Here is a 212,500-nt window from a genome sequence, read left to right as displayed (position 1 = left end):
AGTGACTTACTCAGGGTCATACAGTTATTGAGGGTCTGTACTCAGCTCTGTACTAAGATCTGTACTCAAATCTCTCTGATTCCAAGCACTACACTCTCTTGCTTCCTTGAGGCAGTTCTTTATATATTTTGGGCATAGGAGGCCTTTATTAGAGAAAATTACTGCCAATTTTTTCCCTAGTTAACTGTTTCCTTTCTAATTTTAACTGCATCGGTTTTGTTTATACAAAAATTTAAATGTTACATCATCAAAATTGCCCATATTATTATTTCTGATTTTCTCTTGTCATGAATTCTTTACCTATCCATAGATAACAAAAAGTATTTTCTTCCTTTCTCCTCTAATTTATCATATATATATATATATATAGATAGATATAGATATAGATATAGATATAGATATAGATATAGATATAGATATAGATATAGATATAGATATAGATATAGATATAGATATAGATATAGATATAGATATAGATATAGATATAGATATAGATATAGATATAGATATATACATATATATGCCATGTATCCACTTGGAGTTTATCTGAATATATGGCGTGAGATACTGGTCTATATTTAATTTCTGCCAGATTGCACTACAGCTTTCTGAGCAGCTTTTGTAAAATAGTGAGCCCTTACCCCAGTAGTTGAGGTCCCAGGGTTTATTGAACACTATGCTACTATATTTATTTCCTTCTAAATGTTATATACCTAACCTGTCCCACTGGTGAACCTATTTTTCAACCACTAACAAGTAATTTTGAAGATTATTCCTTTGTAGTATGGTTTGATGTCTAGTTCAGTTAGCTCCCCATTCCTTTCCACTATTTTTCATTATTTTCCTTGAGATTCTTGGCCTTTTTTTTCATTTATATGGATTTTATTATTTTTTCTAGCTCTACAAAGCAATCCTTCAGCAGCTCACTGGCTTGGCACTGAATAAGTCATTTAATTTATGTCAGTCATTTTTATTACATTGGCATGACCCACTTATGACTATATTTATGTGATTATTTACATCTACTTCTATAGCAAATGTTTGATACTTGTTTAGATACCATTCCTGAATGTGTCTTGGTAGATACTTACAAATATTTTATATGTTTTGAAGTTACTTTGAGTAGAATTTCTCTCTTCTTGCTGGGTTTGGTTGGTAAGATCCTGAAAAGCTGGTGGCTTTTGTAGATTTATTTTATATCCTGTACCTTTTCTAGTTATTTTAAAATAACTTTAGTTAACTCATTTGGATTCTTGTCTCTTCTTTGCCTCTTATTCATTCAGTTTCTTTTTCTTGTTTTATTTCTGTAGTTAGTATTTCTAGAACTATATCAAATAATATCAGTGATCATAGACATCCTAGTTTTACCTCCTGATCTTATTGGAAAAGCCTCTAACCTTTCTCCATTACACATAAAGTTAACTTTGGGTTTCAAATAGATACTACTGATCACATTAAAGAAAAATCCACGTATTCCTATACTTTTTAATGTTTTTTTTAAAAGAAATTGGTGTTGGATTTGACAAAAGTTTGTCCTGCAGCTGTTGATGTAATAATGTGATTTTCATTATTTTTATCACTATGTTCTACTGTTTGTTCTTTTCTTAATAATGAACCATCCCTGCATTTTTGGTAAAAGTCCAACCTGGTCATAATATATAATATTGTTTTTAAAATAATATAAAATAATATTATTTATAAATAATACAAAACAATAATCTTTTTACAAAATTGCATTTTATTAATACCTTTTCTTCTTATATCATCTAGATATCTTCCTGCATTCCTCCCCACCCTCTCCCACAGAGCCTTCCCTTATAACAAAGAACTGTCTTAAGAAGAAGATGAAAAGAATACAGAGAAACTATTCAACACACAAAAATAAGATAATATATGCAATGTTCCTCACCAGTGGACCCACCTTACCTATCCACTCACTCACCACTACAAAGAGGCAGGAGTTGTCTTCTCATATTCCTTCTTTGGAACCAAACTTGTTCCTGATGCTTTTGCATTTTTGCAGAGGTTGTTTTTTTCCACTTATGTTGTTGCAGTCATTGTATATGTTATTTTCCTGACTCTGCTTACTTCCTTTTGACTTAATTCCTGTTAAGTCTTTCCGTGTTTCTCCATATTTATCATGTTTGTTTCATGCAATATGCTACTACTCCATCATATTCATGCATCACAATTTGTTTAGCAATTACCCATTTGCTCAACTCTGCTTTGTTTACGATTCATTGCTACCGTGAAAAGTGTAGCTACAAATATTTTGGTGTAGATGGGGTCTTTCTTTTTGTTAATGAGCTCCTTGAGAGTGTACACCTAACAGTGGAATCTCTAGGTTAACAACCATGACATTTTAATCACTTTCTTAAAATAATTCCTAACTGCTTTCCAGAATGTTCTTAATAGTCCATAGGCCCACCAACAACGCATTAGTATGTCTTTCTTTCCACAACTCCTCTAACATTGACTATTCCTGTCTTTTGTCTTATTTGCCTATTTACTAGTTACAAAGTAGAAACATGGTTTTGATTTGCATTTCTCATCTTAGTGATATATAATGCTTTAAATATGTTGTTGTAATGTCTTTACTAATATTTTATTCCATGTTTTTCTTTCTCTGTTCTCTATCTCTGGTTGAGGTACCAAGACCATATTTGTATCATGGAGTTTGGAAAGTTTTCCGCTGTTCCTATTTTTGCAAACAGTTCATATAATATTGACATTGTTCTTTGAATGTTTGATAGAGTTCACTTGTAAATCCATGCGGTCTTAGGGTATTATCTTTGGCAGTTCATTTTTGATTTGTTCAATTTTTCTGATATTTAGTTGTTGGAATAATTTATTTCTTGTTTTGTTAATCAAAGTATTTTGTATTTTTGTAAATATTCATCTATTTCATTGAAGTTATCAAGTTCGTTAGTGTTTAATTGGACAAAAATTCCTTTATTTCCTCTTCAATATTATGGATTTTCCTTGTTCATTTTTTAATATAATTTGACTTTTCTCTTTTAAAAAAATCAGACTAGTTAATTTTATGTGTTGTGTTAGATCTCTTTTTAAAAACTTATTCAGTGCTTGCTTTTAATGTTATTGGTATCCTCTTTGATTTCCAGAATTTCTACTTTGGTATTGTGGTGGATAATTAATAATAAATGAGAAGACAATCTGAGCTATATAATTTGTTAGCAAAACAGCCATAATAAACAGATCAATGGACTCTCCAGTCAGTCCAAAGACCCTGAACACAGAATGAGAAAAATTCTTATGTATCAAAAACAACTAATCAAATAAGATCAGTTAATTAAAAGAAAACAGTTAAAAGGATATAAACCAGGATACAAAATTAGGTAATCTGGTTTTTAATTGGAGGAAAGATTTAGAGGCTTCCCAAATTGGGAGGGGAGAAGAGTTGATTTCAGTCAAATAGGTTTTGAGATCTTTCTTTTCCTAGAATTGAGAGATATTGATTAATTGCATCCATCTGCATTTATGAAACAATAGACAGCTTGTCCCATCTAGTTTTCCATGAATGATTTGCAGAAAAGCAGCAGGATGGAAGATAATACATGTGGCAGCACAAGATGGAGTCAGTATTCATGACATAGAATCTAATTGGTTCTCTCAACTGCCACACCAAACCCACTACATTTTGTACCTGATCTTCACTCTATTTTATCAGTATTTAGTTGAGATTTTCTTTTAATTTGATGTGTGTGTGTGTGTGTGTGTGTCTGTGTGTATCTGTGTGAGCTTCATGACCAGTTTTTTTAACGTTCTTCCTCTCTTTTGTTGAGGAAATCATTTAAAACTATATATATACTCCTAAGTACTGTTTTAGCTGAATCCCAAAAGTGCTGGCCATGTTGTTTTATTATTATTTTCTCTGATAAATTTTCTATTTTTGCTATGATTTGTTCTTTGACCCACCAATTATTTAAGAATCAGTCTCATTCATTTTAACCCTTTCCTCAAGGGTTCTTTATTGAATAATTTTATTACATTGTGGTCAGTAAAGGATATGTTTAATATTCCTGCTCTTCTGCATTTGTGAGATTTTGTGCCCTAATACATAGCCAATTATTACAAATGTGCTGTGGTCATTTGAGAATATGTGCCCTCCTTTGTAATCAACAGAGTTTTATCATATCTAACTTTTTCTAAAGTTCTGTTTAGGTTTTTATCTTCTCTTATATCTTTGTCAGTTTTGTCTAGGTCTGGAATTAGTATATTAAAGTGCCCTCACTACTATAGTTTTACTATGTATTCTCTCATCAATTTAATAAACTTTTCCTTTAAGTATTTCTATTATGTGGTGCCTTTAAGCATATGTAATTCTCCTTTTTATCATGTCTATTTTTACTGTTGCCTTGTCTGAAATCATGATTGCTTTTTTTTGGTTCACTTGAAACATAATAGATTTTGCTTGAGAACACTATTTTAACTCTGCTAAAGTATCTGCATGTGTCTTTGCTTCAAGCATGTTCCTTGTAAAGGACATACTGTTAGATTCTGCTTTCTAATCTATTCTGCTGTCTTCTTCCAATTTAATAGAGGCGTTCATCTCATTCATGTTCAGGATTATGATGGTTAATTGTGTGTTTACCTGCATTCTATTCTCTTGTATTTTTTTTGGCTCTGTTCCCAGTCCCTATTCTCACAAAAAATTAAAAAGTGAGGAAAGAAAATTTTGCCTACCAGTAGTGATTAAATGAAATGATCTGTTTTCACTCTTCTGCTCTCTCTTCCACTTCTCCTACCACCAACCATAGGTTTTTGCTCTTTCTTTTCTTTTAATCCCCCCCTCGACTTCCGTATCCTCTTTTGGAGTTTGTTTATGACTACTCCCTTACCTAATCCTCCATCCCTCTTAATCTACCTCCTTCCCCTACCTATTTCCTAGCTGAGTTTAATGTATTTCTACACCAAACTCTTTGTGTGTGTGTATTCAGCCTTTCTCTGTCCATTTAGATGAAAGTCAGTTTCTTGGGGAAGTGTTTGTTGTCCCCTGCTACTTACTCCATGTTGTCATACTCTTCATCTCATGCCTCTATCTTATGTGAGAAAGTAAGTTACATCTTCCTTCTTTCCTCCTTAATATGTTTCTCATTCTGTCCCATTTCCTTCTTCTCCTAAGACCATCAAAACAAAACAAAATCACCCTCCAGGACCTCTGCCAGTCTTATTTAACTTCCACTATGACCCTTAAGGACATTAGGGTTCTGAGAGGACACTTTCTTCTCCTATTAGAATGTAAACAGTCCATCACTATATAGTCGTTTCAAAGTATCTACTTAGTTCTGGCTTTCCATGGGAATACTTCATTAAAGGTCTTTTTTCTCCCTATAGGATTACACTCAGTTTTACGGAATAAATTATTCTTATTCGTAAGCCTTTAACTTTTGCCTTTTGTAAAATCATTTCAAGTTCCCTTCTCCTTTACAGTGGCAAGCCTGCAAATGATTCTCCGGTGCTTGACCTCTTTTTGGCTCCTTGCCAGACCTCTTCCTTTTTGGCTCCTCTCCATATTTTTCCTTGACCTGAAGGCTCTGGATTTTAGCTATAATTTTACTGAGAATTTCCCATTTTGACTTTTTCCTCAGGAAGTGACCAGTGAATTCTTTTTATTTTCATGTTGACTTCTGTCTAGTTCAAAGAGATCTAGGCAGTTTTCACTTATGATATCTTGAAATGCTATCCTGATTTTGAGAAGTTTACAACTGTTTCTATTTGGCTTCCTTACTTTTGTTTCTTTTGTTGCATTTTAAAAGCTTTCCTAGGATGTTTGTGAGTAATCTGGGATTTTTAGGTCCTAACATACTGCCATCTTCTCTTCCACCTTATTAGACTTGGAAACATCCTAACATATCAAAATCTTTTGTCCTCCTGACTCTATCATTCAGTGTGTAAACTATCTATCCCAACTTTATACGTCCTGTAAATTTAGTAAGCATGTCAGAAATATCTTTATCCAAGTCATTGACAATAAAAATCAAATGACACAGGCCCAAGTACTGATCACTCGGGGATTTCACTAAAGACTCCCTTTCACATTAACCACAAACTTTTAATTACTCTTGAGATCTAGCCAGTCAACCAGATTCAAGTTGACCCAACTGTACTATTCATTAGTTTCTATCTCTTCATCTTTTCCTCAAAAGTAGAATCAAGAATATTATGCTTGGCTAAAACTTAAGTAAATTATATATACAGAATTCCTCTGATCTACAAGTCTAGTAATCCCATCAGAAAAAGAAAACATTGTTAATCAGGTGTGACCTGACCAGTCACAAGCATTTGGCTATGGAATCTAAATGGTTGTGAAAAGAGAAGGTACAAGGCACGGTCCTTAGTCCCATGAACGCTGATGAGTTTTTGTCTCCCTTTTGAAACCTATAGTGTTGGGTTTGGGTGTTTCTTCTGTTTTGTTTGCTTTCTGGTGTGTTGGGTTTGCAGTATCATTTGGCCATGTGATGCTTTGACCCTAAGCCTCTAAAGACTGGTATATATTTGCTGGTACCTGCTGGAGATTAGCTTCTACCACTCTTTGCTGCTCACTCTGCCCTTTGATGTGAAGAGGAAGGTGAGCTTCAGGGAAAATCTCTGTCCCCCCCCCCCCTTAGCTAGATGAGAGAAGAGAGCAGAAGTAAAGAAGGAAGGCTCACATCCAATCCCTACACTCATGGGAAAATGTCAAGCTTAGCCATGGCCCTGAAGGTTGATCCCCAGGACCATACATGGGGCCTCATAGAAGCAAGGGCAGCCCTGGTGAATATAAGCTCATTATGTTCTACTGAACAAGGTATGGGGTATGTGGGAGTAGGTTAGGGGAGGAGGCTGAATCTTAGGCGCCACATCACTTAAGTTTAATTCCACAACCAATATATACCCACTAGGTTTGTATCTGAATTAGTCTGTATTTCTCCCGCTGTTTTGGTTTTTACCACCTCTACCTTCATCTCCTGCTGATGTCACATGTATTCTGACATCACATCTTCTGCTTCTATCTCACTTAATGTGACTCTGCCTCCCTTTGACAGATCTAGGCCTCCCCTGGAGGATGCCCCTGTAGTCAGGGTGGAAGTGGTATGTGCCATTCTGTAACTAAAGCATGGAGGAGATCAAACCCTGATCAAAGACCAGGCAGCTTCGAAACCAGGGAAGTCCTAAAAGTCATAATGTGACGGTTTCCTTCCTCTTCCCAGGACACCAAGGAACAGGTCATCCACCACTTTATCATTAGCACCTTGATATTCCTTTCTCATTGTTACAACTTCATATACTTTGATTCTCTGGTGTTGTTGCTATATGATATAACTGACATCTTATTGGAGGTGAATGAGCCATCCCTCATTCTCTTATCAGGGTGAGTACAGATGGGATCAACCTGGGAGCCTTGTGTGTACAAGGGCTACAGTCCCAGAGAAATGCACAAAGCATCTCTGTAGTATTGCATACAGGTTTAGACCCTACATTTTGGAAAAGATAGGGTAACGAGGGGCCGCTAGGTGGTACAATGGATAGAGCACTGGCCCTGGATTCAGGAGGACCTGAGTTCAAATCTAGCCTCAGACACATAACACTTACTAGCTGTGTGACCCTGGGCAAGTCACTTAACCCCATTGCCTAGCCAAAAAAAAAAAAAGATAGGGTAACAAGGTGGCCCAATGGATAGAGTGTTGAGCCTGAAGTCAAGAAGACCTGAGTTTAAAACTAAACACAGACACTTACTAGCTGTGTGACTTTGAGCAAGTCACTTAACCTCTGTTTGCCTCTGTTTCCTCAACTGTAAAATGGGGATAATAGCATCTATCTCCCCAAGTTGTTGTGAGGGTCAAATGAGACAATATTTGTAAAACACTTTGCAGTGTCTGACACATAGTAGGTACAATATAAATGCTAGCTATTGTCATACAAGTATGAGCAGTGAGGGGTCCAAATGAAAAACCAACAAGCTAGAGAGACGCTAGAGAAGAGTGACCAGGATAGGTAGTGGACTGAAGTCCAAACCAGACAAGGATCAATTGAAGGAACTGGGAGTGTTTGACTTGGAGGGGAGAAAACTTGGGACTCAAAGTAGGTGAGATATAATAGCTGACATCAAGTATTTGAAGGTCTGTGGCATGAGAGAATAGCCTTTTAACTGCCTCATCTTTACCCTTGCTAATCCATCCTTAACAAGCTAGTTAACAAATTTTCCTATTAGCAAATTTGGCCTATTATTCTCCTACTCAATAAACTCCAGTGGCTCCCTGTTATGCCTGGGATCAAATATATGTTCTGTTTTGGCAATTCAAGACATCACAGCCTGGCGCCAACCTCCCTTTCTAGTCTTGTTGCACATTACTCCCCTTTACACAATGTAGTCCCGGCAAACTGGCATTCTCACGGTTCAAATGGTTCAACATCACAGGTAGTTTTATCAATGGAAATGACATTAAGAGCTGCAATTGCATCTGTTTTGCTTCCACATCCTAAGGACCACTGGACTTTTCTACCTGGCTCACAGCTGAAACCTCCTCTTTGCGCTATCTCCATTACAATAGGAGCTCCTTGAAAGCAGGGACTGTCTTCCCTATTTATATCCCAAGTGGTTAGCACAGTGCTTTGCGCATATTAAGTACTGGATAAATGGGGTTTTTTTTCAATCATTTGTCATTCAAATGTACCACTACATTTCTGATCTCTCTGCTTTTGCCGTAATTGTCAGAATCACAGAATTTAGAGCTGGACAGGACCTTTAGTGACTATTTAGTCTAATGCATAGGTGAGGGACTCTTCACTATAGCATACCAACAAGTGGTTGTCCAAATTCTGCTTCAAGACCTTGAAGAAGGACAACTCATCAGCTCTAAAGATAGCCCATTACCCTTTGAGACAGCACTAATTGTTACCAAGATTTTCCTGATATTAAGCCTAAATTTGCCTCTTTGTAACTTCAATCCATAGTTCCTTGCTCCACTGTCTGGGGCCATATTGAACCAGTCTAAGCCATCCTCCACATGACAGCCCTTCAGATACTTGAATATAACTATCATGGTGCCCATAAGTCTCCTTTATGACAGGCTAAAAATGTCCAGTTCCTTCAAAAACCATCTTCTTATGTCAAGAACTCAATGCCTTTCACTGTCCTGGTTACCTTCCCCTCCACACTGTGCTCAGAACTGAACACAATATCTAGTTGAGGTCTAACAAAGGCAGAGTACATTGGGACTATTGCCTTGCCATTCCTAGAGGCTAGGCTGCTTCTAATGGAGGTCAAGATCATGTTAAATTTTTGGCTGCCACAACATATTGTTGGCCCGTGTTGAACTCTAGATTCTTTTCAGAACCACCACTATCTACCCATGTCTCCTCACCTTATAATTATGAAGTTGATTTTTTGTACCCAAATACAAGGCTTTATATTTATCCCTCCCTTCGGAATTTTATCTTATCAGATTCAATCCAGTGTCCTAGGAAATCAAGATCTTTTTGAATCCTGACTCTATCATCTGGTGTGTTAGCTATGCCTCCCAGCATTGTCATCTTCAAAATTGATGATAGCATTCATGTCTTTGTGTCAGTGATGAAAATACTAATCACCACAGGGTGAAGTACAGATACCTGAGGTACTCCACCGGAGACCTCTTATCATGTTGACAATAAACCATTCACAACTACTCTGTAAGTATAGTCAACCAATCAGTTGTAAATCTATCTGATTATATTATCATCTAATTTTTCTCCTATCTTATCCACAAGAATATAATATTTTATTTTTAAAAGTTGATAAAATCTAGATAAATTGTCTATGGTATTCCACTTATCTAGTAGTTTAGCAATCCTAGTCTGGTATGACTTGTTCTTCACGAAGACATGCTAGCTCTCTGCAATCATCACACAGTTTATAGATGTTCACAAACCATCCTGGTAATGACTTTCTAAAAATTTTCCCAGGAATAGGATTCAAGCTCACTGGCCTATAATTTGCAGATTCTGTTCCCTTCCCTCTTTTGAAAAAAGAGACCTTCTGGGCAGCTAGGTGGAGCAGTGGATAGAGCGCCAGCCCTGAAGTCAGGAGGACCTGAGTTCAAATCTGACCTCAGACCAAACACTTGACACTTACTAGCTGTGTGACCTTAGGCAAGTCACTTAACCCCAATTGCCTTAAAAAAAAGAAAAGAAAAAAGAGACCTCCAGTCTTGTGATACATATCCTGTTTTCTGTGATCTTTCAATTATCACTGATAATGGCCCAGCAATCACATCTGCCATTTCTTTCAGGACCTAATGTAGTTCTGTGCCAGGTGACTTGAATTCATCAAGAGCAGTGAAATCCTCCCTTACTAGCCCATTATACATCTTGTGTATCAACTCCTTATCATTTTTGTTCTCCCTGTCATTTTTGGTGAAAAGGTCATTCTTTTTTGCAGAGAAAACAAATTCAATAAAAATCAAGCAGTTTTACCTTCTGTGTGTTGCTAGGGATTGACCCATCCATTCCAAGCCAAGGTGCCAGCCCTACTTTGATTCTTTTTTTTTCTCCCAACATAAAGGGCCCTTTTTGTTATTCTTGGTTTCGCTTGATGGGCTAAGTTCATTTTTTAGCTTTCCTGATGCTATTTTTACAGGACTTTCCCCCACTTTCATGTTCATCTTCTGTTAACTGGCCTTGCTCCTATCTTCTGCATATTTCTTTTTAAAATCTGAATTCCTTTCCACATCATTCTTTTCAGATAGAACCCATTTCTCCTCTTCAGCTGATTTGTTTCCTTTTATCTCATTAGAATTTAATTCCTGAGTATCTCTTGGGCAAACTTCCCCAAAGCATTTTAGCCCATTGATCCCATCTTTCTTCTGAATCCACTGAAATCTGCTTTCCTCAAATCTAGGGTACCTGTCAGACTATGCCCAGTTTCCTTCTTCTTCATAAACTCGAAAATAGAGTGGTCATCTCCTCCCAAGATTCCCATCATTTCTATCATTCTCTGTGGATGAGAATCAGATCCAAAACAGAATTCCCCTTTGTTGGTTTTTCTACCTTTTGAAGGATGAAATTATCACTAAGGCAAGTTAAGGAGTCATTAAATGCTTGGCTTTTGTTAGAGAGAGAACCCCCAACAGGAACCTGGATAACTGAAATTCCCCCATCACTACTATGCCATACTTCTGGGCCAAGCTTGGGATCTATTTCCCAAACTCCTCATTTATTTCTGACCAAGTAGTCTCTAGTATACTGCAATGACAAAATTACTTCTAATTCTCCCTCCCTTTTGATCTCCATTCAAATATTGACCATCATACTCCTTCCTTCTTTTGGTTCCCAGATTTCCTCATAAAAATATACTTTCTTAACATATAATATCACCCACCATTCTTTACATCTGGTTGCTGGGGTTTTTTGTTTGGATTTTTAATAAGGTATACTCATCCAAAGTCATGGTCCAGTTATTCTTTTCACAGTTTAGTTTCTGTTTTGTTACCTATAAGTTTGTTGCCCCTGTTTGGGCATGTGTGTGAGTGTGTGTGTGTGTGTGTGTGTGTGTGAATAAGCATTTGTTTAGTGCCTATTATATGCCAGGCACTATGTTAACACTTTGCAAATATCTCACTTGATCCTAATAACAATCCTGAAAGGTAGGTGCTGTTATTATGCTCATTTTATAAGGCAAACAGAAGTTTAGTGACTTGTCCAGGGTCACACAACTAGTAAGCATCTGAGTCTGGTTTTAAACTCAGGTCTTCCTGACTCCAGGCCCAAAGCTTTATCCAAGGTGCCGCCTAGCTGCCTCAAGTGTATAGACATTTAAGGCCAAGGGTTTTGTTGCTGGCTACTGTTTTGGGGTTGTGTCTCCTAGGAATTTCTAGGTCTCAGATACTATTTGTCTTTGTTTGTGCTATTCTTTATGTTATCTACATTTGGGAATTTACACAGGCAGTCTTCTCCCTCCACCTTGTTTAAAACCCTTTTGATTGGGTTTACAAAAGACCTGGCAAATGCATTCTTATCAGCCTTTGTTAGGTATACCTCATCTGGTCAGGAATTTATCAGTCCTATATTGTTTAACTGTAATACAGAAATCCGTATCCCATTACCAGATACCATCTTCTCAGCCAGCTGTTCATATCCCAAAATAGGTTTTTTACTTCTGTATCCTTTGACTTCGACAGACGACAGTGAAGGCAACAATACCCTTATGGTTTTGTTTCTCACCCAAGACTTCATAACCACTGGCAATATTTTTTAGTTTCCTTCTGGTAGTATCATCTGTGCCCACATGAATCACCAAATGTCAGTGGTTGTCATCCATTTTCACAAGTTTTGGGAAGATCTCTGTTATGTGGCGGGTACATACTCCAGGAAGACCACAAATCTCTCTATTATCAAGTCAACAAATGCTCCTAAGCGCGGTATCACCAACTACTACTTCCCTTTCCTTCTTTATCTGCCCCTTATAAGATGATCTCTCACTTGATAATTTCTGTTGCTGTAGGGCATCCAGGTCTTCCTGAAGGAAGATCCTCAAATTTAAGCTCTAATTGTACAGCTGTCCTTTTCCTTCCTTTTCTCCTGTTTATAACAGTCTTCCATACTACATCATCCTGACCAAGGTCAAGTCTTCTCTACTCTACCTCACATTCTTTTTTCCCCTATCAATACCTTGCCTCTGTTTCTTTTGGGAGTCCTTCATTCTCCCTATCAACCTGGAAGGTGGAGAGGTATTCTTTTAATTCCTTTACCTTCTTCTCTGTGTGGGAGATCAACTTACTCTGGGAGCACAAGTAAAAATCACTCACTGCTGTTGTTGTTTTCTGTTCTTCATTTTCACAGAGGACCAATGACATCACAGGTAATGTTCTATCTTACCAAAATCACCATGCATCTATGTCTTGTATACCTACATAGGTACATGTTCTCTCCCCAAGCTGGACTTTTAAATTATATTGAGGGAATAGTCTGTTTTCAATTTTGTCACAGAGCCTGGTTGGTGCCTAACCCATAGTAGACACTTAATAAGTAATAGTTGATTGATCATCTGATTTGTTCTAGAGGGCAGAACTAGGAACAGTGGGAAGTGAGGTTAAGGCTAGAAGGGAAAAAACTTCCTAAAGATCAGAGCTATATGAAAGTAGAATGGGTAGTCTCTTAGAAGCAGCAAGACCCCATTACTGGAAGTCTTCAAATTGAGTGTGGATGGTGGGTTTAATTATCTCCTTCTTGAGTCTGGCCTGGCTGCTTTGCATTGTTCCCATTTATTACAGGGCTTTCATAAGAGTGGTGCTAGGGAGGGGATGAAGGTTCTTTAGACCTTCCCCAGGTTAATGATTCTGTTCGAGCTGCACAGATGCTGCTGAAGAGAGACAGATGAGGGAGCCCCCCAGATCCCCATGGAAGCTGAGAAAGAACCATCAACTCCCTGAACCAACAAGAAGGGACTCAGCCTGGGGACTAATTAGGCTTTGTCCTTGCAGATCCAAGAGAATGAGACCCAGAGAAAGGAATAATGAAACTTAAGTGACAAGGATTTACTGTCTCTGATCCCCCTGGCCTCTTTCATTATCAACTTTGTTCCTCATTCAAAGCTTACTTTTATCATTCTCACAACCGCTTTCATAATTTTTTCATTATTTTGATTTGTCATAATTTTCCTGGTTACAGAATCTTAGAATGTCAGAACCAGAAGAGACTTCAGAGAGCCCAGGTTGAACAGAATGCCCTCTACAACTTCCATACCAAGTGGTCACTGGGCTTTTGTTTGAACAGCCATAGATGTAGAGAGTGCAACAGATTCTACAGCACTCATTGCTGGAAGTTGTGAGGTTATTTACTGAACTGAATCCAAAATTCTCTCAATATAACTTTTTGGACCCTGTTGCCCTTGTCACAGACAGCAGTGGAAAATCAGAAGAGGAAGCTGGTTTAGGGAAGTCAGTTTTAGACAGGTTGAATCAAAGATAAATCAAACAATGAGGTCGCTGAGGATTTGGAGATCCTGGTGGAAGCAGAGCACCTGCCCACCCTCCTGCCCCTAAGCCACTGTCTTTTAAGACTCATTCAGATCAGGGTTATCAACAATATTCCCTCTAATGACTCCCTCCATGTATGTCTGAACAAACTGCGCCATTCTTGTCAGAACTGGCTGAAATCTGGACCTACTGAAAAAGAAAAACACATGCCACCAGGAGGTGAAAATCCCATGCTTAGATCTCAGCAATCCTTAGGCAGGAAGGAGCATTATATAGGAGACAGGAAGCCATAGGGATACATTTGGAGGTCAGTTATGGGAAAGGGAGTCCCTGATAGAGATGAGGAGTCAAGGGATGCATCTTTTAGTATAAGACACCAAGGCCACTTTAGAGGGCCCTAAGGACTCAGATCTAGAAGATTATAGACAATCTAGTTCCCCATTTTGGACATGCATTTAGTCTCATTTACTCCAAACATGGCTAGATTTGACTTTATTCCATTATAGAAATATAGGCAGGTAGGTGGCAGAAACAGAACCCTGGGCTGCAGCCAGAAGGACCTAAGTTCAAATCCAGTCTCAGACACTTATTAGCTGTGTGACCCTAGGGAAGTCACTTAACCTATTTGCCTCAGTTTTTTGTTCAGTCATGTCCAACTCTTCATGACCCCATGGACCATAACACACCAGGCACTTCTATCCCCCACTATCTCTCGAAATCTGTCCAAGTTCATGTTCGTTGTATCCATGACACTACCTATCCATCTCATCATCTGCTGTCCCCTTTTCCTTTTGCCTTCAATCTTTCCCAACATCAGGGTCTTTTCCAGTGAGTCCTGTCTGCTCATTAGGTAGCCAAAGTATTTAAGCTTCAGCTGCAGTATTTGACCTTCTAGTGAATAGTCTGAATTAATTTCTTTAACTATTGACTGATTTGATCTCTTTACTGTCCATCCAATGGACTCCCAAAAATCTTCTCCAAAAAAAAAATCTTCTCCAGCACTTTAATTCAGAACCACTGATTTCTGTGGCACTCAGCTTTCCCTGCAGTCCCACTCCCACAGCCATGCATTGCTACTGGAAAAACCATAGCTTTGACTATATAGTCCTTTGTCAGCAAAGTGATGACTGCGTTTTTTAGTATGTTGTCCAAATTTGCCAGAGCTTTCCTTCCAAGAAGCAAATGTCTTTTAATTTCATGGCGGCAGTGATCTTTGAGCCCGAGAATATAAAATCTGACACTGCTTCCATTTCCTCTATCCTCCGCTTGCCAAGAAGTGATGGGACCAGTTGCCAAAATCTTGGATTGGCGGGATGGGTATGTTAAGCTTCAAGCCAGGTTTTGCGCTCTCTTCTTTCATCCTCATCAAGAGGCTTTCTAATTCCTCTTCACTTCCTGCCATCAGACTGATATCATCTGCATATTTGAGATTGTCGGTATTTCTCCTGGCAATCTTAATTCTAGCTTTTGATTCATACAACTTGCCAATTTACATGATGTACTTTGTATATAAGTTAAATAAATGAGGTGACAATATGACCTTGTCATACTCCTTTCCCAATCTTAAACCAATCAGTTGTTCCCTGTTTGCTTTTTGTTACTTCTTGGCCCACATACAGGCTCCTTGGGAGACAAGTAAGATGATCTGGTACTCCCATCTCTGAGGACTTGCCACACATTACTGTGATCCACACAATCAAAGACTTTAGTGTAGTCAATGGAACAGACATAAATGTTTTTCTGGAACTCCCTTGCTTTCTCCCTAGAGCTTAGTTAGACATCAAAGGCACCATGGTTATTCACTGCATCCTGAGCCATCTCCAGTCCTCCTAACTTTTGTCCTGCCACTGGACTCTGATGACCATGGAAGACAGAGTGAGGCTAAGGACTGTGCGTAAATCTACTTCATTTAAATCCAATTCACCCGTGAGTCAAGACATTACCTGTCAATTGAACTCTTTGAAAACAAAGGACAAACAACAACAACGTTAAGCCTCTACTATGTTCTGTAGCTACTCACAACTTGAGCACTCATACAGTACCTTCACCTCATTATATTGTACCTATGTAGGCTGGGCCTCTCAGAAGATTTCAATCAATTCCTACTATTTCTTGCAGCTGGAAAAACTCTATTTTCCAGAAGACCCTGCTGTTGACTGAGCCTATACATATTTTGTATTTACAGTCAGCTAGGTGGCACAGTGGATAGGTGCTGTAATCGGAGACAGGAAGACGTGAATTCAAATCCTAACTCACAAAGTCACTAGCTTTGTGATCCTGAGCAAGTCACTTAACCACTTTCAGCCTCAATTTTTTCATCTATAAAATGGGAATAATAATAGCACCTGTTGTTTGTTGTTCAGCCATATCCAACTGTCCATAACCCCATTTAAGGTTTTCTTGGCAAAGATACTGAAGTGGTCTGCCATTTCCTTCTCCAGCTCATTTTATAAATGAGGCAAACGGAGTTAAGGGACTTGCCCAGGGTTACACAACTAGGAAGTGTCTGAGGCCACATTTGAACTCGGGTCTTCCTGATTCCAGGCCTAGCACTGTCTCCACTGCCCTATAATATAATAGCACCTACCTTCCAGAGGTGCGGAGAGGATCAAATGAGAAGATATTTGTAATGTAGTATAAGATTTGCAAACGTTAGTGCTCTATGTAAATGCTAGACCTATTATTAGGGTCATTATTATTTGTGCTTACATTGTCGACCTGAAAGTTTGGTTAAAGAAGGCAAACGAGTTAGGTGATACATGATTATATAGTTTATTCCCTTTAGCTAGTGAATCATGTATACATGGAAGCCAGAATGTGATTCTGACTCAGAGATTAAGTAAAATAAGAAAGGTTTTAGATAGTTTAGAGTGATCAGCCTCAGTATAGCCTCCATCTGTTTCTTAACATATAGCATAAAAAAGGAAGTTTCTTAATTGCATAGATTGCAAATACAGTAGAAGAATATCAGAGTATTAATCAAAATTATAGATCCAGGATAGGTGTTTCCTCTATATAACATACGTCCATAGAATACAAAGATAAGAAAAATCCCACTATTCAAGAAAGTGTCTGGTCCCAGGTATCCTGTCCTTAGTGATCACAAACAGGAAGAATGCTGGTCAGTTCCATCTGGTCCTGGAGTTGCTGACACAGGAAGAGGTGTTTTTAGTTCGCTCAGAGAGAAAAAGATTAATTAAGGTTTTTGGCCCTTATTGGGACTCAATTGATCTTAAATGATTATCAACATATATGTGTGTGTGTGTGTATGTATATGTATATGTGTGTATATATATGTATGTATGTATGTATATGTATGTATGTATGTACAGTTGTGGAAGCTCCTTCCTGCAACCACCCTATCTCCCTGATTGTAAGCTTCTCTAGGGCAAAAATACTCAGTAGACTCTCTGCTGAGCTTCACAGGTAAAAAGACAAAACATTAAATAGACCTTCCTTTCAACAAGCTTATATTCTTTTGGAAGAAAGTGGAGAGACGACAAGAGCATATAGAATCATAGACTTAGAGTTGGAAGGGGCCTGAGATTCAATGCAATAAACATGAATTAACAGCCAGGCACTGTGCTAAGTACTAGAGCTTTAAAAAAAGGCAAAAGACAGTCGCTGCCCTCAAGGAGCCTGCAATCTAATGAGGGGAGACAACATGCAAACAAATAAAGCCAAGCAAGCTATAGATAGAATGAATAGGAGATAATTAAAAGAGGAAATGTATTGGAATTAAAAAGAGTTAGGAAAGACTTCCTATAGAAGGTAGAATTATAGAGGCCAGCTAGTCAAACGCTCTCATTTTACAGATGAGGAAACTGAGGCCCGTACAGGTTAAGTGACTTGCCTAAAGTGTCAAAAGTAGTAACTGGCAGAGCCATTATTTCAACCGAAGTCCTCTCACTCTCAACCCAGTTTCCTGATTTCCTCAAGGAAGAGTTCTTTAGCCTGGGTAATTATAAGGCATTTGGGGGGGGGGGCCTTGAGGAAAGGACAAACCCACATCATGGATGTGACCAGTCCTTACACGCCCAGCCTTTAGCATTGTACTTTGTTCCCAATAGACTCATTGAAGAACGAGTGAGTTAATGAATGATGTTTGTATGTGTCTATGTACAGGGAAGAAAAAAAGAATTGCCCTAAACCTTCACCCAGGACCTAAAAAGAATGTAGGACTCTGAGATGAATTATGGTAGCAGCTATAGTCAATCAACCAGTTGATAAGCATTAATAAAGCACCTGCTATGTGTTAGGCCATGTGCTAGATTCTGGAAATATGAAGACAAAGGTGAAAAAATCCCAATCCTCGAGGAGTTTACAAACCTAGGAAGGGTAAACAATGTCTCCATGTATATGTAACAATTATAACCCTGGCTGGACCCAGGGAGCTTGGGCCTGGTGCCTTCTGCCTCTCCATTAAGGAATCTCTCTCTGCTCTGGACCCACCCATGTGAACTACGTTCAGTCCTGGGAGAGACTGACCACCTAAAAGAAGCTCACCATCTTTGGTTCTTTCCACTCTTACCTTGGAGTCACAGGGAAAATCACTTAAACTTTGTGTCATGGGTTTCTCCAAAGAATAGAAACATACCTAAGTTACAATGTAAAACAGCTATTTCTTTCCTCTGCACCAAAGAAATGCAAAGCATGAAAGACACAAACTCTTGTTTAAGAACAGCAGTAATAACTGCTGTTATATTTTCCCAGCAGATTGGGACTTAAAGGCATTCAAATCTAAAGTAGTGTGTGGGACTGCTTAATCAGCATTTCGCATTTCACCTCAGCTCTGCACCATCCAAACAATTCCTTGCAAGTCCATATGTCCTGGCAAACCAAGTTTGGGGTTGGGCTCATCCATGAGCTTATAGTCATCTCCTTCAAGAACAACTATGGTGGATAGAGAGAAGGAACCTTCCAAACCACATGAAGACTCAGGACTTCTGGATCTCTGAAACTCATGAGGTGGCCTTCAAGGCTGGAAATGTCAAGATTGATTCTTGATCACCCACTCTAGGAAAAGAAAAACAAAACAGAAAAGATAGTCACAAACTCAGATTTGGAGAAGTCACCAAGCTGCCTGAATAGAGAAGACCACCCCTTCCTCACCCAAGGGTGTGCTGGTAAATATTTAACAGTCAGCTCTTGGGAGGGGGGAAAGAGGGGAATGTACACAAGTCACACTTTTAAGTTAAATTCTCCATCATTTTCTTAAGTTTAGATAATCAGCAAAACAATAATTCAAGCCCAGATGTATAATATTTGCCTTTAACAATCTTCTTTTTCAGGGCAGCTAGGTGGCACAGTGCATTGAGCACCAGCCCTGAAGTCAGGAGGACCTGAGTTCAAATCTGGCCTCTAGACCAAACACTTGACACTTACTAGCTGTGTGACCCTGGGCAAGTCACTTAACCCCAATTGCCTAAAAAACAAACAAAAAAAACCAATCTCCTTTTTCAAGTGCATCCAAGCACCTTATAAATGCTTGTTAAATGGCTGACTACAAGGGATATTTAGTCAAACATTGTATAGTGGAAGGTATACAGGCCTGGGACTCAGAGATTCTGGGTTCAAATTCTACCCTCCACCCAATGTTTACTGCCTGTTTGACCTTGGCCAAGTCACTTAATTTCCTTGGACTTCAGATTCTTCATTTGTAAAACCAATGGGTTGGACTAGAACTAGAAAGAGAAAGTCTCTTCTGAATCTATGATTCTCTAATTTTATGTGAACCACTTGCTTCTCCTCCCTGCTTTAAGAATTTAGTCACACTAGGAAGTGTGTCTAAAGCAACTCTTTGTGTTCCAAGCCACCAGATGATGCAATAAAGCTTCCTCTGCATCAGTTCACAAACTCTGAACAGCCCAGATAACACCAGTCATCCAAGTCTTACCAACCTTTAAACCACAAATGCTTATTCCTTTTCTTTTCCCTTCCTCTAATTAAACACCTGCTACATACCGCAGGCATTGTGCTAAGCTCTGGGGATACAAAGAAAAGCAAAAGGTAATGCTGGATCTGGAGGAGCTAACAATCTAATCAGGGTGTACAGGCACCAACCAAAGACAGAATAAATTAGAGATAATCAGGAGAAGGAAGGCACTAACTTTAAGGGGCATTGTGAAAGGCTTCTTATACAAGGTGGGATTTTAGCAGCTAAACAAAACCTGCTGCTCATAGTGAATGCATTCAACTCATGAGATGTTTATTAGGTGAATCTGCTGCTCAGCTCCGAGTCCCATCCGGCTGCTCACTACCTTGACACTTGAATCCTTGCGAGTTTCAGTCTGCAATTGCAAACTTTGGGACAGCCTCCAAGCACTTGGCTGAATACAACAGCACCACCTGTTAGCAGTATAAAGGAGGACTGACCTTGCTGTGCTTAAAGATGTGGGAAGCTCACTTAGCATGCTTTAGAAGAAAAGGGAGGAGTCTTTACGCAAGTAGCCAAAAGACAACTGTTATTAGAGTGCATATAATATGTACTTTTATTGAACATGTTATTAAGTGTTATCTTGCTTTGCAGTATATTTTTCTGGCGATGTTACACTTTTCTATAAAAGCTAATATGCCAGATTATGCATTTATTATAGCAATATCTACATATAGTATGTTTCTGCACACAATCTATGCATTCGGTTCCTTCATGCAACTCAATTCATCAGTTCACAGGATCACAGATTTCAAACTTAGAGACCCCTTAAAGGTGGTCATTTTACAGATGTGTTGCTCTGTGTTTGGTATTGCTGTGGAATATGTGTCTTTAATTTAATCTGCACACTGTTGTTATACTTGCTTTGATGACATGTGAAGCATTGCTTGTCACTTGCACGCACACAAGATGAATGCAATATTTCTTTGTTTTTAATTTTCAATTGATATCTTTTGCTTTCACATGACTTCATTTCCTGATATATCTCTATCTCAACCACCTTATAATACCACATTTTCAGCTGACCTCTCCCCACCAAAGATGAGAAATTAGGAGGAGCTGAGAACTCTCAGCCTACCTCCTCATTTAATATCTACCAATCAGGGGTTACTTTTCTCTTGTCAGGGAAGTTCCCAGTAATTTGACATCAGAAAGATAGACCCTTGATTTATACTGGTGCGGAATCTCCCTTCGCGTCTTTGATTATTGAGAGAGAGACCACTAAGCATCAATTTATTGATTATTGGCCAGCCTAATTAATAAATTAATTTTTAATACCAGGAAACTTTGTCTCTAGGAATTTTATTTGTGACATTTTGATATTACCATCTGGTTATATATATGTGTAGAGCTACCTTTTGCATTGTTGAAAAACAGTGTTTGCTCTGACCAGCAAATTATCTTCACAAAACTTCATCAGTCTGTGCCCTGCTTCATTTAGTACTGTAAGGCCAAGCTAGCCTGTTATTCCAATTATCTTTTGATTTCCTACTTTAGCATTCCAATCCCCTATAATGAATGTAACACTTTTTTTGTGTGTGTTATTTCTAGAAAATGTTGTAAGTGCTCATAGAATTGATCAACTTTGACCTCTTAGGTATGAATGGTTGGAGCACAGACTTGTATTACTGTGATGGTGAATAGTTTTCCTTGGATGAGAACAGATATTCTATTATTTTTAAGATTATACCTCAGTGCTGCTTTTCTCACCCTTTTATTTACTATGAGGGCTACTCCATTTCTTCTAAGGCATCCTTGCCCACAGAGATATATGTAATGATCACTTGAATTAATAAGTTCACTGACACCCAAGATGTTGACGTTTAACCTTTCCATTTCCTGTTTGACTCCATCCAGTTTACCGTGGTTCATAGATCTTGCATTCCAGGTTGTTATGCGATATTGATCTTTACAGCATGAGACTTTTCTTTCATCCCCAGACACATCCACAGCTGAGCTTCCTTTCAGCTTTGGTCCAGCTGCTTCAGTAGTACTAGAGCTACTTGTAGTTGCCCTCCACTCTTCCCTAGTAGCATGTTGAATACCTTCCAGCCTGAGGGTCTCATTTTGGTGTCATGTCTTTTATTATTTTATGCTGTATCATTTTAATACTGTCTGGAGTGATTTGCCATTTCCTTCTTCAGTGGATCACCTTTTGTCATAAATCACCACAATGACCTGTCCATCTTGGGTAATCCTGAATGACATAGCTCATGGTTTGATTGAATTACACAATCCCTCCCACCACGCATTAGCTATTATTATTTGTTCTGATTCAAATTCGTTTGTGTGTTAAGTCAGGTCAGTTGTTTTTCTGAATTATTTTACTACATGAAAGACATGATTTTAAAAAGACCTTAGACATCATATTTTGAGAAATTATCAAGGAAAACTGCCCCAATATTTTAGAACCAGAGGATAAAATGAAATTGAAAGAATCCACTGATCACCTCCTGAAAGAGATCCCAAAATTAAAACTCCCTGGAATATTATAGCCAAATTCCAGAACTCCTAGGTCAAGAAGAAAATATGTCAAGCAGCTAGAAAGAAATAATTTAAATATCATGGAGCCACCATCAGGCTCACATAAGATTTAGAAGTTTTATGTTGAAAGAGAGAAGGGCTTGAAATATGATATTTGGCAGAGGAGCTAAGATTATAACCAAGAATAACCCACCCAGCAAAACTGAGTATGATCTTTTAGGGGAAAAGGGATATTTAATGAAATAAATGACTTTCAAGCATTCCTGATGAAATGACCAGAGCTGAATAAAAATTTAACTTTCAAATACAAGACTCAAGAGAAGCATAAAAAGGTAAACATGAAAGAGAAATCATAAGGAACTCAATAATGTTAAACTGTTTACACACCTACATAGGAAGATGACACTTGTGACTCCTAAGAACTTCATTATTAGGGTAGTTGGAAGGTGTATAGGTAGAGGGTATGGGTATAAACTGACTCTGATGGGATGCTGTCATAAAAAATGAAGGAGTGAAAAAGAAAGATGCATTGGGGAAAAGGGGGGAGGAGAAGAATTGGGAAAATTATCTCACATAAAAGAGGCAGGCAAAGAAGAGCTTTTACTGTGGAGGGGAAAATGAGGTAAGATGGTGGGTAAGAAGATTAAGATTGATCCTGAATTGCCTTCTTATTGATCCTATTTACAGTTAATTGATTTTGTCCTGTAACTGCTTTTGTCCTTTAATTGCTTAAGTGATGGTTCTTTGTCTCTGAACTAGGTTCAGAGATTCAGTTGACCTGTAATGGGTCAAGTTTTAAAATCCGGTTTTCCTGATAATCACTGAGCTCTTCTTGACACAGTGAATTTAACTGATCTTGGAGAATGCCTGTGGAAAGAAAGGGAGTCAGACCGAGCTATCATTCAAGGATGTCTAGTTTGCTGTCCAAAAGTCTAGGCTGCTATCTTGCACCTGGCTTTAAACAATGAGCACTTCTTAGTCTCATGAGAGAAAAGGGGGGGGGGGAATCATTGCTAGCCCCCATTACCAAACTTCCAATCAATCATGTTGTTCCCTGTACCTCAGCTCTGTGACCAGTCATGTTGACCTTAATTCTGTAATGTCATCTACCCTGTTCTGTTCTTTGACCTGTACTCCTCAAAACCTACATAAGGAAAATTGTCCTTTTGCTTTGGTCTTTGGCACAAATGGAAGTAGCATTCTTATACTAATAAATAGGATTTTGCTCAGAAATATGCCTCAGCTTCCCCTTTTGTTAAAATCCAATCACGACGTGGGCTATGTTTGAATCCTACTCTCATCAGAATTGGTTCAAAGAGGGAATAACATACACACTCAATTTTGTATAGAAATCTATCTTATCCAGCAGGGAAGTCAGTGAGGAGGTGAGGAGAGGACTAATAGAAGGGAGGGTGGATTAAAGGAGACAGTAGTCAGAAGCAAAACAGACTTTTGAGCAGAGAAAATATGATGGAGAAAAAAAACATAGTATTCATAACTGTGAATGTGAATGGGATAAACTTGTGAATAAATTGGAAACAGAAGGGATTAGAAATCAGAATCGAACAATATGTTGTTCAGCAGAAACATACTTGAAAGAGAGAAACGTGTAAAGGACTGGAACAGAATTATTATCTTTCAGTTAAGGTTTAAAAAAAAAAGGTCATGGTAGTAATTATGATCTAAGGCAAAGCGAAAGCAAAAAACAGACCTAATTAAAAGAGATAAACAGAGTAGCTACATTTTGCTAAAAGGTACCATAGACAATGAAGTAATATCTATACTAAACACATATGCACCCAATAATGTAGCATCCAAATTCTTAAAGGGAAAGTTAAATGAATTACAAAAGAAAAATAGACAGTAAAGCTATATTAGTGGGGAACTTCAACTTTCCCCTCTCAGAACTAGATAAATGTAATCATAAAATAAATAAGAAAGAAGTGAAAGAGAGGAATGTAATTTTAGAAAAGTTAGATTATAGACCTCTAAAGACAACTGAATGGAAATAGAAAGGAATATGCCTTTTTCTCAGCACCCTCACAAAAACTGGTCATGTATTAAGGCATAAAAACCTCACAAACTCATTCAGAAAAGCAGATATATTAAATGCATCCTTTTCAGACCATAATGCAATAAAAATAACATTCAATAAAAACCACGGAAACATAGGTTAGAAATTGACTGGAAACTAAATAATCTAAACCTAAAGAATGAGTGTGTCAAAGAACAAATCATAGCAACAATCAATAATTTATTAAAAAGAATGAAAACAATGAGACAGCATACCAAAATTTGTGAGATGCAGCAAAAGCAGTACATACAGAGAAATTTATATCTCTAAATGCTTACACCAACAAAACAGTGAAAGAGCAGATCAATGAATTGGGTTACCATTTTTTTTATACTAGAAAAAATGTAAAATTCCCAATTAAACACTAAATTGAAAATCCTGAAAATCAAAAGAGAGGTTAATAAAATTGAAAGCAAGAAAACCATTGAAGTTATTAATAAAACTAGGAGCTAGTTTTATAAAAAACACAATAAAATAGATAAACCAGTATCCGAAACAAAAAGTGTGAATGCACCATCAATGAAGAGGAAATTAAAGCAACTATTAGGGGCTATTTTGCCAATTTTTATGCCAATAAATCTAATAATCTAAGTGAAATGAATATTTATAAAAATATAAATTGTTCAGATTAACAGAAGAGGAAATAGAATACTTAAATAACCCTAGCTTAGAAAAAAGAAATTGAACAAGCCATAAATGAGCTCCCTAAGAAAATTCCTCAGGACCAATAGATCCACTAGTGAATTTTATCAAACATTTAAAGAACAATCAATTTCAATACTATATAAATGATTTGGAAAAACAGGCAAGGAGTCTTACCAAATTCCTTTTACAACACAAATATGGTGCTTATACCCAAACCAGGAAGAGCAAAAATAGAGAAGGAAAACTACAGACCAATTATCCTAATGAATATTGATGCAAAAATTTGAAATAAAGTACTAGCAAGGAGATTACAGAAATACATCATTAAGATCAAACCCTATGAGTAGGTGGGATTTATGCCAGGAATGCAGGGCTGGCTCAATATTAGAAAAATTATCAGCATAATTGACCATATCAATTAAAAAATAGAAATCCTATGATTATCTCAATAGATTCAGCAAAAACTTTGACAAAATACAGCATTCACTCCTATTAAAAAACATTAGAAAGCATAAGAATAAATGGAACTTTCCTTTAAATGATACAGAGTATGAAGTATTACCTGTAATGGGGATAAGCTAGAAGCCTTCCAATAAGATCAGAGGGGAAGCAAAGATGCCTATTATCACAGCTATTATTCAATATTGTACTAGAAATGCTAGATTTTTAGCATTAAGAAAAGGAAATTTAAGGAATTATAGTAAGCAATAAGGAAACAAAGCTATCATTTTTCAGACAATATGATGGTATACTTAGACAACTCTGAAGTTAACTAAAAAACTAGTTGAAACAATTAACAACTTTAGCAAGGGTATAAAATAAAACCACATAAACCACCAGCATTTTTATATATTACCAACAAATTAAGCAAGAAAAGATAGAGAAATTTCATTTAAAATAACCGCAGACAATACAAAATACTTAACACTTAGCTGTCAAGACAAACCCAGGAACTATTACAGAACACGTTTCACCCAAATACAGATATAAACATTTGGAAAAATAGTAATTGCTCATGAGTAGGCTGAGTCAATATAATAAAAATAACAATTTTACTTAAGTTAATATGCTTATTCATTGCCATACCAAACTACCAAAAATTATTTTATAGAGCTAGGAAAAATTATAACAAAATTATCTGCAAGAACAAAAGGCCAAGAATATCAAGGGAATTATTTTTAAAATGTAAAGGAAGGGAGACAAGCAGTACCAGATTTCAAACGATATTACAAAGCGATAATCAAGACAATAATCTGGTAATGGCTAAAAAATAGAGTAGTGGATCAATGGAGTAGATTAGATACACAAGACACAGTAGTACATGACTACAGTAATCTAGCATTTGATAAATGCAAAGATTCAAGCTTTGTGGCAAGAGCTCACTATTTAACAAAAATTGCTAGGAAAACTGGAAAACAATTTGGTAGAAACTAGGTATAGACCAGCACCTCACATTGTATACCAACATAAGGTCAAAACTGGTACATGATTTAGATATAAAGGGTAATATCATAAACAAATTAGGGAAGCATGGAAAATTTTACCTGTTAGATTTATGGATAAAGGAAGAATTTATGACCAAACAAGAGAGAGAGACTATTAAGGAGGTAAAATGGATAATTTTGATTACATTAAATTAAAAAGGCTTTGCACAAAAAAAAATCCAATGCAGCCAAGATGAGAAGGAAAGCTGGAAAGGGGGGGGCGTGGAATTTTATGGCAAATTTCTTTGATAAAGGCCTCATTTCTCAACTATATGGAAAACTGAGTCAAATTTATAAGACTATGCGATATTCCGTAATTGATAAATGGCAAAGGATATGAACAGGGAGTTTTCAAGAAGAAAAAGTCAAAGCTATCTATACTCATATGAAGAAAATTCTCTAAATCACTTTTGTTTAGAGAAGTGCAAAGTAAAACAACTCTGAAGTACCATCTCATACTTAGCAGATTGGTTAATATAACAAAAGGAAAATGACAAATACTTGGAGGTGATGTGGAAAAACTGGAACACTAATATAGTGTTGGTGGAGTTGTGAACTGATCCAATCATTCTGGAGAGCAATTTGTAACTATGCCCAAAGGGCTGTAACTGTGTATATTCTTGGATCCAGCAATATCACTACGAGGTCAGTATTCCAAAGAGATCAAAGGAAAAAAAAAGAAAAGAAAAGGACCTATAATATACAAAATATTCATAGCAACTCTTTGCGGTAGCAAAGAATTGGAAACTGAAGGGATGCCCATCAACTGGGAATGGCTAAACAAGTTGTGGTATATGAATGTGATGGAATACTACTGTGCTATAAGAAATGATCAGCAGGCTGACTTCAGAAAAGCCTGGGAAGACTTATCTGAACTGATGCAAAGTAAAGTAAGCAGTACCGAGAGAACATCATACACAGTGAGTCACATTGTAAGGATGATCAGCTGTGAATGATTTAACTGTTCTCATCAATACAACGATCTGATGTGACGAAAAATGCTATCTACCTCCAGAAAAAGAACTGTTGGCGTCTGAATGAGGATTGAAGAATCATTTTCTCACTTTATTTTTCTTGCCTTTTTTTGTAACATGGTTAATATGGAAATGTGTTTACATGACTTCACGTGTATAATTGATATCACATTTCTTGCCTTCTCAATGGGAGAGGTGGAAGACAGAGAATTCAAAACTCAAAATTTAAAAAAAATTCATGTTAAAAATAAATAATTTCTTTAAAATAAGTTGCCATAGCCACACAGGCCTTTTATGTGTGTGCCTGTCCGATTGGTGCTGTGGTTACCTGTGGGCCGAGTGTATGCCAATATATGCATGAGGGGGCTTGGAAATCTTTTTGCTACTTCATTAGTTGTGCTGTTTGTATAAATGTCTTTTCCTTGAGTTAATGGGTCCTCTGGCTAGCTGTATCATTTTGAGTATCTCGAACATGGGGTAGCTTCTACAAGAGGCCTACATGAAAAAAAAAAAAAGGAAATGACCCAAGCCAAGAGAATGATTCGTCCAAGGTCACCCAACAAATAAGTGACACAATCTGTGTTTAGAGAAAAATCGCTTATCCACCCTAGGAATTTGCCTTTTTAGAGCTCTTTAAATGTGAGAAAGACCTTTCTTCAGCACATCTCTTTGAGATACATAGTACAAAAATGATTATGCCCATTTTACAGATGAGGAAATTGAGCCTCCAGAAAGGAAAAGTGGACTTGACCAAGGGCATGTACCCAGTGACAAAACCAGGACTTGGACTCAAGTTTCATGGTGCAAAGTCTAAAACTTTTACGATGTTACTGGTCCTAGTGATCCAGCACACTCCCACAACCCAAGGCATCAGGAAGGCCTTTTTCTAGATTACAGAGAAGAATGCCCCTGCACCTGTGCCTAAAGGAAGGCAGCCTGAGGTCATGCTTATGTCCTCACATTCCCCGAGGTGGTATCAGGAAGAACTATAGATCATCTATTAGAGGCAGCTAATGCATGAGTTCTGGGCCTGGAGTCAGGAAGACCTGGGTTCAAATCCATCTTCTGACACTTATTAGCTGTGGGACCCTGGGCAAGTCACTTTGCCTCTATTTGCCTCAGTTTCCTCATCTGTAAAATAGGCATCATAATGGCACCTATCTTCCAAGGTTGTTGTGAGCATCAAATTATATATTGTTTGTAAAGCACTTTGCAAATCCTAAAGCACTACATAAATGCTAACTATCGTTGCTATTACTAACACTATTATTAGTACACAGAATTGGTCTGGTTCAGGCTCAGCCATCCCTCTTGTGGTGACCTGACACCCCCTAGTGTCACGGGAAAGAATTGGAGCATCCCTAAACTTCCAAATTTGTGAAAGGGTGAGTCCTCCATCCATCCTACTATTCCTGGCAAAAATCTCCTCTACAGCTTCTCCTAAAGGCCCTTCTTGAAAATTCCCAAAGACAAAGAACTTCTTCATAAGACAACACACATGGCTTACAGAGATATCGTGGTGTCATTTACACAAAGATAACTAGGTTGGAAACCAGAGACCTACCTAACTTCAATTTCTGGCTGTATTATGAACTCTGGGACCTTTATCCAGCCACATGCCTTCTTTAAGACTCAGTTTCTTCCTCAGTAACTTAAGGATAACAATAGTTGTCTTACATAGTTCCCAAGAGTGTCGTGAGAAAAATGTTTCACAAGCCAGAAAGGACTATTGAAACATGGATTAATATTATTCCATTGAGGGGCTGTCCAATATAAGGGAGTTATTCCTTATAGAGACAAAATCTGCCTCCCAGTAACTGAGTCAGTATAGTACATAGTGGAAAGAATGCTAGGTTTGGAGTCAGAGCTGTAGAGATTAAACTGGTAATTTGTTGTTTGTCCTTTGTTTTCAAAGAGGACCAATGAGTTGCACAAAGCGGTCAGTCTCACTCTCTATTCCAGAGTCATTGATATCCAGTGGCAAAAGTCAAGACAACTTGCCCTATTGGCAAGATGCAATGGACCACCTTGGCATCTTCAATGTCTGAATCAGCTCTAAGGATTCCATAGTATCTGCTTCATTGGAACAAATTGTTCTCATCTATGCATACCACCTTCACACTCTTGGGGTATACATCCCCCTAACTCACTGACAAACGTGAGGCCCATCAGCTATCCTCAATTTCGTTTAGCCTGTCTGCCAACACCATTTTACCAGGGAGTGGCTGCTGCACATGCCACAGCTTGTTGGAGCCACAGGTGAGAGTTGTGTGTCAGGTGGACACCAAAGGTTGGATAAGCAGCCCTGGAAAGGGTTTGACAGCCCTCACACTAGAAGTGCTAATCCTCCCTGACCACCCCACACACCTCTCTGGTTTAGAGAACTCCCATATAAGGAAAGTTCCCCTACCAATAAAGGGGGAGCAACGCTACAACTCATAGTTTTTAGAAAGCTGCCTAGAGCACTGAGAGGTTGTCTGTCAGTCAGCAAGCATTTATTGAGAATTCATTATGTGGCGGGCATTACACTTAATGCAGAAAATACAAAGGAAGGGAAAAAATCACAATTCCTGCTCTCAAGGAGCCCAAGTTATAATGGAGGATACAACCTGCAAACAAATACAAGATATTACATATAGATATGTACACATATATGTGTAGGTGTATATACATATATACGTTTGTGTGCATCAGAAATGGAAGGTAATCTTCGAGGGAAGGTTCTGAAGTAGAATGAGGAGGGAAAAGCCTCCTACAGAAGATGGGATTTAAGCTGAGTCTTAGTGGAGTCCAGGAAGCAGAGACAAAGAAAGAGAATAAATAGTCCAGGCATGAGGATCAGTCAACACAGATTCTTGGAGTCATGTGTGAGGAGCAGCAGGGAGGGCAGGATAGCTAGATGATCAAGTATTTGGAGGGGAGTAGAGTGAAAGAAGACAGCAAAGGTGGGAAGGGACCAGGTTGTGAAGGGCTTTAAACAAAAAGCAGAAGACGGTATTTGATCCTCAAGGTAATGAGATGTTACTGGAGTTTAACGAGTACAGGGATGATGTGGTTAGAACAGTCCGTACTTTTTTTAGGAAAATCAGTTTGATAGCTGAGTAGAAGAAGGATTGGGAAGAGACGTGAGGCAGAGGTGCCAATCAGAAAGGCTAGTGAAATATTTTAGGTAAGGAGTGATAAGAAATTGTACCAAGGTGGTGAGTGGAGAAAAGGGGATATTTGTGTGTGTGTGTGTGTGTGTGTGTGTGTGTGTGTGTATTGTGGAGTCCCAATTGGGGAAAAGCCACAAAATACAGTAATAAGCAAAAAGTCATAAAAACTTAAACTCTATAAGAGGTGAAAGCCCAAACATGGTGACCTGTTAAAAATCCTAACAAATACTGAATCACAGATCTAAATAATTGGAAAAACATCAGTTGCTCATGCGTAGGCCAAGCTAATATAATAAAAATTATAATTCTACCTAAATTAATTTACTTTTTCAGTGCCATACCAATCAAACTACCAAAAAATTATTTTATAGAGCTAGAAAAAATAATAACAAGATTTCATTTGGAATAACAAGAGGGCCAGAATATCAAGAGAACTAATGAAAAGAAATGCTAGGGAAGGTGGCCTAGCCATTCCAGATCTTAAATTGTATTATAAAGCAGCAATCATCAAAACTACTTGGTACTGGCTAAGAAATAGAGTGATGGATCAGTGGAATAGGTTAGGTACACAAGACACAGTAGTCAATAACTATAATAATCTACTGTTTGATAAACCCAAAGACTCCAGCTTCTGGGATAAGAACTAATTATTTGACAAAAACTGATGGGAAAACTGGAAAATGGTATAGCAGAAAGTGAACATAGACCAACATCTTACATCATATACCAAAATATAGTCAAAATGGGTATATGATCTACATATAAAGGCTGATCTATGTACTATATTATATTATAAGCAAACTGAGAGAGCAAGGAATAGTTTATCTGTCAGATTTGTGGTGAGCAGAAGGATTTATGACCAAACAAGAGATAGAGAACATTATAAAATGCAAAATGGATAATTTTGATAACTTTAGATTGAAAAGTTTTTGCACATATGTCCCAAAGAGATCATAAAAAAGGGAAAAGGACCCACATATAAAAAAATATTTATAGCAGCTCTTTTTGTGGTGGCCAAGAATTGGAAATTTAGGGAATGCCCATCAATTGGGGAATGGCTGAACAAGTTGTGGTATATGAATGTAACAGAATACTATTGCGCTATAAGAAATGATGAGCAGGCGGACTTCAGAATAACCTGGAAAAACTTGTATGGACTTATGCTCAGTGAAGTGAGCAGAACCAGGAGAACGTTGTACACAGTAACAGCCAAGTTGTCCAGTGACTAACTTTGATAGCCATAGTTCTTCTCAGCAATGCAAGGATCTAAGACATCTCCAAAGGTCCCATGATGGAAAATGCTATCCACATCCAGAGAAAGAACTATGGAGTCTGAATGCAGATCAAAGCACACTATTTGCTCTTTTTCTTTCTTCTGTTTTGTTTTGTTTCTTCTTTCTTGTAGTTCCTCCTATTGGTTCTAATTCTTCTTCACAACATGACTAATGTGAAAATATGTTTAATAAGAATGTATATGTAGATCCTATATCAGGTTGCACACTGTCTTGGAGAGGGGGAAAGGGAGGAAGGTGGAGAAAATTTAAAACTCAAAAGTTTATGGAAGTGAATGTTGAAAACTAAAAATAAATAAATATAAACATTAAAAAAGAAGAAATATTGAATCATAATTTAGACACTGAGTCAAAATTTAGATACTGTGACCTATGAAAGCCATAACAAGAATATCATGACCCATATGTGACCAGTACATGATCAATATACAAACTTATGTTTGGGTATAACATTGGCTTAACTCCCAAATTCATTACTAAGCAGAAAACCAAAAATATCCACCAATCAGTAGTGATGAATTCTCTAGCTCCTTTCCCTTTGTCTGCTTTCCATAATTACTACAGAGGTTTTGGGGTTTCTTTTGCAGGGATTCATTGACTGGTCTGGCCACTGCCCCAAACCTCTGATTATCTGAACTCTTGGCAGGGATCCATCATACTGGCCCCCAAAGTAAGTAACCCGATTGATTAAACTACTACTTATAATCAATCTGGAATTCTTTGGCCTCTGTCTTTGTTATCAAATTTGTCCCACTGTTTGAGAGGGAGATGCAGGATTCTCTAGGTGAGGGAATTCTGGACCTTACATATATGTACATATGCATATGTATGTATATATGTATGGGTGTGTACATTCCTTCTGAGGACAGTGCCTGATCAATTTGACAAGCTCTCCAATTACCTTTGGGGTGGTCCATCTCTGGATTCACTACCCCCAGAATCAGGCACTACATCTTCCCCTCAAGGTTCTAGGATTAGTTCTACTAAGCTCAGGATCAAATGAGACATCAGCTCTGGATGAGTCCTTATCTCAGCTACTGGATCCTGAGGTTCCTCAGAGGTCTGTATGCTACTCTCTCTGTCCTGTCTCTCTCTCTCTGTCCTGTCTCTCTCTCTCTCTCTCTCTCTCTCTCTCTCTCTCTCTCTCTCTCTCTCTCTCTGTCTCTGTCTCTCTCTCTCTCTCTCTCTCTCTCTCTTCTTCTCTCTCTCTGTCTGTCTCTCTCTCTCTCTCTCTCTCTCTCTCTCTCTCTCTCTGTCTCTCTGTCTCTCTGTCTTCTCTCTCTCTCTCTCTGTCTCTGTCTCTCTCTGTCCTCTCTCTCTCTCTCTGTCTCTCTCTCTCTCTCTCTCTCTCTCTCTGTCTCTCTCTCTCTCTGTCTCTCTGTCTCTCTCTCTCTCTCTGTCTCTCTCTCTCTCTCTCTCTCTCTCTCTCTGTCTCTCTCTCTCTCTCTCTCTCTCTCTGTCTCTCTGTCTCTCTGTCTCTCTCTCTGTCTGTCTGTGTCTCTCTCTGTCTCTCTCTCTCTCTCTGTCTCTCTGTCTCTCTCTCTCTCTGTCTCTCTGTCTCTCTCTGTCTCTCTCTCTCTCTGTCTCTGTCTCTCTCTCTCTCTCTCTCCCACCTCTCTGTGTCTCTGTCTCTGTCCCTCCGCCTCTCTGCCTTCCTCCTTTCTCTTATCCAATACCTACTACGCGCAGACAGGGCAGCTAAGTGGTACAGTTGATAGAGCGCCAAGCCTGAAGCTTGAGTTCAAATCCAAACTCAGGCCCTTACTGGTTATATGACCCTCAGCAAGTCACTCAACCCTGTTTGCCTCAGTTTCCTCATCTGTAAAATGATCTGGAAAAGGAAATGGAAAACTTCTCCAATATCTTTCCCAAGAAAACTCCAAACGGGGTCACGAAGAGCAAACACAATTGATAACAACAGACTATGTGCAAGGCACTAGGCCAGACACAAAGAAGAAAAACGCACAGTTCCTGGCCCTGTGGAGCTTATCCTGTAGGTGGGAAATTAAGGACGTTAACAAATAACTATAATATGTTGGTGTAATTGCAGGTCTCCTTTTATTGTCCTACTTACCTCACCTCCTCACCCTGAATTAAAAATAATTGTCTTTGTTAAGTAAGAAAAATCGTTAGGTAAGAAATCATTTTGATTGAATCAATCAGCCAGAAGTGTAAACAGGGCCTGTAAACCCCCTTGAATCAATCAGAGTCATCCATTGCTAAGAGCCTTGGCCACCTCGGAGCTTATATAAAAAGGAGGAGCTGCCTCAGAACCTGAGAGAAATTTCAAGTTTCTGAAAGTGGAGAGGAAAGTACCTAGAGCCAAGGAGCAGCCGATGAAAGGGAAAAGAGAAGGTAAGACTGAGCAGCAGCAGAGATGCAAGCTCTGAGGAAGGGCCATAGACTCTGTAGGCATCTCAGAGCAGGACACTCAGGCTGCTGTCATCAGCTGGAACCACTTATTCAAGAACGAAGGGAATCTCTAAGAAAAAGGTGAGCCCTCTCCCCAAATTCCCCTTCTGGTGCCGGACGGTTCATAGACATTGTAATGTAATCCGTTGCTTTAGTATCCAAAATCTGAATTTTGCCTCAACAACAAAAAGGTCCAGGGGTTAACTAGATATCGAGAGAGAGAGAGAGAGAGAGAGAGAGAGGTAGATACAGAGATACCATCTATCTATTTTCTGGAGATATCTCTAGCTCTATTCTCTATTTATATACATCTAAGGCAGAGACAAACCTTTGCCCAAAAGTAGGGAATTTTCGTAACTGGGGGCCTCAGAGTCATTGTGATTGTGTTCCTAAGTTTTCATCCAAAATAAATCCCAAGAGTTCATAACCAAACAAGAGATAGAGAGGATGAAGGGAAGTAAAATGGATAATTTTGATTACATTAAATTAAAAGGGTTTTGCACAAACAGAACCAAAGTAGCCAAAATTAGAAGGAAAACAAGGAACTGGGGGAAGGGGTGATTTACAGCAAGTTTTTCTGATTAAGTTCTCATTTTTCTAATGTATAGGGAACTGAGCCAAATTTATAAAAAAAATAAGAGATTCCCCCAGTTGATCGATATTCAAAGGATATGAACATGGAGTTTTCATGAGAAGAAACCAAAGCTATCACTAATCATAAAAATGCTCAACTCTAATAATTACGGAAATGAAAATTAAAATAACTCTAAGGTACTACCTCACATCTACCAGAGTGGCTAACATGACAGACAAGGAAAATTACAAATGCTGGAGGAGGTGTAGAAAAATATGTATACTAATACGGTATTGGTGGAGCTGAGAAGTACTGCAACCATCCTGGAGAACAATTTGGAATGATGTCCAGAGGCCTATAAAACTGTGGATACCCTTTGACCTAGCAATTCCGCTGCTAGGTCTGTGATCCAGAGATCAAAAAAGAAGGAAAAGGATCCATATGCACACAAAAAAATATTTATAGCAGATCTTTTTCTGGAATGGTAAAGAGTTGGAAACTGAGGGGATATCAATCAATTTTGGAATACTTGAATGTGGTATATCGTTGTGATGAGATACTGTTGTTCTATAAGAAATGGCAAGCAGGATGGTTTCAGAAAAACCTGGGAAGTCTTATATGAACTCACGAAAAGTAAAGTGAGCAGAACCAGGAGAACACTGCACACAGCAACAGCAATATCACAATGATGATCAACTGTGAAAGACATAGCCACTCTGATCAATACAATGATACCCAACAATTCCTAAGGACTCATAATGAAAAATGCCATCCAGCTCCACAGAGAAATCTAAGTACAGATTGAAGTATTTTTTTCACTTTATTTTTCTTGCCTTTTTTTTCCCAACATGGCTAATGTTGAAATACATGTTGCATGACTTCATATATATAATGGATATCATATTTCTTGCCTTAGCAAGGGTGAGGGAGATGTGGAAGGAGGGAAAGAATTTGGGACTCAAAATTAAAATATACCAAAAAAACCATAAAATAAATTCCCTAAAGATGTAAAAGAAGGAGGCACAGGGACCTTAGAGGCCATCATGTTGATCTTAGACTTAAAACAAGTTACTTATTGTAACAGGGTGTTACACTGGGAAAATGAGATAACAATGTTTATACATTACAACATTTTAGTACATTTTAGCTTCTCAATCCTCATGAGTTACCTGTGTGGGATGACAGAATCTCAGAGCTGGAATGGACCACAGAGGCCAGACCCAAAAAACCAATCCCGGCATGACACACCTGATAAATGGTTGCCCAGCCTTTAGGGAATACTTCATAAAGTAACCCATCCCATTTCTAGATAAACTTAAATGTATCTCTCCAATTTGCACTCATTGCTTCTAGCTCTTCCCTCTTGGGGTCATTATGCTTGGACTAAGAGAAGAGAGAGAAGCATATAACAGGCTGGACCTGCCTGCTGAGGGAGCAGAGACCTTGTGTCTCTATGCAGTTTCTTCCTCCAGGGCAGCTGGTGACAGCTTGTGGGAGAAGTCTAAGGAAGGGGTAGATACATTCTTGCATATGGCCTCCAAAGGGGCATACATGAACCGTGATCCTGAGCCCCAAACTCCTGTGCAGAGGAGGAGGGATTTCAAATTCCTTGAGCAACATAATCCTGAAATCTAATCTTCTCTAACTAGAAATGATGGATTCTTTGGGTAACAACAAACTCAATAGTTCAGATACTACACTCTCCAGAGAGACAAGGGGATGTCCTGATGCAACGTGTTCTGTTGAGAAAGGATTGCTTACATAATTCCTATGCATGTTCAACTTGGAAAGCAAAGCCTGTGAATTACTCAAACAGTGAGATTCTGATGGAGAAGGAGATTGCTCTGCTCCGCTACCCCCAAAGCATGTTTACCATCTAGAAGGAAGTCTAAACCACAGGGTGGTATTATAAATCTTGGAGAGACTGTGTAGGATTCTGCAAAAGGGAGACAGAGAAAAAAATGTTGAAGGATTGCCCCAACTACAATCTCAAGTTCAGTTCCCTTCTAGGAGAGCTTACAGGCAATTCAAGAGCTTTTATCTTTTTCCATATCTGTTTATGACCTCCTTTGTGACCTTTGTAGCATTCATTTTTTGTGGGGTTAAAGATTTCCCAAATCCAATTTGCCCGTGTTACTTTGTTACCTTGAATGTTTGCACAGGAGCTAAGCCTACACTTGAGCTGTGCTATGAGAATACTAGGATATTTTTTCCTAGTGCAATTTGCCAAAAAGAGAAATTGATCCTTTGAGGTCAGTTCTCAACATTGAACTGATGAGTCCATGTGAGTCCAGAGTCTTGAAGTGGGGAGTATGGTTCAGAGGTGACAGGAACATAGAACATAGAGATTGTTGAATATAAAGTATCCCAGATTTTATAAAAATATGTAAAATGCATGTGGAAAGAAGGAAGCAAATATTTATCAAGTGTCTCTACCATGTGCCAGGTAATTTATAAATATTATCTCATTTGATCTTCACAAGTCTGAGAGGTAGGTGGTTTTTATTATTCTCATTTTACAAATGAAAAAACTGAGGCAGAGAGCAGTTAGGTGACTTACCCAGGGTCACATAGTTAATAAGTGTCTAGACTCTAGAAAAGGACTGCTAGTCAAGTATCTGAGCCTGGATTGGACCTCAGTTGGTCTTCCCAACTTCAAGCCTAGAGCTCAGTCTATGTTCCTAAGACTTTGAATACAACATGGCTGCCTACAAACATGGTCAGGTCTACACAAGCCTTTTAAAAAAACACTGCACTTGACCCTGATTTCCCCTCAAGTTTTCATTCCTTTTTTCTTTTCCCTTTAACAATCAAACTCTTGGAAAGAGGTGCTTACACTGAAGCTTCCATTGGCTTCTCAACGTCTTGTAATCTGGCTCCCGGTCTCACTTCTCAACTGAAACCACCCTCTTCAAGGTCATCAATGATCTCTTTCTAGCTGAGTTCGATGTCCTCTTCTCAGTCCTTATCCTTCTTTACTTCCTTTCGATGTTTGACCCTGTTGATCACTCCTTCCAGATGGTCCTCTTCTGGTTGGGTTTTCATGACCCTGTCCTCTCATATCTCTTCCTATGTCTCAATCTCTTGTGTAGGCTCATTATCCATGCCCCTTCCCCTGACTATGGGTATACCCCAGGGCTCTATCCTCCACCTTCTTCCCTTCTACCTCCATAGTCTCTTGGAGATCTCATTCATAGATAATTGTGAACAATGCAATTAGGCACTTGCAAACTGGGCCTGGTTCTGAAAACAAGGCTTCTGTGAAAACTGCTTGCTCATTTCTGTAATGATGCTGTTAGTATCCAGACTATCTATTAATAGCCACTGAAAAATATCTCATTACCAGGGAAATACGGATCCTTACATATCACCTGAGTTTCATCCCATAGTATCCAACTGCCTACCAGTTGGAGATCCTTCTTCTCCACAGGCATATCAAATTCAACCCATGCAAAACTGAGCTCATTATCTCACCACCCAACTGCCTAGTATCTCTCTGTTTTTGAGTATATCTTCATCCTTCTCATCCCTCCATCCTTCTCATCCCTCCATTCACAAGCTAGAAATCAACCTCATCTCATTACTTTCATTTCCACTCCTTCCATATTGAAACAATTGGTGTCTTGTGGGTTCTATCATCATGTCATCTTTATTTGTTTGTTTTTGGAGGCAATCTGGGTTACGTGACTTGTCCAGAGTCACACAGCTAGTGTCTGAGACAGGATTTAAACTCAGGTCCTCCTGACTCCAGGACTGATGCTCTATTCACTGTACCACCTAGCTGCTCCTTCACATTCTCTTTCATGAGCTTCCTCGCTGTTCTCTGTATCTAGCTTTTCTCCTTCTCCAATCTATACTCTGCTCAGTTGCCAAATTGATTTTCCTAATAGCAGTATGCAACAACTGGCTTTGGGGGAAGGGGGGAGGGCAGGGAAGGATCCACAAAACACTTTAAAGTTTAATTTGCATTACCAACATTTGTTCTACGACTTTCTTAAAACAACCAAGAAAACAACCAATCAAGCCTTGTTTTGGAGTATTTGCTGAGTTCCAAGGTGGCTCTCCTGAGCACATTCAGGCTGGCTCCAGCACACCCCTATGTCTAAAGCATGTGGGGCAAAATCATTCCTGTGCTCCACCTTCAGCAGCTCCTCATTATCTCTAGCACAAAACCCCAAATCCCCACTTTGGCATTTAAAGTCCTGCATCATTTGACTCCAAACTACTTTTCCAAGCTTCTGACATATAACTCCCCATCATAAGCCTGAAGTTCTATCCCAACTGGCCACTCCAACGATGACCCTTGATACCCTGGCTAGCTTAAGATTCAGTTCAAGAACCACTTCCTTTAAAAGGCTGTTCCTAGCTGTGTGACCTTGGGCAAGTCACTTAACCCAGATTGCCTCATCAAAAAAAAAAAAGCAAAAAAAAAAAAAAAGGTTGCTCCAGAAATTTGGCCTCAGACACTTGATGCTTACTAGCTGTGTGACCCTGGGCAAGTCACTTAACCTGGATTGCCTCACCCCCCCAAAAAAAAGTGCAAATAAATAAATAGACAAACAAACAAATAAATAAATAAATAAATGGTTGTTCCAGCCTGCCTCCCAACTTGAGTATGGAAGACTTAAGTTCAAATCCAGCCTCAGACATTAGCTGTATGACCCTGGGTAAGTCATTTATCCTATGCCTGCCTCACTTTCCTCCTCTATAAAATGGGTATAATAATAGCACCTGCCTCTCTCAGGATTCTGGTAAGGATCAAATGAGGTGATGTGTGTAAAGCACTCTGCAAACTTTATAAAGGCTAATTCCTATCATTTTAACATTCAGCATGTTGTATTTTATTGTCTTTGAACATGATGCATGTCCTTCCAGTAGAATATAAGTTCCCTGAAGGTGGGGACTGCATCACTTGTGACTCAAATCCACGGGGCCCAGCACAGGGCCTGGCACATGATGGCACAAGGACACATCTGTCCTTGGCAGATGTGTGTTGATTGTATTTGACACTGACCACAAGGTAAATCCATTTTAAGGTATGGGGAAGGACACCAAGAAAAGAATGATTTAGAAAGATGAATGTGGGCCTAGGTCTTACATGTCAGTTTCAGGGTTCCAGACTTTGAGACCGCATTCATATTTCCATGAAGAGTTCTGGGTAAAAGGCCCTCTTGGGGTCAGAGTTGTGGTACGGCCTAGGACCTTGGTTGTCTCTGCAGAGCAATGGAGTATTCAGGGAAGCAGTGAGGCACCTCGGAAAGAGCCTTGGTTTTGGGATCAGTACATCTGGGTTCTAGCCCTCTTCTTCCACTGGCTGGCTGTTTGATCTTGTGCATGCCCCTTACTCATTTGGGGCCTCAGTTTCCTCACATACGAATATGGAGGTTGGCTCAGATGATTTCTGATGTTAAAGGGCCCTCCCAGCTCTGACATCCTGGGTTCTTTATAAGGGCCCTCCCAGCTCTAACATTCTGTGCTCTAAAGGCCCTCCCAGCTCTGACATTCTGGGTCCTAAGGGCCCTCCAGCTCTGACATTCTGGGTCCTAAGGGCCCTCACAGCTCTGACATCTATGTTCTGAAAGTCCTCCCAGCTCTGACATTCTGTGTTCTAAGTTCCCTCCAAGCTCTCACAGCTGTTTTCTAAAATCATTCTCGGCTCTGACACTGTATTCTAAGGGTCCTCCTAGCTCTGAAATTCCCTGTTCTCAGGCCCCTCCTAGAATTGACATTCCATGTTTTAAGGCCCCTCCCAGCTCTGACAGTTAACGTTCTAAACTCTCTCCTCCACTCTAACATTCTGTGTTTAAAGTTTCTTTCCGCTTTGACATTCTTTGGTCTTTTATACCAAGATCCATTCCCTACAGGGAGAGCTATATTATAACAAACCTCTCCGGCCACCTCTTGGCCTTTCACCTGGCTGTGGAACTGTGGCAACAGCCCCTGAATATGCTTTCTGGAAACCCCTAGTCACAGAGTAAAAGTCGCCGGTATGTCTCCTCTTCAGCGCCCAGTTTTACCTCCCCCCAACATACACACACACACACACACACACACACACACACACACACACACACACACACACACACCCCCCACACCACACCACACACACACACACTTAAAGAGTCTGAGAGACCAGACCAGACCAGACACGGGGAGGTTCCTGGGGAAGGCGGGAAGTATGCAAGACATCTGTAATCCATTAGCCTCAGTGAGCCGGGCAGGAACTCTCCTCCCCGGCGGAATATCCATTCATTCCACTTTCCGGTCCCTCCTTAGTCCTCTCTACAGCTGGGGGCTCCTGGAAGCTCAGGGATGTAACTGGTCAAAGGCTGGGGAGGAGTAAAGTGAGGGAGAGGAGGAAGAAGTGGGAGTCGGGGGTCCCAACACAGGAAGCTTCAGAGCCATGTCCTTCTCCTTTTCTTGTTTAGGAGAGATTGGCAGGCGCTGACTTTGGGGAGGTATCCAAACGGCAAAGGTATTTGCAGGAACATTGAGGGAAGTTTATGCCTCCTCAGCCCCAAGATGTTTGCACCAAGTTTCCCAACGTATCGTCCAGACCACTGAAAACGGGAGGTAGGGAGGGGGAATGGAAACAGTTTGAAATTGAAGGGGTGTCTTATCAGCTCCAAATAAAATGCTGGCTGCAGGCTTACTGCTTTAATCAAGTTTCTGTTTTGCTAATGTTGAAAACACAAAAGTTTACTCCTAAAATTCAACATGTGGGTTGTGAAGAAAAGTTTGTTTTTTCAAGCCTTCTTAGACTGTCCCTCCCAACTTGGTTTCACCTGTGCATCAGATGAGCCTGCCTTTCTTCTACTTGTCATAAACTTAACCTCTCTCAGGCTTCAAGGGGCCCCTTGCTCTAGAGTCAGGATTTGGCCAACAAATCCACATTCTCTCTACCTCTATCACCTTCCCAAATTTGTAGACTCTGACCCTTCTTAGCCTCCACCTTCCTAGAATGACAATCGTCCTCACATAGACCACACACACATACACACTGTCTCCCTTTCCCAGGGACTGTCTCTGGAATCTGGTACCATCTCCAGTCTAATCCAATGCCAATACACATTTATTAAGCAAGTACTGCATGTGAGGCACTATGTTCAGGGCTGAAGTTTCAAAGGTGAATTTAAAAACAGCCCCCTGCCCTCTAAGAGCTTACATTTCCCCACTTGGTTTTCCTTCATTTGAATAATCAGTGATCCAATCTTATATTCTTGATGTCACCAAGTCCCCTAGCATGTAAATGAACCTGACTCTCCAGTAGTGTCCAGGCTCTTCTAATGGCATAAATATGGGTGAGAAACCCCCTATGTAAATTTGTAAAATGCTCTTTCAGACGGAGAGTTTGTACAATGCTCCCTATTCTAAGGAAGGGTGGACAATAGGGGCTGTGATCATGAACAGCAGATAAAGCCATAGGTCATAAGAAACTTAGGACAAGGAAGCAACTCAGATCACACAGATCAGAAAGCGTTCAAAGAGGTCAGTGGGTAAAACGGAAATAGCCCTGAGCTTAGGAACCAGCTTTAATCTACTTTGTTCTACTTCTAAATGACCATGGGACCTCCAGCAAATCCTTCCCCCGTTCTGGGCCTTGGTCCATCACTAAGTAGTGAGGGTTGGGACTAGATGCAATAATGTATGTAGGATGGAAAGCTTCTTGAGAGCAGGGGACTGTTGGAAGATGGGGGAACTGTAGGAAGGACTCGTAGGCACAGAGGGTAGAGTTCTTGATGCTGGAGTCAGGAAGACTGCTTCAGCCATTCACTAGCTCTGCGACCCTCGGCAAAGGACTCAGCTTCCCTAAATCTGTTTCCTCATCTATAAAATGGGTGTAATAATAGCACCTCCATTACAGGGATTTTTTTTAATTTAACAATTATATTTTAATATTCATTTAAAAATTTTTGAGTTCCCAATTCTCTCCCTCCCCCATCATTGACAATATGATCTCCATTAAACATGCAAAACAGGGATTATTGGGAGGATCAAATGAGGTAATAGGTAAAGTGCTTTGCAAAACTTGTTAGTTTCGTTGTTAGTTCTAACACTTTGCAAAAGTGTTAGAAATGCTAGATATTTATATCCTCAGCACCTACGAATAGCTCACACATATATAGCTAAAGTTTACAGATCCCTCTGTATGTGCTATAGAAATGCTAGGCATCGTTATCCTAGTCTTTGAGCCCCACAACAACCCTATGAGGAAAGTACTTTTACTGTCAGCACCATCCTCACAGAGCCCAGTTAAGTGCCAAGTTCATTAGAGATGTCCATTAAATTTAACTATAAAGGTCCTTCCAAATCTATTCTCATAATAATAGTATTAAGCACTGGAAATGATCCCCTCATTTTCACATATTAGGAAACAGAGCTCGAGTGTTGTGACATGCCTAAGGACACAAAAAAAGTAAGAGTCTAGATTTGAACCCAGGTTTTCCAAGCCCAAATTTGCTGTGCTTCCAGCTACACAGATTGCCTCTCTCCTGTCATAGTTGAGTCATTTCAGTCGTGTCCAACTCTTCCTGACTCCATTTAGGGTTTTCTTGGAAAAGATACTGGAGTGGTTTGCCATTTTCTTCTTCAACTCATTTGACAAATGAGGAACTGAGGCAAACAGGGTTAAGTGACTTGTCCAGGGTCACACAGTTAGTGTCTAAGGCCAGATTTCGACTCAAGTCCTCCTGCCTCTGGGGCCAGTACTCTATCCATTGTGCCACCTAGCTACCCCTGCCTCTCCAAGCTCTGGTATTCTGTTCTAAGGTTCTTGGTCCTGAGATTCCTTCCACCTCTGACTTTCCATGTTCTAAGGACCTTTCCAGTACTGACATATTGTATTGTAACATCAGTACCAGTTCTGATCTTCTACGTTTTAGAGCCCTACTAGACCTGAAATTCCATGTTCTAAGGGTCCTCCCATCTCTGATATTCTCTGTTCTAAGGCAGTTTTCAGCTCTGACATTCTTCTATCTTAGTGGCCACTGCTCCATTCCCAAAGACTCAGGGTTCCACATGAGTCCCCACTCCACCACCACATCTTAACTTCTTTCCGCCTCCTTTAGGCAGGTAGGCAACACCCCTTTGGGGCATCGGTTCCTGAGTCCTCCCTAGCCTTGGTCTAGTCCTCCCAATCTTGAACCCTGAGTCGCCCCCGCCAAGGCCCCATAAGTTCTCCAGCCTGCCAGGCCTCTGCTCCTGGGAACTGGTAGGTGCTAATGTCTCCAGTCAGTTCTCTCCAAAGTCTCCCAGCCCTAAGCCTCCCCCCACCCCGCCCCCAACTCCCCCTTGAAGGTTCAGCCTTTTGGCTCGGGAATGTGGTAGGGCTGGCCTCCTGCTCCCCTCCCTCCCTCTGCCCCCCAGCTCTCCCAGGGAGAAGGCCCTCCCCGCCCAGGCCCCCGCCCCCCGCCCAAATTGGATTACACTCTACCTTGCAGCCTCCTTCCTTCCCTCCCTCTCTCCCTCTTTCCCTCCCTCAGTCCGTCCCTTCCCCACACACCCCGGCCCCAGCCCCAGCCCAGGGCCCCCACAGTCCACAGCCCGCCAGCCTGCAGCCTCAGGAACCGGCCTGGTCCCGCAGGTATTTCAGGGAGGGAGCTGTCGGGCCACACTGAGGGGAGGGGGATCGGGGGGAGAGAGGTGGGAAGGGTGGGGAGGGAGGGAGGAAGCCCCTGGCTGGGGGGAGGGAAGCTTTTTCTTTGTTTCCAGCCCTAGCAGCCCCGAGCCCTGCTTAGTTCTGCCCAGCCCCCTCCTCTGAGCCTGGGCTGGCGGAGACTGCTCTGCTCCCGGCGCACGGTGTGCGCTCTAGCTCCGAGCGGAGCCTGGGGCCCCCGCAGCTGCGGCTGCGGCTGCGGCTGCTGCTTCTCCGGCTGCGGCTGCTCTTACTGGTGCGGGTAGCCTCAGTCAGTCTGCCTGCAGCCTGGAATCCTCAGGCAGGTGAGAACCCCCTGCTTTGCTCCGGGGGATCTCAGGACACCAGAGCTGGGGCACACTCAGGCCCCGGCAGTTGGGGCTGAGGCTCCTTCCCCTCTTCTCCCCTCCCTTCCCCTTCCCTCCCACAGGATGGATGGATGGTCAGAGGGAGGGAGACTGAGACTGTGCTCTCTCTGCCTGGGGCTCTGATGGCGGCTTGGTGAGCCCCAGATTAGGCAGAGGCTGAAATTGAGTCCAGGAAGGGCAGTCTCTTTGTCTCCACTGGGCTAAGCTCCCCCTCACTTTCCTCTAGTGCCCCCTCCTCCCCATTTCCTCTTCTCACTTTCCTTGTCCTAACTTCCCTCTCTCTCCTCTGCTCCCCTTCCCTCTCTCTCTCTCTCTCCCCTGCTTCCCTTCTGGGAACCCCTTTTTCTCCCACTTCCTCTGTCCTCTTCACCATCCCACCCCATATTCCCTCCATCCTTGCTTGTCCCCCCACCCCTCCCATTCCTTTTCTCTAGATCTCTAACTTCTAACTTCTCTAACGTCTCCCTAGATCACCAACTTCCCATCCTCATACCTCCCAAGCTGTCTCTGCTCCCTTCCCAGAGGCCAATCAGGGACAGCGTCCTACGCCCTGATTCCCTCAGCCTTCTCTTCCAATCTCTCTTAACGGTTTGGTCCCTGTGTCCAGCCCTGGTTCCCAAGTTAGAATTCTTTACCCATCTCTACTCCCTGGATTTGGATCTGCCTGTTCCCTTCAATGCAACTTTGGGGAAGCCACTTCCCATCTCTAGGGCTCAGTTTCCTTCTCTGTAAAATGAAGAGGTTGAATTAAATGATCTCCAAGGTTCTTTTCAGCTCTAAAGTCTTCTAATTCCCTCCCCTTTCCTCCTGCCCAGCCCAGAACTGGGACTTCACACAGTCCTGGGCCGGGGCCTCTTCCCCTGAACAGAGGCTGACTCCTGACTGCCCCGCCCTCTCCTTCATCCCTCCCAGCCCTCATTCCCTCCCAGCCGGCTCCTTCCCTTCCCATAAGGAACTCCAGGGGCCCTCCTCGAGATGGAGCCAAGTGGGAAAGTCCTTGGGGACCCCCTTCCCCGCTCTGGCTCCAGCTGTCAGTGGGAGGCCCGGCCTGGCCTGCAGGGAGGAAATGCTGCATTGGTTTCCTTGCTAGACCCCAAGGAGTTGGCCATTTCCCTGCATTCATGACTCCAGAGAGCTGGAGCCCCTGGTAGGTGGGGGAGTGGGCAGGAAGGGGTAATCCTTTCCCATACCTTCAGCATGAAGGCTTGTGGCTACTTTGCTCAGGGCTAGATAGGGCTGTTACCTCTCAGTGCCCAGACCCTCTATAAGGGAGTTTGCTTGTGAGCTGCATAGTGATGCTGGGTAGATGAGATCACAGCCTAATAGATTCGGAGCTAAAGCAACCTGAGAGACCATCTAGCTTGACCCCTTCATTCTTCAGAGAGGGAAACTGAGGCCCAAGGAGGTCAAGGATGATGAGGTCATACATCTAGAGTTGGAACGATCTCAGAAATCATCTGGCCCAACCCCCTCATTTTACAGAAAAGGAAACTGAGGCCCAGAAAGATGAAGTGACTTGCCCCAGTGTTACACAATAAATGACAGAGCTAATGGTCATTAAGGCTCCTTTCATCTCTGATACTATATGATCTTATGCTCTGTCATTCAGGATAAAGCCCTTGCAAACACTTGCCATTCTAGGACTCTCTATATGTTGAATCACTATTCGTCATGTAAAGCCCAGCTCAAAGGCTAGCTATTCCAACAAGCCTGCCCCATCCTCTCTAGTCGATAAAAAAACCACCCCCAGCAGACCCCCTACAGATTTGATTACACCTTTCTAACACAAGTATCATATAATATCCTGTATTTGACTGTCTCCTAATACCAGACTAAACTCCAGGAAAGCAAAGACTGCTTACCTTTCTTGACCCATTTAAGGCATGCCAAATGTTTTTCTCTCAGTAGTCCTTCAGGTTGAGTATCAAAAGTATTGTTTTCTAGATTTTACAGGGGAAGAAAATGAACTGAGAGATGAAGTTATTTGTGATAGGTCATACTGAGAGTTAGGTAGCATTTATGAAGTGCTTGAAGGGTGGCAAAGTCCACTACAAAGATTGTCTCATTTGATCCTCCCCACAACCCTGAGAGAGGTATATGCTATTGTTATCCCCATTTTTATGGATGAGGAAACTGAGGCTCAGAGAAGTTACTTCTTGACCAAAGTCACACAGAGCAGGGATTCAAACCCACATTCCTTGACTTTGAATTCCATGCTCATTCTACTGAGCCACACTGCCTCTGCAGGTATTCAGGTCAATCCAAAGTAACTGAAGGATAATAGTAATTGAAGGATAACAGCCACAGGACCTGGGTTTGAATCTCCCACTTAACTACCTCTGGGACCTTAGGTAAAATACACTTCCCTTGCCTGGGCCTCAGTTTCCTCATCTGTAAAATGAAGGATGTTGAGGGGAGGAACTGTTGTGAGAAAAGGAGAGGGTGTCAAGAAAGGCTTCCCAGAATGATTAATACTTGAGCTGGGCCATGTTTATAAAGGGCTTTAAGATAGTGGTGTCAAACAAAGAAACAGGGATCCTTACATAAGGATTCCTATGCGCTTCATATTGATTTAGAAAAATGCATATGAACGTTATCTATGTCCTATTGTATTTTTATTTTGTTAAATATTTCCCAATTACATTTTAATCTGGTTCCCCACCCAGCCTGAAGACCAGTACTTTGCACTCAGGAGATGCTTAATGAATGTATGTTCAATGAATGAATAAACAAATGATAGCGGGGAGGAGTATGAGAGGCAGCTGTGGGATCCCTATCACTGGGAGTCAGGAAATTAGGGTTCTGGTCCTGGCTCTAACACTTTCTAGTTGTTTCTGAGTCTCAGCTTCCTTATCTGTAAAATGGGGATAATAATACTTGCCCTCCTAATGATGTTGTTGTGAGGGAAGCCCTTTGTAAAGAATAAAGTGCTGGAGGAAGGAGACAGCATTCTTTTTCTTGGTTCAGCATTGTGTGGTCTGGGCAATGAGTCCCCTAGGAGATCAGAGAAAGAAAGGGGAAAGTAGGGATTTAGGGATTCAGAGAAGGCTTCTTGAAAAAGGTGAGATTTGTCAGGATCTTAAAAGTCTTCCCAGCTCTGGCTCCAATGTCTCTACCACCTAATCTCCTCCCTTCCCTCTCTATACCCCTCCCAACACAACCTACAAACCAGCTAAAATGGACAATAGCTGCCATCATAAAGCAGCTCTAAGGTGTGCAAAGCATTCTAAAAATATCTCATTTAATCTCACAACAACCCTGGGAGGTAGGAACTGTTATTATCTCCATTTTACAGATGAGGAAACTGAGGCAGGAAGGGCTTAAGTGACTTGCCCAGGGCCACATAGCTGGTAGGTGTTTGAGACTGGATTTGCCCTCTGGTCTTCCTGACTCCTGGTCTATTGCTGTATCCGCTGTACCGCCGCATTCATACACTCTTAACAGGCAGTCCCCTTGTTCCCATCTTCCTGTCTCCACCTATGGAAATCCTACCCATCCTTCAAGGCCCAGATCAAAAGTCATCTCCTCCTGGAAGCCTTCCTTGATTGCTACACTACTGCCCCCATCCAGATGGAAGTCATCTCTTCCTCCTCTGGACCTCCCTCCCTAGGACTGACTTTCTCTCTTCTCTTCTCCCTCTCTCTCTCTTCTCTTCTTCCTCTCTCTCTCTCTCTCTCTTTCTCTCTCTCTCTCTTCTCTCTCTCTCTCTCTCCATATATATATATATATATATATGTATATATATATATATATACATACATATATATATATATATATACATACGATATCCTGACACTTATTTCATCCCACCTATTTCATACTAATTTCTGAATTTGTGGACGAACTAGCCATCCATAAAAGTTTAACCCAATGCCACCTCCTCCAGGAAGTCTTCTTGGATTCCCCCTGTTAGTAAAGATGTTCCCCAGGTCATAGTTTTAAAACTGGAAGGATCATTGAGTCTACCCTCCCATGCCTTAAAGATGCCCAAACTAAGGCCTGGATAGTAACTGAGCCAAGGTAAGTTCCAGACCCACATGTGACATCTTGCAAGGTATGAAGAAGCATTGGCTCTCACAGAACACTTAGTTCTGGATATTTCTGTTGTACTTATGCATTAAATTCAATTTATTCTATTTTCCATTCCAAATTCTTTCCCTGCCTCCTCCTCCTCACTCAATAAAAAGGCAAGAAAAATAAAATCCATTACAAACAAGTATAGTCATGCAAAATAAATTCCCACATTAGCTGTGTCTCTTCCCCTCCCCCTCCAAAAAAAAAGAAAAAGAAAAGAAAATATGGTTCACCCTTCACTCTTGAGTCCATCAGCTCTCCACTTGGAGGTGGGTAGCATGCCTCATCATCAGTCCTTTGGAACTGTGATTGCTCCCTTTGTTAATAGAGTTACTAAGTCTCCAAAATTGATTATCTTCATAATATTGTTGCTATTGTATAAATTGTTCTCCTGGCTTTGCTTACTTTGTTCTACATCAATTCCTACAATTCTCAGATTTTTCTGAAACCGCCTCCTCCATCATTTCTTACAGTATAATAGTATTCCATCATAATCATACCACCATAACTTGTTCAGTCATTCCAGAACTGATGAGCATCCTTGCTGTTTCCAGTTCTTTGCACCACAAAAAAATCTACTATAAATATTTCTATGCATATGGGTCCTTTTCCTCTTTCTTTGATCTCTTTGAGTACAGTCCTAGCAGGAGGATTCCTGGGTCAGAGGGCATGCACAGTTTTAATAGTTCTTGGAGCACTATTTCAAATTCCTTTCTAGAATGTCTGGATCAGGTCACATAGCCTTATTTATGTCTCTGTATCCCTCTGTAATATGGGGATATAGTTTGTCACCCAAAAGATATCAACACATATTATTGGAGGAATGAATTTAATTCAACAAATATTTATTAAACACTTAGTAGGTATAAGGCAAGGAAATGCAAGGTAAAAATTAAAAATGGCCCCTTCCTTTAAGCAGTTTACATTCTACTGTGTTTCAAGGACTGGCGACTTCACCATTCTACCCCCAACCACATAGATCATTCCCAATTTAGAACTTGGAGTCTCAGTGAATTCTCTGAAGCTTCAGCAGGTTAAGTGACACGTCCAAAGTCATGAAGTAGCAAAGAGTCCAAGGTGAGGTTTGAACCTAGGTCTTGTAATTAATTCTAGGTCCAGCAACTCTATATCGCTTAAGAAAGGAGAGAGTAGGGGCAGCTAGGTGGCGCAGTGGATAGAGCACTGGCCCTGAAGTCAGGAGGACCTGAGTTCAAATTTGACCTGAGACCAAACACTTGCCACTTACTAGCTGTGTGACCCTGGGCAAGTCACTTAACCCCAATTGTCTAAAAAAAAAAAAGAAGAGAAGAGAAAAAAAGAAAGGAGAGAGTACTCATAATGGCTAGAGGGATCAAGAAGGACTCAGAGCAGGGAAGTGGCACCTGAGCTAAGACCTTCAGCCTAAAAGTATCCATAGAATTTGGGCAAGGAAGAGGGAAGAGGAGGAGGAGGCGGCATTCATCTGGAGAACAGTGTGAGCTTGTCCAAGGTTGGAGGGGCTTTGACCAGGAGGCTACATATGGAAGCTGACTTGAGGAAATCCCTCCATGTCACTGTGACATAATGGAGAAAAGCCTTGAGCTTGGAGTGAGAGAGGCCTGTGCTTGAGTCCTGGGTCTCACTTGCTAATTATTCCTGTGGCCTCCAACAATTCATGCTCTGAAAATCAGTTTTTTCATATGTAAAATGGGGATAATGACCCATGCAAACTCAACAGATTTTTGGAAGGAAACTTGTTTGTTCCTCTTGAAGTGCTTGGGTGCCATTATTATCATCCGAAGCCCTTCTTCTTCCCCCTCCTTCCCTTCCAACTCAGGACAAGAGCCTGTGCCGATCAGCCGTGGGGACTGAGCCTCAAGGGACAGGGCCAGGGGAAGAGGCAGGCATCTTGACAATGGCTGGGAGCTGGCTGACCCAGATCCTGCTGGGATGGACGACGCTGGTCTGCATGGTCCAGGCCCAATGGGAAGGGGCCATTCGGGCAGACAAGCCTGCTGGCTCTGAGGAGACACCAGCCTTGAGCCGGGTTCGAAGAAGAGGCTTCGACACCTTAAGAGGGTATGTTCATACTAGGCTCCCTCCCCTCTGTAGGGGAATGGGGAGAGGCTGTTAAGATAAAAAGGTGGACATCATCAGGGGCCCCTCCGCTGAGCGAGTTGCTTCAGGTTTCCCCTCAAAGGGTCCCTTAGTAACTACTTCCTCCTCCCCACTTCTACCTTACATTCCTCCCTCCATCCCCCATCTGGGATTAAATGACTGGGGAGGTGAAGCATAAGAATGAGGAAAAGCATGTGAGAGGGGAGAGGAAAGGAAGCCAGAGGCCCCTAGGACTCAGTGGACAGCACAGGATATTAAGGAAGGGAAAGGAATAAGCATTTGTATAGCACCTACTGTGTGCCAGGCACCATGCTAAGCCTTACATTATTATCTCACTTGACCCTCACAACAACCCTGGGAGGTAAGTGCTATTATTACCACATTTTACAGTTGAAGAAACTGAGGCAGGCAGAGGTTAAAGTGACTTTCCCAGGGTCACACAGCTAGTAAATATCTAAGACAGGACTTGAATTCAGGTCTTCCCAACTCCAGGCCTAGCTTGCCATCCACCATGCCATCTAGCTCACTAGAATAAATAGTTACTAGTAACAGCTAACTCCAAGGTTTTCAAAATGCTTTACAAATATTACCTCATTTTGACATTGGAGTCATTTGTCTAAATAGTGAGCCAGGGGAAGCCCTGGGTCTGCAAACCAGAGCTGAGGTGTTCTGGGTCTGAACATCTTGTCATGGTGGTGCTGTGGGCCCCTGTCCACATTGCTGCGGCATGGTGCCTGTGTGAGTAAATCCAAGGTGATTTCTGAGTTTTTACCACTTTCCCCACATTTTCGGATTGGTATCACGTGCCTGGAGCAGGCGTTGTCATGCTGCGGCCTGAGAGCCAGATCTGGCTGGTCTTCGAGCTTTTTTCTTGAACCTGATTGATGGGCCAGCTTGCCTGCTGGATTTAGGCCTGGGGCTTCCATTTGCTGGCATTGGCCTAGAGTTTATTAGCCGCTTTTACCCCTGATTATAGCCCTCACCATGACACCCCAGAGAGCAGTCCATTCTCCTTAGTTCCTGAGGGAATGATCAAGATTGCCCTCCCTTTGTTCTTGAGGGTTGAGGCAGGGCCATCATTCATTCATTCAATCCATGCCCCCTGGATCTAAAATGCTATGCTGGAGTCTGGGAGCTTGTGTGTGATGATTCATTCTTTATCCCTCTTCTTTTCCAGGCCAAATGTCTGTGGTTCCCGCTTTCATTCTTATTGCTGCCCAGGCTGGAGGACTCTTCCTGGGGGAAATCAGTGCATTGTCCGTAAGTGAGAGCTTCTTGCTCAGGCCGTGGACCTGGGAGTGTTGGGGAAAGGGCTTCCTGCAGAATCACTCCCCTTCTAAGATAGGAAACCAGTCTTTGCTCTACAAACAGAATGGGAAAAGTTGAGAAAGGCATTCGAGAAGTTATCTCCTTTTTCTAAGTCTCGGCAGAAGGATTCTTATCCTTTTATTTTTTTTTTTTAGCAGTTGGGGTTAAGTGACTTGCCCAGGGTCACACAGCTAATAAGTGTCAAGTGTTTGGTCTGAGGCCAGATTTGAACTCAGGTCCTCTTGACTGCAGGGCCAGTGCTCTATCCACTGCGCCACCTAGCTGCCCATCCCTATCCTTCTCAAAGAGTATTATTTCTCTTTTCCTTGGCTGCCTCTAAGAAACAAGATTCCATAGTCATTCTTGATCCCTCAGGGAAGTTCTTCATGATGTCTCATACATCCCTGTGACTATAACTTCACCTCAGTTCAACCAGCATTATTATACCCATTTACAGATGAGAAAGCTGATAACTGGAAAGGGGAAGGAACTTGCCCAAGGTCACACAGCAAGTTAGTTTCTGAACCATGATTCAAACTCAGGTCTCCTCACTCCCCGTCCTGGAATCCTTTCCTGATTCCGGGTTACCACTGCCCCAGTGTGCCAGTACAGCAAATGGAGTGGCCCACCCATACACTTTGTCCTCACCATCTCCTTCTTTTCCTCTTTTCAGCCATCTGCCGGAATTCCTGTGGGGAAGGGTTCTGCTCCCGACCCAATTTGTGTGCCTGTGCCAATGGACAGCTCTCCCCTAGCTGTGGTGCCAGTGGAGGTAAGGGGGCCTAGGAGAGAGGGTAGGAGGTGAGGGGAAAGGGAGCCGTGGAGGGGACAGAGAAAACTTGGGAGGTGAGGAGGAGAAGAGCATGGGTGAGGGATTCAGGAGATGAAGGAGCTAAGGCTTCCTTTGGGGAAAATCATGGCAGAATCACAGAATGTCCAAGCTGGGAGGCCTCTTAGAAGCCAATATGTCAGAGCTGGGAGGGCCTTTAAGACACGGGACGTCAGAGCTATGAGGGCCCTTAGAGGACAGAATGTTAGAGCTGGAAGGGCCCTTGGAACATGGCATGTCAGGGGTAGAAGGGCCTTAGAACACAGAGTGTCAGAGCTGGGAGGGTCTTTATAACACAGGATGTCAGAGGTGGGAGGACCCCCTAGAACATGGAATGTCAGAACGGGGCAGAGGAGCCCTTTACAGGTCATGTGGCTCAGCACCTTCATTTTACGTATGGAGAAAATGAGGGACAGGGAGGGAAAGGAATTTGCTCAGCACTACATAGTATGTTAGGACTTGGTCTGGAATGCAGGCAGGGATCAAGATAACCTCCATTTTTGGTCTTTGACACTGGCCCAAACACATGGCCAATATTGTTCTTTTCCCTAGTGGTCTATCTGGTCTGGCTGCCCCACCACTGCAAGGTAGGCAGCCTCCTCAGACCACTTCTTACTTCCTTCCACAGTGCTAAATTGGTATGTACTGAAATGAGAAATTCTGCCACTGTCAAAAAGTAACTGTGCTAAATGCTTTACAACAATCTAAGGAGGCAGGTGCTTTTATGATCCTCATTTTACGGTTGAGAGAACTGAGGCAAAGAAAGGTTAAGTGACTTAGCCAGAATCACACAGTTAGTAAACGTCACAGACCAGATTCAAACTCAGGTATTCCTGACTCTAGGGCTGGAACTCTATCCGCTGTGCCACCTGGCTGCCTCCAGGTACCTGCAGGAGTAGAAAAGTGACTACCTGCTAGGTTATAGTATTTCCATGGGATTACTTAGCCATTGGGATAATAAGTAATAGGTACTGAAGGCCAGGGACACAGACACTGCTGTCCCAGCCCCACAAAAACAGACGTCACTTGACTATAACACGAATTCATAAAAACTCAAAAACAATTTTTAATAGATGTTATCATCCCAAGTACTCATAATGTCTAAGCTATATGGAATGGAAAGCTTTCAAAGTCTAGAGACTGGGCCAAGGGGTGCATATTGCCCCTGCTTTCCTGTCCACTCATGGAATTATGTCAAGGATGCTTTTGGTGAACCTATAGAGCAGGGATGCTGACCCTTCTTTATATCTTGTATGCCTTTGGCATTCGGGTGAATCCAGCCGCTTTCTCTGAATAATGTTTTAAATGCATAAAATAAATATATAGGATTACAAAAAAGCTAATCATGTTGAAATATAGTCACAAAATTTTAATAGTTCAATAGTTTAAGAACCCCTGTTATTTAGAATGATGATTCATCCTAAAGCTTTTGTTAGACTATATTTTATGTGTCTTGCAAGAGTCCATAGAGCGCTATCTATAAATGAATAGTGAGATAATGACTTGTCTCAAGACCGCTTCTATCTGAACCTCATAAAAAGGATGAAAATAATGAGATCGTAAGCTATAACCATAATTTATCTCACGGAATCATTGTCTGATGCCATCAAAATGTCATTTTGATTCAATATGCATAAAATTGTTAACTTTGCCAAGGCAAGATAGAGACTGGAGGCTTTGAACTTCAATCTGGAGGTCACACTGAACCAATGGATATAGGCAATGGCTCCAAGCAAGACATATTGAGTGTAAAGAGATGAAAAAAAAAGCTGTGGCCAAATATGTTAAGAGCTGCTAGGTGGTCCAAGATAGCTAGGTGGTGCAGTGGATAGAGCGCCAGACCTAGCATCGAAGACTCCTCTTCCCGAGTTCAAATCTGACCTCAAACACTAGCTGTGTGACCCTGGCCAAGTCACTTAACCCTGATGGCCTCCGTTTCCTCATCTGTAAAACAGGCTGGAAAAGAAAATAGCAAACCACTCCAGTATCTTTGCCAAGAAAACCACAAATGGGTCACGAAGAGTCAGACATGACTGAAAACAACTAATCAACAACAAATATTTAGGAGACTTCTAGGCATCCTGAAATCAAAGCTGAATGGGAAGACAATGTTTAAAGCAACTAACAGCTAGGTGACACCTGTCTCTGTTTTGGTGAGGCAGTCGAGGTTAAGTGACTTGCCCGGGGTCACACAGCTAGTAAGTGTCAAATGTCTGAGGCTGGATTTGAACTCAGGTCCTCCTGACTCCAAGGTCAGAGCTCTATCCACTGTGACACCTAGCTGCCCCTGACACCTGTCTTGATGTGCACACTTTCAGATCTATAAAATGAACCGTAACAGATTTGGAGAGTATCTTAACAAAAACCTGTACAATGTTAATGAAACATGACAGCCTAGGGCAGTTATAGAAAGATGAACAGCTCCTTACCGAAAAGGAGAAAGAAGCTTGATAAGCATTCTTAGACCATTTTAGACTGTAAGAAACCTATGGAAATACTCCTGAAACCAGCATAAATCATTTCCCTGAGTCATATAAAGGCTGATAAAGGTCTACACCATTGTATTTATTGAATATAATAATCAAAAGTGGTTTACCACCAGATGGAACCTATCAACTAACTACGGCCCAAGAGTAGAATCAAAAAGGCATCTATAGATGACATCGTCATGCACCCAGCCAACAATATGCCTCAGACAAATGGCTTATCCGTGTGTATTTGTTTGTGAAAATGGAAGAATTTATGATGGTAATTGGGAAGCATGTCATTGCCACCAGAAATTATCAAAGAGTTCTTTAAGAAGACTGGGATTAGCAACCAATGTAGATCACTTAAGGAAATAGCAGAAACTGTACAACACATTGTTAGAGGCTGTAAAAATTTATTACTTACCAAAAACCTAGCAAGACATGACCTGGTGGTTAAAATTACACTTCGGTAGCTAGTTGTCTTTTATGGATCGACAGATGGAAAATCCCCATAATAGAAATACTGTCCTCAAAGTATCCCGATAAACTCCACTAGAGCTGGACCATTATCTCAGGCTGAGCTACTGCTCACGGTTGCCTAGACATTAAAAACTCAAGAGAAACACTTTAAATGTATGTTACCATACCAAATAATATGGTTTTCTATCTACATACAACAAAATAACTCCCAAATAGAGAAATTTAGCAGAGGAGATGCAAAATTATGTGGGAACAGGACAAGGTACCTATCCCTGCTGTCCTATCTATTACGAGAGTGGTACTGAGGTTTCTTTCAATGAGCCTACAATCAATCAACAAGTATTTCTTAAGCACTTACTGTGTGCCAAGCACTGTGCAAAGTGGTTGAGATACTAAGAAAAAGTGAAAACAATTCCTGCCCTCAAGGAGCTTACATTCTTCTGGGAGAGACAACATATACGTACATAGATGCATACAAGACACATACAAGGGATGAGTCTACATCCTTAGGCTTTCATTCAGTTATAAAAAAAAAAGTAATTTTATCCACTTTGCAACATCCCACAGAACATGAAATATAAAAGAATAATAGTGAGCTAACAACATGCCCCAGGACCGTTTCTATCTGAGCCCCATCAAAAAAAATGAGAAAAAAAAGGCGATGGTGGTAACCATATCATTTCCCATTTCTATGATGCTTTAAAGTTTACATAACGTATCCTGTGATACAGGGAATCTAAATATTGTTTTTCCCATTTTGTAGATAAAGAAACTCGGCTCAGAGAGATGAGCTAGTAAGTCTCAGAGAGGTGATTCAAACCTAAGTCTTCCAAATCTAAATTCAGCTTTCTTCTCATTCTAACATTCTCCCTTAGAGCACAAACTCTATATTGGTTAGCAAATGGTAGGGGCACAGTGTGATTATAGAGTCCAGCTTATCTTTGGCCTTACTTCACCTATGTGCCCAAGAAATCTTTCTCTTTTTAGTAATATTGCTTTAATCACTCCAGAGGCCAGCTAGATGGTCTTCCCTCCCCCCACCCTTCCCTACTTTTCTCTTAGTCCCCTGGTCCTTGTAGAATAGAAGGTCCGTTTTTGTTGGTCCTACCCTGATATGACCTTAAAATGTTTCTGAAGGTAAGGTGAGCCAGCACTTCCCTTGAAAGACCAAGATCAGGAAAGACAGAAAACTTCCTTTTCCAACACGTTGCCACATATTTACAACTGTTTCTACAATTGCGCAAAACATTGTGCTTTATACTGGGGATCCAAATTTTTTTAAAAATCATTATCCCTGTGCCTCAAGGGGCTTACAATCTATTAAAAAATCCTATATGCCCACTGATAAGTAGGACATCAGGTGTAATGGGATAGGAAAAGAGGAAAGAGCCAAAGTAACAATTGGAATATTTGAAGAGAGAAGACTCTTGAAATGTTGATGGAGGTGATGGTGCCAGAGGCAATCCCTAAAGGAAGAGAAGGATTTCAACAGGCAGAGAAGAGGAAAGCCTTGTTCTTGGCATGGAGGCCAGATCAGTTAGGATAGGAGTGGGGAATGGAGAAGAATCCACATTGGGTGGATCACTGAATACACAGAGGGAAGTAGAGGCGAAAGAAGGTTAGAATGGTAGGTTAGAGACAAATTGTCCCTGAAGGGCTGTGTATGCCAAGCTTAAGGGTTTATATTTCATCCTAGAGAGCCAATAAATGTTTTTTTTTCTTTTGATCAGGCAAGTGCCATAGTAAGATCTTGAGAAAAACTATTGTAGGAACTTTTTGAAGAACAGATTGGAAGGGAGCAAGACTGGGAGTAAGAAGAACAATTAGGAAGCCATTATAACAGTCCCCAGGTGGTGACGGGAACCTGAACTAGGGTGGTGGCCATGGGAGTGGAGAAGAAGGGATGGATGCAAGACATGTTGTGAAGATTGCATCCACAAGACTTGGCAATTGAATGGAAGTGGGAGGTGAGTGGGAATGAAGGGTCAAGGATATATAATAAGGGTTTAAGAATTGATTGCCAAGGGGCAACTAGGTGGTTCAGTGGATAGAGCACCAGCCCTGAAGTCAGGAGGATCTGAGTTCAAATGCGGCCTCAGACCAAACACTTCACACTTACTAGCTGTGTAACCCTGGGCAAGTCACTTAACCCCAATTGCCTTAAAAAAAAAAAAATTGATTGCCATTCTAGGTTTTGTAGTTCAAGGGGACAAGAATTTCCTCTTAGCCATGATACTGCTGGAAGGTAGACTTGAGTCACACGTAGAAGTTTTGAAAAAGGGATGTTCACCTCAGAAAAATAGACAGAAAGGAAGGAGCTGAGAAATGGTGCCCACAGCCTGACCATTTGAGTTGTAAAGCATCATTGGCACAGGGACAAGAGCAGTAACCAACAGAATAAACTGAAAGAAGAAGGTAAAAGAAGGGTGGTAATAGGACAGAGAAGGGAGAGATTATTACAGATGGGAAAATGGAGGCTCAGAGAACTGAAGTGACCAGCCCAAAGGCAAGTAGGTATTTGAGCCAGGTCATCTGACCCCAAATCCAACAATCTATCTACAGAACCACATTACCACCAAGACTTTTCTTTTTTCTTTGATAATGAGAAAATTAAGAGACTTCCCTCTACAAAATACCTAAGGAGTAATCATCCCACTTTTTCTTAAAGACCTCCAGATGAGAGGCTTGCTGCCTTCCAATCTGTTCTTCAAAAAGTTCCTACAATAGTTTTTCTCAAGGTCTTACTATGTCACTTGCCTGATCAAAAGAAAAAAAAAAAACATGTAATGAGAGGGATTCAGGCCTCTGCAGGCATCTGGGGACAGAGGACTGGCTGAAGCTTCTATTTGGACTTATCTCTTCAAAGACTGAGGGAAACTTTTTTTAAAAGTCTTTTTTTTTAACCTAAATTCCCTTCTTTGTGCTTGTCCAGTAATAGACACTGTAAAATACTCTCTCTGCTTTCTTCTTCTACCTAAACATTTCTGGTATCCTGATTTGTCTCAAATATGGAGAACCCAGGGCTTAGTGGGAGATATACAAAAAGTCAACTTAAGGTTGAAAACCAAACTTCTGTCTGAATGTTAGGAATTTTCCTAACTGGGGGCTCTCAGCTATTATGATTGTACTAATAACTTTCATCTGACATAAACTCTATAAAACAGCAGAGGAGGGGACCTGAAAACCATCACGCTGGCCCCAGGCTAAAAAGGAAGCTAATTTTAGTAACAGGATGTAGAGTATTAAATCACAGCCTCTGATGTGAGAAATTAAGAGGGGGGTGGGGAGAGACAGTCAAGAACTAGGAGGCATTCAGCTCTCCTCTTTCCAGGACTAAGCAAAGTATGTTACATTATCCACTACTAGATAGGTATAGGGAGGAGATGCTGGAGAAAGAGCAGAGCAGACTTCTTTTTTTCTTTTTCTTTTCTTTCTTTCTTTTTTTTTGGAATGTCTGTCAGCCCTTAAAGAGGTAGGTACAATCAACAGCTTCAACCCAAGTCTCCTGTTCCAGGATTCTTACAGAAACCTAATAGTACACTTTGATCTCTCTGCCCTCCTTTTGGTTTCTCCTTATTTCTTCTGCTTCCTATGCTTTCTGGTTCTGCTCACTAAACCCTTTGTGAGGTCAAAGATGCCATCTTGCTATCTCCCCACTCTTTCCTCTTAATCTCTCCTTTCAAAAACTCTATGTATGTGTGTGTGTGTGTGTGTGTGTGTGTGTGTGATTTTTTTTTTAATTCCCAAGTCTGCCTTCTGATTTGAGAATGGGCATAGTGCCAAATCACTCTCAGGGCTGGGGGAATTCTGGCCCATCTAAACTACAAATCCCAGAATGCCAGTTCTCAAACACCTATTACAGAGAAATCCAAGCTTTCCCAGTAAAAGAACTAGTTTCAGTATTAAGATTTTTTTTAAGTTAAAAAAAGGTAACAATGAGATCATCCCAAAATAGAATGGACTGTCCCTAGAGATAAGTGGGTGCCTTCCTTGGGAGGTCTTCTAAGAAAGGTTGAATGAGGAATTGTTGGCAGTGTGGTAGAGGGGGATTCTTGGACAGGGATGAGTCAGATTACATGGCCCCAGAGGTCCCTTCCATCTTTGAGATCCTGTGATTCTGTCAAAGTACAAATTATAATTTGCAAGCTAACCTTTGCTGATGACATGGTGTTCGAGAATAGGAAGGTGACAGTCCTTCTGCACTCTATTCTGGTCAACTACATTGGAGTGGTACTAAAACCAATGGGTAGAATTTGCAAGGAGGCAAATTCAGACTTTATAGAAGGAGAGACTTCCTGTTAGAGCTGACCCCAAGTGGGATGAGCTGCTTCTAGAAGCAGTGGGCTGCCTCTCATCTGGAGGCCTTTAAGAAAAAGTGGGATGATTACTCCTTAGGTATTTTGTAGAGGGAAGTCTCTTGATTTTCTCATTATCAAAGAAAAAAGAAAAGTCTGGGTGGTAATGCGGTACTGTAGATAGATTGTTGGATTTGGGGTCAGATGACCTGGCTCAAATACCTTACTTGCCTTTGGGCAGGTCACTTCAGTTCTCTGAGCCTCCATTTTCCCATCTGTAATAGTAATGATGATGATAATAGCTCACATTTACCTAGGGCTTTGAGATTAGCAAAGCACATTATGTATGTTAACTTTTTTGGTGTTCACAATAATCCGTGAGATAGATATTATTGTTCTCATTTTCCCAATGGGGAAATTGAATGAAGTGACTTAAGCAGGTTCACACAGGCAGGATTTGAACTAAAGCCTTTCTGACTCTAATTTCAGCTCTCAAGCCACTAGGGCACCTGGCTACCTATGAAATGAAGGGTTCATACTAAATAGATGGAACCCCCCTTACACACACACACACACACACACACACATATGCACACACACAAGTATGGATAATATTGCCTCCCAGCCCAAGGCTTTAAGAGTTCTTGCCTCTAGGTTACCAGCTGCTTTGCAGCACATGCCAGCTGCCAGCCCAGTCCTCCCTTACCCCTAGGAGAACAGGGTGTGCTACCCTTGGAATCCATGCCACCACCCAGGGCTGGCCCCTCCTGGTTAATGTGGCCCTTCCTCTGTGTCTCTCCAGCTGTGTGCGACCAGAGTTGTCAGAATGGGGGCCGCTGCATTGGTCCCAACCGCTGTGCTTGTGTCTATGGCTTCACCGGGCCCCAGTGTGAGAGAGGTAGGTAGGATGCCTTCTACCGGGGGGCAAGCCCAGAGGAAGCTTCTGGGCAAAGCAGGCAGTGGAGTAGGGATGAGGGGAGGGAGGGGGGAGGAGTCATGGGTACCTGAGGATAGATGGGGTAGTAGGTGAGGCTTAGGTGGGAGGAGGGATCTTTGGGCGGGGTTTTTGGGAACCACCCTGGACAGCATTGAGGGTTTGGTGGGCGGGGGTAGGTGGAAGGGGGCTGGGCTGGGAGAGTGAAGCTGTGGTTTGGAAGTGTTAAGGCCCTGTGGAGTGCTAGGTACCCAGCTGCCTCTCTCCCTTAAAGTTTTCTTTGTGCCATTAACAGCTTTTGCCTTTAAAAAGTATATTTTCAAGTGTGATTCAGTTGTGCTCTAGCCTGGAGATTGAATGTGAGCAAGAAGACCCTTGTCATGCCATCCCATGCCCCTTCCCCCCCCCCTTTTCTTGCTCTTCTTCCTTCTCTTCCTTTTCTATTTCCTCCTCCTTTTCCACCTCTCCTCTTCTTCTACCCCTTTCCATCCTCCCATTGCAGGTCCTCCTCCTCCTCCTCCTTCTCCTTTGGAACCCCCTCTAGAACACCTGGGAAAATGCCCAGGGGCTGGCACACTCAGGTTTACCCTTCTCTGGTGGGCTTGGGTCCCTACTGTTGGGATAGTGATCTGCCAGAGGCTTCCCAGCTCAGGCCAGGCTCTTCAGGCCACTTGGGTTGAGCCCTGCAACTCTCTTCCTATACTGAGCCTCCTAGAGGCCTTGACTTTTGCTGCTCAAAGAGCCCCAGATCTGAAGTTAGAGGGCCTGGATTCAAATTCCCTCTCTGATGCTTATTACCTGCATGACCTTGAGTAAGTCCATTTAAACTTCTCAGAGCCTCACTTTCCTCATCTGTAAAAAGTTGGACTTTGTAGCATCTGTGCTCCCTTGCAGATCTAAATCAAAGATTCTGTGAGTTTTTTCCCCTTTTAAAATTTTTTTTTGGGGGGGAGGATGCCATCAAGATTAAGTGACTTGACCAGGGCCATACAGCTAATAAGTGTCAAATGTCTGAGGCTGGGATTTGAACTCAGGTCCTCCTGAATCCAGGGCCAGTGTGCTATCCACTGTGCCACCTGGCTACCCAATGATATTTTAAAGAATCTGTGACCTGACTGGTGGTGGCATTCCCTCCACTCATGCAGATCATAACCTAGCCATACCTTCTCATCCTGAGCAATTCTTGTTCCTTCTCCCCCTTAAATACTCCCTAGAGGGTCTATCCAATGTGTGAAAGGCCCTCTTCCAACTCTTTTGATACTGATTGTCCTGTGATCTGAGGGTTCCATGGATTACCACCAAAAGTAGCACTAGAGGGAGTATAATAGCCATCATTGACAGCACTTTTTAATGTTTACAAAGTGGCCTAAAGACAGTGTGGTGCAGTGGACAGAGAGCCAGGAAGACCTCAGTTCAAGCTCAGCACACTTGGCGAGATGCTTAGCCGCTATTTGCCTCAGTTTCCTCAACTGTAAAAATAACTATAATAACAGCACCTACTCTCCAGGGTGGTTGTAAGAATCAAATACTTGTAAAGTTCTTAGCATTGTGCCTGGCACATAATAGGTACTATATAAATAGTAATTATTATCATTATTATTACCAATGAAAGCACAGTCCCTATTCCTATCTATCCCAAATGACCTTCACAGCATCCCTGTAAGGTAGGCACTACATGTGTAATTATCTTCTTTTTTCACATATGGAAACTGAGGATTAGAGAGAGAAAGTTTCTCACCCAGAGTCAGAACTCACAAGTATCAGCAGTAGGATTTGCACTCAGGTCTTTCCTATTTCTCAGTCCTGTGCTCTTTCCACCACCTCTTTACCACCTCTTCTTGTCTTGTTTGAAAGCTAAAAAGATAGGCTTGGTGACAAGCTTGTGACTGTTGAAAAAACATGACATAATTTCCTAAATTTAATCTTGGTTCCTCTTCTGTCAAACTCTGGATGCTTCACTTTGTCCATAAGAAATGTCTTTAGGGGCAGAGAGGTGGTGCAGTGGTTAGAGCACCGGCCCTAAATTCAGGAGGACTTGAGTTCAAATCCAGCCTCAGACACTTAACACTCACTAGCTGTGTGACCCTGGGCAAGTCACTTAACCCCATTGCCTAGCCCCCCCCCAAAAAAAGAAATGAAATGTCTGTAACAGAACAACTTGGTGAGCTGTCCTCTAACTGCATCTCATCGTCTGTTCAATGGGCATTTTTCATCTGTCTGGTGTATCGTGTGTGTGTTAATTTCTCAAGTGATAATGGATGACAACAATAGTAACATTAACAAGTTAACATGCCTAGTGTTTCAAGGTTTACATAGTCCTTTCTTGACAACAACTCCGTGAGGTAGATAGTATAAAAATCATTAGCCCTATTTTACAGATGAGTAAACTGAGACCCAGAGATCTGCGACTTTTTCAGGTTAGTAAGTGTTAGGGTTGGGACTTGAACTGAGATTGTCCTTGCCCTTTTCCTCCTGAGGTCAAGCTGCTTTATTAGGAACATCTGGCAAACAGAATCAGAAAGGAAATCACTTCTGGAAAAGGGAATGAAGGGGAGGGGGATGTGAGGCTGGAGACACAAAGGGGCCTTTGCTTGTTTGTGCAGCCTTTGCCGACATCTTGCATGCATAAAATGTCTTCAAACAGGAGGTTTCCCAAAGCACTGGTGGATGCGCTTGAAGTGAGCCTGGGCCCAGAAATCAGACAGACCTCCAGCTGTGCAGTCAGCTGTTCTGCACCAAGTCACATAGAGTGGGCACAGATCAGAGCAAGGAGTGGGGGAGGGAGTTCACTAGACATGCTTAAATTTCTGAGAAAGGTCGTGGTGGGGTTGGGGGTGGGGGTGGGGCTGGAGGAATAGTCTATCCCAATGCCTCCCAACCTCCCCAGATCCTGAGCCAGGCCCACACTGACCCAAGAGGTCCTTGAAAGGCAGGTTGGTCTGAACATTTCAGGGCTTTTATCAGCAGGGTGGTGTAGTGCACAGAATGTTGGCTTTGTCCTTAAGAGAACTTGGATTCCAGCCCCAGCTCTGCCCCTTATTATCTGTGTGATCTTGGGCAAGAATTTCCCCCTCTCAGAGGCTCAGTTTCCTCATTTGCAAAAGGAGGGTGTTGGACAACATATCTTCTGAGGTCCCTTCCAGCTTTAAATCTTATGATCTCATTATTTCTCCAGTGGACTTGGACATCCCAGGGCTGATTCTGGTCTCCTGAGATCTTTCAAGAAAAGACTCAGAGGGGCAGCTAGGTAGCTCAGTGAATAGAGCTCTGGCCTTGGAGTCAGGAGGACCTGAGTTCAAATGCAGCCTCAGATATATAACACTTACTAGCTGTGTGACCCTGGGCAAGTCACTTAATCCCCATTGCCTCACCAAAAAGCAAGAAGAAAAAGAAAGAAAGAAAGAAAGAAAGAAAGAAAGAAAGAAAGAAAGAAAGAAAGAAAGAAAGAAAGAAAGAAAGAAAGAAAGAAAGAAAGAAAGAAAGAAAGAAAGAAAGAAAGAAAGAAAGAGGACTCGTCCCTACAGCGAGCTTAGTCGTCTTAGGCTAGCTTGGGAGATACCCCATGAAGCAGTTCCATGGGCTCTGTAGGAAGCAACCCTTGGGAAGCACCTTCCATCTCTGGGAGATGTCCTGCAGGGAGTTTCTTCTAACTCTTTGAGGTGGAATGGAGGCTTCCTCTGAAACTTCTGACCTCAAAAAATGCACTGTAAGAAGTACATTGAGCTCTTGGAAGTGCTCTATTAGGAACACCATCTAACTCCATGAGATAGTACATGGGGAAGACCATCAAGACCTGGGAGACAATCTTCAGGGAATATATCCTAACTCTTGGAGATGCCCCAGTGGGAACACATAAGATGACGTGCATGAAGCACCATCATCCAGCTTTGTGACGAAGGTATACTGTAGAGAGCACCTTCCAACTTTCAGACATGTCCTGAGGGTGATAAGGAGATGCCCCCAGGTAGCATTATCTAGCTTAGGGAGATATCCTACAGGAAGTACCTTACACCTCTTAGAGATGCCCTATTGGGAATACCATCTAGCTCTAAGAACTAATGCATAGGGAGCACTGTTGAGATCTGGGAGACATCTTATGAGGAGCACCTCCCAACTCTTAGATAGGGTTAATTGGGAGTACTATTCTGGCTCCAAGAGCTACTGTCTTGGACCACCATTAAGATTTAGGAGACATCTGGGGCAGCTAGGTGGTGCAGTGGATAGAGCTCTGGCCTTGGAGTGAGGAGGACCTGAGTTCAAAACTAGCCTCAGACACTTGACACTTACTAGCTGTGTGACGCTGGGCAAGTCACTTAACCCCCATTGCTTCACCAAAAAGAAAAAAAAATAGGAGACATCTTACAAGCAGCATATTCTAATTATCAGCAATGTCCTTCCTGGAGGGAATACATTTGGCTCCCAAAGATGCCCTGTGGGGAGCACTATCTAGCTGTGGGAAGGACCTTCTAAATCTTGGAGGCGCTCTATTAGGAATACCCTCTGGCTCTGAGAGCTATAGCATGGGGAGCATCGGTGAGACCCTACAGGGAGCATCTGCCACTCCCAGGAGATATTCTACAGCAAGTAACATCAACCTCGGAGAGAGATGCTGTGGGGAGCATTAGGAGACATCCTATAGAGGAATGTTCTCTACTAATGGGAGGTATGTGGTAGAGGCATCTTCATTTCCAAAGGTTGAAATTGTTACTGTGATTTAAGTTGGTCATTATCCCACTCATTTTCCCTCTTCCTGAGTCCAGACTTCCTTTCCCACACATCCTCATGCACCCATACCCACTCCCTATTACTTTGGGGTAAGGTGGAAGGATATTGGAGGCAGCTTTCCTTCTACCATCCACACTGTTAAGAACATTGAAAAGGTAGCAGTAAGATTGAGTGTGTTATTTTATGATATTGCAAGTTGTAATAACCATTTGCCTATTCTCAAGACTCAGGATGCTGAGTGCTTAGGGCTTTTTAAGTAATGGAGGCTTCCCTGTCTTAGTCCCTCAAGGTGCTTGATTAGTCATGCCCAACATGACACGGCCTGAAGACTGACTCATTTCATCACTTGACAACTTGTCTTCACAACAGCGTTGCTTCCATATGGCTTCTTCAGGGCTTTATAGATGGTAGAGGAAGAGGAAGATGCTATAGTTTACCTAGATTAGAGTAAAGGGTTTGACAAAGGACTTTATGTTATACTTATAGAAAAGATGGAGCCATGTGGTCTAGACAATGGTGTAGACCATGAGATAATGTTAAAGCTGATTGAGTGGCCAGACTCAAAGAAGAGCAGTAAATGGCTCAACATATCCTTGGACAGAGACCTCCTTTGGAGGACCCACAGTCTAGGCAGGGTCCTAGCCTATTTGACTTTCCCTTTATCACTGACTTGGATAAAGGCAAACAAGGCATGCTTATCAAACATGCAGATGGCACAAAGATGGGAGGAGGAGTGAGCACACTGGTTGACAAAGTTAGGATCCAAAATAATCTTCAGAGGCTAGAATTTGGGTCTGAATTTAACAAGAGGAAATCTATCCTTGACATTTTTAGGAGTATTTCATTATTGAATTAAGCCTTATGATCATAACATTACAAACTCATGATGATACATACTCTAAATGAGTGAGAACAAGACCCATATGATTTCATTGGTCTGGAGAAGTTCCAGGTGAGGAAAATGGTCAAGACAACAAGCATTTATTAAGCACCTACTATGCACCAGACTGTCCTAAGTAGTATGAATACAAAGAAAGGCCAAAATTATTCCCACCTTCAAGGAGCTTATAATCTAATAGGTAGAGACAGCATGCAAATGATTATGTACAAGCAGGATAGATACAGATCTATCTATGTCTATATAAATGGATGTGACTAACTATCTGTATCAAACAGAGAGAGAGAGAGACACACACACAAAGAGAGAGAGAGAGAGAGAGAGAGAGAGAGAGAGAGAGAGAGAGAGAGAAGAGGGAGGAGAGAGAGAGAGGAGAGAGGAGGAGAGAGAGAGAGAGAGAGAGAGAGAGAGAGAGAGAGAGAGAGAGGGAAAGAGGAGAAGAGAGAGAGAGGAGAAGAGAGAAGAGAGAGAAGAGGAGAGAGAGAGAAGAGAAGGGAGGAGAGAGAGAGACAGAGAGGGAGAGAGAGAGAGAGAGAGAGAGAGAGAGAGAGAGAGGAGGGAGAGAGAGAGAGAGAGGAGAGAGAGAGACAGAGAGAGGGAGAGAGAGAGAGAGAGAGAGGAGAGAGAGAAGAGAGAGAGAGAGAGAGAGAGAGAGAGAGAAGAGAGAGAGAGAGAGAGAGTGAGAAGAAGAGGAGGAGAGAGAGAGAGAGAGAGAGAGAGAGAGAGAGAGAGAGAGAGAGAATTGGAGATAACCCCAGAGGATAGACACCAACAGTAAAGAGGACCATGAAAGGCTTCTCACAGAATGCTGAATTTTAGTTGATTTGAAGGAAGCCAGAGCAGCCAGGGAACACAGATGAAGAAGAAGAGAATTCCAGGCATGAGGGATGGCTAGTGAAAATGCATGAAGGTGAAAGATGGAGTGTCTTTTTCTTTTTTTGTTGTTGAGGCAATAAGGGTTAAGTGACTTGCCCAGAGTCACACAGCTGCTAAATGTCAAGTGTCTTGTCTGAGGCTAGATTTGAACTCCGGTCTTCCTGAGTCCAAGCTTGGTGCTCTATCCACTGCACCACCTAGCTGCCCAATGGAGTGCCTTTTTCAAGGAAAAACAAGGAAACTAATGTCACTAAATTGTAGAATACATGGAGGAGAGGAAGGTATAAGATGACCAGAATGAGGCCAGTTTATGAAGTTTATGTTTAAAAGCCAGACAGAGGATTTTATATTTGATCCTGGAGGCAAAAAGAGACTAGGAGACTATTAAAATGTATTGAGCAGGAGAGAGAGATGGCCAGACCTAAGCTTAGAAAGATCATTTTGGTGGCTGAGTGGAGAATAGAATGTAGTAGGGAAATATCTGAGACAGGAAAGTCAACCAGCAGGCCATTGCAATAGTCTAGGCATGAGGTCATGAGGACCTGGCAATGTCAGAGAAGGGGCACATGCAAAAAATGTTGCCAAGATAGAATCTTCAGGTCTTGGCCACAAATTGCATATGGGATGAGAAAGAAAAGTTGATGATAATTCCCTTTACTGGTACTGGTTGGTACTTTCTCTACAATTTATAGTATTAGTTGCTTAGGGCCGCTGAAAGGTTGTAATTTGTCTAGGGTCACATAGCCAGTACAAACTTGTATCTGTGTATAAATACATATGTGTGTGTGTTAACATGTACATGTATGAGTGTATATATACACATACATATATATGTGTACGTGTGTGTGTGTGTGTGTGTGTGTGTGTGTGTGTGTGTGTGTGTGTGTGTGTGTGTGTGTGAGGCAGGATTTAAGGTCTGGTCTTCCTGTCTCTGAGCCCAGCTATCTCTATTCATTGTTATCCTGCTTTTCTGTGGCTAGACTTAAAACCACAATGGAGAAAACATAATTATGTTCATTTAAACACAAACCTACCTAATCTACATAATTCCTTAAATTATAGCTGCTGAGCATTATTTTAAAGCAACCATTCATGATCAAAGTTCTCTGGTTGATAAAAACAATTTAACTAGGGTAGAGCTATGGCATATGTTTAAAGGAAAGAAAAAGGAAATCTCGTCATGAGGCATCTTTCTGTAAGGGAGGCAGCAAACAGCCATTACTCATGGGTAGTTTTTCTGAGATACGCTTATCAAGTCTGCCTTTCCTCCTTTCTTATGAATGCCAGCGAGGATCATTTCTGTTCCAGGGATAGACTTCTTGGGGTTTTCCAAGTATTCCGTCAGCATATCCTCGCCCCAGACGATGCCTTTGCTTTCATTGGCATCTGTGCCCAAGAATCCTGGAGCCAGACCAGTTTTTATTCAAAGAGTCCACTCCGATTAGGTCCAGTCTTGGGCCTGCCTCCCTTTCCAACTGTGTGGCACCATGCTTGCTTCTGAACAAAAAATCCTCTTATCCTTTTCAACGTCAGCCATTGTGAATTTGGCTGTGGCCCAAGTGAGCTTATCCACTATCCTTAGTTCCTTTTCCTTTGACCCAAGGACATGCTGTACCCCTAATAAAATGAATTTAATAGGATATGTATAAAGTCTTACCCTTGGCTTCAAAAACTAGACTTCACAAGTACAAAATGGAGGAGGTATTTTTAGATGGCAGTTTGCCTGAAAAAGATCTGGGGATTATAGTGGAATGCAAGGTAGGTGGCAGCTGGGTGGCAAAGTAGATAGAGCACTAGGCCTGGAGTCAGGAAGACTAAATCTCCTGAGTTCAGATCTGGCCTCAGATACTTACTAGCTGTGTGACCCTGGGCAAGTCACTGATTCACCCTGTTTGCCTCAGTTTCCTCATTTTTAAAATGAGCTGGAAGAGGAAATGGCAAGCCGCTGCTGTATCTCTGCCAAGAAAACTCCAAATGGGGTCACAGAGTCAGACCTGGCTGAAAATGACTGAACAAGAAGGACAGGAAACTCAATACCAGGCCACAATGTGACTATGGGGGGAGGGTATCTGGGCAAGATAGGCTTGATATAGAGAACTTCCCATAAGGAAACTCCTTCTTCCAAAGCACACCTCTACACTTGACAGTCATAGAGTTGGTTGAAAAAGAGGGACCCTAAGTGATCTACCAGTATGTATCAGACTTCAAGGCCAGCTCCCTATCCACTCTCTCACGCTCCCTGTCATTTGGTGCTGGGAATACAGGAACACAAGTTCAACAGGCCCTGCCTTCAAGGAGCTTATAGTCCATAATACATACAAGCTTATACAAAATAAGTCTTCAAAGAATAAATCCCATGTAATTTGAGGAGGAAGGCACTAACAGTTCAGTGGTCAGGAGTGGCCTCATAGGAGGCCCTAGAACTGAGGCTTTGAAGGAAACTAGGGATCACTACATGGGGAATCAGGAAACCTGGCTTCTGGAGGCTTTGTGGAATAGCATGGACTTGGAGTCAGAAAGACATAGGTTTGAATACTGCCTTAGAAACTTGTTCACTGTGTGATCCTGGGTTAGTCACTTACCTTCACTGGGGCTGTTTCCTAAACTGTGAAATACTTAGAGTTCAGCAAAACTGGGCATCCAGGCAACTGAGTGGTGGTACATTCGATGTGCTACATAGGGTTCTCTGGTGATGTAGCCTTCCTGAGCCAAGGGACACTACCATGCCACTGGGAGGCATAGGAGGAAGGCTTTGATGGACAACGGTAGCTGGTACTGATACTCAAATAGAATAAGCCTTCCTAGATATACTCTCATACCTAATGCTGACTAAGTGAATGCCGTATTAGACTGTGTTTAGTCATTTTTCAGTCATGTCCAATTCTTTGTAACCTCATTTGGGGTTTTCTTGGCAAAGATCCTGGAGTGGTGTGTCATTTCCTTCTGCAGCTCATTGAACAGATGAGTAAACTGAGGCAAACAGGGTTAAGTGACTTGCCCAGGGTCACATATCTAGTAAGGGTCTGAGGCCAGATTTGAACTCAGGAAGACGAGTCTTCCTGACTCCAGACCTGGTGCTCTATCCTCTGTGCCACCTACCTGCTCTGGTAATTCCACCGGGGAGGTAGGTACTATTATTATCCCCATTTTACAGTTGAGGAAACTGAGGTTAGGTGACTTGCTCAAGTTCACACAGCTAGAAAGTATCTGAATCCAGATTTGAACTCGGGTCTTCCTCACCCCCAACCTAGTGCTTTATCCATTGCCCCACCTAGCTGCCTATATGGAAAGGCCTCATACAGGACTTATTGGAGCAGAGCCTTGAAGGGAAGTAGGGATGCAAAGATAAAGAAGGAGTGTATTCAAGACATGGGAATACAAATTGGAGGGTCATTTTTATGAGGAGCAAGAGGGCAAGTCTGATTGGATTATAAAGTGCAGAAATGAGCATAATGCATAAGAAAGCTGGAAAGGGAGGTAGATTGAACACTGGTAGGTAGGTTGAAGCCAGGCTAGGGAGGGCAAAGGAGGTCCTGTGACCAGGAGGACTATTGAGCAGGGGGCTGACATGGTCACACCTGTGCTTTAGCAAAATCACTTTGGCAGCTGGATGGAGCATGAATTAGAGGGAAGGAGACTTGAGACAGGGAGGCCAATTTGAACACTATTGCGACAATCCAGATGAAGGCTAATGAGGGCCCAAATGAGGCTAGTCAAATAGAGAGGAGTTGGATTTATGAGGTGGTAGAAATGACATGATTTAACAGCTAAGTCAATATGGGAGATAAGGGGCAGTGAAGAGTCAAAGATGGCCCTGAAGCTACAGGTCTGGGCAACTAAAAGAAATAAGGACGTTTGGGAGAGTGGCCAGTTTGGGAGCGGAGATGCTACTGCTGAGTTCTATTTGGGACATGCTGAGTTTGAGATGCCTGCCAACTGTCCCTTTTCCAAAAGGGTGACACAGGAGCTTTGACCACCTGGGCAGAGCCATCTCTGCCCCCAGGATTGTGACTCCTCAATGGAGTGCTGCTGTACCTGGCCCTGACCAACCAAGGGGCAAAGTGGTCCCTCTCACAGGGTGATCAGATCACGGACTCGGACCTACAAGGGATCTTGGAGACCATCTAGTCCAATGTCCTATTTTATAGATGGCTTAACTGAGGCCAGAGAGATGAATTGTCTTCTGGCCCTGGCTCGGAGTCCTTGGGCCATAACTCTGCTTGAGCTTATGAGGGAAAGGGCCTCATTCCTTCTTTCTTCTCCATTCCTTCACACTGTCTCTCAGATGACTGGGCACACAGTAGGTCTTGGGAAGGCCAGAGATCCAGAGGCACCGGGCTCTAATGCAAAGAGCTTTGGTTTGGGAGTGAGAATGTTTGGATCAAGTTCTGCATCTGATGCTTTACTAGCTGGGTGACCTCCGCTGAGGTGCTGAGATGCTCATCGAAGGGGGGTAGCATGATGTAATAGAAAAGAATGATTGACATCGGAGTTGAAGAAACTGGATTCTGGTCCTGGCTCCTTCACTTAACTATCTGCGTGACTTTTGGCAAGGCCCTTAACCTTTAACTGTGTGAGCTGGAAAGGGACCTCAGAGGTCACCCAGCCTCAGCTTTCTCAACAAAAAAATTAAGAGACTGAGCTAGTTGGGGACTATTAACCTCCTCTTTGACAGTTGGGTAAAAGCATATGGACTCCTCAGAATAATGTAGGGGTTTTAAGTAATAACTTTAGAAAATGCTAAATGTCAGTAAGCATTTAGTGAAAATAAAGATGTAATTTTTCTCCCGTCCAAGTTCACAGACCATGTAAAATCTATACACAGACCCCAGGGTCCCAGGTTAACAGCCCCTAGGCTAGATGACCTTTGAAGTACTTCTGCTTACAAGCTATGATCCTGTGATATGTAAAATGGGGATAATAATTCTAGCTTTTGTGAAGAAAGTATTTTGTACACCTTAAGCAGCTATTAAAGTTCCTCTTCAATATTAAATGAGTGCCTACTATGTGCCAGGCAATGTGCTAAGTGCTTTTTACAAATATTCTCTCATTTGCTCCTAACAACAACTCTAGAAGGTAGGTGTTTTATTATCCCCATTTCACAGTTGAGGAAACTGAGGCAGACAGAGGTCATAAGTGACTTGCCTAGATCATAGAGATAAGAAGTGTCTGGTCAGATTTGAACTCATCTCTTCCTGGACTCCAAGCCCAGAGCTTTATTCATGGCACCACTTAGCTGCCTCATTGAAATGAGTGCTTATTATTTCCCCAAGTTTTTGGTCTATAAATATGAGTAGGGGACAGGGTTTAGGTCAGGGCACTCATGGATTGGAGGGAGGGAAGGCCAAGTCATTCAAAGGAAGTTGGGAGGATGGTACCAGGAGGGAGGGGATAGGACCAGAGCTGCTGAGGATGAGGCTAGAATTTGAAGGGAGGAGCAGGTCCATCCAGGGGTCTGGGATTGGAGCTCTGCCCTGGTCTTGCTCACTGAACACCTGCCTCTCCTGGCAGATTACCGCACTGGGCCTTGCTTCACCCAAGTCAACAACCAAGTGTGCCAGGGCCAGCTGAGTGGCCTCGTCTGCACCAAGACCATGTGCTGTGCCAGTGTGGGTCGTGCCTGGGGTCACCCCTGTGAGCCATGCCCTGCCCAACCCCACCCCTGCCGCAGAGGCTTCATCCCAAACATTCGAACTGGGGCCTGTCAAGGTAAAGAGGAGGAAAAAGAATCATGTGTTAAAATGATGGTGTGGGGAATGGCCAGGGGGATACTGGATTCTGGGGGAGAGGAGGGTGGTGATAAGACAAAGGGAGAAACTTTGAAGCCCTGAGCCCTACCAGGGCAAATGGCTAGGGAGAACCAGAGCCCCACGGGGAAGGTGTATACCAAGCCTCATGGGAAGGAAGCTCATTGGACAGACCCTGAGCCTTGTGGGACAGGAGACTCATTGAAGAGATCTTCAAGCCTTTGCATGAGCAGACTCACTTGGGAAGACCCTCAGCCTGGGGCAGGAGCCATGCCCTGCTAAGACCCTGAGTCCTGTGAGATATATGGAGTGATAGGAGGTTCATGGTGGGTAGGGATCAGAGTTGTGGAGGATTATGGAATAGGGAGGGGATGAGGGTCCAGGAGGGGCCTGAGTCTGACAGCTGGTGAAAAGGGGATCTGGATGTATGGATTGTGGTGGGGCATTGGTGTGTCCTAGTGGAGGGCCCCATTTCTAGACTCTGGGCCAGACTTTGGGGTCACCCTGTCTCTCTTTGTCCTTCATAGATGTGGATGAGTGCCGGGCCATCCCAGGGCTGTGCCAGGGTGGGAACTGCATCAACTCCGTGGGCTCCTTTGAGTGCCGCTGTCCCACTGGTCACCGGCTGGGTGAGGCCAGCCACAAATGTGAAGGTAGGAACGAGATATGCATGAAGTCAGGAGAACAGGGGAAAAGAGGAAGGACTGATATGGAACACAGAGATGTGGAGGTGGAGTGCTGGACTTGGAAGGGAAAGAGAACAAGCTTGTGCCAGGCACTGTGCTAAGCACTTTGCCAATATCATCTCATTTGATCCTCACATCAACCCTGGGAAGTAGGTGCTATTATTATCATCCCCATTTTACAGATGAGGAAACTGAGGCAGACAGTGGTTAAATGACTTGCCCAGAGTCACACAGCTAGTAAGTGTCTGAGGCCAGATTTGAACTCAGGTCTTCCTGACTTCAGGTCTGGTGTTCTATCCACTGGACCACCTAATTGCCTCTGGCATAGCTAGGACTGAGTGCAGGTCCTGGGCCTGCCGCTTACTGAATGAGTGACCTTGGCCAAGTTACTTCTTTCTGGGCCTCAGGTCCATTACCTGTAAATTGATGGAGTTGGATTATAAATGATGATTCCTTCTAGTTCTAAACCTGTGATTCTCAGTTAGAGACCAGATCCTCCTAGCATGAGCTCAGTCTTATTTCTTGGCCTTTAAAAAAAAAATACACACACACACACACACACACACACGCACACACACACACACATATATCAGGCTTGTGATTTCATTAGCATAGGGAGCTCCTACTAAGGAAATTCCTTCCACAAATGCAGATTGACATCTCCTCTGCAATGCATAGTCTTAGAGAGTTAATTGCCTTGCCCAGGGTCACACAGCCAGTAGACATCAGACACAGAATTTAAACCCAGGTCTTCTTTCAAAGAGAACTCTATCCACCACACCGCACTGCCTCTCCTGCTTAGAGTTCTGGAATAGTCACAGCTCCCATTTCAACAACAGATTAGAGTTTACAAAGTGCTTTTCTCACAATAACCCTGTGAGGTCAGTGGGGCAAGAATTTTTATCCCCATTTTACAGATGAGGAAAGTGAGGCCCAGAGAACGCAAGTCATTCCCTGATTGTCACACAACTAATTAGGTGTCAAAGCCCGGCCTTGAACCAAGGTCCTCTAACTTCAACACTATTTCTATTACACCAGGACATTTCTACTATATTAGGGGCAGGGCCCGGGCAGAGAAGGGAATAAGAGTGACCTTGGGCAAGTCCTTTCACTTTCCTGTCCTTTAGCTGTGAAATGGGAGGAATAGTCTTTGAGCTCCTTCCCGTTGTGAGAGGGCTGGAGGCAGGCCTTCGAACGGTGCTATTGACACAGGAGCCGTTGTGAGGAGGGGAACGTGACGAAAGGGGTAGAGGAAGGAGAACAGGGCTCAGGATGAAGAGGATATCTTACTCGTTCCCTTTGCCCATGCCCCTTTTCAGATGTGGACGAGTGCAGCACCATCCCTGGTGTCTGCGAAGGTGGAGAATGTGCCAACACAGTGGGCAGCTATGTCTGCACCTGTCCCCGAGGCTTCATGGCGAGTGCTGATGGTTCTCACTGCCTGGGTAAGGGGGTCCTCAGCACCTCAGGATCCTGGGGGTGGTTCAATGTATACCCGTCCTCAGTGCACAGCCAGGTCACCCTGCCCAGCCACTAGAGACCTTCCTGGCACCTGATGCTCAGGCACAGAGCTTATGGTACCCTCGGTGCAAGACTATTGACTCACCCTCTGATTAAGACCTTGAGTGAATGTTAGCATGTCAGCCAGGGTGTTGTGGTCTCCTAATGCTGTCTAATTGCTCTGTGCTCAGTGAGAAGGATGGGGTCTTAGCACTCTCTCTCTTAAAAGCTCCGCAAGCCTCAGCTCTGCTCCCACACCTAAGGCCTTTTTTCCCTGGTGGTCTGATATTATCCTTTTTATTGGTGGGCCCCAGATAGTGGGTATTTGGCTTCAAGGGCTGGGCTCCACATTCTAACTGGGAGGAAGGCCCTTAGAACACAGGAAGTCTGTCAGAGCTGGGAGGGCCCTTAGAACATAGGGTGTCAGAACAAAGGGTATTAGAGATGGGAGGGCCCTTAGAACATAGAGCGTCAGAGCTGGGAGGGCCCTTAGAACATAGGGTGTCAGAACAAAGGGTATTAGAGATAGGAGGGCCCTTAGAACATAGAGCGTCAGAGCTGGGAGGGCCCTTAGAACATAGAGCGTCAGAGCTGGGAGGGCCCTTAGAACATAGAGCGTCAGAGCTGGGAGGGCCCTTAGAACATAGGGTGTCAGAACAAAGGGTATTAGAGCTGGGAGGGCCCTTAGAACATAGAGCATCAGAGCTGGGAGGGCCCTTAGAACATAGAGCGTCAGAGCTGGGAGGGCCCTTAGAACACAGAATGTCAGAGCTGGGAGGACCCTTAGAACATAGGGTGTCAGAACAAAGGGTATTAGAGCTGGGAGGGCCCTTAGAACATAGAGCGTCAGAGCTGGGAGGGCCCTTAGAACATAGGGTGTCAGAGCTGGGAGGGCCCTTAGAACATAGAGCGTCAGAGCTGGGAGGGCCCTCAGAACACAGAATGTCAGAGCTGGGAGGGCCCTTAGAACATAGAGCGTCAGAGCTGGGAAGGCCCTTAGAACACAGGAAGTCAGAGCTGGGAGGGCCCTTAGAACATAGAGCGTCAGAGCTGGGAGGGCCCTTAGAACACAGGAAGTCAGAGCTGGGAGGGCCCTTAGAACATAGAGCGTCAGAGCTGGGAGGGCCCTCAGAACCCAGAATGTCAGAACTGCCAAGAACTTTAAAAGTCCTGATGCCAGAGATTGGATGGACATTAGGATTTGGAATGTCTGAACGGTGTTGTAAGCTTGTTTCCCATCTGACTTCCCTGCGCCACATTTTCTGTCAATCTCACCAACAGGGGCCAGGCATCTCCAGGAAACACTCTCAAGTGTCATTGACCTTCATAACTCCCCATCCCTCCAAACTAACATTATGATAGTCATTATCTCTCCGTGTGTGATCCCAAAGCCCTCCTCCCATTCTGACCACCCTTCTTCTTAAGACAAAACTGTGAGTGACTGACTCTTCCTTGGATTCAGCACCACTCTCTCCCTCTGATGCCCAGTGGCTCTGGCCCTCATGGGCTCTGTGATTCTATCCCACAGATCAGAGAATGGGTACCTGCTTCTCTGCATTACTGGGGGGCCGCTGTGCTGGAGAGCTGCCAGGCCAAGCTTCCAAGAGGCAGTGCTGTTGTGAATGGGGCCGATGCTGGGCAGTGGGGTCAACGCCAGAGATGTGCCCCCAACGGGGCTCCGGTGAGCTGATCTGGGAATGGGCCTATAATGGGAGTCTTGGGAGGAAAAGGAGAGAGAGAGAGAAGAGAGGAGAGGTATAAGACAAGGGTAGCTGTGCTTCTGCTCTATCCATACCCCCAAAAAGAGAGAGGTGGGATTGGTCCCCAAACCTTCCCTGCTAAGGATCTTTTCTCTAGCATGGTAACCACCAAAAACAATAGCTAATGGGTGTTCCAGCACAGATCCCTGATCTTCCATCACCTCAGCTCCTCTTACATGCCTGCCCCAAAAGGACCAGGACTCAAAAACTTAACTTTTGCTCTGTCTTCTCCTCTACATTGGCCCCAGCTCCAATGACCATCCCTCTCCCTGCTTTGTAGATGAGTTTCGTCGGTTGTGTGTTGAGGGCCCTCCAGTGCTGCCTGCCTACCCTGGGCACTTCCCAGGCCTTCCAGGATTTGGGCCCAATGGCCTGGGCCCTGGCCTTACTGGGCCTGCTCGACATGGTCCCCATGGTACCAATGGACAAGGCGCCCTCCCCAGCCTTCCTGGCCTGGGCCCTGGCAGCTCCAGCATTGGTAAGGACAAACTCTCTCCTCCTCTATCCCCACTGCTATTACTGCTGCCTGAGAGACCTCTCCTGCCTTGAGAAGGGCAGAAGATGATCCCTCAGAGAGCTGGCCCTAAAGGGAAAATGCTGCTTTCCTTCCCTACTCTCAATTCCCTTCTTCCTCTCACTGCTCACCTCCCAAGATCATCGACTGGTGCTTCACATGGCATCTCTGTTGTCGGTTCAGGCAGGGTGGAACAGATGGATTAGACTTGTTTTGCTTGGCCCTAGAGAGTGGAGCCTGGGTCAGTATCAGGAGGGAATTGTAGGGAGGTAGATTTTGGTTGGATATAAGGGAAAACTTCCTAACAATTAGAGTTTTCAAAAGTGGAATGAGAGGTAATGAGTTTCCTATCACTAAAGGTCTTCAAGCAGAGGCTAGATGCACAGGTTTAACCGGATCTCCTTTGAGGTACTCCTCAGCCCTAAGATTCTGGGGTTCTGTGGTGAAGGGGTGAAAGCAAGGCTAGTGGCCCTTGTCCTCATGCACCCCTGCTCCTAGGCACAGCCACACTGAATCAGACCATTGACATCTGCAAGCATTTCACCAACCTCTGCCTCAATGGGCGGTGCCTCCCGACCTCATCTAGCTATCGGTGTGAGTGCAACATGGGCTACAAGCAGGATGTGCGTGGAGAGTGCATCGGTGAGGGCCAAGCCCGGGGGCGGGTACAGCCGGGGTGTGGGGGTCGCTTGGGCTCCTCCTGCGTCCTGAGGCGGCTGAGGCTCAGGAGAGGGAGCCTAAAGCTCTCCAAGGCTCTGGAAGGATAAGAGATGGGCCCTGCGGGTTTGCTAAGACATCAAAGGAAAGTGGGGGAGAAGGAACCTGGGTTTTTGTTAAGTTCTGCAAAGACAAAGATAAGGCAGGGGGAAGACTTGGGTTCCCACAAAGTTCTCAAAGGATGAAGGAAGAGGACCTAGATTCTTACCAAAAGTCCTGAAAAAAAAAGGGGAAGGGAAGGGGGGAATCTCGGTCCCTGTGAGATGCTGGGGAAATGGGGATGGTAACCGAGGGGTGAGCCTTTCTCCACAGATGTAGATGAGTGCTCCAGCAGCCCCTGTGTCCATGGAGACTGTGTCAACACTCCTGGCTCTTATCATTGTAAATGCCAAGAAGGCTTCCAGAGCACCCCCACCAAACAGTCCTGTGTTGGTATGATCCCCCTGGGGAGGGTGGACAGCTCAGCTTTATGTCCAGCAGGGGAGAGAGAGCCCATAATTCTGTGGGCAAATCACCCAGCCTCTCCAGGCCTTAGTTTCTTTCTCTGAGGAAAGGTGCCTATAGGCAACTAGATGATACAATGAGTAGAGTGTTAGACCTGAAGTCCTGAGTTAAAAATCCTGCCTCCCATACTTAACTGTGTGACCCTGGACAAGTCACTTAACTTCTTCCAGCCTCAGTCTCCTCATCTGTAAAATGGGGATAATAACGTCACCCATATCCCAGGATCGTTAGGATCAACTAAATTACTATGTGTAAAGCACTCTGTAATCTTTAAAGTATTATGTGAATGCTAGTTATCGTTATTATTATTATTATTATCATTATCATCTGAATATAAAGGAGTTGGACTGGATGATCTCTAAGGCCCCTTTCAGTTGAAATCCTATGATCTTGTGGTCTGAGATCTCTAGGGCCATTGCTTGGTATTATAAATGGTGTAGCCCTGAGCGGTACTTAGGAGACCAAAGTTCTGCTCCTCACTAGATGTGGACCCGTAGGCGAGTCACTGTATCATTCAGGGTTGTTGTAAGGAAAATGCTTTGGAAAGTCTAAAGAAATAGGAATAAAATAATGATTATTATTGTTATTACTGCTTTAGCATAGCCTTAGGGCTATGGTCTATCTACTTCACCATGGGCCCCCATGCCCCTTCTCAAATACACATATGCACAGAGCTTCCCTCACCCCACTCTCCCAATCAGACACCTCACCCCTACCTCCAATCACCCCCTCCCCACTTATAGCTCCATATTCTCACTTATAGCTCCATATTCTCACTTATAGCTCCATATTCTCACAGATATTGATGAGTGTATCCTAAATGGCGGGATGTGCCGCCACGGGCGCTGCATTAACACAGAGGGAAGCTTTCAATGTATCTGCAATGCGGGCTTTGAGATCACTCCAGATGGCAAAAACTGTGTGGGTAAGTTGACTGTGGGGTGAGGGAGAGAACAAGAGCTGTTCTAGTACTCATACCCAGTGATGGCAGAGGCTCCAGATATTGGTGGATTGGAAAGCAAGTGTGGGGTTGGGGGTAGGGAGGGAAGCAAAAGTGTGTGGGGAGGGCTCTGGGCAAACAATTCCTTCCACTGTGAGTACCACCAATTCCTCTACAAGCTCTTAAGGCCCTTATGTTTTGTGCTCTGTTACCAAAAATCGAGGAGGGCTAGCGGGGCCAGATTGATTCAAGAGGCAAGGACCTGCGCTACTCAGAAAATGATTTATGAACTTAACAACAGAATCCTGTCCACACACCCACTCACCCATCCATCCATCCACTCATCCATCCATCCCCCCACCCACCCATTCATCCATCCATCCATCCACCTACTGTGGAGAAGATAAAAATATCAAGACACTAGGTATAAGATCTTAGCTCTGCCTTTATGGTGTTCAAGTTCTAGTTGGTAATTATGATAGGACAGGCACTGGGCCTGGGATTTCATTGACATAGGAAAGCCCCAGATGAGAAAACTCCTTCTAGCAATTCTCTGCAAATAAAAAACTACTGTATCACCAGTGTCAAACATAAATAGAAATTCAACCATACATATTGATTTAATTTTAAAATGTAATGTTATCTATATTTTACTATATTTTTATTTATTTTGTTAAGTATTTCTGCAACGCACTTTAATATGGTTAAATAGGCCACATCCAGCCTGAGTGTCTGATACCTTGAGCCTAGAGCATTGAGGGGTGAAGTGATTTGCCTCATGGCACATAGCTGGGATGTGTCTGTGGTAGAACTTGAACCCACATCTTTCTGGCTCGGAAGTTGGCTCTCTCTCTCTCTCTACTACACCACACTGCCTCTTAATGATGTTACGAATTAGAATATAGAGGCAGTGACATATAGTTAAAAGAGCATTGATTTGGAATCTGAGGACCTGAGTTCTAATCCTAGTTCTGTTACTGCCTACATGACCTTGGGCAAGTTACTTTATCTCTCTGGGAGCCATCTTTCTGGACTTCAGTCTCCTCATCTGTATAATGCAGGGTTTAGACTACATGTGTCCCTTCCAACTATAGGTCTTTGATTCCATGACCCTATGATTAAGTGCATAAGACCTCCCCTAAATTCCTCCAATGCCTCATCATGGCCAGAAGGGAACAGAACATTCCTAAAGGTGATACCAGGGGAATTTAAGCTCTGTGTTTGTTGGTCCTGTGCTGTTCAGCTCTGTACTGGCCAGCTCTATACCAGTCAGTCTTGTCCATTAACTCAAATGCTTGACATGTTTACATGCACTTATATGTTCAGACATACTCTCAGTCAAGCACACAGCTCTGGGGATTGCTGCTCAGAGTTAAGCCTGGGGCTTCCTTGCCTTAGAGATTCATCCAGGTGTCTCTAGCATGCACAGAATCCTCAGAGGGCCACACATGGGCTCCAGAGAAATAAAACCCTTCCCTGACAGCTGCTGAGGGAGAAGGGATCCAGGAATGTAGACAGCTCGGTTGGAGTGGGTCCCTTGAGGGGTTGGGGTGGTCTGTGTAGATTCTGGGACTGCTTGAAATACCCACCCGAGCCCAGTATCTCCCTTTGTTCATCCCCACAGACCATGATGAGTGCGCAACCACTACCATGTGCCTCAATGGTGTGTGTCTCAATGAAGCTGGCAGCTTCAAGTGTCTGTGTAAACCTGGCTTCTTGCTGGATCCCAGCGGGCGCTACTGCGTGGGTGAGTGTGTTGTGTATGTATGTGTGCAGAGGGATCAGGGAGGGGGAGGTTCAGATTGGGTGAGGGGGGAGGGGGATGATTGAAGGGGAAGGATGTGGGTGATGGGAGAGAGAGGAGGACAGTGGATGGTGGGGAGAAGCAGGGAGGAGGGAGGAGGAAGTGGGAAGGAGAAAGAAGGAAGGAAAAAGGATGAGGGAATAAGGACAGGGAAAGAGGAAAACAGGATGTAGAGGAGGAGGAAGAAGGAGACAGAGAGAAGTAAGATAGATGGGAAGATGGAGAGGAGAAACAGAGAAGGAAGCAGGAAGTGGGGTGGGAGGAAGGAAAAGGTATAGAGGTCGGAGGGAGGCACAAGTGTTAAGGAGGAGGGACGGGGAATATGAAGGAGGAGAATGGGGGGGCAATAATTAAGAGGAAAGCAGAGGGAAGGTGCAGAGATGACGGGGTGGGAGTGAGGGGGTGCCGCCTTACAAGCCGAAAAGCTGACGTTGTGTTTATACCCAGACCTCAGGCTCCTGCTGGTCAAATGCCCTCTCTGCTCTTCTCTCTAGAACAATAATGCAGAAACTGTTGAACAAAATGATCTCCACTAAGGTGTTATCAGGAAAGAAAGGGCAGAGAAGGAAATTTTTTTGCTGATCTTGTGTCATAAAATCTCAGAGCTGGGAAGACACTTAGAGAGCATCCAATCCAAGGTCCCTTTTGTTTGTAACCCAGCTGACAAGTGGTTGTCCAGCCCTGCTCAAAGAGCGCTGAGCAGGGGGAGCCCATCACCTCCCAAGGCACTTTGGGACAGCTTTCAGGGTCAGAAAGTTCTTCCTGACACCAGCTGAGTAGGTGGAGATGTGGGGGGAGATGGGGGGCAGCCAGAGAGATTACCCAGAGCTGAGTGATGGAGGGTCTTGTTTGTAGAACAGCCAGGAAGCCAGTGTCTCTGGATTGAAGAGTACATGGTGGAGACTAAGGTGTGAGGAGACTGGAAAGGAAGGAGGGGGCTGGGTGTTGAGGGGCTTTGACGCCAAGGAGAACATTTTGTGTTTGATCCTGGAGATAATAGAGAGCCACTGGAATTTACTGAGTAGTGGGGGGGGGGGTGGATGACGTGATCAGACCTGTGTTTTAGGAAAATCACTTTAGTGGCTGAATGGAGAATAGGATTAGAGTGGGGAAGAGACTTGAGGCAGGTAGATCCACCAACAGGATATTGCAATAATCCAGGTGTGAGGTAATGAGGATCTGCATTAGAGGGATGGCATTGTCAGAGGAGAGAAGGGGGCTTATTGGAGAGATGTCTTGCCTGAAATACCATTAGCTTCATAACACTTGAGAGATTGTTTGGTGTGTCCAGTGGAATAGGAAAATCTTGTGCTGAAGCACTAAAGACCTGGCTCTTTAGACTATGGGCAAATTAAATGTTGGCTATCATAGTATATCTTTACAATTATATGTAGTCCATATGGCATTTTGTCTTTACTTGTGCTGCAGGGTATTTATTAACTTTATGAAAAAATTGTGAAACTTGTTCCCTCAAATGCCCCTAAATTGAGTTCAAAAAGGTCTTCTTGTGACAAAGATTTGTTCTGTTTTTATATTCTCCATGTAGGAAATCTGTAAGACTTTCTAACTCTTCCTTCTTTGAATTTGAATTTTTGGAAATCCTTGGCCCACAGGAAGTTTCTGAAACCATATTGGCCCAGGTTAAAGGACCTCTAGGAAGTAGACAAGCTTTTATAGATGTGTCTGGATCATTGCACTAGAAATAATTGTATGCATGTCTGAAGTGATGTCAGTATCTCTATCAATGTTAGCTCCCCTTGACTTCAAAAACAGTGTTCTTTTCAATGTGCTAAAACACGTCCTATTGGGTATCCAACATGTAGCAACCACCCAGATGCAGCAATGAAGGCAAAAGCATTCATTCATTCATTCATTCATTCATGAAGTGTGGTTATTCCTTTCTGTTCCCACTGCTGCCACCTTGATTCTAACATTCATCAGTTCACACCTGGACTATTACAACAGTTGCCTGACTGACCTCCCTGACTCTGCTCCTCCCATCCACCTACAATGACAAGGAAGTGACTGTTCTCTCTCAACTATAGCTCTTCCTTGGAAGCCAAGGTTCATATTATTGCTGATCTCTGAACCATGTGTCTTCTGTCTCTTCTTCCCTTTCCAAACCATGAACAGATGCAAATGTGTTGCTTATACCCAAACCTGCCTGGCCCAGCATCCATCACCAAGAGACATAGGAAGCTCTTATTCCAACCCTGTCATTTCACAGAGGGGAAGACTGAGGTTAAAAGCAATTAATGGGCTAGTGGTCTATCCAGAAATAGAAGCCAGCTTTCTAGCTGGCTAGGTGTATAGTCAGATGATAGAGAATTTCCTTTTTTCAACATCTCCCAAGGGGAAGACCATCAACCTCATGAATTATATCTTAATTTCAGCAAGGCTTTTGGCAAAGACTCAGATTATCTTTATAAATGGGCAAGTGGGTAAGCTGGATAATAATAGAGTTAGGTAAATTTAGAGATTGTTCAAAATTCATGGGTTCTGAAAAAAATCAGTGTCAAATGTACAATACGTGGGGGAGGTATGGCTACAAAATAGTTGTTCTCAAAAAGATCTGGGTGTCTTAGCTCAATATTAGTCAACAGTATGATGATGCAGCCAAGAAAGCTATTGTGCTTTTGTTTATTATTTTACCCAATCAATTTTCTTTAAAAAAAAAAAACTAATGCACCTTGGGCAAGTCACTTAACCCCATTGCCTAGCAAAAAAAAAAAATGCAATCTTAAACTGCTCTAAAAGAGTATGCAAAATTAAAGAAGTGATATTCTTGTTCTAATCCACCCTATTCAGATTACATCTGTGGTACTGTGTTCTATTCTAAAGGCCACATTAGGATGGTCATTGATAGGCTGGAGTATGTACAAAAAAGGACAATTGGGATGGAAGTGGGTCTTGAGATCATGTTGCAAGAGGATTTGTTGGAGGAATTGAGAATATTTAGCCTGTAAAAAAAAAAAAAGAAGAAGAAGAAGCCTGAAGAGAGAGATGATAGCTCTCTTCCAAAAGCTGATATAAGAGGTATTAGATTTGTGTTTGGCACCAGCACACAAAACTGGGAGCAATGGATGGAATTTGTAAGGAGACAGATTTCAGGGGGTCTATAAGCAAAGACTGAAGGATCAATTACTCAATCAATAAACATTTATTTGAGTACCTACTCTATACCAGGCATTGACGCAGTGAAAGGCAAAAGATAGTCCCTGCCCCTACAGGAGCTTACAATCTAATAGGGGATACACTATGCAAATAGCTATGTACAAAACAAGCTCTAGGCAGGATGAATAGGAGATAACTAAGAGAGTGGAGGCACTGGACCACTTGTTGAGTGTGTAGAGAACTCTTGGTTAGGAAAAGGTTGATTTTTTTTCATTTCATTATATTTTATTTCATTTTTAAAATTTTGAACTGTATTAACCCCAATAAGATGAACATCTCTGTATACTTCACAGAACAGAAAAAAAAAATTCCTATGCACAGCTATGAAGCTACGTCACCTCCAAGTATACCAAAAATTCAACATGTTATTTTCAAAGTTGTCCTGTTTGTCTATGTTTCCTTTTGATCCTCTGTTCTGCCTAGTGTATTTTTAAATGCTTCAATGACCCTCTTTTCTTTTTTTCTCTTTTTTCTTTTCTTTTTTTTTCGTGTTAGTAATCCTAATGCTAGCCACCGTTTTCTCTCTGAACTCTGCTTTCCCACTTCCACCTCTATTGAAAGTAAGAAAAAAGTACCCTTATATCAAATACTCCTAGTCGGGCAAAAATCCCCAAATTGGTCATATCCAAAAATATGGATCTCATTCTGCACTTTGAATTCATCATCTTAAAGGCAAGAGATGGAGAGATGGGTAGCATCATCACCAAGCCTTTGGCATCATGATTGGTCATTGAATTGACTAAAGTTCTTAAGTCTTTCTTTAGTTGTTTCTCTTTACAATGTTATTGTTATATAAATTATTCTCTAGGTTCCATTCATTTCATTCTGCATTCATTCACACAAGTCTTCCAAGATGTTTCTCAAACTGTCCTTTTTGTCATTTCTTATGACAATAAAATTCCATTATATTTATATACCATAATTTGTTCAGCCATTCTTCAATTGATGGACAGCCCCCTTAGTTTCCAGTTCTTTTCCACTCCAAAAATAATTGTAATAAGTATTTTTGGTACATATGGATCCTTTTCCTCTTTCTCTGATCTCTTTGGAGTATAGTCCTCATCATGGCATTGCTGAGTCAAAGGCCTTGCACCGTTTAGTGACTTTTGGGATGTAGTTCCAAATTGCTTTCCAGAGTTGCTAGACCAGTTCACAGACTTCCCAATAGGGGTTAGTGTCTATTTTTCCTCAGTCCCTCCAACAATTGTCATTTTCTCTTTTTCTCATCTTTGCCAATCTGATGGATGGGAGATGGAATCTTAGGGCTGTTCTAATTTGTATTTCTCTGATTATTAGTGATTTGCAATTTTTCACATGGTGATTGATAGCTCAATTTTTTTTCTTTGACATCTGCTTATTAATATCCTTTGACAATATAAAAGTCTCTTATCCATATATAGGCTATCAGAGCTTTGTCAGAGCTCCCTCCCACCCAATTTACTGTTTCCCTTATAATTTTAATGGCATTAATTTTGTTTGTTCAAAAACATACTTTTATGTAATCTAAATTGTAGATTTTATCTTCTGTGGTACTCTCCATCTTTTGTTTGGTCATGAACTCTTCCCCTATAAATAAGTATGATAGATAATTCCTTCCTTGCTCCTCTAATTTATCATGTGACCCTTTTAAAACGGCAGTCAAAAAAAGTAATTTGGAATTTATCTAGGTATATAGTAAGAGGTGTTCATCTAAGCCTAATTTCTGCCAGGCTGCTTTTCAAATTTCCCAGAACATCTTTATTATATAATAAATCTTTGCCCCAGAAGTTAGGGTCTTTGGGTTTATTGAACACCAGGCTTTAATGTTCATTTGCTTCTGTATGCTGTATACCTAATGTGATCCACTGATTGAATTTTCTATCTTTTAAGCAGTATCAAATAGTTTTAGTGATTATTGCTTTATAGCATAATTTGAGATCTATTACTGATAGGCTCCATTCCATTATCCCCCCACTTTTTTCATGATTTTTCCTGAGCTGAGCTTTTTCCCCCAAAATATTTTTTTTTATTTTCCTATTTCCATAATTTAATCCGTTGATAGTTTAATTGGTATGGCACTAAATTAGCAGATTGGCTTAGGTATTATTGTTGTTTTTATTACTTTGGTACCAAAAAATGAGAAATTAATATCTCTAACTGTTCAGGTCTATCTTTATGTCCATATGGAGTGTTTTATAGTTTATTCATATGGCTTCTCTATATGCCCTGGTAGGAAGACTACCAAATATTTTATACATTCTGTTGTTATTTTGAACTGAGTTTTCTCTTTCTACCTCATCCTGTTGGGGTTTTTGGTAATATATAGAAAGGCTGATGATTTATGTGGGTTTATTTGATATTATGTTATTTTATTGAAGTTGTTTCCATTAATTTTTAGTTGACTCTCTAGAGTTTTCTAAGTAGGCCACCTATAAAAACTGATGATTTTGCTTTTTCTGTGCTTCTTCTGGCACCATCAAATAATAATAGTGATCATGTATATCCCTGTTTTAGCCCTGATCTTCTTAGAAAGGCTTATCTCTATTACATATAATGCTGGTTCTTCATATTAGATAGCTGCTATTTTCCATATTAAGGAAAGGTCCATTTATTCCTATGCTTTTTAGGATTAATAGAAATGGACATTATATTTTGTCAAAAGATTTTTCTGCATCTACTGATATAAGCACATAATTTTAATTTGTTTTTTGTTATTAATATAATTTTTTTTTATTTTTATAATTTTCCTAATGAACCAACTCTGCATTTCTGGTGTAAGTCCAACCTAGTTGTGTTATATACTCTTTTTCATATGTTTGCTAATATTTAATTTAAACTTTTTGCATTGATATTCATTAAGGATATTGGACTATGGTCTTCTTTCTCTGTCTTATCTCTGCTATGGTCTTAGTACCAAGACCATGTTTGTATCATAGAAGAAATTTGGTAGAATCCGATCTTCTTATTTTTGTGAACAGTATATGTAGATGGTTTATATTAAGTAACCCCTTCAAACTTTAAGATGGTTGAGATTCAAGATGAGAAAAAAGTGTGATGCAGTTCTTAGAAAAAGATAGTTCATAGATGTATATCTAATACCAACGAGGTGATCATTTCATTGTATTCTACCTTTGTTAAACTACAACTGAAATACTAAACTCATTTCAGGTATTCTTATTGAGGTGTAGGCTGGATTAGATGGCTTCTGAGATTTCCTCCAATTAGAGACTCTTTGCTGTGAAGAATTTGAGGAATGAGAGATTTATTTTACCTAGTGCGGGAGTCAGGGAAGGCTTCAAGGAGGAGGTGGTACCTGCACAGGGCCTTGAAGGAAAAGGTGAATTTTGAAAGATGAAGTTTATTGGGAAAGTCCACTCCACCAGTGGAAGATGGTATGAACAAAGACAGAGGGAAAGCAGACAGTGAGAAGGGAGGATTATGGGATCATAAATTTATCAATCTATAAGCACTTATTAAGTGCCAACTATTTGAAATTCACTATACATAGAGACACAAAAACAAAAAACCCTGAAACAACCCTCACCTTCAAGGAACTTGTTCCATTCTATCAGGGAGACGATATGTGCGTTTATTGTATATACAGAATAAATAAATACAATATAGTTAGGAGAAGAGGGTACTAGACACACTTACTAGCTGTGACCCTGGGCAAGTCACTTAACCCCATTGCCTAGCCTAAAAAAAAAAAGAGGGCACTAGAGATAGAGGGAATTGGGAAAGGCTTCATGTAGAAGGTAGTGCTTAAATCAAGGGACGAATTCTGAGTCAGAAGAATAACCAGTGCAAAGGCCCACCAGAGTCGGGAGATAGTGTGCTGCGAGAGGAAAAGCAAGAAGGTCCATTCTGTTGGATGTGAGAGTATGTGAGGGGCTGGGAGAGCAAAATACAAATATAAATGCCAAACAGAAGAGTTCTTATTTGAGCCTGGAGTTTATTGAGCAGGGGAGTACTCAGAGGCTCATAAGCATACTCACCTCACACGTCCGGTCTGTCGTCAGAACGTGTTCTTTCTCCCTTCCCAGCACCTCTCATGTACAGCCAACACCCGGGGACAGGCCCTCGTCACCTTTTGCCTGGGCTATGACAATGGCCTTCTAAGTCTGTTAGTTCTGCCTTTGCGTCATCTAGGTCCCTCAGACATAACAGGCACTTCGTAAGTGTTGAGTTGAGCCTAGAGAGCTCCCAGCCTCTGGAAGTGTTCAGCCAGGATGCCGCTGATAGAGTGTACTCCTGATCTCCAATGCCCCTCTCACACTCTAGAAGCCATGATTCTGTGTTGCTTTTCCTTTAAGTCAGACACAGCCAATGGTGGTCCTGGAATGCTTGAAAGTATAAGCATCAGTTGAAGGAACTAAGGGTGTTTAACCTGGACTGTCATGTGGAAAAGAGATTAGACTCGTTCCATTTGGCCCCAGAGGGCAGAACTGGGAGTGATGGAGATAGGTCCTAGACAGGCAGGTTCTGGCTCAGTAGGAAAATCTTACTGACAAAAACAAGCTGAGCTTCTTTGTGGGAGATGGTGAGTTCTCCATCACCAGAGAGCTTCAGAAAAGACCAGATGACTCCTTGTCTGGGAGGTCATACAGATAACAGGTTAGACAGGCCATTCTCTGTAGATCTGGGTGTAGGAGGATGGGGGAGGAAGGACAGGGAAGCAGGAGAAGGGTAAAGAAAGGAGAGAAAGGGAAGGGAGAGCTCATGGGAAGGAGAGAAAGGTAGAAAAGGGGATAACTGAGAGGAAGGAAGGAGAAGGCAGCAGTATGAGAAGAGGGAAAGGGGTTAGGAAAGGAGGGAAGGAAGATGGAAGGGACAGGAGATGGGAAGGAGGGGGAAAAGAAGGAAGGGAGATATGGAAGGGCCAAAATAGAATAAAGATGGTAGGGATGTGGAAGGAGGGACAGGGAAATGAGATTTAGGAAAGATAAGGACTAAGGAGAAGGGGGGATGGTGAGGAAGGAGAGAAATTAGAGTGGAAGGGACAGGGCAGGGAAGACAGAAAAGGAGGAGAGATGTGGAGGGACCAAAATAGAATGAAGATGATGAGGACATCGGAGGAATGGGGGACAGGGCAGGGAGGGGGGACAAAAAGGGGAGAGATGGAGGGGTCAAAAGAGGAATAAAGATGGTGGGAACATGGTAAAGAGGAGGAAGAGGGAAGGAAGAAGGAAATGGAGGAGTTATGAGAAGGAGAAGATAACAGTGAAGAAGAATGAATGGAGCAAGGGATGGGAAGGAGGAGAGAAAAACTAAAAGGGGAATGAAATTGGTGGGGACATGGGAGAGAGGAGGGATGGGGAAGTGGAGAGGTACAGGGTGGGAGAAGAGTAGGAGGGGATGCTTTGGCATTGCTCCTGAATCAGCTTCACCCTACTCCATTCTGCCCTTCTGTCCTGAGCCCCAATCCTGCCCCTCCCCGCCTTTCTCCTTCTCTTAGCCCCAGCAGGGTGTCTACTTCTCAGCACACCCTGCCCCATGCATCGGCAGGGGAAGTGTCCCAGTTGTAAGTCCTCTTTGCCCTCTCCTTTCCTACAGACATCGATGAGTGTGAGACGCCCGGCATCTGTATGAATGGCTGGTGCATCAACACGGAAGGCTCCTTCCGCTGCGAGTGTGTGGGCGGGCTGGCCATCGGCGCAGATGGCCGGGTCTGTGTGGACACGCACATGCGGAGCACTTGCTATGGGGCCATCAAGAAGGGCACCTGCGCGCGGCCATTTCCTGGGGCCGTCACCAAGTCCGAATGCTGCTGCACCAGCCCTGACCATGGCTTTGGCGAGCCCTGCCAGCCCTGCCCAGCCAAGAACTCTGGTCAGACCCTAATGCCCTATGCTATCTCTAGTGTCCTTGATGGCCAACCCTGGCCCTGGCCCCAGCCCCAGCCCCTGAAGTCCCCTGAGGTTGACATGGGTTTGGGATCTGAGAGCTTGGTTGCTCCTGGAACCATCTATGGCTCCTGAGGCCCTGGGGTGGGGTGGCTTTCTTCCATATGGGCAAAACTCTCTAGTAGGGGGAACTTTGGGGGAGCTATTTGCTGGAGGGCTTATTCCTAGGGGAGTTTACTCTTCTGAGGACAGCCATTCCCCGAGGGAGGTCACTATCTGGAGCTTCCTCCACAGGCTGCTCACTCTCTAGCAGAGGTTATTGTCTCAGGGAAAAGAGAAGGAAGAGGTGATTTTTATAGGCCTGGGGTCAGTGCTTTGGGCTAGAACCAAGGTCCCTGTCCCTCTTCCCTTTTTTCCTCTTCTCTTCTCCAGATGAATTCCAGGCTCTCTGCAGTAGTGGCCTTGGCATAACAGCAGATGGCAGAGGTGAGTGCTGGCTCCCCAGGAATCCCAAAGTTGAGGTGGGTAGGATTTACAAGGAAAGGAACTGTGATCCTGCCTGGATCTGGTCTAGACCAGGTACAGTGGGTGAAAAATCCTGAAGTGGGGCCAGGGATGGATGATAGAAAGGGACTGGGATCTCTTCCCTTGATGTTGAATCACAGGGAGATGCCAGTAGTAAGAACAGGCTGAAGCTGCTGCCAAATCCTTCTTCCCTGTGCCATATGGGCAAAATTCCCAAATTTGAAACTTGAAAGGAAATGAAACCTTAAATGGGAGCCTGGTCTTTCACTTTCTCATAGACCACAAATACAAACACACCCAATGGCTTCTCCTTAGAACTGTTTTCTCCCCTAAGTATAGTAGAATTGTTGAAGGAGGAAATATTAGATTTAGATCCAAAAATCTGACTTTGTCACTGATCTTGTAGAACCCTACGCAAATGACTGTTTGGGACTAAGTCACAAAGTGATGAAGTTGGCTGAGGGTAAGGACTAGGAAAGTCATCTAACCTCTGAAACTATTTCCTCCTCTTTTTTCCAAAGAGGAGGAAAGTAGTTGGTAACCCTTAAAGCATTATAGGAGTATAAGCTACCATTATTAGTTTTCTGTTAGTTCTCACTCAAATTTTAGAATAAGACTCAGGGGAGAAAGGGAGATATTATGGCAAATCTGATCAGTGTGGAGGTGGAGGTGAAGGGGTAGCTCCCCAGAGAGATGTAAAAGTGCTTCCTTTGTTTTGCCACCCCAGATATCAATGAGTGTGCCTTGAACCCTGACATCTGCCCCAATGGTGTGTGTGAGAATCTTCGGGGCAGCTACCGATGCATCTGTCACCTGGGCTATGAGGCTGATCCTCCTGGCAAGGAATGTGTGGGTATGTATAAGTGGGTGTGTATGTATATATCGGCGTCCCCATCTTTTGTACCACTCCATTCTTTGTCCTATCTCCCCATTCTTCTTTCCTTCTGTTAACATTTCCCCCTATTCTGTTGTCCTCTTGTTCTGTCCCATTCTCTTTGTCCTTCTGTGTCCCTTTCCCTTACCCTCCATTTTTCCATCCCTCAACCCCTATTTCTCCTCCTATCCTTTTCTTCCTCTGTCTCACACTCTCCTAACCCCTTAACCTGAATCTCAATTGTGCCATCCCCCAGTACTCTTCCTCTACACCCTCTTCATCCACTATCTCCCTCTTCCCCCATACCCCATTATCTCACTGTCCCCACTCCACTTTCCTCGCTTCCTACCATTTCTCTCTCTCTCTCTCTCTCTCTCTCTCTCTCTCTCTCTCTCTCTCTCTCTCTCTCTCTCTCTCTCTCCCTCTCTCTCCCTCTCTCTCCTCTCTCTCTCTCTCTCTCTCTCTCTCTCTCTCTCACTCTCTCTCTCCCTCTCTCTCCTCTCTCTCCCTCTCTCTCCCTCTCTCTCCCTCTCTCTCTCTCTCTCTCTCTCTCTTTCCCTCTCTCTCTCTCTCTCTCTCTCTCTCTGTCACTGTCTCTGTCTCTCTCTGTCTGTGTGTGTGTCTGTCTCTCACACACACACACACACACACACACACACACACACACACTTCCCTATCCCATTGCCCTCCTATCGTTCTGTCTTCCTGTCACCCTCCTATGCCCCATTCTCTTCTCCCTCTATCAGTCCTACTAACCACGTGCGTGCATCTCACCCACCCCACCCCTACCCCCATTGAGCTCTGCTTCCCTGGTGGATTCCAAGCACCCACCCAGACCAGGGTTAGAAGAAGGCAAAAGACCAGACTGGCCAGAGCTGAAAGCAGATCTGGGAACCAGAGGGGATGGTCAGGAGTCAGCCCTATCCCTGGGAACTATGCTTTTCTAATCCCGCTTCAAACGCTGGGGAGAGGGAGGGGGTCCCTTTCTCATCCTCCTCTGCTATCCCCACAAGCCTCATGATTTCCTCCCCAGATGTGGATGAGTGTGCCCTGAACCGCCTCCTGTGTGATAATGGACTGTGCCGGAACACCCCGGGCAGTTACACATGTACCTGCCCCACAGGCTTCACCTTCAAGACTGAAACAGACTCCTGTGAAGGTGCGTGGCCATGCTCCCTGCACACACAACAGCCACACACACACACACACACACACACACACACGTACACACCTATCCTCAGCTGTGTGCATTTACTGGTTGAAAGGGGTTCAGAAGGGTTTCTAGCTCTATCCCGTCCTTGACAGAGAATCCCCTTTACCGCAGTCCTGACAAGTGGCCAGCTAGCTGCTACCTGACTGAGTGGTCCAGTGGTGGGAGCGCCCACCCCCTGAGACCGCCCACTGTGCTCTAGGACAGCTCCGTTCTCCCGACATCAAGCCAAAATCCTCCTGTCTTTGACTTTTATCCGTTATTCCTAGTTCTGCCCTCTGGGCCCAAGCAAAACAAATCAAATCCCTCTTCCGTGGGAAGGTCCATCTGGATTAGAGAACTGGGTATGGAGTCAGGAAGACCTGGATTCAGATCTGACCTCAGACCCTAACCAAATCACTTAACCCCAAAGATTCATCTCAGAAATAAAGAGGTCAGGGGGCAGATAGGTGGCACAGTGGATAGAGTACCGACCCTGAAGTCAGGAGGACCTGAGTTCAAATCCGGCCTCAGACCAAACACTTGACACTTACTAGCTGTGTGACCTTGGACAAGTCACTTAACCCCAAGTGCCTAAAAAAAAAAAAGAAAGAGGTTAGAGTCAGAGGCCTCTGAGGTCCTTTCCAGTTCTGAGTGTAAAGTCCTATGATCCTGTGGTCCTTGGAGAGAGCAATCATGGTGTCCATGAGCCTTCTCTTCCCAATAATCATCTCTAGTTTCTTTAACCCGTCTTCAGTAACATGAAATCAAGGTCCTTTGAAACCCTGGTCCCTCCTCTGTGCAAGCATGAGCACACATACAGAAATACACATGCACTCTCATGTACCCTTCCACACTCCTAGCTTTGCACTCATGCACATGTATGTGTTTGCACAAACATGCGTGACCCTGCACCCACTAGTCTCATCCTGCTGCTTAGTGATGAGTTTCCTTTGACCACCTTGGGGAAGAGGCTGGGGCTGTGGCCTGGGTCTGCAAGGGTTCTCTTGGGACAGAGGAGCTTCCCCGGTCCCTGGGGTTGGACCTAAGGCCCAATTTTCTCTTCCCACAGATATTGATGAGTGCCGATCCAATCCGTGTGTGAATGGGCTGTGCCGTAACCATGCAGGCTCCTTTATCTGTGAGTGCTCCCCAGGCAGCCGGCTGGACCCTGCTGGCAACGTCTGTGTGGGTGAGCACTCCGGACCCCCTCCCCGATGGAACATCCATCCATCTGCCTGTCCTCCCAACCCTCCAAATGGGCTCCAGACCCCACCCCTGCTCCATTGGCTCTATCTCTGCCCCACAGACAGCATGAAGGGCACTTGCTGGCTACAGATTCAGGACGGCCGCTGTGAAGCCAACATCAACGGTGCCACGCTGAGGTCTGAGTGCTGTGCCACCCTGGGAGCTGCCTGGGGCAGCCCCTGCCAGCTCTGTGAGACAGGTAAGTGGTAGGTCCAGAGCAGGGGAGAGGGATGAAGACCGGGGTGCTAACTCTAGGGGCTGGAGAAGAGACTCAGAAGCAAGGGTGAGCAGAGTTCAGAACATGGAAAAACTTGCTATCAGTGGGAGCAGTCCCAGCGCGTAGTGTTGGCTCCCCCTCCATCACTCAAGGTCTCCAAGCGGACGCTGGGAGGTCATTTTGTTGTCAAAGATGTTATAGGTGGGATTCCCACTTAGCTTAGGCTGGATATCCCCTGCAGTCCCTTCCAGACATACGATGTTGTGACTCTATGTTCTGGGGTCAGGGAAGGGGCTGGGACCAGCCCCGATGTTCCCACAATCCTGGGGGCCTTCATAGTAGTGGGATGTCTACCAGTGGGCCCTCATCAGGCTGTAGCAAACACTTGGAGCCCTGAGGTGTGAGACTTTCCCGGGGTTGAGAGTCTTGCCCCGGCCAAGGTTGGTGAACCCTGTGGGTTGAGGCCAGAGGGCTGCCTGGGAGGTCTGAGGAGTATGAGGAGGAGATGGGGAAGGGTGTCAGGCTACAAATGACCCAGCCTTACCACTCACTGCCTCTAATAACTCTTGCCAAGTCCCATCCCTTCCCTTCTCTGGGACAGTTTCCTGCTCTGTAAAATGAGGGAATTGGACCAGATGATGCCTCAGTTTCTTTTCAGCTTCAAATTCTCTGACCCTCTGACTGCCAGGGAAATGTTCCTTCCCTCTGACCTAGCGTTCTCTGAGGACCACACCTCTGTGGAGGGCTCTAGCTGGGCGTGGGGCATGAGGGTCAGATGGAAGAAGAGTCTGCCAGCTTGGCGGGAAGGAAAGAGCAGAAACCAGTGGAGTCAATCTCTTTCCTTCTCCTCCCAGACCCAGCCTGTTCCCGGGGTTTTGCTCGTATGAAAGGCCTCACCTGTGAAGGTAACTCTCCCCTGTCCCTCCTCTCTTCCTACTGTAATCTGAGGGCAGGCAGGAAGGCCTGCCTTCCTAAGTCTGGGGATCATGAATCCCAGGCCCTGGTGTGCATCACCTTCCCTTCTTTCTTCCCTTCCTTCCTAGTTGTGTGACCTTAGGCGAGTAGCTACCCATCTCTGATCCTCTATTTCCTTATCTGTTATAAGAAGGGGATACTACTTACTCTAACTTCCTCACTGGGGTTATGAGGAAAGCACTTTGTAAGGCATGAAACAGTAGAGAAAGGCAATCTTTTATCTTGTCCATAGTAGGCCACAGTCCCTAAGGTGCTCACCTCCAGATTACATCCCCTGTGCTGAAGGTAGAGTGTCCCCCTAGCCCTTCTTCATTTGCTCCCCTGCCTTGTCCCCATTGTCAGGGCACTGTTATTACATCTTCTTGCAAAAGGGAACCTGTGCTTCTCCAGGCTTGAGGATGGACCTCAGCCAGATCCCCCAAACCTTCCCTTCTGTCCCAAGTTTGGCCTCAGATTTTTTAGGTACCCACAGCACTCACCCCAATCCCTCAGTCCTTTCTGGTCCTCTTTTCCCCTCCTCCACCCTCAACTCCCCCTTTCTCTCATCTCTCTCACCCTATTCACAGATGTGAATGAGTGTGAGGTCTTCCCTGGTGTGTGCCCCAATGGACGTTGCCTCAACACTGCCGGCTCCTTCCGCTGCGAGTGTCCTGAGGGCCTGACCCTGGACAGCACAGGGCGAGTGTGTGTGGGTGAGTGAGGACGTCATTTCTGCTTGGCCTTCAAAGCCATAGGCTCCTTCCCCAGGCCCAAGAAGGGACATCCCAGGGGTCCTGAGGGCACTCACCCATCCTGGCATCTTTCATAAGTCATCAGTAGATTTCCCTTCTTTAGGGAAATAGCCAAAACAGGTAGAGTCTAATCTGTATTGTCATTTCTTGGCTTCCAACTGTTCTTAGATTATTCTTTAGTTCTGATCTTATACGTGAGCCTTGATTGGAATATTCAATCCAGCAAATATGTATTAGGTGCCCCCTGTGTACAAGGTTCTTTATAGGCTCAGGGAAGCAGTTAGTTAATGAGCTTTGATTAAGCTTACTAAACAAAAATAAACATTAGCTTTTGTAACTCATCCTGGAGCTCAGATACTGCTAGCAATTTACATCATTTCAATAAATACTTATTGAGGGCCTGAGATGGGCGAGGCCCTGTCATTGGGGTTTAGGGGTACAAGGATGACTAGGACATGGTGTCAGATGTACACTGGCTCTGTGTGTATGTGTGTGTGTGTTTGTGTGTATGTATGTGGGTGTGAATGTGATAAGGGAGGGCAGAGGAGGATAGAGCGCTGGGTTGACTCAGAGGAATTCCAGATGACAGGAAGGTGATGATGCCCGCCTCGGGCCAGATCTGACCTCCGTGACTTCCCCTTTCCTCCCCCTCTCCTTGGGCAGATGTGAGGGTAGAGCAGTGTTTCCTAAAGTGGGATGAAGACGAATGTCTTGCCCCGCTGTCGGGCAAGTATCGGATGGACATGTGCTGCTGCTCGGTGGGGGCTGCCTGGGGTGCAGACTGTGAGGCATGCCCAGAACCTGGCTCCCCAGAATTCGCCATCATCTGCCCTCGGGGCCCCGGCTTTGCCAGCAGGGATTTCCTTTCTGGCAGGCCTTTCTACAAAGGTGAGAGAGGGCCCAGGACAAGATTTGGGTAAAGGGGAAGGAGACTCTCTCTGAGGGACAAAGTATGACTTCTCCCGTTTTCTCCTCCTCCCCTTCCCCAACATCACACCAGATGTGAACGAATGCAAGGCCTTCCCGGGCCTCTGCACCCATGGCTCATGCAGGAACACAGTGGGCAGCTTCCGCTGTGTGTGTGGCAATGGCTTCGCCCTCGATGCTCAGGAGAGGAACTGCACAGGTATGTTTCTGACAGCTCTGTCCTCATAGGCCACATCCCATGGAGGACATCGAAATAATTCATAGGCATTTATGTGTGTTTTTTATAGCTGCTTCCCAGACACTGATTAGTATCTTCTCTCCTCTGACACGGACCAGGATTTCTTCTCTGCAACCTCGACCAATGTCTCATCTCCCTTTCATTTTTGGTCAATGTCTCCTGTCCCCAAAACACTGATGTCTCCTTTCCCCACATATCAGCTAATGTCTTCTCTTCCATCCGGATAATGAGCAGTGTTTCTTCTCCCTAAATTGATAACCCATGTGTCCTGTGTCTCCTGTCCTCTGATTGCAATGTTCCCTCTCCCCTTGACCTTGACTGATGTCTCCTCTCTCAAAACTCTAAACGCTGACTAGTCATTTCTGCACCTTGAGAAATATCTCTTCTCCTCAGACACTGAACAGTGTCTCCTATCTCCTTGACCTTCACAAAACCTTCCTCTCCCCTAATACTGACCAGTGTCCTCTCCCCAATCGCTAATCAGTATTTTTTATTCTCTGACACTGATTAGTGTATTGTTGCCTACATACCTTGAACAATATCTCCTCTCCTCTGATGGTAACTTTTCTCTTTTCTCCCCAGCACTGACCTTCTCTCCCTCCCCAATTACCAGTGATATCTCCATGACTAGTATCTTCTCTCTCTCTCCAATGATCAGTACTATCTCTTCCCCCACGACCAGTGTCTCCTCTCCCTCCCCAATGACCAGTGCATCCTCTCTTCCCAGATATCGATGAGTGCCGAATTTCTCCCGACCTCTGTGGCCATGGAACCTGTGTCAACACTCTGGGCAGCTTTGAGTGTGAATGCTTCCAGGGTTATGAAAGTGGCTTTATGATGATGAAGAACTGCATGGGTAGGCTGGGGTCAGGGGTAGGGATCTAAAGTCTTATCCTGAGATTTCTCATCATGGTTTGAAAAATGAGTCCAAAGGTCTGACCAGAGCAGAGGATACATGCATGTGCACACACACGTGCACACGTACACACACACACACACACACACACACATGCACATGTACATGCATGCACACACACACACACACGCACACCCACGAAAGCCCTACCTAGCCTGTGAAGCCTTAGAATACTCCTGGAAAGATGGACCTACCTTAGGTTGCTATCTTCTCCATCACCTCTGAGACTATCACCTGAATCTTAGGGGAACCTCTTTCTTGTGCAGCTAGCTTGTGTTATGGGTAGAGTACTAAGCCTCGAGTCAGGAACACCTGAGTTCAAATCCTGCCTCAGATATTTATTAGCTGTGTGACCCTAGTTAAACCACTTAAATGCTCTCTGCCTCAGTTTCCTCATCTGTAAAATGGGAATGATAAGAATAGCACCCACCTCCCAGTGTCATTGTGAGGGTCAAACGAAATAACTTACATAAAGAGCTTTGTCAACGTGAAGACCCTATAGAAATGCTCATTCTTATATTAGTTATTATTCAGTCACAGTTCTTAGGCTTTTTTCTCTTTTGCCCCCACCCTCCTCATTCAACACGCATCTATTTGACACATTTGTGAAGAACCTCAGGGCACAAGCTTGGCGAGGGATGGTAAGGTGCAGGGACGCTTCATAGGTACACAGTCCAGCCTGGTCCACCTTTGGAGATGTCTTCTTCAGAGACCCCTCCCTTGTGACAGGTGTCTTTGCCTGGTTCCTGAAGTCTAGCCCAGCCAACCAGCCATTTGCCTTGGATCTCTGGGAAGTTGACTTTAGGATTATGGGATCGTAGATTTATAGCCAGAAGGAACCTTCGTTGGGACGTGTAACCCAACCGTCTCATTTTACATATGAGAAAACTCTATCAACGCAGGTCATTTCCTTCTCAGAGGAATTCAGTAACTTAGAGCCTTAGCGCATCACTTGGGGGCACTGAGAGGGTAAGGGACTTGTACAGGGTCATTCAACCTGTCTCTGTCAAAGGTAAGATTTGAACTCATGTCTTTCCAACATCAAGGTTAGCTCTCTATCTACTATGCCTCTCATATTAATAAATTATTATTATAATTTTTACCTAGTTATTATTACAATGTTATTATAATAATAACCAGATGTGAAGTCAGACTTGGGTTCTAATCTGTTTTGCCAAAAATAGCTGTATGTTCTTGGGAAAATAACAACCTTTCTGAGCATCTGTTTCCTCATCTGCAAAATAAAAGAGTTTGCCAGTTGGGTTTTGCTCCAACTTTTCTTTGATGATGGATGACGATGATTAATTAGCACTTACACAGCGCTTTAAAGTTTGCAAAGTGCTTTGCATAGGCTCTTATTTGATCTTCCCAACAACCCTAAGAGGTAGGTGATATTATTACCCTTAGATGAGGAAACTGAGGCAAACAGGTTAAGTGACTTGCCCAGGATCACACAGCCAGGAAGTGTCTGAGGCAGAATTTGAACTTAGTTCTTCCTGACAAGTCCAGCACTCTGTACACTATGACACAACCTAACTATTATAAGAGAGGATTCCATGGTGGTGGTAAATGATTTTGATTTTTTTAATGATGTAAATTGCAAACAAGTTATTAATTTGGGGGGAGGGTAAGTAAAAGTTTCACAGATTTAGAGATAGCAGGGGCCTCAGAAGTCATCTGGTCCAACCCTTCCATTTTATGTTGAGAAGACTGACGCTATAGGTCACAGGGGTAGTAAGTGGCAGAGCTGGGTCTTAACCCTGGTTCTCTGAATCTGAATTCAGCACTTTACTCTAATACAGTGCCTAAGCTGAGGAGGACAGTCAAAGATGGTCTCTAAGATCTCGTTCATTTCTAAATCCATATTTCTTTTCTCTTTTGACTACAGAGAAAGGCACAACTACCTCATCTGTAAAATGGGTGTAATAATTTTAGTCCTATGGATAGGAAGGCTCTTTGTGAACTTTAAAGCGGTTTAGAAGTAGGAGCTGTTAGGGCAGCTAGGTGGTGCAGTGGATAGAGCACTGGACCTGAAGTCAGGAGGACCTGAGTTCAAATCCAGCCTCAGACCAAACACTTGACACGTACTAGCTGTGTGTCCCTGGGCAAGTCACTTAACCCCAATAGCCTAAAAAAATAAAAATAAAAAAAAGTGGGAGCTGTTATTTTCATTGTTAGCCTCTTCACCTGGGGGCTTGTCGGTGATCTATGCCCCGTGTTATTTAGTCCTCACCTCCAGCAGCCAAGGTGCCAGTGTCTATGAGCTGCCTCTCGTCTCAGACCACCAGCTCTGTAACCAAGGAATCTATCCCCTAAGAGCCCTACAGTACCTCCTGGGGGGAGACAGAGAGGTCTCCCTCTTTCCCCTCTTGCCTCCCAAATGCTGGCATTATTGTGAGCACCCACAAGGCATCCCACTCATGCTCACAAAACATGGAAGGGGGTGCCCCAGGAGGTCGTTTGTTCTGCATCATTTGAGGTTGCCAGCTCATCCTGGACAAACACTTATTGAGGCCATCCCAGAGAGGATTTCTGATCCAGTCTGGGTGAGACTCAATGGCCTTTGATGTTCTTTCCCAACTCAGAGTTTCTGTGATTCTGATACAGTGAAAATTGTCGCATTTGGAGTCAGGAGACAGGGTCCAACAACAGCTTTGCTGCTGATTAACTATGTGACCTTGGACAAATTACTTCCCCCTTCTTGACCTCGGTTTTCTCATCTGTAAAATGGAAATAATAATACTGAATATCATAGAGTTCAAGATGGAAGGGTTGTTAATCATCGACTAGTCTGCCCACCTGCCCTATTTTACAAAAGAGGAAACTGAGGCTGAGAGAGGACAATGATGCCTGCACCCAGCTTCCTCTTCTCGGTGGTCATTGTGAGATTCAAGTGAGGCAGTGTGTGCTCTTGAAGAGCTTTGTGAACTTTGAGGTGCTGTGTGAAGATCTGTTATTATTTTTAGTAATAGTACAAATAATTATAATCCCTCATGCCTTCCTGGTCCCTGCTCTCTGTTTTCCAAGGTGACAACTTCTTAATTACACTGGAGGAAAGCACCTTATCAATTTAAAATCATATAGAAATGTGGGGTAATTACTGTTTTTTATCCTTATCACTTTTTCCCTTCAAGAAAGTCCTCCTCGTCATGGCCCCATAGCCAACCAGTTGCCTCACCCTATTGATTCTGTCTCCACATCCCTTATACCTGTCCCCTTCTCTTCATTCACAAAGCTGACACCCTTGCTCAGGCCCTCATTATCTCTCACCCAGACTGTTATATAGCCTTCTGATTGGTCTCCTGGCTTCCAGTTTCTCCTCTCTCCAACTTCTCTCTCAGGAAGCTGCCAAATTCATGTTCCTAAAACATGGTTCTGAACATGTCACTCTCCTACTCAATGGCTAGCTACTGCCCCTAGGAGTAGATACAAATTCCTCGGTTTGGCATTTTAAGCCCTCTACAATCAGGCTCCAACCTATCTTTCCAGACTGATTTCACATTACATCCCCTCCTGGACTCTCTATTCCAACCAAACTGGAATGTTCCATTTGGCTGAAAAGTAGAATGTGTGAAAGTGAGGAATGTACAGTAAGCCTTGCAACGTAGGCTGGGGCCAGCCACGAAAACTGCCAGAGGGTCAATTTGATTGGGACACCGAGTTTGTGAAAGAGAGTAAGATGAAATAAGACAGGAAACAGAGATTTACAAAGCACTTTCTCATAGCAATCCTATGAGGTAGGTAGTACAAACATTATCTTCATTTCACAGATGAGAGGACATGCTCAGAAGAGGAAGTGCATTCCAAGGTCACACAGTTAATGCTTTGGCTCTGAATTTCACAGAATAGTTGAATTGGAAGGGACTTTAGAGATAATCCAGTAGAGAGGGAAGAGAGAGTGACAGAGACAGAAACAGAGAGAGAGACAGAGAAAGGAGTGAGAAGAGAGAGTGATAGGAGAAAGAAAAGAAATGAGAAAAAAAGAGGAGAGAGAAGAGAGGAGAGGAAGGAGAGGTGGAGAAAGAGAAGAAAGAAAAAATAGAGGAAAGAGATGAGGGAGAGAGGAGGGATGAAGAGAAGAGAGAAGAGAAGAGCAGACAAAGAAAAGAGATGAGATAGAAGAGAGGAGAAAAAGGAGAGGTGAAGAGAGAAAAGAGAGCAAAAAGAAAGAGGAGAGAGGACAAAGTGAAGAGTAAGAGAGAGAAGAAAAAGAAGAGATGAGAGAGAAGAAAGGTGAAAGAGAAGGAGGAGAGGTGAAAAGAGAGGAAAGAAAAGAGAGGGAAAAAGATGAGAGAGAAGAGAAGTGAAGAGAGAAAGAAGTGAAAGAAGAGAGAAGAAAGAGGAGAGGAAAAGGAAGAGAGAGGAGGGAGGGAGAGGGAATGGGAAGAGAAAGAGATTTGTAATCCTTCAAAATTTGCATAAGACTTTACAATAATTATCTTATTTGATCCTCACAACCCTGAGAGGTAGGTGCTATTATTATCCCCATTTTGCATTTGAGGAAACTGAGGCTGAGAGAGGTTAAGTGACTTACCCAGAATCACATAGCTAGGAAGTGCATGAGGCAGGATTTGAACTCAAGGTTTTCTGGCTCCAGGCCCAGTACCCTGGCCCCCATGCCACCTTGTACAAGCCCCTTGTTTTACAGATGGGGAAATTAGGCTCCAGGAAAGGAAGTGACCTGCCCCTCCGGGCCCTTTGTCACTTACCCCAAAGAAATGTCTCATGGGTTTGGGGGGTGGGGGGACCAGGTACATTGGGGCAGGTGGAGGACCTAGCATCTTGTGAATGCCTGTGTACAGACAGCCACCCACTCTGCCCCTGACTAAGACTGACTTTGTCCCATCTGCTTCTCCTTCCAGACATTGATGAGTGTGCTCAGGACCCGTTGCTTTGTCGAGGAGGGACCTGCGTCAACAGTGATGGCAGCTATCAGTGTCTGTGTCCTCCCGGCCACGAGCTGTCGGTTGATGGCAACGCTTGTGAGGGTGAGCGGCCTGGGTGAGGCATAAGCAGGGGGCTGGAGGACGAGGCTGTTGGCCCCTGCCCTGGCCCTCCAGCTGCTGGTTGCTCCTTTCTCAGATGTGAATGAGTGTTCCCTCCGAGACAACTTGTGTCGGCACGGACGCTGCGTGAACATCATTGGCACCTACCAGTGTGCCTGCAACACTGGCTTCCAGTCTACCCCAGACCGACAGGGCTGCATAGGTGAGGCCAGCTTCTGAGTCCTAGGACTCAGGACCCAGGCAGGGGTCACCTACCCTCTTGCCAACCCTCTGCCCTACATATGACAGCCCTGCTCCAAACATTGTCCCTGCCTCAGTCAATCCTGTTCCCATCTCTGTCTTCATCCTTAGCTCAGTCTCTCCCTTATCTCTGACTGTCTGTTCCATTCCTATCATTACATACCTTATTTTTTTAGTTTACCCATTGTCTATCCTACTTCCATCCTGTCCCCATCCCTGCCATATTTTATTCTACTCCAATTCTGCCTCAGTTTAACGCCACCCTACCCCACCCCTATCCTGTCCTATCTGCCTCATTCTTTTCCATCCCCATCTCCTTTCCTCTCATTAACTCAGTTTATCCACCCCATCCCCTCATCTTGACATCTCTACCTCAGTCTATCACATGACCAATCCTGCCTCAATCTACATCATCCTCATTTTCACCCAGTCTATCCCAGTCTGATTCAACAAGCAATTTTATTTTGTATTCATTTTCATTTGTGTTGTTATCTTTTGTTTTTATATCTGATATATGTCCCAACAACTCTCTCACCCCTGTTCCTCTTCTAGGAGACCCATCCTTTATGACAAAGAACTAGAAAAAAAAAATCAGTTCATCAAAAATAGCCAAAACATTAACCAACTCTAACATCTGCCGCGTTCCACAGCCATCATCCCCCTCTCCCCCAATCTACAAAGAAGGGATGGAGGGGCATTCTTAAGCTCTCTTTTGGGGCCAAGTTTGATTATTCTAATTTCACAGGATTCAATTTGGTTCTTAACAAGCATTTATTAAGCACCTGTTACATGCCAGGTGCTGCCCATGGTGCTGAGGATCCTGAAGTGAAAGCAGTCCCTATCTTCAGAGTCCACAGTTACCATTTTCCCACCCTCCCCATCTCTATCCCCTGTCCCTCTCTACTCCTGTCCACCTCCCCTTTCCTCAGTTTCTCTCCCCTCTCTATCAGCCTGGATGTGGCTTCTGCTGACCTGGCTCCAATGAGCTTCAGCCCCACCTTCTATCTCCTACAGACACCGATGAATGCAGCGTAGGAAATGGGGGCTGTGAGACTCATTGCACCAATACAGAAGGCAGTTACCAGTGCAGCTGTGGGGAGGGCTATGCCCTGATGCCTGATGGCAGGGCCTGTGCAGGTAGGTGGCCTGGAGCTGGCCTTCGGCGGGGGGTGGGGGGGTGGGGGTGGGGGGTTGAGCTGCCCTCCTATGTGTGATTCCTCAGTTCAATCCTGCCCACGCCCAGGCCTTTCGCATCCGGGCCTGCCTCAGCCCACCCTATGTCCCAGAGCCAGGGTGTTTGCACCTGGGACAAACATCATAAACTCCATATCAGATTGTGCACCATCATAGACAGGAGGGAGGGGGAGAAAAATTTAAAACTCAAAAGCTTATGGAAGTGATTGTTGATAAATCAAAATAAATTAATAAAAAAATTTACAAAAACATCATAAACTGTGCTTGGGTTGAGCAGCATGAAAATCATCTTGATAGTTGTAGGGGAGGAGGAGTGTGTAAGAATATCCCCTTATAGGCCATGAGGAGCCAGGGACCCTGGCCTCTGATGGAGGTGACCCCAGGACACCAAGAAGTCACTTTTGGGGAGGCTGCCAACCTTTCATCCTACCCTCCCATCCCTCAACCCCATCTGGATGTTTTCAACTTCAAATATTTATTATTGATAGCTAGGTGCTAAGGTCATTGTTTCTTCACACTTGGCATCCAGGAAATCTGATTGCAGGGGATTGGTGGGGCTGAAGGAGTGAGCATTCCAGCCAAGATCCAGATAAGATCTTTGGGGGAAGGAAGATGCAACAGGACTTGAATCCTCCCACACCCCCCAGATCCCTCCAACAATCTTGTTAGAGCTGGAGGGAACAAAGACCCAGAGTTAGAATAAGAGCAGGGAGCCTGGTATCTGAACCTTCCACCTTCTAAACTTCTGTGCCTATGGTTTCTGCCCCCCACCCCCTACCCTGAGTCCAGCCCTCTTTCAGCCAGGTTGTTTGAATCTGGCCTTCTTTGAGGGCCCAGGGTGGTGGTGAGGGGGTGGCCCCATTGAGGTGAGGGTGAGGAGTAGACATTCCCAGAAGCCCCTGGTTTCGTGACTCAGGACAAGCAGCTGAAAAGGGATGTGTGTGAGGGTGTACCCACCAAGTCCCCAGGTGGACCTCTCCACAATTAACTGGGCTCAGCAAGAAAGCATAAGAAGCCGGGGATAGCAAAACTAAGGTTAAAAGACAAGATTCTCATACAAGACGCCTCATCTCCCTTCCCAGATCTTGCTTCAACTTAAACCCCGATCCTTGTCCTTTCTCCCAGGGTAAACAAGAGAATTCTGAGGCTGGAGGAAGCAATCTACCTCCCTTCCCTCTCCCCTCCAGGCAGCCCTGCCCCTGTTTCCCTTTCTCAGCTCACAGAGTGCTCTACCACCTTTTAAACCAATCCCTCTGCTCATCCTCAGCCTCAGGAAAGTTTGAGAAGCCAGGGAGGGAAAGACTTCCAGGAGAAGTCCCCAGAATGGGGAAAGCATAGCTCTCCAGAAGGGACTGAAATATTCTCTCCCTTCCCCAGCCCTGAAAGATTCTCCTCTCTGGGGGCCAGTGGGGAATGTCCCCCAACCTGCCACTGATCCTTGGGGCTCCTAGGCATCTTGCAGCTCCTCTTCCCTGGCATTGAGGTGGACTGGACTTCCCTCCCTTCTGCTATTCTGGGCTCAAACACTGGTGCTCAATGGTGGCCTCCCCATTTCCTTCCTTCTCACTGGGGAGCCTATGGAGATGGTGCTCCTGAGATGGTGCAACAGTTAAGTTGCCCCCATTTACCTTACTGTCACTGGCTTTGTGCTACCATAGCTCTTCTCTACCCATCTCCTTCCTTAGAGGAGTTTAAATGCTGTCCCTCAAATACTCACCCTGGAGCAAAGCACTATTGGCCCTGCCCTAGTTCAAGCTCTGGCCAGCTCCAACCCTAAACTCTTTCCCAGACACAGTCTTTTCCCCAGCTGCCAGCCCTAACCTCTGTCCTCCTTTCCCTACCCCAGACATCGACGAGTGTGAGGAGCACCCAGACATCTGCGATGGGGGCCAGTGTACCAATGTGCCTGGCCAGCACCGCTGCCTCTGCTATGATGGCTTCATGGCTACCCTTGATATGAAGACCTGTATAGGTGAGGATTTGGGGGTGAGGAAGGTGGGGAGGGAAGCTCCAGGAGTAACAAGGACCTCTGACATACATCTTTGGATTAAGGTTTTGACCTTCATTTTCTTATCTTGACTTTGAAACAGAAGGGAGGTTGGGCTAGGTTTATTATCCCTATTTTACAGATGGGGAAAAAGAGAAGTCACACAGTGAGTCAGGGAGAGAATTAGTTTTCAAACTCAGCTCCTCTGACTCACAATCTGGGGCATTTCCTATTGCCTCTCATCCTGACTGTGGCCAGAATAATCTTCCCAGCTCTGCTCTCTCCCCTGACTCTGGCCCTTCAGGACCTCAATGGGTGGGGGACAGAGGGGAGAACCTCAGCTACCCACGGACCAGTAGACCTTACTGGAGCTTTTGCCTATACATTCTTAGCTCCCCCTTTCTCTCCTCCTGCTTCTTTCTTCTTCTGCCCCTTCTCCTCCCTCCTATCCGTGGGAGTATAAATGGGCCTGGGGTCTTGGATAGGGAATCAAGGCTTAGAAATAAGGAAGAACAGACATTGAAGAAGAGCTGAGGTATCTAGGTGATCACAAACTCAATAAGAGCCAGCAGTAAGGCAAGGCAGCACCAAAACCTAATGTAATCTTGGTCCACATTAAGAGAGGCACAGTTCAGGATGAAAGAAGAGATAGTACCACCCTACTCTGTAAGAACGTGCCTGGAATATTGTGGTCAGTTCTGGAGGGACATAGACCAGCTGGACAGCAGCAAGAAGAGGGCAGCCAGGAAGGTATCGGGCCTGATTAAGGGCCGTGACATATAAGGATTCACTGGACAAACAGGGGATACTGAGCCTGAAGGCTTAGGTCAGGAGACAATTGCTGTTGAGAAGCTATCATGGTGGCATTTTGCCTGGCCCCAGTGGGCAGAATTAGGCACATTAATGACAAGTTGTAGGCAAGCCAATTTCATCTCATTAAAAGGGGAAAAAATTTACTCAAATCTAGAGCTGTCCCGCAGTGGAATGGGCTGCCTCGGGAAGGAGTGAGCTCCCAGGTCATCCCAGTAGGCTCTGAAAAGGCCACGAGGGGAGTTTCTGTAGGGGATAAGAGGTTGGACTAGACAGTATCTGAGGTCCTTCCTGTCTTTGTGGTTTTAGGGTTCTAGGATGCTTTCCACTTATCCCATCTGCTTCCTCTCCCACCCCCTACCCTCGCTCCCATCTCCCTTCCCACCCTCCCTGAAGGACACCTGGCCCTACACTGCTGTGGGTGTCCCATGTTTCTGTCCCAGGTTATCTCTTGTTTTGACTTTGAGGGTCCTGTCCATTCCCCCAGGGTAGGGGGAAAGGGCAGGGGAAAGAGGAGACTTTCCAGCAGGAAACTTAGAAACTCTTTCTCCCAGATGTGAATGAGTGTGACCTGAATCCCAACATCTGTCTCCATGGTGACTGTGAGAATAGTAAGGGGTCCTTCATCTGCCACTGCCAGCTGGGCTATTTTGTCAAGAAGGGCACAACAGGTTGCACCGGTAAGTGGGACCCTGCTGGAACCAGCCAGCAACCACAGCCAACATGGGTCAGAACATCCAGAACTCAGGGGACCAACCCTCCACCCCATCACCTCCTGTCCTGGCCCTATAGCCCCGGGCCCTCTGCCCTAGGATGTCAGAAATGTTCTCATTACCTACACCACTACCTCTCTCCTTGTTCTTCCTTCCACCGTAGACATCGATGAGTGTGCCGTTGGGGCCCACAACTGTGATACCCGGGCCTCCTGTGTCAATGTGCCTGGCACCTTTCGCTGTATGTGCCAGTCAGGCTGGGTTGGTGATGGCTTCAAGTGCCATGGTAAGTCTTAAGGGACTGGCAAGATGAGCCATAATTGTGGGTGGTCAGGGAAGAGTTATCAGGATGTAAGGGGAGATGAGTAAAGAGCAGCAGGCATGTGGTGGCACTGGGCCTGTCTACCCTCGTCTCTGTGTCCACATCTCTGAATGCTGAGCACCCTGGGGAGTGGGAGGCATGAGTCTCCCTTCTTTGTGCATAGGCCAAGCTGGGCTGGACAAGCCAGAACTAATTTGGTGTTGAAGGTGGATAGGGCTGTGTTTGGAGTCAGAAGACCTGAGTTAAAATCCCATGTGTGCCATGTACTACCTGGGTACACTGGGCAAATCCCTTAGTTTCTCACTTGACACCTGAGAGAGCTGGAAGAGATGACCCCTAAACCCCTTCAATGTATTCATTCAGTCACTGTATGATTTTCCCTCAGACCTGGATGAATGTGCCACAGAAGACCACGGATGCCACGTAAATGCTGACTGTGTAAACTCTCCCGGTTCTCACCGCTGTGTCTGCCGAGAGGGCTTCTCTGGGGATGGCTTCTCCTGCGTGGGTGAGAGATAGATCTCAAACCTCCTCAGGCCCTTTGCCCACCCTAAGGGACTTAGCCCAGCAATATGACTTCTGGGGGCCTTTGGGGAAAGGAGGATGGAGCCAAGAGGGAGAAGTTGCGGCCTGAACTAGGCCTTTGGGGGCTTCCTGATTGACTGGGAGACTGAGTTATTGGGGAAGTCAGTGACTGAGACCTCCAGAGTGACAGGGGAAGTCCTGAGTAATCAAAGCAAGCCATGAATGACTGGGGAGCCCTAAGTGACTGGAGGAGCCTAGATAACTGGGGGGAGGGGTCCCTGAATGGTCAGGATGTGCCTTGAGTGACCTGAAGCCCTTAGAGTGATTAGTTACCCCAACTGGTGGGTACATGACCCTGTGACTCTCAGACAGGGATGAGTGTGCTGACAACGTGAACCTTTGTGAGAATGGGCAGTGTCTCAATGCTCCTGGTGGTTACCGATGTGAATGTGAGATGGGCTTCAACCCCACTGAAGACAGCAGAGCCTGCCAGGGTGAGGGCTTCTGGGGTACTGGGCTGGGCCAGGCCGAGGACAGGGCATCTAGCTTGGTAGGCCAACTTCCCTCCCCCTAAGGGCCAGGGCATCCATGTCACCTGGGACATCTCAGCCTACATGGTGGGAGATGGTCTCACTCTGGTTTAGCCTTGATGGGAGATGGACAAGAAAGCCAGGGCCTATCCCGGGGATGGGGGTGGGAGATTATTCAACATGGGATGGACAGAGGACAGTCATCATTGTGCCGAGCTCTGGCCAAAGCCAGGACCAGGGCCAGGGCCTCAGTGACACCGAGTCCCCGCAGACATCGATGAGTGCACCTTCCAGAACATCTGTGTCTTTGGAAGCTGCCACAACTTGCCTGGGATGTTCCGCTGTATCTGTGATGATGGCTATGAGCTTGACCGGAGTGGAGGCAACTGCACAGGTCCTGAGGGTCCTCCTGTGAGGAGGGGAGGGTCCTGGGTGGGTGCTCAGGAAAGTGAGGCATTGAGGATAGGGTGCTGGGCTTGACATGAGTTCAAATCTCCCCTTAGATACTTACATCAAATGAGATACTATTTGTAAAATGGGCCTGGCACATAGTAGGCACTTAATAAATGCTCTTCCCCTTCTAAGTTTTGTGACCCTGGGCAAGTCAATCTCTCCCTGCCTCAGTTTCCTCATCTGTAAAATGAAGATAATACTAGTACCTACCAGAGGGGAATTCTCAAATGAGAACAAACATAAAGCACTTTCCAAATCTTAATACCATATGTATCATCATCATTATTGTTATTATGTCGTCATCATCATTCAGTGGGGAGAGACAGTCCTACAGCAGCTGGGCTTCAGGAGTGCTGGCAGGTGTAGGGGAACAGGGGAAGGCTTTGATGCTGCAAATTGACCAATCAACCAAGGTCAAGCTGCTAAGCCAGGATGGAGGGAAATAGAGGATCTGAGAGATGGATAGTATTCTTGGTTTGGGATATTAGGGGTGAAGGCCAAGCTGAAGTCTAATGGGAGTGTGAGGGAGAGAGAGGCTAGGATTGGAATCTAAGGCAGGGGTGAGGGTGGGAGTCTGCAGAGAAGGCCAGGGTAGGCTCCTGGGATTGGCTCTCCCTTGAACAAAGCCTGTCTTTGTCCTCACAGATATCAATGAGTGTGCAGATCCCGTCAACTGCATCAATGGCCTGTGTGTCAACACCCCGGGCAGCTACCTGTGCAATTGCCCCCAGGATTTTGAACTGAACCCCAGTGGTGTGGGCTGTGTGGGTGAGTGGCCGACCTGGAACTTGCTCTTCTTCCTGACAGCCAAACACCAGTAGAATTCAACTCAAATGAAGGCAAAGCCAGTCTGATTCTATTCCCAGAGACACTGGGCAGTCGAAGTAGAGCTGGATTTGAAGCTAGGAGTTGTTCAGCCATTTCGGAGTCTTCATGACCCAATTTGGGGTTTTCTTAGCAAAGATACTGCCATTTGCTTCTCAGCTCATTGAACAGCTGAGGAAATTGAGGCAAACAGGGTCAAGTGACTTGCCCAGGGTCACACAGTCAGTAAATGAGGCTGGATTTGAACTCAGGTCTTCCCGACTCCAGGCCTGGCACTCTAGCCTCTGCACCACCTAGCTTCCTGGGCTCAAATCTTGACTCTACTCATTACTGCCTGTGGTACTTTAGGTAAATCACATGACTTCTCTGGATTTTTGGGGTTCTGATATGTGGGGTGGGGGAGAGTGGATTAAACCCCAGTTTGGTCTTGGGAGCTCAGTTCCCCCATCACCAAAGCCAAGCATCTCTTGCCTAAAACGCCCCTGCCACACCTGTCCTCTTCTGCCCACTCAGATACACGTGTCGGGAACTGTTTCCTGGACACTCAGGACCGAGGTGATGGGGGCATCTCCTGCAGTGCAGAGATTGGAGTTGGAGTCACCCGGGCCTCCTGCTGCTGCTCCTTAGGTCGGGCCTGGGGCAACCCCTGCGAGCTCTGCCCTCCAGGAAACACAAGTAAGTATAGGCAGAGTCTGTGACTGGCTTTGTCCAGGCCAGCATCTCAGCCTCCCACAGAAGGAAGACTGATCTGAGGATCCTAGCACCTCAGAGCTGGAAGGGACCTCACAGTGTAGCATCTACTGTCTATTGCAAGGGTTTTTAACCTGTTTTTTGTATTAGGGGACCCCTTAGGAATCCTCAAAATGAGGTTTTTAAATAAATGAAGGAAATACAAACTTTCCTTTAGAAGTTAGTGAAATCCCCTGTACAATTGATATCATCGTGCTTGCCTTCTCAAAAGGGCTGGAGAGAGGGAGAGAAGTTAGAACTCAAAAAAATTTTTAAATAAATGTTAAAAATAAATCAATGATGGATTTTTTTAAAGTTAGTGAAAATAAAGTTGTAACTTTGTTTCCCATCCAAGTTCACGGACCCCCAGAAATCTCTCCACAAACCAGTTGGGGATTGATGGACCCCAGGTTAAAAACTCTTGTTCTAAAGACAACAGGAAGCCTCTGGAGTAGGGTAATGATACAGTCATATCTACAGTTAAGGAAACTCAAGTTGGCAGCATTGTGGAGGTTAGCCCAGAATGATGAGATCCTTAAAGCCGAGAAGCCAGTCAGGAAGCCATTGCAATAATCTGAGAAGAGATGATGACAGCCTGAAATAAGGTGGTGGTTGTGGGCAGGAGAAGAACTCAGATGGGAGAGATGTTGGGGAAGTAGAAAAGGCCAGATTTGACAGCTGATGGGATATGTGAGGGAAGGGAAAGGGAGGGGTCCAGACTGAGCCTGGGAGACTACAAAGATGGTGGTGCCTTTGACAGGAGTAGTAAAGTTTAGAAGAGAAGGATCATACATAAATAAATGTATCCCTATAAGATAAATGCTGTCACAAAGTGATATAAGAGGCCCAACGTGGGGATGGAAGAGATTTTTAACATAATATAAAGCATGGTTCCTCTTTTGTAAGCTCCTGCATGGCAGCTAACCCTGAGGGGTCTACACACAAACAGATAGTGGGGACAGAAATGGGGAGGAGGGCTTCACATTGAGGTTGTGGGATTCAGGTGGGGAAGGGGGCTGCACACAAAGGCAGTGGGGGGGGCATATGGGGAAGAGGACCTAAAAATAGACACAGGCAGTAGGGACAGAGATGGAGGGGGGGGCTGCACGTAAAGGTTGTGGGGGTCAGGTAGAGAAAGAGGTTACACCCAGAGTCGGGGAGGGACAGATGGAGAGGGGGGCCTAAAATAGAAGCGGTAGGGACACAGATGGAGGGGCTGCACATAGAGGTTGTGGGGGTCAGGTGGGGAGGCGGGCTATACCCAGAGTCAGTGGGAGACATATGGAGAGGGGCCTAAAAATATAGGCAATAGGGACACAGATGGAGAGGGGCACTGCACATAGAGATTGTAGGGGTCAGGTGAGGAGGAGGGCTACACACAGAGGCCGTGGGGAGCAGGCAGGAAGCCTCATAGGACTTTGTGGAGACCTGGTCTCTTTCTGGATTCTTCCTTCCCTTACTGGGCTGTCTCATGCCTCCCTCTCTAGCTGTGGGCCTCAGGTCCCTGATCTGCTCCCCATTTTCCTACAGCTGAATATAAGACTCTGTGCCCTGGAGGAGAAGGCTTCAGACCCAACCCCATCACAGTCATCCTAGAGGGTGAGTTCTGATTCTTAGCTTCTGCAATGAGGACTCCCTGAATGGCAGGAGGAAGCAATTCTGTGACCCCTGGAGGTGTGGGGTGGGGGAGGGTCCTGCCTCTCTCAGAGCATGAGAACAGCATATGGCATCCACCTGTTGGGAGGCAGGGGAATGAGGTTGAAGCATGTGACTCCCATTACTGGGAAGGCCAACAAGAGATTGAGATGCTGCAGACTTCAGAGAAGAAAACAGAAACAGATGTCTGCTTGCCAAGAAACATTCCATCCCCCCTCCTCTCCACTGGAGGACTAACCGTCAAGGGGAGCAGTTACTGCAATTCTACAGGCATATTTAAGAACATGGCTGGCGTATGGGAACCGAAGGAAACCAACCTGGGTGCAGGGGGGTCTAGGACATGGAAAAAGAGGAAGCAGTTATCTCAAGCAGGCATCAGTTAGCATTTACTGAATGCCTTCTCTGAGCCAGGCACTGTGCTAAACACTGGGGATGCAAAGACAAAGCCCAAACAATCCCTGCCCTCAAGGAACTTACATTTGATTGGAGAAAACATGCACACAAGTACATGTAAACTATATGCAAAAATGCAAATTAATGTGGGGGGGGACTAGTAGCTGGTGGGAGAAATCTGGAAAAATTTCATGTAGGCAGTGGCATTTGAGGTGAACTTTGAAGGAAATTAGGGGTTCTAAGAGGTGGATGGGGGAGGGGGGAGGGGTAGAGTATTCCAGGGATGGGGGACAGCCTGGACCAGGGGTGGGGAACCTGTGACAAAGGGTCGAACTTGAGGACCTAGAGGGTCATACATGGCCTTGAGGCCAAAGGTTCCCCACCCTGGGCCCTGGGCAAAGGCTCCAGGTGGGACATGGAATGTCATATGTAAGGGACAGCAAGAAGGCCAATATGGCTCCAACGGAGTGTGTAAAGAGGAATAATACATACTCAAGCAGAAAAGGTATGTATTTGTTTATATTTTGATCCAAGTTTATATCCTGGAGTTTACTTAGCAGAGATCTGAACTGTGCTTCAGGAACATCTTTTTGGTAGTTGTGCGAAGGATGTATTGAAAAGGAGAGAAACTCGAAGCAGCAAAATTAATTAGAGAGACTTGAGCCCAACTAGGCTTATGCTCACCTGGGACTTTCCTTGCCCTTGCCTGGGCACACTGCTCGTCTTATGCAAACGGATGCTAAGCAAGGGCAGGTGGTGACTGGCCTGTAGCCCCAAGCCCCTAGAAGAGCCAATGCCCGGCTCTGACGGTCCCTCGTAGCTGCAGAACACTGAGGAGGGTCTTCTTTGCTGCCCCCCCCCCCATTTCTCACTGTTCCCAGCCACCAAGCATGAATAACCTTGCCCAGGAGAGTCAAAGCTCAGGACCTCTTGGGGGCCTTCAGCCTCTGGGAAATATGACATGAGTCTCCTCCGCAGATATCGACGAGTGTCAAGAGCTCCCTGGTCTATGTCAAGGGGGAGATTGTGTGAACACCTTTGGCAACTTCCAGTGTGAATGCCCCCTAAACTACTACCTCAATGAAGATACCCGCATCTGTGAGGGTGAGTGCTGTCTACCTACACTGTCCTGGGGCTCTAGGCTTTTGGCGATTGGGAGGGCTGAGGCTAGGGTTCTAGCAGGGCTGGAATAGGCAACTCCTCCAGCTCTTGGTCCAGTCTATGAGGCTAAAATTGCTCCTTTCCAGACACAATCAAGGGTTGGGACCCAATAGTATTAGGGGGTGAAACTTGGATAATGACACGGTAGGAGAAAAGAGATGGCTGGCAGGACCTGAAGTCAAGAAGACCTGAGTTCAAATACTGCCTCAGGTACTTACTTGCTGTGATTTTGAACAAGTCCTGTAACCTCTTTTTGCCTCAGTTTCCTCCTCTGCAAAATGAAGGGGCTGGACAATGACCTGTAAGATCTCTTCCAGCTCTCAATCAATGACCTTTTTACCAATGTCTTCAGCCTAGAGTCCTTTTTCTCTTTTTTCAATCATGTTTTATTGGTGTTATTTTTAATTTGCATGGCTGTGACTTCCTAATAACTGCCCCTCCCCCACACAACCCAATAGAACCTCCATTATCCTCAAGAGGCATGGCCAACTGAACAAAATAAACTGGCACAGTTGCCATGTCTAACAAAGTATGCCTCATTCTGCACCTGTTATCCACTACCACTGGGCCAAGAGGCACGAGACATGCTTCACTGGCAGTTTGGTGAAATTGAGATTAATGTCTTCCTTGATTAGAATCCTGGTGTCACTTTCAGTCCTGTCTTCCTTTACATCATCCTACTCCTTGTATAAATTGTTCTCCTGGCTCTGCTCATTTCACCCTGCATCAGTCTATACAGGACTTCTAAGATTTCTCGGAATTCCTCATATCTGTCATTTCTTATGGTCTAATTCCATTCATGGGCCACTGTTCAGTCATTCTTCAGTCATTCCCCAGTTGTTCCCCATGACCTCTTCACAAGCTCAGGGTAAGAGAAATCATCCATTTCCCACATCCTAGAATTGGAAGACCTTAGAAATCCTTGAATCCCAACCCTTCATTGTACAGAATGAAAAATAGAGACCAAGGGAAGGGAAAGAATTGTCCAAAGTCACCAGTGAGTCAGTGAAAGAGCCAAGATAAATCCAAATGTAACTACGAGACCAGAGTTGTGTCCCTTGCAATGAATGAATGGGTGGATGAGTGGATGGATGGATGGATAGATGGGTGGGTAGATGGATGGATGGATGAATGGATGGATGGATGGATGGGGGGATGGATGGATGGATGGATGGATGGATGGATGGATGGATGGATGGGGGGATGGATGGATGGATGGATGGATGGATGGATGGATGGATGGGGGATGGATGGATGGATGGATGGACGGATGGATGGACGGATGGACGGATGGATGGACGGATGGATGGATGGATGGATGGATGGAGGGATGGATGGATGGATGGAGGGATGGATGGGGGGATGGATGGATGGATGGGGGGATGGATGAATTGTACTGAGTAACTATCCTATAAGGTATGAATGAATGAATTGCACTGAATAACTATCCCATAATGTAGACTATGACAAGGACAGAACAGAGGTACAAAGTGCTTTCCAAGGTGTAAAGGAAAGTCTGGTCTGTTTCCTTTTTCTTGTAGACATTGATGAATGCTCCACCCATGTTGGCATCTGTGGTCCTGGGACCTGCTATAACACCCTGGGCAACTACACATGTGTCTGCCCCCCAGAGTACATGCAGGTCAACGGCGGTAACAACTGCATGGGTACGAAGTATGATCATCAGGGGGACCAGAAAGGGGTATGGTGTGGGTATGGAGTGTAATCACAGGATCAAGAGGGGAAACTACAGGAAGGTATGTGTGAGTATGAAGTGGGATCAGCCAGGACACCAGCATCAAGATTGGAGTGGGTGTGATCACCAGGGGGATTAACAGGGTGCAGAGCATGGCTACATGAATGTGACCCCTGGCAAAGAGAAAGGCATGAAGGAGGTCATCCAAGCAGAAGAACTAGCAAATAGACAAATCAAAGCCCTTTGGGCTTGCCCCCTGGAAGAGGCTGAGAGCAAGGACAACAGTGAGAGTGAGACAAACGAAGTTGATTATGGTACCAATTTCTTCAGACTCTTTGCTGCCTGTTTCCCATGGGATTTGCCTATGGGATTCCCTTCCCTCTTTTCCATCCCCACCTCTACCTCATTCCTGAATTCTCATCTCCTTCTATACTCAGGCACCATCTCTTTACCCTCTGCTTCTTCCTCTGTCTCTCTGCTCTACCTCCAGCTTCCTTTCTCCTTATCTCCCTCTTCTCTTCCTCTCACCTTTCTTCCCTTTCTTCCCATTTCTCCCCATCTCTCTCTGCCTACTTCTCTGACCCTCTTCCTTTCTTCCCTTCATCCTTCTCCTCATCTCTCTCTCTCTTTGTCTCTGTCTCTCTCTCTCTCTGTCTGTCTCTCCCTCTCTCTCTCCCTCCATATTCTTGTTTCTTCCTACCTTTCCTTGCCTCTCTCCTCTCCTTTCTCTCCTCTCCTGGCTTCTCTGTCCTCCCCCCATTGCACTTTCTTTCCCCATCTTTCTCAGTCTCTCTGCATCCCTATTTCTCCTTCTGCTTCCCCTTCTTTCTTCCTTCCTGTCTTCCCCTCACCTTTTCTCCTTCTTATCCTCTCCCTGACTTTTCTTACCCTGTCTTCCTTCACCCCTTTTACCTCTCCCTCAATATTTCCCTGTTTTTCCCTACCTCTCTTCCCACCTCTATCAATTTCTTCCACTCTCTCCCTGACTTGTTTCCCGTCTTTTCTCCATCCCTCTACCTTTTCTTCTCTCTGGTTCCTGGTCCCTCTCCCCACCCCGCCCCCCCCACCCCCTCTCTCTCTCTGGCCTCACCCTGCTCCCTACCCTAACCCTGGCTAGAACCACATTTGGGCTGCTGGCTTTGCAGACGTGCGGAAGAGTGTGTGTTACCGGCACCACAATGACACATGTGAGAATGAGCTGGCCTTCAACATGACCAGGAAGATGTGTTGCTGTTCATACAACATCGGAAAGGCCTGGAACCGGCCCTGTGAGCCTTGCCCTGCTCCAGCCAGCTGTGAGTGACCAACCCCATCCCCTCATTAAGCATTTATTAAGCCCCCCATTACGAGCCGGGCACTGTTCAAAGTGCTAGGGATATAAAGGCAAAAATTAAACAGTTCGTCCTCCTCAGGAGCTTGTCTGGGGAGACCACATGAAAGAATAAGATAAACTCCTTAGAAGCAGGAACTGTTTAATATTTGTAATCTGGACCAAAGGTTGTTTCTAAATGCAAATAAGAGATAGGCAATAGTGGCAGAGAGAAATGGAGAGATATTTAGCAGAGATAGGAAGGAGCAGAATCAAGGGTATAGGTGTCTGAAATGGGTGAGTGATTGGAATGTTCACTTAAAAGTACAAAATCTGTATTTTAAAATAAAAATGTAGCCAGGCCATAGGTGCCTGTCATTTTCAGTGAAACTGTCTTATAGATTTCGAAAGGTCCAGGCTTACTACATATAAAATATAAATATATATAATATATAAAAATGTATAAATATAAATAAAGTAAAATAAATATAAAAGGCAGCATGCTATGGGGCAAAGAACCTTGACCTTGGAGTTAGCATCTCTAGGTTTGAATCCTAGCTCCAAGCCACAATCCTGTGACTTGAGTGAGTCAATTAAGCACTGAATCTGCTTCCAAACACCTAAATTGAATAATAATATTTTTACTGCCTATTTCATAAGTATACTGTAAGGAAAGCACTTAGTAAATTTTCAGGTGTTCTAGAAATGTAAGATATTATCACGAGTGGTTACTAATTCATTATGGAGAATGGAAAATCTGGAACATAAAAGTATGCACAAGGTGATAGGTCAGAGAGATTGACTTTGGCTCCTTAGAAACATTCCTGAGCATATTATTAAAGGGAGGGTTTATAGCATTTAGTAAGGGAAGTAGTGATCACAAAGGGCCAGTGAGATCAGAATTTTGCTGTTTCCTTTTTAGAGAGAATTTTTAAGACTAATCAAGCAGGAGAGTGCTGTAGACAGTTTGCCTAGATTTCAATAAAGCATTTGACAAAGTATATTTTAAGTTATCTTTGTGGACAAGTGGACAGGCGAATTTGGAACTAGTTGAATTTAGTCAGGGAACTCATCCCTGGCCTAATGACCACACCCCAAGGAGCAGTCATCAATGGATAAATGTCAGCATGAAGGGAGGTCTCTAGTAGAGTGCCATAGGGATCTGTCCTTTCCCCTGGGGCTGTTCAATGAGTTTAGCAATGATTTGGATAAACTCAGAGATGGCATGGCTGTCAAATTTTCAGATGATACCAAACTAGGAAGTATAGGTAACAAGTTGGATGACAGAATCAGAACTCAAAAAGGTCCTGACAGGTTAGAATGGTGGATTAAATCTTGTTAAATAAAATATAATAGAGATAAATGAAGGTCTTAACATAGGCCAACTTCAAAAGCCAACTTCTCAGGGGCCGCTAGGTGGCGCAGTGGATAGAGCTCCAGCCTTGGAATCAGGAGGACCTGAGTTCAAATGCAGCCTCAGACACTTGACACTTACTAGCTATGTGACTCTGGGCAAGTCACTTAACCCCAATTGCCTCACCAAAAAGCAAAAAAAAAAAAGAAAGAAAAAAAGAAAGAAAAAAGTTTGCATAGAAAAAAAGGAGCCCAATACAATCTTAGGTCGCATTCAGAGAGTCAGAGTGTATAAAAGGAGGCAAGTGATGGTAGAGTCAAGACTATGTCCAGAATACGGTGTTCAATTCTGGGCACCACTTTTTTTTTTTATTCTTTCTTTCTTTTTTTTTTTTTTGGTGAGGCAATTGGGGTTAAGTTACTTGTCCAAGGTCACACAGCTAGTACGTGTCACCTAGCTGCCCCCCTGGGCACCACTTTTTAGGAAGGACATTGATAAGCTAGAGAGAAGATGTGGATAAGTGGAACATGAAAGCTCTTAAGATCATCTAGTCAAAACCCTTCATTGTACAGGTGGGGAAACTGAGGCGCAAAAATGGGGGGTGACATTTACCAAGGTCACACAATGAATGAGTGTCACAGCCATGAACCCGGGTGTCTTCCATTGCCCTATATTATATCTCTCCCTTTGCCCTGCTTTAGGCCTGTATCCGTTCTTCAGGCCTTAATCACTCCTTACATGTCCTTGTCCTATCTCCTCTATACTCTTAGGGCAGAGACTAAGTCTTAATCACAGGATCATAAATATAGAGCTGGAAGGACCTCGAAGGTTATCTCGCCTAACCCCCTCACTTCACAGATAAGGAAACTGAGACCCAGAGTGATTCTTGTGTGTTTCTGGAAACCAAGCACGAGGCTGACAGAGGGTCCCACGGGTGGGTGGGTAAGGTAACTCGGAGGGAATCAGTGTGAAGGAGATGAGGGCCATGGAGAGAGGCTGGGGTCTCCTTCGGAACCCTCAGGGCCCAATTCTGCTTCTTCCCTCACCAGCTGAGTACCAGGTCCTGTGCGGGAACCAGGCACCTGGCTTCATCATCGACATCCACACGGGGAAACCCATTGGTGAGCGCTCCTGGTGTGAGAGTCTTTTTGAAGAAGCAGATATGTTCATTTAGTCCACTTAGCTAGATGTTTGTTGTTAGTGTTGGTGGTGGTTTTTCTGGTCTTCTGCCTTTTATTATAACATTCGATCTTTGTTGCCTACTTCTCTCCCATCCTGTTGCCTGCCTTTGTTCATCCTGGCTTTCCTGGCTGTGCCAGGCCTATGTACCAAGGGAACTGCATGTCTAAATTCCCAGGAAGGGAGGGTAAACCGGCCAGGTTCAGGCAAGGCCTCTCACCTGGCTCTTTTCCAAGCCTGGGCACTCCCAGGCTCTGCTGCTCCATGCCTCTGACCAGCCACTGACTAGTCACTACTCCCCTTCCCTGCTCCATCCTTAGACATCGATGAGTGCAGTGAAATTCCAGCCATTTGCACCAACGGCGTCTGCATCAATCAGATTGGCAGCTTCCGCTGCGAGTGTCCTGTTGGATTCAGCTACAACAGTGTCCTGCTCGTCTGCGAGGGTACCAGAGCTTCCCCCTTTCTGGAGACTCAAACCCATCCTCTCCGAATCACCCACAGCCTCCCAGGAGATTTATCCCTGGCCTTCTAGAAGATTTCCCCTGGATCCCCTGACCCTACTCCCTGGATAGATCCTCCCAGTCCAACCTAGAAGACCTTTTGGGAGCTGCCCACTGAACTCCCCAATCTTTCTCCCACTATTCTTTTATGGGGGAGCCTCAATAATCCCACAGAGATGCCCAGGGGAGACTCTCCCTATCCTTCCCTGCCTCCACCCCATTGTCTAGGGAATACCTCTCTCCCCATCCTTCTCCTTGAGGTAGAAACCCCACCACCAGGCTCTCACACCTCTGCTGTTGCCAAGTGTACCCTGTGCTACTAGAAAAGAGAATGCTCAGCAGAACTCTCTGATAAGCACTCCCACATACACAAAGGAACACAGAGGCACACTCTCATTAGTACAGAGACAATCCTAATTCCCAGAACAAGGACTAGTAGCATATCCTTACAGTGATTAATTAGTCAGTGATCAGGTTCACAGAGTCTTACAACTGGTGAGCAAATCACAGGAGCCTATTTGTGGTGCTGAGCTCTCTAAGCCCCTAGAGACAGAGGGGGATTCTCTGCAGCTGCCAGCTATCAGACAGAGGACCCTTTCTGCTTCTCAGCAGCATTTTCCTCCCTGGTCTCATTTACATCCAACCTTTCCCTGCTGCTCTTTGTCCTTCCCAGTCCCTCAGGAACTGGGTATAGGAGGAAAAACGCTGGGAGCCAGGAGACCCAGGTCTGCCCCATGACCTCCCTAGGCTTCAGTTTTCCTACCTGTAAAATGAACAGGTAGGGTTTGGGTCCTTGTAGGACCTTAGAGGACTCCCCCTCATCTTCTCTGCCCTCTGTAGACATGGATGAGTGCAGCAGCGGGGAAAGTCCATGCCAACGCCATGCTGACTGCATCAACATCCCAGGCAGCTATCGCTGCGAGTGTGCCCGTGGCTACAAGCTCTCCCCTAGCGGAGCCTGTGTGGGTGAGTAAGCAAGGACACAGGACTACATGGGTATCTATTAATTTAACCTATTTATCAGTCACTTGGATAAAGAGATAGATGGTGTGCTTATGACACAGGCAGATAACACAAACGTGGGAAAGATAGCTAATACATTGGATGATGGCATCAGGATTCAAAAAAATCTAGATGAGCTAGAATATTGGGCCTAATTTAATAAGATGAAGTATAGTAGGGATAAATGCCAAGTTTTGCCTTGGTTCTAAAAAAACCAATTCATAAATACAAGATGGGAAACTCATGTCTAGACACCAATTTATCTGAAGAAGATTGGGGTGGGGGGGATAGTGAATTTGAAGTCTAATATGAGCTACCACAGTTTGACATGGAAGCCCAAACTGTTTATCTAATAATAGAAGCATAAATTCAGTAACATGGGAGGAGACAGTCTTCTCTGGACGTAACTCTGACTGAGACTCTTCTGCTCTGGGACCTCACTTTAGGAAGGCTCTAGACCACCTGGATCATGTCTAGAGAGGGAGAGTAGACACAGTGATGGGGAGCATGAAATTGAAAGGCCTGGGAGCTTTAACCTGGAGAAGAAGATCCATACAGGGGAGACGTGATAGTTATCTTGGAGTAGCTCAAGGCTGTGGTGTGGGAAAGTGGGGGATTGGGCTCATTCTGCTTGGCTCGGAGGCCAGAACCAAGAGCAAGAATTGGTGAAGAGGCAGATGTAGGTTTGTCGGGGATGTTGTAGAGAGGATTCCTGTTTAGGCACAAGCTAGCACAGGTGGTCTAGCGGTCTCTTCTGACTAAGATTCTGCGGTTTTGTGACTTTGTGAGAGGCTCAGCCTCCCCAGGCTGGGGTTGGGGCAGAAACCCATTGTACCCACCTGAGCTTCTTTTGCCTAAAGCCCCACCTACCTGGCATCTCTCACCCATACCCCTTACTCCATAGGGCGGAATGAATGCCAAGAAATTGCAAACGTGTGTAGCCATGGTGACTGTGTGGACACCGAGGGAAGCTATGCCTGCATTTGCCACCAAGGCTTTAAGGCCACTGCGGACCAGACAATGTGCATGGGTGAGCATCCTTTCACTTGGCTCCCAGGGCTAGGCCACTGGGGGCCTTACGAACAATCTTCTCCTACATGGGTGCCCCAACCAAAGTGGGTACTGCTCTAAGTTTAGGTGCCCCCCCTTAAATGAGATAGTCATTCTGGTGTTGTGGTAAAGAGCTTTGGAACTGGAGTCTGGAGGCCTGAGTCAAAACTCTGACTGGTGCTTATGAGCTGTGTGACCTAGAGAAATGATCTCCCCCTTGGTCAGCCTCAGTTTCCTTATCTGTAAGAATAAAGCTAATGTACCTGAGGGGTCGTTTTGGAAAGCTCTTTGTTAAAATCCCAGAGAAATGAGAGCTCTTGTTTTGACCCATATCAAACATGGATCTGCCTCGTCTGTTCTGAGAGGTGGAGCTGAGACGTGAGGTCTGGTCACACAAGCAGTAGCACTTAGTTAGCTGAGCGAAGCCCTTGCTAGCTCCCACAGTCAAGGAGGAATAGAGCCAGTGCCACTCAGGTGGCTCAGAGTTCTTGCTCACCATCTTGGGTCCCCATCTTGAAGCACAAGTTCATCTTGGCACAGATCTAGATTTTCCTTTGTTCCCCTTTTGTTCTGGCTTCAACTCAATGCAATAAACATTTACTATATGCCAGGTACTATGCTGAATACTGGGTATACAAATACAAGGGAAAAGACACATCCTGCCCTCAGGGAGCTTACTTTCTAATCCAGGAAGACAACACAAAAAAAGAGCAGACAGGGGAGGGGGCAGGGACAGGAGAGGTACCCAAGCAAAAGTCCAAGAGAGGAATGATGCAACATTTACAGTACACAGATAAGTCTGATCTTGATTCTCCTTCTGTGTCAGACACAAGTCATGCTGATATCACTCGTCCCCCCCATACCTCACTAGGGGCTTCTGATTCTCAGACTGTGACCTATTCAGACTCATCCAGCCCTTGAGGGGAGGGGGAGAGAGAGGAGGTGGGGGACAGAGAAAGAGAGAGAGACAGAGAGAGAAACAGAGACAGAGAGAGGCATAGAGACAGAGAGAACAAGAGAGAGGAGAAAGACAAAGAGACATAAAAAATGAGATACAAAGAGAAAGACAGAAATAGATATACACAGAGAGGCTGAGAAAAGGACAGAAATATACACAGAGAAAGGCAGAAAGACAGACATAGAGAACAAGAGATACACAGAAAGAGACTTGAAATGGAGACATAGAGAGATATACACAGAGACAGAGAGCAGAAAGAAACAAAGAAACTGGAGAAGAACAAAGAGAAAAAAGAGGGACATTGAGGACAAGAGACAAAGAATGCAGAAGTAGGAAGGAGAGAGAGACAAGGAGACAGGAGAAGGGCAGAAAGAGAAATTAGAAAGAACAGCAGAAATATGCACAGAGATAGAAAAAGAGACGTAGATAGGAGAGATATGGAGAATGAGAAACAGAAAAACAGAGACAGAATCAAGACAGAGAAAGAGACATACACACAAACTCAGAAAGAACCAAAGAAACAGAAAGGAGAGAGGCAGAGAAAAAGAGTTTGAAGAGAGAAAGATGTTGAGAACAAAAGACAGAGAAAGGCGTTGAGAACAGAGAAAAGCAGAGAGGAGAGAGACAGGAGAGGGGGAGAGAGAGAGAGAGAAAGAGAGAGAGAGAGAGAGAGAGAGAGAGAGAGAGAGAGAGAGAGAGAGAGAGAGAGAGAGAGAGAGAGAAAGAAATAGGCAAAGTATATGGATGGAAAGAGGAGAAGACAGCCAGCCAAGTGGAGAAAAACAGAGGCAAAAAAGAGAGTGAAAGACAGAGGGATGGCCACCTCCCCATGACTAGGGGCTCAGTCCCCAGGCAGGGAACACAGAGCCAAATGGAGGAATAGGTTTTGCTGGTTTGCTTGGACAGATATTGACGAGTGTGACCGGCAGCCATGCGGTAACGGGACCTGCAAGAACACCGTGGGCTCCTACAACTGTCTTTGCTTCCCTGGCTTTGAGCTCACACACAACAGCGACTGCATAGGTAAGCTTGGCCCCTGAGCTCTGCACAGCAAAGGTCTGGAGACCTGGAGCTCAAGAAAGGCCTGCAGGCACGCGGCTTCCCCTGTCTTGGCCTTGAGGTCCTCCTCTTGCAAAGGATCCAGCCATCTTCTCTGCCCACTAAGGAGCCCCAGGCCTTTCTTTGGTCCAGAGACTGGAGATTGAGAAGAGGTAGGGAATGAGATAGAGATGGAAAGATGGGAGGGGAGGAGAAGGGCTGGGGAAGTGGGCAAGAAGCATGGGAGGATAAAGGGATATGGAAATGGCTATGGGGGAAGGGTGGGGAGCAATCAATCAACAGTCCTCACAGAGAAGACGGAGCACTGAGCACAGCAGAGCACCCACCCTCCTTTCCAACATGATTTCACATTGCTCCTCTTCACACACCTTGAGTTCCATACAAACTAGACTCCTGCTAATTCCCACCTCTACACATTTGCACATGCCATCTTCCCTGACTGTGGAATGCTCTCCTTCCTTTTCTCTGCCTTTTAGAATCCTTCTCTCCTTTCAAGATTTAACTCAAAGGACACTTCCTCCATGAATCCTTCTCATTCCTCCCAGCTCAAAGTAAATCCTCTTTCTTCAAATTTTCCACGGCGGTCTTTGCTTAGATTTCTCCTTTATCCCCATTATGCCCATTATTATACTCATCTGTGTGAGGGTGGAGTGCCTTGAGAGCTGGCCCTAATGAGAATTAGTTATCAGAAACCAGGGACAGCTCAACAGTCGCATCAGCTGGCTCTTTCAACACCTTAAGATGCTATTCATCTGGGCCTTATAACTTGAACTCATCAAGGGGAGTTAGATGTTCTCTTAGGACTCACTTATCTTGGTTTTCAACTCCCTATTAACCATTTCCCCTATTTTAAGAAAGAAAGAAAGAAAGAAAGAAAGAAAGAAAGAAAGAAAGAAAGAAAGAAAGATAAGTAAAGAGTTGAGTAGTTCTGCATTTTCTCTGTCATCTATTTTTATCATCCTGTCTACCCCACTTTAGCCCCTTCTTTCCCTCAATATGTCTTTTAAAAAGATTAAAAAACAAAAACTCTTTGTTATCATTACCTTTCCTTGCTAACTCAGCTCATTCAGAGCTTTAGAATTCCTGGCCCTATTCCTTGCCCCACTTTGGAATTCATTCTTAGGTGTGTGCCCCTCCTCCTGATCTTCTGTCTTTAAATGTGTGCTTTAAAAATCTGTTATTGGTTGATTTATTCCTATGCAGCCTCACTGATCTTTTTACACAGCTTCCTCTTTCCCACTATGTTTGATGTTTCTTTTTGTTTTCATACCAGAATGTCCTTCCTGAGAGCTTCCCATTCCTCCTAAGTGAACTTCTGTGTAATTTTAGTCCATGAGATCCTATATTTCCTTTCTCTGAGCCCTTTGAAATCTCTCTCTCAAAATCTAGGATTCATGTAAGACTCTGCCCTGATTTTCTTTCCTTCTCTATCACCAGTTCTAGTAGAGAGTGGTCACTTTCCACCAAGGTTCCCTTCATTTCTACCTTAACAGCAAGTTGCTCCTTGTTGATGAGAATTAAGTTCAGAATCACAAATCTCTTTGTTACTTCTACCACATTTTGAGAGGTGAAATTATTAGCTGCTCTGATAAGAAAGAACTCTAGCAGATGTATAGATAATTGGTCCTCCCTATCCCTATGAAATCATGCCTCTGTTGCAGGCTTGTGATATGTTTTATGAGTTCAATCAATTAGTCAATAAGAATTTATTAAGTCAATCAGCCAGTGAGCCCTAGGCACATGGCTAAGCACTGGGGACGCCAAAAAAAAAGGCAAAAGATAGTCCCTGCTCTCAAGGAGCTCACAGTTTTAGTAATACATATCTTAAAAATTTCCAGGAAATCTGTGAACTGGATGAGAAAAACATTACAACTCTATTTGCATATTTTTTGGGGATCTCTAGCTTACTTTGCTTATTACTCACATTTTACATATGCTTATTAGATATACCTGAGACCATGGGTTTTACTGAAGGGCTCTTTTCTTGGATTTCTTTTCTCCTGTGAATTTCTGGGAATCTCTACTGCTATTTTTCTCCCTACACTGCAACAATCTATGATATCTATTATAACTAGTCTGGTAGTTATCTGTAAGCAGTTTTCCTCTGTCCTTTTGTTTTTCAGTTTCAGAGCCATTGAATTTAATTCGAAAGGGTGTAGGCAAATACATTTTTTTAAAAGTCTAACTTTATTTGATGTACTCCACCCCCAACCAAGAGCCCATCATTATTTGAATTCATGGTCCAGAAATCCAAATCTTGTTTACAGATCATTTCCAAATTGAATTGAATTTTTTATTCTATTTAAATGTTTTATTGATGCTCTTTACTTTCTTTTTATTATTATTATTTTTATCACTACCCAATGATGTGGTCCATCAACCCAAACCACTCTCGCTTATAGCAAATATGTATAATCAAGCAACATTAATCAACCCATTGGCCTTGTCCAGCCATGCATACTTCTGGTCTACCATTCGTCTTCTGAGAAACGGGAGGCACGCCTCCCTATCAGTCTTCTGAAGTTGTGATCGATCAGGGCATCAGTCAGACTAATTGAACTGAACTGGAACATCCTCAGCATCGTTCAGCCTCTTTGGGATCTCGGGATCTTGTGTCTCTGCAGATATTGATGAGTGCACCTCCCTCACGGGGCAAGTCTGTCGGAATGGACAATGTATCAACAGCATTGGCTCCTTCCAGTGTCTCTGCCATGAGGGCTATGAAAGGACCGCAGACGGCAAGAACTGTGTGGGTGAGTGTTGGCAGTCACTGTGCCAACTAGCATGGCAGCAAGTTCTCAGTTCAGTGGGCCCAGCTCATGGTTCTAGATAGAGAAGTGCGAGTTGCCAGATCTGCCATTTTTTTTCTTCTTAAACCACTGGCCTTCATTGTGCTTTTGTGTGGGAACAACCAGAATATTAATGACATTAATGACATCCCATTTCCTTAGCACTCTAAGGTTGAGAACACGTTTTCCTCACAATAACCTTCTGAAGGGCAAGTATTGTTATCCCCATTTTAGAGATGAAGAAACTGAGGTTTATCAAGATTCAGTAGGAGTGTTTTTGTCAGAGGCACATAACTAGGAAGTGGCAAAGCTGCGATTTGAACTCAGGTCTCCTTACTGCAGTATTCTCTCTGCTGTAGTACAGTCACTCTTACAGAACAAGTTTAACCCTATTTCCATAAATGAATGAATGCAGCGTTTATTAAGCTCTTACTATGAGCAAAGTGCTGTGCTAAACATTGGAGACACTAATGGAGAAGTCAGCCAATCTCCATTCACATTCTAATGGAGGAGACAACACATATAGAAGGTTTCAGGTGCAGGTCAGATGGAAAAGTCCCAGGATCCTTAGAGTGCAGCAGCAAAGGAGATGGTAATGCCTCTTCCATAATGTCATTTCCACTGATCAAGTGATGGCAGTGTATGATGTCAAACCATTTGACAATGTCAAGGACTTTGGAGACAAGAATGGACCTGCATGAGCAGCTGCCAGGCTGCATCTCCACAGGGGCTGCTTCCCCGGAGGATGGCTGAGGGCACTGGGCTACCTGCCTTCCTGTTCCCGAGGCTCTTACGTTCAGAGTCTTGGGCTGTCCCCATCGGGGAATTGGGGTTAAGTGACTTGCCCAGGGTCACACAGCTAGTAAGTGTCAAGTGTTTAGTCTGAGGCTGGATTTGAACTCAGATCCTCCTGACTTCAGGGCCAGTGCTCTATCCACTGCGCCACCTATCTGCCCCGATTCTTCGGATATTTAAAGATGGTAATCCATAGTTTTCACTGCAACGCAGGGCAGGATTCCACTAAGTGCTGCTGTTGCTGGCCCTTCCAGAACGTAATGTCCAATAAAGGCAGCTAAAGGGTTATGAGCTGTAACAAACTTAATATTTTTGTTCCCTGCCATACTCCCACTGGCACCCCTACACAGACATGCTAGAGTATCCTCTAGGCCCAGATCAGGGGTTCTTGACCTGGAGTCCACAAAGCCCCCATAAATGCATGGATAGATTTCAGGGGGCCTATGAACTTGGATGGGAAAAATTACATTTTTATTTTCACTAACCTTCACTAACTGAAATATACTTTTCCTTCAGTTTTTAAAAATATTATTCTGCAAAGGGGTCCATAAGCTTCATCAGACTGCTAAAGGGTCCATGACCCACCCCACCCACCCCCAAAAACAGGTTAAGAATCTCTAGCCTAGATCAACCAAAGCACTGAGTTTTTTTCAGGAGTGAGACCCAGGGGAAGGCTCTAAACCAGGGGTGGGGAACCTGCAGCCTCAAGGCCACATGTGGCCCTCTAGGTCCTCAAGTGCAGCCCTTTGACTGAATGCAAACTTCATAGAACTGTGGGTTCAGTCAAAGGGTTGCACTTGAGGACCTAGAGGGCCACATGTGGCCTCGAGGCCACGGGTTCCCCACCCCTGCTGAGTCTTAACAATAAAATGAATGTTGTTTCCATACGTCATCTTCAGGCATTAGATGGAGATGCCATGTAGCAGAGCCATAGCTAAAATAAAAAGTCCTTCCTTCTCTGTGCAAAGCCTGTTTCTTGAGGAATATGCCTTTATTTCAGAAATAAAAGGGGCAAGGTAGCAAAGTAAGTGGAGAGCTGATTTTGAAGCCAGGAAGAGCTGAATGGGAGGTGATAGAAATCTCTATTTTTCTCAATTGCTAATTGTATTTCTTGACCAGAGATTGAGCTCTTTGTTTATTTAAACGTTGAATGTTTCATTTTTCTTCCCCAAAATCAACCAAAGGAAGTGACTTGGACTTCTAGTTAGTATCTGCTCTTCTCCTTGGCACCCGGTGGCCAGGAAAAGAAAGAAGGATCCCTCTTCCTGCCATTCTGAGATATGTAGAGCTCCTGGTACAACTTGCGGAGGTCTATCATTGCAGAGGGTACTCCCCAGAATCCCAGCTGCACCACAGGTGGTGGGCTCTCTCTTTGCCTTAAAACCAGCCTCTAGCCCATTTTCATCCAGTGTAGAGAGGAATGTATCCTGGAAGCTAGGGCTCTTCACCATCCTGGAATTCCTAAGCAGCTGTCCTGAACCTCTGACTCTGAGGATAAGCAGCTAGCGGCTTCTCTCCCTGCCAGACGTTAACGAGTGTGTGAGTTTTCCTGGGACCTGTTCACCTGGGACCTGCCAGAACCTGGATGGAGCTTTCCGCTGCATCTGCCCTCCCGGCTACCAAGTGCAAGATGACAGCTGCATAGGTGAGTCCTTGATCCGAACCCTTATCAAAGAACCTAGCAGAGGCTTGGGCTCCATGGCTGCTTCTAGGTATGAGCATTTTCAGTCAGAGGATCCCAGAAACCATCTGACTCCATATCCTTTCCCTGTTTTGTTTTGGTTTGGTTTGTTTGGCTAGGCAATGGGGTTAAGTGACTTGCCCAGGGTCACACAGCTAGTAAGTGTTATGTGTCTCAGGCCGGATTTGAACTCAGGTCCTACAGAATCCAGGGCCGGTGCTCTATCCACTGAGCCACCTAGCTGCCCCCTCCTTTCCCTATTTGACTGAGAGAAAATCAAAACCCAAAGAGGACAAGGGACTTTCCCAAAATCACATGTAAAAATAATATAATAATTCACAATTACATAATCAATTGATGGATCAAGCATTTAAAATTTTTTTTCTTCAAATTTATTTTTGCATGCATTTATAATCTGTTCTTCCCACAGCCCCCATTGAACAAACAAAAACTAACCAAAAATAAGACCTCAAGCATAAACATACATAATATAACAAAACAAATTCTCACATTGGCCATTGCCTGAAAATATAGATTTCTCCCTCGGTTTTGTTAGCATTTGCCGAATGAGTAAACAGACTCAGAGACATCAGTTGACTTACCCCAGAGGTCACGCAGCCTGCAGGTGTGGGATCCAAGACTCAAGCCCAAATCTTCTATGCAGGAGCCCAGTTGAGGCTATTCCCCCACCCCAAACTAACCCTACCCCTTACCCTGTGCTGGAGGCACCCATCCTACCAACCTTGTGATGTGGAGAAGGCAGACAGATCTGTAACTCCAGTGTCCCCTTCCTCTAGATATCAACGAGTGTGAGGAGGAGCCCAACCTCTGCCTATTTGGCACCTGCACCAACAGCCCTGGGAGTTTCCAGTGCCTCTGCCCACCTGGTTTTGTCCTCTCAGACAATGGACGACGCTGCTTTGGTGAGAACCTGCTCTTGAGGGGCGCCTGGATGGAAGAGAAGGCAAGCAGGCGGTGGGTAGGAGGCAGGACACAAGGAGAAGAAAGGAGAGAAGTGACCAAGTACCCCGATAGCCAGTAATGTCAATTTATGTCTGGAGCTTGGTTTTGAGGTTGCTCAGAAAATAAGAATCAGGGGTTGTGAGTCTAGCTCCCTTCTGAGACAAAAAGGGAGTTTTATTTCTCTTGGTAGGGGGATAAATTCTTATTAGGAATGGTTTGTGGTGGGTGGGGCTGAGGATTAGAAGCAGACTGAGCCTGGGATTCCAGGTCGGAAGATGCTGAGACTTTCCCTCATGTACGTTAAGACTGGGGTGTCTGGAAGTGACCCCAAGCTCTGCACATGGCTAAGGAAGGGGGTTCACTGAGAGCTCAGTGTACACCCTCTCTCTAAACAACCACTTACGCATTTGTGCTGGTGGAGAAGACGCATGCAAGGTGAGGACCACAATCTCAAAGAGTTGGAGGTGACTTTCAGATGCCATCTAGTCCTACAACCTCAGATTCAAGGCCCCTCAAAGACTTCCGGCCAGCACCCATACCCTCCCCACCCCCACCCTGAGCCTCCTCTTCTTTGGACTCAATATCCTCAGTTCTCGCCATTTCAGGGCCTGAACCACCCAGACTGCTTTCCTCTAGATATGTCCCAGTTTGTCAGTGATGCCCTTTGTAAAGCAGGCCACCCAGAACTGAACATGGTAGTCCAGCTGTGGCCTGATGGGATGTATCACTCCCCTCATTTTGAACTCTCTGCTTCTCCCAGTTCTGGCCAACACTATCTATTTGGCTGCCATTTTACGTGGCTGAATCACAAGACCAACAGATTTTTTTACATGGACTTTTGGCTGAGGGTGACTCTTCTACCCTACACTTGTACCACTGACTGACATGAAGACAAGAAATCCCAGGTCTTGATGCAAATTAATGCCTTAAATGTGGAATAGAGAGTCATTCAGTCAGAGCATTTTTATTAAGCAGCTCCTATGTGCTAGGCACTGTGCTGAGCACCAAAGATACAAAAAAAAAGGTAAAAATTCCCTGCCCTCAAGAAGTTTATATTCTAGTGGGGAAGAGAGCAAGGTATATACAGAGTAAATGGAGAGAAGGAGTCAGTGATGTTTGTAAGTCTCCAGGGACCTGACAAAGGGCCAGTGCCCTTTAGAAGACACAAAGTGGGCTGGGGGCAGGGGAGAGGAGCCACTCTGTCTCTCTCCCCTACTTGACTCTACCCCTAGGAAGGCACAGAGGCCAGAGGACTTGTCATCACCTCACTGACACTCGTTGAACTGAGTCTGATCTAATTAGGCTGTTCCTTGAAGGTAGAGTCCCCTTCTCCCCCACCCCCCAACCTCCAGAAGCTGTCCACATGTTATCAGGTTTTCTGGAATTTTAAGTAGGAATTCTAATCTTTGCAGGCAAACCTGCTAAGCCTTTTCTCTGATAGAAAATTGCTATTTTAGGGAGGAGTGGAGGGGGCTGTCTTGTGGGAAGAGGTTTCTTGTTGAGGGTGGAGAGTTGGGGCTTCTCTCAAGGAGGATCCTTTCTGGTTGGAGAGAGAGGACTTTCTATGAGAGAGATGCTTTTCCATAATGGGGGGTGGGGCATGGAGAGAATCTTCTCTAGGGGTGCTTGTCTCTATGGGAGGGATTTCTTTCTCAGAGGTAGGGAAAGTGCCCTTCTCTAGCAATGGCTGCTGGATGGCACTGGGGAGTGGTCCTGGGGAGCAGGTTCCTCTCCATGGTAGATAGGCCTTGTCTCTACAGGAGAACTCAGTTGAGGAGGGAGGGATGCTTTATGGAAGGTTTCTTTCCATAATGGGAGGGCTTTTCTGTGATAAAGATCCTTTTTTTCTGGAAGGGTAAGTGTCTTCTCTCTTGGGCAGAGGGTATCTTCTCTAACCTCTATTGCAGAGACTCTTAACCTGGAACCTGAAAACTTTTTTTAAAATATATTTTTATAAATCTATGTCAATATAATTGGTTTCTTTCATAATTCTATATATTTTAATTTATGCATTTAGAAGCATTATTCTGAGGAGGGGTCCATAGGCTTCACCAGACTACCAAAGTATTCCAGGACACAAAATGGTTAAGAACCCCTGTTTAATTGAATCTACGGGTCCCATCCCGTTTCTATCTCCCTATGTTCCTGGGGTGATGTCAAGATCTCTGTCCCACAGACACTCGTCAGAGTTTTTGCTTCACTCGTTTTGAGAATGGGAGGTGTTCGGTCCCTAAAGCCTTCAACACTACCAAGGCCCGATGCTGTTGCAGTAAGATGCCTGGAGAAGGGTGGGGGGACCCCTGCGAACTGTGTCCCCAGGAGGGCAGTGGTGAGTAGCCCCTGTTGACCCTTGTGGATTGGCGACCCAAAGGAGCTGGGCCAAAAGAGGGAGTGGAGAAAGCAGGAGATTCTACTTTCTGACACCAGATATTTAGATAAATGCATGAGGAAGGTAGAGGGGAGGGGAGGGTGCTAAGGACAGATAGAACATAGAACATTAGAACATAGAGGGTCAGAGCTAAGAGGGCCCTTAGAACAAAGAATGTCAGAGTTGGGATGGCCCCTAGAGTGTAGCTGGGAAGGTGCTTAGAATATGTAATGTCAGGATTGCACATGTGTAACCTATATCTGATTGCTTACCATCTCAGGGTGGGGGTAGGGGAAGGAGGGAAAGAGGGATAGAATTTGGAGTTCAAAACTTAAAAAAAAATGTTAAAAATTGTTTTAACATGTAACTGGGGAAAAAATAAAATATTATATATTTTTAAAAGAATATATAATGTCAGAGACCCCTTACAGCATAGAATGTCAGAGCTAGGAGGTTCCCTCAAAACAGAATGTCAGATCTGAGAGAGCTCTTTGAATTTAGAACCAGGGCCCACTTCAGAGTCCAACTCAGCCTTTGGATTCTGGAGAGAGACCTGAAGAACGTCAGAGAAAAGCCCAGACTTTCCCTGGTGCCCCTAAGGGTAGTTGAACCGTTTGGCCCACAAAGTTGGGATCTTCACAGACTCTGTTATCCCTTGTCTTTCAGGTGCCTTCCAAGAACTATGTCCCTTTGGCCATGGGGCTGTGCCCGGTCCAGATGACTCACGGGAAGGTAAGCCTTGTCTTCAGTCCTCAGTAATTTTTGGTATCTCTGATTCATGAGTACAGAGACAACACCATGTGTGAAGAACCATTGTCTGGGAAACAGGAGACCCGTGGTCTAGTCCTGATGTCTTCCCTGAATTGCTGTGACCTTGAGCAAGTGTCTTCCCTTCTCTGTCTCAGTTTCCCATTCTGCAAAATGGAAGGATTTGACTCGATGGTTTCTAAAGGCCCTTCTCTATCTATGAGTCTATGAGAATTCTGTGCTGTCCATGGCCCCTCTAGCCAAACCACTGTGATGGTTGTGGTGTTGCCAAGGCTAGAATTTTTGGCAAATGGGCCCCTTAGCTTTTGAACAGTGGCTCCACGTGTCTGGGCACAGGCAGAGCCAGTGATGGGGACCTGCTCAGCACTGCTTGGCATTTGTGAGCCAGCTGTTTTGTCTGCTCAGGCTCCGGGTCCAAGGCTGCCTGTGAGCATTTGCAAGTTGGACCTCCTCATTCCCTGCAGTGTTGGGTAGCCAACACTCTTGTCCGGTCCCGGCTATGACCAGCATGGGTACTACTGGTCTGGGTCAGGCATGTCTGACCTTTGTTTCTTGAAGTAGAGTTCTCCAGAGGAACCTTGTTGGGTCCTGTAGAGACAACTGGCACTGGAGGTACCCAAGAACACACGTCTTGGCCAGCAAAGCCAACCAGAGACTGATAGCCTAGGATGAAGGCAGCTCACAGACTCGCCTAGGACAGAGCTTCCTATCAGCAGCTCTACCCTCCCCCATCCAGAGAGGGAAAAGACAGGGATTAGGGAGGCTCCAGTCCCATGTCAGCAATTGGGCCATGCTGTTGGTCCCTTAGTCCTCACCCCAGCGTCCTAGATTTGGGCAGTTCAGCCACGGGGACCAAGCTCTGAGCCCATATACCCCTGTAACTTATCCTGTTCTTCCCGGAACTTTCTCTGTGGCCCTGGACCAAGTTCTGAGGGCACATCTAGAGTAGGACAAGGTGTTTGAGGATGTATCTCTGCCTTTGCCGGATCTGGCTCTTCCCTGGAACCTGACCTCCTTGACCATACGCACCTACCCTGGATCCCTCAGTGCACTCTGGGGCTGAGGCTCTTGGCACATGATCTTCACTGTCTGCTCTTCTGTCCTCCCGTCTCTACAGATGTGAATGAGTGCTCAGAGAACCCTGGCATCTGTGTCAATGGGGTTTGCATCAACACAGATGGCTCTTTCCGATGCGAGTGTCCTTTTGGCTACAGCCTGGATTATACTGGTGTCAACTGTGTGGGTTAGTGTCTCCAAGCCCCCTATCTCGGCTACTGTACCCTCAGACTTGGGATCCTCAGAATCTCACTTTAAGCATAAAGTATCGAGAGAGAGAGAGAGAGAGAGAGAGAGAGAGAGAGAGAGAGAGAGAGAGAGAGAGAGAGCATTTATTAAGCATTTGATAAGTACTAAATAAAAGAAAACAATATAGTCTCTACTCTCAAAGAGCTTTTATTCTGCTAGGAGAACACAAAACATAAAGGGGAACTGGAAAATATGAGTGAAGGGGAAAGTTGGGAGAAAAGTGCTGGCATGAGGTCAAGGATGAGTGCAATCAGGGCACTGAAGTGAGCTTGTCTGGGGCCCCTCATGAAATGTTAATCCTGGCCAGAGACTCATCAGTCAGAACAGGCCCCAAAATGGAAGCAGCTCGAGGTGGGCAAGGATGCTGGTGAGGAGGTGGAGCAGTCCTGATAATAGTTTGGGGGATTCCCTACTGAACATATGAAAGAAGCATTTTTTCAAATGAAAAAGATCTGAGGGTCTTACTGTAATGCAAACTCAATATAAGCTAACAGTGCTTTCTAAGGTTGCCCCCCCCCCAGAAAAAAAGAGCTACCACCATTTTAGGCTTCATTAACAGAGATATGATGTTCAGAATGAGGAAAGTGATAGTCTTCGAGTCCTCTGTCCTGGTCAGAACTTGCTGAACCTTATTTTAATCATGTGTAAAATGAGGTTATCAGACCAGGTGATTCCTCTGGCTCTAAAACTCTTGGCTTCATTGACCAGGCCTGCAGTGTTGTGTTCAATCCAGGGAACATGTTTAGTAGAGATACTGACTAACTGGAGCCAGTCCAGAGAAGGACAACCAGGATAGAGAAGTAATGAGAGACCCTGTTATATGAGGCTCAGTTGAAGAAATTGGGAACATTATGCTGGAGAACAGAAGACTTAAGGGGACCTGAAAGTATATGAGGGAAAGCATTGTGAAATCCATCTGGAAAGTTAGATGGGGTGGTTTGGAGAAGGAAGATACCCCAGGCAGGGAGACTAATTAGGAGGCTAGTGCAGAAATCCAGAAAAACCTGATGAGGGCCAGTAGAGGTATGAGTGGAGAGAAGGGGATAGAGGGGAAAGATGTCATGGAAGTAGAACAGACCAAGTGGGGTGGTGTGCTGGTGAGCAAATAAGGGACAAATAAAAGGATTGCTTTGCAGCAGGAAGGGCTCAGCTAACTAGTGGCATTGAGATTTTGATGGGAAGAGAGCGAGGCCAAAGCAGAGGTGATGGACAGAGAAAACTGGGAAGGGTGCAGAGGTTATAGTGTGAGGGGTGAGAGGTGCTCCCTCTGAAAAATGAGTGAGTTGTAGAGATGATCCCCAAGGTCCATTCTAGCTTTACAATTACAGACTTTTAGGAGACCCCTTGTCTATCTCCCCTTGCCCCAGGGATTGGGTATGGGGTAAAGGGCTTCACAAACCCCGATAAATCAGGATCAAATGGACCCACAGAAGCCACCCACGTGCCCACCCCTCCCAACTCCGTAGCAGCAGGAGGGAGGGCTGTTGGGCATCTAGATAACTCTCTACACACCAGCTAATTCATCCCTCTCAACTACAGACATGGACGAGTGCTCAGTTGGAAATCCTTGTGGGAATGGAGTGTGTGCCAATGTTGTGGGAGGCTTTGAGTGCACCTGTGATGAGGGCTTTGAGCCAGGCCCCATGATGACCTGTGAGGGTAAGAAGTGGACCCAGGAGGGAGGGGCAGCCTGAAAGGATCTAAAGGGCATCCTGGGATGGGCAGGCACACCCACCACAGTACAGTGAATGACCCAGGAGCCAGGAAACCTGGGTTCTAGTACTGACTCATGTGGCCTTCAGCAAGTCTTCTCCCGTCTTTGAGCCTCAGTCTCTCCACTGGTGCAAGGAGGGGTTTGGACTCAATCGACCTTTCTGGTGGTCTGAGATTCCTTTGAGGCTGGGCAGGGCAGCTCAGACCTTGGCAACTCTAGGGCTGGTCTGGACTTGAAGCTACCTCCTCCCCAGCCTCCCCTTGGCCTCCCCATAATGTCTGTCCCCACAGACATTAATGAATGCTCCCTGAACCCCCTGCTCTGTGCCTTCCGCTGCATCAACACCAAGGGCTCCTATGAATGTACCTGCCCCTCTGGCTACATGCTGAGAGAGGACCGAGTCATGTGTAAAGGTTAGTTTGGGAGCTTCCGGGGCTGCAGAAGGCTAGGTGGGAAGTGAGGTTGGGTGGGAGGTGAGGAAGTTGGATGGGAGGTGAGGAGCCTGGAAGGGAAAAGAGGCTGCATTTGGGGTTGGGAGGTTGAATGGGAATTCAGGAGGTTGGTTAGGAAATGAGGAAGCTGAGTGGAAAAGGAGGCTAGATGAGAGGTAGGGAGGCTGGATAAGAAGTGAGGAGGTTGTGTGAGAGACGGGGAGGTGAGATGAGAGGTGAGGAGGCTACAGGTAGGGGAGGCTGGATGAGAGGTAGATGAGGAGGTTGGGAGGTAATCAATGGGAAACTACAAATGAGGAAGACACAGTGAGGGTTGGGAGGCTGCCAGTGAACAGGATATTAATGTGGACAGATACAGAGATTGCTTGGACCATTCACAAGGCTGTCACTTTTAATCCCTCAGTGCAGACTAGAATAAGAGAGTTTCATGGGGGAGCGTGGCCAGGACTTTCTGGAATTGTTTGTTGGTGAGAGGAAAGAGGCCTGCCTGCTGGGTCAGACAGACAGATGGGACCCTCAGGAAGCCCAGGGCTTCAAACAGCCCCTAAGGGAGAACCCCTTCCTATGAGCTGGGCTAGGCCTAGGCAGCGTGGTCATGTGATGGATGCATACAGCTATGGGAAGTGAGGGCATGCAGGGGGAGGCAGTTGGGGTGAAGTCCCACCCAGCTCTGTGATTGACTGCAGATCTGGACGAGTGTGCTGAGGGACTGCACGACTGCCCAGCCCGGGGGATGCTTTGCAAGAATTTGATAGGCACCTTCACCTGCATCTGTCCCCCTGGCCTACAACTCCGGGCCCATGGCGAAGGCTGCACAGGTAAGGGCCAGAATCCCAGACCCCTCACTATACACCAGCCATCTTCCCATCCTTGTACCTGGTCCCTGTCCCCTAGCCTCTTTTTCATTCTTGTACCCCTAGTCCTCTCTCCCTGTTTCTCTGCCCTGCAAACCCTGGTCCCATCTGCCCCACTCCCAGCCATTGCCTACAGCCGAAGGTCCCTGCACAGGTAAGGGCCAGATCTCCACTCCCCTCCTTGGACTTCACCTCTGTTCCTCTTCTTTGATCTCCCATCAGTGTGCCCTATCTTTGTTCCCTAACTCTGTCCCCCATCTCTGTCTCATTCCTGTCCCTCTACCATTCACTCCCCACTTTTCTGTTCCCTTCATCCCTCCACCCCATCTGTCCCCCATCTCTGTCCCAGCCTCATCCCTGTAGCCCTGTCCTTTTCTCTCTTGCCCATCTCTGTTCCCTACCCTTTCTGTCAACCCCCCTTGCATTCAGCACAGTGCCTGACACATAGTAGGTGCTTGATAAATGCTAGGTAGCTGACTGTTTAAGCTTTCATGGCCTTGAGAAATAGGAAGAGGGAGGACAAAAGGCTGAGGAATGGAAATGGAGGGCAGAGAAATGAGGGACAAGAAAAGGATGGGACCTAGTGTCATTTCAATAAACATTTATCATCAGCCCTCAAACTTCTCTTCTTCAGGGGAAGCAGTCCAGAACCTTAATCTTTCCATAGAGAACTGATCTATCATTTGGACACACATGATACCAGCAGAAAATAGCTCTTCTGTAATTTCCCCTAGCATCCAGCACCCCCTCTCCTAGACTGGAGAGGCAATATTTAGAAGATGGGATCCAAATGCTAAGAGACAGATTCCCTGTGGAGAGATAAAAGGTCTAGACTCCTTGCCCCCGAGAAAAGATGATCATCATCTTCCAATGCAGGAAGGGTTTCTTTGAAGAAAACATTGAGCAACTGGTCTTCATGTCTAGGGAAGACAGAGAACCAGAGGAAAACGGGGCTTATTAAGGCAGGCTACAAGGAAGAACCCCTTGAGCCCTAGTGGCAGCCAAGGTAGAGCATAGGAACAGGGAGAAGTGCTGTTTGACTGTCCTAAAAGCAGAGGGAAGAAGACCCTGAGGAGATCAGGAATGGAAGAGTCTGGGTGACCATGGGTTGGTGTCTTCTCCTCCCTCAGATGAGAATGAATGCCGAACCCAGCCTGGCCTCTGCTCCAATGGCCGCTGTGTGAACACTGTGGGCAGCTACCACTGTGACTGCAATGAGGGCTTCCAGGCTAGCCCCACAGGCACTGAGTGCCTAGGTAAGTGCCTCTGAATGCTCCCCCCTCCTCCACCAGAGACAGACTGATCTCCAAGGGCACTGGCTTCCCTCAGGTTCCCCCAACTTAGCCTCTCCCCTCAGAATGTTTCCAGTTCTGCCTTTCTGTGATCCCTGGAAGGCCACCATGGTCCTAGAAGGAGCCCTGGACTTAAAGAGTCAGAGAACCTGGGTTCAAGTCCCCATCTCTCACACCCAGCTGTCACCATTTGACCCTGGTCAAATCCACTAGTCTCTCTGGGCCTCACTTTTTCCATCCATAAAATAGGTATACTAAAACCTGCACGATTATCCCCACAGTAGGGGCAGCTTGGTGTAGCAGAAAGAGGAGCAGCCTTGGTGTCAGCAAGACCTCATTTCAAGGCTTGCCTCTAACCCATATGAGTTCTATGACCATGGTTATATTACCTCTCATAATACAAGTCAGAGACGAGTTGCCAATCTGTATCTGTGGAGGGAGTTTCCACACTGGGAGTTCTCTATGTGGATGAAATCTGAGACCCAGAGCTCCCCACCCCCTCCCCAAACCAAAAAAAAAAAATGTACTACCTATTTCGGACTATTTAGAGGAAAGTATGTTGTAAAAAAAAAAGACATTAGAAATGTGGGGTGTTATTATCCATTTCTCATGCCCTTTCCCTTTGATTCCTCCTCAGATACCCGCCAAGGTTCCTGCTTCAATGAGGTACTGCAGACCACATGTCAACTGTCTTCCACCAACCACAGCCCAGTCACCAAAGCCGAGTGTTGCTGTGATGGGGGCCGAGGCTGGGGCTCCCTCTGCGAGCTCTGCCCCCTCCCTGGCACTGCCCACTACAGGAAGATGTGCCCACATGGTCCTGGCTATACCACCGATGGCAGAGGTTAGGCACCTTCCAGATCTGATACCCACAACTTGGAGCAAGTCACTTTCCTCTCTCTCTCTCAGCCTCAGTTTCCCCTTCAGTAAAAAGGAGATAATAATGCTTACACTGCTTACCTCCTGGTTAGAGGAAAGCACTTCGGAAATCATAAAGTATTACAGAAATGGTTATTACTCTTTTTGCCTTGGAGACATATCAATGCCCATCTAATGGTTTCTTATTGCAGCAGGATTAATTTATGACAGCAAGTTAAGCCAGGGTCAATACCCACACAGAAATAGGCCCTCAGAGAACCCCTGGAGGAGTGATTATAGACCCATTCAAAAAATCACATTAGATGTTCATCACTGCTAAGGACTGCCTTCTTTTTTTTTTTTTAAAGACATGCCAGATCAATTGATGAATCCTTAGGGTCCTTTCAATGTCTGATATATTAAAACAGGGCTGAGAAGTCAGGGCAGTTTCTACACCCTCGGTGGTATTGGAATCTGGTTTTCTTTCAGTTTGGGGAATGAAACCCAGGGGAGAGAGTCCTGTTTGTGTGTCTTAGGGATGGGAAAAATCTCTAGGGAAATAATTTGTCCATCAGTGGCCTACAGGAAGAGACAGTTTAGCAGGGGTGTGGAACCTGCAGCCTCAAGGCTACATATGGCCCTCTAGGTCCTCAAGTATGGCCCTTTAACTGAATCCAAACTTCACAAAACAAATCCCTTTAATAAAAGGATTTGTTCTGTAAACTTGGACTCAGTCAAAAGGCCATACCCGAGGACCTAGAGGGCCACACGTAGCCTCGAGGCTGCAAGTTCCCCACCCCTGGATTGGTGGATAGAGCACTGGACTTGAAGTTGGGAAGACCAGAGTTCCAATCACTATGCAAATAGGAGCTATCATTAGGGGATGGGAGAGTAAGCTGGGGACTCAGGAAGAGCCGTTGTGGGAATCTACTTAGAAATTCAGCCTCAGCTTCTATAGGCCAGAAGTAGAAGGGTGGGAGTGGGAGATTCTTTTCATACCTGGAACTTTATGCCAGGAACCCCAGAGGATTGTGGGGGCCATGGTATGGCTGGTGGATTGGGCTGAATCTCCTCTTCCTTGCAGACATTGACGAGTGCAAAGTTCTCGCCAACCTCTGTCAAAATGGTCAGTGCATCAACACCATTGGCTCTTTCCGCTGCCACTGTGACACTGGGTACACACCTGACATTGCTGGCACAGCCTGTGTGGGTAAGTCCCAGCCCAGCGGGCTACGTCCCCAGGTGACCAGTCCAGGATAGGAATCCTGGAAGATGAGAACAAGGCCATAAAACACATCATAGAAGGAAAAGCATGGCATTCAGGAAAGGCCAAAATCAAACCTTGTCTCTGACATTTACCCGCTGGGCAAACCACTTTAATTTCTCTGAGCCTCAGTGTCCTCATCGATAAAATGGGGATGATAACATTTGCACTCCTTGCCTTCCAGGATTGTCATAGGGAAAGCATATATAGACACATGTACACATATATATATATATACATATATATATATATATATAATATATATATATTATATATATATATATATATATGTAAATGTGGAGGGAGAGAGAGAGAGAAAAAAAAAGTGTCATAGAAATGGGAATTGTTGTTAGAGCTCCAGCCTTGGAGTCAGGAGGACCTGAGTTCAAATCTGGACTGAGACACTTGACACTTACTAGCTGTGTGACCCTGGGCAAGTCACTTAACCCCAATTGTTTCTCCAATAAGAAAAAACAGAATTATTATTAGACATCTGGCCAACTGTAGCACCACAGGTCAAGACCATAGTTTCCGGGGCTATTGCCATGAGGGATGGAGAATCCTTCTATCCATGAGACTAGAATAGTCAGGCAGACAGGAGCCTAGTTTTGTTTGGAGGCTTAGGAATGGACTAAGTGAACGAACTCCGAAGGCCTCTGCAGATAACTGAGTTCCACTCCCACGTGCCCATGCCACATTCCTGATATCCTCAGCCTCACTCTGCTAGCCTCTTTCATTCATTCATACATTCATTTTTTCATTCCTTCATACATTCCTTCATACATTCATTCTTTCATTCATTTATGCATTTGTTCATTCTTACATTCATTCCTTCATTCATTCATACATTCCTTCCTTCCTTCATTCATTCCTTCATTCATTTGTACATTCATTCCTTCTTTCATTCATACATTCATTTCTTCATTCATTCATACATTCCTTCCTCCCTTCCTTCATTCATTCCTTCATTCATTTGTACATTCATTCCTTCTTTCATTCATACATTCATTTCTTCATTCATTCATACATTCATTCCTTCATTCATTAATACATTCATTCCTTCATTCATTCATTCATATATTACTTTATTCAACAAGTGCTTAATTTGATGGGTGCTGTGCCAAGTTTATCTGAAGCATAGTTCCTGCCTTCATGGAGCTCACAGTTTAGTAAGGGGATACAACACAAAGCCAGACAGCTATTCTATACAACATTCCACAATAAACATGTCAGAGAGGTACAGGCAAAGTGCCAGGTAAAATGTGAGAGGAGGAGAGGTCATTACTTACCAGGGGGATCAGGGACGACTTTCCTGGAGGAGGTGGCATTTAAGTTAGGCTTTAAAGGTTGCACAGTATTTTAACAGGGAAAGAGGGAGGGCCCTCCAAGTGTAGGAAATAGAGTGAGTGAAGTCACAGAAGGGGTGAGAGTTTAAGGGATATTTGAGGGACAGATCTAGTCTCACTAGAGCATAGAGTGTATGAGAGGGAGGAATATGAGATAAGCTTGGAAAGGGAGGGCAGTGGCAGGCTGTCAAGGGCCTTAAATGCCACGCTGAGCAGTTTGGGCTTGGGAGACACCAGACATTTCTGAATGGGGGAGTCACAGACGGGCTCAGGGAAGGGGGATTGGTTGGGATCTGAGGAAGAGGCTGCTAGTGAGGCCTGGCCTTATGCATTGAGAGAGGCCTGTGGGGTGGGGGTGCTCCTCCTGGTGCCTGAGTGATCTGATTTCTCCATCCTTCCTCCACCTCTACCCCCATCCAGATGTGGACGAGTGTGAACAGTCTCCAAAGCCTTGTAACTTCCTGTGCAAAAACACAGAGGGCAGCTTCAAATGCTCCTGCCCCCGGGGTTACCTCCTCCAGGGAAATGGCAAGACCTGTAAAGGTGAATGAACCTTCTCTTCCCAACCAGGGCAGCAGGAGGGCCTTGACCTGGGAGGAGGACGAGGGAGCAATTAAACATAAGAATCATTTGTTCTTCTCCAACTTCCCAGGAAGCTCCTGGGCTTGGAAGTCTTCTTTCTGGCCCTGTTCCTTGGGAGCCCCATGGGACTTCATGGAGGGGCACAGGAAGGAGGATTTGTGTGCCTGTTCCTGCCCAGGGTTTTTTTTTCCTTTGGCCACCCCCACCCTCTCACCTAGGCCTAGGAAATAAGAGTGACCTACACATGATCCCCTTTGGGTACCCAACCCACTCTCCTGGAATGTCCCAGGGCCACCATTTTGATCTGAGCACACGCCTTCCTTAGGCATGTGTGAGGATAGTACCTGAGACCAGAGGCCAGAAGACATCAGACTGGGATCATTCACTGCCTTAGGCACAATTTGGTGTAATGGAGGGATGGGGGATAGGAAGGGAGGATGGGGTTGAGGAGCGTGGCAAGAGCCTTAAACTTGAACTCAGAACACCTGGGTTTGGAACCCTAGCTCTGACACCAGCCATGTGACTGGGAACCAGGCCTCTTTCCCATCTCTGGTCCTCAGTTTCCCCATCCACAAAATGAGAGGGTTGAATTCTGTGCCAGCTCTAAGCCTCTGATGAGCATATTACTGTCCAATAGGGTATGTTTGTATAGCACTTTGAGGTTTCCCGGGGTTATTCTCATTATCACAATTTTCATTAGATCTTGATGAATGTGCCACCAAACAACACAATTGTCAGTTCCTTTGTGTCAACACCGTGGGGAGCTTCACCTGCAAGTGCCCCCCTGGCTTCACACAGCATCACCACTCTTGCCTCGGTGAGTCACCCACCATCCTGGATGGGAGGCTGGTGGGGGGCAGGGGAAGGGTGGAATTCACTGCAGGGGATGGAACAGGGGTGGAACCCTCTGGGCCTGGCTCCCCTCAGAGCTTTGTCACTCAAGCTGGTCAAGCCCAGCTGACCAGTCGATCGATTAATCAACACACATTTATGGAGCGCCTGCTCCACACCAATCACAGCTCTAGCACTGCGGATACAAAGAAAGAAAACCACAAAACCACCCTTACCCTCAGAGTTGCATTCTGTTGGGGAACAGTGTGTGTACACACATAAGCGTGTGCAAGATGTGTCCAAAGAAAGTACAAGAAAGAGAGCTGGCCTCAGAGTTAGCTGTTTCAAGACCTGTGTGATCTTGGGCGAGACATTGTACACCAGTGTGCCCAGGCAACCCCCGAAGATCCCCCAGTGTCAGAGCAGTGGCTCATCTGTGTGGAGAGTGGGAATCCCTCACCAGAAGCGCCTTCTGCTGATGAAATCAGAGATCTCGGTCCTCCCCTTCCCCACCACCAAAAATACAGGATAATTTAGCATGAGAGACGGGAGGGCCACCAGCAACAGGAAAGCAGGGTACTCAAGGCATCCATGGGTCAGAGATCAGATAGGCAAACAGAAATCAGGAGAATGCAGAGAAGAGAGCAAAGAGCTAAGGCCAAGGCCCGGGCAGACATGGAGGTCTGCGGGAGCTGGAGAGCAGAGAAGGGAAGTCAGGAGGAAAGGGCCCATGGTCTTCAGCTGAGGAGTGGGGGCAGGGTGGAGGGGAAGGGGCTGGACCATAAACTTCCATGTGATTCCTCCAGCTTTAGAGTGAGATTAGTCTTCAGAGTCCCTGGATGAGAAGCATAGCAATCAGCCATGCACCCCAGAATTTGGAATGAGAATGGATATGATAGACCATGTAGCCCAACACCCCTCATCGCCCAGAGGAGGCCCAAAGGGTAGACGCCATTGGCCTGAAGTCCAATGGAGAGCAAAAGGCAGAGTCAGTAATGGAACCCTTGTCCACTACCATGCTCGCTTGGTCCACTCTGCCACAGCTGCTTCTCTTCCCTCGAATTCAAGGCAACAAGCATTTGTGGGGAGACAGAGTGGTATAATGGCAAGAGCATGGAATTTGGAGTCGGAGAGCTGAGTTTGAATTACAGATTTGCCATTTACTACCAGTGTGACATTGGGCAAGTCACTCTGAGCCTCTGTTGCCTCATCTGTAAAATGAGGAGGGGTGGACTAGATGACCTGTGAGGTCCCTTCTAGCTCTAGCTATATGGAGATAGATCTAGATACCTAGATGTCGTGTGTGTGTGTGTGTGTGTGCGTGTGTGTGTGTGTGTGTGTGTGTTTAGATAGAATGAGAGAGAGGGAGAGAGAGAAAGAGAGAGAGATGGATAAATAGATTACATAAGCAGATGGATAGATAGAAAATATAGATGGATGGATGGATGGATAGATGGATAGATTACATAGGCAGATAGAAAATATAAATGGATAGATAGAAAATATAGGTGGATGGTTATATTAATAGATAGAAAATATAGATGGATAGATAGATTACATAGGCAGATGGATAGAAGATAGAAAATATAGATGGATGGATAGATGAATATGATAGATTACATAGGCAGATAGAATTAAAATATAGATGGATGGATAGATGAATAGATAGATAATCAATTAAGTGCCTACTATGAGTGGGGCTCTATGCTATACTCTGGGAGTACAAAGTTAGAAAGATGGCATAGTTCTTGCCCTCAAACAGCTTGCAATCTACTAGGGAAGTTGTGGCTTGTATATTTATTAATATAATGCAAAGTGGCCTGTCATGGAGACAAAAACAAGATCCAGACTACGAGATCTAGAAGAGTTTTAGAGGGAGAAAGCACTTTCAGCTAGAGGGGGAAATCAAGGAAATAGAGATGAAGATAACCGCTGAACTGGGCCTTGAAGGAAGAAAAAGTTTTCTCCAAAGCAGAGATGAGGAGGGAGTGCATTCCAGGCTTGGGGAGCACAGGAGAGCTACGACTGGATTAGATGAGGAAACAAAGAGTGCTTCGGTTTGACCAGGATAGAGACACCATGAAGGGGAACAGTGTGAGATGAGGCCAGAAAGGTAGGTTGAACCCAAATCGTGGTGGGGCCTTGAATGCCAGACCGTGGAGTTTACATTTGTCCTGTGATAACAGGAAGCCAGTGACGATTTTTGAGGAGTGGAGTGACATGGCTAGATCTGGTCATTAGGAAGATTAATTTGGCAGCCATGTGAAGGATAGTTTGGAAGTAATCTAATAGTCAAGATGAGAGGGGATGAGGCCATGATCTAGGTTGGTGACTAAGTGAGTCAAGAAGAGGGCATGGACATAAGAGATTTGGAGGAGGCAGAGCCAACCATGGGGGCATGGATAGCAGCAGGTCCTGAACTTCATTATTTCTAGCTCCCAAGCCACAGGTACAGAGTGGTGGAGGCTGGAGGTAGGGGAGAATCTGGGGTTCTCAGGGAGGGAACAGTTACTGTTTAACCACTGTGGACCTCCAAGCTACAGTTCTCCAAAGGGAGAAGGGTAAGACCAGGTGTGGATTTCCCCTCCCTCCCACACTTGGTACATCCACTTGAAGAGACACAGAAAGAAGACCCTGGCTGCTTCCCCCACTGCCCAGTCAGAGACACAGGGCCTTCGCTCTGGGCCGTGTCCATGGTGCTCTTGGCATCCCCAGAGCCCCATCTTGGCCCTTCAGGGATGACTTCAAATCTCTGTTCTTGCAGACAGTGATGAGTGCATGACCCAGCCAGGCCTCTGCGGGGCCCAAGGGCAGTGTGAGAACACCCCAGGCAGCTACAACTGTCAGTGCCAACGAGGATTCTCTCTGGATAGCACAGGACTCAGCTGTGAAGGTAGAGAGGGTCCAGGTCCTTGTGAGGGGATCAGCACCGGGGTCCCAGTGAGGGGCAAACTGAGACTTGAGAAGGGCTGGGTGTCAGGGGAAAAGGGGAATTTTGTTACTAGAGAAAGAGGACTGGGGTGTGGGGGACTGACTTTCTGAATGCTTTGACGTTCTATGAAGATGTGAATAGCATGCAAAATTACATATTCACGGACCTCAAGTCTGTAGTTAAGGGTTCAGGAGCCTCTGTCTTCCACCACCAGGGCTTGACAGGGATGGAGAAAGCCCTCTGCTGCAAGCATGTGGGCCTGCTAGGACAGGGGGACCTTGGGCTGAATGAGGTGGTGGGCGGTTCTCTTACAGATGTAGACGAGTGCGACGGGAGTCACCATTGCCAGCATGGCTGTCGGAACATGGTAGGCAGCTACCGCTGTGGCTGCCCCAACGGTTTCACCCCGCACTCCCAATGGGACCAGTGTGTAGGTGAGTGTCCAGTCCCCTGGGGCCTGGGAAGAGGCGACATCCTGGGATCTTACAATTTAGAGCCAGCAAGGGATCTCAGGGATTAATCCATAAAATTAAACCCTCTAATAATTCCTGAGAAGGAAACTGAGGCCTCAGGCTGGGTAGAGACTTGTCCAACGTCAAACATCCATGGCAGAACTGGGATTTGAACCTGGGTTTCTAGAACCCAAATTTAGAGTCTTTTCCTTCTGCAAAGTGTTTTTTTGTGTGAGTCGATTGGGGTTAAGTGACTTGCCTAGGGTCACACAGCTAGTGTCAAGTATCTGAGGCCAGATTTGAACTCAGGTCCTCCTGATTCCAGGGCTGGTGCTCTATCCACTATGCCATTTAGCTGCCCTAAATGAAAGAGATTCCTAAGCATTTCTGTAGTAATCTATTCTTTTTTTTTTTTTGGTGAGGTATTTGGGGTAAAGTGACCTTCCCGGAGTCACACAGCTAGTAAGTGTTATGTGTCTGAGCCCGGATTTGAACTCAGGTCCTCCTCACTCCAAGGCCAGTGCTCTATTGACTGTACCACCTAGCTGCCCCTCCTGCTGTACAATATTACCTTTTAGAAGCCAAGGATGGGAACAGGGTGGGGGGGACTCCATTAGGAAATGCAGATGATATAAAAACAAAAAGTATCAATAAAATTTATTTTAAAAACAAAAAAGAAAAGCTAGAGGAAATGACTCACCCTTAGGGACACTGATAACCTAAGCTGTGATCAGAATGCTTAGAGATAGAGGTGAGAAGGCAGTTGGGGTGGGAAGGATAAAAATAAGGCCAGAAAAACTTGAGAAATTTATCCTGGAGAAGAAACATGGGTGTGGGGTTGGAAGGAGAGAGAGAATGAGTACAAAGCCTTGACCTCCTACTCTTGGGCTTCCAGCTCCATGACCCCTGGCCCCCTGCAATGCTCAGCTGAAGCTCAAAGCCATGACTAGGGTAGTTGGGGCTTTGACCTAGAGTGACAAAATGAAGAGAGGCTGATGGCACTTACCCTCCTTTACCAATGTAGACACAACCGATGTTAGCACACAGTTAGCAAGAATAGATGGTTAAAGTCAGAAGCGAAGCTACCCCTTGGCACGTAGCCTCCCTTGACATTTCCACACGACAAACTCCTCCCCTGTATCCTGCTGCATGCTCCACCTGACCCAGGCCACAGCCTCACCCCCAAGCCTTCAGTGTTCCCCAGGTCTCTTCCCACTACTGGGTGGTATCCTGGAGTAAATCTCCCTCTCCTCCAGGGCAATGTATTTCATGAGCTTATCTCAGGCAAGTTTCCAAAAGCTTGCCCTAGGCACCAAAACTGCTAGTTATAGCTCTGGCAAAACTACTTTCTCTGAGACTACCCATGGTTTCCTTTTCTTCATCCTCATCTTCCTGGACCCTACCCTCCTATGGGACTAACTTCTTTGCCCAGAGCTTCACCTCAGCCCCAGCCCTGGCCCTGGGACCAGTCTTGGTCTCAAACTCTGCCTCCTCTTTCCAGATGACAATGAATGTTCCAGCCCTGCAGCCTGCGGCTCGGCCTCTTGCTACAACACCCTGGGCAGCTTCAAGTGTGTCTGCCCCTCTGGCTATGACTTCGACCAGGCCTTCGGGGGCTGCCGGGATGTGGATGAGTGCTCCTCGGGGGGCAGCCCCTGCAGCTATGGTTGCTCCAACACCAACGGGGGCTACCTGTGTGGCTGCCCAGGGGGCTACTTCCGTGCTGGCCAAGGGTAAGTAGAGTTCTGTCCTCCAACATGCGTGTCTGCGTACACCCATATAGGCCTTCCTCCATAGGCCCATAGAAAAGCTATGAGGGGCAACTGGGTGGTGCAGTAGATAGAGCTCTAGCCTTGGAGTCAGGAGGACCTGAGTTCAAATCCAGCCTCAGACACTTGACATTTACTACCTGGGTGATCCTGGGCTAGTCTCTTAACCCCAATTGCCTCACCAAAAAAAAAAAAAGCTATGCACAGTCATTTAATCCCACCCATCCCACATGAGAACCCTAGGACATCCTCTTTATCTGGTGTCTGCTTAGAGACCTCCAGGGACGTGAAACTCACAGCCTCAGCCAGGAGGGAGCCCCCTCCACTCTGGGGTAGCCTTTATCACTAGGAAAGTTTTCATAACAGTAAGCCCAAACCACCCGGCTACAATTTCCACCAACTGCTCCCAGTCCTGGCCTCTAGGGCCAAGGAGAAAATAATACAGTCCCTCTTTCCCATGACAACCTTTCATATGCTTGAAGAGAAATACCCTTATCCAGGGGCTCTGAAGCTGTTTTTTGTGTCCTGGACCCTTTGGGCAATCAGTCTGACAAAGCCTATTCTCAAAAGCATTTTTTTAAATACATCAAATAAAATTCATAGGATTGCTAAGGAAACCAATTATACTGAAATATAATTTAAAAACTACAGAGACCTCAGGTTAGGAAATCCTGCCCTGAGTTTTCTCTTCTCCTGTCTCTGTCATTCCTTTTTTGGTTTTTGGTTTTTTATTAATACTTGTGAGGCATAAACTCAAGACCTTCACCATTCCATTCTCATTGCTCTGGATACTCTCTGGTCTTGTAATGTTCCTCCTAAGATGTGTCCTCAGAACCACACACAGGAGTCCAGATGCAGACCAGAGCAGAGTATGACATGTTACCACCTCCTTGATCTAGCCAGGGGTGGGGAATCTGTGGCCTCAAGGCCACATGCATCCCTCTAGGTCCTCAAGTGCAGCCCTTCAAATCCAGCCTTCACAGAGCAAGTCCCCTTAATAAAAGGATTTGTTCTATAAAACTTGGACTCCATCAAAAGGCTGCACCCAAGGACCCAGAAAGCCACATGTGGCCTCAAGGCCGCAGTTTCCCCTCCCCTGCTAGATACTATCTTCCTTTTGTAGCAACCTAAGATCTCATCAGCTTTTTTTATCTGCCTTGTCCTTCCATGGGGCATAGGGTCCACTAAGACCCCTAGATTTTCATTAAGCAAACTGTTCTCCAGCTCCATCTCCCCTGTCCTAACCACTAGAGCTGCCCACATGTGTAATCGGCTCTCTGAGGAGGCCATAGGATCATAACATTTTGCCAACCTAAAAGCATAATTGTATTTTTTCTATAATTCCTATTTCTATTATGCTTTGTATTGAAATGCTAGTTACTGTGATCGCCATCATCAATTTGTACGTGGAAGGGACCTTCAAAGCCATCTGGTCCACCCCCCCTCCTCATTTTATAAATGAAGAAACTGACTCTCAGAGAGGTTAAGTGGTTTGCTCGTGGTCACACAGCTAGTAAATGAGTCAGGAGCTGAACTCAGGTCTTCCTGACTCCAGACTCAGAGCTCTGTCCCCTAGGCTGCAGGCTGGATGACCATTTGGTAATGTTGTAGGAGAGGTTGGACTAGCTGACCCCTGAGGGCCCTTCCAGCTCTGAGATCCTGAGTATGATTCTAGATTCTAGACCTATGATTCTAGATTCGTGCAATTGATGACCAATATTCACCCCATATATGAAGGTGTAACACACTTGTGCATATGCACACACAGACAAGTCTGTGTGCTCACCCACACACATGCTCACACATGCACACAGACCCTCCCTATGAGCATTGATTGCATGGGCTGCTTCCTTCGACTCTTCCAGGAGGGAGCCCTTCTCTGTGATCCCGTCGTTGGCCTTTCTCCCCTTTCCCTTCCTGGGCTGGCTCTGTGAGTTTGCAACTCATACAGTTAGTCAACAGGCATTTATTAAGGGCTCACTGTGTTTAAGGCACTGTGTGTGAAGCCCTGGGGGTACAGATTAAGGGGAAAAAAATCCTCGTTCCCAAAAAGCTTATATTCTAATGGAGTAGACAACATGTAAAAAGCTATTTACAGGGGCAGCTAGGTGGCTCGGTGGGTAGAGCACCAGCCCTGGAGTCAGTTCAAATCCAACCTCAGACACTTACTAGCTGTGTGACCCTGGGCAAGTCACTGAACCCCAATTGCCTCCAAAAAATTAAAAAGCTGTATACGTACAAGTAATGTACAGAATGGATGGAAGGTAATGTCAGAGGGGAAGCCACCGGCAGCTGTGGGGGGGGGGGGGCTAGAAAAGGCCTCCAGCAGAAGACAAGACTGAGTCCTCAGGGAAGCTAGGAGATGGAGGTGTGGAGGGGGAACCTTCCAAGGTGGGGGACAGCCAGTGCAAAGACATGGAGATCGGATACAAAGAATAGTAAGGTGGTCAATTGACTGGACTGAAAGCGGATGGAGGGGAAAGGGGCAATTTGAACGTGCCCAAAGAGGGGCCTGCAAGAATGGCATCTGGGCGGAATGAGGCTCTAGGGCCTTGAGGCTCCTCTAACCCCCAGCTGCCTCTCCCACTCCCAGGCACTGCATCTCAGGACTTGGCTTTGACAAGAACTCCTACCTGCCAACCCTTGCTGAAGAGGATGAAGAGAACCTGCTTTCTCCTGACACCTGCTACGAGTGCAAGATTAATGGCTATTCCCAGAGAAGCCGGCAGCGACGACACACCGATGGGACCCAGAGGCACCAGGTGATGTGGGAGGGAGCCAAAAAGCACCTACTAAGTGTCAGACACTGTGCTAGGAGCCAGGGAGAGGGGAGAGAGAGAGGGACTAGACCTAAGTGGTGCGGTAGCTAGAGCACTAGGTACAGAATCCAGCTTCAGGCACTTACTAACTGTGTGACCGTGGGTAAGTCACTTACCTGTGGTCTGCCTCAGTTTCCTTAACTGTAAAATGAGGATAATAACAGCACCTGCTTCCCAGGGCTGTAGTGAGGATCAAGTGAGATATTAATTGTAAAGTGCCTGGCACACAGTAGGTACCATATAAAGCTTATTCCCTCCCCCTCTACCAATGCAATTTATACCTGGTCTGCAGCTTATAGTCTCAGAGCCTTGTCAACGAGTATTTATTCAGCATTTACTATGTGTCAGGTATTATGCTAAGCCCTGCAGATACAAAGAGAGGCCCAAAACCCCGCAAGTTCCTGCCCTCGATTTCCCTGAACTATAAAAATGGACTAAATTGGTGGTATCCAAAATGGGAGCCACTGAACCCCTAAGGGGTTGTGTCACATCTCTGTCCCTGGGCCAGAGGGCCCCTAGCCCACCCAGAACATGTGGAAATTACCTCCATCCTAGCCCTTTAGGAAGGACAGGCTCAGGGCCATCTCCCTTCTGTCATAGAAAGTACTGATATATAAAATGTTTGGGGCATCTTGTTGTAGTGGAAAGAGCTCTGCGTACAGAAGTCACAGGAGCTGGCTTCAAATGCGGGGTCTCCCATTCACTGCCTGTGTGACCTTGGGCAAGTCACTTCCCGTCTCTGAGTCTTGGTTCTAGACCTGATGCCCTCCAAGGGCTACGATCCTACCCAACACCCACCTTGTGTCACCTACTTATGGATTTTCTTCTTGGGTCCATTTATGAATCTACCTCCTGGACAGAAACACCCCTCAAAGTCACCAGACAAACGCTAATTTGGGGAAACAGACTGTTGGTTGTAGTTCAGATAAGTAGAAACCAGCCCAAAGATTGTTTCTAGTTCAGCCTCATGGGATATCAGTGCTGGGTGGGATCTCTGTGATTCAGAGTCTGATCCTCTGAATTGAAATTCAAGTTGGATAGACATTTATTTAGTGCCAGCTGTATGCAGAAGAACCCAGTATCCAGCACTCAGGGGAGCATAATTAAGCTTGGTGTAATTATGCATAATAATTAAGCATAATTAAGGCTTGGCCCCTGCCCTTGTGGACCTCACAGTCTGTTAATAATAAGCCACATTTGTAGAGGGTCTGAAGACTTGTAATTATTCTATGTTATTAATAACAATGGGAAGTCCCACTTTAAAACTTACAATTTTCGATCCATCTATGCACACTTATTAAGCATCTGCTATGTCATTGGCCCTGAGAATCATAGATAAAAACAGAGCAGTTGTTGCCCTCAAGGAGCTTGCCTTCTATTTAGGGAAATAACCCATCTACATATAAGGAGATACAAAGCAAACTCAAGGTCATTTGTCGAGGGGAGAGGTGAATCAGGTAAGGAAGGCTTCATGTAGGAGGTGGTGTTTTGAAGGAAGCTAGACATTCTAAGAGGCAGAGATGAGGAGAGAGGGAATTCAGGAAATGGGGGACAGTCTGGCAAAGGCACAGAGATAGACTGTTGTATCATGGGACTAAAAGGTCACCATTTTACAGAAGAGGATACTGAGGCCAAGAGGGCAAGTGACTTGCCCGATGTCTTACAGGTCCTAAGTAGCAGCCTCTGACCACAAATCCAGCACACTTTCCTTTGGGCGAGGGTGCTTTAAAGGACACTATTACTGCTGCTGCTACTACCACTACTATCATATGTTGTTAATAATAATGATGATTCCCCTTTCTATAGTGCTTTAAAATGTATAAAACACATTCACAAAAGCCCATTTTACAGAATGAAAAACTGAGACCCATTAGGAAAGGGACTTGCCCCGGGCTCACACAGCTAGGACTGGGCCCTCGGTCTGGACCAGAGTCTTCTGCGGGATCGTCAGGGCCTATGTTCTAACTACCATGGCTTCTCTTTCTCCCTCCCCCCAGATGAGCCTGGCCAGCGTAGACACAGAGGCCCCGCTGGCCATGGCCTTGAACCTCTCGAACCTGGGGCCCAGGGAGCACATCCTGGAGCTTCTGCCTGCGTTGGAGGGCCTGGAGAACCGGGTGCTGTACATTATTGCTCACGGCAATGAGGGGGGCTTCTTCCGTATGCAGCACAAGGAGGGCCTCAGCTACCTGCGCCTGGGTCGCAAGAAGCCCGGCCCCGGTGCCTACCAGCTGGAGGTCATGAGTGTGCCCAGGCTGCTGGGAGATGAGCTGCAAGAACAGGCTGGGGAGGGAGGCCAAGCTCTGAGGCTGAAACTGCAGCTGCAGCTCTACTAGGTTGGAGGCCCCAGGCCCTGGCCCCGGCCCTGACCCTGACCCTGACCCTGACCCTGACTCCCCTGGCCCACATTATCTGTGTCCCTTCCTTCTCCATACACACATACATGCGCGCGTGCACACACACACACACACACACACACACACACACACACACACCCCGCTGTGAATCTTGGGCACTGCCCCACCCCTTTACTCTAGACTGTGTTTCCTGCCTAGGCACCATCCTTGCCCACTACACGCAGTGTATCCTAACCCCGCCCTGCCCTCTCTCCTGCCTGGCACAGCCACTCCCTTTATTCTACCCTGTTCTTTCTCCAGTGCCACCGCCTTCACCCCACACAGCCCAAACCACCTGGCCTCCCCTCTTCCCTGCTGAGGCTGCCTTGGGGCCTCTGGAGAGGGCAACCCTGCCCACCTTGCTGGATAGGGCCAGGCTGGAGGCTATAGGCTCGGGAGCCTCTAGCACCTTGCCCAGTTTGGAGCTGTGAGGGCATAGGAAGGGGGAAGGGGAGGGAGTATCATGTTAAATTTCTTTGAGAGAGTGGATCTAGTGACTTGCAAGGGGGAAAGAGAAAGACCTTTAAGTTCCACCTAGCCCAGGCCCTGCTTTTTTCTTATCTTGGTGCTTCTCCCCCAATATTCCTGAAGGCCTGATTCTCCACCACCACCGCTGGACATCAGCCATGAGATCTGGGAGTTCCAAAAGGCAGCCCCCAATTTCCCAGGCTCACCCAGAGCTGCCCTCTCTCAGACATACACACACCTGCGCCGTGTCCTCTCTTCCCAAAGGTCCCGTCCATCTCCCATCTCTCACCAGTTTGTCTCTTCATCCTTATCCAACCTGTGTTTACTGTATCTTGGTTTATTCTCAGACTTGAAAAATGTCTGTATCGCACTGAGGCCGGCCCCAGGGAGTCAGAGGGTCAGGGGCCGGTTTCTGAGGGAGCTTCATTCAGACCAAAGGAGCTTCATGTGAATGCCAGTCCTGGGAGCTCCTCAAGGCAGCTGGGGGTAGGGATCGGGGCATCGGGCTATTAGCAAAAGAAGCCAGATTTGGGGGCATGTGTGTCCCCATCCCCATCTCCCACCCCCCACCCTACCCCTCCCCTGCCAGGAAGGCTGGGGCAGGGCTCTGGGGACCCTGTTTTGTATTAAAAGAAATGGCAACAATAAAATTATTTTGGGTTAAGTTTGTCCTCTTGTGAGTTCTTGGTGAAGCCTCTGATCTCACTCACTCTGTGTGCCCTGCCTTTATCATTCCACCACACCTGCCACATTTCTTGTCTCCCATCCAATGCCCAATAGTGACATTGGCTGAGTCAAGACGGAAAGAGTCAGTTCCCTGTCTCTACAGGTGGTGAAGTGGAGGCCTGGAGACCACGTGGTTTGTTGAGGATGAGGCTCCTGTTCAGATATGGGTGAGGTTAGGTGACCTCTGAAGTCCCTTCCAACAATGTTCTAAGGGCGTCCCCAGCTCTAAAACATTCTAAGTCCCTTCCCGATCTAAGGTGCTGTGTTCTAACTCTTTTCGAAGGTCCCTTCGCCGCTCCAGCATTCTGTCTGTAGGGGAGGGAAATTTGATTCCCCATTCCCTCAGCTCGCTCAGAATGTGGTTGCAGATGATGAAGTTTTAATGGGTTAACAAAGCATTCAAAACTCTTTGAAGTATAAATCCCTTTATGAAGTGTGAACCCCTTTCTATGATGAGTCATTAGTGAAAATTGGTTGTGTCTTTGCAAGGCTATAAATAGCTGAAACAGGAAGAGTTAGAGTTCCTTAATTTTGGAGGCTGATGGCAGGAGTTAGCAGTCAGGGAAGAAGCCAACTCTTCAATGAGGGGGGGAGATACAGGAGAAAATTCTCTTTCTTTCTCCCTCCCCATTGGCTATCGGGAGCTACTCCCCGAGAAGGAGATACCCTATCCAGCTGCTGAAGAGTTCATTTAAGAGAGTCGGAGGTACAGTTGAGTCGACACACTCTACATAGATGTGGATACAGAGAGGCGGTCCCTGGAAGGAGGAAATAGCTCTGAGGCAAAAGAAAAGAGAGGGACGGGAGAGGGAACTAGCCCTGGCAACTGAAAGTTGGGCTATAGAAAGTACTATAAGGGGCAGCTAGGTGGCACAGTGGATAGAGCTCCGCCCTTGGAGTCAGGAAGACCTGAGTTCATATTTGACCTCAGACATTTGACACTTACTTGCTGTGTGACCCTGGGCAAGTCACTTAACCCCAATTGCATCAAAAAAAAAAAGTAGTGTACAAGAATAGAAAGGACTTTGAGGCCCAGCCATATGGGAAGAATGAATATTGTTGGCCTCACTTCAACTGTACTCTATGCCCTCTATTTCCACAGATATTATGTATATTTTTTAAAAGGAGAACTCCAGTTTGGGGTGAGGGGGACATTTGATAGTTTACTGTTCTTACTACACCATCTTAGTGAATGCCTCTGCCAAGAGCTAATTGTGTCTACTGGCTGACCACTAATGGGAAACACACAAAGCAGAGCTCATGAACTGTAGGCATGCAGACCAAGAGGTTGAACCTTCAAACCAGAGGTGGCAACCACCCTCTGGGGTCTCAATCTTTGAGAGCAAGTTGGGTGAGTAGCCTAGGGATCATATTCTTTGTGTCCTGTATTTTACGGTTCCTTCCATCTCTGGTGAAGTGACTTGCTTAAGGTTTCACAGCTAGTATGGGACAGAGCCAGGACTAGAACCCAGGGGCCAGAACCTGCCATGGTCCTTGGTTCACATGGATCCCAAATAGATGGCATTTACTCTACTGATCCTAAATACAATCAACCTTTTTTTAAAATTTTGAAAAGTCTTTTATTTTTTCCCAATTACATGTAAAAAAAGTTAACATTTGTTTTTTAAAATTTTGAGTTCCAAATTCTCCCCCTCCATAAATCCCCTCCCCACTCACTGAGAAGGCAAGCAACTTAATACAGGTAAGATGTGTGCAGTATTGCAAAACATATTTCCATATCTGTCATGTTTTGAAAGAAAACACTGCCCAAAATAAAAAGAAAAAAGTTTTTTTTTAAAGTGTGCTTCACTCTGCGTTCAGACTCCATCAGTTTTTTCTCTGGAGGTAGACAGTATTTTTCATCATGAATCCTTTGGAATTGTCTTAGATCATTGTATTGATCAAAACAGCTAAATCATTCATAGTTGTTCATCCTTACAATATAGCTGTTGCTGTATGCCATGTTCTGGTTCTGCTCACTTCACTTTGTATCAGTTTATGTAAATCCAGATTTTTCTGAAAGTATACTGCTCATCATTTCTTATAGTACAATAACATTCCATCACAATCATATATGACAACTTGTTCAGCCTTTCAACAATTGATGGGCATCCTTTTAATTTCCAATTCTTTGCCACCACAAAAAAAGAGTTGCTATAAATACTTGTGTATATATCAGTCCTTTTCCTTTTCTTTCTTTTTTTTATCTCTTTGGGATACAGACCTAGGGTATGCGCAGTTGTATAACCTTTGCACATAGTTCTAAATTGCTCTCCAGAGTGGTTGGATCAATTCACAACTCCACCAACAGTGCATTAGTGTCCCAATTTTCCCACATTCCCTCCAACATTTGTCATTTTCCTTTTCTGTCCTATTAGTCAATCCAATAGGTGTGAGGTGGTACCTCAGAGTTATTTTAATTTTCATTTCTCTAATCAACAGTGATTCAGAGCATTTTTTCATGTGACGATAGATAACTTTGATTTCTTCATCTGAAAATTGCCTGTTCATATCCTTTGACCATTTGTCAATTGAGGAATGACTTGTATTCCTATAAATTTGACTCGGTTCTCTATATATTTAAGAAATGAGACCTTTATCAGAGATACTTGCTGTAAAATTTTCCACCAATTTTCTACTTTCCTTCTAACCTTGGCTACATTGGTTTTGTTTGTGCAAACACTTTTTAATTTAATGTAATCAAATTATCCATTTTATATCCCATAATGCTCTCTATCTCTTGTCTTTATTCCTTTATGTCTAAACCACGTATCCATTTTAATCTTATCTTGGTACAGCGTGAGACACGATCAATTTTTCAACAAACATGTTTCCCATACAACCAGTAAATAGCTGAGTCAAGACTTGAATCCAGTTCTTCCTATCTCAAATCTAGTGTTCAGGAAACAGTGAGTGGGCTGGTTTCACTGTAAATACTATGACGGGGAGTGATATGAAATGTCCAGAAAGGCAAGTAGAAGCCAGATTGTGGAGGGCTTTAAATGCTAGGCTTGTCCTTGAAGCTCTAGGGAATCATGGAAAATTTCTGAGTAGGGGCGAACTTTGTGGATCCTACAAAAGAAAAAAAAAAGAGAGAAAAGAGAAAAAGGGTGAACAACATTCTAGTAATAGTAATTCTCCTTCACCCTGACTGTCCATATCTGCTGCAGGCCTCAGTCTTATCTTTTCCAGAGGAGGTTCCTTCCTCCCTTCCTCTAACCCTCTTGAGTCCCTGGGTGGAAAGTAGGGGTCCAGGAAGGGAAATAACCTGAGCTGGTTGGGGTCAAAACATCTGGACCACTAGGCATGAGAACTGGCAACCTTTCCAACATTCAAATAGAAACTTCACAATCTGCTCTTCCCCAACACAACTTCTTGCCCCAGGTTTCTGCTTACCTGAGAGGTTCTCCAGCCTCATCTGGTTCCTACCAGCGCCATGTACTCGATGGGCCTGGACACTCTGGGCCAAGGGCCTGGTTGAATTGGTGATGTTTCCTGGGGAGACACAGGACAAAGTGAGGGACAAAGGGGAGAAGAGGAGGTGGCACCTGACATTAGAGTAGAACGATGATGATGTCAAGGGATGGTGGAAGGGCATCAGACTTGAGATTTAGAGCTAAAAAGGACTTTATAAGAGGCTTTGTTTTACTCATTTTTTCTCAGTGGGAAGGGGGTGGGAGGTCAAATGGAAATAAGGATAAAGAGGAAGAAAAAGGAGGTCAGTGAGGTGTGTGTGTGTGTGTGTGTGTATGTGTGTGTGTGTGTTTGCTGCTGCTGTTGTTGTGCAGTCATTTCATTTGTATCTGACCCTTCATGACCCCATTTGGGGTTTTCTTGGCAAAGATGCTGGAGTGGTTTGCTATTTCCTTCTCCAGTTCATTTTATAGATGAGGAAACTGAGGCAAACAAGGTTAAGTGACTTGCCCAGGGTCACAGGACTAGTAAGTGTCAGATCTGAACTCTTGAAGATGGGTCTTCCTGACTTCAGGCCTGACATTCTATGCACTATACCACCTGATTGTCTGTGTGCATGTAGATAGATAGATAGATAGATAGATAGATAGACAGACAGACAGATATGTAGGTAAGTAAATAGATATGTAGATAGATAGATAGATAGATAGATAGATAGATAGATAGATAGATAGATAGATAGATAGATAGATATAGATAGATAGATAGATAGATAGATAGATAGATAGATATGTAGGTAAGTAAATATGTAGATAGATATCGATATGCATATATATATGTGTATGTACATATGTATATATACACATATATGCATACATACATATACACACAGAGACAAGCAGAACATATTTGAAAGCTACAGGTTGAGTTTATTAAATGCATATTAAGGAAAGCCAGCTGTCCAAAATAGAAACCTGCAGTTTCCTGTGCAATCCTCTCTTTTTGTTTCATCCTATTGTATATATACAAATGTCCAAATTCTATTTGGTGTTTTCTAAGTTCAGAATAGAAAAATGAGGAGGAGAGAGAGAGAGAGAAAGAGAGAGAGGGAGAGAGATAGTATATGGGATAGATATGTGAATAAATAAATGGATAAATGGATGAATAGATAAATAGATAAATGGAAGGAACATTGGAGATTATTTAGCCCAACCCCCTATCATGGCACAGTAGAATAAGCCCTGGCCTGGCAATCTGAGAAACTGGGTTCAAATCTTGCCTCTGGTATTTACTGTCTGTGTGACATCAGACTATAAGGTATAAGAAGTTATGTTTCCACAAATATAGAGGAAGTGGTACTAACAATAGAATTCAGAAGTTGTCACAGGGGCAGAAGGAGCAGTCTTGCTCAAGAATTATTTTTAACAAATGCCACCCAGAGACAGACAAAAACCTGATGGCATTAGCAGTGGGGGTTAGAAGTGAAGAAAATAATAGCTTGGGTAAGGTGCACATGCTTAATGAGCCTCTGCTTATTAACTTCTCCTCCCCAGGGGGAGGATTAACACAATTTTAGGTATAATGTTTTATGTAGAGGGAGGGACCTTGCATTTCAAGACAGGAATATAACTGCTTGCTCTCATTTCTGGAGGGTGTGTCTGCCCCTAGCAGCATACCTGCTTCTTGCAAGAACATATAATAAATGATCTTGCCTCATCTACCTCAAGAGTCTTTGTTTTTCCTATAGAAATTATCCCTAACAATTTGGGAAATCATCCAGGATCTGAAACATAGAAGGAGGAGGGCAACCACCACCGAAGGATGGAGAGAGGCGTGCCCCACTGAGTTCAGTGGTTTCATGGATGGTCGGTGAGTGTCCAGACCTGAGACTTTGATTTGGAGCGAGGTGGAGTGACACGGGTGAGGAATAGGAGAAAAACCATGGCTACTACACAAAGTCTATGTACAAAGCAAGGTAAGAAAGGTTGGACTTCCAAGTACTACCTTGTTAGTAAGATCATTCTGCCTAAAAGAACTATAGAGTAAGACTGGTACTCATAGATAGGTAGAATGGGGAATAAGGAAACTAAGGTGCCTGGAGAAGGGGCAGGGATGAGGGCCCCTGGAAGCATACCTCCGAACAGTCCCTTGAGGAGGATCTTGGAGAATTGGAATGGATGTACATGTACAAAGGATAAGAATAAGAAATAGATGATTAAGTTCTGTTGTGTTATTTGGCCCAAGGAAAGCATTATGCCTCCAGGTGTTTTGACCCAAGTATGGAGGCCAATGAGGATTGGATATGCCAAGCATTAAATGTCTATGTGAATGAAAAAAAAAATTTAGTCAAGAGGAGAGTGATAATGCCTCTTATTGGAAAGAGGAGGGGGATCCCTCAAAGGAGAAGGAAGTCAAAACATACCCTCTGAGGGAGGTCACTTTAGATCAAGAGGAAATTAGGTTTGTAAATGCCCCACTGACTGCCAGCTAAGTAAGAACATTTGGACTATTAAGTATTGTCTTGTAGGGTTGAGTAAATATCAGAGTAGTCTGGGACTACAGTAATGTGGAGAAGATCCACACAGGAGGTCTTGTCAAAAGAGAAACAAGCACCAAGTTAGATATTTACAAGAAATCCTAGGGAAGGATGTAGGAGGGGAATAAAAGAAAAAAAGGGAGAAGTCCTCTGAGAACACTCCTCCAGATAGTCCCTAGGGAGGATATGGAAGAAAAAGGAACAGCGCTGGCAAATGATGGGGGTTTTTTGACTGGTCAAGGTTACTTTAAAATTAGAGTTGTGCACACTTTGTCTTGTCAAGCTGTCTCTGTCTGTGTGTGTGTGTGTGTGTGTTTGTAAGTGTTTCATGTTTGTGGTGAAAGTTGTTAAATGCAGCCAGAAGCCTTTGGAGGAGCTTCTCAGGGAAGCACAGAAGGTGTTTGTGAGAAGGGAGGAAGAAAGAAGCAGAAGGCCAAGCTCATGGTGGCCACTGTACAAGAGGTAATGAAAAAGAAAGGGGAATAAGGGCCAAAGAAAGCCCCTTTTCAGGCAGGGACCCTAGGAAGGGAGCAAGCCAAGGGAAAACACCTCCCTGGATGTTATTTCTGTGGGAAGCCTGGACACTTCCAAAGAAAGTGTCCTGAGCTGAGAAGGGAAGAAAAAGTAGTCAGTCCCCTTGATGACATTTGAGGAAGAGGGAGGGAGTCAGCAGTTCTTGAAACAAGGAGCCCACCTGGAACCCTTGATAAATTTGAAGGTGGGACCCTGGGAGGACGATGTGGTTTTTCTGGTAGATACTGGGGCTACCCAATCCTCCCTCAATTTCAAACCTGGGGATATACGATTTTCAGGACAAAAACTAAAGGTATCAGGATTCAAAGGGGAAGGATTCCTGGTTCCAATTTTTTGAAGTCATTAAGGTTAGGGGTGGTAAAAGAGGGATGGTAGCTCAGTTCCTATATATTCCAGAGGCAAGAAGTAATCTGTTGGGGAATGATCTAATAATTCAGTTAAATTTGCTAATTGAGACATACGATCAAGAAATTGAGGTAAAGATGGCCATATTAACTGAGGAAGATGAGAATGGAATAGAAGGATCAGTATGGGTAAAGGAGGAAAATAGGGGAGGATTGAGTATTGCATCAATCAAAATAAGTTTAAACAGGAAGGGGAGATAGTGAGGATTAAACAATACCTGATACCTAGTGAAGGAAGGAGGGGATTGCAGCCAATCATTGAAGGACTATCAGGGACAGGTTATCGGAACCCTGCATGTCCCCATACAACTCTCCTGTATTACCTGTAAGGAGGACTGATGGTTTCTACAGGTTGGCACAAGACCTTAGGGCCATAAATAAAATTGTGGCTTCTAGACATCCTGTAGTCCCAAACCCATATGCTTTAATGGGGAGAACCCCTTATAAAGATAAGTGGTTTAGTGCAGTTGATCTTAAAGATGCCTTCTGGATTTGTCCCCTCTCTAAGGAAAGCAGGGAACTTTTTGCCTTTGAATGGGAAGATCCTTATATGGAAAGAAAACAACAATATCAATGAGTCTGTCCTACCTTGAGGTTTTACAGAATCCCCTAACTTGTTTGGGCAGGCTTTGGAGCAAGTGTTAGAGAAGTTTTCCATCCCTTATGGGATTACTTTGCTGCAGTATATAGATGACTTGTTGGTGTTAGAGCCAACAAGATAGCAAGGGTGGAAGGGGAGAAAGGGAAGCTATTTGTGAAGGGAGTGGGTGGGGTGCTCTGAGTTCCCCATCCTTGGATGTTTGTTCTGGGTGACTTTATGCCAGCTTCAGGGGGTTTAAAAACATGAGAAAGTTTGATTTCGGGTAAAAAATTGGAAATGAAAATTTTGTAGCTTGATTTGAAAACCAATGAAGTTATAAAAGGTTAGAAAACCATCCACCTCTCAGGATAAACCTGTAGGAAGGCTTTATTAAAACTGACTTTGCATAAATTTTGGTAAAGATTGGACTGGAGATTGTTATACGAAATCTTAAAATGTTTTCCTGGACTGTTCAATTAATTATTGGAACTCTAGAGGTTTTCTACCTGGGGAGGAAACTGACTACAACCTGTTAGAATTGATTCAAATTGCTGACCTGAGGGATTAATTCTCAGGAGGGTGGAATGCCTAGGGTAGTGGTTTTCTTTTTTTTAATCTGATAAGCTTCTAAAAACTAGACAGGACTTTTCTGCTCTCTTAAGGAAGTAGGAAAAAAAGCAGGGGGGAAGAATTATTCAGAACAGAAATTGCCCCCATGTGTCTTTTAAAGGGAATATATGAAGTTGTGGAGAATATTTCCTTTTAAAGGGCCAAGAGTATTGTTGAATTTAAAACAAAAAAAATGTTTTTAAATGCTTATCATTAGCGATTATAAGTCTAGATTTGGTTTGATTTAAGTTTGTTTTTACCTCAGTTTACTGTTCTGTAAAGGGAAAAAATGGGTCAAGTTCCAAGTATGTTATAAGGTGTAAGGAATCATTACTAAATTGTGCAATTTGATAAACAATTGTATCACCTATTATGTTAGAAAAGCAATTTCTCTTATAATCTAGAATGTTGTTAGATTAATAATTGTACTGTCAGAGAAAGAAAAAAAATTGAATGGGTTAAGAAGCTGTTAGGTCATTCTATCTGACCGTGTGTTGTGAACTGTAATTTGGGAAACATGAACTTCCAAGTTTTGTCTATATTTAAAGGGAAGTTTCAGCTGAAATTATTTGGTTCTCACTTACAAAAGTTATTTGGAGTTATCATTTAAATCAAGTATTTGTAAAACTATTTTTGTGAAAAGAAACTTGGTAATTGTGCAAAGAAAGGAATTTTGTGATAATTAGGAAATTGTAAGCTGTTTTCAAGAAAGGGAAACACTTTTATGAAGAAATGTTTTGCGAAATCTTTGGTGTGATTTTCTTTAAGAGGGTCTCCTACATTTCTATATGCAAGCTAATTTTGTTGCAAGTAATAATTTGGTACTGATGACAATTATGTCCAAATCTATTGTGAATTTTGAGTTTGTTTTCCTAGGTTTGTGGTGTCCTTAAATTGGTCTTAATGGGTGCTTTCTGAGAAAGAATTAAGATCAGTAACTCAATGGGAGCACCGTCAGAGGAAGGTATTAATTCTACAGCAATTATTGTAATGAGTTGTAAGTAGCAAAGATCTTGCATTTTGATCTGAATTCCTTCCATGGCCTAACAAGGGTTAGAATTATTTTTGAACTTCTCACATGTACAAGTATCTATCTCATTCTTTCAGATTAAGTATGGTTAGAGAAGGATAAATAAGCTTGAGAAACAGAGAAGCAGATCTATTAGAGTAGCAATTTATGATCTTAATGGAAATTTGATTTTACTCAGGATGTTATTAGGGGGCTAGAACATGGATAGGAAGGCATGCAAACTACTTACGGCTCACTTTGGAGACATTCCCTAATTAATGTGAGATTATAGTCACACCTAAAACCCTAATAAGGGGAATTTACTATCCAAGATCTTGGAGGCTGTTAAGGAACTATTATTCTGAGTCTAACTCCAGGCATGGTTAACAAGGAACTGATTGAGCTACAGACCCATGATGCTGGCAACCCTGTGAGGGTTCTGTGAGCTGCATCTACGAACTGCAGAGAGTGTTCTCATGGAAAGGTTGGGAGAACAACTTTTCCTCGTGGGCTGAGGTAGGATTCTCCTGACTCAATTTCCCCACTATGACACCTGGCAGACTAAGCCTGGCTCAATGCAGTTGGCCATTACATAACTTCTGCCTGGAATTGACATGAAGTTAGGGAAGCATTGTTCCCTTACTTTAGCTCTTTGTCTCTGTTCTTTTATGGCAAATCTCTGTCATCAAAAAGGTACTGTAAGCACAATTTTAAATCTATTAAATAGTAGATTGATGCTGGAACATCTGAGGTTATTGTAGTTAAGATGCAAGGACAAGATTCAGCTATTTGGCCTAGAATTTTAGAATTAAGTATTCCCATATAAGCTAGGATCCTTTAATTTCTCATAGTGGTATGGGGATAATTAGGCCAGGAGCTTGTGAAAACAGGATATTATTCTGTTACTTAGTTAATGCTTAGTTAATATCAAAGTTATCTCAGTTTGTTACAATTAGTTAATGTTAAAAGAAGAATGGCTTGTGGCCTGTTTTGTGAATGCTTTAAAAGAAGCATCCGCTTTAGTTGAGGGTTATTTATTTGTACACGACCAGAAGTCGGAATTGTTTTATTACTTGATATGTACTGTTTTTAAATTGATTGTGTATGTATTGGAGTCTGTTATTAATTCCTTAGAGGAATCTCATCCTCTTGGTGGGGGAATATGAATAAGAAAAAAATATATAATCAATGCAAATTATAAAACTAGAAGGAATGCAAAGTGTAAGACTAGGTTCTAATTTTTCTGTTACTTTCCTAATCTGAGTTTCTTAAATACAATTAGTGACCTTATGATTATGGAGACATAAGGGTTGAGTTAACTTTCATTATGTGCCCTGGTTGTTGGCAAGGTAATTTAAAAATTGTGTTGAGATCAATCTTGTAGGACAGTGGACACAAGAAAGAGGATCTCTACAAGAAGACAGTCTGCTGGACACTGCTTGAACAGCACTTAGACCAGAAAACTTCACCAGAGATGTCCAGAGCACCAGACAGCTGTATGAGAAGAGACTTCTGAAGCCTTAAATGAACAATTTATCATTACTTTTGGGTCTCTGTATCTGTACTTACTAATGGGACTGCCCCCTTTTGATTTGTACCAGAACAGTGAAGAAGATGCAAATAGTTAACTTAGGAGAGTGAGGGAGGGGCAGCTAGGTGGCGAAGTGGATAGAGTGCTGGCCCTGAAGTCAGGAGGACCTGAGTTCAAATACAGCCTCAGACCAAGCACTTGACATGTACTAGCTGTGTGACCTTGGGCAAGTCACTTAACCCCGATTGCCTCACTAAAAAAAAAAAAAAGGAGGGAGAGGAACCCAAATGATGGTCTTAAGAAAGAAGCCAACCCCCCCCCCCCCCGAAGATGTAGGTGAGAAAGAATGTCTGAAATTACAAAGGGTTTTGAAGTTAACCTTTGAGGGGGATAGAAGTCTTGTGGAAATGTAATCTTTAGGAAAAAGAAAGGGGGGATTGTAAAGTATAAGAAGTTATATTTCCACAGATATAGAGGAAGCAGTACTAACAAAAGAATTCAGAAGTTGTCACAGGGGCAGAAGGAGCAGTCCTGCTCAAGAACTATTTTTAACAAATGCAGAGACAGACAAAAACCTGCTGACTTTAGCAGTGGGAGTTAGAAGTGAAGAAAGTAAAACAAAAGTTATAGCTTGGCTAAGGTGCACATGCTTAATGAGCCTCTTCGTATGAACTTCTGGGGGGGGCAGGGATTAACACAATTTTAGGCACAATGGAGTATGTAGAGGGAGGGACCTTGCATTTTGGGACAGGAATATGACAGCTTGCTCTCACTTCTGTAGGGTTTGTCTGCCTCTAGCAACACAGCAACTTCTTGTAAGAACGCTTAACGAAAGAGCTTCCCTCTTCTGCCTCAGGAGTCTTTGTTTTTCCTATAGAAACCCTCTAAGCCTCAGTTTCTCCAGGGAGGATTCAGCTAGAAGTCCTCCGTGATCCTTTGCAGCTCTAGATCCCACGATCCTATGAAACAGGCTCTGGAACTGATTTGCCTAAAGCTCACTCTCCCTAGCCGGAGTTTGGGCCTGGAGTTTGTAGCTCATATTTATCACAGCAGTTTCCCTTTCCTATGTAGTTTACAGACACTTTCCTATAACACCCTAGGAGGTGGATTCTCCCCATCTTATAGATGAGGAAGCCAAGGCCCCAGGAGGTAAGCTGATCTAGCCAAGTTTACAGGGTTAGTGGGGGGGCCCCTACTCTCAGGCCTCCTAATTCTCAGGCCAGTGTGCCTTCTATAAGTTCCTGCCTGGACTACTGCAACAGCCTCCTGGTGGGTCTTCCTGCCTCAAATTTCTCTCCCCACTCCTCCTCCCCTCAGCTGCCAAATTAATCTTCCTAAAGCACACCCCTGGTGATTATCCACCTAGTCAATAAACACCATTGGCTTCTTATCCCATGCAGGATCAAAATCTAGATAAAATCTGTTTGATGTTCAAAAACCCTTCATAACACTGCCTCCTCCTACCTTTTGCCTCCTCACACTTTACACCCTCCCCTATGTGCTCTGATCCAGTGACAGGCCTCTTGGCTGTTCCTCCCACAAGACCCCCCAGGCCATGCCCTATGCCAGGAGTACTCTCTCTCCTACTGGCTTCCCTCAAGTCTTATCTAAAATCCCATCTTCCATAGTGAATGGGATGTCCCAGTGAAGACTTCTCAGTGTAATTAGGGTTTGGGATAACACTATCCTAAATTCAGAAATAAGTTCAGGAGGCAGGATAGGGTTAAGTATAGATTTCTGTTAAGTCCCCTTTTTCTCCCAGTGCCACATAAGTAGTTAAAGGTTGCCAAGCCCGAAACTCCTGGAACCCCCCTGTATTTTGTTGTTACATCTGTTGCTATGTTTCGGTCACGATGGCCTGGCTACACAGCATAGAGTCTAGCTTGACTGTACATTTTTAATTGCTTCTTTGATGTTATTTCAGCAAACTAAGAAATATAGATACGTAGGTTATTTCCTTTGTTATATGGTAGAGTTTCGAATTGCCAAGAAGTGGACAGTTGGTGGAAGGGGGCTTTATCCATTAGGGTTATTTACTGTGCTTCTTTGTTTCTGTGCTGCGTCTTCCCTCATCAGAGCATCCTGGTCAGGGGACACCCTCTTCTCGAGAATAGCAATAAATTAACTTTCTGTTTCTCCTTGAAAAACCTCTAAGTGTGGTTTTTTTTTTTAATTTGAGTGGCATCCCACACAATAGGAAACATTTCCTGATTCCCCATGGTACTCGTGCCCTTCCTCTGTGGATTATCTCCATCTCTGCAGTACACATCTTATCTGTCCATATTTGTTTACATGTTGCCTCCGTTATTAGACTATGTGCTCCTCCAGGGTAGGAACTGTCTTCTGTCTTTCTTTGCATCCCCAGCACTTAGCACAGACCTGGCATGTTGCATGAACTTAAAACATGCTTACTCACTGACTGACTGACCCACACACCACACTCCTCATTTTACAGAGAGTAAAAACAATTAAGGCCAGAGAGGAGGAAGGTGACTTTCCTGAGGTCACTCGGTGAGTCGGCAGTAGCGCCAATACTAGAATCTAAGTTTTGAGTTCCTGAAGAGTAGGGTTTATGTGTGTTGTTTCAACAAACATCTATGAATGTTCACCTCTTTCTTTCTCTCTCTCTCTCTCTCTCTCTCTCTCTCTCTCTCTCTCTCTCTCTCTCTCTCTCTAGCTCTGTCTCTCTCTCTCTCTCCCTCTCTCTCTCTCCCCTTCCTTCTTTCTCCCCCTCATTTTTTTTGTGTGGTCCAGACCTGTGATCTCACATGCTTGAGATTCTACTACCAATGAATAGTCATCATGGCATACTAAATTGAGACCTGGCCTAGGAGTTAGGACAAGCTGGGTTAAGGTCATTTATCAGTATTGAGAAGTCAGGAAGACCTGGGTTCAAAAGCTGGTTCAGACACTTCTTCCTTCACTGTATGACCCTGAGCAAATCACTTAACCTCTCCATCCTCGGTTTCTCCATCTATAAAATGAGAAGGTTGGACCACATGACCTCTAAGTTCCCTTATGGCTCTAGGTCTATGACCTGTGACTTTAAAGCACTATAAAAACATCAGCCATCTTGGTACATGGGAGAAAGGACTCCTTTTCCTCATCTGTAAAATAAGGAGGTTGGGTTAGATGGCCCCTCAGGTCCTTTCCAGATCTAAATCTATGGTCTTATGATCACATGACATACTGGCTGGGATACAACCCTGCTTGTCATTCTCGGTGCCCCGGGCAAGTCTTGAACACTGCACAATCAGCTGTCATCTCCATTCGTTCCTTCTCTTCACAATTCAATACAGTGTCCCACTGTCGCCTGAAAAAAGACCTAAGCGAAGTCACTAAGAAAGAACCCCTCCTTCCTGAAGATCCTAAAGGCAGAGATCAGGTCTTGGGAAAATGTTGGCTCTCCCCTTGTTCCTAAAAGAGGGCCTTGCACATAGTGGCTGGTTGCCTGACTGTTTGTCCAATGAATATATGAATGAATGAATTACTAAGCACCAATACCCCCCTCACCCCAGAGAAAACAAGCCAAGCGGGGGTTAAACTAAAGGCCTGACAGCTCTAACCTCCCCCCCTTAGCCCCCAATGAAAACAAGGAATAGCTGTGACACTCTGGTCATTCCGGCATCTCTATAGGTCACCTTGGGGGTTTGTCTATCCCTCTACCTCCCATTATGTTCCCTGGGCAGGGGGCCAGGAAGAAGAAATCCAGTTGGAAACATGAAAAGGCACAGAGGATTGAAGGTCAGTGGAGACTTGTCTATGGAATCCTAGGGGAAGAAAAGGACCCCAACAAGCCAGCCTAGATGAAAAAATGCCCCAAGTTTGCATGGCCTGGACAGGTCTAGGGTGCCATTCATTCAAATAACACACATATAATCACATCCTTCCTCTGCTCATAATTGTTCTGTCATCACAGTCACTGGCATTTATATGCACTTTAAAGTTTGCAAAGTACTTTACAAATATTTTATCCTCACAAGATCCCTGGGATGTAAATGCCACAATTATCCCCATTTTACAGTTGAGGAAACTGAAGCAGGCTTCGGTTAAGTGACTTGTCCAGGGTCACACAGTTAGCCAGATTTGAATTAAGCTCTTCCTGACCACAGGCCCACCACTCTAACCACAGAGACACCTAGCTTCCCATGGTCTGCAGGAAGTCAAAATTCCTTAGCTTGCTGTTCATTCAAGGCCCTCTAAGCCCCTGCCCTAACCTTGATCTGTATTGTACTCTACCGTTCAGGCCAAGTTGCATGCCTCACCATCCCCTGAAACATCCCATACTCTTTGGCCCCCTGAACTTTGCTAATGTCATTCTTTGAGACAGGAATGCCTACCCTCTCCTTTTTTGGCTAACTGATGCCCTATATATCCTTCAAAGATCATGAAGTTGGAAAGGGAATCCAGAGAGAGGGGAATAAGTATTTATTAATGTGCCTACTGTGTGCCATATGCTAAGAGCTTTATAAAATTTCATTTGATCCCCACAACAATCCTGGCAGGTAGGTGCTATTATGATCCCCATTTTACAGTTGAGGAAACTGAGGCAAACACAGGTTAAGTGACTTGCTCAGGGTCATGAAGCTAATAAGTATCCTAGGCTAAATTCAAAGCCAGGGTCTTCCTGACTCCAGGTTGAGTGCTCTATCCACTAAGCCACCAGACACCTCTAGGCAGTTCCTTCCTGAGGAAGGGACCTCAGAGGTCATCTAATCCACCCTCTCATCAATCAATCAAAAAACATTTAATAAGTACCTACTATGTGTCAGGCACTATGCTAAGCTCATTTTATAGCTGAGGGAAGTGAGGTCCACAGAGATGAAATGAATCACGCAAGCAGATTTGAACCCAGATCTCCTCACTTGGAGTCCAATGCCCTTTTCCTTTCCAGCAAAAAGGCCCATGTCTAGAAAAACTCTTTGTCCAGCAAAGTCCTTGTAAATGGACCAGGAGTGAGTTTTGGCTCTGCCCTTGCACACACCTATTTCACCATTTTGCCCAGGGCCCCATGGATTCCCCTGGCATTTTGTGATTTCCTTGCGGCTACTTTTCTTCCTGCAGCTGGTGAGTGGGAGCAGAGGTCTCTTGGCTCCCTGCCTGGGAGAGCTTCCTTCATCTACCCTCCTTCTCTCCACCCCAGTAGTTGCTACATGTACTTCCAAAGCTCACTTCTACTTTTGGCCAAAAACTGGGAAGTCAGTTGTATCTGGCCAAAAGTAGAAGTGACTGTTGGATTTTCAGGTCCTTACTCCTCCAGGAAGCCTTCTGGGACTAAGAGGCTACATTTTCCTGTTCTCCCTTAGTGCCATGGGATTTAGAAATGGAAGGCCCATGTCACCACCTCCAGATGTCTCCTCTGATTTTCCACCCCATCTCCCAGGCAGAATTGGTCTTTCCTTCATCCAGCCTCTTAGCAGGCTGTACTCTTTTGCAGTGATCATGTCCTAATTTGCATCACGTATATGTTTTATCAGGTCCGCTAGATTATGAACCCCATAACTCTGCACACATCAGGTAGTTCATAAATGGAGTTATCTTCCATTTAGCTGTCAAATTGATCTGATCATGTCACAGGCAACACTTCCCCTCCAAAAAAAATTCCAATGGCTCCCTATTACTTCCAGAATGAAATATAAAATCCTCTATCTGGCTTTTAAAGTCCCTTATAACCTGGACCCTTCCTACCTCTCCAGTCTTCTTACACCTTGACTCCTGTATCTTTGGGCTACGCTGGCTTCCTTCAAGTCTCATTTTAAAATCCTACCTTCTGCACAAAGCCTCTCCCGTTTCTCCTTAAACCTAGTACGCTCCCTTTGTTGATTATTTCTTGTTTGTCCTGTACAAATCTTTTCTGTACATAGGTGTCTGCTTGTTGGCTTACCCATTAAATTGTGGGCTCCTTGAGAACAGGATACTGTCTTTTGCCTTTCTTTGTATCTCCAGAACAATGCCTGGCACACAGTAGGCACTTAATAAATGCTTTCTTTACTTGACTTAATAAATGCTTGTTGAATGAATGAGGGAGAGAGGAAGGAAGGAAGGAAAAAGAGAAGGAAGAAAAGAAGAAAGGAAGGAAGGAAGGAAGGAAGGAAGGAAGGAAGGAAGGAAGGAAGGAAGGAAGGAAGGAAGGAAGGAAGGACAACAAAGTAAATATATAATCCTTCCACCCTGTTCCCCCAGCCCCAGTGACCATAGCTAAGTAATCCAGGACTCTCAAGAGAGATGATAGGGAAAAAACTAAAACTAAAGCCAAAGTAAATGCTCATTGGTTGGGGAATGACTAAGCAAACTGTGATACATTAATGTAATTTGATATTACCATGCCATAAGAAATAATGAATATGAAAAATCCAGAGAAGCATGGGAAGATATACGACCTAATGCAGAGTAAAGTAAGCAAAATCAGGAAAACAGGGCAACAATATAAACAGAAAGAAAAAAAATGAAACTCAGTGCTATGAAATAATAATGACTAAGGTTGGCCATGGGGTGGGGGGACGTTAAGAAATTATACATTAATTCCCTCTTCTCAGGAATGGTGTACAATTGTTGAGGAATAAATGTTCTTTTGTTAAGAGGGATAGCCCAATGGGTGGAGGAGGGAAGAAGAACATATTTGGAAATAAAGGGATGTGTCAGTCACTAAGCATTTCTTAATGTGTCTCTGTGTAAGGCAAAAGCAAAGTGCTTGCCTTCAAGGAGCACACAGTCTAATGGAATATAAAAACAATAGATGTCAATAAATTAAGAGGTAAATTTTAAAAAATTTTAACATGGGGGCAGCTAGGTGGCACAGTGGACACAGCACCAGTCCTGGAATCAGAAGGACCTGAGTTCAAATGTGACCTCAGACACTTTCTAGCTGTGTGACCCTGAGCAAGTCACTTAACCCCAATTGCCTAAAAAAGAGAGAGAGAGAAAGAGAGAGAGAGAGAGAGAGAGAGAGAGAGAGAGAGAGAGAGAGAGAGAGAGAGACAGGGAGAGAGAGAGACAGAGAGAGAGAGAGAGAGAGAGACAGAGAGAGAGAGAGAGAGACAGAGAGAGAGAGACAGAGAGAGAGACAGAGAGAGAGACAGAGAGAGAGACAGAGAGAGAGGGAGAGAGAGAGAGAGAATACAAAAATGTAAACATGGACCTGAATAGAAAAGGCTAGGCTACACACTTCTCTTTCGAGACCCTATGGTGTTTCTCACCCACCTCCACGGTCCTTCTTGATTTCCTCTCTGAGCTTCCAGTAGACCCGGTGGGCTCTAATTTGGAGCTCCCTGATCTTATCCTTAACCCATTTCTCATCAGGGTTGCCACAAATGATGTTGCTCTTCCTCCGAAACTCAAAGCTGAAATGAGATGAGTCACTAGTTAGCATGGGGGGGCCTAGGGATGGGGACCAGGGGTATGGAACCAGATCACTTAGAGTCTGGAGTTTGAGAGGCAAGGAGATGTAGGGGATGAAGGGTCTGGGGTCCTAGAGACCCAAGTGACAGGCGCTGGAAATTGGGACTCTGGGGATCAGTAGGTAAGGGAGTAGAGACTTAGAGCACCAGCAATTGGGAAATAGGGTGTTGTGGACTTGGAGTCAAAGACACACAGTGACCAAAGGGTTAAGGACTTGGAGATTTGAGGAACCAGCAAGACCAGGGATTAGAGTCAGGGAAATTGGAGGCTGAAGGTCTGGAAGACAGGAAGAACAAGGCCTGAGAGTCTGGAGACTGAGAGATTTGAGGCCAAAAGGATCAGAATTCAGGGACTAGGAAGTCTGAAGACTTGGGAGTTTGGAGTCCAAGGAATAGGAAAGCAAAAGTGGCGGGGGTGGGGGGGATGGCAGAGTGTCATGTCAAGAGATTTAGAGGATAGGTAACTGGCACCTGAATGTCTAGGAGGAGAGGTCCAGCATATCAAGTGATCAAAATGGGGGGGGGCGTGAGGGGCTCTGATTGAGGAGAATAAGCCCATTAGCTTCCCAGAAAGGGATCTAGCCTCTGGGAAGGAACCAGAGAGGAAAAGAGCTCTTCTGAGTCTAGGATGACGGTGGGCATGGTAGGGAATGGAAGGAAGCCTCACTAGAGCATTGAAACAAGCTAAAGTTTCCTCTTCTTGTCAGTCCATCCCTCCCTACTTCAAGAAGAAAAATAAATATATAAGAAGTTCTGGGTATTAAGTGAGTGGACTACAGAACCACTAGTTCTGATCAATCAATCAATCACTAAACATTAAGCATGCCAGGCACTGTGCTAAGTACTTGGGACCCAAAGAAAGGCAGAAATTGCCCCTGCCCTCAAGGACCTCCTAGTCTAATAGGGCAGGTGAGGGGACCACATGTCCATCTATAAGTATACTCCAATGCAGAGGTGGCTTTACGCAGCCTCGGACTACAGGGGAAGGAGGGCCAATTTCATCAGCCCATGGCTCTCTCCCCCTACTTTGGCTGGCTGGTCTATGCCTCAGTTACTTATTGTTACCCCTCCAGTCCAGCCCAACCTACATATCTAGGAACCTTAGTCCTTCCCCAGGCCCTTGGATTGCACTGGAGCAGATGCAAGCCTAGGCAGCCTTATGCCCATGGCTGGGCTTTTCTCCTCCTCTCTTTCCTACTCCAAATCCCTCTGTGCTGTCCTAGACCTGGGTGAGCAGGTTTAGAGTCATAGACTCAGTCCAAGGGAGAAGAGATCTTAGAGATCACTGATTCCATTCCCATGTTAGACAGGTGAGGGGAAAGGCCCAGAGAAAGGAAGGGAATTTCCTAAGGTCACACAGTTAATAGGGCACTCACATGACCGCTCGAAGATTGCAGCTCCCATTCACCTCTTGAATCCTGTATTGCCTGATATGCCGTAAGAGGGCAGGTTTCCTGTGTTTAGTATATCTCAAACAGCAGTCTTCATAGGTGCCTATGGGTAATGTACCCCCCCCCCAAGGACCATTGGTTAGAACCATGGAACCAGCGAGTCAGAACGAGAAGAAATAGCTAGTTGCGTGCATTCATTTTACAGATTGGGAAACTGAGTCCCTGAGAAGGAAAGGGACTTGCCCAGGCTCACATAGTTAGTGGAAATGGGATGAAAACCCAGGCCTCCTGACTTCCAGGTCAAGACTTCTGACTCTTATTCCTAGAAGGCAGGGGAACACACAATTTAGAGGCAGAAAGGACAAGACACCATCTGGTTCAACAAACCTCCTTTTGCAAATAAGGAATGAGATTCAGGGAGGGGAAAGGACTTGGACAAAGTCACGCATGAGTCAGAGACGAAAGCTAGAATCATAGGATCTAAGGGAGTACAAAGGTACCCAGGCTTTAGGGCTTATCTGGTCCAACCTGTAATGGATCAATTATATTATTCCCGATAAATACCATCCAATCCTCAGTTGAAGACCTCCAGTGATGGGAAATTCACTGCTTCTTGAGGCAGTCCATTGCCATTCCATTTCTGAGCATCTCTAATGATTAGGGAATCTTTTTTTTCTTTATAATAACTATAATTTACATAGCACTCTAAAGGTTACAAAGCTTTTCCATACATTCTCATAGAGCCTCATAATAAAGGGAAATCAGGATGACATTTTTAATCCCTATTTTACGTGTGAAGAAATTGAGGCTCAGCCACGACTATACAGGTTTTCTAGATAGGATTTGAACCCATGTCTTCCTAACTCCAAGTTCAGCATTCCATACACTACAATACACTATTTCTGTAGGAACTCAGAATTGCTTCTGCAGCTTCTACCTGTTGTGTCTTGTTCTGCCCTCTGGGGCCAAGCAAAACAAAGGTAAACCCTCTTCCCCATGACAGCCTTTATAATGTTTGATAACAGAGTCAGCATGGTATAGTGGATAGAGTAGAGATGGACTCTTGAAGTCATCATTTACTAACTTGGAGTCCAGAATTGACTAACTATGTGACCATGATCGAGTCACTTTTACCTTCTCTGACCTACAGTTTCTTCACCTATAAAATGAAGAGTTTGGCTCAAATAGCCTGTAAGGTCACTTTCTGGGTCTAACTCTATGATCCTAACAATGTCCCCATTGTGAGGCGGCATGGTGCAGTGGGTAGAGCTCCTGAGGATTCAGCTTGGAATGCACTTACTGACTACGTGAGCCTGGACAAGTCAACCAGTTTCCTCGTTTGCCAAATAAGGCATTTAGGCTTAATACCTATTAAGTTCCTTCCAGCTCTAAATCCATAACCCTCTGATTGCCCCACCCCCAAGTCTTTTCTTTTTCAGATTAAATGACTAGATTCTTTACTCATCCTTTATATGGAATGATCTCAAAGCCCTACGCTATCCTGGTCACTATTCTCTGGACATTCCCCAGTTTATCTAAGTCTTTCCTAAAATGGTCTCCAAGAACTGAAGGCAGTTCTCTAGATGAGCTATCACTAGGACAGAGGGACTAACACCCTATACTCATTCTGGTCACTACTCCTTTCTTAATACAACTGACAAATACAACCAAACAAAATTGCATTGGCTTTTTAGGATGCCATATCCCACTGCTGACTCACACTGAGCTTGGAACCCACTAGAATCCCTGGATCTTTTTTTATGTCTTTATTTGTTTGTTTGTTTTTAATTTTCAACACACGTTTCTATAAGATTGTGAGTTTTAAATTTTCTCCCCCCTTCCTCTGCTCCCCCTCACCAAGACAGCATGCAATCTGATATAGGCTATACATGTACAAGCATATTAAACATATTTCCACATTGGTCATGCTGTAAAGAAGAAGAATTAGAACCAAAGGGAAAAACCACAAGGAAAGAAGAAACAAAAAAGTAAAGAGAGAAAATGCTGTGCTTCGATATGCAGTCAGACTCCATAGTTCTTTCTCTGGACATGGATAGCATTTTCCACCATGAGTCTTTTGGAATTCTCTTAGACCTGGGTCTTTTTTTTTTTTTAAGGAAAACTACTATCTAGCCATGCCTTGACCATGTGGGATTGGTTTTTTTTTAGCGCATGTGTACTTTAAATATATCCTTATTAAATTATTAAATTTGGCCTATTGCTCTAAACTGTAAAAGAGATTTATATATCCTGTTATCCAGTGTGGGAGCTAGTCCTCCTAACCTTGTATAATCTGCAAATTGATAAATACACCAACTTTGCCATTACCCAAGTCTCAGATAAAATGTTATATAGCATAGGGCCAAGCCCTTCAAAAAAGGAAATAATATTAGTCTGGCATAACCTGTGCTTGATGAAACCACATAGGCTTGTTGTGAACCTAGCTTCCTTTTCTAGATATTCTCCAACTGTTCCTTTAATAATTCTATGGAGAATTTTACCAAAAAAATCAAAGTCTCCAGACCCCACTCTCTTCCTTTCTTCTTGAGAGGGAGAATGTCATAGTAGAAATACTGCCACTTTTACTGAACACCTGGGTGACCTTGGGAGAAGTTACTTGGCCTTTCTAAATATTAGATCCTTTATCTATAAGGTGTGTGTGTGTGGGGGGGGGTACAGTAATAATACCTCAAGGCTGTGAAGGTCAAAAAGAATAATGCATGTAAAATATTTTCTAAGCCTTAAAGACCCAGTACAAATGAGTTGTTATTGTTATTATTACTATTATCTTTTTGAATAATAAGGGTATCTGCCCTCTATTATGTTTTGAGGCAACCAGGATTAAGTGCCTTGCCCAGGGTCACACAGCAAGTAAGTGTTTAAAGATAGATTTGAACTCAGGTCCTCCTGACTCCAGGACCAATACTCCATCCATTGTGCCACCCAGCTACCTCTCTACACTCTTGCTTGTGTCCCTTCTCCAGGACCTTTCAAAGGTCACTGACAATAGCTCAACAATCTCATCGGCCAATCTTTTCAGTCCACCGGGCCAGGTGATTGGAATCAAGGGCAGCCCTAGGTGCGCTCTTACTGTTTCCTTTCTTGTCTTGGATTCGAACTCCCTAATGGCCATTTTTGTTCTGTCCTTTCCAGGACAAGCATCATTCTCTTTGGCAGGGAAAACAGAAGGAATCTCTTCATTACTCCTTATCCATTTCACCTGAGCAACAAGCTTTCTTTCATCTTCCTTTCCCCTTATGTATCTAAATCCTCTTTCCCTCTCCTCCCACTCCTCTAATTCTAAGCTTTTACACTCCAGCTGCTATTCTGATAGGACCATACCATGCTGCTTCTGTAGTCACCCTTAATTATCTGCCCTTCTATCCATCTTATGAATGGCAGTGTAAACATCTAAGTTAGGGAGTTCTCTGTCTATCCACAAACTAGCCTGTGTTTGTGTGTGTCTTCAGAATTTCAATCTTGAGAGTGCTCCCACCTCCCTTGAACTGCCTCCATCAGTCTAATCTCATGCCACTAGATCCTGCCTAACCTTTCTCTCAACCCTCTGAAATCTGATATCCCAAGACGGCTTTCCTTCTCTATCACAAATTCTAAGAAAGTGTTCACTTCTCACTTCCAGGTTTCTCTTTTTTTCCTTTTCAGCAACCAGTTCTTTTTTATTCAGAATAAGCTCTAGGATACCAGTTCCCATTGTTATTTCCTCTAGTTTCTGAAGAATGAAATTGTTGTTAAAGCAAGTGGATAAGCAGTTAGCTGCTCTGCTTTAGGCAGAGAGAACTCCAGCAGCTAGATGTAGATAGTTAAGTCCCCCTGCCCCCATGACTACATCAAGCCTCTTGTGCCAGGCTTATGATCCATTTCCTCAATTCATGCATTTCCTCCTTCTGTCCAAATGGTCTGTTGCACACTTTGAGGACATATTGCTTCTGTCTCCCCCTCCATTGAGCTTTATCCCAGCACTCTCCACCAGGCTTTCCCATTCTGGTTCCTGTATTTCCTTCTTTTTAAAAATATTTTTAAAATTCAATTTTATATTATTTTCAATTCCAAATTCCATGAGTATATGTATACATGTATATACACGTGTATGTATATATATTTGGGAGGGGACGAGGCAATGGGGTGAAGTGACACGCCCAGGGTTACACAGCTAGTAAGTGTCAAGTGTCTGAGGCCATATGTGAACTCAGGTCTTCCTGAATCCAGGGCTGGTGCTCTATTCACTGCACCATCTAGCTGCTTTTCCATGAGTATATTTTCTTAATCTGCAATGCTGTCCCTTTATCTCTTTTCTGTTCTTCTTCAATAAGACAAATATATCTAGACCCATACTACAGGCATGTGTTCCAATCCACCATGTCTCAGTGATACCTATGAGAGAATTCCTGCTTCCTTCCACTAGCCTGTTTATAAAGTTCATCGTGAGGCAGCATGGTATAGTGCAGAAGAGGCCCCCTAACTCTAGAGTAGCACCCAAACCAGATCAAAATGTAATTGGGGGGCAGCTAGGTGGCACCATAAATAGAGCACCAGCCATGGAGTCAGAGGGGCCTGAGTTCAAATCCAGACTTAGACACTTGACACTAGCTGTATGACCCTGGGCAAGTCACTTAACCCCATTGCCTAGCAAAAACAAAAAACAAATTAAAAAAATGTAATTGGGGAATGCCTAACAAAACAAATAAAAATATAATACGACATAGATAATCTTAACTTTTTTCATTTCAGTTTAGCACCACTGTCATGGTGGATAGAGCATTGAACTTGGAGTCAGGAAGACCTGGGTTCAAATCTGGCCTCAGATACTTTCTAGTTATGTGACCCATGACAAGTTCTTAATGTATCTCTGTTTTAGTCTGCCCTTTCGGTCAAATGAGGAGTTGAAACAGGTAACCTCAGAGTTATGAGTCTATGACCTGCCCAGGATCACACTGCCAGGATGTCAGAGGGGGGAACAGATGGCAGACGCCTCAAACCCAGCTCCAAACCTGTGATCTCGCTGTGATTTCAGACCAGGTCTCCTCCTTTGGAGTCCATTGCTATGTTCATTTCATCACGTCTTCTCCACTCCCTAATGCTGCCCTTCCATGACTATCCCTCCCAAGAGAGACTACAGGAAAGTGATCCGAGTCACAGTCTTTGATGCCCATGTTCAGTGCACTGGGCACCTGGTGAAAATGGGGAGTTGGGGTCAGAGAGGAAGGAAAGGATAAAGCTTATGCCCCCAAGGGACTGGAACAGAGAAGGCTTCCCAGTGATGCCAGAGTGCAACTTTGCCTCTTCTTTAGGGCATAAGATCAGGAGGAAACCTGAAATTCTTTCAAAGAATCAGAATACTGGGAATACTGACTTTGAGGAAATGAGGAAGCTAAGGACCGGGAAGGGAGAGGGCCTCAATGAACATTATACAAATAGTAAGTGGCTAAGACAGTATCTGAAGCCAGGTCTAGTTTTTCCACTCTACCTCCACTGTCTTCTTTTGAATTAACTCCTTGGTTACAAGTCTCCCCGAAGCTCCCCGCTACTACTCCTTTCCCCTAGCTCTGATTTCCATCTGCGCTACGAGGGCAGCTAGATAGTCCAGTACATATAGGCCTGACTCTAAAGTCAGGAAAAGCTGAGTTCAAATCCTGCTTCAGACACTAGCTGTGTAACCTTGGGCAAGTTACTTAACCTGTCTGCCTCAGTATCCTCAACTGTAAAATGGGGGTGGGGAGTAGGGGCGCTTCTAAGGGCCCTGCTAGGTTGAAATCTATAATCCTATAACCCAATTGGTTTAAGGGTGAGTGGTAGATACTTCGTCTTCGAGCCAGAACACAAGGAAGGTCAGGGTTAAGACCCCCTCATTCCTTCAGCTCTGCTTTCTGGACCTGTCTTTGGACCTAGGGGAGTGGAAGTATAGGTAGGAATATAGAGGTTGCCCCCAAGCCACCATCTCCCGCAACTAATAATGGCATAGAGGAGGGGGAGAGAGGGACCACCTAGCAGCTGCTTCTTCAGCTCTTTGTAGGAAAAGGCCTGAAACTCAGATAAGCTGCCAAACCAGGGTTGAGGCGGGGGGGGGGGGGGGGGGAAGGGGTTGATTCGTGGGGTGGCAGTTAAGTGAAGAGCAAGAATTTCCTTCAGGAGGCCCAGATCAAGCCCCTCCTGCTCCTCTATGAAACCAGGACACTTGGCCTCTAGGAAAGAAGCCTGGCTTAGAGTCAGAAAACCTGAGTTCTAATCCCAGCTCTGCCATTGTCAAGGCACATACATCCCAGCCTCAGTTTCCTCATCTATAAAATGAAAAAGTTGGACTAAGGGACATCTAGGGTCTCTTCCAGGTGTGGTATTCTGGTCTATGTCCTATGTTCTAAGGTCATAAGTCATTAGATCATGGTGCAAAAGATAGGGTTTGGGGCCCGGAGTCAGGAAGACCTAAGTTCAAATTTAGCCTCAGATACTTACTACCTGTATCACACAAGGCAAGTCATCAAACCTCTGTCTGCCTCAGTTTCTTCAACAGTAATATGGGAATAATCATAGCACCTACCTCCCAGGTTCCAGAAGTCTGATTCCAGAACTCATGGTCTTTCACTCTATACAGAACTGCTTCTTCCATGATCCCAAGTATTGACGGCTACTTTTTCCGCTGTATATGAGCCTGGCCTCCCTATCAGACTGTGAATTCCTGGAGGACTGAGACTCCACCAGCCTTATGACCTCTGAGCAGAAGTCCTATAAATGTTCTATAACAATTATAACGAACTCTAGTCTCCACTCCAAGACAATGAGGAGTATTTTGGGTTCAGAGACTATCCCCTCCTCCCTTCAGGAGGATCAAAGGTATTGAAAGTTATTCTCTGGGCCATTCCTCCTATAATCAGCAGCTTGGCTGGGTGATAAGGCTTCAGGGGAGGGGGAATGGAGGACACTGGGTCTGATAAGAAGCCCCTGTCCCTACCCTGATCAAAGGCTGAGGGAGGAAGCAGCCAAGGATCCAGGAACTCCTCAGCCCTGTCCCTTAAACCAGGGCTTTCCTGTCCTACATGAAGGTTCTGGGATCCCATATATAAAATGGAAGTTCAATCCCTAGGGTTATGGCTCTGAGGAAATATAACAAAAGGGAATTAGGTTAGCAGGACCTTCTGAGCTCCACTGGTCACTCCTCCTCCTGCCTCTCAGGACTTAATTGGATAAGCTACCCTTAGCCTCATGGGAGCTGCAAGGACCCTCAAACCTGTGGAACTGAGGAAACTGAGGCCCAGAGAAGTTAAAGGGACTTGCCCAAGGTGATCAGAGGCAGCCATAGAATGTCAAAGCTGGAAAGGACCTTAGAGATCTCCTAGTCCGAATACCATCACCTGAAGTTTTACAGATGAGAAAACTGAGGTCCAGAGAGAGAATTTGCCTCAATTCACATAATTAGTAAGTAGCAGAGCTTGGATTCAAAATTTTCCTCTTCTGATTCCAAATCCAGAACTCTCACCCACAAAGCAGTTTCTCAAACACCACTGCTTATATCTTAGCACTGGATTTCACACTTTTCATTTAGTCTCCCCACTACAGTATCAATTCCCCCAAGGGCCAAGAATCAGAGTTACCAATGAGTAGCTGGTAAGAACTGGAAGAGCCATTAGAAATCAGCTAATAGTGTTGGATTTAAAATTGGAAAATTCTATAACAGCCACACTGTGCAATGACTGACTTTGATAGACTTGGCTCTTCTCAGCAATGCAAGGATCTAAGACAACTCCAAAAGACTCACGATAGAAAATACTATCCACATCCAGAGAAAGAACTATGGAGTCTGAATGCAGATGGAAGCATGCTATTTGCTCTCCTTTTATTTTGTTGTTTTGTTTTATTGCTTCAATCTCATGGTTCTTCCCATTAGCTCCAATTGTTGTTTACATCATGACTAAAGGGAAAATATGCTTAATATAAATGTATAAGTAGAGCCTATATTGCATGCCATCTTGGTGAGGGAAGGGGAAGAAAATTTGAAACTCAAGAACTTACGGAAGTGAATGTTGAAAACTAAAAATAAACAAATAAATAAATAATTAAATAATGTGAAAAGATAAAGTTGGAATGGTATAATCCAGCCACCTTGCTTGACAGATAAAGAAGCTAAGGGTTAAGATGATCCACTCAGGGTCACAGAAGTCGTAAATATCACAGCTAGGATTTGAAGTTGGGTCCTCTGGCTCCAAGCCAATTCATTTGAACAAACATTTATTAATCATTGACTCTGTGCCCCATATTGTGTTAGATGCTAGGGTTACAAGGATTAAAGCATTGACTATGTACCCAGCACTGTGCTAGCTGCTAGGGAAACAAAGATTAAAAAAAAAATTCCTGCCCTTGAGAAGCTTATATTCTACTGGGGTGGGGGAGAATAACTATACATGGACAATTGAATGCAAAATATATATAGCACTATCCACTCCACCTTCCTGCTTCTCTAGCCCCTCATTTTACTGATGGGGAAATAGATGGAGAATGGATTTGTTTTGTTTTCCCCCAGTGGGGGAAGATAGACAAAATAAATATCAGTGAAAAGAAAAGTTACATTAAAAAAAAAAGAGCAGAGGTTTACCCAAAGCTATACCCCAACTCAGGGAGGAGCTGAGACAAGAACCCAGGTCTCCCAACTTGGGAGGCAGTATAGTCCAATAGAAAGTCTCCACCACCACCCACCTCCCTCCCGCCCACCTTTGGAGTCAGAAAGGCTGGGTTCAAAGCCTGCTTCTGTCATTTAGTAGTAGAGTGACTTTGGGTAAGTCCCTTAACTACTCCATGTCTCTGCTTCCTCACCTACCAAATGAAGGCATTGGACTAAATGGCCACTTCTTGACTACTTCTTCACAGCATCCCCTCATCCTTTTGTTTGCCCCAAAGCCCATAGTCCATTGAATCGAAGAAAAACGAGAGGGGATGGAAGTCTTTTGAGGCTGTAGAATGGGGTGGGAGAGAGAAGGGAAAGGGAGAGATTTAGAGGCATCCTCCAGTGAACAGATTGTACCAAATAGCTTGAGGTGGTACAGAGTCCAAAGCTGTGGGGTAATTAAGGTGGGGTGAAAATGGGGAGAGGCTTCCAAGGGGAGGTGGCTGAGCTTTGATCAGCTAGGCAGGAGAAAAGCAGAAGAGAGGAGCAGAGGCAAAGGGATGGAGAGAGTGGGACCAGGATTCAGCTGGGGGAAGACGCAAAGAGGCTTGACATCACCAGGAAAACTTGCAGCTTACTGGAGAGGTACAAAAGTGTGTATGGGGGTCATCCAAAGTGCTATATAAATATCAGCTATTTTTTATGTTGTTTTTTGTTTGTGGGATCACAGATCTTGAGTTGGAAGGCACCTGAAAGGCCATTAAGTCTAACCCCCTCACTTAACAGATGAGAAAACTGAGGCACAAAGAGGTTAAAAGGCTTGCCTAGAGGGACAGTAAGTATCTGAGAGAATTTGAACCCAGGTCTTCCTGATGTCAAGTCCAGTGCCCTTATCTGCTATACCATACTGCATCAATCATTGGTGAGGGAGGGGGTGGTAATCCCATATGATACAAGAGGGACTAGATGCCTTTGAGTTCTTCCTCCCCTAATTCTAACATTTGGTGAGCATTAGGTGTGGTGAGGATACACTGGGTTAATAGCCAAGATGGATTCATATAGACTCTGATGTCCCAGGAAAAGGTAGCAGGGAGGTAGGTTCCCTAGCTTCCTGACTGTGTGGGGATGGGTACCTTGACTGCTGACAGCATGGGTCAGTGCCACCAGAAGGCAGGTTAGCAGGTGGAGATTCATTCTGATGGCTCCCTGGAGAAGGAGTCACAGTCCTGCACAAAGAGAGAGAGAGAGAGAGAGAGAGAGAGAGAGAGAGAGAGAGAGAGAGAGCCGGTAAGGTTGAATCCCCCATCCCATCACCCCCAAATGGGGACCCAAATCCTGGAAGTCCTCCTGGGTTCTAGAGTCTTGCTAAAGAAATGAAAGAGGGTGTCCCTGCTCTATATCCCTGGTTACTTACCCCCCACCTCAACACTTACTCAGTTTGGGGGTTTTTGCCTATGTGGCCATGCAACAGAAACTCCTATACAGTCAAGGATTTATCCTTGAGATACCAAGATTTACAGCTAGAGGAAATCATAAAGACAATCTTGTCCAACCCTCTAATTTTTACTAATGAGGGAAACCAAGGCTCAAGAAGGAGGAAAAGATTTGCACAAGTCACATAGCTAGTAAGTTACAGTCAGCATTTGAACCCAGGTTTTCTAACCCTGAAGTTCAGTGGTTTTTACCACTATGCCACATTGTCTCTTTCAGCCCTCGAGTTTCGTGTGGTCGCTGCACTCACCAAGTACTCGTAGCTCTCCCAGACCTTGTAACCCACTATGATCTCTACCTGCTGCACCAGGAGCCTGGAAGTGGCTGGTACTGTCTGAAGCTTCCTCCTTATAAGCAGGACCTCCCTCCAGCCCTTCCCTGCTTCCCACCCACCATGGACTCTGTTCTAACAGGCCCTAGCAAACAAAGGCCCTCCCCTCAGCAGGTCACCCTCTTCTCTTCCAAGAAAAGAAGTTTTGAAGGTTAGAGACTTTGTACAAGCCACCTGTAAACCTGTACAACTACAGCTGCATGCTACAGCCATGCCACGGGGAGTATGGAGGTGTGAGCGGCCTAGAAGGACAAAACCACCTGCTTTTCATTGGCCTCTGGCCCCCCCTTCCCCCACATGAAGAAGGAACTCTCCCCCCTCCCTTTCTCATTCAGAACAAGGGCCTCACAGAACTGCAGACAGTTAGAACTGAGAGGGTCCTTGGAACACAGAATGTCAGAGCTGGGAGGGCCCTTAGAACACAGAATGTCAGAGCTGGGAGGGCCCTTAGAACATAGAAAATCCTAATAATAGATTAATATTCTCTGGTATTTATGTAGCCCTTTAAGGTCTACAAAGTGCTTCATGTGCACATACTTGCCTGGCACACTGAATGTCAGCTAGGAAGGTCATCAGAACACAGACTGTCATCAACAATGTAACATACATGAAGCAATCATGTAAATGATCAAATGAGATAATAGAATCTTGGATTTAGAGAAGGAAGGGGTCTCTGCATCTATCTACTATAATCTCTTCATTTACAGATGAAGAAACAGAGCCAGAGAGCTGAAGTGAAGTGAATCGTCCGAGCTAACACAGGGAGTGATAGTCACTGCTGGGATACACTCCCGTCTCTTCTCCAACTCCCCAAGTCCCCAGCTTCCTTCATATCCCAACTACAAGCCCACCTTATACAGGACTTTTTCCTGTTCCCTCTTAATGTCAGTGCCTCTTCTCTATTCATTGTTTCCTATTTATTCTGTATGTGATGTGTTTGTACATTTTTGTCTGCTTATTGTCTCTCCACTACTCCAAACCCCTCCTTCTTGATTCAACATGCAGGCTCAGAATCAACAATTCTGTAGGTTAAAAGGCTATGGCGGGGCAGCTAGGTGGTGCAGTGGATAGAGCACTAGCCCTGGACTCAGAAGAATCTGAGTTCAAATCCAGCCTTAGACACATAACACATACTAGCTGTGTGACTCTGGGCAAGTCACTTAATCCCAATTGCTTCACAAAAAAAAAAAAAAAAGATAAAAAGGCTATGGTGTCAACATCCCAATCGTTCAGAATCAGGTCATGAGATCTGACATCCACATGTGGGGAGTCCCTATGACTTAATTCCACAAATTATCACATTCACCTTCAACGAAAACTACTGGTTGATCTAGTTATGACACCTGAGTTAAGAAACAATGACAATGAGGTAGTGTTTTAGTTTCATCTGGGGCACATAACAGCCTTGTGAGGAATGTACTGCAGACACTATGATTTCCATTTTACAGATAGAAAACTGAGGCTCAGAGAGGGTAAATGAGTTGCTGAGGATGACATACTAAGTATAAAAGGCAGGATTTGAACCGGGTTCCTCCTAATTCCAAGTTCAGTGACTTCTTTATTGTCCTGATCTCTAGTATACACAGCTTGCTTTTCTTTTAAGTGTGTGAGTTCAGCTTGTAGCTTCCAAAGTTGTCCTGCTTGTCTGTGTCTAATCTTCCTTCTCTTCTCTGCCCTCACCTTTTTTAATATACAGCAGTAGCTAATTAGGACAAAATAAAATACGTTTGGAAAAATCTCATACCTGAAGTCTAAGGAGCCTAATTTGGCCCAGAACTTGAATTAGGGGACCTCCAATTACTTATACCTCAGAAATCAAAAGCTCAATACGATTGAGGCCAAACTCAAGGTTATTCAGCTCCCTTTGGTTCTGTCTCCCCACCCCCAGACTAAGCCCTAACCCTAGACTGTGTCCTAATTCTGGATCCAGCTCCCAAGCTGAGACAAAAACTTGAGCTTGACCCTAGATTGATCCTTGATCCTAGAATAAGTCCTGATTCCAGCCAATGGCAGAGCTCTGACCCAAACCTGAGCCCTAATCCCAGCCAAGAAGCAAACTCTGACCCAGACCTGAGCCTTAACACCAGCCCGAAACTGAACTCTGCCCCCGACCCCTGCCAAGGCCCCATCTGAACCTGCCCGCCTCCAGGCAGCTCCACAGACTCTTCATTTTCCTGGAACGTTCTGTACTTGAGGGTATGTATTATACACTCTGTTCTTGTTCTGCCCTGTCTTCAGCTGTCCTGGAATCCCCGAGTGGCCTTGCCAGTGTGGCAAGCGTCCACAACTGTTTAGGGAGTGAATAAATGAATGCGTCCTGGTTTTCTAAGAAGCCAGGACATGCCCTTGGCTTTCTTGTCAGGGCCAAATTACCTCTGATTTCTGTTTTATTTACACACCAACTGTCATACTGCTAAGTGAGGTGTCCCATAGACTCTGTCCTGGACCCCCTTCTCTTTTCCCCTCTATTATTTCACTTGGTGATTTCATTCCCCCACGCTGATGGTTCTCAAATCGATTTTTCCAGCCTTAGCCCTTCTTCTGACCCCTAGTCGTTCATGTCCAACTGCCTTTAGACATCTCAAAATGGATATTCCATAGACATCTTAAACTCAATTCATCCCAAACTGAACTTACTATCTCTCCCCCAAACCCTCCCATCTTCCTAACCTCCCTATTACTGTTGAGGGCACCACCATCCTCTCTGCCACTCAGGCTTGTAACCTAGGTGTCCATCCTCGACTCCTCCTTCTCTCTCAATCCCCATATCCACGCTGTAGCCAAAGCCTATTGGTTTTACCTTCATAACATCTCTTGAATGCGTCTCTTTCTCTCCTCTGACCCTGCCACCACCCTGATCACACCTGGATTATTGTAACAGCCTTTTGGTGGGTGTCCTCATCATGAATCTCTCCTCACTCAGGTCCATCCTCCACTCACTCAACTGTCAAAGTGATCTTCCTAAAGCACAGGTCCCCACTTTATCTTGGGGAGTGGCACGCATTCCTTCACTCAGTAAACTCCATCAACTCCCTATCACCTCCAGGATCAAATACAAAATCTTCCCTCTGGTTGTTGTTGCTTCTGTTGATATTTCAGTTATTGTTCATCCTTCCTTCTCGAAGAGGACCAGTGACATCATGAGGGTGACATCTTGCCTTGCAAGTGAATTGGATTTCAGTGAGGCAAAGCTGTGCAAAGTCATCAACCTCACTTTCTCCTCCAGGGTCATCGCAAGACAGAAGCCAAGACACTTGATGATGGCCCCTCCATTTGATGGCCAAAGCCCTTTATAATCTGGCCCCCTCCTGCCTTTCCAGTCTTTTTTACATCTTATAACCTTCATTGAGGGGCAGCGAGGTGGCGCAGTGGATAGAGCACCGACCCTGAAGTCAGGATGACCTGAGGTCAAATTCGGCCTCAGACCAAACACTTGACACGTACTAGCTGTGTGACCCTGGGCAAGTAACAACCCCAATTGCCTAAAAGCAAAAATAAAATAAAATAAAATAAAATAAAATAAAAATAACCTTCATTGGCATCAGCCTCCTTGCTGTTCCCTAAACAAGAAGCTCCATCTCTCAGTTCCTGGCATCTTCTCTGGCTGTCCCCCATGCCTGGAATGTTCTCTGAATATTCTCCCTCTTCATGTCTGCCTTCCACCTTTCCTGGACTCTTTCAAGTCCCAACTAAAATCTCACCTTCTATAGGAAGCCTTTCCTGAGCCCCCTTAATGTTAGGGTTTGCCCTTTGTGGATAATCTTGAATTTATCCTGAATATAGCTTGTTGTTGTTGTTAAGTCCTGTCTGACTCTTCGTGATCCCATTTGGGGTTTTCTTTTTTACTGGAGTGGTTTGCCATTTCCTTCTCCAGCTCATTTTACAGATGAGGAAACTGAGTTAAGTGACTTGCCTAGGGTTAGAGTGTCTCAGGCCAGATTTGAACTCAGGAAGATGAGTCTTCCTGACTCCAGGCCTGGCACTCTATCCACTAAGCCACCAAGCTGCCCTAGTTAGTAAATACTAGTCAGTCATACATACTAGTTACAGTCATACTAGTCAGTAAAGACTGGATTGGGAATTTGAAAGCAATGAATTACAGCAGTCGGGACCGTGATAGTCTAAGTGGAATAGTTATTGATGAAATGTTTATTGATTGGAAGAGATCATAGATGCCATGGAGACAGACCCCCTCACTTTACAGATACGGAAACTGAGGCCCAGGGAAGTAAAGTGACTTGCCCAAGAGCCCCTAGGTAGTAAGTGGATTTGAACCCAGACCTCCAAAACCAAAACCAGTTCTCTTTCCACCAAACACATGACCTCTTCTGATCAAGCGCCAGGCCTTCTTATAGGACTAATTTACCTTGCAGAGTAGCGGCATTGGGAAATGTTAAAATGAGCCATCAACTGGGAGTCATCAGATTTGGGTTCTTTTCCTTACTGCACTGGCTGGTTATATGGTTTCCCCTCTCTTGGCCTTGGTTTCATCCTCTGGAAATCTAAGAAGTTATACTGGAAGTCTCTAAGGTCCCTTCCTGCTCTCTAACATTTTGGGATTTGGGGTTCAGGTGGAAGGAGACTTTAAAGTAAGTTTTCTAGCTGTTCTCCCTCTGCTGCCGATCCCTGGTGTTCTAAGACCCTAATTGGATCACATTCCTTCTGACAGTGCTCAGGGAGTGCTGTGGGAGAGCTGAGTTAAAAGTTAGGAAGTTGTCAGAAGCCGAGCTCAAAGTCTTCATCATCCTAGAAGCATAGAATGGCAGAGCCGGGAGGACCCTTCGGACACAGAGTGTCAAAGCTGGGGGGGAGCAGTCTGTAGGACACAGAGTGTCAGAATTTGGTGGGGGAGCCTTAGGACATAGAGTGTCAGGGCTGGGAGGGGCTTAGGACACAGAGTGAGAGGGCTGGGGGCAGCGTTTAGTCACACAGAGTTTCAGGGCTGGGAGTGTCCTTAGCACATAGAATGTCACAGATGGGCAGTACCTTAGAACATCCACTCTTAGAGCTGGGAGGACCCTTTGAACCTATGAAGTGCCAGAGTTGGGAGGGGTGTGAAGTCATAGAATAAATATTTTTTATTTAAAAAAGCAAAACAAAACACCAGTTCCCCAAAACTAACCTAGTTAACCTAGTAACCTAATCCACCTAGTTTGGTATCTCTGTAGGGTTCCACACCCATAATGCCTCTTATCTGCCAAGAGAAGGAATTGCATTCTCCTACCTCACCTGGGGGCCAAGTTTGGTCACTACAATTTCACAATATTCAGTTTCACTTCTTTTGTTGTTGCTATTGATTTACATTGTTAGGTCATTGTTTGTATTGTTTCCTTGGTTCTGCTTATTTCATCAGTTCATATGTCTCTCTATGCTATTCTTCATAGAGCACGGTCATATTCTATTACATTTGTGTGCCACACCTCTTTTTTAGTCATTTAAATGGGCATCCACTTTAGTTTTTCTCTTTTTTTAAATTCTTTGTTACAAGAGATGGCTCTTTGAAGGAGTGTCAGGGGGAAGATATACACACATACCTATCAGGAAATATAGGTGATGTAAAAATATCAGTAAAAATTGTTTTTAAAGGAATGATGGCTCGTGAGCTGACGTGTGACTTGGTGAGGGGCAGCCGAAAGTGGGATTGGGCCCAGGTGGAAGCTGGCTGCAGGGCTCCACCTTCTGTGGCCTCTGCTCTGCCACAGTAGGTGGGAACCTTGAGGAAGAAGGAAGGGCTCTTGTACTGACAGCCAGGCCTGGAAAGGAGCCATTTGAGTCCAGTGGCAAGATTTAGATCAGGATGACTGGAGACGGCCCATGCTATTAATGGTGCTACAACTTGGACCAGCATGTCTTGAAAGTAATTTGGAATGATGCTGAGAAAATTGCTAAACTGTGCATATACACTTTGGCCCAGCAGTACTACTACTAGGTCCAAAGGGATCAAAGAAAGAGGAAATGACCCATATGTACAAAAACATTGATAGCAGCTTTTTTTGTGATGGCAAAAAATTAGAAACTGAGGAGATTCCCTTCATTTGACGAATGGCTGAACATGTATGGTATACAAAGGTTATAGAAAAATACTGTAATATAAGAAATCACACAAGGAGCTTTTTCGTAGGACCCAAGGAAGACTTGTATGAATCACTGCAGAATGCAGTAAGTAGAGCAGGAGAAAAATTATCCAATGACAACACTGTGAAGACGAACAACTTTGAAAGATTTAAAAACTGATCAGCAACAGTGACCTACTATTTTTTTCAAGAGGATTCTTGATGAAATATTTTACCCAACTTGTGACATTTGTGTGATTGACTTTTACACTTGATGTTCCAGTGAATCACCTGAATTAATTTCTTTAAGTATTGACAGATTTGACCTCTTTGCTTTCCAAGGGACTCTGAAAAGTTTTCTGGAGCACCACAATTCAAAAGTTTGCATTCTGTGGCATTCAGCTTTCCTTATATTTTGGATGTGGCCAATGTGGGCATTTGATTTGCTTGCCTACATGTTGTTAGTATAAGGATTTTGCCAACCATGTTTTCCCCTCCAGCATGGAGCACTAGAAAATAGACTTTTGTTAAGGGTGGTCCTCCTTCCTTAAACCGGAGGAGAAAAGATGAGAAGGATCCCTTTTGGTATTTCTCCCGGTATGCTGATACATCATACCTTTTTGTCTAATGTATTATAATAAGGGTTTAAGACTCAAGTCCTTGATGCATATCTACTTTTTGTGCAAATGCTGTGTTAAAGTGAAATTAAACTGGAGGGTGAAGAGGCAGCAAAGTACAAAGAAAAGAAGTCTAGGTTGTGTGTCAGAAGGATTGCATTTGAGATTTAGATGTAATTTTTAATAGCCTATTGATTTGAAGCATAACTAATCATGAGGTTAAAAATTCTTATAATTATCATTAATGGAGGATGAATAAAAAAAGTAGAGCAGTATTTAAAAAGAGGAGTGGGGAGACAGCAAAGCCTGAAAGAAATTATTCTTGTGATAAAAGTTACAAAAAGATTTTAAAAACCTAACTTGGAGGCAAGATCAGAGAATAGTGAAGACCGTGTTTCAGGCTTGATGGGATGATGGTGATACCTGTGAGAAAGCTATACAACTCAGATCTTCCTCAGCTTTTGTTTTCTCATTGAAGAATGCCGAACTTGGAACTAGGAATGAGAGGCCAAAAATTGTCAACAGGAAGTGGATGTGGGAAGTGAAAGGCAACAGACAGGGTTGTACAACGCGCTGAGGTGCCACAGGACTGGAAAAGGGGACATTTACCAAGTCTCTAAAAAGAGACGGTAGATTCTGCAAAGCCTAGGCTAGTGACTTCGAATTCTGGCACATTTCTAGAATTCATTGTGGTCTTTCTTTCTCAAAGAGGACCAAAATGACATTGCTGTGTTAGAGTTCAGTTGCAATGTGTCCGACTGTGGCTGATCAGACCAGTATGAGCTCAGAATGCTCTAACACAGCTCAGACACAAATAGTCCATGATGGGGTGAGCTCAAGCAGAGATCTTCCCCCCACCTTTGTACCAAAGGGAATCTGGCTCCCACTTGTCTACAGACCCCAGCTCCTTATCTCCCTTTAAAAACCCTAGCCTCACCTTTTGACCTTACTAAGATGCCTTCCCAGCTCCTTCCATTACAAGCCCCATAAAACACTTAAACTTTCAGGTTCCTTATCGACTCCCCTTACCTCCCTTTGACAGATGCCTTCCTGTTCCCTCCATTAGCTATTCCCATTGTCTATTCAATCACTCAGACCTCCCCAATTAGAATTCTTACCTAGACCCTTTTCCCAGCCCCCTTCTCTGGCCACCCAAAGTAACTTTATTATTTAAGATCCAGCCTGGCCCCCATTCAGAGGCTGAGAATCTCAAGCCCAAAAGGCTGAGACTTTCTCATGCCCACTGTCCTTATGGGGGTCACCTGGCCTAAGTGTTTTATCACTAATAAACTTTTCCGCTAGCTAGAAGAAGATTTGAATGGAAGTAGCAGTGGGATTCGGCAGCCTCTTGGGTGTCTGAGCAGCCTTTTAAGGATCATACTGCTCACTTCCTGGTAGATCTGACCAAAGGCCATTGATGATATCTGTTGTGAGGGCTTATGGAAAATTATGCAAAAATTTTATTGCCCAGAGAAGTTCATCAGTATTATATGTTAACTTCACAATAGCATGATTGCCCAGGTTCCTGATAATGGACGATGCTCTCACATTTTCCCAGTCACCAGTGGAGTGAAACAAGGTTGTGTGCTTGTTCCTATGCTTTTAGCATGATGTTTTCAGCCATGTTGTCAAATGCCTTCAATGAGGAACAACACAGCATCAAGGTCAGCTATCACACCGATGGTAAATTCTTCAAATTGGGTATAAGCCAAGGCCAAAGTGGGGAGAGTGTTGGTGCATGACTTTTGTTTGTAGATGATTGTGCACTCAATGCAGCCTCCGAAGCTGAGATGCAACACAGTACGCATTGATTCTCTGCTTCTTGTGCTAATTTTGCCCTAATGATTAACACCAAAAAAACACAGGTGATCCATTAGCCAGCACCACACCATGCATACTTGGAACCATAGGTTACAGCAAATGGAGAAGTTCCAAATGCTGTGGATAAGTTCATTTACCTTGGCGGTATACACATTGGGACGTACACATTGATAATGAGGTTGAGGCACACGCTGCCAGAGCTAGCTCAATATTTCAGAGGCTCTGAAGGAAATTGTGGGAGAGAAGAGAAGATTGCCTACCAAACTGAAGGTCTCCAGAGTTGTTGTGCTGACCTCATTGTTGTATGCCTGTGAAACCTGGACAGCACACCTATACCATGTCAGGACACTGAACAGCTTCCATTTAAATTGTCTTAGGAAGTTTCTGAAGATCAGCTGGCAGAATAAGACACCAGACACTGAGGTCCTTCATCTTGAAACAGCCAAGCATTCAAACTCTACCATAGAGAGTGCAACTCTGATGGTCTGGCCTGTTGTTCTAATGCTAAACTTAAGCTTGCCAAAAAGACTATTCTATGGAAAACTAACACAGTGCAAGCACTCACATTAGAGAACAATGTAGGTCAGAAGACTGAATACAAGGACACTCTCAAGGTCTCTCTTAAGAACTTTGGAATTGATTATGTGACATGGCAGACACTGATACAAGACAACTCAATATGGCATGCCCTCAATCAGTGCTCTACGAGCAAAGCAGAATGGAGGTAGCTCAAAAGAAACTTGAGATACACAAATTTAGAGAATCCACCCCAAATGTGCACATGGATTGAAGAGGTCTAGGACTTTGGGGTGCTGCTGGAACCCCAAGATCCTGGCACTGAAAACATCATGCTAAAAGCATAGGAACAAGCACACAACCTTGTTTCACTCCACTGGTGACTGGGAAAATGTGAGAGCATCGTCCATTATCAGGAACCTGGGCAATCATGCTATTGTGAAGTTAACATATAATACTGATGAACTTCTCTGGGCAATAAAATTTTTGCATAATTTTCCATAAGCCCTCACAACAGATATCATCAATGGCCTTTGGTCAGATTTACCAGGAGGTGAACAGTATGATCCTTAAAAGGCTGCTCAGACACCCAAGAGGCTGCCGAATCCCACTGCTGCTTCCAGTAAGAAGATCACTCTATGGCCTGGGCCGCCTCTGTGTAGCGTTGGGACTATAGCTGCTGCTTCATCACTTACCTATTGCCACAGGACTTTGAGATAGGTAAAAACGGTAAAATGGTATGGGTGATGTCTGTTGATTTTGTGCATAAATTGGATTTAGGTGAGCTTGAGTTGCATCAAGTCATCAGCCTCACTCTCTCTTTCAGAGTCATCACATTCCAGTGGCAGAGTGAAGATGATTGTCCAAGGCTCAAGATGCAGTGAACGACTTTGGCTTCTACGGTGTCTAACCAAGCTCTAAGCCCTCCACAGCTCCTGCTTCACCTGCCTTCATGGCCATTGGATTAAATTGCCCTCTTCTGCTCATTCCACCAGGGGAAGTCTTGACATGCTTAGGGTAAATGCCCCTCGAAATCACCAATGCATTTGAGACCCCTTCCTTACCCTCAGCCTGGTTTAGCCTGTCTGCAGAAACTGTTAACTGGGGTGTGGCCTCAGCACATGCTAGCGCTTCTTGGAGCCAGAGGTCAGAGTTAGGTGGACCAGGTGGACACCAAAGGTGGAAAGCAGTGCTGAAAAGGGCTCAGCAGCCCTCATACCAGAGGTATTAGTCTTCCCTGAATACATCCTTCCCTTACACAATGATAGTAGGGTTCAAACATAGACTCTGTTATCATCATCTGGATCACCATGAGTCATCATTATCATGGATCAGATCTGATCCATTTCACATTTGTTTTCATGCCTCTCCAGCTGCATTCATAGAACATATCCTAAGCTCTCTAACTTTCTTTTTTTCTACCTCCCAACCCCAATGATTTTGGGTTTTTTTTTTTGCTATTTTGTTATAGTCTTCCCTTGTTTTTGAAAATGAACTTGTACTCTAAACTATTGTTAGGTTTCTCCAATTGCTAGATGAAGCCCTGGAAATGAAAATGAAATGTTCATAGAAAAAGAAAAAAAAAAGAAATGATGAATACTCCAAGTAAGTTTTATGAAACATGAGTTTTATGAAACTCTGTTTAAAGCATTCATGGAAACTCAGAAAGACTTTATTTGAGGCACAGCAAAGTAAACAGAAGTAGGAGAACCATTTAAATGATGACCACAACATGATCCTGAAAGATTTTAGAACTCTGATCAATGGCCATGATCATGACCAATCATGACTTTAGAAAACTGACATGGTGGGAGGTGAAGCCCAACCTGCAGGTTCTGAGCAGTGAAGTAGTGGATAGAGATGTGAAAAGAGGTATAAGTTTTCAGAAGAGAACAAAATATTGATTCATTTTACTTGACTGTATTTGTCACAAAGAAGGGGAGTCAGTGGAAAATAGCAGTGATTTATTAGGCTGGTGACTTTTTTTTTTTGCTGGTGAGGCAAGGGGAATTAAAAGTGACTTACCCAGGGCCACACAGCTATTAAGTATCAAGTGTCTGAGGCTGGATTTGAACTCAAGTCGTTCTGAGCCCAAGGACAGAGCTCTATCCACTGTGCTAACTAGCTGCCCCAGCAGTGATTTTTAGAAAAGAGCAAAGAGCATAAAAAAAAAAAACCCTTTAAAAAAAGAACATGGACTGTCACAGGACCACTCTTAGGACACAATGCTATAACGGACCTAGAACATTTAAAGGGGAACTTAGAACACAGAATGTCAGGACTGGAAGGGCTCTTAGAAACTGGACTGTCAGAGCTGGGCAAGACCTTAAAAGACAATAATAGCAGAATTTGGAAGGGGTTAGTTACATTGAAATTTAGAATGTCAAAACTTGAAAGGACCCCAGCGGTCAGAAAAGTCAATGTAAGGGACCTTGAGACAAAGAATGTCAAAGTTGGACAGGACTTTAAAAGGTAGGATGTCAGAGCAGGAAGGAATCTTAGAACACAGAAAATCCGAGTTAGGAGGGCCCTTAGAGTAAAGAATGTTAGGGGTGGGAGAGACCTTAGAAAGCTTCCAGTCCCGGGATTCTTGATATTTTTGGTGTTCCGGATCCCTTTGGCAGTCTTAGGAAGCCTCCATACCCTGCCTCAGAATAATGCTTTTAAGCGCACAAAATTAAATACATCGGATTATATGGGAACAAATTATATTGAAATAAATAGAGGGACCTCCTAAAATCTATCCAGGGACCCCAGGTTAAGAACTTCAGATCTAATCCAATCCCCTCGCTTTACGGACCGGAAAACGGAGGCCCCCAACTAAAATCAACAAATATTAATCGTGTAGGGCTGGGGGTGGGGCGGGGCTGGAGCTGGTCCTGGGGGCTGAGGCCCTGGGAGGGGCCAAGGGGCTGGGGGTAGGGCCTGGCCCAGCTGCCAGCCTCCTCAATTGCTGCTGGCTGTCTAGAGAAGGAGAACTACCGCCCTGGGAGCTGCAGCTGCCGCTGCCGCTGGGACGTCGCTGTCTCCTGCTGCCCATGGATTCCTCCTTCTTCCGAGGGCCTTTCCGCCTCTTGGGCCTCCTGCTCTGGGTACGAGCCGCCTCTGGGCCTCGCTGGGAGCTCCGGGAGCTACAGGCGGGGCTGGGTGTGGCCGGGGGGCGCAGGGCGGGGGCGAGGGCGCTAGACAATTTCGGTTTTAATTCACCAATTTTCCTCCACCCCACCCTGGCGAATCCTACGCGGGTGCCGGGGGGCCCGGGTCCGCGAGTCAGGAGACCTAGGCTCTAGTCCCAGCTCTGCTATCAGTTCTCTGTGTGACCTTATCCAAGTTCCAGCCCTTCTCTGGGCCACAGTTTCTCTGTCTGTAAAGTAAGAGGGCATTGGCCTCGATGCTGTCTAGCACCTTTCAGCCCTGACAGTCTCGGACTCTTTGTTTTTTGGGTTTGGGTAAGTGAACACCTGGGGAAAATACTGAGGTATGTTTAAGGTGACTGACCTGGGGCTAATGATATTACCGATCTTTAACCTACAAACCAAGACAGCCACTTCGGGGTGGGGAGGAGGGGAAGGGAATACCCTAGCACCGCAAAAGGGAAGAAGAGGGCTTATACTCTTTTTGCTTGTCTCCAAAGGGCAGAAATGGGGCCTTTGAGGTTGGGGCTGGGGTGGGGCAGTTAAGAGGAAGGGAGACAAGCTCCAGTTAAGGAAAAGCTTCCTGATTATTGCAGCGGTCCGAAAGGCAATAAACTGCCTCCAGAGGTGGTGAGGTCCTCCTTCTCTGCCCCTCTCCCCTCCGATCTTTAAGCCGACCTGGATTGAATTTGTTGAAGGTGTTGTAGAGAGGGGTTTATGTTGAAATATGGATTGGACTCGTTGCCTCTTGAGTTTTCTTCCAGCTCTGGTATTGTGATTGTGTGAATGGGGAGTGAGGGGAAGGAGGAGGGGAGAGAAAGAGGGAGAGAGGACCCGGAAGCAGGGAACACCAGTAACACCAAAGCGGAGAGAGAGAAGAGTGATCTGGGGTGAATTCTGAATCTGTGATTTAATCTCTGTGAGGGAAACTCCCAACTCTGTAAAATAACTACCTCTGTAAATACATACTAACAGCTTGTGTGCCTTAGTTGTCTGGGAACGTTGAGAGGTTCAGCTACTTGGCTAGGCTCGCAAAGCTAGTATGTGTCAGAGGTAGTACTTGAACTCAGGTCTTCCTGACTCCAAAGGGAGCCCTATACACTTTGCAGTATGGGGGATGTGGTACAAATTGTTGTAGTTCTGATTCTTAGTTCCATTTTACAGATAAAAAAACTTATAATGTACACAGTAACAGCAATATCATACACAGTAACAGCAACCTTGTGCAACGTTCAACTACGATTGATTTAGCTTCTCTGCAATACAATGATCTGAGACACTTTTGAAAGATTCATGATGGAAAATGCTATCCACATCCAGAGAAAGAACTGATGGAGTCTGAATACAGATCAAAGCATACTGTTTTCACTTTTTGTTTGGTTTTTTTTTTCATGGCTTTTCCCTTTTGTTGTTTCTTCTTTCACAACATGACTAATGTGGAAATGTTTTACATGACTGTACGTGTGTAACCTGTATCAGATTGTTTGCTTGGGGGAGGGGGCATAGAAGGGAAGGAGAAAAAATTAGGAACTCACAATTTTATAAAAAATGAATGTTGAAAACTATATAATTGGAAAAAATAAAATATTGTTTCCAAAACAAAAACAACTTGTAAGTCCAGATGTGAGACCTCCTGCCTCCAAAGTCAGTGCCTCACTCATTTGAGGAACAGAGATTTTCCTTTGATTCAATTGAACTGAGAGGGGGAAATCCTCTGACCTCATCCCCCAGCCAGACCTCCTCTCTGTAGCACTGCCAAGCCCTGACATTTGTTTCTCCTTTCTTTCCTCTCTCCCCTTTACTATTTTTACCCCCAAGCAAAGCAACTGCTACCAATCGCAGAAGAATTTTCTGGTTGGTCCAAATCACCACCATCATGCTCCCTGGTCCCCCCCTCTCGTCCCAGCCTTGGACTCTGTTCAAGGTGGTCCCCTACCTGCAACATGGGAGCGTCATGGGCTAGGTGGTCTCCGAGATCCCACGTTCCATGTTCTAGTGATCTTTTCAATCGAGTCCCTAGTGCCGAGTCAGATAATAATGCCAATGGAATGTGAGTTCTTTGGAAGCAGGGACTGTTTTCTGTTCCAAACAGCACCTAGCACATTGCCTGGCATGAAGCAGACACAATCAATGTTTGTTAGATGGCTACCTTGTTCTTTTCTTGAAATGATTTCTAAGTTCTCTGCAGCTTTCTGCAGCTCTCCACAGTTTCGAGGAATATTGTATCAAGTCTGTGTCCTGAGCTTTTTAAAGCTTGTGTGTATGTAGTGAGGATGACTACAACAAGCTTTAGTCAGCAAGTCTGGCCATTTCTGCCTCCATATACATTTCCATTCATGTGGACAACATCTTCATTCAGCCCCTCTGCCCTTCATTTGGACTATTTTAATAGGCTCCATAATGGCCTCCCTGACTCAGATCTCTCCAAGCTACCTTCCATACAGCTTGCTAATTTACTTTGATCCTGTGAGCATTTACTGAGGGTCTACCTTGTGCCAGGCACTGTTTTAAATGGTGTCTAGGATAAAAAAAAAAAAGAGAGAGAGAGAATATATTCTTTGGGAGAGAAACAATGTGATGCCTTCCCTGATTTTCAGCAGTTGGAAGTATTCTCTCTCCTCAAATACAGCTATGCAAAATATATGTCATCTTCCTAATGCATGGTTCTAACCATGTGGCTTCCCAGCTGAGGAACCTTCAGTGTCTCCCCATTTCCACTATGAAAAGGTACAGATTCCTTAGCCTGGCATTCAGGGTCCACCAAAGCATGGCTCCAACCTATCTTTCCCTGTTTATTGCACATGATTTCCCTTTATTCCTCTTCACATACTCCACATTCCTGCCAGACTGGAACATAACTGTTCTCTAAGCCTGTCATGCCCTCTCCTGCTTCTGGACAAGCCACCCCTGTGCTTGGAATGAGCTCTCTCTTCATCCCTTTCATCCTTTTCTTTCTTATAGGCTTAACTCAGCTGCCCCTTCCTTAATTGATCAATAAGCATTTATTAAGCACCAGACCCTGCTAGAGATACAAATACAAACATGAAACAATTCCTGCCCTCAGGAAGCCTATATTCTGCTTGGGGAAGCAGATGTTCACAGATAGGTACAGGAAGTGGAGCCAAAAATTACACAGGGGAAGGTGGGTACTTACCTGCAGGAAATCAGGCTAGTCTTGAATGAAGTAGCCTTGAAGGTTCTAATGGAGGAGGTGAAGGGGAGGAGCACTCCTGGGATCAGGGACAGCCTGTGAAAAGGTGTGGAGGTAGAATTTGCAATGTTGTGAAGCAGGCCAAGTCCACTGGAGCATGAGGGTAAGTTTTGTATGGCCAAAGCCAGATTCTGAAGGGCTTTAAAAGTCAAATGGGAATTTGTGCTTTTAGCCTGAAAGAATGGGGAATCCCTGAAGCTTCTTGCACAACAGTTGTAACAAGATCATGGGCTTTAGGAGCGTCAATATCAGCCTTCAGTGATGCCCATAGCTGAGAGGGTTCTCCTTTCTCAAGTTATCTAAGAGTATTTTGTCTGGGTTCCTCCTTTGTCCATTTCTTCCCACCCCTGCACACACTCTATCTTGTATTCTACTCATTTGTATTATACTGCACCACCCCCAGCCTGTCAGAACCCCCAAACAGTACAAGCTCCTTGGAGTGGCTAATTTTTCTTTTTAGTATCCTTAGTAATAAGCATGGAGCCTTGTACTCAATAAGTGTTTTATTGACTAGCTGAGCAGCCTTTCCAAGAACTCAGAAATGAGCATGGAGGTGCCTTCCTGGGTGGGGGAGGGGGGGTGAAGGTTTGCTATTCACTCATTTAGTATGGATGTGCCTGGAAAGCCTGTCTTCCTCCCTTCCTCCCTCCCTTCCTCCCCTCCTTTCCCTATTCCCATACCTGGAAGTCTCTCCCCCCCTCATCTCTACCTTCTTTAAAGGTCCAGCTAAAATCCCACTCTCTACAGAAAGCCTTTCCTTTTAGCTTATGTGTTTTATCTCTGTTGAGTATTTCCAACTTATCTTGAATATATCTTGTTGTACAAAGACGTCTGCATGTTGTCTTCCCCATTAGACTGTGAGCTTCTTCAAGGCTAGGATCATCTTTTGTCTTTTTTGTATCCCCAGCACTTAGCACAATGCCTGGTCCATAGTAGATACTTAATAAAGGTTTAGTGACTCAGTAACTGAGATATATGGTTCTTATGTTTCAGGGAGCTGCAGCTGCCATGGCTTGGGCTGGGGTCTCAGCCCTCAGAATCCACAGAAACTATCAGCATTTCTGTGACAATCCTTTCTTGGAGGTGCTGGGCTGTTTGGTAGTGTCCACAGCCCCACTGTTGCTGCTTACTGGGGGCCTGGCTGTAGGCATCTCCCGTTGGAACACTGGTCCCTGGCAAGGCTTGGTGAGTATGCCTTCAGCTTAGGGGCAACTGTTTTCTTCCTCTCACACAGGCCCCTTGCAGAATGAAATCCTGGGAACTGCCTCTTGCCTTATCTCTCTGCTGGGAGCCTAGTATCTTGTCAGATTATTCAATTCACAAGTGTTTATTAAGCACCACTCAGTGCCAGGTACTCTGATAGGTTCAGGGGCTATAGATACAATAAAAAGTAAAATTATTCCTACTCTCAAGGGTAGAGTAAGGACCCTATAGTCTATTCTTTTTCTTATAAATTTACTTTTATTCTAAACTTAGACACTAAAAAAGAACATTTCCATGCACACAGCAGAACACAAATTTCAAAATATGTGATCAACTTCATATGCTACTTTCAAAATTGCCCTGTTCATCCATGATTCCTTCTGATCTTCCTTCAGAATGGCCTTGAATCACATTAAGTCACCCTCCACCCAGCTGCTAATTCAGTTCAATTCAGAAATTCAATTCTGTATGTTTTTAAAAAGGTTACAATTAACTTAATGTCAATTTCCTAATATATACCCTCCCACCCAAGAACCCTCCCTTGTGACAAAGAATAAGAGTTATGCAAAACTGTCGGTAAGGCAGGTGGTGGCTCACTGGGCCTGGGGTAAGGAAGACCTGAGTTCAATTCCAGCCTCAGACACTTCCTAGCTGTGCCCTGGGAAAGTCACTTAACCTCTGATTGCCTGACAAAATTGATCCTCTGGAGAAGGAAATGGCAAACCATTCTAGTTTGCCAAGAAAACCCCAAATGAGGTCGCAAAGAGTCAGACCCAACTGAATGACTGAACAATGTCAGCGTAGGCAATATTCCACTCCTGTAGAATACTACCTGTCTCCTGAGAGAAGGGCCATGTTTTCCATCACCTTGCCTTGAGAAGCAACATCAGTCATCAAAATTAATCCAAGCTGAAGCTACTTAATAGTACTGTTTTCATTTGCATGATGGTAGCCATCTATTATAGGGCAGCTAGGTGGTGCCATAGTTCATAGAGTGCTGGGCCCCTGGAGTCAGGAAGACTCATATACCTGGGTTCAAATGTGACCTCAGACTCTTATTAGCTGTGTGACCCTGGTCAAGTCACTTAACCCTGATTGCCTCAGTTCCTCATTCATAAAATGAGCTGGTGAAGGAAATGGCAAACCTCTCCAGTATCTTTGCCAAGAAAATCCCAACTGGGGTCAAGAGGAGTCAGACACAACTGAACAGCAACGATAAAAGCCATGGTAAACCTTTTTCAGGTTGTGTTTTCTTCACCTTGCAAGCATTCTCTCAAGAGTCTTAAAGAGTGAATTCCTCATTTGTCTTTTCTGACGACACAACAATATCCCATTACATTCGTTTGTCACTGTTTGCTCAGCCATTCTCCAATGGAGGGGCATATACTTTGTTCCTAGTTTTTTCCTTCCCCCGCAAGCATTGTTGTGACTATGTTGATGGCACTTTTTATTTTCTGTCTTGGACCTCCTTGGAGGCATATGCCCAGTGGTAAGATCACTAGGTCACAACATAAGAGCATTTTGCTGACTTTTTTTTTTCAACAAAATGTAATTCCAAATTATTTTGCTGAGCAATTGAACAAATTATAAGTCTGCCAATGGTATATTAGTGTGCGCATATGAAGGCCTTTCCCTACCAATGTACCACAAGGTAGCTTGAATTTTATCACAGTTTTATAGACAATGAAACTGAGGTTCTGAGAGATAAAGTGATTTGCCTGGTCAACCCACTAGATAGTTGAGGACCTGGGACCTGACTAATCCAAGAGAACATTGCTTACTGTGCTAGAATGGAGCATCATCTCCCCCCTTAGGGAGTTGAGAGGTACAGAGAGAGCGCATAGTATGGTCAACACAGAGACAGCAAAGCCCAGTAGAGAAGTGTTGGCTTGGCATATCAAGATGCTGGTTCAAATACTACCTCGGCAATTTACTAGCTGTGTGACCTTGAGCAGGTGATATAACACCTCTAGGCCTCAGTTTTCTTGCCTGTAAAATGAGGAAGATTAGACTAGGGATCTGTAAGGTTCTTTTGCAGCTCCAAATCTATCCTGGCACAGAGGATTGAAAGGCAGCCTTGGCATCAAGAAGACTTGGGCATAAGTTCTGGCTCTTACAGGTACAGGCTGTGTGGCCAAGTGCTCAGTACCCCTCCTCCAACTCACTAAGTTGCAGAGTAGTTACTGACTTGCATGGTAGAAGGAGTTTCTTAACTGAGCATTTCCTATATCAATGGAACCACAACTCTGCAAGAAAAAAAAATCCAGAATGAGGCAGGTGATAGTTCCACAATTCTTTGCTGGAATCCAAGCCCACCTGATCATAAATCCCCTTAACAGCTTCCCTAAAAAGTGACTATGGAGCTTATGCTTGCAGATTTTCAGTGATGGGCCACCCTTTTGTTTTGTTATTTATTTGTTTCGGTTCTAACCAGCTCTTTGTGACTCCATTTGGGGTTTACTTGGCAAAACTACTGGATTGGTTTGCCATTTCCTTCTCCAGCTGGTTTTACAGATGAGGAAACTGAAGCAAACAGGGTTAAGGACTTGCCCAGAATCACATAGCTAGTAAGTGTCTGAATCCAGATTTGAGCTCTAGGCAAGTGCTCTATCCACTGTGTCACCTAGCTGCCCTATGGGCTACCCACTCCTCCTCCAGAACAGCCTGTTATAGGATGGCAGTCAATGCTACGATGTTTTTCCTTATGTTAAACTAAAACCTGCCTCTTATAGCTTTCCCCATTGTTCCCAAGTTGGGCATTCTCATGTTTGCCTCCTCTCCTCCTGGCTAACCATCAGTCATCAAGCATTCTGTAAGGACCTGCCCAATGCAACTGCCAGCCCTGAAGGAGCTTACATTGTATCGGGGAATCAACAAGTGTGCATAGAAGTAGATACTGAAAAGCTACAAGGTAGTGTTGCTGGGGAGGCACTAGGAAGGCCTTCCTGAAGACGGTGGGGCTTGAGCATCAAAGGAAACTAAGGGTTAAGAATTCTAAGGAAATTCTGAGACAGGGTGAGAAGGGAGGATACTCTAGTCATGGTCAATAGCCTGGAGGTGGGAGATGAAGTGAAGAAGTCCAGTTTTACCAAACCAAATACAAATAGTACAGGAATCATTTAGAATAAGGCTGGAAAGGTGGGTCAGGGGCCCAATTGTGACAAACAGAAATATGTCACTTGATCCTAGAGGTATTAGGGAGCCACTGGAGGTTTTGGGGGTGTGTGTGGGGGGTGTATGAGAGAGACAGACAGACAGACATAGTCAAGTGTATGCTTTTGGAATATCACTTTGGCAGCTGAATGGAGGATGGATAGGAGAGGGGAGAGTCCTGAGGCAGGGACACCAATTAGAAGACAAGGTAAGAAGTAATAGGGTTTGAACTAGGGAGTTAGCCATCCACCATTCTTTCAACCTAGCCTCATGTGCTAGGGTTTCCAGTCTGCTTTTCATCTTGGTTGTCTTCTTTTGGGTGAACCCTGGCTTCCTGATATCATAACAGTCAAAATAAGGTAAACATGAGGCACAAAGTTCTGAGCACAGCCAATTTATTAGTAAAACATGAGTTTACTAAGAAGTAGGATCTCAGCTTTCCCAGAAGAGCTAAGATCCCAAAGGAAGGGGATGACTCTTTTTTTTTTTTAATTTTAGGGAATACAGAAAATAGGAAGGCTAGCTTCATGGGTGAAAGAAAATATGATAGGATGGAAACTGGGAATGAGAGCTAGCAACAACCCCCTCCCTCTCCCTCCTGTGACTAAGAAATGTTTGAATCCAGCTGCATCTACAAGGACAGAGATAGCAAACCAGACATCTTTGGATAGCAAACCAGACATCCTTGAAGGATAGCTTGGTGGGGTAAAGATACTAGACCAGACTCCCTAGGGTCTGCCTATATCTTTCAAGAGTAACAGATTTCCTTACACAAGAATATAACAGTGATTAACAGGAGAATTGGATTTCTAAACTTAACTCATTACAGGCCCGCTAAGTTTCCGAATTAAGTTCAGAGACAAAAAATCATGACTTAGGCAGTTACAGAACAAAATCAACTAACTGTACATAGCACCAAATAAAAAAAGACACTGAGTCAATCTGATTATTTAAATATCTTTCTGAAAGTATGGTTCGATAACTGGACTTGGATGTGTTAATGAGGGCAAGGGATGGTGGAACCTCTTGTGCCTTGGACACTAGGCTTCAGATGCCCTAAGACTTCATTAGCTTCTTGACTACCATGTTTCTCTGCTGTCTCTTATTGAGCTTGCAGTACACTAAGACCCAGGTGTCTTTTTCACATGATTTGTTACATAGGATGCTTCCCATTGTCTATCTGAGTTGTTTCTCCCATGTCCTGGAAAAGCTAATACCCCTCCCAAATTCCCAAATAAATTAACAGTCTCACCTTATGGGCTAACAGAAATCTAATCTAGTCTGGCCCAACAAATGCATGTTAAGCTGCTGGGGCTACAAAAACAAAATGGAAAAACAGTTCCTGCCATCAGGGAGCTGATATTCAAATGGAAACAGTGCTGATTCTTAGCTCTAATATTTACTAGCTGTGTGACCTAGTAGTGACCTGGGTGACCTTGGGGAAATAACTCTCCTTTCCTCCAGGCTCAGTTTCCTCATCTTTAAAATGGAGATATTTTAAAATGTGACACTCCATTTGGAGTCTAGTTGTTAGGAAAATGCTTTGTAAACCTTTAAGCCTTGTGGAAATAGGAAATATAATGATTATTATAGATGATGACAGTAGTTTTAACCTAAAGTTCTAGCTTGCTCCCATTTCTTTTGTTGTCCTGTAACTGTGTGTTTAAAATTGGCTCATATTTGGAAGTCTTTTTTTAATTTTTTTAATTAAGAGACTAAAAAAATTTCAATAATGATAGCTCCGATTTCTATAGCATTTTCAGGTTTGCAAAGCACTTGCCTTGCAAAATTCTTATGGGTTAGAGAGTACAGAGAGCAGTATTCCCATTTGCAGATGAGGAAGCTGGGGCCCAGAGAAAGGAAGTAGTTTTGCCCAGGGTCATACAGTTTATGTAGATGGCAAGACTGAGAGTTGAGTACAGGTCTTGACTCTCATTCCATCACCCTTTCTGCCCTTTCCCCCACCCTCTTAGAGCAACCTGTGTGTTGTGCCTTGCCCAGGAGTGGTGCCCCCATATTCCCACTAAACAGCCTCATGTTTTCTCTCCTATCTTCTCTCTCAGTTTCTATATGGGGTCATGGTTCTGCTTTGCGTGGAAGCCTCCTCTGCTGTTCTGGCACGCACCTCCTCCTGCCAGGTAAGTGTCCTATAAAAAGGACCAAGCCTCCTGTAGCTTTCGTTTGAGACAACTGCTATTTGGGTTCAAGGGAAGCTGGGTGGCACAGTGGATAAAGCACTAGGCCTGGAATGAGGAAGCCTTGAGTTCAGATCTGATGTCAGATACTTCCTAGCTGTGTGACCCTGGGCCAGTCACTTAACCCTGTTTGCCTCAGTTTCCTCATCTGTAAAATGAGCTAGAAAGAAATGACAAACCACTCCAGTATCCTGGTCAAGAAAACCCCAAATGGGGTCACGGAGAGTCAGACGTGACTGAACAACAACAACAATTGGGTCCAGGCCTAAAGAAGTTGAGAGGTGGACCTTAGGGGTCTGTACCCCTCGTGATCGTGAAAATGGCCTAGGCATGTCGGGCTTGAGGGGCATAGGATCTCAGGTCTAGAACTGGAAGGGACCTCAGAAGCCGTATAGTCCAACCCTCTGATTTTATAGATATGGAACTGAGGCGAAGAGTGGTTGAGCGGCTTGCCCAGGATCCCACAGCTAAGCTGTGTCAAAGGTGGGATATGATTCCAAATTCTGACTCCAGAGCCAGTGTCCTTTCCATCAGATCAAGCTGGAGGTGCAGAGTCTCTGTGAATAAACAGCAGGCTAACAGACACAAGGTTTTAGGAGGAAAGGAAAGAACTTTAAAGATCATTTACCATGACCCTCTTCATTTGATAAGTATAGAAACTGAGGCCTGGAGGAGCAGAGGGACCTTCCGAAGTTCAGGTAAACAACAGGATCCAAACCTGGCTTTTCTAATTCCAAACCTGAATTCAGAGGCCAAACAGAGAAGTTTGTATTTTAATCTAAAGGCATTGGGAAGCCATCGAAGCTTCTTGGGAACAAAATGGTCAGACCTGGGCCTTCCTTTACTCCTGCCTCAAATTTCAAGACCCAACAGGCTTCTCTCTCTACCATACTGTCTCTCCATGGAATCAAGAAGCCTAGGAGAACTTTCTGCCCAGACAGTCTGGAGTTAACTGTTGATGAAATTGAGAGACAGAAATCACAGGGAGATGGTGGAAAGGTCAACCCTGGCGAAGATGAGAAGGTGCACCTATGGAGTTGTGCTGCCTGACAGGTGGGAGATAATAATAACTCCCATTTCTTTAGCCCTGTAAAGTTTGCACGATACTCTTCTCCCAAACTCTCTGTATAGTAGGTAGAATATCCTCCATTTTACAGGTAAGGAAACTGGGCCTCAGCATGGTGAAAGGACGTTATCATTCAACTGGTCGTTGTCGGGGTGTGGAATTTGAACCCAGGTCTTGTAACTCCAATTCTAGAGCTTTTCCTATTCTGTCTCCACACTGCCTCTATGAAAGGTGTGAGTTCCTCTGAGGAACTGAGAGCAATTAGGACCCCAGTCTGTCAGTTCCTTTACCTGAGAGTGTTTCAAAGTACAGTGTGCCTGGTGCATACTGGGTAATTAACACATACTTATTAATTGACAAGTTGTACCCTTTCCTGTGTCCACCAGATGTCCCTGGGAATAAAGTCTTATGGGTCATTACCAGGCCTAGGCATTCTTCATATGCCGTACATTCCTTATGTCCCATTTCCCACCTAACAGTTGAGGTTACTTTTCCTCTAGAAATTCAATTCAGCATTAAATATTAAGTGCCTACTATATGGAAGACCCAGTTTTGGTTTTGGATGCAGAGATGAAATATGATTCAATTCCTACCCTCAAGAAGTTAGTGTTTTACTAGCTATATGATCCTGGGCAAATCATTTAGCCTCAGTTTCCTCATCTATAAAATGAGGATAATAGTAGGTTGTGAGGATCCAATAAGGTTAATGTCCATGAAGCACTTTGCAAACCCTGCAGCACTATGGTAATATCAGCCATTCATTATTATTCATGGTCTTCAGGTGTTTGAAGGGTTGCCATGTTGTTTGGTCCTAGAGCAGAACTAGAGTGATGAGACAAGTTATTCAGCTTCTCTGGGCCTCAGTTTTTTCATATGTAACATGAAAGGGTTGAACTCAGTGATCTCTGGGGTCCCTTCCAGCTCTAAAACTGGAGATCCCATTATCCTGAGTTGAGGACTGGCAAGTTGTACCTGGGTATAAAGAAAAACTTCTTAACACTCAGAGTTGCCCACAAGTAGAACAGACTGCCTCCAGAGAGAGTGAGCTCCCCACCACTGGAGAGCTTCCAGTGGAAAGTGGGGGGATCCGTTATTGGGAATGTTATGGAAGGGGTTCTACTTAGGCAGGGATTGAGCTTCCTTCCAGTTGTAAGATTCTGAGAGAGTTGGAGAGACACTGGGGAAGAGCTATTGTTGACGTCTTGCTGAGATGACAGGGTTGAGGGCTCAGGCTGACTCCAAGGTAAAGCATATCTGAAAATTGACCCGAAGGGCGTCCCTTCATGTGCATGACCTGTGTCCTGCAAAGCAGAAAATGATCAGAGCAAAGAAGAGCTAGGTGGATAGAATATTCTAGGAAAGCTTGAGGAGGGAGAAACCACTTTCAGTTGGATGAACAGGGAAAGTTCAATGGAGGAGGTAGAGCCGGAGTTGAGACTTAAAAGAGGAGGAGCCAGCCCAGAACAATAGAAAGGATGATGGATTTGGAGTAAGAGTCAGAGGCCCTGCGCTGGACCTGGGTGAACTATTTCATCTCTCTGGACCCCAGTTTCCTCATCCGCAAATGGTGGAGTTGAACTAGATGGCTTCTAAGGTGTCATTCAAGCATATGGAGAATGTATAATTCTATGTTTTGTAAGGGTGACTTCCTGGGCCATGGGGAAAATCCCTGGATAGGCAAGCAGGAGACCTGGGTTCTAATCATAGATGTGCTGGTGAATATTTAACAAATGACTCTCAAGAGAAGGGGGGGAGGAAGAGAGAGAGAGAGGTGGGGGGGAAGGGAGGGAAGGAAGAAGGGAGGGAGGGGAAAAAAGGAAGGAAGGAAAGAAGAAAGAATAAATGTATGCTACTTTCTAATTTAATCCACATTATTGACATTCTCCATCACTTTCTTAAATCTAGACAACCAACAAAACAATCATTCAAGCCCTGATTTGTAATGTTTGCAATTTCAGAGGTATCAACTCTCACCCTGGAGATTTAATAAGCATTTTGAGCTGGCTCCAATGCTTCCCTCTGTTCTAATCCTCGTTCTTCCTCTAATATGCTGTGTGACTTTGGGCAAGTTGCTTCTCATTGCTGGTCCTTGGTTTCTTTCTCCGTCAAATGAGAAAGGTACCAAGAGCCACTTTGGTACAGTGGAAAGTGAGCTGAAATTGGGGTCCAGCAAGCTGAGTTCATCTCCTGGCTCTGCCATCTACTTCTTGGGAGATTTTGGGCAAGTCTCTTCAGCCTCTCTAGGCCTCATTTTTTTTTCATCTTTAAATGAGGGGCTTAGACTAGCTAGCCTCTAAGATCCCTTCTAGCTCAAAGCTGATGATTTTATGAGGATGTTCCATATCTGAGGGTGCCCTTTGTAAAGGCATGGAGGTAGGAGAAGGTGGGAGGAGATTAGGGACTTTGGTTTGTCTGCAATGTAGAGTATGGGATTGGGAATACTGTGCCATAAGACAAAAAAATATATAGGCTACTGTCAATGTATGAAGAGCCTTGAATGATGGAATCAGGAGATTCTTTCCAACTTTTTGCTCTGATAAATAGTGTTGCTTTGTGTATTTTTATCCAAACAGGTCTGTTCTTGCCAGCAGTAACATCCTTTGTGAGTAGGAGCCCAGTGGGACTGCTGAACCCTCT

General features: G+C 44.4%; 3 protein-coding genes and 1 pseudogene across 3 annotated transcripts in view; 2 read left to right on the top strand and 2 right to left on the bottom strand.

The window, feature by feature from the left end:
• The first annotated feature begins 50,894 nt into the window (after positions 1-50,894).
• Positions 50,895-156,895, top strand: FBN3 (fibrillin 3). The gene is made up of 63 exons (XM_078154201.1): positions 50,895-51,118; positions 52,335-52,417; positions 53,139-53,237; positions 61,340-61,435; positions 73,482-73,679; positions 74,245-74,370; positions 75,723-75,848; positions 77,432-77,584; positions 77,944-78,141; positions 78,676-78,819; positions 79,207-79,326; positions 80,198-80,323; positions 81,963-82,085; positions 90,849-91,124; positions 91,571-91,624; positions 92,391-92,516; positions 93,571-93,696; positions 94,799-94,918; positions 95,036-95,173; positions 96,046-96,096; positions 96,733-96,858; positions 97,561-97,785; positions 97,898-98,023; positions 98,790-98,918; positions 103,841-103,966; positions 104,061-104,186; positions 105,239-105,361; positions 107,265-107,390; positions 108,770-108,895; positions 109,092-109,214; positions 109,636-109,758; positions 110,144-110,269; positions 110,577-110,699; positions 111,404-111,526; positions 112,097-112,258; positions 113,843-113,911; positions 115,340-115,465; positions 117,064-117,189; positions 118,364-118,513; positions 120,931-121,002; positions 121,381-121,506; positions 122,404-122,529; positions 123,470-123,595; positions 125,480-125,596; positions 128,257-128,385; positions 130,742-130,861; positions 131,695-131,820; positions 134,037-134,189; positions 134,895-134,960; positions 136,114-136,239; positions 137,841-137,960; positions 138,306-138,428; positions 139,154-139,285; positions 140,452-140,577; positions 141,251-141,457; positions 142,556-142,681; positions 144,502-144,624; positions 145,364-145,480; positions 148,259-148,387; positions 148,741-148,860; positions 150,380-150,611; positions 153,241-153,409; positions 155,464-156,895. Exons 1-63 carry the CDS (start codon positions 50,955-50,957, stop codon positions 155,800-155,802), a joined length of 8,481 nt encoding a protein of 2,826 aa, XP_078010327.1. The 5' UTR covers positions 50,895-50,954; the 3' UTR covers positions 155,803-156,895.
• Positions 69,189-69,507, bottom strand: LOC110202129 (cytochrome c pseudogene; annotated as a pseudogene).
• A 1,716-nt stretch (positions 156,896-158,611) lies between the features above and the next one.
• Positions 158,612-186,916, bottom strand: CCL25 (C-C motif chemokine ligand 25). The gene is made up of 6 exons (XM_020978161.2): positions 186,814-186,916; positions 186,206-186,298; positions 176,447-176,564; positions 174,874-175,013; positions 160,453-160,551; positions 158,612-160,128 (listed from the first exon to the last, which is right to left on the bottom strand). The coding sequence occupies exons 2-6, from the start codon at positions 186,264-186,266 to the stop codon at positions 160,082-160,084; spliced, it is 465 nt and encodes a 154-aa protein (XP_020833820.1). The 5' UTR covers positions 186,267-186,298; positions 186,814-186,916; the 3' UTR covers positions 158,612-160,081.
• An 11,902-nt stretch (positions 186,917-198,818) lies between these two features.
• The window catches only part of LOC110202122 (tetraspanin-36-like), an 18,329-nt gene continuing 4,647 nt past the window's right edge, over positions 198,819-212,500 (top strand). The window contains 3 exon segments of the mRNA XM_020978159.2: positions 198,819-198,993; positions 203,240-203,431; positions 208,666-208,740. Of these exon segments, the coding sequence (XP_020833818.2) occupies positions 198,940-198,993; positions 203,240-203,431; positions 208,666-208,740 (321 nt within the window). The 5' untranslated portion in view covers positions 198,819-198,939.

Source organism: Phascolarctos cinereus, unplaced genomic scaffold (genome assembly GCF_003287225.1).
Source record: "Phascolarctos cinereus isolate Bilbo 61053 unplaced genomic scaffold, phaCin_HiC Scaffold_4;HRSCAF=312, whole genome shotgun sequence".
Lineage (NCBI taxonomy): Eukaryota > Metazoa > Chordata > Mammalia > Diprotodontia > Phascolarctidae > Phascolarctos > Phascolarctos cinereus.
The sequence above is the reverse complement of the archived record's forward strand: the minus strand, read 5'-3'. Positions and strand labels throughout refer to the sequence as shown.

What these genes read in the sequence shown, in the direction of transcription:
- FBN3 (XM_078154201.1), top strand. Translation starts at nt 50,955, where the DNA reads ATGGCTGGGAGCTGGCTGACCCAGATCCTGCTGGGATGGACGACGCTG. An exon ending in TGGCAGGCCTTTCTACAAAG is followed by an intron (nt 97,786 to 97,897) that starts GTGAGAGAGGGC and finishes ACATCACACCAG; the next exon opens with ATGTGAACGAATGCAAGGCC. An exon ending in CACAGGCACTGAGTGCCTAG is followed by an intron (nt 140,578 to 141,250) that starts GTAAGTGCCTCT and finishes ATTCCTCCTCAG; the next exon opens with ATACCCGCCAAGGTTCCTGC.
- CCL25 (XM_020978161.2), bottom strand. Translation starts at nt 186,266, where the DNA reads ATGAATCTCCACCTGCTAACCTGCCTTCTGGTGGCACTGACCCATGCT. An exon ending in AATCAAGAAGGACCGTGGAG is followed by an intron (nt 160,552 to 174,873) that starts GTGGGTGAGAAA and finishes GTGTCTCCCCAG; the next exon opens with GAAACATCACCAATTCAACC. An exon ending in GAGGCTGGAGAACCTCTCAG is followed by an intron (nt 160,129 to 160,452) that starts GTAAGCAGAAAC and finishes TTTCTTTTGTAG; the next exon opens with GATCCACAAAGTTCGCCCCT.